Source organism: Ammospiza nelsoni, chromosome 3 (assembly GCF_027579445.1).
Source record: "Ammospiza nelsoni isolate bAmmNel1 chromosome 3, bAmmNel1.pri, whole genome shotgun sequence".
Taxonomy (NCBI): domain Eukaryota; kingdom Metazoa; phylum Chordata; class Aves; order Passeriformes; family Passerellidae; genus Ammospiza; species Ammospiza nelsoni.
Window position 1 is genome coordinate 37,035,089 of NC_080635.1, and position 288,358 is coordinate 37,323,446.

Here is a 288,358-nt window from a genome sequence, read left to right on the forward strand (position 1 = left end):
ATTTTCAAGTATACTTCTGCTCATTGTTAATTTTTTTTTCTCCTAGTAGTTTAACTGGTAAATGTAGGAATCCCTTAAAACTTAGACCACATAAAAAGTATTTTGTTTTCAATAGAGGGGTCCAGTGTGAATTTCATGTTCAATACATGAGCCAGGATGTCAAGTAACTGTGTGCCAATATTTCATGGGTCCTTAAACTGATAAGCTTCACCATCAGACTAAACATTTGAATATTTGGTGTTTTCTAAAATGTATTGAAGTGTGTTTTATATCTAATTTTAAAAGTCTTAATGTTAAGGCTATGTCATTTAAATATTTTTTAGGGCAAAAGCTTAGTTGTTTAACTGATAAATCTATTAGTCTGGTTAATAATAATTCTTAAACATCATACCTTCTTTAGTGATTTAAGACAAGACCATTGTCTACACCTCTGTAAAAGAAATTTATATTAACAACTACAAGGTACTCGGAAGTACACTGGATATCAAGTCCTGTATAAACATAGAAGTTGTTATTAATCTGTAAGTGAAGTGCTAATAGCCTTGCAGATAACTTGACTTACATGTTATTCACTCAGGAAAAGCCTGAACTTTGCTAAGGTGGAAAGAAAATTCTCACACAGAAAGCAGGGAGTCTGTATAAAGTGGTGGTGCATAAATGGAGGCTGGAAATTAAAATAGTGTCAGCTTCACAAAGAAGAGGTGGGGCAGTGAAACTGAGGCTGTGGAAATGACATTGGTGTGCCTGTGCCCCAGGGCTGATTGGGTTGCTCCTGACAATAAGGGCTGCACTGCCGGCAGCCTCACCCTGGGATCTTGCTTTATGGTCCTTCTGGTTCTTGTGTAATGAAGGGCTGGCTTCCTGTCCTGTTATGCTTCCATTTGCCTGGACATGGTACTCAGGAGAACTGGACTATAATTCTGCAAATGTTTCCGGCACAGGGCAAGAAAAGAGACAGACACATGAGTGGAAAAGTGTTAAGACTGCAAAGCTCAGGCATCTTTGTATTCCAGCTCCTCTAGTTTAAAAGGACACCTAAGCAATGCTTATGTTCTTTGCTGGATCAAAGCTTTCATGTAGGAGGTGCAGCATGTCCCAACTCTTCTTCCCTGAATGCATTTTCTCACGCTGTCCTGGAGGTTTCTGCTCTTTCCCCTTCTCTTTTCACAAGAAAAGGGTCTCCCCTTCATGTTCCCTCTGATCCCATGCCAACAACACTTCCAAGGCTGTGTGTCTCTCCCCTCTGTGGCTGTGCCTGTCCCCGTAAGGTGGGAGCAGGCAGTGTTTGGGTGCAGCAGATGTGCTGTGCCCGGGGCTGTGGCACTGGGGGCTTTTCACACTTCAGGCTGAGCCCCTGGCCCCAAAACACAACCAGCTGTGCCTGCGAGACACAGGAACCCTGGTGAGCCTTCAGCCCCATAAATGGCTGCACACTTGAAGGCCACTGTGCCTAATTAAATCCTTTTCCAGCACACCAGGGAAAAAACCAAGTAATATCCGACATCCTTTTGCCACCCAAACTGCTGTGTGTGTTAGAAAGTCCAGTGCTGGCCTTGCTTTCCTTGACTTGTCCCCTGTGTAAGATGGGGGTACAGCTGTGCCAGTGTGTTGAAGTTTATAAATGAAAAGTATTGCATAGGTGTGAGTATTATTAACTGCTTAATAGAAATAGACAGTGTTACAAATGAACCTGATACAATGAGCCACAGCAGTGTCAGCTTAAACCCAGATAAAGTGACATTTTTGCTCAGAACTGCTAAAGTAAAAGAAAAAAAATTGCTGTAGCATTCCTGAAACTCCAACAAAATTTCTGTCTACCTGAGTCAAATGCAGCAGAGACCAAGGCTGAAAATACCACTTTTTGGCTCACAATTTTTCAGTGTCTCTTTAAAGAAAATGTAATTTTTAACAGCTAAGGATATTTTCTTTCTCTTAGAGTCTTAGAGATTTTCTGACAGGTTAGTACATCCTGTCATACCTTCTGGAGGCTGTGTGCTCAGTGCCTTAGTCCCACACAGATACTTCCCTTGAGTCGGGATGACACAATCAGTTTTGGATACCAACAAAGCAGAAGTGTGATTTGCCATCAAGAAATAAGCTTGCAATGAACCAAAGTGCACCAAAACCTTTCTGTTTCACAGCTGCCCCCTGAGAGTGGCCATGTGCAGAAGTGACCAGACAGTGATCCATGTAGAGTTATGGAAGGCAAAACTGTGAGGCTAAGCTGGGGAAATGTGGGGTTTTCCAAGTCAGCTTCTCTGTGCTGAGGAGCACCAGGCTGTGTTTATACAGTGTATATCACAGTATATCACAACTGCAACCAGCACAGGGAGCTGGCCTCTGACAGGGACAAATGTGGGGGTTTTCTCCATTACCTTGCACTGCTGCTTTTTGGTACAGTCCCCTGACCCCTTTTCCTCTGACTCTGTAACACCTCATAAAACAAAGTGCTTGCTTGACTTGCTGGCTTGTAACAATGAAACTGGTATATGTAATTTAGAGGTTTTTCTTAGCCTTTTTTATTTGTTTGTGTTCCACCTGCCACTTCTGAATCCACAGGCTACTAAAGCATTTCCACTGAATTTCAAAGACTTTTCCCTAAGTGCCAGTTAGTTGTACCTAAGCTTTAATTTCAAGATTTTTTTAGAGTATAATAAGTAACAGCTAATTGAGAAATAATACACTGAATACTTTTCTATAGTATCTAGAGAGGTACTATGGTACCAAAAAATTGTAGTGATTTTTCCTTAAGAACTTGGAAACAAAACAGTGTAGCCATTGTATTTCAAACATTAGAGCAATTGTTCAGTAAGTGTGGTGCAACCCTAAATTTCTGTGTCAGAACATGGTGCCAGCTCTGTTTCTGTAAATTGTGGTGCTGTGGGCATGCACATGTTTAAACAAGTGCTTTCCTATCTCCAGGTTATCCAGTCATAGTTATGTATATGGTTTGGAAAAGCCAGACAGCACTCTAAAGCAATAACAGGGAACCTAAACCATGTCCTTGGCTTTCACACCAGTGTAATTTTAAAATAAAGCAAAACCCCTGTTACAGGGCTTTGATTTTTCCTCTAAGTACATTAGCATGTCTTATATTAAAATCCTAATGAATTTATTCTTGTGTACCATAAAATATATAGGTAGAAAAAAGACCTAGTCAAACAAAGAGATAAGCAGAGAATAATTAATTGCCTGCAGTTGAAAGTGTTTTGTGCCATAGTTTCTATTACTTCAGTATGCTTGTAATCCCGTGACTTCAAACATCTTTAAATTACAGGTTTTTGCAGGCAGAATATTGGTGTAACTCCTTTTGGACTCAACAAGCTACCTAGTGGCTTAACCTACTACTGAAGGTCAGGAGAATATAATTCATCTTCCACAATGCCTGTACATCACCAGCTACACTTCTGGAGATATCCTGGAAAGTGAAACTGTGAGAACATCCCAAGCAGTTCAGTGGGATTATTATCTTTGACAAGATTCTCTTGACAAACACACAACACACAAACCTTTGTGCACATATCACCATAATACACAATAAAATCAAAACTCCCCCTTGGGACTGCTCTGCTTGCTGTGCCCAGTATTTCAGATGGGCTGGCAATATGAGGATTCAGCACTACAATGAAAACTAACTCATGGTTTCTCACCTACATTTTCAGTTTAAGCATTCTCTGTTACTTTGAATGTTATTTTCTTACTTTTGAAGAAAGGTTTCTCATGTAGCCTCCTAAAATAACACCTAGGCCTGGAAGGTGCTAATCACTGTACTGTACATCCCTCTTTGGATAAAATAGATTTTTCTCCAAGTCAGTGTTTCTGGTTTAGTAAGTCACAATAGTAAAAACATTTTCTTATTTATGGTTCTTGCTGGAATTGAGCTGTGGAAACAATGGTTATGTATAATTGTTAAGACAATTGTTAAGTCTGTGCAAGATTAGTTGATTACAGGATCAGACAGTACGCTCAGAGCATTAGGTTTTCCCCAATATAAGAACCTTTATTCAGATTAGAAGTGGGCTTTAAGAGGCAGTGCTAGCCCTTGAAACCAGGTTCTGTGTCCTCCAGCACACTGCTGTGGTTTGTGTCTAAGCCTTGTACACTGGAGTGCTGTGAGGAATGACCACATGCCAATGGCATAATATCCTGAGGGAGACACAATCAGAAAGTATAAGAAAAGAAGAGCATCTCCCTGACTGAAAAACATTAAGAAGGTTAGTGGCTGCTTTAGAAATAATCAATGTGAGAAGGTAAGCATGTTGTTTTGATTAGAGAGCCAGACCTAGGAAAAACAGCAAGAAGAGAGTGAAGAAAAGTGCAGAAGGAAAGGAGAAGAAATTTTGGGTTGTTACTGTAGAGGGCTTTTATTCTCATTAGTTTTAGGGTTTAGTATTGTTTTCAGCTATGAAGGGTCATTTAGATTATGCTGATCTTATATCACTGAGACAAGGATCTGGACAGAATCTGCAGAAGAGAAGTGTGTGACTCATGGAAAGAGTAGCTGGTGAAGAACTTGCTCAACTTGAACTCTTGCTTATAGGGATTTTATTTACCCCTGGGGGAGGGTGAAGTTTTCCAGCTTGGCATAGAGCTAAACTACTTTACCAGTGAGAGAGAACTTGAAGCCTCATTTGCTGAAAAGATAAGCTTTCATGATACAGGCTAACATGTACTGAAGATTACTGCACAGCCAGATAGGATAAAGGTGCTTTAAAGCATGGGGATTTTTAGCTGTGAAAATTAGCTAATGAAGTATTCAACACATACACTTAACTAGATGGTCACATTAACTCTTTTTCATTCAATACACAAGACAAACCATCAAACATTTATTTACACTTAATGAAAAAAGAAGGAGAAATTCTCTCCCTGCTTTGAGGATCCCTAGGAGCTCTTTCAACAATGTTACCTATATCCTCCTTCACAAAATGCTCCTTAGAGAATTCACTCAAAACTATTTTATGATTTTTATTTGTAATGTGAATAATAAGCTACCTGTCTGGTGACATCATTATGGCTACTTGAAAAAAAACCGCTGTGGAAGCATTTGGAAAGGGTTACATGCAAGAAAATTACTTGCTAAAGAGGTTTGTTTAGTTTAAAGGCAAATTCAGCCTCAGCTCATCTGTACAATTTTTAAAAGAAGGGAGAAAACCCTCCCACCTCCCTGATGTGCTGATCAGAGCTCTTAATAGCAACCTAAAACATGAATAAGTTAATAACACTCCCCATTTTCTCCAGAACAGGGTAGAACTTAATCCTCAGGCACAGCCTGCCTGAAAAGTTGGAGATCATAGAGACGAGATTTGGATACAGAGTCAAAACAAACACTTTTTGTAGGTGAGTTATAACTATGGATTCTCTTCTTTTTTTCTTTACAAACCCTATATCAAATTGTGATGAAATACTGAAGCTGCTTTTGTTAATAGTTTGTTCAGCAAAACTATTTGTAAAAAGACTTTGTTCTACTGAATTGTATTGTCAAGTAGCTGAGATTCACTCTGCAATAAAAATGAATCCTAAATTCTTTCAGAGGGAAAAGGCCCACCTCATTATAAGACTAAGAAAGCCTAAGAAAAGGCAGCAGGTGTGAAAGTTCAGTTTATTAGCCCAATCTTTGAGAAGAGCTAAATCAATTAGTATAAATCTATTCTAGTCTTTGAAAGAGAAATGATAGTAGATGACAAGAGAAGACTGAAGAGCTGTACAATTTTGACTTGGAAAAGCTGCTTTAAATGCTGAAACGCTGAAGATGAAAATGTCATAGTACTTGATGATTTGAACTGTAGAGAATCACAAGAGATTCCTGTAGCCCCTAAAAATGTTATGTATTGTATCTTTCACAAAACAGGCAAACACTCAGAAAAACCACTGGAGGTTTTGCCAGTCAGCACTAAGAACTTACATATGGCTTTTGTTCAGGTTTTCTTAACTGGAGAGGCTTTCTCTCAATTTAAATTGTTGGCAGTCATAATTTCTGATTTTCATAATTGCAGTTGCCTTTAAATCAACTCTGGAAATCATCAAACTTAGAGTCCTGGAGCAGAATCCCTATCCTTGTCAGCTATGGCTACAACTCTACAGAGAATGAGGGGCAACAAACGTTAGTTCAGCTCTGAAGGAGTAAAGGCACTACTTGATTTTAGGTCAGAGACGGACATCAATGTGCTTTGAACAGGAACAGATGAAAAGCTTCTGTGCAGAGGTAGATCATTCCTTTTGTCCTCAGATTACTTCTTTTCAGTTCAAGATTGTATGTTCACTGATGGGTCAAAACCATGGTCCTTGAAAATTTTACACTTGTTTTGGAGGAAAAGGACAGGAATCTGCTTCCTTTTCTTTTTTCCTTTTTTTCATAAAATTTTAAACTGTAATATGAACAAAACACTAGGACCCTGAATCTAGAGAATTTGAATTTTTTGTCTGCTGCTGGCTAAAAGTCAACTCAACCAAAATGAGAAGAAGAGGCTCCATGAGCTGAAGCTTCACACTACAAATGCCTGCTTTCCTGGATGACCCTGTTCTGGACAGATAATTGTTCTTCTCTTTACAGCCCACCTACATGTGACTCAAACTTAAGAGTCTCACTCCCAGACAGGCTCTTTAGCACTGAGGCACATCCTTCAGACTTATTTTTTTCCTGCTAGGAGCCGAAAGCCTCTCTGCCGCTGCTCGTGGTGTGCGCTGCTGCCCGCAATGCGCGCTCTGACAGAGCCGATGTGCAGCCGCGGGCCCGGTGCGTGTGCGCATCTGCCGGGACACCGAGCCCCGGCGGGAGGAGGGAGGCAGGGACGGATGGATGGAGGCTCGGCTGCCCCTCGGGAGCCCGCAGAGGAGCTGCGGTTCGTGACTCACGGACACGGCGGTGTCTGTCTGTCTGTCTGGCGGCGGCACGGCGGCGTGGCCGTGCTGGGCACGGAGCACAAGCCCTCTGCTGTTTGGATGCATCTGCTGCTGCTGCTTTAGGTGAATTACAGTGGCAGGTCTGAAACAATGTGGCGGTCACAGAGATTTGTTTTAAATACAGCTGTTAAAGGAGGATAAAAAATTATTATTTTCATAATCGTGCCTTTTCTTTTTTTCTTGGGCTCAGGTGAATACTGCAAAACTGACTATAACCTGAGAAGGATTCTAATCGAGTAGTCACTCACGTCACTTTGATCTGGCTAATCAGACACCATGTTTGGATTATCTGGCGCACTCAGCCCCTACCTCCTCGGCTAAGCCTCTTTGCTGTAAGGCCGGGCTGGATTTGTATTTTCTCAATGCAGGTGCTGGGCTGATGTGTCTCTCTACTGTTGTGTTACAACCTGCCTGGTGGCAAGATCAGTTCAGACTGTGCCTGGCATCATCTGTGAGCCCAGGTGTTGAGCCTTTTCCTGAGCTCTGCTCATCCCATCCTAGCTCTTCCAATCCTCAATCTCCTTCTCACCTGTAGCCAACACCAGGAAGTTTCTACGTTTTTACCCTGCAGGCTTGCTTCTTGAAACTGGTTTCTGACCAAAATGGGTGGCAGCTGTGCCTGTTTCCACCTGAGGCTGCTTGTTAGGCATGGTGCCACACCTCATCACAGATGCTAATGGTAATTAAGGGTGGAGGGGACCCTCAAAGGTGCTCCTGCTCAGACCAGGCTCAGTGTTCAAGCATGCTGATGCAAAACACGGACACACTACAGTCTGACATTAAACATCTCTGCAGACACGTTTTGCTATTGGAGGAAAAGTGATGGAAATGAAAGCATTTGTTTCACATTTAAAGCAGCATTTTATTGCCTACCTACTTTAATAAATCGGGGAAAAAAAAAAGAAGCTTGTAATTTTCGTTTTGTCATCTTCCATCACAAACCTTGAAGGAGCAGCAGACAGAGAACCTATACACAGTCTCCCAACCTCTAACATTGGTGTTCTGGGAGCTGCTCCAAGTGCATCATGAGAAGTAGTCTGCCCTTTTTTTAATTCAGAGAGCCAGGATCTGCTGCTCTGTGTGCCCAGCTGGTTTTTAAACAATTTTTTACCCTGACAGTCAAGCTCAGGTACTAAACAGGGCTAGGTTCCTGTCTCTGTGACATGCAAAAAACAAGGTTAAACTGGACAGTAGACACCCAAGCTGTCCATCCAGCTTCATCCCAGGCTGTCAGAGGGGGAGACCAACCAGACAAGGCTGTGCAAACATCACCTTTCAGGTTTTTCAGCAGCTGCTGCAGGGGTAATTGTGGCTGGTCTTCCCAGCCTCTTTCCATAGTTTCATACTGCTTCTGTCTGCTTCACTTCCACTGACACTGATTTGCTGGTCTGCCTAGATTATGTAGAATTATGAAAACTTTAAGACATTCTTCAATGCTAATTGCAGTCAGAAGCAGCTTTATTTTATACAGACTCTTTTTCCTTCAGCTTTCAAAAGTCTGAGCAGCACACGGTGCAACACTGAGAAATCACGGTCCATGGCAGAAGTTTATTTTTGTAGAGATTAGTATTCTTGGCATACGACATAGTCACACTGTGAGAGTTCTCAAATATTAGTTATAATATTTACCTTGCTTTTGTGAATAATATGTTAATTTAAACATGTCTTCTCCTAAGGTAAAGTGAAATAATTGTATGTATTTTGTTATTTTTGTGGTCCTTTCCACCTAATTTCCTCTGCAGTTTATTTATTTACAGTGTACATGGGATTGTACAAAAAACCAAACAATTAATCATAAGGAATAGTGTAATAAAAAAGTTCTATAGATATTTTAATTTTTTTGTAGACAAGATGTATTTATCTCCTTGAGAGGAAGAATAATTGCAGCAGCACAGTGTGGATATTTTCATATCTTGAAAAAAATCTTGTATTTCTGAATCAGTTATTTTCCATATGTGAGAATGACTGTGAAACTGCCAAATATTCTAGAATGGATTTCTGCTAGTTTGGTAAAATGGAATTTAAGGCTATACAAATCCACACAACTTCTTTCACTACAGCTATTGTCAGTAACTTATAGAGAGGCCTACTCCTACTTGCCTCAAGTGTGTATTTTGTTGGATATGGTGGTGGTCAGTGGTGACAGACCGGCATCAGACTTTTGCAAAAAAGATCCAACTTTCAGTGTGACTTAATGCAAAGGAAAAAAAAAAATGTCCCTCTTGCAATCTCTTCTGGTAGTAGTCAGAGTGGGAATGATGACCCCCTAGCCCCACTATCATGACTTTGTTTTCTTTTCCCATCCAGACTTGTGGCTCTGGAATATCTGCATGCTAATCTGTCTGCTTCAGAAACTGAGTGCCGCACAGGATCTGTACTGCTCCAAGGTGTGAATTCATATAATGGGCCAAGCTCATCATAAAAGTTCCTTGGCCCCTGAAGAGCTGGTCTGCTTCAGGACCCTGTGGCTGCAGTCAGAGGAGCCAGCAGGATTTGTCACCTGGGCTGTGTGTACAGTGACGCAGCAGGGATGCAGCAGTCCCTGATTGCAGTGCCAGGGGGAGTGTGGCCTTGGGAGACCATGAGTTCTTTCAGACAAGGAGTTTGGGAAGGCACATTCATGCATCTTGGATCCAGCAAATCCAACAAGGGGGAGGCAGAAGGTCAGTTACCCAAGGTAATGTACAGTGAGCCTGGAATTACTGGGATGTGCCAGGTATGGTCATTAGAGACCTCCAAATCACAAGGAAGGTCACCAGTGGTGAATGGGTACAGCAAAGCTCAGCTGCTTCCTTCCAAAGCCTCACGCATCCATCCAGGCCTACTCTGACTATCTGAGTTCCTTGGAAGTGAGTGTAAGTGCCTACATGAATAGAGTGAGCAGGACTTGTCCTTTTCTGAAACATTATTAATGATATTTATACTGTGGTAACACTCAGGAACAGTTGAGGCCTCAGGATATTAGTACAAACTGTAGAGTAATTGCAGTTTCTGCCTGAAGGAACAAACAACAAACAGGGTTGGAAGGTACAGTTCTGTTTGAAAAATAGCATGCAGAAATGATACTTATATCTACATGGTCTTACTCTGCAGATCACATATGCATTCAGAGTCACATGTGACTTACTTTAGTGACATAATAAACACCAATTACTTCTTTTTCCTGCTCTGATGACAGTTAGACTGAGCTGTTTTCTTTTGTTCAAAAGAAGTACTCTCCACATTAGAGTCATGTTACCTGTACAGAGCTATAGCTAAAGTGTAATTTAGACTGCAAAATACAGGACTTTTTTTTCAGATAATTGTATAGTACAGAAAAGGAAAAGAGCAAATACAAGTCTCAAGCTGATTCTCAGCTTACAAGAAATTACAGACTGCTTCTCCTCCTTTAGCTCAAAAGAAGTTTGAAGTAATATTGCTGAAGCTAATGGAGCTACATACTGTAAAAGTTTTCTTAAATAGCCAAAATTGAAGCTAAATACAGCATTTAGCCTTGTCAAACTCTAATGTTAAATGTGAACTTCCAACCCAGCTCTGCTTACAAGCCAAGACTTGCTGCCTGGTGGACCTATGAGATCAGCAGGGCTGTTTACTGACCCCCTAGCTGGACACATCATTCAACTTAGAGCCTGGCTAATGTGGACATGGAGTCACAGGGAGCTGTGGTGGCACTGTGGTGCTCATTGCTGGCTCAGCGATCACCTGTGCTCAGATGGCTTCACCCCCAGCAGAACACAGAGCACATCCTCACTGAAGCATCCTGCAAAGGTCCCTGCATTGCCCTGCAGCCAATGCACCAAGCACATCCTCCATGAGACAGGGCAACAGCTGTTTGATGAAAAGAACAGTAGAGGTGAGTGCTGCCAGCTTTGACAGCTCAAAACTATTGTCCCTCCTCATTCAACTCATGGGACTGACCCCAAGTCATGTATTGCAGTTTAGTTATTTTATTTTGGTTTGAACAATGCTATTTTGGTCCTTCTTATAGATACTCACACTCTCAAACTGGCTTCTCCCCTGTCCATTAAGCCTTTAAACCTTGAGGCAGTTGTGCCATCTCATCAGGGCAGCAGTTCTGCCTCCTGCATCTGTCCTGCTCCCAGCCTTCCAGCCAGCTCTGCCCTTCTCAGCCTCACCCTTTCAGCAGAGCATCCAGAGGTCTGCCCCTCTGGAGGGTGGTGTACAGACTAAGGAACTTTATGTTCCTTATGTCCACCCTTTAGTCACAAACCACAGGGGACAAGAACAGAAACAGTGCAAACTGCTTTCCCAACTCTTCTTCAAATAGAGGGCTGTTCCTGAAAGGTGGTGTGAGGTACTAATTCCTGTTTGTCACTGCTTACTCAAGTCAGTGGCTTTTCCACAGGAGCTGGGGAGGCAGCCAGGGCAGGTTTCCCACAAGCAGTGACACCATTTACTGAAGAATGCTCACAATTTTAGTAGTCACCTGGCTTGATTTTAAAAGGCCAGCATCTGGCTGATGCTGCTCTGTGCTGGATGAACTTCTTGTCCTTTGGAAGCAGAAACTTCTACATGTGAAAAGATTTTGAGCTGAGATTTAGTCTGCAGTGGTGGTACACTGAAGTCCTCTTTCAGCTGTTAAAACTTATGCAGCCAACCTGATGTGTTACTGCAGCCAAACCTGACATCCAAGACCTTGTGGAGAAGAAGGAGGGGGAGGGAGGGAGGAAGCAAAACCAGATAGCAGACAAATGGAAAAGTGTGGATTTCCTTGCTAGAGGGGGGAAAAAAAGAGAACACTGAAAATCAGATCTGCCATGTAAATTTGTGAGGAGTGCTTGACCTCTAGCAATTAATTTCAGATAACACTAAATGTTTTTTCAAGAATGGCTTTATACCTCAGTGATTCTATGCAAGGCATCCACCTTTGTGGCTGTATTTCCCTTAAGGTTCCTTACCACTTGCTGTACAGTAGCCAGTAATACACCACATTTGCCCCCTGCTTGACATGACTTAAACCTCACATTTCTTAAAAGCAACTGGCTGCTGCTGTGGAATGATGCAGTTTTTGCCCTCTGTTCAACAAACCCAGCCACACACAGAGTTGTGATCTCATTCTGGAAAACTTCTGAAGGACAGTGGCCTTGTGCAGAGCAACGATCCTGAGTACCACGTCAGTTTCTCACCACTTACTCAGTCCTTACCTCCCCACACTGGTTTCAAGGTGTTTTTCTGTTCCCTAAATAGTGCAAAACCGGTTAGCGTAGTTGGGATTTACAGTAATTAGCTTTTGGAAGGCTGAGCAGTTCACTTGCTGGGAATGTCTTCCAAGTTAAAAAGACAATAGATGTATACGTTTGCTATGAGAAGAGGCAGTGGTCTCACAGTTATCTTCCCTGCTAACTTCAACCTGGGGCTTGGAAACTTTTAGGCTTTTTCTCAGTTTTTCTCTGAAGCACCACAGAGTTTCATTCTCATTTAATCCACTGTGGATTTAGAATACCAAAGTACTTGTGGTATTTTCTTTTCAAAAACTGGGTTTCAATTCAGACCACTGGAGACACAGGAGCAGAAGACTTTAACATTGATGTGGATCCCTTACACTGTGACTATAGCAAGCTCCAAACTCCCATCTATTTAAAACATCTATTTATTTTTGAGCAGTTTTAAATAGATAAGAACTAAAGAGGAAGGGACTGTTGTGCTCTCAACACTGGCTTTTGCCTAGAATTGAGTACACCTAAAACCCTCCTGCTCCCCTCTGTCTGTGTAGCTGTGCCAAGAGCATTTAAGAGCAAAATCTCGTCAGTTTGGAGCCGGGGTCAGTGTCCTTAAAGCTCTGGAAAAGAGGAGAGCCCTGGGAGGAGGACCTGAATTCCAAGCTATTGGATTTGCAAACTGATTCTCCACAAAGTTTCTTGGAAAGAGCTCGGACACATCAGCTTCTGAGTATTTTAAAAGATGTACCTTCGGGTTATATTGTGAACTTTTTTTGTTTACAGTGCTGAAGGGTGAGATTAGTGAAGACCTACTGGAGAAAAACGTGGGCAGTTTTGCTTATACATTAATTACGAGTATACAATTGTGGTTTGTATTTCATTCTTTACTAATACATACTGCTTTACGAACATTAAGAAAAACAAGGAACAATACAGTCCCTCCTAATCCTGCTAAGAGCAGCCTCTGACTCTCACCAGGCTGAGACGGAGGGATGTGCTTACCTTAAACGTGTGTAAGCGCTTTCATCGAGTCCCCACCTACCGAGTGAGGCACGTATATTACGCTTTGGGGGCTTTAAAGCCTCACCTCCATTGAAATACCGCAGAAAGGTTCAGCTGTTGCCGAAGCACAGGTACGGGCGGCTGTGCGGGCCGGTCCCGGGCAGAGGGCAGCTCGGGTTCCAGCGGGTATTTCCGAGGCTGGCTTAGCGGCGCACACCCCGGAGCTCCGGACCCCTGCCGGCCCTGCCCGCGGTCACCTGGCCCGGCCGGGCCCCCTCCGGCCCGGGAGCGCCCCTGCCGTGAGGGCGGGCCCAGACTGGCTGCGCGGGGCCGGCACCGGGCAGGGGCTCCCTCCGCCCGCCCCCTCCCCTCCGCACACGCTCACTCGCCGAGAAACTCTTAAAGAGGGGCTTGGGAACAGCCCGCACCGGCTCCGGGGCTGTTCTTTACACACGCAGGCAGACCCCTGGCAGCTCCGGCACCGAGACATCTGCTCTCCATTGCGACCACCCCCCTCCAGCAAACACCCTTCCCCTGCTGCTCCTCCTCCATTCCCGCTCCGGCTCGCAGCTCGGCTCGCACCCGCCGCTTCCTTTCTTCCAACGATGTTTTCCTGCTCTACGGGGCGAAGTGTTTGCTGAACTTTCCCAACAGTTTTGGGGGGCGGGCGGGAGGATCCTGAGGCTTTTTTCCTCCTCCGCCCCGCCCGGAGCAGGTTGGGGGGCAGCGAGCGGAGGAGAGATCCGCGCCGCGGGCGCAGGTCGCACGCACCCCCGCGTCCTTTGGAAGAGAGGAAACCCTTGCGCCACGGCTCCGCGAAGTTCGCCGGCTGTAGGGATTCCCGCTGTGGAAATGGGTCGGATCAGATGGGGCTTTCTCTTCCTCCTCCTCGCTGCCTGGGCGCTTTTGTCACCAGGGCTCGCAGCTTCCGAAAAGGGCAGGCTAAGGAGGATCACGTACGTCCTGCAGCCCGGCCGGGGCAGCTCCTCTGCCAGCCGGCAGCAGCGCCCGACCCTCCTCGGGGGGGAGCAGCGGCAGCAGCAGCGCACGTTCAATGTGCAGCTGAACACGCGCTACGGCGGCGGCCCCCCGGAGCGGACCCGGCGGATGAGCAAGCCGGGCAGCGCCGCCGTCCAGCTCCGCTTGGGCCCCTCCGGCCAGGTCCACCCCAACTCCGCCGCTCACGCCTCCTCCTTCGCCAAACCGGCCCGCTTCAGCCCGCGGCTCAAGGCGCCGCCGGGCCCCCACGGCAACAGCAGCGCCGCCCTGCCCCTCCGCCAGAAGCACCAGCTGCCGCCGCTGCCGGGGTAAGGCGCCCTCCTGTCCCGCACGTCCCCCGCCCCACACCGCAGCTCCCGACCACCGGCAGCATCCCGGCCGCTGTCTCCCCTCTGGGAGGGGGGAGAGGGCGGGGGGCTGTCCCGGGCTCCGGGGGCACCACGGCACTACCTGTCCGGGCCCGGCGCCCCGGAGTACCCGCGGCACGTGGGCCGGGCGCGGGGCCAGCTCCCTTATCTCGGGAATCCGCGGCCGGCCCGGCCCGGCGTCAGGCGTCGAGTTCAGTCGGGAGGGTTCGTTCTTCCCGCCTTTTGTCTCCCCGGCCCAGTGCCCGCCCCGCGGCCCGGCTCGGCGTGGGGAGCGGGGCTGCCCCGCCGGACACTGGTCCTTGTTTGCTGTTCCCGCAGGGTCAATGTGTGCGGGGGGCAGTGCTGCCACGGCTGGAGCAAGGCCACGGGCTCCCAGCGCTGCATCAAACGTGAGTAGAGTGCGGGCGGGGAGGGGCGTGGGACTCCGAGACCAGGCTGGCACCTGGCGAGGTGGTGGGGGCTGGCATCGTCTGTGGGCAAAGAGGTGCTGGCTGAGCTACAGAACCCACGGAACAGATCTGACACTCTTTCCATCCTTAAATCCCTCTTTCCTAACCTTCACCTTTGCTGAAGGGTGAATAGTGGGTGTCTCTTGCGTTTATTGGTAGCACAGTGACATTGTTGGAGAGAGTTTTGTGGAGGCTTTGTGTGTGTGAGCATCCCCTCCCCGTCAGTTCTTGGTTTTTAGGAGTCTTCAGAATGGGGGGGCTTAAGATGGTAAAGAATATACCAGAGGAGCACAGGTGGGGAGCAGGGAATTGCCATCTACCCACCCTGTCCCTTCACCAGTATGACACGTGAATGGTCCTGTGCTTACCACACGGAATTTTTGAAGGGCTGAACAACATGAAACAAGTGAGTTTGGTGACGGTAGAGTGATGTACCTTTACTGAGGTAACTAGAAACACAAAATAGGTGCAAAAAATAGCACTGATTGAGCCAGTCCTGCTATGCTCCTGTTGTTCTTTCTAATGGGAGAGTGGAAGAATTTCTGCTACTTTAGGCAAGACTCAGAATGATTGCTAGTGGCTAAACTGGAGTGATGTCATGAGGTCAGGAAAGACTGGAAGGGCATATGTCTTCAGGAAACGCCTGTGAGTATTAGTGAGATTGGGCAGATCTGGGAGTATTGCTGTAGTTCAGCAGGACAGATTGCTGTCCCTGAGAGAGCTGGAGTAAACACTGCTTTCGAGATTTTTTTTTTTCCCCCAATGGCTTTTGTCCCCGTGTGGGATTTTTCACAATAGGGAGCAATCACTTTTGTAATCCTGACTAAGGTCAAGTACCTTTGACCTGCATGGACCTGTTGCTAAGAAGCAAAGACTTTATGACAGTAGTTAAAGACAAAACCTCACCTACTAATCTAGACATGTATTTAAGATATGCTTCTAAATTAACATTTTCAAACACATGCTGCTGTGTTAGGTTAGTCACATTTGCTTAAGACCTTACAAGTACTAGAATGTTTTCCTTCAGCTTACAGTGATATTTTGAGGCTAACTGCAGAGCTTAATAAAAGCCTACCTTAGCTTAAAGACTAATAAAAAAATAAACCTCTTAGTAATTTCAGGACATTAAGTAAACATGTATTTTAGCTGTGCTATTGTCAACCAATTTTATTTTCGCTATTTTGAACAAAACTCAATGTTTTGGTTTTTTTCTTAATGTCTTTTTCTCTGTCTTCTAGTAACTTTCATTTCCAGGCAACTTTTTTGTTTGTAAATTCGGTCATTTTCTTTGCTTTTTGTCCTTTATGGTTTGTCTTTTTCATTTCTCTGTTTATCACTTATCTTTTCTTTTTTATTGCCTTTTATTTTTAGAGTCTTCAGTAAGGACCAAGGCAGAAAATTGGATTTTTATGTGATAGCTGTGTAGAATTTAATTTAAATCCATTAATTACTTGGCTAGTTCTTACAGTTACTGGAGGAATGGAGTAACAAAGTTAAAAGAAAGAAAGGTGGGAGGATTTTCTCTGATATTTGTGCCTCTGATATTAGGTTCTCCATAGCATTAAATATTCTTATTCTCTGCTCTGATGCTTCTCTAATTCCTCCTAGCAGTGCTATAATACACTTGGCTTGGATTTGCTCAGTTTCACCCCTCTCTTGGCAGGCCAAGGGAAGCACTGAATGTACTGAAGTTGTCTGTTTTGTAACTTAGGCAAACCATGAGATAGCATTGACTTGATTCAGCTCACAGTCATAAAAGCCAGATATCACCTTTTCTGGAAGCTCCTGATGTTCCTTTCAGAAGAAAAGAAAATTATAACTGAACAACAGTTAACTCCTTTGTTTCCCTAAAATTATAAGTGAGTTTTTAAAATTCAGATAGCAGGCTCTGTTGGTTGTGAATGCCTTATTGCAGCAGTGGATTAACTGTGCCACAGATGCTGGCACACCTGAGCTGACTTGATGCAAAGTTGGTTTGATTCTGTCAGGGTTTATTAGTTCAGGCTCAGTATCACTTTAATAAGCTATTTAGTCTCTAGGGCCAGATTTTATTCTTTTGCATGGTGCAAAGCCTGAGTTAATAAACCCCAGACCCATACTGGCTCTTTCCAGAGCTAACTTCCATTTGTCTGCATCGTGCTTCCAGAACCAGAGTGCTGAGAGCCAGCTCTGATCAGCGAAGTTTATTAGCTCAGGTGTAATCCCAGGCAGGAACAAGCAGCATGTGTTTCTGCTCTGCTGCACCTGTGTGAATAAGCCTGCCTGGAACCCTCAGAAAGAGGGGGTGAAGGGCAGAGGTCTGCTCTTGCAGCCAGGCTGCCTTCCCTTCCCTTTGCCTTGCTGGGTGGTGTTTGCCAGCCCTGCTTTCTCACGCGGGAGGCTCTGGCTGCCGTTCCCTTGGGTGACTTCTGTCCCAGCAGCCTGGCTGGGAGCAGTGGCAGCCACGTCCCTTTTCCCTCAGCAGCAGCCACAGGAGGTGTTTGAAATGTCTCTGTGCAGGTCAGAGGGCAGCATCTGGATGGAAGAGGCAAGGGAACTTTGTAAGTACTTTTATTTAAACTTAAGTCTGGAGCTGAGCTGCCTGTTGTGTTTACATTTGTTCATGTTCTCTTGGAAGCCTGACAGTCCTTGGAAGGTGAACTTCTGTCTTTCTGTGAACTGTATGAGAGTGCCTACCATATCCAGTTTAGACATGTAGGGTTTTCCCCCCTCTGTCCCTCATATTTCAGTTTTACGTTGTAAAGTTTTAAGAACTTTTTTCAAACTCAGAGTGACTTAAATTATGAAGAGCTGCATCATTCTAATTAAAAAAATTAAATGACAACACTCAGCGTTAGAAGTATTCAGAATTGCTTTATGCTGGGCATATGATGCCTAACAATCAAAACCAACCTTTTTGAAGCTTTCAGAACATCCACCTTTGGGTAAAGACAAAGGTGGGAAAAACTGAACCACAACAGTAAACATCTTGGAAAGTCAGAAGCACGTGAAGGGGTTTAGGACAAAGATTGTCTTCCAGTCGTAGTTATCATAGGTTATAATCTGTGCAAGTGCAGTAATGAGATACCACTGAGGCTGGAGACACCATGTTTTGTTAGTACTTGTTGCATAACAGAGCTTTTTAGAAACATTAATTAGCTCTGTAACATGTCTCTAAGGCAAGTAAAGCTTAGAGAGTGGGGTTTTTATTATTTCATTTATGGAAATGAAACCAAATGTGGTCTTAGACAAGTTATAACAACTGTCAGGAAGGGCTGGAAATCAGGAGTTCCCACCACCCAAATGTGTGTTTATCCTGTTGAAATCTGTTGTCTCCGACTTCGTTACTTACTACTAAACTTCTGTTAGTTAAAACTACTTCTACAAAATTTGCTCTTCTGCTTGTTCTGGTTTTGTTTGCTTAATGGTATAAGGAGCTGTTTTTCATGTTGGGAACGTAAGAGAAAATTGCATATTGTATGGAGAATCTGATATCTTAAAGAGATAAATGAGAAGATCTACCTTGTAGTAGTAAACCCCTTGTAAAATGTATAATATGTTTTGTCTGGAGTATTAATAGCAGTTGTTTGTGAGTGACCTCAGTGTAAACTGGATGGTTAAAAAAATGGAAGGCGCCTGCAGTTTTTAATGGCATGAGTTCCTTACTGCAAAGGTACAAGAAAGGCTCATAGGGCAAAGAGGTGAGGAAGTGGGTTTTGGAGGAACACATTCAGAATAAATTTCCTATAGGGAGATAAATTGCTGTCTTTGTAGAACCCAGGTGTGCCATCATCGTCATCTAAGATTAAAAGAGTATTAAGGCTTTCTTAGCTGAAGGTATCGTGTGTTTGCAAGCATGTATTCCATGCATAGGGCTAGTACTTTGGTGTTTTAACTGGATTGAATTCTATGAGTTTGATCATGAGCTGTCTGTCATGTCCTTGGGCACTTTGGGAAGGTCATCAGAAAATAAGAAAGCAGTCTGTTGGCTTTTTCTTTGTATTAAAAGATTATCTTGAAAATTCTCTTTTAAGAAAGACTGCCTGACTCAATGTTAAATAAAGACTTAGAGAGATTTAATTTATTTTTCAGAATAGGAAAATACACAACAGTAGATACTTGCTGCTGTAGAGGCAGGAGACTAGAAGGCTGTGAGAATACTTGCCCTGAGGAAGGGTCCCCTTGTTCAGTTTCTGAATTTGCTTGGCCTCTGCCTGTGCCCTGCTGTTCAGTTTGAGCCACCTCCTCCCTGAAGTTCCAGAGCAGCACTTCTGGCTGTGGCTGAGTAAGCATGCTCCAGCTCTGTGTCTCCTTCAGGACATGGCACCTGACAGTGTGACCAGGGGCTCCAGATCACTGGGATGGAGCGTGCCCTAAGCTGCTTCCAAATTGTGCTTCTGAATTTCTTGGGGAACGTGAGGGAAAGATTGCAGCTTAGGTCTTATCCTGGAATAGGGTTAGGATCCAAGCCTGGAAACTTAGAAATATATGTGAGTCCTCCAGTTTAGATGTAAAACTCTGGATCACTAAACATTTTAGTATGATTTGCCTGGAATCTCTTTTTGTGCCTTCAGTTCAGCTCCTAGAAAGGGATATTCAGGAGAGCTGTTCTTTTCATCATTGGAACTGAGTACTTCAAATGTTTGCAGCTGTGCTTTTTGGTGGTTTTCTGGTCACAACCAGTTCCTGAGGCTTGTGCTTAATCAGTTTTGTGGCTTTGAGTTTTACCAAGTTCTGTTTATTTACATTGTGTATACAAAGCCTAACTATAACATACTGTCCCCAAATGTTGTTTCTTCTCATTCTAAGACCATCATCTCAGTAAAAGCAATACCAATCTCCTTCAAATTATGTCTAAATCAAAATTTAATATCTGAGTTTTAAAGAGACAAACTACTTTGACCCATGTGACTGACCTATATGTTAGTCCTTTTTGATCTATCTATCCTTTGATGTGGTTTTTAAACAATTCAGAGTTGAAAAACCAAATGTTTGAGAAGCTTGGTTTTGCCTTTGCTGTGCTTGCTACTGTAATATGTAAATAAAACTTTTGAATTTCATGGACAGGAAATGGGCTTTCATAGTGGGAAAGCGCTTGTTAGGCCTTGCTAGTAATTCTTCTCTGCTTTATTTTTCACTTACTGCCCTTGGGAAGGGGATGGAATGACAGGGTCCAAATTCTTGTGGTCTTTGTCTACATTAGCATTAGCAAGCACCATGGAGCTCATCTATAGACAAAAAACCCTTTGGGTTTGATGACCTAAGGCCCAGGGCATGTGAGTTGCAGGGCTTAGTGCTTTATTTGGGGCAAGGTGTAGTCTGGTCTTGTGGAATGAACACCAATATGAGGCTGAAATACATTAGGTGCGTTCTTGGAGTGCTCACGTTTTGAGTTTTGCTTTTTATTATTTAGATATATTTTTTTCTTTGCATCTTAAAAGAAATAGAGTGCACACACCTGAAGATGGTCCCACAACACAAACCAAACCTCTGTAAGTGCAGTTGGTATGACAGCTTCAGGAGAGGCTGACCCAAACCAGCAGAAATGCAGACTTTGAGCACAGTGTCTGTCTCCTGGCCATGGTTGGCAGCCAACCTCCCTCCTGTGAGACCCAGCTGTGAAAGAGCTGTGAGAAATGGGGGAGCTGTTAGCTGCTGCCTCCTCTATACATGACCATACCATGTGGCATTCCCTCATTTTGGTGAGGAAACTTAAGTCTGCAATTAGTATGAAGTGAAACCTACCCAGCCTTCTCTTTGTGAGACACTGGGGACTTTACTGGAAACAAGCTCATAATGGTACATGGTCTGTTTCATACAAATACTACAAGTGTGTATAGAATTAAGACAGAACCAGAAAAAAGAGAACCTTAAAAGAAACTTGTCAAGATGTTGTGCTCTCACGCTGGAGCAGATGGCAGATTGATAGTGAACTTGTTCAGCTCATTGCAGCAGTTAGTGTTAACAAAAGAAGCAGGACCTGCAGTAAAATTGTGGTAAATGTACAGTGGATAAAAAGTCCTGAACGCTTCCCTTGTTAATAGAGAATCATAATGAACACAGAAAACTGAAGTGTTTTGGTTTTATATTGTTTCCCTCCCTTTCAGTTTGTTGGCTGTTTGTTTTCAGTGTATAACTTGGAAGTGGGGAAGAAAGTTGTGTATGTGCCAGGGAAAGCTGTGGTTCATCCCTCAGTTGTGCACTGCCTGGTTCTGCATGTGTGTAGGAACAAAATGATGTATTGACACAGAAGTGATGCTTTGATACTCCCAGGAGTAGTCTTACACCTCTCTCCTTAGAGCTTCTCTTCCTGAGCATGGAGAAGGGAAGAGCTGGAAGGGAGCATGCTGCCGTCTCCTCCTGTCCTGCAAAGTGGCTTTGTGTTTGGGATCAGTGAGCCTCCCAACCTTGGGAACAGCAGGGCTGTAGCGAGGTGTGGGGTTCTGCTCTCTGTGAGGCCTGGAGAAAATGCAGCCTTCACCTCGAAGGGCTGCTGGTGCCAACTGATCCTGCCTTAAAGGAAGCTTGGATTGCCTGGGAGCTCTAGGATTTGTGGAGGGTAGATGAAAAGGGGCACACACACTTCCCTAAACTGTCTCCCTGTTCAAACTCTGGAGTACTGGGTGTTAACAGATTTTTGATTGTTTGGGTGGCCAAATCAGTCCATGCTCTGTAACTGATACGTTAGTTGTTGGACTGATGTTGGGCTGGGTTTGAGGTTTCTTTAGTTGGCTTTTTGTTCTGCCTTTAAAAGCAGCAGTACTTATGTAGCCTAGTTTATTCCTAGAAAATAGACCCTGTGCTAAAGAAAGCAAGCAGATCTTTAGCATTTCTCCACATTCGTGACTGCACACACAGGGGAAAGAAACATGTTACATTTAGTAAGGGCAAGATGTTCATTTAAATACAGAGCTAAAAATAGGTCTGCTTGGGCATGTTCTTTTTTTTTTTGTGAAGTGCAGATAGTAATCCCTGCATGTGGGAAATTGTTTTGTGTCCTATGGCAAGATTTGGGTTTTTTTATAATTGAGGTCAGGTTTTTATTATCCCTAGATGGCAGTTTAGGCCTGGAATTTCAGAGAAGTTCAACCGAATTGTGCACTCTTATTGAGAATTGGTTGAATTTAGGGAAAACTTCATTGTACTTACTTGTTTGCTACTCTACTGTAATTAATAGTTTTTTTCTCTAGTATTTCTCTTTTTTGTAACACTTCAGTTGTCTGAATCCTGCATCCAGTTAAATATTTCCAGTTGCTTTTTTACTGAGCTTGACTTAGTTTGTTCAGTTTCCTGCAAATTTATGATGAAGGATTTTGTAACAAAATAAGTAAGCACTGTACTGAGAAATGTTAAGAGAATTAAAAAGGATTGCATACTGGAGTGTTAACCACTCAAGCAGCAAAAATAGTGTGTAACATGTGAATCTGCCGCTTTCCTTGGCTTAGTCCATTCTGTAATGAACAATTTTCATTTTTATTTGTGGGCACTGGAATGATAAAGGGATTTGTAGCATGTGAAATGTTTGTCTTGTCAGAATATGCATAGTTATGATCTCTTAAAATTAAATACTTTAAAATGTCTCTCAGATTGTACAGTCTTAAATATTTATATTATATCAACTCCAGTAAACACAACATGAATGAAAATGCCAAGTATGAAACAGTGTGTTATATATTCTTGCTGCTGATAGAATTATGCATCCTTTTGCTGAAGTTAAGCTTTTGAAGTATTTGAGTACAGTTGCTATTCAGTTCTGCTGAGTCTTGGCATTCAGAGATTATACAATGGAGATACATAGAATAAAATATTAGTAAAGTACACTATGTTGCCTTTAGGTTGAGAGAGAAGCTGTTTTTTTATGTGTTTGTTTTAAAAGAAATATGTATGCTAAAAGGATTGTTTTTTGTTTCCCTCCCTTCCTGGAGGTCATGTTTACATGCCATTGTGGGAATGAATCTGATGGTTTGAAGTGGACAGCAAAGAATTCCAACACGTGCTTTCATTTGAAATATATTTAGGGAAAGAATTCCTTAAGACCATATAGTTATGATAAAAACAAGTTCCTGTGTAGAAAGACACAGATGGTTGCAATACCACCTCTATGAGTTGTGTAGAGGTCATACAGGTTTTCTGCAGTTAATGTAGTTTCTTAGGATTGTATAAAAGTAATTTCAGCTTTTTTTTTCTTAAATAAAATGGTTTTACAGCAAGGTTGTATGACCCTTGTTGCTAATTCCTCTCTCCTTCATTCTCAATGAATGTTTAGAATTTTTGCATATATTTTTGGTAAACTTTTCAATTTTTGAAACCTCTTTGGTGTGAGATACCCAGATAGAGAACTAGATCCCAGAAAAGCATTAGCTTCAGTGAACTTTTGGGTTTCTAGACTCCAGTTGCATCCTCAGTCCTGACGATGACTTCATACTTAAAAGGGTATTCAGAGTAAAAGCAAATAATTAAGTGGTGAGCTAAGCAGTAGGGTAGTTCAGAGAACAGGAAATTCTATAAAAACATTGCTCTTCTTCAGGATGTCAGCACCACATTCAGATTTTTCTGAGGCACACTGAAATATGCCTCTTTGCTTTCAGAACCCACAACTTTTTGCCTTCCAAGGAAAGCACTTCACTGCTTTTCTTCTGGAATCGGTGGGGGATCATCACTCTGTCTTTCAACCCAGCAGGAGTTAAAGGTGCCTTTGTATCACAGCTTTTTGTTTAGGATGTGCATTCAACCAAGATGAGCTTTGGTTTGGTTTCCTCGTGTGTTTGAGGAATAAAAATCTTGCATTCATGCAAGAAGGCAGTGTTTGTTATGCCTTTAGCAGTGTTCCTGTGTTGCATGTAAGGAAACTTGAAAACTCTGCCCTCAGCACACACGTATCCATGTCATAGTGTTGGTTTTTTCCCTTTCTGTAAACTTCATGCATGCTTCATTTCTCAACCATTTTGTGCTGGAATCTGAAACAGCTCTATGCTTAAAATCCTCTTTCCAATTGCTGTATTTTCTATTATTTGCCCTCTGGCATGTATTGTGCCTGACAGGATTTACACACTCCTGTGGGAGAAGTTGATACATACTGTGCCAATGTGCACGGTGGTGAAATTTGTTTAAACTGCTGCTGAGCTATTATGTGTGCTCAAATGGAGGAAAAAAAAAGGTAAATTTCACGTGGAAAAAGAAAGAAACATGGTAGATGGGTGCATTAGAAATGGCATAAGACTCACAACACTGTTATAGCCAATTGTGTGGAAGTATTAGAAGTTCAGGAGTGACATTGAAAAATGTTTGTGGTCATTTAAGTACAAACCAACAGCAGTTGCTTGTTAAAGGAAGGAAGCTTGTTAAAGGAAGGTGGAGCTGAAGCTAAAAGGCTAGAAACTTGGGTGCAGAAAACTTTTGGCATATTTAAATTGGTTTATTGTGAGTTTCTCACTGAAAAATATATTTTTGTGATTTTTTTATTCTCCACAGGGAAATAAACTTGTAAATATGTTGTTACTTTTGAGTAGGTGAAGTGATTAGCATAGGAATGAGATTGTAATGATCTTAATCCAAGAATGAGCATTAGTTTAATATTACTTTAATAGAAACATTTTTAGGACAAGTGGAGTCGGTTATACTTGTATTTTGATTCATTTGAAGGGAAAAATATAAATTTTTATCTAAACTCCTTCCATAAATGACAGCATTTTATGCTTACTGGTTCCAAATAATAAATTATACGTGATTTGGAATGTATTGAAACTAATTACATTCTATGTACTTCTACATGTATATGTAGAAGTTTTAAAATATTTATGTGGTTTGAAACTATTATAAATCTTTTATTTTAGGTCTTACTTCTGCAAATATTTATATACACTTTAACTGTAATAACACGAGCACATGGACTGAAAAGTGTGTATGTATAGATCAGTCCCAAACCAACATAAGATGTTTTGGAAGGGGTGTGTATAAACCTAATGTTAATGTTATTTTACCCTTTTCTGAAAGGATATCACAAGTACAACCATGCTGGGCCTGATATGCATTTATCAAAGCCAGTAGTAGTCTGTCTGAGAGAGTGGTGAGCATTGGTTGATTAGGGAAAGATGTATTACAAGGATGAACATTTTGGGCTTTCTGTGACTTAGGTACTTCTGAAGCAAATGTGTCACTTGACTTTATTTTTAATTGATACAGATTATGTGGTCTTAAAACATAAACCAACCCAAGACAATCCTGGTTCCTTCCCCACTGTATTGGGTCTGGCTGAGCTGGGGCTGTGCTTTGCATTGGTACCTGGAAAGGTGTTGGTAACACTCCAGGCTTTTGGCTACTGCTGAGCAGCCCTGGCACAGCACCAGCAATGATTCCCAACATTCCCTTCCCCCCATCAATAGGCTGGGGGTGGACAAGGTCCTGGGAGGGGACACAACTGGGACAGCTGACCCAAACTGACCAAAGAGATATTGCTTACCATATGGCATCAGCTCAGATAGAAAAGCTAAGGAAAGGTGAAGAAACAGAGGGCATTTGTTATTTACAAAGCTTGCCTTCTGATGCAACCCCTATGCATGCTGAAGCCCTGCTTCCTGGGAAGTGGCTGAACATCACTTGCTGATGGGAAGTAAAGAATAAGCCTGTTTTTTTTTTTTCTCTTTACTTGGGTGCCCACAAGCCTTTTCTTTAGTAAACTGCCTTATCTCAACCTATGAGTTGTTTTTGATCTTATTTTCTTTCCCCTGTCTAGCTGGGGACTGATAGAGCAGCTTAATGGACACCTGGCATCCAGCCCAGGTCAACCTCACCACAAACCATACTTCTGGAAAGTGAGGGAAGGTTGGCTGTATTGTCTATGCCTGGCCTTTCAATGTGGCCAACTTCCATGGCACAGCAAATTTTGGGTGTTGCAGCAAAGTAGCTCAAAGAGCAGATCTGTCAACCTCTGACAGAAAAATCTATGGAGACTTATTAAGCAAAAAACCAGCACTCTTGCTCAGGAAGTTGCTGAGCCTCTAATTCATAAAAGCTGTAGTGGCATAAATTTTTATTGTGTCTCACCCTGTCCTTAAGCATCCACCTTAGGCATTGAGGGAGAACACTCCACTTAAATGGATCTTTAATCTGACCCACTAAGCTTAGTCTCATTATTTGCATCTTTGCCAAGCTCCATTTTGAATTTCCAGTCATGACCTCCTTGAATTGAATAGGATGAAGTCAATTGCCTTTAACAGCAGTATATTGGCCTGCTTTTCAGTTTTGAACTTAATACTTCCACGCTGCAGGTTTTGGAACCTTAACTTTGTGGAAAATTCTGGTGTTTTCAGTTTTATGGGCCATTATTGTTGTCTTCAAACAAAATAATTAGGTCATTCATTTGGCACACTACAGCTGTCTTGAATGTTTTAGAAACTAAACTGCTGTATTATGTCAATTAAGATGTTCATTTTAATTCTTTCCTAAAACGTGATCTTTTATCCAGTTTTGTGATCTTCTATTATGCAACATTAATGAAGGACCTCAGTCAAAAGGTTCATTGCTGTGAAGATTTAATGGGTGGGGTTTTCAGCCTGTTGTCACTGGTCTTACAACGTAGTTGTTGGATCTCCTGGTGGTTCTTTTGTTAAAGGCCAGTTAGAGTAATGCAGTTTGTCCTGCAGAACATTTGCTTCGTCTACATGTAATGTGTTTCAGGGTTTACTTTACTGTCCGTGAAGTAACAATGTTCAAGTCTGTGTGGGCAAAAAAGATGAGGTAATTTCAAAACAGGTTCTGTTTTTAGCTTTACAGTTTTAAATTCACTGCAGCCTTCACTTTAATCAGTAGAAACTCAAGGTTGTGTAGGCTTCTGAAGCACCACTTTGGTTCTTAACTACAGGAAAACGAGTTGCAGTCTTTCCAGGGTTGTCTTTTGTGTATGTATACATTGTTACTTCACTTTTGGGAGGAGATATGCCATAATCAGTGTCCTAGCAGAGTGGGTGTTTTTTCACACTGACTTTTAGTGTGGTCTTCTTAGCTTACTTCAGTGTTGAGTCATTGGTTTTTAAATATTTTCTTGAGAAACTTAGAGGTTAATATAGGCACATGTCCACAAATCTCCACAAATATATGAATGGCTTCTTAATGTAAAAATAGGACTTTTGAAAGTCTTGCTTTTTTAAAAGAATTTTTTCTAAAGCACTCACAACTGGGCCCAAATTCTTTACTGTGATTTTTGCACATTTCACACTGATGACCCAGGTGATGGGGTCACTCTTCTGGTCTTAAGAGTCTCCAAAGCCAGTGAAATTTAATTAGAATTTCAGGCTTCTGAATTTATTTTCCAAAATGATTTATTTTGGTCATGTACATATAATTGAATTTTCACTGTTTCTAGCAAAATCTGAGTTTTAAAATAAGGCACAGGGAAGACTTGGCTTATCTATTACAGCATATGCTTGTTGCAAATCCCCTCTCAAGTTTTCAGTGAAAATGGTCTTCAGTCTTCCAGTAAAGATGAGACAGAGTCTCAAAAATAAACCAGTAGAAGTGAGCAGATGATACTTTTGTGTTGCCGGGGAGGTGTATAATATACATTTAAGGTAAATATATGAGAAAGAAGAGAACTTTCACATGGAGGGGAAAAGTGTAAGTGAAAAAACCCCATGCAAAACTCAGGTTTAAGTTACAGGGCAATTCTGGTGCTGTGTGCAGTTGGTATATATATGATACATTTGCCAGTGGATAAAATAGGCTTCCAAATTAACACAGTCCCATTCTAATGAGTTAATTCATATATATTCTTGTGCATTTAATTTATTTTTACATATAGAAGAATGTATCATAACTTCATTGAAGTGTCAAGTACTCTATTTGGGCCAGGGTTGTGGACTGATTTTTGTTCAGTTGGATGTATCTGAATATGGTGCAGAATCCCATGTTATAGTTCAAGATATTATCTTACCTATTCTAGTAAAAAAATTATCACCTGACATAAACTTTTGTTGATATTAAAAGATCATTAACAATATTAACCATTTGCTTAGTTTGTAGGAACAAAGTAGCTCAGCCATGTTTTTCTCTTATACGTGCTTCATTGTATGCCATCTTTAATGCGAATAATGAAACTTTTTTTTGCTTTAATATTAAGTTGTGTCCTTTAGATAAGATAATTAATTTGTTTTGCCATCTTTATGTGATGCAAATTTCACTATCCAAAATAAATCCTCAAGGTAGACGTGCCTTTGCAATATTATGTATACTTATAGTCCTCAGTTGCTTTTGCTTTTCTTCCTCCCTCTGTTTTTTGGATGGGATTTGCTGCTCCTCCCAGTTTCTTGTTCATTCAGAGTGGAGTTGGTACTGCATTATCTGGGTGTACAAGCTGGGTGTTGAGTTAGGCTGGTTATTCAGACTCCCTCTGTAGTCACTAGGTAGAGCAAGGCAAGGCAGTGTAATCAATCCTCTCTGAAGGCCAAGTGTGTTTTAAAGAATCTGATCCCTTTTCACTGATGGCACAAAGAACCTATAGAAGCTGGTTTGGGATAATCACAAGCACCTGTCTGTTTCTTCCTAGGTGTAGCAATGTCTTGGTAGCAGCAGCTCCCATCTCCTGTGTTGTTACAGTGGGGTGGGTTACTGCAGGGAATGTCATTTGGGTTTTAGAGGGGGAAGGGTTGAATTGCTTCACACATTTTGGTGATCTATAATGTGGCTGTAGGGATTCATTCTAGGTACCTATGCAGCATCTGATTTTAAAATAGTGGTAAAATCGTGCCAGCCTGGATCAGTAGTAGAATTGTGTACCTGTGCAGTACTGTTTCATCAGATGCGGTTTGGGTTTTTAAAGTATGAGGAGAAGGGATGCTGAGCAGAAAGGAGGAAGATTTGAAATAATGCTGTATTTAACTAGTGCATTTCCTATTTTTCATATCCAGCATTTTACTTTTTGAAGTTGTTAAAATTTTGTGCATGTCTGCTGTGCTAGAATCAGTAAAAGCTGTGCCAACTTGTATATTATCTTTTGTGGAGCTTAGCAATATTGCTCTCCCCTACTCCAGTTAACATTAACAATTAATGCCTTTTTTTATTGTGGGGAGGGTTTGCATTTTCCTTCCTGCTTTGTTTCACAGGTACTTTTTAAAATGTCTTTCCTCAGCGAACTGTGCACCACCGTGCCAAAATGGAGGGATGTGCCTGCGACCCCAGCTTTGTGTGTGCAAACCAGGCACAAAAGGGAGCTCCTGTGAGGATACAGGTGTGCAAGACACATCTTCCCCTGCAGGCCGGAGCCCCGCTGTTCCCCCGTGGCCCATACCCCAGCAGGCTGCCCAGCAGACCTTCTCCCAGAAGGTGCAGGTCCCACCCAAGGCTGGCCCCATGGCTCAGATGGCATTCACAATCAAGCAGAAGCCTCCTGTTGGGTTAACTCAGCAAATGCAGCCACAGTAAGTGTTTTCTTTGTTCTCAAAGAAGTTCAGTATGTCAGATTTATAAAGCGTTCTTCCTTGCAAATGTTTTCAAAAAATCATACTTGGAAACTGTCAGATTTTTTTAAAACAGCTTCTTGTTTTAACTGTAACATTTCAGTGGATGCTTAGACTGTTATTACTTATGAGCCAGATTTCCTTACCTGAAGAGAATTTGATATCAGTCCCATGATATCAGTCAGCTTCTGTTTTCCTTAGAATGATACTGCTGTACTAGTTTTGGAGGAATTAATTCCTAATTTATACCCATGACCTTTTGAGTTGATCCTAGAAACAAAGTCTGACATGGAGTTCTAACACATTGTGTAACTGAGGAGAGTAAGATTTGGTGCTTCTGTTCAGGTTTCTTCTATTTGCATTATGTTTTCTCTTTTAACTAGAAGTGTGTGTGTCTGTGCTACAATGAATATTTCTGCTTGCTTGTGTTTGAGGTTCAGGATTGTATCTGACTGTCAAACAGTGATGAAACACCCATCTTGTTAGACAATTTTTTTCTCTGCCTCTTTAGTAGCTGTTGACTTAGCCAGCCTTTGATATTATTTCTCTGAGCTTTAAGTACTTAATGTGAGTCTGAAATTTCTCTAATTGTACTGTTGTTTTTATTGATGTGTGCAACCTTAATTTATTTCAAGACCCTATTTGATATGGGGGGAGGAAGGGTCACAGGAGGGTGGTAGTCAAGTGGAATGTGAGCAGTTTTAGGTGTTTTCACCTGAAACTGCTGCTGTCCTTCCACTTTCAGGTGAAGACAGTGACAAAAGGTGTTTCTGTCCTGTAAGAGGTGTTGCTTTTGGAGAGATTGCTTTTGCTTTTAGGGAAGGTGTAGTCTGTCTTGCTTCTAGTCCGCAGAGCAAGATAATCAGGACTAGGAAATAAATTGTGTTTTTCTGTGTTTTCCATTTTCAAAACTGTAAAAATGAATGTGGAAGGGTGGTGTGTGATTATAGAGTTCTGCACCTGAGTCATCATAGGCTCCTGACAACAAAGTGCCACTTCCTTTCCAAAGCTACATCTGAGAGCAGAGATCATTGGACACTCCCAGTGTTATTTGTTGTTTCAGAACCCCTTTATAAGGTTTTTTCCCCCTCCTAAACACTCTAATTCTTTGTACTAACTGTGGATCAATCTACAAGCTCAACTAGATTCCTACATGTCTTCTGTAATAAGAGAAACTTACATTAATTCCTTTGGAGCTCTAAGCCATAAGCCAGTGTCTTCTTTTAGAAGGTAGCACACTGAGGGTTTTAGGAACAAATACATCCACAGTCTTGAAAAACAGAGAAATTGCCACTGGTTTTAGTATTTCCTCGTACTTCGAGTCCAGTTCTGTTCCTACCAGTGAAGCAAGGTTTATTGAAGTGACTAATATGAAGGGGAAATTTCCAGTAAAATCATCAGGCTTTTTTCCTGTTCCTTCCTCTCCAGACCAGCTGGACTCATCACCTGGTGTCTCTGCTTGGCCCCATAAAGAGCTGTGCAACAGATCAGTACAAAAGGCCAGACAATTCCTGCCTTGTCAGTACTGATTCCTGTAGAATGTACTTTCTTTTTTCTCCCTCCCTCTACACAAAAATATTCTCAAGAATTTTTCCTTCTGTTGCAATAAAGGCCAGTTGTCCAAATTGGGTAGTGAAATATACTTTTAAAAAAATGAGGGGGGAAAGAAAGATTAATGTAATTTGTTCTTGCCTGAAAAAAAGAATTGTCATCTTTTAAGAACTCTAAAACTGTACTCAGAAGGTTTGTGGCAGCCTGTAGAGAAGGCTTACTTTCCTGGGATAATGTCAGGGATAAAGGGCTCTGGGGAAAAAAAAAAAAAAAAAAAAAAAAAAAAAAAGAGAAGATAAGTTGATATTTTTCTCTGCTACTGTGATAGTTGTTGGGCTGTGATGCTCAAAGTATTTCTAGAAAATACCTATAGCATTTTATGCTTCACTGAAATCTCTTTACCTGCTTGCATGAGGCATCATCACAGATGCAGAGGAAGCAACTTCAGACTGACAAAGCCAGTCACCTGTTACCTGCTATCCAGAGTGCCTCTGCATGCTCCCATGTGCAGTGGGCTTTGTTGCTCATGTGAGCCTTCTCAGCCTAGGATTTTCTTACAACTGTAGAGAGACTTATTCAGGTAGAACTGTTGTTCTTTGAGATCACATGAAGCTGAGTCTCCTTCAGTCAGCTTAATACTGGCATGGGAAAATGGGAAACTGAGTCTCTGGAGTCCTGAGAATGCCAGCCTGCAACCTTGGCTGATGGTGTCGGAGCTGGAGATGGAGAGGAAAAGGACTGCACATACCAAAGCTGTTCTATCAAGTGCTGCAGAAGGTGGATGCTTAGATACAGCTGTTGAAATGAGTGCCAATGGTAGTTCCCATGGATGACTATTAGGACAATTTACAGGGCTGAAAGATCCTTCTGAGGTCACGTCTCTAACACTGAGAGGGGCAGACAGACAGTTCCTGTTTCAGTTCTTTTTGGAGATGTTGTGGTCTTGTATGTTGTGTGAGACTGCCCAAAAACTTTTTGAATGGCTTTTCCTGTTCCCACTCCTGAAAAGTGGAGTCATCCACACTGTCAGTGTGGTGGGTGTGCTGATCTGGACACTGCTGCTGTGCAGTCAAGGACTGGACTGGTGAGAGCCAGGGCAGAACCCAACCTGGAACACCTAAATTAGCTCCTAGAGGAGGCTTGCCTCTACAGAGCTTCTGTGTTGCCATTCTCTAACAATTTTTTTCTGTTTTATGTAGCAATGCAACTTTTCCAACACATCAAGATGTGTTCCTGTATGCTTTCTTAGGATCACGGTGGCAATGATATTTAGGAAAGCAGGGAATTCATTTATTTCTTTCCAGATATCTTTTTTTGAAGAATAAGGTGCTGAACAGAAGGAGAGCTGGAGAGAGATTAATTTCCTGGAATATCCTGGGTTCAGCAAGTCTGTCATAGCTGTGCTCTGAAGATGGATATACTGTCAGGTACAAGGTCTTGTCTCAGAAAAATGTTAGCAGAAGGTATAGATGGCTGTAATTGAAAACAAGTGGTGTTTCAGAAACAAAAATCTGCTTCTTATTGGAACCTGTAGGGAATTCTGATCTCAGTAACAGGCGTGCTTTGTGGGCCTGAATTCCTGTGATAGCTCTCCAGTAACTCTGGGTGTTCCTTTCACATCTAGTGTTCTCACTTGTTGGCAACAGGATAGCTCCAACAGCTTGATTTTGTGCATTTGCCATCTGTGTGAGCAGAACATTTTTTTATTAAGGGATCTTTCTGGTACAGTTTTGGAAATGATCCCCAGAAAGAGTACAGAATCAACCAACTGGAGCTCAGTAACACACTGAGGTGTCGCAGCCTTGCTCCTTCAGCCTCCTTTGGAGGGAGGTGGTGATGACATGTGAAAATCTGCTTTAATGTTGGACAAAGCAAAGCTCATCAAAGGAGTGGTGAGCACACACCCTCCAGGTGACAGATTTGGCCTTACTGGTGTGCCTTATGTGCCCACAAATCTCTGCTGACAAGTCCCTTCCAAACCTGTGCTCCTGGGTCACTGGCTCTAGTCCCATGCTGTGACAGGCAGATGTATTGCCGGCTAATTTTAGTCAGCCTATCAGCTGATGTCGTAAAGCTGTTTTTTGACTTCTGTTCCAAGATGTAGTAGTTTTTCCAGTTTAAACTATTTTTTCCCAATTTTAAGTAGTTGATGGAAAATCAGTGTGAATTTAGATTGGAAAAAGCATGCCTGAAAGAAAAACTGGACATACTGTTGTGACCCTGCTGAAATCAACAACATAGGACAGCCATAATTGAAAATTGAATACCTGCTTGGTATAATATATAATTGTAAGTTAAATGTTTACATATATATTTCAAATCTGTAGAGATTATTGACTTTGAATAGTGCAAACTCTTATAGTCTGAGTATCACAGTAAAGTATAAGAGACTGCTCTTTTGGCTATTTCCTCTCTTGCAAACCAGTTGCAAAACCAGTTTTGTATCTTTGACTGCATGTAATGTATTTTTTAGAACTTCTGGTTCTGAAGATTGGTTAATATGATGATGTATCAGGTGACGGTCTAAAAAAGATGATAACAGGCTTTTTGAAGCTAGTGTGGTAGTAGCATCTGGAGGACATCCTTTTCCACCACCATTATGATAGTTTTGTACTAAAGATGTACAGAACAAGAAAAACACTTTATTTACAAGAGCCCTCCACTTGAGCTTAAGTGTGGAGTCCATTTGAAAATAATTTATGGAAACTCTTGATCATATTCAACTTCTGTCCAAAAAGACCTTGACTGACTTTTTTAAAGGAAAAATTTTTAAGAACAGCAAAGATAAAACTTAGTTTGGAAGTATGAAGCAATTGGATCCAACCCTTTGCAGGATCCAACCCTTATAGCAGGATGACTTACAAGAGGTTGCTCTGGGCTTTGTGCGGTTGAGCTTTGAATGCTTTCAAGATTGCAGGGTTGGAGATCTCCAATATTTGCAGGCTTCTGTGGCAGTGTTTGACCACCCTCAAGAGAAAAAAAGTATTCTCCTTTTATAGTTGAAGTTTCCATTGTTGCGCATTTATTGTTATCTGTGTCTTTTTGCTGTATTCCTCCAAAAAGTCTGGCTCAGCCTCCTCTACAGATTCTCAAGAGGCAGTTGTAGATCTCAGTATCATCCCCTTGAGCTGTTCTTCTTTTTGAGAACTGAGAAATCTTTCTCCTCTTACGTTGTGAGTCCAGTCTCTGACAGTCTTGGTGGCCCTCTACTGGCCTTGCTCCACTGTGCTGCTGTCTTGATTTGGGGAGTCCAAAACTGGTCACAGTATTTGAGATGTTGTTTCACGAGTGCATGATGGAGGCAGTAATCACTCCCTTGACCTGTGTGACTGTGCTGCTGCCCAGTATGAGATTGGCATTATTCATGTGAGGATATGCTGCTGACACCTGTTCAACTCATCCACCAGGACCCCCACTTTTTGTAGGGCTGCTTTCCAGCCATTTTTTGTGCCAAATCTTGCACAGAGATACAACCATGGATTGCCCCCTGGGGCTTCAGAGCTTTGGTCTATAAGTTGTGGGCTTCTGGTTCTGCCCTCCTAGAGCCCAGTGGCAGAGCTGTTTGAGCTTGTATTGGCACCGTGTGTTACTGTTCACAGACAGAAAATTTAGCTGTAGTGGTCAGAGGTGAGATTTTCCCAGCAGTTCTTGAGCTCACTGCTTTGTGTCAGGGAGATGAAAAACTGGTGTTCTGTCTGCAGGTTATGCTGACATCTGCATCCCTTCAGTATAGACTTCTAACATGTAATGAACTCATGCTGTGCTTGTCTTAGGATTGCTAGCACAAGATGGCTCCAGGGAGAATCAGGAAAGTAACTTCTACATTGTGAGCTCTTTGGGGTGGATTCTGAGATGCGTTTTGCACAGTGTTTTCAAAAGATACTTGCTGCAGGGAAGCACAGTGTACCCTATTAGCCATCAACTTACTAATTTTCTTCCAAATTGTAAAGTGTTTGTAGAGAGTTTGTAAAGTTTGTAAGACTTGTAAAGAGTTTATGCAGATCAGTTGTCCATGTTATCCTGTAAGGCACATTCCTTTTGAGAATATCAGTGTACACTTCCCTCTCACAATCCCAGCAACTTGAACACACTCCGTGAAGTAAAGTTAGCTTTTAATTAACTTGTCATTAAATCTTGAGGGTTTTTGGAATGCTGCTGGAATATGTTTATGCTCCTCTATGTCAATACAGCAAAAGGAGACAGTGATTTAGGCAAATTCCATGTGTGTGGAGATCATTGTCTCACTTTCAAGGCACTGCTTTTCAGGAAAAAAAATTGCCTCTAAGCTGTACTGGTGCTGTCAGCTCAGTTGAAAGGCAGACAGTAAGCCACCATTTCAAGCCATAGCATTTTTAATTTTTTTTTTTTCTAATTTAAAAACCTATGTGCCTGACCATTCAGTGTTTGAATGCATAGGTGAGGAGGGCTTTAATGAGGAGCTCTTAATGTTACTTGTTACTATGTTCAATATGGTCTGTTTTCTTCCAAAGTGGCTTTTTCAGGTTGTGGTTTGGCTTTTTGGTTTCTTTTGCCTTTTTTTTTTTTTTTGTAACTATTGGAACTTTTACTATTTATCATCAAACAATTATTTCAGGAGATGTTGGGAACTATCAGAACAACTTCTTTCCAGGGGCTTGGTGAGGCTGAAGGAGCACAGCTTTTCTTGGAAAGCATGACAGTGTGTTTTCAGTTTCACAAAAATACATTTGTATTTTTAAAGTTTGATTTGATATATTGCTGTTGTGTCATTCACAACTTTGTGGCATTTGGTACCTTTGGTGTTAGTAAGGTCTCTCTGTTAGCAGTGTGTTTGATGGTAAAATAATTATGCAACAATTTTATATCTATCTGAGACTTTTTAGCCAAACAGGTAAAAGTAACCCGTTCAGGTTACTCAAAGCAAGCTACTGTGCTACAGCAATAATTATGGGGTCTGGCTCAAATAAAATCAAGGCTGCAAATAGCCGTTTTCCTTGCAGCAAATGGGAATAGTTTTCATGTGATTTTTCATTCCCTTCTTTAGAGCTGTGAATAGAGTTCAGTAGCTGGATTTGGAAAACTGTCTCCTGTGAATACACATCTGTACCTTTAACTTGCAAAGGAAGAAGAACAATGTGAGAATAATGATCAAATGATCACTGAACCAGAGACATTTTCCTCTGTTTCAGGTATTTTGAACTTAAAAATGTTTGTAGATATCTTCAGTCTTTGTGTCATAAATCTTGCTTAATATTTCCTCTGAAGCCCTTTAAATTATTAGCCCTTCCAATTATTAGCTGCTCTTATTAGCTGATTTATAGATCTTATGTATCAATATAACTTTTGGTATTGTTTTAACTTCCAGTCACTATTGAGACTCAATTGTTAATGACCTTATTAAATAGATAACAAAGACACAAAGAAGCCCTCTTCAGGGGTTTTACTTAGTCTTATCTGCTACACTGGCAAAATGCTCACCAAATGAATTAACGGTCTTCATTAAGATGATGGAGACTGGCCTTAGACAAAGGCAGATGTATCTTCAGGCACATGTATCAGACAGTATCCTAATCAGTCTGTCTGATTAATTACAAATGCCTCATTGATTTCATTGTTATGAATAGTCTGCTCTGCTCATGATTTAGGAACCCTGAGAGATGTATTTCATCTCCAGTGAACTTACTTTCTTCAGTGCTAGTCCAGGTACTTCACTGTGAAGCAGTGTCTACTTTACCCAAGCTCCATAAAGCATACCTGTGCCATGTACTTTGATCAATTCTGCCCAGGAATCCAAAATTACTGTTTTATACAAAGTGTAATCAGTTGCTAATCTAACCACTTCTAAGGAGTTTATTGCTCATGTCATCTTGTGCTGATGTTTAGGGGTTACTGTTCATCTGTACATTTCTTTTTTGTGTAACGGGTGAGGAGCACTAGGCAGATGGAGGAGGTGGGCTCTTCTCCTGGTGTTATTGTTCAAGTACACATTGAGACTGTAACCAGCCAGCAATCTATTGCAGGGACTCTGCAGTAGATCCTTGTTTGTTTCCAATTAATCTCATTTTCCCTGAATTAGCCCTGAGAGCTGTCCTGGAGAGCCAGAATGTGAACTGTTGGCTAATTTCAGTGTGCAGCACAGTGTTGTTTCTGAAGATAAGTCTGCAGGTGTGCCCAGAAGTTTTGTAGGCAGCTGAATTATGACTACTTGACACTGAGTTAAGCAACTTCCTACACTAAGCAGAGAACCTATTGTTGCTCAGAAATTACTTTTTCTATGTGATATACTAGGAAAATGAATACCTTTGGAGTAATAGCTCAACAAAGCATTGAAGTTACTGAAGAGAATTTCTCTGTACTTGAAAACATAACAAAACATAATTTCTGATGCTGAGACATGAAGTTTGTAGAACAAATAAAGTATCTGCAATAAGCCAGTGTTTGCTACAGCCGTGTTTTTTACTAGTGTAGTCTATAGATTTGAAAATATCTCCTCCAGATGTGTACAGCAAAAAATCTTTTCTGATAGACTTTATCTGTTGTATTTTTTTAAAGTTTAAAGTACTGTTTTTAAAACTTACCATGCAGCTGGGGAACAGAATTTATTAAAGCCTCTAGCACCACTGGAGGATATTAACAGGAATTCTTTGTCAGCTTGGATGCTGTGAGAAATTAGGTTTCAGTCTTGTCAGGGATTTTTTCAGTGGTTTTATAGAAAAGACTGCTTTTGGATATTCCATGTGCTGCTTTTGTATTTTTTGTTTCATTAAACTGAAGATACAGTTCTGTATGTTCTGTGTCAAGAAAAGAGATTTTGTTAAAAGGAGATAGTATTACTACATACTATTATGTCATTGGGCAGTAGGTGGCAAGCTTTGCTTTTCCTTCTACTTAAGGTTTATTTTCATGTTGCAGAATGCCAGAATTTTTAGAGGAGTGGTTTAAATTCACTGGATGATGTCATTTATTGGCAGCACATTTCTTTAACAATCTCTTTTGTTCATTGTGGATAATTATCTTGCTATTGAATACTGAAGGAGAGCCTCTTTTCAAATGATGGATGCAAATCAAGGAGTGTGAGCTCTGTTGCATTGTCTCATGACTTCTGTGGGCAGATTACTAATAGACATTATACAAATGAGGTGAAGTCACAGTCAATCTGAAACTATTTGGGTTCTTCCTGTTCAATTCTGTTGTGGACTGCAGTTACAGCTAGGGGCAAGGGGGAGCAACACCCAATTTTAAGTACAATATTTTCCTGTATTTTATCCCTGTAACTAGTTAATCTAAAGAAAAAATAATAGAATATTTATTTGTCTTTCTTATGACGTGTCATGTCCTGTTCTGGTCTGTGTGCTCACACCCTCCCTTTCATTCCCCCTGAATTGCTGTAGCTGTCCTCACAAACTCATCCTGCTCTGCCGATGTGTTGGATTCAGCATGGGGACAATAAAACAGCAGCAAACTCTCCAGCTAAAGCTAAGGTTGTGTGGAAAGGGCAATGCTGGAGTGCTTGTCTTTAAGAACTTCTCTTGGGGGTGACTGCTCAGACTTCTTGCCTTGAGCAAATGGCCTGGCAGCTGATGAATTAGTGATCAGCTCTTTATCTTTACCAAGGATACCAGGGATGTAGAACCTCTGCTCCTATGCTGTTCATCTCAGCTGTTTTCCAACTTAGACATTCTAAACTGGTCTCTAGAACAATTTTTACTCATTAGCCAAGTTAATTATTTAAGTGTCCTCATAATGAATGAGCTAGAGTTCTTCTTGCTTTGCTATTGAAGTTTTGGGGAAGTTTGTTCTGCATTAAAAATTTTACATGTCTCTCTTTCTCAGTCACTCCATCCTAAGTGCACTTTATAATAATTGCTCTGAGGAAGATCAGCTGTTTTGGATACCCTTTATCCCAAACATCAACACAACATTAAATTATGCCATTCTAGAAATTCTAAAACAGTAATTAACATTTTCTTCTTATTATGGTAGGGCATTCTGCAAGGAGAGGTCTCCTCATGTACATAGAGGTTCCATACGAATTTACATTTTCACTGCTGAAGCTTTGTGTCTTCACAAAGGAGGACAATTCCTAATGAAGATCAGAACTGTTTGGGGACTGGTAATGCAGACCTGAGCTGTCAGTTGAGGCCATGGTTAATTTCATTGCTGCAGGAGCACGAGGCTAAAAGGATCTTTGGCATCCACTATTGGTAAATTGAGACCAGTGTTTTGAGATCCTGATACTGTGGTTAACTCTTCGCTTCTGTAGTCTTTGGCAGTGCTATGATCTGTGTGTGCTAGAACAAAAACTGGTTCAAAGGTAGTTACTCATCTCTTTGTGCTGCCAGGCACTGAGTCAGCCCTCAAGAGCACCTCCATTCATCATTCTGGGGAAATGTAGTCATCGGGCTGCAGGAGCTGAAGTCACTGTTCGGTTCAGACGGCTGGTCTCCCTCTGGGCTGGGATCATTCGTGTTGGCAGAGAACGTAGAGATGATTTTTTGATTACAGTAATGTCAATCTTGTCTTGGTGTCCTTTTTGAACACTGCTAGTGCACATTTTAGTGCAAATCCATTAAGCTAACAGATAGTTTGTTGTTACCTCTGTTGGACTGGCTACTTTTTGTTAATTGGGTTGTAGTAGACTTGAGTCTACACACTATGGCCTTAAGTGTGGTGTGAAAGGCAAAAGCCCCTGTGGCTGTTACAAATGGGTTAATAATTTGATAGGTCTTGTTAGCTCACAGTGGTGTGAGAAGTGGGCAGATCATTATGGCAAAGAGCCTTGAGGAAGCCTATAGTGTTTTAGTGGACCAAGTCCAGTCTGTTCTAATGACTGGTTTATAATGTCTTTTGAATGTGAACATTTGTGATATCTATCACTGTTTCTTCAGATTTCCTCAAGTGTTTGGGTTGAAATCTTTGAGGGTTCAAGTATCCACTTCTGTTGAGAGTTCCATGCAGATTCTTTTCAATGGACTGGACCCAGATAGCATCTGGCCATGTCAGGTACTGTGCAGTGAACTTGTGTCCGCCAGAAAAGCAGAGGTATCTTGGAAAGGATGTTGAAAATATAAAGTATCAGTACTGCAGCAGCATGCGGGGCACTCAGAGGATGCAGCTGCAGTCCTGTACTTCAAACTATTGTTGTTCTTGAGATGACATAGCCTGCCTTTGCTGGAATGTCTTGTTTTATCCACACTTTAGCTATCCTCTAGTTAAGTGAGCATCTCACAAACAGCTGTTAGAGGATATTCAGTCTTTTCATTAGTATCTTTGACAGGAAAAGCATTCTCAGAAATAAAATCTTCTTGATACAGAGACTTAAATTATTGGGAGCCAACAGAGATCTCAAGCCAGCCAGAGCTTATTCCAGACAAGAGAAGAAAGCTATTCTGTGTTGTGGCAGCAGCCCGTTGTTTAACAATTTTTTGTGTCTGTGTGACATCACTGGCCTGAGTAAAGTTTTGGTGCAAGAAAAGGGTGGTCAGTGTTGGAGTACTAAGAGGGAAGCTGTTGCCTGCCCATGCTGTAGAACAATTTTCGCTACTAATTTTATCTTGAGTGTGAGGGAAGGATCAACTAAATGCTTGTAGGAGAATCCTCCACCCCTTCCCCTGTCATTCACGACTCTTCTGTCAGGAAGCCAACACAGACAAGCTTCATTACAGTAAGAGAGAGAAAACAGCTCTGTTGAGATTCCAGTCAGTCTCTTAAGAGCTTACTGTGTTTGATTAACCTCTTCAGGCATTGTGCATGAGTTTTAACATTGTATATGAAAAACCTGTGTTGCACATGAACACTAAGGAAAGCTCTTAACGCCCGTCTAATTTTGATGTGGAGTTTTTTGTTGTTGTTGAAAGTTACTGTGTTCTTCTCTATTGGGTTTTATCTTGTCCAGAGTACTACAAAATAGAGAGAATAGGTAGAATCTTGTTTTAACTTCCGCAAGTTTTGTATGAGAATTTTCTGGTTGAATGATTTATTAGTGTTGCCTGTCAGTTCAGCCACCTTCTCCTGTGCTTCAATCTGAAACAGATCCTGAGAATCCCTCAGAAAGAAAGGTTTAAGAACCTTTCTAAGTGCATTTGTGAACTTAGATGAGAAGAATTAATTGGGACTGTCTTCTTTGGTCTTCTATTAAAGAAGACCAAATATATAATGTGTTCCTTTAATAGATTTCTTAATTGGATCAAAAGACTTTTGGACAGTTTTTCAGTTCATTAAATGTTTTGAACTAGCTTCCATTTTATGTTCTTTCTTCTGTTTTGGAACTATGAAGTGCTGTAGAGAATTTTGGCTTTTTTCCCCTTCAACATTGTTAACTCTGTTTTGATTACTCTTGAAGCATCTCTTCAGTGGTAATATCTGAACTGGATCCTGTACACGGGTTACGGCAAACCAAAATTTTACTGTTTTCTTCTGCATTCGTGAATGAGCTGATCCCTGAAGATCATGTCAATTACATCTAAAAATTCTGGTTTAGTGTTGTGCTGTTCTTTGGGGAACAACTGAAATTTCGTACTACCATTGTTACCTGACTCTCTGCCTTCAATGAGGTAGAGAGCTGGCACCATAGAGCTATCTATGATAGCACTGCAGTCGCTGTCACCGTCTTAGGCAGCTAGTAGCATAGTCCTAATGTTCTATTTTCTCTCCTTTTTATTGAAATTACAGATTACAGAGACGTTCTGTTAGTGACTGGTATGGTTAACTTGCTGATCTAATTTGACAGGCTACTCTTGGAGAAATAGCATCACTCCTTCATCAGGTGATCTGTTTCATATCCAGGATAATACATGGACTTTTCCTATCCTGTTAGTTTTACTTTCCTAAGACAGGAGTGATTCCTTCCTGGAAAGTCTGGTCGTTCTTTCTTGGTGTTAATTCTTGAAGTTATAATGCTTCATGGAGTGGCACAGACATGTCTGATTCAGTCACCTCCCCTGTTTAAAGCCACACTGTTTTATTTTCCATTTCTCACTGTTACCTGTTTGTTACCAACTCTTGCTTTGTTCTTTACTTTACTGTGCTGACTTGATAAAAGTCATGACTGCATTATTCAGAGCTGTATACTTTCTTTCCCAGTTTTTGACTTTAAAATTCTTCTGTGGTACTTGTAGTTCCATGAAGCTTTAAGCAGATTTTTTTCTTCCATACAGCAGCATTCTGTTCCAGTTTCTGACAATTCTGAAGTGTCCCCTATGTTTTTACCATTTTGTGAGCTATGCAGCAAAACTGTCAACCTCTCTGGCACCTTGTTTGTTCAGACTTAGCAAAAAGTGTTAAATTTTTAGTACATGGGACAAATGTGCTGTCATTTGGCACTTTCCCATAATCCCAGAGTGGCTTGGTTTGCAAGGGGCCTTCAAAGACCATCTTGTTCCAACTTCCCTGTTATAGACAGGGAGCCTTTCACTAGAACAGATTGCCCAAAGCTCCATCTGCCTTGAACTCTTCTAGGAATGGCATATCCACAACTTTTCAGGGCAAGCAGGTATGCTGTCTCACCACCCTCATTGTAAAATGTTTTCCTTATGTCCCTGTCTCAGTTCAGTTGCCCCCTGCCCTTTCAATATAACACATAAGCAGTAAATGCCTTTATATTATACATGATTCCAAAGTATTTAATAGCACAATATGTTACAAATATGAAGTTCTTAAGAAGTAGTCTAAAATTGTGGTAGGGGGAACAGTCAACCAGTAAGTACTTCTCTTCTTACATCAGCTTCCTAGTTATAACATTTATAGTCTTAATACACTTACTTTTTTTTTGTTTAATTTCACTATGATTCCCAACACACACATTCCTAACTGCAGGATACTGCTCAACTGCTTTCTGAGCCACACTCCCAGATTGCTTTGGAGCAAAGCTAATACTTCAGTGATCTTCAGTAATTGCCTCTGGGTAGCAGTATCTGAGTCTAGAATCCCTTTAGCTTTAAGCACTTTTTAAAGTACTTTTAGAACATGACAGTTTTTGGGAGCCTAAAATTCTTACCTTTATGGGTTTTACACTGGGTGAGCTCTTTCCTTAGACCATTTTGTATTTTATAACCTGTATGTGCTTCTGGAAAAGGTAGCAAACAGACTTAAACTGTGTTCAATTGATGTATAATCTGATCTTAAATACTACTATAAAATGAATGCTGTTCTGGTTTCTGCATAATGGACAAGGATAGTTGTAGAATCGATGCCAGTGCCAAATTAATAATGATGGTGAAGCAGAAATACATATATACATTTATGTACTGGAGCAAAAGCTCTGGTGTCTGTCTTGCTTCCTGAACTGGAACCTCAAAGCTCTGAACTGAAGGTCAGCTGGTCACTGGAGTCCCAGCTGTGCCTCCTTACTCTTCGAACAGCTTCTGTTGTTATTATGTAATGCCTGTTTGGGTATTCCAGCTGTTGCACACATGCAGATCCTTAAGAAGCCAGCTCTCCCTATTCCCCCTTTTGCTATTCCAGTGGCTTATAGCGGCTTTTCACTATAGAATATGCTTTGAATCCTGAAGAGTTTTCCTTCTGTTGCACCTTGGAGGGCTGTATCTGTAAACTTTTTTGTTCCAATGTTCTATGTAGAAATCCAGTGAATTCCTAAATTGGATTGTCTTTTGATGTGCTTCTGGAAGTGATATTAGAAATAAATATAACCCACAGCTGTACAGTCAGAACATTTCTAATGGGAATTCAGGTGATGAAGACTGAAGAACTTCAGATTGTAAAAGGAAAAAGAGGTGTATAAATTCAGCCATGTAATTACTTAATTTTTTTCCCTTTCCCTCCTTCCCTTCTTCTCAGTCATTGCCAATTTCCACTATAATTGAAAGAGTAGAGGATAATTCTATGTGCTCCTTGTAAAGGCGATTGTTTTGGGGTGATTCCAGAGTAGTCAGTCAGTCCTTTTTATAACAGTCTCCTTCAAGGGATGGCATCACATAGGTTTTCAGGTTCTCCTTGAAGGAAAGGGAGACACACAGTCTTCCTATCCAGCCAAGTGAGTGGAAAGTCCCAGACTTACTGTCCCTGAAGTGAATAGAAATCAATGGAAACCCTGAGCTCTGTGAAGTTACACACTGTGAGGGTTGCTCTGTACAGGGCAGCAGCACATTGTCGTGTGTAGTCTTGCTTTTTCTACATGATGCATAGTTTATTCATACCAGGATGAGACTTTATAGCTGCCATCTGCTTAATTAATATTTCCTTATGTTGTGTTGAAAATGAAGCAAACACAAAAAATTACCTGAGGGAGCTCTGGTGACAAATTTTCGCTTTGAGATGTTTGTTATGCTCTTGGAGCGTCTCTTCTTTAATTCCCACTTGTTGTAGTGACAGTGTGGCCTGTATGATCCTTGCACTGTAATTTGTACACTTCTGGGTGTTTCTGAAGTGTTTTCCATGGCAAGACTGGAATCCAGGTTGAGATGCCTAAGGCTTATACTTCATGACAAGTAATATTATGGAAAAAGTAAATGCATTATCTACTGGTCTTTTGTATTTTAACACTTAGTCTTCTTTAAAAGTTTAAAGCGGCAGCTGCTGATGATGATTGTACTTTTTTCTAAATGCTTTTAAGTAGCTCTTTCTGAGAACTGCCATTTTAATGTTATTCATAGTAAATAAGGTCCTTCTAAGAAATGATAAGAGCATGCAATTGTTTAAAAAGTAGCTATGGAAACTACAGGATTTTCAATTTAATATGAACATTCATTGCTTTCATTGGCTGTGCTCCCTTCTTGAAACTGACGTGCTTCACAGGCACTCTACAACATTTCTAATTAATTTAATTTTCTTTAAATGGGCAAAATATTCATCCTGATTTAGATAGAGTTTTAAAACATAGGACAGCTGTTTGCTTAGTTTTCTGTTTGTTTTTTTAAAGCCATAAATAGAATCTTTTTTCTCTTCCAAGCTGGAAATATCTGGTAAAGAAACTTTTCTTCTTGAAACAAGACCAAGAGTGGCAAATTACAGCTTTAAGTCATTTAAGACAAAAGACTTGTCTCATGTATGTTACAAAACATGTCCTGAAGGCTACAGGAGTTGTGTACCTAGACTTGAAGGTTGAGAGTTTAGTGGGCATAACTTCCAGTTTCTTAGATTACATTATTTATACTGCATGTCTAACACAAGTGGTTAAACAGTACCATTTTACTTAGATAATGACATTTAAAAAATACTTGAGTAGTTATTTTCTCATTAAACGGGGTGGGGGGGAGATTCTTCCAGCTTAAAAGAATGAAACCAGAGACAATAAAAGCTGCTGATTGCCACACATTTCTTTCTGTTAAGTCTGTGGTGGTTGCACAGTTCTAGATAGAAAATACCGTGGGAAAGCTTGTTAAATGTTTCTATTTCTACAAGTTTGCTTCAAAGCTGGAGTTAATTTTTGATGCTGGGAGGGGTAGATTATAAGCTCTGAGCATACTTGTTGTCAGGTTCCTTGACATGTTGAATTTGGTGTGGCTCTCCTAGGTTTGTGTCTCTTGAATGCATTTGTGAAGTTCTAAAATACCAGTGACTCACATCGGAAGTCGTTGCTCTTCTGATTCAACATCCTCCTGGTACATAGACTATAATGCAGTTACAGTCATTCAAAAGAGATTTATTGGCTTTCCTAGCTGTATAGAAAACAGTATGCGTGTGTTCTTAAAATCTTTTTGACATGGTAGTGCTTGCTAGAAAAGGCTTATTCTCAACTTTTAGCATGCTTGACACAAGCTTCCAGAAGTATTATCTGCTCTTAAACACATACTATGAGGAACCATAGCTGCTTTTGGCTGGGGCTACAAAAGTCATATAAATAGTTTTAGATTCAGTTAAACTGTGAATTACAGTGGTTGTCTTTTGAAAACATTTAACTTTAATTGTCAAACTTGTTACAGAGAATTGAAGAAGTAATATATGCCTCTATTGTAAAATTCAAATGTCAGCTCTTGGCTTTTCTGATCCTTTCTGCTTCTCTTCCTCCTATCCCCTCCTATGTTATTGGGGGAAAAACCAAAATGAAACCAGAAAACCCCAATAACCTATATAGTTTAAATCAGTTGCAGTTGTTGTGCACTATATTTATTGTAATTGGTTTTTAAATTGTTTTATAATTTAGTAACTTAAATTACTGTAGCTTGCGTGCAGTACTCTGTGTCAGACTCATACAGAAAGTTTTGGCATTCACAGAAGCTGTAGTTAAGAACTGAAGTTCTTAACTACACTAGTCAGGAAAAGTAGTTATGGCTGGAAGTACAGCCCAAATTTTACCCTTTGGTATGTTGTTATAAAATACTGTTCTCTTTACTGTTGTGTGTTATTTCACAGCCATTGATATAGCACTCAGAACTGGGAAACTACAGAGCTTCATATAGTACAGAACAAGAGCAACTTGTAAGAATTACAGCAGCTTGTGCTTTGAGCTACAGAGCAGAGAGCACGAACAAATTTAAGGGTACTTTGAAAATCAAAATACTCTCAGCATCCAGCCAATTAATTATGCTATCTGTCCTGTAGTTTGAAATTGGGCATTTTTTCAGGTGCTTGGTGCATTTTATCTTCATTTCTGTCAGGGAAGATAGTTGGAATGTTTCTTGGCTAATTGTTAAGTATATTTGTGCTGTATCAAGAGTCAAGCTGAACTAAAAAAAGCTACTCTTTGATAACAAGCATGCATAGGAGATATTTTGCTGTAACTATGTTGCTTTAATTGTGAAAACAAGACTCTACTGTAACAGTTTCTATTTCCATGTATGTAGAACTCCGTGTATGCGATAAAACTTCTTGTAAGCTAAGAAGCAGCAGGCTGTCAGGATTCCAAAAGGTCAGCAAGTCAGCTGTGCTTATGAACATCCAAAGCCAAATAACATAGGTATATTGTGGCTCCCGTGTGGAGCTTTTTGCCTTTTTCCCCCTCCCAACCTTGTGTTTCATTTCTTGCCCCAGTCCCAGGCTGATACTGGTAGCAGAGGATTGTCATCTGCCAACCTAACAGTGTCAGTAGTCACCTATCATCATCCTGAGCAGCGTAGTTGGACAAGCCACTCTGTGTGCAGGGTGCTCCTGGTATGTCCCCATGGCTGCAAGGAAGTGGGATCTTGCACCAATCCATTTCTGGGCATCTCCCCTGGAAGGCAGGCTGTGGGTGTAAGTGCCTGTGGGTGATTCAGCCACGTCCCAGCTCTAAACAGGGGCCAGTCTCCACGTGACAGGCTGCAGGAGGGAGCACAGGACTTGGGTCACTTCTGGTCAGCTGGAAGGGCAGAGCCAGGGCCTCCAGCCACCCTGCCTGTTGACTCTGGCTGTGCACAGTGGAGCTGAGAGCGTTTGCTCTTTGGTCATGGATGTGATCAGCTGGGAGAAGGAAGGCATTTGAACAAGCTGAGTCCAAAGTAGTGTTTAAAGTACTGGAGATGAGTAGCAACCGTTCCATCTTTGACTCTTTGTTCAAAAGTAGTGTGTTAAGCCCAGGGATTCTAAACAGCTACTTCTTTTCATCATTAAATTATGTATAAGAGTAGGTACCTATGGTATTTATTGCTGGAGTTTCCAAAAATAGCACTGAGCAGTAAGTCCTGCCAAAAAACTCCAAGTGTTGAGAAATACTAGCCAATTACAGGAACATTCAAGCGCTGGAAACAGGAAGAATGTGCTCAGTATCATCGTGATTCAAATTAGTGAAGTGGCCTGGGAATGTGTAATGTCGGTTTCATAGAAGTATCCAGATTTTTCTGACATCCTGGTTGCTTTACCAAGGTAGAGGTGAATTTGCCTTAGGCAGAACCAACAATTCTCTTTGGCAGGAATGCCAGTTTCCAATAGTTCAGAGGAACAAGTTCAGCCAGGCTGCTGAGTTTGTGTAATTCACAAACCAGCTGGCACCACAGAATGTTTCTAAAATACAGCCTATTATCAGTGATCCTGAAATGGTACTATTTTATTTATATTCCTACCATCTCAGTGGATTTTGTTTGCAGGTTGTCTGTTTTAGTATGTTCATAAGGTTGTTTGATCAGTTTTGTGGTTCAACATGTATTAGACTATGCAAATATTGTGAAGAGTAAATTTTCTGTTTGTTTTGGCAGGAAGCTGTTATTGTCAATCATCCTATTTGAAAATACAAATTCTGATCTGCTATTGAGACACCTCTTTTAGTAACAGAATAACTTTATCCTTTTCTGTGGAGCACAAAATATAGCCAAATAAAAGATGGCTGTTCAGTTCTGTTGAAACCATGTTTTAATTTTCAGAATCCTATAAGAAAATTCTAGAGGGTAATGCTGTAGTTAAATTTTTCAAGTTAATAAACTTTGTTATAACACATGCTCTTTCAAGTCATACCATAAACAAATGAGTTTCTAGAGATGAATTGTACATCTGAATTGTTTCGTTGTGAAAGGTGCATAATTATTTGCTTTTTTCTTTTATTTTCCCCCTAGAAAATAAAAACCACAAATAGTATGTAATGAAAATATTTTAAAAAATTAACAAATAGTTACCTTCAGTTTTTAAATTTATTTTTATGTTTCTATGTTACTGTGATGAATAAGCAGCTTTAAAATATTGAAATCATATGAAATATTTATTGATAGTATTCTTTAATTAGATGTGTTTATTTTGTGATTCATTATGCATGCAGTTCCCTAGCTAAATAGTGTACTATTTCCAGAAGTGAAGTCTGCTTTTTCTGGTTTGCTGAGCAGTCACTGGATGTTGTAAGATAATTTAAATTAAGTTTAATATATTTAGGAGTTCAAGCATGTATTTCTTTGAACTCATTAACGAGGATAGAAAAAAGAACTCTAGCAGACAATTTCAATAACGAAGCACACAAATCAAAAGAATGTGAGGAGAAGATTCTAAATTGAGCCCTAAGGATGTAATTTCAAACACTTTATAACATGTCCTTTTTATAGTTTAGACTTGTTGGAATGACAGCATTCAGCTGATGTTTAAAAACCATCCCTTATGCAACAGGGAGAAAAAGAAATAAGTATTGTGAAATGTGGTTTACTGTTATGCCTGTGTATAACATGAGCCTGTAAGTCACAAGCTTCAGCAACTTAAAATAAATGCCTGGTATTGTCTATACTTACTTGGTATATTTCACCAAAACTAAGGACTGGGACAGTATCAGAAAGAAGGGATGTATTGAGTTACGTTTTCTCAAAAGTCATTCTGAAACATATTTCGTATAACAAAGCCTGTGGTTCTAAAGAGATCAAAAATTTACATGTAGAGAAAGAAGTAAAGTGAATTTTTGAGGAGAAATCAGAGACATCCTTAAAAAAACAGAGGAATGCCTCACAGACTTCAAATTTACCAACTGCAAATAGGAAAACAAGCTATTCCTAGACCTCTGGAATGCAGTCTGGGCTTTTGGTCATGGTATTTTTTTTTTTTTTAAAGTAGGCAGAGTGGTTTGGAATAGGAGATCCAAGTTCCTCCAGACATTGTTGGTTCAGCCGTGTGTTAGAAATGCTTCATAGCTGCTTTCTTGCAAGCTGAATTTGAACTGTAGGTGGACTTATTTTTATATTAATGAATTAGATCGCTTTCACACACTTTATCCCTGTGTTGATCATGGGCTTAAGTCAGGGATACAGTGCTCTTTAAGTTTGTTTGCATTTCACTGCCTTCCAGGGTGACAAATGTGGGTTTCAGGAACCAGAGTTAGGAACCACGAGGAATCTCTGCTTTGGCATCCAAGGCAGGGTAAGGACCACTGAATGTAGCATCTACGGGTTTAAAGTCCAAGGATGCAAAGCTGTGTTCGACAAGCAACAAAGTCCTGGGATGAAATCATGGCCAGCAATGAAATAAATGAGAGTTCTGCTGTTGACTTCAGTGAAATCAGGATTTTATGCTAGTGTCTGGGAAATAGCTTGTATGAAAATCAGTTTAACTGTTTGGTTTTCTTTTGCGTAAGGACCAAGCAGTGCACCAACATTTCAGTGTTAAAATCTTTGCAGTCTCTTATTGGATGGTGATGTAGATCTTTGTTTTACAGATGGGAAAGTGAAAAAGAAAAAATGTGTGCCTATTCTCTGCAAACTTCTCTGTCTCTGGAGCAATCTGTATGGCTCAGTAGAGCACTATCAGTAGGAAAAATGAGAATTTCATACAGTTTAACTTTTGTCCTTGACCTTAATGCACTAGAAAATCTTACATTTTACTTAATTATTTTAGAGATAAAGCTAGGGCATAATTATAATAGTAATTATAATCATAGGATTAGTTGGGCCCAATTAAGTGTCTGGATGGGTTGGGGGGGGGGGGGGGGGGGTGAGGGACTACTGAGTGCCTCACTTTCAGCCCTGTAATTTTTACTGAAAATAATGAACATTTGTCAGACAAAAATATTACTGTCTTTATATTACCTAGGTTTGCTTTCTGAATAATTATTTTAAGACTGTTTTCAAGCAACCAGTCTTTTTATGGCAGTGTTAAATTAAGCAAGTAAATGAGGAAAACCAGTCTATTTTTAAATCTAGATTCCTTGCATGCTGTTTTTAGATTTGCTAGCTATATGAAATGTTGCAGTGATCTACATATGCCAGCAGCTACTGTTGATTTACTAAACTTATTTTTTCTTTCTTTAATGTCTGGAATGAAAAGGAGTATGTTGTATCTCTCCTGATGCTGGGACACTAAGCCCATACTGAAATACTCCTAAAGTGCTCCTATTAAGCCTTAAAGTGTTTAGTCATATAGCTAAGATTTACCATAGCTGGTCTCCATTATGAAACAAGCTTGATAAGCTGATAAATAGCATTGTGGTGGAGTTTGATTATTTTTTATGATATCTCTAATAGAAGTATAAATAAAGCATGTTGGTTTTTGTTAATCTGTTTTCAAGGTTCTCTCTGCAGAGAAGTTTCTTAGGTCATGGCAGTGAATAAATGCTTTATCAGTTCTGTTAGCTTTAGTCTGTTCTTTAGCTCTACTGAAGTGACCCTTTTACATCAGGGATCTTGTACTGACACAAAAAGGATGTAGGCAAAACCACGCTATTTCTCTGGATGTTATTTTTATGAATATACATGATGATGAACACATGTTTATAATGCACTCATATATATGTATTTTTAGTGAACAACATGTTATTTAGCTGAATTTCAACAAACTACAATTCACTAACAATTTTTGAAATTGCTGCCCTCTGATCCTGCATAAGTTTACTGTCTTGGTTAATTAAAAAATCTTTTTTCTGTGTGATGTTGTGTTCAGACTATTTGTGTATATATGTCTCAAGGTTTTGGAAGCTCCTTTACCCCAAAATTAGGTTTCTAGTAAGTGTAACTGCTTGCTGCTGTCCCCCCTTTCTCTGGTTCTGCTCACAGTTGGAAGCATTCCATTTTGGTGGTGACTTAATAAGAAGGACAGTCTTTATTGCTCAATTTTGTGGTATGAAGAAATAGATCATATGAGTTGTTTATCTAGTTCAGCTAAGAAAGTAATTATGCATTTAAAAACATAGATGTTAAAAGTATTCTTGGCCTAATGCAAATATTTCTTCTATGTCCAAAACTTTTCACCACTAATCTTTTCACCCTCTGGGGTAGAGCACAACGTGTACTTCTGTTCTTGTGCATCATTTCCAGATTTCCCAGATGTGGTAGGAAGCTTGCCATTGTTTCATCACTTGAATTTAGGTGACTGCTGTGGAGGACTTGGATAAACTTTGGGTTTGGGGTTTTTCTAACCCTCCATCTTGAGGATTGCTAAATTTTGTGTTGCAGCTTAGGAAGAGCAGCCCCTATGGTGTTTCAGGGAGCGTATCCTGTAGCCAGTACAGTCTGTCAGAGCTTCTTAGTGCTGATTTCATATATCAGAAAAAGCTTCTGCTGATGAATACACATACTGAAGATGGAGTCTGGATTTAATCTGGAAATTTTCAAGGCTTGCTCGTCATAAATTATGCTTCTTGTCAAGTAAATTTAGAAAGCCTTCAGTAAATGTGGTTAAGATTCTTAATGTGCAGCAACCATTTTCCCACTCAAACACAAAGACATAATTTTTTCTCCTATGAGCACTTCTTGTGTCTAGTACTTGAGCAAAGTCAGTATTGTATACATCTGCTAGTAGTTGCTTATGTTAGAAATCAGAATGTATTACAGAGGGATAAAGTGCTCCACCTTGCACACCTGGCACTTCTTTACCAAGAGAAAAGTAAGGTCTGTTTACATTTTTTATGATGTTAGGAAACAGATAGCCTTAAGCATAAGGATTTCTGACTTTTTTTTTCTGTGATCTCAATCAAATTTGAGGTTTTCTCATCAACCATTACACTGGCATTCTTGAAAGCAATAATTATCAATTATATCTTGTCATAGTTCTAATTATGCATTATGTGGAAAAAGTATTTCTTTTTTTAGTCTAGAACTTACTGCAGTTAATTTTCAATTTCAGTTTTGATTTTCTTTCTCTCATGTATTCCCTAAAGAGTTTTCTCTGGAATCAGAGTCAGCCTTTTCCCTGCCTGTGCACTTTCTGGACACTCTTAGCTTTGTGAATATCATTGCCTTTAAAAGCCTTCCTTTTTATTTTGCCTCAGCTCTTTGCACCCCAGTTAATGCTTTGAGTTTTGATCTTATTTTGATCAATTTTGATCTTTTGATCCAATTTTGTACGCTGGACACTTTGACTGGGGTGATGTGAGAGTCTCTTGGTTGTTTGGCTGCAGTCATCATAGACATCACTTAATGTCTGTGACACGTGCTGGTTGCTTCTGATGCACACTGTCTGTTCATCAGTGCTCAGTTCCTCTGCAGTCCAGGTCCTCAGAGTCTTTGTCTCGTCTTGTCTAGCCACCGTTAATTTTCTTGGGGGTTTGTATATTTTTCTACTTGTACACAGGTCTAATTTATAAAGAGGTTATAAACCTATGATGTATTCCTTTATATCTAACTCCTCCTGAAAAACTTGGTTTATACCAGCAAGATCATACTTGTAAAACATCTAGCTGTAACAAGCAGTAGTGAGGAAATATTTATTGTTAATCGATCTGCATCTTTGCAAAAAGTTGATGGGGTAGTTACTTGCTCTTTGCATTTATGTTTTTCATAGTCATGAATTAACCTGTCAGAATATCAAATGCAGGCCAAGGTTTTCAGTTCTTTACTAGCATTTTATTTAGGTATTATATTCCTAAATGACAGATTTCTGCTTAATTCAGACAAGGATGTAAGTGTATTCATCTTGTGTGAATATAATTGCTAATCCAGAAGACAAAAAAATAATGGAGGGTTTTCTGAACTACTGTAACAAAGCTGCAGATAGTTTTAAGTTACTTATTAACCTGCACTGAGGTATTATCAAACCATGTATATGTTAGCAGATTGCAAAAGGATATATTATAATTAATATATAGTCAAGAAAATGAATCTGTTATGTTCCGTATATTTGCCCAGTTTAAGCTTACAGCACTGTTTAATAATCTAAGATTTCTTAGTAGTCTCTTGTAATATAAATCTTCAAAGTTCTTTTCAAATTTCAAATAAATTACATCAACCTACTGGGCTCTTTGTCTCTTGTTTAACGTGCTCAAGAATTTGAGTAGATTAGTGATGCGTGGTTTTGCTTTGCAGCAGCTGTGCTCACTTGCCTTTATCGTATAACATCCATTGGGGGAGTTTGTTTCCATTTTTAGTTGTCATTTCAACATGCTTTTCTAATACTGAAGTCTGTCTCATGAGTTGACAGATTAGAAATTATCACTAGTTAATATGTCTTGATCCAAGTAATTTTTTTATGACACAGTGTCAGTGTGATGTGCCACTAGTACTATGGAAACAAAACCAATTTTTCTGTAGAAAATATAGCGTAAAACAGGAAAGGGAAAAACATACATGAATTTACTGAAGACAGTATATTGAACTGGTACAGTGCTGTGGTTAATTAAGTCTGCTGCTAACTAGCAAATGTCGTCTTGACTCAGTGCTGCAACATAGTGGATGCTTGGAGGGCAATTTCTTACTACAGGTGTTGGTGACATTAGCAGCCATTCTTTTAAAAGCTGGATTTGATAGTGACAAAATATCTTACCTGACTGTAGGATTATCAGTGTAGCATCCTGGAAAACAACAACAAAAAACCCCAAAATATGAGTTAACCAGTAAAAGCAGAGGAACAAGAACAAGTCAGCAATGCATGTAGGTTTTCTGTTGTGGAGTTTTTTCTTTTTTTGCCTCCTTGAACTTTATTGATAAGAGGTGTCTGGAAAGTTGAAGATATATGTATGGCTGGCAATCTATATAGAATAATCTAGATGTCAAATTAATTCATCTAGATTTGTGAAGAGCTCCATTGGTTGTGTAAATGAAAGTATGCATGAGGTAACAAATAATTTCTGGCTCCTAGTTGTTAATTTGGTGTGTGGTAAAATGAAAAGTTTGTGAGTTGCTGTTACTGTGAGACTTAGACTCAGCTGGTTTGTGTTCATCATTGTCTCAGACTTCTCTAGCCTTCATGCATACTCTTTCTTTGATGCTGGTTTAGGGTACTTAAAACTTAATGCTATAAGAAGATTTATTTTTTTTTTAATTGGTGTCACTTGTATTTTGATGGCACTTTGGGAGTAGGGTGAGGCAAACTTTTTATATCTCTTTAATGAAAAGATGCTGTAGGCAAATGTTGCCTTTATTTTACTGATAGAATTACCATTTATAGTGTAAATTTTTACAGAAGGATTATTCTTCAAATTTAGTCTCTGAATGCTGCATTACATGAAGAATGCTTGCCTGCTGCTGCATAACTTGCAAGAGCTGTAACTTCCTTCAGCTTGTGTGACCAAGCATCTGTATTGTTGCTCTGCATCGAATATTTAACCAAGAGATACATTTCTCTTGCCTTAAGAGCTCTTTCTGCTTTTTGACATCTAGGAAACCAATCACTGCTTGTGATTCTAGAAAACTCAGTGTATTTCTTTAGAGATCTGGAACAATGTTGATAATCTACACATTTCAGTTTGTGTTGTATGTGAAAATTGAAGTGCGTCGATGGAGTCATAGTTGGGCTCTTTTCAGTGAGTTTTGTTTCACAGAGCTTTAGTTCTGCTCTTACACCAGGTTGTGCTGGCAAGTGGGATCCAACCAATGAACAATTCATTCGAGCCTGCAAATACAGGGCTAGCTTTATGAGCAAACACTTAGGAGTTAGGTAATCCCTGAAAGTGTCTTGGACAAGGCTTTTACCACAGAAATTGCATGTAAGAGGGGCAAAACTGGTACTTGTGGATAAAAGTTAATGTTTCACATTTCTGTGTGAACCTTTATAAACAACTTTGAATTCCTTTTTACCCTTTATATCTTGGTGTAGATTAAATGTCTCTATTAAAATTTGTTGTATTTGTTGTATTACCTCATTTACAAACCAAATCAATTTGATGATAATCGAAGAAGATTTTTTTTATTGTAAATAATATTCTAACTCTTTACGTGGTAAAAAAGTAGGAATTAATAACTTGATGGTATTATTTGAAAACTATTAAATAATATCTAAACTACTGTCTTTGCAAAATTTTGCCTGGGGAAAAAATGTACTGCAAAGATGTAAATCAAGGCAGTTTTATAAAGAAGATATTAATGCAACATTGTAGGGTTTTTATTGTAAGACAGGCAGGTCTCAGTGCTTGTTTTGCAGTGTTTGCATTGTATTTCAGGGACAGGACTTTTAAATATGTACAAAAAATACATGTTTGCACATAAAATCAATATTTTGCACATCTTTTGTAATGGTAAAAATAAACGAAAGCTGAATGCTTCTCTCTTTCATCTTTGGTTACTGGTAGGACCTTATGAAATAGGCCATCCTTGATTGATGATGGGTATGATGTTGTAAAGGCCTTTGGAGAAATCCCATCTGTTCATCATCAGCTGGGAAGTGAAACTTTTTCATGTATCTTTAAAAAAAAAAGAGATATATATATATATATATCAGAGAAGCAGTGTAAGGAGGAAACAGCTGGCAAAGTTCAGGCTGAACTAGCAACTGAATTTTAACAATTTATGTGGGGGTAGGGGGTTAGTTCTATTTCCATGCCTTTTGAACTGACCTGCATATTTTCTTTACTATCTCATAGTTTTAGAAAACACTGGTTTTCTTCTCCTTTTGATTTTTCGTTGTGACTTTGGGAGGAGGTAATGAAGAAGGAATTAATTTGTATGTTGGCATGAAGCAGTTGTGTTAGCAATTCATATTTTCTGAAAATGTTGCTAGCTAGGAGCCAGGCATGGGAGCATCAGGCTTAGAGTAAATAAAAGAAAGAAAGCAACCTGGGTGAGATTTGTCTTAGTTTAGTCTAGACAGTACTTTTCATGCCAAATGTTGTTGATCTTATTTCTGCTTGCCAGAGTTATTCTGGTACTTCACATTGTTTCTCTGGTTTATCAAGCAGGAGAGCTTTCTTTTGTACGATAGCTGAAAATGTTTCTTCTTCCTCTGCAGTGCTCTTGTAACTTTATTAGTATTTCTCATATTGTTTGTTTGTTGAAGGTGCATTTAGACATTTGTTTATCTTCCTGGCGTACACTTCAGCAATGGAAAGTTTTTGTCAAGTTTATTAAGTTAATGTCAGTTATATACCAAGTTCATCCAAACTGAGCAGAAGTATTTAAGAAAAACGGTCTAGACAAATCTTAACTTTGGTTTTGTGTGATTATTGTAAGCAGATAACTTGGTGATTTACATTAGGTGGTTTAGTCTGCATTGAAACAAATTAACAACTTGCACATCATGTGGAGGTTTTTCCTTTTCAAGAATTGGATTGATAAATTTACGGCTTTCCTGTGTTGTACTGAGTAAGCCACTCTTGGAAAACAAACCTGACTTAGCAGTAATTTATTAACATTTAGTGCAAACTAAATTAAGGAAGAAATTTATAATACCTGAGAAGGATGGAAAAGGCAACTTTTGTAAATTCTAGTGGCTAAGATTTTACCTTCCATCATAGGGTGTTCATGGTTTTGGTGTGGCATTGTGTTTTGTTGGGTTTTTAAAATGATTTTTAACTTTTTTGTATATAATTACAAGTGTTATGATGGACTTCAGTGAGCTAACAGTTGGGCTTCTGTGAGGCTGGATGGGTGGCAAGATGGGTGGCAAGATGAAGATAAATATAAAAAGATCTAATATGGACAAACAAGGAAGGTCTTGTTGAACATGCGAGGATCGGGGCAGCCGTGGCTACAGTGACCAGGACATTGTGGAGCTCAGTATCTTACATGAACGAAGAGGGGCAACAATTAAGATTGCAAAGAGAGTTAACTTTAGCCTATTCAGGGACTTTTTTTGACAAATATCATTGGAATTTGCCTTTAGGGAAGAAGGATCTGAGACAGTTGAAACCTTCCAAAGCTGGTCAGTATTCAAGGATTTTTTTGGGGGCTAAAAAATGGTGCATCCTGATGAGTGAGAAATTGAGCAAAGTGGGCAAGAGACCTGCATGGATGATTGACAGAATTCCTGTCAATGCCCAAGCACAAGTGAGAGATACACAGGAAGGAAGCAGGGACAGAACACTTAAAACATAAATAGAGATGTTGTCAGAATATGCAGAAATGCAGCAAGGAAGGCTGAGGCCCATTAAAAACCTGGCCAAGGATATCAAGTACAGGAAGCAAATACATCAATAACAAATAGGAAATTAAGGAAAATGTGGGCCTGTTTTTAAATTAAGTGGGAAGTCTGGTAACAGAGAATACAAAGAAGGCAGAAGTACTGAATGCCTTCTGTCTGTCACTCTTCACTGACAAGACCAGCCCTTATGAGTCTCTGGCCTGGGACACCAGGGAAGAGGAATGGTGGAAGGAAGACTTCCACTTTGTCAAGGAGGATTGGGTTAGAAATCACCTAGGCCAACTTGACATCCAGAAGTCCATGGGCCACATGGGATGCATCCATGAGGGCTGAGAAAGATGGCAGACGTCACAGCTGGGCCACTCACGCTCATATTTGAAAGGTCATAGCAGTCAGAAGTGGTGCTTGAGTACCAGAGGAAAGCAATGTCACCCCAGCCTTCAAGAAGGGCAAAAAGGAGTTCCCAGGCAACTACTGCCTCACCTCAATCTCTGGAAATATAATGGAGTGCTTTGTTCTGGAGGCCATCTTTAAGTGTGTGGAAGACCAGAAAGTGACCGGGGTAGTTAGCATGGATTCACTAAAGGTAAATCATGCTCAACCAACCCAATTGTCTTCTACCGTGACAAAAGTGCCTGGATGGATGAGGGGAGAGGAATGAATATTTTCTACCTGGACTTCACCAAGCTCTTCGACACTGTCTCTCACAACATCCTCATAGGCAAACCTGGGAGGTGCTAACTGGAGGAGTGGACAGTGAGGTGGTTCTCATTCTGTCTGAATGGCAGAACATTTTACCAGGTCCCATATTGTTCACTCATTCATCAATGACCTGGATGAAGGGGTAGATGCCTCCTCAGCAAGTTCACTGATGACACAAAACTGGGAAGATATCTCTGGCCTATACCCCAGGGTGCTTTACAGAAGGATCCTGACAAGCTGGAGGATGGGCAGAGAAGAACTGTCTGAAGTTCAAAGGCAGATGAAGAGTCCTGTACCAGTACAGGCTGGGGTCTGACCTGCTGGAAAGCAGCTCTGTGGAAAAGGACCTGGGGGTCCTGGTGGACAGCAAGCCATCCATGAGCCAGCAGTGAGCCCTTGTGGCCAGGAAGGCCAATGGAATCCTGGGGTGCATTAGGAAGGGCACTGCCAGCAGGTCAAGGGAGCTGATCCTGCCCCTCTGCCCAGCCCTGGTGAGGCACAGCTGCAGTGCTGAGTCCAGTCCTGGCTCCTCAGGACAAGAGAAATATGGAGCTCTGGGAGTGGGTTTGAGCAGAGGGCAGCAAAGGTAATTAGGGGACTGCTAATCAGAGATCATTAGGAAGACCCTGTTTGAGCAGAGTTTGACCCCTCCAGTGGTCCCTTGCAACCTTAACTATTCTGGGATTCTGTAATGCTTTACAACTGATTTTAACCTTAACAGAAAACACTCAGCCACTTAAATGGCAGCATCTGTATCTAGTATTTTGACCTCTGCTGTTAAGTCCTGCTTCTACATTCAGCATAGATACTCCTTTATATGCAAAACCAGAAATGTAAGTCCTTATGTGTAGGCATCAAATGGTGTCCATTAGAAAAAAACAAATGCAGGAGTGATTGCAGTCATTCTTCAAAGAAATTAAATTCATATGTAAGCAGTACTGAAGGCAACAACTTCAGCTTTATCTCAGGCTGAGGGTTTTTCGGTCATACTTCTTATCAGGCTGTGTTGGATTCCAAGCCTGACCTCCACTACCAGTGAAGGCTGTCTTTTGATCTTCTGGTAGGAACCCTAAAGACAACATAGAAAATACAGTATTTTTTCTCAGTCTGGCAAAAGGACTTGTACTGAATGTAATGAGACTGTGTAAGTACTGTATTAGAAACATTGACTTGGAGACAGCTGAGCAGTTATGTTTCTGTTCTACATAGGAGGCTTAGAATGTCACTATTAATGAACGCTCTTGTTAACTTGGATCAAGTCTGAGAAAAAGTTTGAGAAAAAGAGCATCTGTGTAGGACAAAACCCCATTGTTTGTTCTAACCACAGATCCATTGGCTACAGCAGTTACTAAGGATCTTGAATAACATGACCAAGGAGTTAGGCATTGCTTTGGAGATAGGGGCTGGCTCAGGCTCCACATGTCAGAAAACAATGCAGTAGTCATCTAAGTTCTTAGCTGAAACTCTGCAGTCTCACCTCTGTGGGGAAGTGCTGCTCAGCTGTCCTTTGTAATATAGGGTCCATGACTTATTCTCAGAGGACAGTTATTTACCCTGCAGAACTGTGGCTCTGAGGGATGATTGTTTCAAATCCCATAACTTTTCCCCCATTTTTCCATTTTTGAAGACCAAACTAGTTACATACTCTCAGCTGAGAATGCAGTAAAGGAGGCTTACAGCATCCCACTCTGTATGCCTTCAACATTTGAGCAAAGGATGATGTAGTCCTGATAGCCACTGTTATAAGTTAGTAATTGATTCTACTCTCCAAGGTGTGTGTGTCATTACAGTCTGATCTGCACTAGCTATGACTCTAGAAGGTGTGTTATTAGTAGGTTTGTTACTTGCTAGGTGGTGGGGTTCTTCAGCCTTGGGGCCCCAAAGCAGCTTGCAGTTTCATTGCATGTAGCTAAGAGCTGCCCAATCTGCTGCCTTATAAATTGCTGGAAGAGTGAAGGTCAGTTTGTTAGTGAAGAAATTATTCCTACTGCTGATGGTTGCTAAATAACCAAGGACTTTTTGATAGGGGGAGGAGGGAATTGTTGTTGAAAGTTGGTACGGCCTTGTGCAGTGAAAAGCTGAGGTCATAGGGAGGAATCTAAACATATGAGTCAGGATTAGCAGTGAGAGAATCCTGAGCTTGAAGGAATCTTCTTGTTTAACAGGAAGGAAAAATGGTTTTGTTGTTAAGGGAAGCTGTGTGGTTATGGGACATTTGTGGTTATGGGACATTTGTCAGAGATGTTCAATAGTGCAGGCAAAGAGAAAGTGGATGGGCAAAGTAATGTGACTCTGGGACACAAACCTTGTGATTAGATGAGAAACATCTGAAAAAGGAGAAGAGGAGCAGTGCTTTGCTCTTTTGCTAGAGGGATATGGTGAAAAAGGTAATGATTTCTGGGAACAGAAGGGGAAAGTCAGATGGGTTTAGGTTCTACTTTATATACCTTCTATGGAATGAGAATTGTAAAAAATGGAATAAGGTTTGAATGCATTATTGCTGCTCTGACCTGTCTGGAAAGCTCTGTGTTAACAAATTTGAGCTGCAACTCGTTTTGATCAGGGCTTTTCCCTGTTCCTTCCTGTTTTCTGAACTGTCCATGATATTTCTCTTGCCATGTCAAAAAGAAAGTTATATAATCCCTGGAGTCTTTCTTTCTTAGGAGTTTGAGCTGACAAGACGATGGTGCTAAATGCTTGGAAAATTAGGTGCTTATTTCTAAGGTAGTAGATTTCCCAAACTGTATTTTGAGAATTTGAACTATAGTTGAATGTGTCTTCAATTTTTTTACAAGTAGTTTCTAAGTCTAATTTATTAATTCTTACATTGTTTTGTCTTTTCTATCTCTTTCAAAAACAGGATGATACCCCTTTCATCTCAGACATTAATGATGAATCTTCATCATGGCCAAACACAGGAATATGTGATTAAGCCCAAATACTATCCAGTAAAAAAAGTGATTTCAGGAGAGCAGTCCACTGAGGGCTCATTACCGCTAAGGCTGGGCCAGGATCAACCTGCATCCCCTTTGCGATGTGAGTACAAAAAGCATGTTCCCTTCTCTCCCCCACAAAGCCCCCACTCCCTGCTTTTTTAAAGATATTGAAATTTTCTGCAGTAACACTTGAAGACAGAGAAAGGTTAAAACAACTCTACGTGGGATTTCTTAGGTCAGCAAATGCTCCAATATTCTGCATTTTGTGCAGAAACAAAACAGATTTCCTGGATGAGAAAAACAATTGAATTTGTTTTGCTGTTGAAAATTTATCATGTTGTTTCTAGATAATAGTTTTTTCTTCAGAAAAGGGTGCTTTGTGAATGCTTTGCTAGAATAGGCACATCTATGAGTGTAGTCAGTGTCAGTATGATGGATACCTTTTTGGAAAGCTGGAGTTCAGGACTGTAGTCTCATTGGTGACTATTTTTCTCTATATTTAATTTATTACGTGTTTATGAACTTCTGCACAGTATGGAGCTGCCTGAGAGTTTCTGCTTCATATTTATAATAAAAAGATTGTGTAGGTGCCCAGCTTGTGGCCTTGGCTCATGCCCCATTGTGTGCAGAGCTTGAGGACAAGTTTTGGCTTAGAAGATTAAGAGCTTGATGAATTATGGGTTAGGTATTACAGAACGTCTGCTGGCTTGATTTGGAGAAAAGTTCCTGCAGCTGAATAATGGACTGATTAACATTGAGACCTTTAGGTACTTGCAGTCTCCTGACAGACTTCCTTTGCTGTAGCACAAAGAATTATGCTCTGCTGAGGTTTTAGGGAAGAGACTTTCCTTCTAAATCTTTACCTAGAATTCCTTTGTGTATATTTGCATTTCTGCATTGCTCATCTTTATGGTCTGTCCATTTACACTTCATTGCAACTCCCTGCTTCCTTTTCTTCAAGTGTAGGTTTGTTGATGGTAAATGAGACTATTGGCTCTAATAGGAAGAGCAGTGGGCAGCTGGAGGTCTTTCAGTTAACATTTTCAGAGTGGTGAAGTATACTTCTTGCAAAGCACTATCTCCCTTTCTTAGAAGTTTCAGAAAAATTTATATTTTTTTAGTCACACTGTCAACATCAAGCAGTAGTCTCTTTTGTAAATATGATACTGCTTTTTTTCCAGTCAGCAGTTGTTTTCTTTCAAAAAAAAAAAATTAATGGCCACTGGGATTGGATTGTGACCATCTGTCATGACTCTTACTAGTCAAAGAGTTTACAAATTCCAGGTTTTATAGTTCTCCACTACTTGGTGTGACTGTTCCAGGTTGGATTCTGACCAAAAAAAAAAAAAAAAAACCATCTTTCCTTTTGGCTCCATTTTTCAGGCTGTTTAAGTCATTCTACCTTCAGTACACTCAGTGGTACTCACAAGTATCAAACTGCTGCTAAATGGATGGATTCTGTGAGTTGGTTTTTTCCTTCTATGGTAGCATAAGGAGAAGACTCTATAGCTGTAAGGTGAGGGAACCAGTGCTTCTAGCTCTTTCTAGCTTATTTGAGTCCCACTGTTACTTACAGTGCTCTGAGGGACATGACTAGGAGAAGGAAAACCAAGAGCTGAAGCCTGGACTGGTTTTTATCAAATTCTAAGCCCCTTATTGAGCAGTGCCTTAGTAAAACACTCTACCCTTATTGAAAAGCTTGTGAGTCCTAAAACAGCCAGAGGACAAGTAGTAAAAGAGTTTCTATGGCCTGATAAGGTCAGCCATGACTTAAGTGTTGACTCAGAGGTAAAATGCAAGCTATTTGGATGGTGTCAAAATTTGTGATTCTGAGCTCTCTGTCAGCCTAAAAACCAGTCTCATTACCTGTTTCACCTGTTTTCTAGATCTGTGAGGTGAGAGATGGTGGCAGCAACTTCTGATGGATGAGTTCAGATATCTGCTAGTACAGAGTGCAGTTTGAGCTGTATAGTGTTGGAGTCTAGGATGATGTCCCGATAGCTTGAACAGGAGACCTAGAACTTGGCCTGCCATATCTGTTTGGGTTTTCTGGTTTTTGGAGGTACTGGGATGAACTTGAAGATTAGAAGACTGCTTGTTTTCATGAAAATTGAGTTCTAAATTTCAGCTGTCAGTATTTTAATGTTAGAGATGTTTGAATTAACTACGGTGAGGTAAGATTAGGATCTGAAACTTCATGTCAGGTGTCCTGTGATAACCATGAATATGCAGTTCTTAGTCCTGTTTTGACTAGAGATGAACTGTGTGGATTAGTTCATGCTTGTGGTTGATGGTCATTGTCTAGCTAATGTATGAGTGTGGCTGATGATCTCATGGTGTTTTGTAATTGCTCTTAAATGTATAATCTTTTTTAATGGGGCAGGCACTTATGTAATTGACCAGAGGAATTGGTAATGGCCATATGGAGATACTTGAAAAGGAAGAGGGGGAAAAGGTAATAATTTTATTAAAAAGCAGAGGCCAGAAAGTTAGTACTAAATGCTTCACAGCTTTTTTTTTTTTTTATGGTAACATTAAATAAAATTTCTTTAGAGATGAGAAGAGTAGCTAGGTAATACTTGGTAGCATTGCCCAAGAGTTCATAGCTATCAATAAACATGGAGTGCAAAGCTACTCATTCTGTTGGGTTTTTATGAGCATTTCTATGCATTTTACTTCAAAATATTAACACTGTGCCAGAGACTGGCAATTGTGAAAAACGTACTCCATAGAGTCAACTTTCTTCTCTAGCTGTAGCTGCTGTTGGTTTTGCTTTTTCTGGACTTCTATAGATTGTTTCAATCCAGTGATATAAAATGGATAGTCTTGAACCTGGAACAAATGTCAGTCTTTTGTTACCTTTAGGGACGAGTCTGTCCTGCTAGAAACAAATGAGATGAGGGGTACTGGTACACTGGGAAGAAAACTGCCAAACATGACCAGGTGCTTCTGAGCATCTTCTGATTTAGAGGGAATCAGTCATGTTTAAATGTCCCATCACAGCGTTGTCAGATGAGCTTTTGGATGTACTGGGGTAAAAAACATTAAAGTTAAATCACATTAAACATTTTTCAATTAAAATTCATTCAAGATGCCTTCTGGAATTTTTGCTCTGGTGCATTTGTAAGCAGTTTCGCTTCTGAAAATGCTCAGAACATGCAGTATAGTACGCTTATTAAAAACAGTAAATAGTTTATTCTTTTGGCTTTTAAGCTGAATTTTACTGTAAGATTATGTATCACATCAACAGAGCTTGAAAATTCAGCAAGCCACTGGGGTTGCAATTTTAGCATTTAAAGTCACCCTGGGATGTGAAATTGAGTTACCTGCTAGTAGCAGGTAGCATTTCTACTGTCAAGCATTTTGAACTTCTCTCCTGTGGGATACAAACTCTGAGTAATACTCAAGGGATGTGTTATTTGTTTAAAAGTACTGTCACACTTCTCCTGTAATCTGCCTAAATATTTGGAACCTCAGAGTGAAAAATTCTCTAGCAGTAGCAATGGCAGCAGCACAGAAATTTCAGCCATAGAATTCTATTTTCAACCTGGGAGTCCATGAAACAGTAGGAAATTTTTTTTTATTTTTAGTAATTCAGGTACATCTACCTCAGTTCCCACTAGTTCCTTAATGACACTGTTAAATAGTAACCACTACTCATCTGAGCATGAATCCTCTAAATATCAGTGCTTGTATCCCTGGATTGATAAATGCAGTAATGCAGAAAATTTGTTAAAGGAATGTTGTGTGATTTCTGTTGGCCTAAAATGTATATGATAGTGAACAAATTCTAAATGTAGTCTTTTTGGAATTCCTTTCAACTTGGCTATTGTAAGAACTGCTTATTGCAGCAGGAAGAGGCTAGGAAGTTTTCAGTTTCACTCTGTCCACTTCTGGTTTCTATATGGATCTTCAGAAAATGCATTTAAATACACATTTTATTTTCCAGCCTGAGATGTCTGTGGGCTAAAGTTTAGTGGCACTGTGCATTTTGCCCATTGAGCTGAAAATAATGAAATTTCTGCTTCTGAAATAAATTGTTTGGTGTTGCCTGCATGTGGAAGACAATTTTGTGCACCCTCTCACCAGGGTACAGTTCCTCATAAGCACAATGAAGATGCCACTACTTCCCTGTTCTAGAGACACATTGAGAAAATGTATTAATTAGTGACTGAGGCAACCACAGAATGCACTGAGAGCAGAAGAAAAACTCAAGAGTACTTTACCTACAACTGGAATTGTATTATGTGAAGTAAATCAGGCATGTGTTTGTATAATGAAGTTATCCCAAGGAGGAAAAGAGGATAAGAAAGAAAACGAGACTAATGTCTCTAGGAAGACAATGTGAGAAGTATGTGATTTTGCAATTGAAGTTACATGTTAAGTTGCTAAAATTAAGTACTATGGAAAACTACTTTCTTCTAGCTAGATTGGGTTGTTTTGGTCTTCACCAAAATTCTTTATAAAATTCATTAAAGAGAACTTGTCTCTACTTTAGGTGGTAAATGAAAACATGTCTTGGATTTAAGTAGTAAAGGTTACATAAGGTTTAGTGAACTTGGGCTTGCAGCACCCTACTGTGTCTTAGTTGTATGTATTGTGGCTGGAATTTGGACAAATATGCCTGTATGGCTTTGGGACTCTTAGGATCTGCTCATGGTTCCGTGGACAACTCTTAAATTCTTGTGTAAGGATGAAGCTGAAACAATATGAAAGTTGTGTAACTCCTCTGACTGTGGCTATATTATATTACATCATATTTTACATAAGTTTATACACATGAAATAAGCTTAATGTGGAAGAAAATGTCCCAGCACTTATAGTTGTGATGGGCTGAACAGAATACCCTGTTCCAAATTTGGCATAACAAGAGCTTTCCTCTGTTGGCAGCACAATACATTGGTAACCTAGTGAAGCTCCTCTGTAAGTTTATATGTAATTACATGTACTGCCTTCACTGATGACTTCAGAGACTGATTTGAGCAAATCCCAGTTGTCACTTTGAAATTCCAATTAAAACTATTTTTGTGGAACTTCACCATTCTGGCTTCATTAAGTGACACTTACTTCATAGTAATTGTATTTCCCTGCCAGGCAGTATGGGTAAACAGCTGCAAAAGGCATAAATATTTTATTGCTTTAAAAAGTGCACATAGAGGTATGATATGTGTTGCATATAAATACATCTGTATGATTTGACATTCTACCCGAGTTCAGACTTGGGAGGAAAAACTCCTTTTGATCTTCACTGGGTCAGATACTATTTCCACCATTCTTGTTACTGCTTTGTGGAGCTGCTCTTCATGAACAGCAAAGTAATTCTCTCTCTGGCTTGTCTTAACTAGATCATTGCATTGTGTTCCTTGTAACTTGTGCCTGTCAATGTATTTATGGATATTAGAGTTAAACAGTGGTAATGTTCCCAACTAGAGGTTTTGGGAAATTTGGAGATGAGGGAGGATCTCAAGGCTACACTCTGAACAAGATACATCCAGCAGAATGAGGTGAGGGAAACCAGAATGAACGCTTAGAAGACTAACATTAAGGAATAACTGAGTGATTACAACGTAGTCTGTTTGGAGGGAATGTAGAGTCAAATTTGCTTCAGTCACTCATGGCAACTCACATTCATGTATTGCTCCTAAAATTGTACATATTCAGTTGCAAGGGAATGGGGCAAGTGTATAAATGTTGGGGACTTTTTGTTTCATTTTCTCAAATGCATGTGTGTACAAAGTTGGTGCTCTCATTTCAGAGCAGAAGGGATTTTTAAGAGACAAGCTAAAAACTTTAAGATAAAATTTTGTTCCTGTCAGCATCAGGGTCAAAGAGCACTGAGGCTTTTCAAAGAAAAATTTTAGTGTGAAGCATTCTCTTCCTCACTGCTATTTCAGAGCATTATTCTTCCTGCTATTGAACAGTATGGTGATTTGTAACAGCCAGTTAAAGTTTACTTTTGATTCCAGCAAGTCTTGGAAACAATAGGCTAAATTCTAGGTATAAATTGAGTTATGTAGATTCAGATTAATTCAGCTAACTGTAGCAAACCAAGCAGCACATTTACATTGCTTTTGCTTCAAAAAATAGAGTGACAAATTCTGAAAAAATAACTAACAAATGAATGCAGTTTATTTAGCAATTATAAAAGACCGTGGAGTTCTTTGAAAACCTTGGAGACAGAATAGCTCTGTATGAATACAAGCTATTTCACTCAGTATACTGTTGCTGTAGGCATTCTAACAATTCTCTTGCTAAGCTGTCTTCATGATTGTTTGTGTGTCTATAAAGGCTCACAGTTGAGGAGGCCAGAAAATCAGCAGCCCCCCCAAACGTACTGTATTTTTCTCTCTGGACTCTCAAAAGATTTTATGGCCCTGAGCTCACTAGGAAATAAATGTCTGCCTGACAGGCAAAGGCTGCTGGTGCTTTTATAGAAACTATTTTAAATGTTGCATTCACCCAAAAATGAATTCCCATCTCTATGCTTTAAAATACAGAGTTTGATATACAGCAGAATGAAGAAGGATGTTGGAAAAACATGGTGATCTGGCAAACAGAATTAAAATCAGTTCAAAGCGTGTAATTGCTGAGGGAAAACACAGACTGAGACCAATGCATCTCAGCTTCTGAGATCAAAGAGTATTGGCTCCAAAAGCAAAAATTTCTCAAGGAGATAAGAGGAGGCTTTCCAGAAAATTCTGTAGGGGAAAGTCTTTATGATGTTTAGAAAATATTAGTTTAGGTGGATATAGAGACCTATTGAACCCACACAATTAAACATTAAAAGTCCCTTAGCCTGGCTCCTGGCTAACTCCAGAGTTACTGTAATACAAGTCTTTGGTATCAAGAATTGATTCTGATTGCTTCAAGTAGCTGAGTCTGGTTTTCTTCAAAGGAGATGTGAAAGTGCTTTTCTGTCAGTCCATTGCCTATGCTAGAAGGAATGAAAAAATGTTGACAAAAAAATTACTGTACAAATGTTCATACCCTGTGAAGCTGCAATTTCAGAATCAGTGACATCCTTATGTCTGTTGTCATTTTTTCCCCTGTTCAGAAAATTAGGGGGAAAAAAAGATCTTGGCTTCATGTACTGCTGAGGGAGAAGATTTTTAATGGTGATTCAGCATGCAGAGGCAGCTGTATTCATTAATAACTTAATTCCATGATGTCCTGTCCTTTGTCACTGTTTACAGTTTGTTGACTTCCCTAGTGCTTTTTGTTTCCCTTCAGGAAATGAAATGTCAAGTGGATATACTTTAGTAAGGTAATATTAATTTAATTTGTATTCCCTATTCTTCCTAGAAATGATGAACATTGACTCTTGCAATTTAGACTTTTTTCTCATTTGAGGGAATTGTGTATGTTGGGAGGGGGAAACTCTATCTCAAGAATTTATTTTCTTGACAAGTTATTTATTTTCTTGAGAAGTGCTCTTCCAGCTTGAGACTTGTAATACTATTGTCTAATATTTGTATTATTGTTGTGAAAGAAGCCTAAATAATAACCTTAGGCAAAAGGCATAATTTGAGATGAGTACATAATTTCAGGTGGCAGTGAGTCTCATTCTCAGTGTCTAAGACCAAATTCAGACCACCTTGTGAAAGAGTCCTGTTGATAAAGTGGATAATGGCATAGTATTTAGCTGGGAATATTAAGTTTGTGTGTAAAGATGCTGACTTCATTATCAGAGTATGCATTGCAGCTTCATCAGTGGAAAATTGCTTGTGGTGGGCTGTAAAGTTACTGCTGCTTTGTTACAGCCGAGATGAGGATTGTAACCCTAACTCTGTGCCTTAGATGATGTCTGTGGCTAAATGTGGCTTTTGGGCCTTTGTTACTCAAGTGAAAGCCTTTTCGGTCCAGGTATGCTTAAGTACCTAAGAAGCTGGATAATTTGAATGGAAGCTTAAAAAGGCTTGTTCACCTGAATGCTGTGCTTACAGCTGGAGTAGTATCCAGCCCCAAACCTGAAGCACTGATATGAACTCAAGCGTGAGTCTCTTGAAGAGCTTGAAGTTCTGTTTCAGCACAAGTACTGCACTCTGGGAAAGACAGGCCATCTGGGTGCTAATATTTTGTGTAATTCATATTTGAAATTGCAGCTGAAGCACTTGACTGCCTGCCTATCCTTAGAAGTACACTCAGCTGAGCTCTCCTGTGGGATTATGTTCCTCAAGGACTGCTAGAGCAGTCATAGTGATATTTCGAATCCAGCTGTAGTGAAGTCACAGAGTTCTTCAAAGACAAGTGTCTGAGCCCTCAACTAAGCAGTCTTGAACTAAGCCTTAGGTCATCAGCCTTTACTTCTGAATGGGTTGGGCACAGTCCTGTTCAATGTTCTGCTTGCTCCATGCAATCAATTTCTCTCATCCCTTGGAAAAGAGACCTAGGACTGGTAAGTGGTGTAACTCGAGGCTAAAATTTAGCTCTTTACCATCATAACCATTTGTGGATCTAGTTTAAATATAATTGATTTAAACAAAATAAATGCAGCACAGATTAAAAGAATTATTGGCCAATAAGTTTATTGAATTGAGTTGAAGCCATTCCATCAGACATCAAACCACACTGCATGCTCTATTTGGGTTGGTACCTTTTTCTGGATCACTCTCAACTGTGAGAATGGAAATTATAGTCATGTATCTCATTACCAGGGAGAATGGCTGTAGTTAAGGATAGGATGTTCATTGCCTGAGGATTGTATATAAAGAATCCTTGTAGTGGTCGAAAAGACAAGGAAGACCAAAGACGATTGATAAAACCAGCTGGCAGGGACCTCAGATTTCAAATCTATGCGTGATTTGTACATTATGGGTTTCCAGAGGACAAAATTGAATGTAATGTCTGTGAATTCTTCTCTTGCTCTAAAAGGCTGTGTCAGTGACAGAATTTATCTGCAAAGGGCTTGTGGCATGTAAACACAATTGGGTCTTTCTAAACAATCTCAGCACTTGTGCCTGCATATGCTCCTTTGGTACTTTTAAGTGAAGCCATCCATACAAAACTCAAAAAATCTGTGTTGCAGATAGTGGAGATCTTTTTGGAATTTGTCAAAATTAATAGAGGAAACCTACTTAAACAAAACAAGTGTTGCTGTAGTAAATGACTTCAAACAGTACACTGTTCACACTCTTATTTTAAACTGAGATTAAGATAATTGAAGAGTGAGTTATTTGCCTCTCCTAGAATACACTACTAAAAATTTTAAAATGTTTTGGAGGGTGGTGGAGGTGGTTATGAGGAAGATAGTGGAATTCTCTGTTCTATTCCTTGACAGGGAGCAAGGAAGAGATTATCACAGGGATACAGTCAGGAAGGGGAAAAGACTTTCCTGGTTATTTTCTTTTCAATTACCTTCTTCCTTCCTGGAAGCTTCCTACCTGATGCTTCCTGGAAGCATCAAACTTTCTTTTGAAATTATTTCTTTTCCTGTTTGTCAAGCATGCTGAAGAAGCAAGCAGGGCTTAAAAAGAGGGTAGAGAAACAAGGGTGAGACAGAAGCGGGAAGTCTGAGAGCTCAGTTCTGACTGCAGGGAGAAGTTTGTGGTAGGAGCTTCTGAGTGAGACAGAAGGAAGAAGTGAAGGTGTAGAGGCATGGCTAATCAGAAATAGGTATCTAGAGAAGTGTGTGTAACAGCAACAATGGCAATAAGAATGGCAACAAAAATATCAGTTCATCTCTCTCTTCAGTTACTGTCATATTAAATAGCTGGATCATGTTTTGCTTTTTTTTGGAAGCCTTCCAGTTTGCATCAAGACAATAGAACTGAGTACTTGAAAAGTGATGAAATATCAAAGGTTAAGTTGTATTAACTAGTGAAATACATGAATAACGTAATACAAATGCAGCGAAAATATGAAGTACAGAAATAACAAAAAGTAGGAATGCTAAACTAATTACATTTCAATATAATGTGTTCCTACAGCTGTCTAGGCATGTTAAATCAAGTACAGCTTGCCACGCTGTTATCTTGTTCAAAATGTTTGACTGGGTGGATGTGCACACATACACCTCACCTCATGCAGAACTGGGGGTGTACTCTTAAGCATTAGAGAAGTCATTGGATCTTGTATTAAATAAATCTGAATCATCTTATTTTTAATTTCACTGACATGTCTAATTTCTCCCAATGCTTGTGAAAAGGGAACTGGCTGTGAGGTGAAAAGGGAACTGGCTGTGAGGTGACCTAGGGAACACTAACCAAGTTTCTGCAAAGAGCAAAGGTAGGCATTGTATATTGAAGCCAAAAATCAAATTACTCAACAGCTGTATCTTGCCTTTATTTAATCCATGTAGTTTTCAGACTTGTTTGTACTTGTGACTGTTACAGAAAGATTAAGACTTATATTTTGCATGATTTTTAGATGGGCAAGATTTGAATGCAGGAGATTTTACTCCAGTGCTCAGAGCAGACTAAGAGTTGAGTTTGGTCCTGCTGAGGTTGTTCTTTATTTGCAAAGGGATGTTCTATATTTGTTTCACTGAGATGGTATCTGTATCAACAGATCAGAAAGGGATTTGGTAGATGTGTGCCCCTTTGGCCTAGCCTGCAGATTGGTTCTGGGTATGAAGTATCAGTGCATTGTTGGAAGACAAAAATAAAATAAAATCATAGAAGCATTTTATGTAAAGCTTTGTTAAGTAATTCTGCTGGTCTCCCCACCATTGATCAGACTTCAGCTGCAGTAAAGTGTGGTTTTGGACAGGGTTTGTGAAGAAAGATGAGGACCCAGTGACTGGTATCAAAAGCAAAACAAAAAAGATGTAGATGTGCAAAATACAGGCTGTTAAACGGTATGTTTAGAGGGTTTTGGTCTGGTCAAAATGAGACTGAGGAAGATTGATGGCAGTGTCTTCAAGTTTGTTAGAAAATGATCCACAGAGGAATAATGTTTTGGTAAAGTTTGCTGTAGATGAAGCAGGGCAATAGCTTGAGTTGCTACAGGGGAAAAGTGGGTTAGGTATTAGGAATACCTTTACAATAGGAGAGGCTGAAGTGTTGGAATAAATTCTTTGGGGGGGGAGGCTGTGGAATCTGCATAATAGAAGGGGTTTGAGGATAGTCTGTCTGGACAAACCTTTTGTTTAATGTTGCTGTTTTATCCTGGGAAAATGCAGATGGCGAGATTAAGTGATCTCTCAGAATCTCTTACAGCACTTTCTGTGCCTTTTAAAGCCTGTATTTCTTTCAATGTGTAATCAAAAACTTAGGGAAGATCTGCCTCTGGTCTATATGTCAATCTAGTGTGTCTTTGTCTTTTTATTTTTTCTCTTTCTGTTAGGTTTTTTTGTTTGTTTCTTCATTAGCTCCTAGCATTATAAATCTTCTAGATGATTCTATTTCTAAGTTGTATGACAGCTAAGTTCAACTTGTTCTGATCTTTGGAAACTAGGTTTTTATTGGTTGTTTAAGTTTTTTTATTTTATTTTCAATTGATGGCTAAGTGATGACAAGACAGAACATCCTCATGTTGTCAAAAGTGTAAAAGGTCATTTGACAGTAGTTCTAAGAGCTTAACTATCTTACTTGTGCCATTGATTTTTATGCGATGTCATCTTTCCTTTTAGCTGAACAAGCATGTTTAGTGTAAGGACTAAACCAGGTGGATTGGTGAAATAACTGGGAGACACCTTTTTTAGGAAATAAGTAATTTCCTTCTGCTTCTTTTGGTGTTTTTTCTATGTTTGTTTTTGTTTTCTGTGTCAGCATTTAGCTAAGAAAAAAGAGAGGGTGTTGGTCATCTAACAATTTAAAATGCTGAATGTATTAGCTGCTTAAAAGCTAATTTGGTTTGATTTTGGATGATTCAATTTTAAATGCTCTCCTCATGCATCATGATTATAATTTGAAAATGTGAAATAGCCTGAAATAATCCATTCTTATTGTGAAGAGAATGTAATTTTAAAATTAGAGCCTTCAGGTCTGATGACACACTGTGTAGATAAACATATGAAACCATACTGGGATCAGTGCAGAAGTAGAATGTCATGAAAAGAGAGTAATGTATATCATTACTGGAGGCACTGATGGAATGTCGATAGTTCTGCTAGTTCTGTTTCCTTAGGAGATTTGTCTCAGGATATTTGTCATAAGTGAAGGCATGTACCTGTGTATTCAGCTGGTAGAAGCCACTGCTTGTGATTTTTTTAAAATTGTGAATCCTTTTGGTTAGATCACCGTGAAGCACAAAACCGTCACACAAATAACATCAGTATTTTTGACACATGAAAAGATTTTATTCTCTTTGCCCCCTTGTCCTATGTAGCTAACTATTTAACTGAATACCAGTCCTGCTTTCACTAGTGTTGCTAGCTCATTGTTTTCCTGCAGAACAGGGACACACCACAAATCACCTGAGCTCCACTGTGACTGTTGAACACTGTCAGAATGTTGGAGCTGTGAGAGCAGCCATAAACCCAAGGAAAAGAAGTGTTTATAGAAATTTTTCTAGGAAGAAACAAAGTCTGAGTTGCATTGCACAGCTACTCAGGAGGTTGAGGAGGAATCCTTCCCCTGACACAATTCTTTCCAGGCATGGCTGTGTAAGCTGTTGTGGCCACCTGAACATAAAACCTGCCACCTGCACTGTCTTAGCTACTTCACCTTTTTTACTAATGCAGGGGGGAAAAATTTGTCATAATGGATGGTGGGGGCAGAAAGGATTATATTAAGAAATCCTTTTGCTTGCATTTTCCAGGTCTCCTGCAGTTGTTGCTAAATCATAAATTTATCACAGCAGGGGTTTGCTGTGTTCATGATATTATATCATAGTGACTTACGGAGATGGAAAAAAACCTCATACATATCATGCCAACTTTCAACTAAAATCCCAGCACTTCACCCAAACATCTTTCTTTTTTTTTTTTTTTTTTTTTTTTTTCTTTTTTTTTTTTTTTTTTTTTTTAACTGGCTCAAGAGTTTTACAGATTTTGGAAGTTATGGGTACATTCTTTCACTGATGTCTTTTGACAAATGTATCACAGGTATCACAAAACTCTGAAGTATAAGTGAGGCAGGATGAGGCGCTGTTGGCTGAATCTCATTGTGAGTTTGCTGTCTAGCTGCGGGATGAAGTTTTGTCCACTATTAGTCATCTTGATTGACCTGTCTTTATTAAACCAACAATCTGTCTCTAGTTTAGCCATTTGCTTCAGTATTTTTGCTATTTATTTGGTGTTTGCATATTCTACTTTTTTTTCATTAGGCTTGTTTGTTTATCTGGTCTCATATTTGTATTTTTTCAGTCTGCTGTTATACTTAGGAGCATAGTGAGGTGTTTCACTTCCACATGTTTAAAATTGGTCTAGAAGATTGGATTTACATCTGTCTGTATATATATAGAAAAAAATTATTCCAGGTGTGTTGTTGTAGCACTATCTTTTTTTTTTCCAAAAAGGGATTTGAGGTAATCTAAGTTGCAGATTTTGTTATGCCTGTGTCACAGTGGCATCATCAGTGGAGGTACTGGAGTTTCAAGAAAATACTCTGTATGCTTCCTTAAAAAAATACTGTCCTTTAAAAGGAGCTAGTCCAAAGTGAGAAGAGGTCAAGGCTGTAGCAGTACTGGTCCCTTCCTAGTGAAATTGTGGAGTTTAGCATTAATACTGCCAAGTCAGCTAACAGATATTGAAAGGATAGTTTCTCATTTAGAATTGAATTTTCCTCTTTGGAGAAGAGGAAGTGGGGGGGGGGGGGGGGGATACAGAAGAGGAGATTCAAGGAAGTCCAAGAGCCTAAATTTGAAGTTTCTGCTAAAAGTTTCCTTTCAGGAGAAGAGCTTGTGATCTTTTTTTCAACTTGAATCTGCCTAATCTGTTTGCTTAATCTGTATTAAGGTCCCTAAGCCTCAGAATCTGTGAGGATAGTACTGTTTACTTCTCTGTAACTGCAGAAAAGAATGGTAGTGACATCTCTGCCTTGAATCACCTCGTCAAATGCTGATCAGTTTTTAAGCTCAGAGCCCGTAATTAGCTTTGTATCCGTCCTAAATGTCTTCAAAAGAATTGAAGTTAAAAGCTGTGGTCTGCTAGGGAGGGAGAACAAGCTATGTGTTTTTACAGTCTTCATAAATCTAAGAAAGATGGAGAAAATCTTCCCATGTCTAAAGTATATGAAGGTGTCTTATTTCTGTCTCTTTGCAACTATCAAAACAGGAATATCTGAGAATTTGCTTTATTGCAGAATAACTAGCAGACAGCTAGATAAACACATCATGTGATGGTTCACCAACCAGCTTGACAGGTCAAGCACAAAGGGTTGTAGTAAATGGGGTTACATCAGCCTGGTCACTGGTAACTACTGAGTGTCTGTAGGGCTACATTTTAGGGTCAGTGCTCTTCAATGTAGTTTTGGGTGCCACAATATAAGAAGCCAATAGAGCAGTTGGGCAGTGTCCAGAGAAGGGCCATGAAAACAGGAAGGGCCTTGAGAAGCCTTAAGGGGAGCAGCTGAGGGCACTGGGTCTGTTCAGCCTGGAGGAGACTGAGGGCAGAGCTCACTGCAGTTACAGCTTCCTTGTGAGGGGAACAGGAGGGGCAGGCACTGATCTCTGCTCTGGGGTGACAGTGACAGGACCCAAGGGAATGGCCTGAAGCTGTGTCAGGAGAAGTTTAGGCTCGATATTAGGAAAAGGTTCTTCACCCAGAGGGTGAGTGGGCACACTGCAACAGCTCCCCAGGGAAATGGTCACAGCAGCAGCTTGACAGGGTTCGAGAAGTATTTGGATAAAGCTCTCAAGGATACAGTGTGACTTATGAGCTCGTCCTGTGCAGGGCCAGGAACTGGACTCTGAACCTTCTAACTCAGAAGATTCTATGAAAAACTTTGCTGAATAATCATTTGAGTATTTGTAGGGACTAGAGCTTCCATCATGTTGTTTTGAAGACTTCTTCCTGAAAAACTCCATTTAAACATTGTTTTACTCTTTACCTCTCTAGGTATTGATCTGTGTTTTTGAAAGTACAGTTTGACTACTAGTACTCCCAAACTTAGATACTAGTGTTTTCTCATCCAAAAGCATTGAAAAGCAAATATTACAATTTCTGTTGACTCTCACATGAAGGCATCTCTTTTACTAGAATAATTGTGCTACAGGATTTTCTGGTAAAATCTATACTAGGTGATAAAAATTATGTTAAAATTTTTGTTGCTGGGAACACTCTGCCCAGGTGTTCTTATTATAGCTCAGCACTCCACATAGTACAAAATACTGTGAAGGAGAATTAAATGATGAGTTAATGTCATCTTTACTATTTCAAAAACATAGTTATGGGCCTTAGACTGGGTGTGCACGCAATCTATTGCACTTTAAGTTGGGTCACATCCAGAAGAGCTGCTTGGGTTCACGAATAGCACATTTTATTGAATGCAACACATAGGGATGTTTCGTCTGGACTGCTGGTGCCAAATGCATTAACTGCAGAGTAGGTGTATTTAGCACTAACAGCACTATTGTCTTCATGAGCTTCATGTCCCAAGCCAACACTCAGCAGAGCTCAGGGGACAAGACTTACTGAAAGGTGTCCCTCTGGGGGGGCTGAGGACAACAAACCTGTCAGTCTGTCCCTGCACAATTTCATGTTGAATTCTCATCTCCTGGGGAGACAGAAAATGGCAGCACTTCCTATAACTCGCTAACCACAGTTGTGCCAGGTGCTGTGGTGGGACTATGGTCAAACCTTCTGTTAATGGGGACACGTTGTACAGAATATTTCTCAGTAGGAAGTGTACTTTTGTGGGTGTCAGGTGGAAGAATCTGACCCTCATGGACTCCACTTTTCTCCCATGCCATAGCAAAACAAACCATGTGGCCATTCAGTTTCTGTGCTTTGTCTCCATCTCTTATTGAGCTCTGCGTTTTCTGCCCTTCCAGCACTGACAAAGCTGAGTTATTTTATTTTTTTTTTCAGCTAAGCCAGAAATCTTGTCTGGGTCCCCCAATACTGGTTTCTACAGTGTAGGCAGGACTGACTTTTCTGACTCAACTATCCCTGTTTTTTTAATTAGATCACATCCTAAAGGAAAAGTATTGCTAAAACGTCTGAAAATATAATACATAAAATGGACTGTTTTCTAGGAAAAAATATATATATATATATATAAAACTATGCAAGTAAAATACAAAGATGGCAATCTTGCTTTTGAAGCTATGCTTTTAAAAACCAAAGTTTCAAATTTCTACCCTCAGCAGTTCATAGATCCCTTATATCTGTTTAAGGTGTATTCATTTTTGTAAGAAATGTGTGGCATCTTAGAATCCAAGACATCTTCTAAATCACAATATTGGCCTTTGCTCGAAGTATTTTATTCTTGTATCTGTCAGGGCTCTTCCTTTTCCAGGCATTGTTTATGGAGAATAAGGTGGGAGCATCTGTAATACAGCTGCTGTTCAAATAGAGCAATGCCTTTACTGTAGACAAAACAATCAGCACAATTGCTTAAATTTATTTGTTTATGAAGAGCCAGACATAAGGAGGTTTTATATTCTTTCGAAATAGGAAGATTTGTAAGATTTTTCTTAATATTTTCAAAAAAGTGTTTGTCTGGAAAGTATTTCATGAACTAGGTTAGGCAGCTATCCAGACACTTTTTTTTATTTCTATTACATCAGGAAGAAGGAGATTCTTCTCTTTCTGTGCATCATATCTTGGCATTCTTAAGTTTGATATAAAAGTACTTATTAATAGTTTCCACAAAGATGCTATGATATATTTTCAAGAACTTGCTGAATTTATTAGTAGTATGCAGAGGACAAAATGTTTTCTTTTTAGACAATTGCAAATTGAATCAGTTCTTTTCACCATTTTTCCTAATAAGTAGTTTTAATACAGCTTTTTGTCTTCAGCTGTTAGATGTAGGATCAAATACATCTGGCTTTACATATAATTCTGTGACAGGAAATTCTTATAACTAGCTTAATAACAAATTAGTGCTTGTGCAGCCTTTATTACATTCAAGTTTTTTAAAATGACTATGGGGAAGTATATAAAAAAGGAGAATCTAGCCATTTTTTATCTTTGATCTCAGTACTTTAAAGTACTGATACTTCTCACTCTTTTCTCTGAGCTATTCATTACTAAGACAAAGGCTGACAGTAGAGCTCAGTCTATAATATGCAAATTCTTGTGGAAAAACAGTGCCAAAAAACTGTGAAGAAAAAATGGGTCCAGGCAGCTGTGTCACAAGGTTTGACCACTTCAGGCTGGGGTGCCAGGAGATTTGAGACAGATGTTTTCAGACATGCCGCATGCCTAAAACGTTTCCAGGGGTTGAGCTACAAATAGTGACTTAATAAGTGCAGAAACAGGAAAAGTATGTAGGAGTACACAAGAGTTTATTCACCTCGAGGTGCAGAGCCAGCTCTTTACATTACATCTGCCTGTCAGGGTCGGCTATTTAAGCTGTCATGCCCTTGGTATTGCTCTTTGTCTGCCTGTGAATAAAGTGCAGCATTGTGATTACTAATCCCACTCCAGTGACTTGACTTTAAATGTGGTTTTGGAGCAGATCCCGGAGTTCTGTTTGCTAAGCTTCCTACTCCTGTTTCAGAGACACCACTGGAGATCTATGAGAGAGCACTGCAGACTGCCCTCCTCCTGTAGACCTGTCGCCTTCCCCCCTGGCGCCTTTTTTTTTTTTTCCCAAAACCTTTTTGAAGGAAATCAATGGATACCAAAGTGATCTGTTTCTTTTTCTTTTTTTCTTTGCCTCCGCTGACAGTGGGAAATCACACTGGTCGCATCAAGGTGGTCTTTACACCCAGCATCTGTAAAGTGACTTGTACCAAAGGCAGCTGTCAGAACAACTGTGAGAAGGGAAATACAACCACCCTGATCAGTGAAAACGGCCATGCTGCTGACACTCTGACAGCCACCAACTTCCGAGTAGGTAAGTACCCTGAAACTCTGTCTGTCCTTAGCTGTCCTCTCTTGACTAACAGAGGGAGGAGATGTTTTGTTATTAATACCACATGTGCATCTGTTGCTCTTTGTTTGGAGGGCTCTGCTGAGTAGGAACCATTGTATGCTAGACAAACTTTCTGGTGTCCTTCAGAAATGTTCCCAGAAGTTCCTTTTGTGCATGAGAAAAAAAGCTCCCATGTTTTTCATCTGAATTTTCAGCTGCAGGGATGCAACATGCTAAGCTGAAGCTTTCTGTAAAATTCCTCCCTCAGAGTTTGTGTTAGTGAATACGGAAAATGACAGATTACACATAAAGTTGTGTTTCCTGTTTTTTACGTGTTTAATATGTATCAAATGCACATATAACCTAGTGAACAGCTAACAGTGACTCTGTCTTCAAAAATTTGTTCAGAGCTCCTTAAAACTACAGCCCTTCTTAAATATGCAGTAGCTTAAAGCTTTTCTTACTGCTGACAGTAAGTCGGGTTTCATATTTGGCATTTTTAGAAACTGAAATAATGTTAAGCCTAATTAAAAGTACTGAAGCCAGTAATTTCTTTGTTAATGTTTATTCTTTTTGCTTGCTCAGTAAGAGTATCAACAGAATGCCAGGCTAAATCCTACAACTCTTTGACTCTGTTGAAACAAATCCTGAAAGCTACCTAGGACAATGATTAGCATATTTTAACTGTATACTAAATAGTATTTGTGTGCAATTGTTTTAGCTTGTAAGTTAAGATATACAGATATATGGGTTCATACCTGAACACTTCAAATTTGTCATTTCACATAGGATACCTTGAGCTGCTATTGGAAAGTATTTTTTTTGTTATCCTAGATAACAAATGAAATATCATAGTGTTGTTTTCTGGAAAAAAGAAAATTGTGAATTTCTAGTCAAAGAATGCCAAATATGAACACTGTAATTTTAGTCTCTGTCTAGAATAAACATAGAGTTCAGGCAGTGCTGGGGCTGGCCAATATTGCCGTTTTTCAAGTGCAGTGTATTTCATGCTCTGAGGGTGGGGGGAAGCCATTTGAAATTACTATTCTTTTCTTCTGGACAGATGATACAAAGAGCAGTTTCCTCTTTTAACACTCCTGCTAGACTGTCAGGCTGTGGGGGAAAGCCATTGAAGTTACTAACTCGTTCCTCCGTAGTATGCATATTTGTAAAAATGCATGTGTTTTGGACTAATAGTAAAACCAGTGTTTTAAAACAAGAATAGAGCAAATTTTGGGGTTGGTTTGTGGTCGTTTGGATGCACAAAAAAAGAAAAAGTATTTTGCAAAAAGAATAGTAAATCTTGTACTTTTAATTTGTGTTTACTGCCAGTGCAGAATTTTACCAAGGTTTTGGCAAGAACCCCAGCTAAATAAGTTTTTTGTTTAATTTTCGGACTAGCATGAAAGGATAGGGTTATTCTTCCTCCTTTTCATTTGACCTAATTTTTCTATTGAAATTATGAAATGCTGAGAACAGGCAGTCATGTAATTTGTCTGCTATGTAAATCTGTGCTGTAACATGACCTTCTCTCAAATACTTGAAAACTTGGAGAGTGGAAATTGACCTGTGAAGACGTGTTCCCCACCTTCCTTCCTGGCCCCAGGCCACGCAGCTCTGGTGTGCTGGCTACAATGGGCTGCTAGAAACATCCAACAAAAGCAGCCTATTGTAGTACTCGATGGAAAGATAAGGGAGTCTTCTGTTGAAAAATGTGTAAAAGCAAGTTGCTACACATGGATAAGGATTTTTAGCTTGCCTGTTAGCTATTTTCACTAATACATTTAAAAGACAAGAAGTGTTTAGTGCAGCTCTAGGTATTGTCATTTTCACAGAAGAATAAGAAGGTCTGAACTAGCACTTAAAGGCTCTCCAAATAAAAATAAAAATGCTGCATGAACTTCTTAATAACTAGAGAAGAGGAATCCTTTACCTGTAGATTGAATTCTTTCACCAGTCACAGTTTTCAGAAGCTTTTGAATCAGATTTTAAAATACATACTACTGAAATAATTTTTCATATCTGTTCTCTACCTAGTGCCTTTCACTAGCTTAGGCTTGTCCTGATACCTCCTGACACATAAAGCAGAAGTAATTTGTGTCTTCCAAGATCATTAACTTTTGTTATATTTTTAGCAGCTGAATTATGTTTAACTTGTTTAAAATTTATAATTTTGCTTTGAAGTCCCTGTTCTAAACTTCTTTACTTAATGTTAATCCAAAATGTGTGGAAATTCTTATTTAGATGACTTGGTATTTAAAAATGCAACCATGAAACAAAATGTCATGTCAGGAAATACATATTTAAAGAAGTGAACAGCACTTTTTCAGTTTGGTTTTTAAAAAATATTTCTGCTTCCTAAAACCAGAGAAAATAGTCACATGCTCTATTTGGAAAAGTTTAAAATACATTTCTGTTGCAGGAGCAGCATTCTAGTACACAAGACTGAGTTCAGGTTCTCAGATGACAGAGTAGTTAGACATCAGTTTGCTTTGTTCTTAATAATAAATTATTTCTAATAATGAGCCAGAGTAAAATCGTTTGTTACTCTTCAACTTTATGCTGAACTTTGTAAGCACGGCATTTTCAGAGAGAGTAAGTTGCAATACCTGTACTACAGCTACTCAAGCTTTGTCATGGAATATTTCAGATTCTTAAAATGTGCTCAGTTTGTCAGTTCAGCTGAAGTTTGGTAGCAGAGAGCCCAGGCAAGGAACAAGTCCTGTTTCCTGAAAATTTTATACAATATGGATAAGGCATTAAAAACAAAAACCTACAACAAGTGATGGACTGAGGGGATTGCTGCTTTTCAGGTAGCTGAGATTTTTGGCTGTGGTGAAGAATAGCTCCTAGCACAGCAATTTAAGGTGATGAAAGCTTGGAATTTAAAAGGAATGACCTCTTTGATTGCCAGGCTGCTTCAGAGAAACGTTGGGGTTTTTTGCAGTTTCATTTTGTGAATGGGATATGTTACAATTAAACTAACCAACCTCCAGTATTTCATTGGCTTGGAGAATGAATGCATTTAATCTGAGTGGAAACTTCTGCTGAATAGATGGATCTTATTATTCTGTTGGATTGATCCATGTGCAGTTTGTATGGTATTTCAGTCCTGACATATCTACTGAGGCTTGTAAAACAGAGTTGATATGTGTGCACAGGCAAGGAGGGGAATAGAGTAGCACATGAGTTTTCTGTCTCTCTCAGTGTTGAAGTTACTCAGTGAGGTGTCCTGTTTCTACTCAAAATTATTCCACATTCCAATTTTGAAACTACTTCTCTTCCTGTAAGGAGTGGGAGGACAATGACTAATTTGTAACTGTAAAACGAAGCAATAAGGAATTAGTAAATGCCCAATTTCATATTTTCATGCCTTCCCCCCCACCCCCCATTGTGTAGATTTATTTAATTATAGGTTTACATTCTATTTTTTCCCAAAGGATCTGTGCTTCATTCATTGAACATGAATGAAGGAATGACAGAACTTAGTAAAGGAAGTAGTCATTTAATACTTAGGTTACTTAGGTTCATATTCACTGTTTGTTTGCAGCCCTGCATCTCATTTGAAGCTATTCATTCAAACTGGTATAAATGAGAAGTCAAAGTTGCATGCTTGCCAGTGAAAGTGCATATCTTTCTGTAAAAATTTTGTGTCTGAGCACTTGGTATTATCTGTGTCAAATAAGGAGACAGAATCATAGAATTATAGAAGGGTTTAGGTTAGAAGGGACCTTTAAAATCTTAAAGTTCCAACCCCAGCCAAGGGCAGGGACACCTTCCACTAGACCAGGTTGCCCAAAGCCCCATCCAGCTTGGCCTAGAACATTTCCAGGGATGGGACATCCACAGCTTCTCTGGGCTACCTGTACCAGGGCCTCACCACCCTCAGAGTAAAATATTTCTTCCCCTGTCTTATCTAAATCTACCCTCTTTCAATTTAAAGCCACTCCCCCTTGCCCTGTCCATGCCCATGTAAAAAAAGTCCCTCTCCAGCTCTCTTGTAGGCCCCTTTAGATGCTGGAAGGTTGCTGTGAGGTCACCTTGAAGCCTTCTCCAGGTGAACATGGTGTCTTAAGTAAAAATGTGTCTGCTCCTTCATATTTAATAATAAATTCTGAAACTTTCAGCATGGATCACAGTGGATATTACTGGATATTCCATACTCTATTACAATAATGCTCAAATTATGTTGCCTCTTGAATTTTGGCACTTTTCCTATTATAACTTTCTATCAAAAAATTGTCCAGCTTTACTGTGTTGACTCTGTGTAAATGTTTTTAGATAATGAAGATTGTCCAGAAGTTTCAAATTACGTATAGACTGAAACTTCCAAGAAGCAGCAGAAGCATTTTGCTCAAATTTTATTTGGTCTTCTGTTGAAAGCAGTGAAAGAAATTTTGACCAATATATTTTAAAACAATAGGTTATTCAAAGAAAATTTAGTAAGAAGACCCACTATGTAATTATTATTCTAGCAGAATTTCCTATCTAGGAAAGAGTTTTGTAAGCATAATTATTTAGAATTTAAAGCAGTTATTTTACAGAATGTTGACAGAATTCCTGAATTTTGTTGAGACCTATGAGATCATGAATTACTGTTAGTGTTGTAGAAGTTAGCATTGCATTTTCTCCAAGCACTTCAGGCATTATTGAAGAGTAGTGTTGCTTAAAAATTGCAGTTGCATGCAAGCAAGGCGCCCCTTCGGCAAGCCAGCCAGCTGCCTTTATCTGTACTTTACACATGAAAGAAGGTCCAAGAGAACTGATTGGTATTTTCTTGCCACCATTTGGTATTAAAGTTGTCAATTCTTTGTTCCTTATGATACATACTGCACGGGTCCTGCTACACTGAAGAGGAACTGTAAGACTGATATTTGAGCAGGATTTTCTAGTATTTTTTGGTAAAAAGGAATGTTTTAAATAGTATTGGAAAGCTAATTTGATGACATGTAAAGGCATATGAAAGACCAACATCTTGTGGAAGTGCTTGTGTTGATTTATTGGAATTTACCATCACAGTCTCTTCTGGCAGTTTGTGAGGTACACACTGTTAAGTTTTTTACCCATCACATTTTGCTCTTTGGTTTTGCTGGGTTTAGTAAGAGTTGCTAGAAAGGTAACATGTTAGAAGAGACACTTTCTTCTCTGTTTTGAAGTGATGTTTGCTATTTGGTGAGTGATGTCAGCCTGTGTAGGTAACTCATCATATCTGACCTATGTAACTCTGCCCCAGCAAAACACTGTTCCTGTGGCTTCATCTGAGACACAGCAGATAAACATGGGGAGGATTTAAAATAGTTGCAAATGTGTCACGCAGAGATTTTTAAAATTTCTTTTCTTAACATAAGTGAGAAGTCATTTTACTTCAATTTTTAAAAATTCTTTTATTTTCAATTTTATGTGTTCCATCAGACAACCGAATTGAAGAGAAGCTTATTTCTGGAATAACTACATAGCTCAAGAACAGCATATGATGTAATTCAGGGTTTTTTTTAAGTAAATAATCTCTTTAGTAAATATTCTTCACACAAGAGTGAAGTGCTACTTTGAAATATTCTTGAGTTTTGTACTTGAACTTGCAAATATGAAGAAGTTGTGATGCAAGAACTTTATTATTCCTTTAGTATTATCAGTTTTGTCCTTTTACTGTCTCTGGTAGCTACCTTGTAGCCTTATTTGGTAAAAGCTTTGTTTCTTCTGTTCTTGCAGTCATTCAAATTTGTGCCTCATCAGGCTTTGTTGGCTTACTGCCGGATGAAATACAATTTCCTTTAATATGCACATGAAAACTTCTGAATTCTTGGACAACTTGGCTAAAAGAATAACTTTTTTAACTTTCTTCAACAGTAGTCAAAGAAGTTGGTCAATCTGCCAGTGTATGTGTCTCAGGAAAAAAAAATGAAAAGGACATTAGGATTTATCCACTGCTTTATCTGGTAATTTGAAATTCAATGTGTACAAATGATGACTATGCTGGAAATATTCTTGCAGCAAGGTTGTAATAGCTGTAGGCCAAGTATTTTTCCTCAGACAGTGAACTGAGTAGCTAAAATAATGACAATGGTGGGATTATTATTATTATTATAAATTATTCTATGCCTTATGGAAGATAGTAGAAAAAAGGTATTTCCTAGCCTGAAGAGCCACTGTAAAATTATTTGGGAGGAACCAATTATGACCACGAATTCAAAATACTTTTTTTCTTCCAGTCTCCCTTTGTTCTACAAATAAATCTGAGCTCACAACAGAATGAATTAATTTACTTACAGTCCAGGTGATATAGTATAGGCTTTTCTAATCTGAGATACTGGTGCACTACAATTCTATCCTGTAATGTAAGTGTACCATCCTATAGGCTGAGCAAAGCTCAGGGTTTTAATGCATTTTCAATTATAGGCCTCCAGTACTCAAGTTACTAAGAAAAATTGTATTTTAACGATTTTGTTGGTTTTGATATCCACATCTGTTCAAAAAGAATTATTTCTTTCCCCCATTTATTTATCAGAACTTGTCATCAAGAAATAGTTCTGGTTTCTGCCATAGAATTTACAGCATCTGTGAGGTCTTTCTTCATAATCTTAAAGTAATTATTCAAAATTGACATCTTTACCTCAGATTCCAGTGGAGGCCAGATGCTAATTGATAGAAAGGAGATTGTTCAGTCAGATGATTTTAATGAGGTTGAACTCATACAGGTCTGTTAGCAATTTGTTTCTGCTTCCTTGCTCACCTTAAAGACTTCACACCATCAACATGATGCAAAAGTCCATCTGCTCTCAGAGTACTCCCCAAACTGTCTATTACAGAGAACACAGTTTTGGATGTGCTGTCATAGGAAAAACCACAAATGGAAATGGTACAAAATCCACACCTGCAGCCATTCAAAAACATGTGGAGTATGTTTCTCTCAAAGTTAAAGCAAAACAGAACACAAAGTTAAAATGCATAATGTTTTATTTTACTGTATATGGTTTTAATTTATAGAGATTATTTTATGTACATCTGACTTGAAGTACTGTAAAAAGAGAACTGAGTGCATTTATTTGAATGATTACATTGTTGCATATTCATATAGACACACTCCCTAGTACAGCTATAACTATGTTATTGCTAAACTAAATGTCTTTGCACACACCTCACTGAAGATCAAGTATATGCCAACTTTGGCTTAAAAAAGAAATTGCCTCTAAATTATGCAAGTACAGGAAAAAGAGTCTGAAAATTTTCTCTACTTGTTAAAATAGGCATTTATCATTAACAGGTTTCTTAGCAAAAGAGTTTGTATTTAATATGTCCTTCTGGGCTTAGCACAGTCAGAAGGAAGCAAGCAGCTCTCACTGCTCTGTTGATCACAGTCTTTCCCCATTCAGCCTTTCTACTGCTTGTTCTGGTTTGTTATTCTGCTCCAGATAATTCTCATCTCTGTGCCTATGTAGTCTGTGTAGTGCTCACCATTCCACCTGTAATTCCACCTTAGATTTGAGTATCTCTGTATTGAGAGTCCTGTTTTGTAGAGGCGCTGGGATTCCTGGGTTTTTCTTTTGGAACGTGAACTTTATCTTCATGATGTACACACTTGAATTCAGTGAGTTTTCTATGTATCCATAAAAACATGTTAAGACGGTGGACCATGAACTTTCAACCAGGGATTTGTGAATGTGAATCAAGTTGAAGTCTATGGGAGATGCAAACTTTTATTTTTTGCCCACTAATCTCTTACAAAGTCTTGAGGGATGCTGGTCAATGAAAAGAAAGAAAATTGGATATTTTCTGATTGCACAAGAAGAGGATTGAGTTTTAAGAACCCAAACAGAGTATTTCTCATCTATATTTTATTCATCCAAACAACTTGTTGATTTCTCATTTTGGTTGTATTTTCAGTTTAATTTAAAGATGTTAAGATTAAATCAAATTTTTTGACATTACTCAGGTATTTCAAGTTTAGAGAAACTTTTAGCAGCTGTTCATATCATAATTTAGAAATTAGTTCCTTGAATTCTCCCTTAGAAGGGCTGCCTTTGTACATAGGATGTATATGGCAGTGGTCCCCAAATGATTCTACATTCCTATCAGTAAAATATTTTTGAGCACTCTCTCCAATATGTATTTATTTTTAAATTATATACACCCACTATTGTATATATCATCTATTTGTCCATTTTAAACCATAGGCAAAATAGGAAGTAAAAATGGATGAGAAAAAGACTAAGTGAACTCTTTTGAGAATTCATTGTATTTATTAATGGCACAAAACATAGTTCCTTCCTGCATCCCAGTGCATTTTCTGGCACACTGTGTGGGATGAGCACACCCTGCTTTGGAAACTGCTGGCATAGGTAAACAGGGGAGACCAGCTTCATAACATAAGCTGTAATACTGCCTTTCTGCAGTGAATGTGTCCATTGTACCTCTCTTATTTATTGTTTGAATGCATTAAATTCAGACTCTTATGTTAGTTACTATGAATGTAGGTGCTAGAACATCTTCTGTCTAACCAGAGTTATGCAGAAAGCCTTTTGTGACAAGGGGGAAGAGGGATTTTTTTTGTACTTGTATGCATTTCAGCGCACAGGGTTGGGTACAACATTGAGGTGTGAAGCTTCTCAATGAGGTTGTACACAGCTCAGGGGAATTTTGTGCATGGTTAAGTTGCTTAGAACTGGACCTGACCAGCATTGATTGTGTTTTAGGTTTGCACAACTTGTGCAACAATTTATACATCTATTTTGGTTATAAGAACCACAATGGGTGGTGAAGTTGTCGTTTTTTAAAATGAATTTCCAACTGTACATTCTCTGCAGAGTAACCTTTATCCTTCCTATTCACTAGCAGTGACTTTTCTCCTTTCCTCTCTCAGAATTCCAGGATTTGAGTCTCTAGCTTTTCACTGGTCTCCAATGACCTAATTTATGACTCAAACTCTGAACAATATCCATCCCATTCTCACATTGTGTCACCACTGCAAGGTCAACTCCCTAGAAAACTTTCCAATTTCTTGTGATGTAGCCAGTGCCAGAAAATCATAGCCTGTTTTTCATGTTTTTTAACTCTTCCATGAATGCCTGGATTATGACCTGCTATTGGTATGCTAATGAATATCCATTTTAAAGAGTCTGTTCTTATTTTATTCTTGTAGATGTTTTTACACCAAAATGAACACTGTGGTAATGCTACAGTAATCAGAGACCAGTCTCTTGATGTTTGGAAATTTTTGTAATGAATATGGTTTCTGTGGCTTTTCTTTTTCTATTTTAAACCTAATTTTATTATTGGGGATGTCTTCTTGTATGGTGGGATGCAGTGGATTAGTGTTCATAGACCATTTGGGTCTCAGTTTGGGGGTTCATCTGGCTCACCAAACCATACCAAGCTAGCTCAGCGAAGAGCCTACTTGTGAGTGGGTGATGAGATGCACCTGTAGGGCAGGTTGGCTTCTGGATGTCCTTACTGGGCTGCTGGGCCAGCCTGTCTTCACTGTCAGACCAGGAAACCTCAGAGAACAGCACTCCTAACTTGTGTGGCTCAAGAAGGCACAAAAGGTTAAATAGGAATGAATCTCAGCTGTTGTGGTTTAACCCCAGCCAGCAGCCAGTAACCACACAGCCACTCACTTCCTCATCAGTGGGACTGGGGAGAGAATCGGGAGGGTAAAAGCTGGAAAACTCTTGGGCTGAGATGAAGGACTTTAATAGAGAAAGCAGAAAGCCATGCATGCAAGCAATGTAAAACTAGGAATTAATTCACTGCTTCCCACGGGCAGGCAGGTGTTCAGTCACTCCCAAGAAAGCAGGACTTCATCACATGTTGTAACAGTGACTTAGGAAGACAAATACCATCATCCCGAATGTCCCTCCCTTCCTCCTCCTCCCCAGCTTTTTGCACTGAGCATGATGCTATATGGTCCAGAATATCCCTCTGGTCATTTGGGGTCTCCAATCCTGGCTGTGTCTCCTCTCAGTTTCCTGTGCATCCCCAGACTCTTTGCCTATGTGGAAGTGTGCGAAGAAGAAAAGGCCTTGGCTCTGTGTAAGCTCTGCTCAGCAATAACTATATCTACATTGTCAACACTATGGTCAGCACAAACCCAAACCACAACCCCATACCAGACACTGTGAAGAAAATTAACTTTAGCATGTCAGCTTAAATATCCATTATTCAGATGCCAGAAATTGTAAGAATGCTGATGTCCCTGGCCAGTGTCAGCTTTACTACTTCTGTGGTCTTCAGAGCCATTGCATAACAGAGGCATGGCCAGTGTTTCTCAGAAGGTGTTGCTGTTGTGTCTGATGATAATCAAGTAGTCAGATGTCTAGGAGGAGCTCTTTTCTCTGCCTTTTGCTGCTGGCTGTTACTCCATGTGAGAGTCCAGTCTGCTTTTTGGAAATAGCCTAATAGGACAATAGGTGTCAGAGCAGAGAAATCAGCTCACTGATGTCTTCAGACTGTAGCAGTGCATGAGCAATGGCCACCCAGTGTCATTATGGTCAAATTGCTCATTAATCCTGGTGTCCTTAAAGGTGGGTAGGGCTGCTCAGCTGGCACCTGAAGGGAAGAATATAGTCTGGAAGGATCCTGTAGCAATAAAGATGCTTGTTGCTCATTTTTACCTGTCCTTCTCTTGAATTCTCGTTCTATTGAAAATGGGTATGTTTCAGCAGCATTAAGTAATACATATTGGTATTAAACATGCTCAGGCACATGAAACACTCTACCAAAGGGTAAGCCTTAAAAACCCTGGGAATGTAGGAAGGGTGGTTTTCAGCTGATACCATGCACTTGATGTCAGTATTCCTACTTTGATGATGGCAACTAAGAAGTTATTCAGGACTGCTTAAATTGATACCTGTAAAGTTTTTATACTGCAGCATGGTTGTTTTAAGCAAGGGTGCAAACTTGTTACCCTTTCAAAGCCAGCCTTTTCTAGTTATTTTATTTCTGAGAAAAATAATACACTAGAAATCCAAAAAAGTGTCTGGAATGGCTTTTTTTGTATGTGTTAGTATCATTCTCAAAGGTCTGACCCTGGCTGTTTGTAAGGCATTAATTCCTGATAAACAGCAACTGGTGGGGGTTTTTGTTTTTCTTAGTATGAGTCTAAGCCTAACTGTTGTGATATACTCAGTACATCAGGGTGATGTCCAATAAAGTCAATAAATTTGACCATTTATGATTAGTGTAGGAGTGACAAAGATGACTCCTTAGCAGTGTCTCCTTTCATGTCAAAATAGTGTCTGAATCATCTCAGATATTGAGAATATTAGAAGCAGAGTTAGCAAGGATTGACTAAGCATCATGCCTGTTAGTAAGAATCCTCCTGTCAATCATTTTGCAACTACCATAATTTTTGCTATACCCTTTCTATATTGAGTAAGCACAGCTTTAGGCCATTTTCTGTGCCACAGCATACATTGAATTTTTCTGATAGTATATTTGAATATTCTAAGACTGTTTTTCATCCATGCTGTTATTTCCAGACTGTAACAATAAGAGTTTTATTGGAAGCTGTTGGTCAGATGGTGATCATGTCAGGCACCTACACAACAGGTGTAGGACACATCTGAGGATAGTTGGCTTATCACATGAGTTTGGGAAGATGTGATACAGGGCCAATGAGACTCCCATCCCACTGGGACCCACAATGAGAGATGAATGAAATACCTGGGGACACATTGGATGTCTCTTGGTTGAATTTTTGTGTACGCATCTTCAAGCTGTGTACTTGAAGATGTACATCCAGCTTTTCTTCCTGAGTTGTTTTAAAGCAGTGAGTTTAAAGTGGAGGAACACAGATAAGTAGTACAGTGAAATTATCTGGTGCATGTTCATTCTGGATTTCTTGCTGGTCATGATGTTCACTCAAAAGTATCTCTATAACATATTGCAGCCTTGTCCTTTATGATCTGAACTTGCTCCCCAAATTTCAGTATCAGGATGTTCCGTAGTTGACAGTGTAGCCTCCATTAGCTCCAGAATGAAATAGCACCACAAAGCTTGCTTATTTGGGCAGTAATTTGGTTAAATAGCAGTATTTATGATCGTATTCCCAAGTGGGGGTGCATTACTTTTTTTTTAAGATCTCTTGGTAACATCAGTTTAAAAATAAGGCAGATTCTAATGAAGTCAGTAGCCATGTTAATTTGCAATAGCTGTGAACCCAGTTTAGGAGCTGTGTATTTTTTTATCATACAATTAGGTTTGAGCTGTGTTCCTGTTCAAAGTTTTTCCCTGCAGTGTTGCAGATTTTACCTCTTTCCAGAAGAAACCTCTCAAGTGCCTTCAGTATCATGGTCATGTAACTAGGCCAGTCACAGGAGCAGGGCATCACTTCACTGTTTTTAGTGGTGTGACAGAGGTGTTTCAGTATTTTAGGAGCAGAAAAAGTCATACTTATATCTGGTGCTGGAGCTCTTGCTGTCAGATCTACTTTTTAAAATTGCTTTTCCTTGTTGCAATGGAATGTTTAATATTAAAAGGCAAAATATAAACATTAGGATAAATTCAGAAGTGAATGCAGATGTATTATAGTCTTAAGACCACTTAAAGATTTTCTTTTCTCCCTTTGCATCCCCAAGCACAAGTTTGTGATATCAAGAGTATCTGAATCCTACTAAAGTAATGAAATAATTTATTTATTTTTTAACTTGCAACTTCTTTACATAATACCTCTGAATTACAGCCAGAAATCTGAAGAGAAAAGAGTTTAGGATCGATTAGTTAGAAAGTTGGGGTACCACTAGTTAAGAAAAAAAGGGAGAAAAGGTAGGGAAGAGTCTAAACCAGAGAGATAGCATCACTGCTGTAGTTCACCTCTGTGCATTTTGTCAGTTACTGTAGGAGTTGCTGCAGTTAGAAAGTGGAAGTAAGTTTAGAGCAATTGTGCAGATCCCTCTGTGGCACCTCTGGGCTTCAACTTTTACCTAAAGCTTGTGGTGTTTCAGAGCACTGTGTTATAAGAATGTTGCATATGGCAGTGTGACAATTTGCACTCAGTAGGTCTGCGTAGGAGTCCTGTGCTTTATGTGTGCTTAGTAACAGGCTGGATGAAAGATGCCCAAACAGCTGGGGGGCATGTAGTAATGCTGGATAACTGCAGTACTCAGAGACAAAATTATTCTGCTCTTTGTGATGCATCCAGTGGAAATACTGTAATCTACATGGGCAGTTCAAGGTTTTCCTTGGCAAGCCTAGTGGTGTGATTGAATAGTGCTTACGCTTGAATTGTTGATAGCATGTAAGTAGAAAAGGCAAAGAGTGATGAGGGAAACTCATATGTTCCCTGGGGTGTAAAAGAAAAGGAATTTAGAGAGTCTGATGAGGAACATTTCAAAACCCATCTTCATTTTCTCTAACACTGGTTACAGGAAGGGAGTTTCCTTCCATCCTAAGGACTTGTTTGGGTAAGCATGGGCTATTTTTAAAGGATTAGGAGGCTTTAGGTGCTTGGAATTTGTTTTGTTACATATTGTTTTGATTAAATGAAAACATTTGGACTTGATTAAATTAGTTTATCTGGAGCTGTTTGAGGTTGTTTGAGTATCAAAAACAAATTAGATTATGTAATTACATGAACAAACTGTATTTATCAGTGGTTTCCTAGCTGCTTTGTTGATGATTTCATGCCCTGTACTTGTGTTTCCAACCCATAGCTGTGGCAGCTTTATTGGAATTCATCTTGCAAATGTTGTTTTTCTATGCATTGAGCTGTTCAGAGACTCCCTGTGGGGGCATCTTGATGCACCTTCTCTGCCTGGCTCATTTTGAACCGTGATGCTCAGCAAGAAAGCTTGCTATTAGCAATTAAATGTGCAAGGATGGGAAGAATACTTAAAAGAGTTTGTGTTTTCTTAAACCTTTCTCCACATTTCTAAAGGATGTGTGGTCATTTATAGTAAAAAAAAAAAAAAAATTCAGCTTGTTCAATCATATGTTGTCTGTTCCTTAAGAGACCATTGAGAGATTTAGCTTACAGTAGACCTGAGTGAGGAAATTGTTCCCTTTCTTAGATCCATTAATGCTTCCTTAGTTTAGTTTGTAAGATACCCACACATGAACTGAAATTTCTTCTTATCCTATGCTGACCTATCTTCACATTTTTATCAAGGTCTGAGCTAGAGGGTTTCACTCTATATGGATATTTTTATTTCTTCTATTTTCTTCTTTTCAGAGGAAATGGTAACAGCCCAGTGAGAATCAGGCTTCAGTGTACCCTTTATCTGAATGTCTGTTGAGAACTTTCGTGCAAACCCAGCATCTTCAAATGGCCTCTCCCAAAAAGCATGGGTCTGGTTTTTGTCAGGAATGTCCCTTATGCCTCTGGCAGTATTCTGCCACTAGGTTTTGTAGCCTCAATGACAAGACAAAACAAAGCAAAAAACTTTGAGGAGAGGTTGAGCTGTTCAAACATACCCTGGCTTTATGTCCTGTGTCTATCTTAAGTGGTCCTTTCCCTGGGGCTCTTTGGTCTTTGTTAAACAGAGATTCGCTGAGCCTTGTTAAGGAAAAGCAGTGGTTCCTTCCTCTGCCTTTTTGAAGGTTTATGCTCCTCCGGCTCACTTTTCTCAAATGGTCTGTGTGTATATTCCACTTCTAGTGATGTTATGTGCCTGTGATTTCCAGCACCAGTGTAATAATCAAATGCAACCCCTTTTCCTGGCCATAAACTACCTGAAGAAATCATGCAACAAAGAGTGTGGGCTTACACCTATTCAAAATAATTAGAAATTTTATTTCAGTGCTGTGTGGGTTTTTTATTTGGTCTTTTGTTTTGAGGTTTTGGGTTTTTTTTTTTTAAGTTCTCAAAATATTTGCCATTTGAGATTGTCAAATTTTCAGTTTAGCCTGGAGATTACATCCTTTTGTTTGTTTGTTTTGCAAGGCTGACTTGAGCTTACAATTGAACATTTCAGAATTTAGAATTTTTATTACAGAACTTTATGTTCTCAGAATAGATTTCATGTATTCTTACTTAAACTTCCTTCCTCATACATTAGGCCAGAGATATAAATCAGTATCAGTTAACTGAGTGATTTACACCACATGATAATGTTGGAAGTTTGGAATTTATATATCCTGTTATGTTTAAATACTGAGGCATTAAATAGAGGCATTAAATGTTCTTAATTATTTACGTCAAACTAGACCTTTTAGTGTCATTTGTTTACACTTGTTTGCACAAATTATTTCGGTGGATATCTGAAGCAAACAGTTATGGGAAGGAATATGAACCAGTGCTTTTCTGTTGGCATCTTCCTTTCCAGTACTTTTAGCACAAACTTATTGCTCAAAAACAAAGCTTTTCATGTGCCTATTCATTCATTGCCACCAGATTCCTGCAGGAGAGGAACACGTGAAGAGTACCTGGTGGTGCAGAGATATCCACACAACTTGGCCTTCTAGATGTCAATTGCTTTACAGGAACAGTAGCACAGAAGAAATTAATTTATTGGGTAGAAATTCTGGACATATTTATGTTGTTTAAAAGGTGGATTTTGCATGTTACCGTGTTTCCTCAACGCTGCAGTGAGGGGGAAGAAAATCTGTAGGGTAGACCTCTTGCACTCAAAGAATTCCACAGTGAAACTACTTTTGTTAACCTTTATTTCACTGTACTTCCTTCAAACACCAAACTGCTCCTCCCTTAATGCTATTTCATATTGTTTCATTGTGTAATTTTACTTTGCCTGAAAACCACCTCTTTAAAAGCACTAGAATTCTTTGTATGTTGTGTCTATTACAGTGCAGCTGCTTTTTTGTGGCTGCTCAGGAAGAAATCGTACCAGAGAGAGAGAGGTGTCTGTCATGCTTTAGTCACTGCTGTGGTCAACCCTCCTTCACTTTGCTCTGAAGTCACAGCAGTTCTGTGAGGATGTCTTTTATACACTCATCGTGAAGTCCCAGCAAGGGTTGGGACCCAAAAAAGTAAGGCTTGTGCTGTCATGGGTAGCCTTCCAAGTTTGACTTAGCACCATCAGCACAATGCTACAGCTTGAAGTACTTTCAGTCAGTTTATATTAAATGTAAATATAAGATAAGACAAGAAAAATATTAAATACACTTTTGCAGAGCACAGTGAAAAAACAATTCTGGCAGTTTGCATTGTGATGGACCTATCCAGCAATTGGGCACTGGCGTTCAGACCCTGTCCAGGCAATGTGAGGCTGCTCTGAGATGAGCCTGGCTGAGTGGGTGTTTCTTGAGCGTTTTCTGGGCCAAGGGAATTGCACAGCTGGCTTAGAACTCCTTGGACTGCTGAATGTTTTGTCTTCTTGCAGCACCCAACACACAGGTTCCTTTTCCAACACTGGCCTTCTATGATATTCATAATAGTAATACCCTGTGGTTGTCCAGAGGTCACAGCAATTGGAGTAATGAACACTAGGTTCTAAATTACCTTGAATTATCTGCAATTTGTTATTTTTATTGTAATTCATTAGAGACCAAGCAATACCAATCCAGCAAAATGCCATGATTAATGTAAAGGTTCTTATTTTTTAAAGTCAGAAACTTATCTTAAATCTGACAAATGGATACTGAGCTCTGTTTCTCAAATACTATTTGATTACTGACAGAAATGACCTCTGTTTGTCTTGAACAAAAACTTATGGTATTTTTACTGTTGTTTTCACATCGTTTAGTTCTTGGAAATTTTGACAGCTCGTGTACATTGTGATTGATTATAGCACCCCACATTATATTTTCAGAAAGTGCTGAACCATGCCTATTACTGCCTGTAGAGTTGAGAAGTATTTTTCATTGATGTCATTTTTCATGTTTCATCTGATAATTTATATTGCTGTAAATGTGCAAGTGCTAGCTAGCACAGAAATAATTACCCTTGTCTTTATATTGGAGTTACAAGGTTTTAATGCTTTGGAGTTTGTCTATGAAATCATTTCAGTTGCATCTCTTGATATTTTTATGATCTTTATGGGTGGATAAAAATTAGCTTCTTTTATCTGAAAAATAAATGTTAAGCACAAATCTAGATCCTCTGCAAGAAATAGTTTTCTAGAGAACAGCCAAGACTTAAAAGTCAAAATGGAAAATTTGTCCCCAGTACTTTCTGTTCTCGGGTGAGTTTATTCAGACTTCCAGGAAAGGGTAAGTAGTCCAGGATTTTCAGAAACAGGTGGCTGACAAATAAGAGTATCTGTACCAAAGTGTGAGTAAGAGATGTAGCCAGACACCATATTAGTTTAGTGTCTGTCTTAATAGCATCATGAAATTAAAAAAAATAGCTTGGATGTCTAAGGAAAGAATTGCTTTCTGTTTGTCATGCAGAGAAGATGTAAATGAGGCAGAGGTCAGAGATCACAAGGAGGGGAAGGGAAGTGATTCTACCACAAGGCACCTAGAAGTGCATGTCAGATGGATAGTCCTTCCTCAGATGTCTGAATGAAGAACAAAGCTCTGCAACCCTATTCCTTTCCTCTTCAACTTGTGCATGATATGTGGTCAGATAATACTAAAGCTAAAGTCATTAACAACATTTTTATTTCTGTTTTCATTTCAGTTATTTGCCACCTTCCATGCATGAATGGAGGCCAGTGTAGTTCTAGAGATAAATGCCAGTGCCCTCCTAATTACACTGGTAAACTTTGTCAGATTCCTGTGCAGACTGCCAGTTCTCCAAAACTCTACCATCACCCGCAACAGGTGAACAAGGCTGTAGGATCACAAGTTATCCACTCTACTCATACTTTACCACTGACAATGTCTGGACAGCAAGGTGTAAAAGGTAACTTCTTTCTTAATAGGTATTTTTAACTTGTTGGTTTTAATGAATTATGTTGAGTAGTCAACCAGTAACAATAGTACTACATCTACACATATCAAATATTGACACCACAACTTGAATCATGAGCTCACTAGAATGTGAGCATATTTTCCTCAATGACTGAAACAATAAGAAACAACTGTTATTGAAAAGAGGCTGTAGGTAAATTTACTTTGCTTTATGGCACAATTTAATGCAAATTGCAGAGTCCAGGGAAAATGCAGGGGATTTCTTCTAGAAGTGTAGACCTGTTTAAAAAGACAATGATTGTGGCTGAGCAGAGTAAATTGCAGTGTACCTAGACAGTTGCAAGTGATTCTATGGTTACTAATGGAGAGAAGAGACCATGCTTTTCAACATAAAAAATCTTAAATCTAAAGTAAAATTAAAGATACAAGCCGTATTTATCTTGCATGACTTAGTAGAGTCTTATAAGTTAGTTTTGTGGGGAACTATTTAGTGTAGATAGGCCATGATAGGATTCACTTAAATAGAACATTCCTTCTGGGTCAAATAACAATATAATTAAATTTTTTTTTTAAATAGTGGGGTTTTCCTGCTGCTAATGCTGTGAAGAAAACAGCATTTAAGTCTGAAATGCATTAAAGTATGAAAGTCTGAAACATGAAAGTTCATTCAGCTTTGGATTACTGTTTTCTCTCATACTTTTGTTGTGAGGTGAAAACTTCTGATTACTTTGAAGAGAAGTGTTGGATTTATTTCTTATGTGTCCTATGGGTCTAGGTAGTATTTTATCTGGGTGCGATCTTGTCCACATAAAGTGATTTTCAAGCATCAAATATTGTATGTATTTCCAGTATATTTCACAAATGCTTGTTAGATGTTGGCAGAAAAATTATCCAAAGAATTCACCAGCACAGAGCATGCCTTCCCCTGCAACTCAGATTCTCAACCTAGGACCTAATGTGAATTTTGTTTTCTTGTTTGAATTGCCAGATTGATTTTTGGTCAAGGGTCGTTTTAAAATTACTTCTTCAAGGCTGGTATCTCTGAATAAAAAGAAAATATATAGGGAAAGACATGAGGAGGCTCAGTCACTGACAAATAGTTTCTGAATAACTTTGCTAAAAGATACTTATGATAAATATAATCTAATGTAGTAATTCTGTATTCAGAAAAGGACAGAGCTGTGAAGGAACTGTTGACAGTGTCCTGGAAATGGCAATGTTTTATAAGTACTTTTGAGTACCTCCTCCATCTGAAGAAGAGAATATAATTACCAAAACATTTAGCAAAACATCAGTTTATTTCTCTGCCTATGTAATTCCAGATGAAATAATTTGAGACCGTGGACCACAACCCCCAAAATTTTAATACATAGTTACTCTTCAGATTCTCTCCTAAAATGCACAATAGGTTTCTCATTGCTAAAGAGTCTGACCTCTTGAATATTTTTTCCCGACCTTCAAATCCTCATTGGAATCATTAGCAGTCACAATGCCTTTTCTTCTCTTTACATGTCCAAATGAGGACGTTGGATTGTTGAGAGATGAATATTTTATTTCTTTAAAGGAAAGAATAAAACAATTCATACTGAAATGGCTGGCAAAAATAAAAATGAGCACATCTAGGCAGTGATCCAAGGCCTGGAGAGGATAGTGACAATAATACTGCATGGGAGAACCCAGCCTAAAATTGATGTTTTCAGCATCTGAACATCTCTGGATGGATTGAGAAACTAAAGCAGAAAAATTCAGTGATTTCTTTTGAGAAACTATATTTTTGAATCACTATTTCTTTTGAATCACTGTATTTTTTAGATTTAGCAGCTAGAGAAACTAGTTGAAGGGATCCCTCTTCATACATAAAAATATTGGGGTGAGTTTTGTTAGTTTTGTTCTTGTTACAGACAGACTAGGCTGTCTTGTCTTGCCCTCCAAACCCAGTCTAACAGCCTGAAAAGGACCTCACTGCCTCTGCTTGTAACACTGAAGCTTTCCCCTGGGGGTTTGCCTCTGGCAGACCTCATGTAGGTATACATTTTGCTCGTGGGTTGTTTTCAGCTACAGGCAAAATCTTTACCCTGCGGCCATATTTTGCTGACTTTCTACCATCTTCTTGCTGATGTTTCTGTCCGAGTACATTGACAATTTTCATAAATGAAACAATGCAGTCAGTGTAAAAACACGTCTGTTTCTTTTAAGGAAGTCTTGTGTGAGACCAATTAATACTGATTATGTGCATAGAGAAATGAAAATGTCAAAAACCAAAAGCACTTTCTCCAAAATATTATAATTTTAAAATAGCTCCAATAAATGACATATGCCTCCTGAAGATTAGAGCTGAAATTACCTAATCAAGTTTTAAAGAACAGTTCAAACTTCAGGAGACAAGGAGATAATCCAGAAGACTGAACAGTGCAGTGTGCATCATAGAGAAAGCTGTATCAAATGGTATTGTTTGGTTCTTGATGTTTGGAAGGGGTGCTGCCTGATAGATTGTGTGGCCTCAGGCAGCCTGTGCAGTACTCACTGACAAGACAGGCCCAGCTGGACACGGGAAATGCTAACTTAGCTATGCAGCTTTACAAACTCCATGGCTTGTTACACACCTCTCCTCCCTGCCCACCCCACTAATTTGATTTACTTTAAAGGGCATTTTGTGTTCCAGTGAAAAGAGGCTTAAGGGTCACAAGCAGTTCTGTGCAGGTTGCGTTGACTGGAGGGTCTCAGTCTACATTCCCAGACTTAAAACTGCTACCATATTTAAAAACGGAAGTGTCTGAAAATCATTTCCTCCCCCTTTATCTGCCAAACCCTGAATTCAAAGTTCAACAAAGGGAGTGGTGATTTTAGATGGTTGAGATGCTGGCAGCTCTTGCAGGGGCGAACTTGGGACTTGGCAGGTACATAAAGATGAAGAGATGAAATCTGAAGCTTTTTCTGTGTTCCAGAGAAAGATGATGGATCTGAAAATGAAAATAAAGCTTACTATATATCCAAAAATAACCTAGTAGAGTATGAATTCTGGAACTTTGAATGGGATTCTTATTACACAGTATGACCACAAATATTAATGTCATACCAGCCAATTTGGACATCCATGTTTATCTAGCAGTCTTTACAATCCTATAATGTTGTTCTTTCTTTCATGAAGATTTTTCGTTTTCTTGATTTGTTAATGAGACTCGATGTGTTCTTTAGCCTTCCCTCTAACCTCCAAATTTGGCCTTCATTTATATTTCAGTCACTTCAAGGCACTCTGTAAAAATTCTGATTTACGAAAAAGAAATGTCTTAGAGGTGCCTAAGATGTCTTTTTCACATATTTTATTACCAATTTCTCTTATGTGTTTTTCCTTCAATTATTTTAGTGAAATTCCCTCCTAACATAGTGAATATCCATGTGAAACATCCCCCTGAAGCCTCAGTTCAGATCCATCAAGTGTCAAGGATTGACAGCACATCAACAGGACAAAAAGCGAAAGTACCTCAGCCAGTACATCCACAGGTCTCTTACCAAGGTCTTCCATATCAGAAGACCCAGAAAGGACATACAACTTACACAAATCAACAACCCATTCCTCATATGTTTCCTGTTTCAGTTAAAACTCAGCTTGGGCGCTGCTTTCAGGAGACTGTTGGGACACAGGTAAGAAATGTTTGCTAAGGCTTGCTGAGACAGGTAGCTTTAAAACTCTATTATAAAGGAATGAAAAAAAAAAGAAAAAATCCAGCAATTGGAGGGAAAGGACACATTTGAGCTTCTTTTCTGCAAGAAAATTATTTTGAGAATGTAACATTTTTATTAAGTAACAATTTTCTGAACCTCTTTCTCCTTCAAGATAATGTCTTTATTTTCTGTGGACTTGGGTCCCTGACATTTTGGTTTCAATTATTTTTTCCATAGCTTTTTCTTTTTCTCATGGAAATTCCTATTCAGCAATTTTATATGTTTTACAGTATTTGAGACTAATATTTTGAGTCTGTTAAGACTAATATTTTGAGTCTGACCATTGAATGGGGCAGAAAAATCATGAAAGCCAACTGATTGTTCTCTAGAACATTAAAACCTTAGTTCACTTAAAAATACTGTGTTCACATAATGTTTTTCATATGACTGTTCAAAATTGTGTATCTTCTTTCAATCCTGAAAGCATTTTAATAGCAACATGTGGTTTTATATTTGCATATATATTTGAATATATATATGTTGAGATTATAAAGATATGTGAAAAGATGATTAAGAAGTCAGTAAAATCCTGTTATTTATTGCTTATTACCTTTCTGAAATGTGGCTTTTCAGATCAAATGTCTTTAAGGTGAATGCATGCCTCAGACTGCAATAATGTGTGAGGTTTCAGGAAAAACCGCTCATTTTGGGACGTAATGTTAGAGAATAAGTACGTTATTTTTCAGGCTAAAAAATACTTTATGACTCTATCGTTGAAGGTGTGAATTTTAAGTTTATCACAAAGGTTGCTTTGCTTTTGGTCCTTCCAGTAATATGCACCTAAATTAGCCAATTTTCAAGCATCAAATATTGTATGTATTTCCAGTATATTTCACAAATGCTTGTTAGATATTGGCAGCAAAATTATCCAAAGAATTCACTGGCACAGAGCATGCCTTCCACTCAAATGGACATCTCTCATCACTCCTGAGATGGAAGAGTGGTGCAAAATGCCCTTTACAAGTGTTTCTTCTGGCTGTTTCTTCCAGCTGAGAGTGAATTTTTTAGAGGCTCTTAAATTGTGTACAACCCCTGCCTTCACCCCACAGAAAAAAGAGGGAAGAGACCTCAATCCCTTACTCACAGATGGGCAAGGAGTTTGGAAAGGATCAGCAATGGGGAAGAGACAGGAGCAGGAGTAGGGTGCAGTCAGAAGCAGGGTGAAGGTGACGTAGTTGTCAGGCCCACCTGCTATGGGCAGAATGTTGAACTTAAAAATCACAGTTCCTTAGTCTCAGTCTCCTGCCATCTCTAATAAGTTGACATGAGGATGCTCAAAAGTAATCCATTCTGCAAAAGGCAATGGAAGAAGTTAATTTAAATTTAATTTGGTTGTTGCATGCCAAAAATTTTTTTAAAAGACCAGAGTTAAGTTTGCATATGGAACATTAAAGGCTAAACTTTACTAATTTTCAAATGATTGGTTTGGGATCTGCACTTTTAATTTACACTGGTGAGTTCTTAATGATTGTCTGTTTCAAGCATATTAAAATTTTCATTTTTCTTTTTCAACAAGTGTTAAAGCACATGAACTTTCAAATGAAAGTTCATGGGTTTTACATGAAAAAATATAACAGGACCTGTGTTTACAACCATTTATCTCTATTTCCTAAAATGGTCAGTCTAAAAAGCATGGCATCATAATGTGCAATCCTAAAAATCTGGAAATAAGTGTGATAATTAATAGTTGCTTATTATTTTTTGATATTTCTCTTTGTACTCATAGATAAAGGAATACAAATTTACTTCCTTGGTCTTACACTTTGCAATGAGTGCTCTTTTATCTCCTATCTCCTTTTAAAGGGGGAGAAAAGGGAAAATAAGCTTGCATTACCCTAATGTCTGACTTGAAATCTTACTAAATGCTTAGTCACCAATTTTTACAACTTTTTTTCAGTATTTCCCTGGAAAGACTCAAGAAAGGGTACTGCCTCCTAGTTTAGAACAGTGCGTGTTCTCAGTTTTTACAGATTTCATTGATCAGTGTCCATCTTGAAGAAGAGCATAGTAAGGATTTCAGAGGCATTCTGTTACAGTGATAGTTCAATTTAGAATTGGAGTTGTAGAATGGCATTTTGTAGAACATTAAGACCTTGCCATAAATATAGATCTAAGTGACTCATTTACCTTTCAATTTGAATCTGAAATGTTATTGTTTTTTTGAAGCCAGTCAATGCTTGTTATTTATGTTAAATATGCCTTGAACTGGGAAAGGCAGCTTTTTTTTTAAGTGCTTAATAGACCTACTTTTAAAGAATTAGGTTTGCAGTTTCTTTCATATTTGCTTTGCTGTGTCTGTGGGTTCTCTCTGTTTATTCAGATGCAATACTAAAATGAGCTTTCCCTATTAGTAGCCATTAGTAGCAAGTCCTTTCTGGAGTTGATGCTGGATAATTTTGATACCCATACTTAGTTCAACAATCATCAGTGTTTATACATTTTTTTGCAGGGTGGATTGTGTATTTGGCTTCAGAAATGTTTTATTAAATATCCTGGGATCCTGAGACGACTTTACTGTCTGTAGAGCAGATTGGTTGAAAGATTTGTGTGTGGCCTCTTGTAGACAAGTCAACTAAGTTGATTAGGGCTTTGCTGAACTTACTCTTGGTCCACACTAAAAGCACAGGATTAAAACTGTATCAGGATCTCCTTTGTGGTTTTGTGTGCATGTGTAGCTTCTACCATTCTGTTTCTCCCCATCCCTTGTTCTCTCCTTCTTTTTCCTTTAATTTCAGCTGCTCTTCAGTTACAGGTCCTTTGATTTTAGTGCTCTGAGGTTTTTTTCATAATCTTCGGTGGAATATTTTTCATCTCCCAGCACATTCTTCCTTGCCCTACCTTAGTTAAATTCCCTCAATGTATCTCATTCAAAACCAGTAGGATATTCAATTTCCAAGACACAGAGAGTGCATTTTCTGCAGTGAGTTTCCAAGCAAGTGCATACTGTTACAGTTAGCAACTGGAGCCACCTTGAACTGAAGTTCAGAGGACATTATGGCACAGACAGTTGAAAATCTGGTCATATTGCAGGCCTACAATCACTTTTCATTAATGACATAGGAATTCTTTCAGACCTTCTCTTTCCTTAGCTGTCTGTAATACCATAAGTGACTGTAACCAAAGACAGCAACCATGAGAGCAAGCTAGTAAAAGGTGAATGAAAATATGTCAGTCTCCCAGCTCAGAAGGACAGGGAGAGTAGAGGGACAAGAGAAATGAAATTTCCCAGTTTAATAAGAATAAATAAATAAAGACAAATTTTTGTAAATACATGTACACACGTGTGTGTGTTGTTTAACTGTGATTGTTCTCTGAAGCTTCCTCAGCACTGTGAAGTAAAGTGGAAAGAAAACTACAAAAGTATCATTACTATTTGAATTTTTAAATATGTTACAGGAAGAAAATAGTGTTTTGGATGGTTCTGTTTTGTTCTCAAGTCAATTCACTTTTCCTGGCTGCCTCTCTTTTCTCTGAGTGGAGCACTCAGCATTTATTTCTTCTCTGGGAGATGTTAATGGTGATTGCTCCAGGATAACTTATCATGTTACATGGTAGCCCACAGTGATATGTCCCACAAAAAAGTTGTGGCTCATCAAACTCTTTCCTAGTACCACAATGTTTTTTGCAGGATATATCATAAAGCATGTTAAACTGCAGCCCGTAAACTTGCTGCTGACATAAAAATATAAAAACAAACCTTTACCTAAACTTGCTTATTGTTGATGTAGAGGAAATAAAGGCTTGAAGTTGGGAAACAGACAGAATGGAAGCAGTAGGACAAAAATGGCAATTAAGATGGAGAGCAGTAAATTTTTGGAGAGCACGCTATAATGATGCCTTCAAAAGCTGGAGACTGGGTGTAGTGTCCTGCAAAATATTTTATATCCATGTACTCCTTTATTTCTGAAATCCAAGGAGTTGGTCATCTTAGACCACTGATTCACTAAGTCCTATTTAGAAAGCAAGCAGATAAGGAAGATTTTGTTTCTCTTTAATTCTTCCTCTTCAGATGATTTTAATTTTAATTCTAATAAAAATACCTTTATTATGACACAGGATATCTTATTTCCCAAAATCCTTCTACAGCGTCAGTAGTGTACCTAGTAAAGGCTGTATTGATATTCTTGAGTCCTGTTGATTTTGCTTATAATTTCTTTGCATTTAAATCCAGAAAAGAATGCACTTGCCTGCTGTCCATGAAAATCCATATAAAGATAATTGAGCACTACTTTTTTCACCCCTTAAGACACTTTGAAAGTTTTTACTGAGTATATTCACGTGTTTTCCATTTTCCTATGGTAACTGCATTGCAGTAATATTATCACTAAAAAATGGGGTTTTTCCTCAAAGTTATTTGGGTCTCTTCATTGCTTCAATGTAAAAAAAATTTCAAAACAGCAAGAAATTGGAGAAGTTGGTACTGCAAAAAATTCTTCTAAATCAGACTCTGTCTGTCTAGATTGACATGTAATGCTGTGCTCTTCTACGGATATTTTTGGGTATAGGTTTACAGAAAGATACTTCTAGTGATCCCAGCATCTGTAGTTTAAAAACAAAATTAAAAACCATTGTTATTCTAGAGAGAGACAGATACTGAAATTGCTTACCTTGATGAAAGGAACACATGGCAAAATGTCCAGAAGAGAAGCTGGCTATGAAGTCATGTCTGCCTATCCTTGTTCATTCCTCCTCATGTAACTGCTGAGAGGACCTGGACTGCTCTCTGAAATGCTCACTACAAGAATTTCAGAAATATTGTCTTCTGATCCCCCCTTCTTGTTGTGGTACTTCAAATTCAAGTCTGTTCCAGGTTGCTATGTTGGGGGGTATATGTTCCATTCCTCACTTTTTAGTGGTTTGCTGCATGATGCTTTAAGCTTCCCTTGCAAAGTTCTTTAAAAGGTGTTGCAGAAAAGGTCCATAATTGTTACACCTCTGTTCAAAAGGACACCTGAATTAGAGTTGTCTTGGTATCATGAAGTGAAGTTTGGTGGATTATAGTGATACTTTGAAAAATCATCTTAAAGAAAATCTCAATATAGCATCTATAGCAGACAAAAGAAGCATATTTTTGATAAATTAATGGTTTTAATTAATTTATTTTAATTATTGAAATGTTTTAATAAGTAACATTAATGATGAACACTAGGAAAGACTTGTGCAAATTATAAGGATTGTCCATTTTTCAGTGCAATCAAAACTCTCACATATGCATTCAAATGTGTTTCAAATGCTGCTTAGTATGTCTGATCAACAGATATTAGTTAACCAACATCTTAAGTGGGATAAATTTCTATGGAGACAGTTTATTTAATACTTTGTTTCAGCAATATCTTTTACAGGAAAAGTTTGTTTTGGTTTGAGCAACACATTTCTGTCTGCTGTCAGACTTAATAGAATACAAAATAAAGCCAAATGATAGGTGGCAGCTGGAAAAGGTCAGAAATTATCAACATTGTATCATGGTCAAGATTCTGACTGCAAATCACTAAGCATTTCCTTCATTCCGACAAGGGCATACACTGGCTGGGTACTTAACTTTGAGAATATGCATTCAGTTTTTAAAAACTGGGCTTAGATAGTTGATGAGTTTTTCATGATGGGAAATATTAAACAAAGACATCAAAGTTTTTTAGTTAGAAATCGGAACAGCAAAATATGTTGGTAGCCCTTAAAGCCTAACCCAACATACTGATGCTACTGTGTGCAATACAATCATAGTGTAGTGTGGAAGTGATGACAGCAGTGATATGCCTGTTGAAGTTATCCATTCAACTGTATAAGCATCCCTGTTGAAGTTCAGATTTAAGAAAACATTTCCTGGGGAGGTAAATTTCAGGTATTTTCTTTTTTTGACAGCTGCATGAAATTAATTTTGGTATTTATCTTCTTTAGGAAGGAGAAGCGATACAGTTTTGTGCTTTGTACTGGTACTTTTTCTCTTAGAGCACTTTTAAAACCTCTTTTCTTTAGAATAGTCTTAAAAATACCATCTCATAAAATAAAATAACTGTCTGGAATTCCTTGAAGCTCATGGTTTGGCTTCTGAAGTTCTTAAACAAATAGACTGTCAGAAATTGGTGTGGATTCATTTGCAGGATTAATGTTTCATTTGCAGTAGTTTCTTTGCAAGATCAATACTCTGAAATATCAGAAGATTAAACATGTATCAGATACCAAAAACACCAAACATTGTTTTAATTACTCAAATAAAAGAAAGCTGGATAATTTTTACTTGCTTATGAAGAATGTTCTGCTTAAGCCAAAACAAATTCTTTACCAGTTCTTCTGGAAAGTCTGGAAGTATTTAAGTTTCTCTCCTCTGCTTATGAGACAATGCCTGTTAGCGAGCCAGTGCTACATGGGATAACACTCTTCATTTGTAACAACCTGTCATTCAGCTGGTCAGTAAGCTAATTAAGAATGTCTGTTAATTGTTTCAGTAATACAGTGTATTGAGTTTGAGGTTTCTTGCTCTGTTTGTCGTTCCTATAGGAAAAAAAAAGAAGCAACAATCCAAGGTCTGTGCCTGTTGAATAGTTTGCAGAAAGTTAAACAGTGTATCCATTCACTTCTGCTATTGTGGTATGTGAAATGCAGTCTTTTGAGCTGTATCCCAGAGTCATTAGCTATTAGCTCAGGCAAAGCACCTATCAGTTTCAATCATAGCTAATCATGTGACACTCCTTTATTTATGTCTGTATTGTGGTTTTAACTAACAGCTTGTGACAGGGATTTGTGGATGGGCCACGCAGGAGCGGGAGTCCCAGGAAACCTTGTGGTCCCTTGGCCAGGATCCTCTGCGGCTGCTCTGAGAGTAATTGCCAGACTGGGCTCCCCACTGCACTTTACAGGGAGCTGAATAAATTTCCTCCACTGCCTTAGCAGATGAGTTGCAAGGATATAATCCTTCCTTTTCCCTGCCATTGGAAATGGTGCAGCACTGATGGCAATACACAGCTTAGCACTCTAGGACTGTGGAGATGGGGCAGAGGCTGGAGTCTGGACAGGGTAACAGAAAGTGATGTGGCTTGGGGTGGCGTTTGTGCCCCAGCACAGGGTCAGCCAGAATTTCAGTCTTCCAATGGGAATATTCAGTACTTCCTTCAGTTATATAAAATATTGGCACAGGAGCCTAGGCACGCATGAGGAAAAATATGTGGATTTGAAACAATACTTTCAGTGTCTCTGAGTGCTTTACCCAGGAAGAACTTTGTTTTATAGCAGTACCATGTGTTCATCATACTGCTACTACTGCTGAGTCTCTTTCAGCACAGTTGAGCTCTTTTATACCAAACCTTCATGACTTTTTTGCCTTCTGAACCAGTAAGACTTATTTCCAAATCATAAGCTTATGACAGAGATATCATTCATGAAAATCTGTACTCTTTTCCAGGAGCCCTCAGGAATACAGACTCGATTAGTTTAAAATATGTGTATATGATGGATAGAATAGTGTAAACTCAAGCTTAAAGAATGGCATTATCTTCATGCATAGTCCAGCATGGCTTTGTTTAGTTTTCCTGCTTATTTTAGGCCTATAAGTGTGTGTTGGAGTTGTGTAGAATGGTGAAACAAACTAAAAAAACAGTTATGGATTCCTCCAAGTGACTTTTCCAGTCACTTGTGAGTCAGAGACTGAAAAAGACTGTCTGAAGAGCTTATGAGTTCATCTTGGTAGTAGGAAGTGTGTTAAGACTTTTAAAGTGGAAAGGAATTACCTATAAAAGTTTTTGAGACCTGTAGAAATAGAGCTTCAGTTCCTGTATGCTTAAGGCTGCTGAAAGGAGCGAGCATCTTCAGAAAACATATCGGGCTAAGGAACAGTTTGTGCAGTGCCATAAGTGTTTAGAGTATCTGAAGCACTACTAGATGAACCAGAGAAATCAGGGTTTATTAGCCACAGAAGAACTCTGTTTCTGCTTGGATTAGGACTTTGCAGAGCACTCATGTTTTGTGATGCATATCTCCAAAATTACACAGATCTTAAGGCAATAGGAGCCCCATGTGGGAGTTGCTTTTCCTTGTTGCCCAGTTTCTACAATGATCTGGATGTTAACCAAATTATCATTGATTCTTCAAGCTTTAATTCACCATAGAAGCAGTGGGAGCAGCAGCTTTAATCATTGCCAGCTTTTACTGACAGAACTGCAAATCACAGTTGCCAGATGACTCAGACTTTGGCATCCTTATTTTTGCTCATGATTTTTATATGGAAATTCGAAAAAGTTATGACCACAAAGATCATGATTTTCAGTGGAGTGCAAATACTGTAGCACCACACCTAAATTATAAGTGGGCTTTAGTCCATCTTCCTCCTTCTCCCCTCCTTTTTTTTTCCCCTTCTTCTCTTTTAGCTTGTTACAATTAGATGACACGTTTTCTATTTTGGGGAAAAGGGGAAAAAAGGTGGGGGGGGCAGTTCATGATGACATGTTGGCTCTCATGTTAGTGGAATCTTGCCTTGACACATGCAAGCTCCTGGGATGTGTCCTTGAGGTTTTGACCTTGAAGAGAAACACTGGGTGTTAGGTAATGTGCCTCACTGCCCAAATGCTCCATTTCTGAGATCATAAGGGGAGATCCAACCCCAGCCTTGATTCCTCCCATTTCTTTTTGCAGACTTGTAAAACCGAGGTACGGTGTGGGGAGAAAAGCTGGGTGCAAAATGCTTTAGCTGACTCTTGATAACAGCCACAGTGTATGACTTTACCAAGTGGCTTCTCTGTCTTTGAAGAAGCTCTAGAAAAGGGGTGGAACATCTGTAACTATAAAGCAAAGATAGCTGTGGTTATAAAGTAAAATGGTTCTTCCTGGAGCATGCCTGCCTGGGATGCAGGTTGAGAAAACCAACATTGTGTAAAGATGTAGCTTGAACTCTGTAAGGTTTTAGGGTAACCACATAGAGGAGGCATTATGAGTACTCTGCAGTTGAGCTTCTGGGATGTGCAGGACAATCTGTGTATCCTCTAGCAAGGGCAGTTGGAAGAGTTTATTTCAGTTTTGAAAACAGCAGAGCTGCTGTGGCAGAGGAAATTGTACAGAATTCCCCATTTATGCATCTTGATGGTATTTCTGAAGTACCGGGCTGGGACTTGCTTATGGAAGCAGAACTGAGTGGCCTCTGACTGATGGTCAGTGGTCTGCCTTGTATTAACCCTACCAGTGCCTAAGCCAGAGGAGTGCAAGACAGCTGAAAGATATGCATTCACCTGGGGTAAACCTGGGCCTACATCTGAAAAGTGGGACTTGCTGAGATACTCCACTGTTTTAACACAGCCTAATACCATCCTGGCAAGAACTATTTCCCTCCCTTGCAATATAGGAAAATTTGTCATCAGACCCACTCCAGACAGTAATGTGAAAATATACTCCTGAAGTTGCACAGTAACTGAGCAGTCTGTTTGAACCTGTTTGGCCACTCTTTTCTTTTGGCTGTTCGTGTGCCTTGCCAAGCTGAGGCTCAAAGCACAGGCGGTGCTAACCTGTGTGTGGGTAGTGGGCAGAGGCACACAGTAGCCATGCCAAGTTGCCCTGGTGCTAAAATCTTGGACATGTGTGGCTGGCTGTCACTGAGATGGAGGACACTTCAAACTTCTCACATATCCCTTGACACAGATCTAAGCTTCAGGTGCTGCACATGCTGAGCTGCAGTCTGATGTTTAAATGGTGAGCTGGTGCTGCTTTTAATTTGTTGTGATACTTCAGGATGTGTCTGGGGAGTATCTGTGAGAGAAAATGGCTGGGATGATGCTTTGCTGGGCCTCCCCATGCAGAGGGGACCCTCTTATGAGTCAACCCTTTAGAGTAGCTTGCTATGCTGTTAGTAGTCACACTGTAAAGCTACACAGGGTAACTTTGCTTTAGAAATATCATTGGCTTATGTATGACAGTATGATTAAGATCACATTGGAAAAATTTTGGGAAAGCTGGAGGAAGCTGTCAGTCAGTGCCTGTGCATTCAGCATGTGTATGTACTGTAGAATGACTGTGTTACCAGCTAAGTGAGAGCAACCACAAGGCCACACCCTGTGGCATAGGATGAGCCAGCTATCTTGAGCTGAAAGCTGTGTGGCAATGAACATTTGGGTCAGAGCTTACAGGCTGTCAGAAAGCAGAGTTAGATTAGGGAAAGTCTATTCACGCCATACTGAGGATTCACACTTCAGCACATTAGAATTGTTTGCTGCAGTGCCTATTTATATCACATTTGCTTTGAAAGTGTTACTAAGTGCAGCTGTTGTGGACGTCTCCTGGGCCTTATGTGTTCCATTGTATACCAAATTAGCAGGTTTAGATGTTTGGGGGGTCTTTTTAATGTCTGCAGCTGAAATACATTTAAACTTTCTTTACCATGCAAAATGGAAGAAAATTGCAAAAGTCAAGAACATAACTAGTATGTTGTAAGCTTCCAAATATTAATAGTCTTATCATTATGAAGAGTAATAAGTATGTTATTGATTGGTGGGGAATGGAAATTGACCTCAGAAATAATAAGGTATTTGAGATAATTCATAGAGCTTTTGAAAAAGTGGACAAGCATGTTTTTATGATGAAAACGATAGCTGCCAGTGGTGAATTACTACCTTAGGAATATACTCATTCATTCCTATGACATACTGTTTTCTTCTTCTTTTCAAGGCAACATGGGGGAAGAAAATAATGTCTTTTAATGTGTTCATGCCTGTGTAGAGAGCCTCTGCAATGTGTGAGCACCATTTTAGTTCAGTTAGGAGCTCCATTGAATCTTCAGTGTCTCAGCAAGAGATTGACCCAAAATGACTGAAAAAGAACATTGTACTGCGAGTGTTGTACAGTATCACTAACCAGAGTATTCTTCACCTGACTATTTCAGTGTGGCAAAGCACTTCCTGGCCTTTCCAAGCAAGAAGACTGCTGTGGAACCGTGGGTACTTCCTGGGGTTTTAACAAATGCCAGAAATGTCCCAAGAAGCCATGTAAGTGCTATTTTATTGTTATTCTTGTGGCTTTTTCCGCTCAAGTAGTATTTTCCTTTTTTCAGAAGGGAAAAATACCGAAGGAACCTAGTAGAAAAAATGTGCTATGATTTGATTAGGGACAGGTTGTAGAAACTGGAATTCCCTTGCATGCCAACAGTTACAATATGCAGGCACTTGGTGCAGCCAGCAAAGTTGACGTCATAGGGTTTTTCCCCTGCTTCTTCCTCCTTTGAGTTAGTGATGGACTGTTGCATTTACTCAGTGCAGGAAGAGTAATCACATTGATTTTCCAGCTGGACTTCTTTTTTTTTTTTTTAAGTTTGCAGAGAAATCTTGAATTAGGGAGGCGCCAGTTTCTGCTTGGAGAGAATGCGGTGACCTCTTGGGACTGCAGATGAAATTCCATGTTTGGAGCCAAGGTCTTCCAGGCTCTAAATTGCTGGTTGCTTTTTTTTCCTCTGCTTTTGAAATATCTTACCCAATAATTAGACAATGACAAAGACTTTCTTCAGCATCTTATTAGGATTTGACATCGTATTATAATGAGAAAAGAATTTAGTATTATTTGCATGATTGGTGAGGATAATATCTTGAACTTTTTGTGAATTCTATTATTGTTGCACAGGAATAATAATACTTCTGTGTCATGTCATATTTTCAGCATTAAATGAAAGATGGGAAAAGATAATGTGATCTCTGTTTTGCAGATGGAGTGGACTTGCATTTACTGGACCAAAAATAGGTCATTAAACTGCAGTCATTCTTACCTAGTTCTTCTAGGGACCCTGTTATTCAGATAGCAATATTGGAAATATGTTCAGTGTTTGATTTTTTTGGAAGCATGTGCTTCTCTGAAAGTCATAATGTGGATGTAAATACAATTTCAGCAGAAAATATGCTATTACTCCTATTTCTCTGACTCCTCCTTCCATAGGAGACTCTGATATAAATTTATGATAACTCAGTCTGATTTGCTAGTTCCTGAAACATTCTGTGTGTTTGAGTATGTCTATCTTCTGACATGCTTTAGAAAGAGAGCCTCCTTGGGTGTTTAAAGGTCATAGTTAAGAAGTCTCAGGTATCTATTTTATTCCTGTAGCATGTAAATACAGTTTCTAAAAGGAGCATACGTGCCAACAGTATAAAATTGAACAAAGACAAGTGCCAGATTCTGCACCTGGCCCCGGGCAGCCCCGGATGTATGTACAGACTGCAGAGTGAGAGGCTGGAGAGCAGTGCCAGTCAGAAAGTTGAACCTGAGCCAGCAGTGCCCTGGCAGCCAGGGGGGCCAGCCCTGTCCTGGGGGCATCAGGGACAGCATCACCAGCAGGGCAAGGGAGGGGATTGTCCTGCTCTGCTCTGAGCTGGGGCAGCCTCACCTTGAGTGCTGGGGGCAGTGTTGGGTGACACAATGTAAAAACGACATTGAACTGTTAGAGAGTGTCCAGAGGAGAACCATGAGGATGGTGAAGGGCCTTGAGGGGAAGCTGCATGATGAAAAGCTGTGGTCACGTGGTCTGTTCAGCATGGGGGAGACTGAGGGCAGAGCTCACTGCAGTTACAGCTTCCTTGTGAGGGGAACAGGAGGGGCAGGCACTGATTTCTGCTCTGGGGTGACCAGTGACAGGACCCAAGGGAATGGCCTGAAGTTGTGTTAGAGGAGTCTTAGGTTGGATATTAGGGAAAGGTTCTTTACCCAGAGGGTGGTTGGGCACTGGAACAGCTCCCCAGGGAAGTGGTCACAGCACCAGCCTGACAGAGTTTGAGAAGGGTTCAGGCGATGCAATTGAGCTACAACTGAAATCTAGTTCATCAGAATCATAGTGACAAGTGAAATGTTGCTTATTTTTGGATGTAGGTGTGATACGAGAAAAATCAGAAAAGAGCTGAAATGTGTTTCAACAAAAATTGATTGGAGCTACTAATACAAATTTTTGGTGCCTGATTTGAAAGGAAGCACACTTGCTAATTCTTCACAGTTCAGGTAAAATATTCATTGTCTCAGCCTGGAATCCACAGTAGATGTATGGATCAGGCAGCTGCTTAATGGCACAGTGCTCAGCACAGTGTTAAAAGCAAGCAAACAGGGAAACTGTGATGAACTTCTGATCCACAGGTGCTTCCTAAGTGGGTGCAGAGAAGTGCTTGAACTCAACCTAAAACCTCTCCTAAAGGGAAGTCCACCACTCTTTTTTCAAAGCACTGAATAATTTCTTTAAATGCTAATGAGATGAGCAATGTCCTTTTGTTATAAAAAAGTTTAATGACTAGCATGCTTGCTCCAGATGGGACACTTCAGAGTTCCTTTATCTGCCATAATAATTTCTAATCTACATTTTATACCTATGAGGAGATGCCCTAACCCATAAAATGTAGAAACAATTCTTGGAACAGGTCTAGGAACCCAGTCTCTTTCCCAGAGCCCTTAATTACTCACAGTATGAGTCATGCTCACTCCTGCTTTCTGGCTCAATTTGGAATTGTTTTTTTGAATGTAACTGTATGATTTCAGGAGGAGACAGAGAATGGTGCCACTTGGAATAATCCTCTTCTTCTAATTAAAGCATTCCTGGAAAGTAAGGATTTGTGACTCCTAGATGTAATAGGACACATTTCTCATCTTTCTAGGTGGGAGTTCTCACTGTAGGTTACTGTTTTAAGAAGGGAGGAGGAGAAGGGTGCGCTATCTATTTTTTCCAAATTAAAATACAGTGTCATTATATCAAGAGTGTGATTTGGTACGTGTACGATTCAAGAATATTCATTGAGTCTGTCAAAGTTTAGTAACAGTTGTATGTATTTTCTCTAGACAACATTTGATTTAGGAATGATTCTAAGCATGATGCTGTTTAATCATGCCACGTCTTAAGGCAGTGCTACATAGATGCAAATGGTGAATTTTTAGATTTTTAAGAATTGAAGGTGATACATTTAGTGTGTTGCAGGTGTTTAATTGATCTTACAGCATCTTAAAATGTTATAGGTGTTCAGTTTGAGCTGCAGGACAAAACCTGAAAACTGAAAATCTCTTCTGGATCTCTTCCAAGTATTATTTGGGCATAGGTGTCAAACCGAACCTCATGACAGTATCGAAGTGTTACGGTTCTGTAGAGTAAACAATTTCCAAAGATAAATGTAAATTTGTTAGAAGATTTAGTGGAAGTCTAGAGTGGATGCTGAAGGATTTATATTCATCAAGTGTTTTTATTTTTACAACCCTGAGAATGTTTCTGTGGTAAAAATAATATGCATATATTATGTACATAAATTTATATGATATTGGATGGGAAAACTTGAGAGTCAAGTAAATAAATAGTAAGTTGTCAGTTAAGTGATATCTATAGATGTGTCTCACCAGGTTAAGTTAGTCCCACATTCTTCCCATATAATTCTGACCTGTTCTGATATTTCATTAAATTGGTACTACCCTTTTTATTGTAGATATTTTGGAAGCAAACAGGCTTCCTTTTACTTTTATGGTTTTATGCCTCATAGACTTCATTAAAAGTGGACATGTTTTTATAATAATGTGTAATCAGGTTGTGATCTTCTGCCTAACCCACTTCAGCAAAATATTTAAGCATATACTCCAGTGTCACTAGCAGGTACTTCTCTCTTCAATCAACTACTTAAGGACATGCATAAGTTTGCATGTCTTGTTCCCATGGTCTTACAGGGGGCTCTGTCATCTTTGTAAGGACTTGAGTATTTTGGGTAACAGCCACTGCTCAGTCAGAGCTCCTGACTTGTTGCAAGTGTAAGTGCCTTGGCCTTAGATAGCTGCCATGTCTGTAAGTTTATGGGTTGTTCAGTATTACTGAAAACCAAAAGTAGTTTTGGAACAGATCTCCATTTTTAAGGGCTTCTAACAGAAGACCGCTTTTAAGAAGAAGTGTCTTTCTGTGTTACATGGTTGGGATTGGTCAGGCTTCTTGCTAACTTAGTCATTACAAACATGTTGTTAGGTGAGTAAAGGGTAAGTAATGTTGCACTCCATCCAGCTCCCACATGGATCTCCAGCCATCACTGAACAAGCTGCTTCTCTACTGTGACTTGCTTATATTTCTGCTCTTTGTTGAAAGGAAGAAAACAGCTGCTAGTAAGCTGCCAGTTTCCTGTTTATTGTGGGAGTAGGAGGATGAGGAAGGAGGGAGAGGTTAAAATCTCTGACCTCAGTCCAGCACTGCACTTCCTAGAGCAGCTGAGTCACCCTGGGAGGGAAAATGTGCTGCAGCACTGGAAAAGCCCTGGCATCGGTTATGGGCTGGTCTCCATCTACAACTGGAAGCTGTTTTCATTCAGCAGGCTGCACTGCAGGGTACCATTCCTGCCCACAGAAAGTTACAGAGACTCTCCTGGTTCTAGTGTGGATTAAATCAGGTCTGTTATGGCAAGCACAAATCAGTTAGGACATAATGAGTGCAATTATGAGTTTGAATCTGCTATCATGAGTACTAGGAGTTTCATTGACACTTTTGGGGACCAGAAGTAGACTAATGCATTGTGCTTTTGGAAGTCTCCTTAAATTTCAACTAGTTTTAATATTAACATTAGGAAAAGACTGAAAAATCTGCCTTAGAAACTAAATGTGTAGCTGCCACTTGAGTAGAGAGAAAAAATTTTCAAGTTGTAGTTGGTGTTAGCATGATTGTAGTCAGTGTAAAGATGGAAAAGTATGTGTCCAGAAGTCTATTAACATTGCTGTATTTTTACTGTGCGTGTTTAACCATTTTACACTTTATGCAACATCTAAGGAGAATCTCAGTGTTTTATTTAAGCAGTTATTTTAAATAATTCACTGATATTTGAAATAAAACTATCTCAGTCCAAAACCTCCTACTCAAGATCATCACTTAATTTTTTCCAAATAATAGGCAACGCTTTAAAACTAGCTAAAACAGTTATCCTTTTTTTTTTTTTCCCCCCATCATTACAGTCAACCAAGTGCCAGCTTTAAAGTAAGCTGCAGGGATAAATGTGCAATTCAGGTATTATGTGACGGGAAGCCAATCAATGGCATTATGTTACTTGGTTGTTCTGTCTTATTTGATAGCTTGTACACAGTAAAGATGGAAACAAATTAATCTGGTGAGTTTTGGCAGGTTTTGTCTGTTGAATATTTGGAACACTTTTGAAACGAAACAAAAGATTTGACAAAATGTAAGGTATCTCTGTTGTAACATTGAAATTATGAAAACCTATCTTGACTCTTATTAAAAGCATTTATGTGATCATAGTGCCAAAAGTTTAGTTCTGTATGCTTAATAAAGTGCTGGGCTTTGCCAAGAAGTTAGCTTTTAGTGCATAACTATACAAAGTTACTGCTTGCATTTATGATGTTCAAGAATCAATAAATGGTTTTCTGTAGTCTGAAAAGCAACCTTAAGTGAAGGAAAGAAACAATCAATGGAAATAAAAAGCTGGTTAACTGAAAACTTTCTAGTTTGGCAAAACTGAATTCAGTATTTATTTTGCAGTGTTATTATGTCTGTGACTGTTTGCACTGATCAGCCAGTAAATGAAGTTTAGTATTCTAAAATGCAACAGCTCTGTTAGCTAAATCCTAGATGTTTCCATAATGAATCTTCAGCTTTATTTTTTCCAAACATGATATTTGTAGCTAGTTTGCAAAGGTAATTATTATTATTTGAATATTTCAGAACAAGTAGGATGAAAGGTATCCTGATTTCAAAGATTTGTTTTGTTTTTTAACACAAATTTGACTGGATAACTGAAGACTTAAGTGGCACACATGTTGACAAAGGTTGAATTAAGGTTGCCTGTACAATCTTTAATTTAACTTGTCTTTTTTGCTTAACCATTTTTTCACAAAACCTTACAATTTTTTAAATATACTATATAATAATTTAGCTGTCAGGCTCTGCAAGCATATGAGTGATCAGTATTTAACTGATGTATTTTTTTTTTCAGCTTACCATGGATACGGTCCTATCATGGAATGCCCACAAGGCTACAAGAGGATCAATGCTACATTTTGTCAAGGTATGATAGCACCCAAATTGGTTGTGTTTAGTTTTAGTACTGACTTTCTGTGACAGCTTCTTTGATATTGATGATTTAGATCAATTATTCAGGTTCATTGATTTATATTTGGGAAAAAATGTTGAGTATACTTTTGATGCTTTCTAAATATTGACAACTCTGTAAGAGTGAGTTTTTTCCTCCAGGGAAAATAACTTCTGAAACTTTTATGTATACCCTCATTTTCTTTGGTGATATATAAAGATGACTTCATAAGGATTCTTTTACTTTGTTTTTCTGTAGAAATACATTGTTTTGTCAGTTTTTTTTGCTAAAGAGTGAATCTGTGGACATATTCAGTTAAGTCAGGTGAAACTAGCAATACAGAACCATTTTTGTTACCAGAAAAGTATAGAGTAATCAGAGAACAATTCTTTTGGACTTAAGAGAATAGGCACAACAGTACTGACAAAAGCCAGATAACATCCCTGGCAAGTGGAGATGAAAAGAATGAGTACTTGGCTGCCATGTAAAGTGACCCCCCTGGTTCCAGAATGTGCATAGTGCAGGTGAGGATGTGTGGAGTTAGACACAGGCTAGTTGTGTTACTCTGAGATTATTATTGCCTGCTGGCAAATATAGAAGTTAGCAAAACATACAGGGTTGTGGGGTCTGCATGATCATGCAGCTACAAAGCAAAGCTTGGGACATTTGAATTCTGCTGGTCTGTAGCATCTCTATCTGATCAGCTGAAGAGATGAGCGCAGACAAATGCTCATTCTGTCTGTGTATCTTGGAGCACTGCACAGAGGTGCCAGGTGAGGATGTAGGAAAAAGCTTAGCTGCTTGTCTGACTGGTTTGGCACAGCACAAGAACAAGGAGCTCTGAGACAATGTAAGCAATCTTGCAGCAGTGTTCTGGAGAGAGATTTGGGAAGAAAGAGAAAAATTAGTTCAAGTGAAGCTGATACTGCTGTGGCCAGCGCTCTTGATCAGTGTTGATACTGCAAGCGGTAAAGAGATCCAAACAAATAGTAGTGCTGGTGAAGAGCTGGATAAAATGAAAGAACAGTTGATGTTAAAGGATATTTGTAAGCATTTTGGACATTAAATTTAATCTTATTTAACTGAAAATTTTCACTTTGCCTGTTCATGAGGGAATGTACAATAGCCAGTTGCATAAATAAATTATTTGCCCACCAAAATAATGAAGTTTGTAGAGCACTAAACACAAACATCATGCTGTTTCACTGCTGAGGGAGATGTGAGCTGCTATCTGCAGCTACCTGAGCCTGTGTGTTCCTCAGGTCTCTACCTAGTGGTTTACCAGCTTTACCAGTGGTTTACCTCCCAGGGTAGGGAGATTTGGAGGACTGGATGAGTCAAAACACTAAAAAAGTAAATGGAGGAGAGCTGCCAATTGCATCTCAAGAGCTTGTTCCCTTCTCTGCAGTGGAAGACTGTAAAGTCCTCTTAGTAAGTAAAAGGGATGGGGAGATGTTGATGGCAATTTGCTAATGAGGACTGCCAAGTGAAAAGGTGAAGGAACTGTGTCAGATGTAAATGGGCAGTCTTTTTATACCTCAAATTAAACCTGCAGGCGATGCATTTCTGCAAGACAGTCCCAGCTATTTTGAAAGAGATATTCTTGTTCCACATATCAGTCATGAGGTTTATCAGAGTCTGCAAAAGAGAGGTTTTCTAACTTTGACCCTAGAAAGTGTCTAGAAGATGCCATGATGGATTAGTGCCCTCATGCAACCCTCTGAGCATGATCCAGGAGAGATTCAGTACTCATGTGTATACCCCACAGATCACACAGTGGTTTCAGACAGCAGCTACCCAGCAGGCATTTCAAGGTGAGTAGGGCATTCAGCTTGGTTCAAGAGGTTGAACCTAGGTGTTGGCAAACCTTATTTCATGGAACCTAAGATCCATTTTCAGGGGTTATGGACAGTTAGAAATGGTCTGCTGCTTGTGAGGGCTGCCAGAAATAGGCCAGGAAGTTGTTTCACTGAGCAATGACAGGCTGATAGAGAGAGAACATACGTCTGTGGGTAGGAGCATAAGAGAGAACTGAGTACCACCACGGTAGCGTACAGAAATAGAACTGTACCTGGTAGGCTGATCATTGGGTTTTGCACTGGGTTTTGATAGTTCTTCCCCTGACACATTCTTGTACTACATGACTAAAATTGCAAGAAATATGAGGTTTTAAACAGTTTGTTTTTATACTGCTGTCACTATCCCAGAAGAGAGTGAGCTGTGGACTCTAACTTGTAGTTGATACATGAAAATCTGTAATGTATTGTTTAATCATAAAATGATAGTAGGATTATCTTACCAGACTGTTGATGAATTTAGGATGGGGACAATCTCCTAACTTTCTGGAGAGGAATTTGGTAGTGGCTGTTGAAGGTTCTCCTTATTGCTTTACTGAGGTTTAAATAGCTCGTGTGTAATTTGCTCACTAGCACATTCCAATAAGGAGACACAAAAGGGAGAAGGAATCCCCATGAAACAAAGCCATGATGGTATTTAGTCCTATTGAAGTAAGTAACAAGATTACCATTTTCTTTCAGAGGGTCAGGATTTTGACCTCTGTTTGAATGTTCTTCAGGAAAGCTAGCTTCATATGTGAAAGCTGCTGGCAGGGTGCATTGCAGCCCTGGAATGGTCATTAGCATGAGCTTCTCAATGGGTCAGCCAGAAGTGTCCTGTTTGTTTATCTGAAGCAGACATGCTTTTCTGTAAGAGAAGAAGCCAGGGCTAATGAAGAAAGAGCTGTGCATATCACTAACACAGACAGCCACAGACGGCAGAAGAAAACTCTGTGAGCTGCTGGCGTGGGAGTATTCATATTCCTTTAACAATCCTTACAATTAAATTGGAAGGGAATGGAACAGCATGTCCATATGCAAGTGTAAGTTTTAATTAAATTATTCTTTGCTGAAAGGGTACACATGCTGTGTCCGTGCTCAGAAAGGGCCAGGGCTGCCAGACCAAATAGTAATGGGAATATGTTTCTGAATCCCTGCCTGCAGCTAAAAGAGATTGTTTTTTTCACCTAGATGTTGTCCAACTTTCACTGCCTTTGAAAACTCAGGCCTAAAAGCCTAATTAACCTTTTGTTCTACTTTGGTTTTGCGGTCAAAAGTCTACATAGGCTTCATCAACTAAGGAGTATTAGTGTGAATAATTACCAGATCATTATTTTTTTTTTCCTTTCAAGTGAGTGAACTAATGTAATCAAGCATTCTTCTCTCTAATGTGTAAGTAGGACCACAAAGAACCATCTGTGGGTATGTTAATTCAAGCAGTTTAGTGTAATTACTATCAAGAAATCTTTTTTCCCCCTCAGTAATTATCTTTTCAATGGGGTGATTTATTACATGTACACACATGGATGCCCTAAGGCTGTCACTAGAGCCAAAATACAGCTTATCAGTGTTGCAACTTCTTTGTTAGAATCCACATGCAATGCTGATTTCTGGTTCCCTGCTTAAAGGTATACCTAATGTTTCCTTAGTCTGCTAATGGTTTTCTTGGAAAACTGAAATAGAATGGAAAAAACAGCTGGTGAAAAGGTTGGATTCATTTTTCAGGAAACTAATATATTGCCAACAGAGCACTTTAGAAATCTTATCTTGAAGAACTGGAAAAATACCTGAACACTTGTTGTTTTGCAATGAAGTAAAAAGTCCATGGAAGTTCTTGGAAAGTCCCTATATTATTAAAATTAAATGTTTATGAGCTTGCAGAAGCTAGTACTTGTATATTGATAGATCAAATTCTATAATCACATGCTCGGGGGACTTGGACTTGAAGCACTTTTCCCTTGATTTCATCATGATTTAAGATAAATTTTGAGGGTATATTCTTCCCTCCTACATCTGTCCCTAAATTACAGTAATAAATTTATTTTCTCTGCATGTTGTATATTTATTTCACTCCTTTTTAGTAATAAAATAGCTTCATTAATAAGAAATGCTGCTTAATGTTGCTAAGTCAACAATCTTCTTTCCAAGAAGTTCTTTTGTGATGATCGTAGTGAGAAATAAATATATCTCCAGAAACTGGGCTGGGTTGCTGTTTGGATAATGATTATGTGTTTGAGAAGTGTGGCGCTGCAAACTGGCGTTCCGGTAAATTCCACGCAAAAGCACAAAATGAGTTGGACTGATTTCTTTTGCTGCTATTCTGCTAGCTCACAGAAATCAGTAGGTCAGTTCTTAGAATAAGCAACTGTTTTTTCTCTGATTTAAAAAAACATTGCAATAGTTTATTTAACAACAAAGCCTTGTTTTTTGTTTCTTCCACCTCTTATTCTCACTTAATCAAGTTATTATTGAAACAATCAACTATAATGGAGGCAGTAAAATCTGGATATTGTATTTTTCTTAGGTGATATTAATAGTGGTTAATATTAATTATATAGCAGAAACAACTTGAGCGGTATTTTCTGAGGTGTTAATAGGTAATTGATTGTAATTGATATTTCATAAGGAGAATAAAAACTGATGCCTGCATATTGAGTCAGTTTGGAGGTCAATCAGTCAGATGGCACTCGCAGTGAAGCCTAGGATTTAACTTACCAGCATGTATCAAATTTTCACAATTGACATAAATTTTACGTTCCAGTCTAAATTTACAGCATGATTTATTATGCACTTAGAGCATGAAAACATCTATCTAGGCAGATATTACTAAATAACATTTAATGACTGACCACTAGGTCATTTTTAATTAAGAAGTTGCCTAAATAGTTTGGCAAATTCTAATTAGTATATAATTGATCTAGATAGCTTTCTTTGCTTAAATGCAGCAGAGTGTTTTAAGGGTGCATGGTACTTATTGAAAGGCAAGTTGTTCTCTTTGCATCAGAAGGGGACAAATATTTTCCACTTGGTTTTGTTACTTAATAATTTAAACAAAGTCAGTCAGTTCTTGATAAGCCTCGAGGTGGGATTTCAGAGCTAACTGTACAAGTCCCCACTCAGAAATTTATCTCTCCACAGTGCTTAGGCCTGTAGTCAGCAATTGAGATTGCTTGTGTCCTGCAGCACCAGCCACTTGGGACCGAGGGGTGAGATGGGCTGCAGTGCATCTCTAGCCACAAGTTTATTCTGAATAGTTCTGTGAACTTACCAGGGCTGAGGTGGTCTGGCTAGAAATCCCTGCTTCTAGGCATTCCTATTCTTGGTCCAATTTTTATAAGAACCTTCTGGATATCATGACTGTCTTAGCTGAAAGCAGTTGCGTATTTAGTTTCTCATGCCTTGTTATGTGTTGTATTAAAAATTGTGAAATTATGTTGTTTTCTTCTAGTGCCTGTAATGTGACTTTGAAAATTGGATTCGTTCATTGGTTTTTTGTCATAGTAATTAATGTAATCAAAAAATTAACTACCAAATTTGTAATATAGAAAACTCAATGATACAAGTGAGATACAGTGTTTCAGAAGAGGGGTTATTTTTTAAATTTTTACTAAATCATTTAACATTCTTCATCCTTGTTTATAAAAATTTTAAATGCCTTTTTTAGTTACTTCAGCATTAAATAGTAATAAAATCAAACCCCAGTCCCATTTTAATTGTGGAACTTATAATTTCCAAGCTGTCAGTTCTCCTGAAATTTGACTGCATTATTTACATCAATAGTAGCAGTGGTTTCTTTCAAAAAAGGCTATTTTGTTTTGCATTTACATTGTTCAAAAGTCTTGCAGTAACCCCTGACCTTTTTTAATTCATGGACTGCTTTTCTTGAGTAAAAATGTTTTCTTTAAAATGAATAGATAGATTTAAATAATGTAATATTAGAAGATTGTAGAACACAATCATAAACGCGTACGTTTGGTTGTAGAATTTTAAGATAATACTTAAATGTGGTTAAAGTTTCCAAGCAGCAATGATTTTGATACACATAAATTCAATGTGCTAAGCCTGGAAATGAAAGAATGAATTTAATTTTATAGGAATGTTTGAAATTCCTGCATTCTGTGACCAAATATGGGCATTGCGCACTATCCAAAAAGGGTGGGCAGTGGCCTTGCTCCGTGTGTCTGAGTGACTTACTAGTCTGGAGGCAGAGAAGACAGCTTTACACCACCTCAGCATTTCTGCATTAGGCCAGCTGGGCCTGGGTGGTCTGAGAAGCTGTTGTAATGGTTAACACAGCCAAAACACAGTAAACTTCTTTTCCTAAATAGCCTTACAGCTGGAAGCTGCCAGAGGGAAATGCTGCAGAGCTGATACTCCAGCCATCAGCTTTTGTAGGGTGCTCTGTAGCAGAGCAGCTCTCTGCTGATCATCAATCCTGCACCACTTTGCTTGGCTGTAGCAGCCATCACCTTCAGGTTGTGTTGGCCTGTTAATGTGTAGAACAGAAGCAGGTTGTGGGGCATTTCCATATTTGCTTGCTATTTCAGTAAAAGGGGAAATTAAAGGAGCTTTATAGTGTACTAAATAACTCGGCATGCTGTACAGTAACCAAGCAAAGCATGTTCTTTCAACAGTAAGTGACAGGTACAGATCTCATTTTAAGCTGGCACAGGAATTTTTCCTAGGATTGGATGATTACACTTACCATGGTTCGTTATTCTTGGATAAAGGGTACTCAGGCTGCGTTAAATTTCATTAATCCTGGAATAAAGCTGAAATGATTCACTTCCTGGATGTGATTGAATTAGGTATAACATTGCTCAAGGAAATGTGCTTGTAGATGCTTGTAGGTTTCCAGTAAAGAACCAAAGAACTGTTGGACAGCAGCTAATGCAGTCACAAATACTGTTTTAATCTAATTTAAAACAGTGTAGAATTGGAGAATGCAAGCAGAATATTGGAAATTAAGACCCTCTGCAGCATATCTTCCCCTCCAGCAGAGAGTTCTGTGCATTATCATTCAGTTGAGAAAGAGATTCTACTGCAATTGTACTTTTGTTTACATAAATACCTCTACATCAGCGAGAGGGAAACCTTTCATTAGGTGTGAAATGTTTGTCACTGAAATTTAAGTGCCTTAGGACAGAATTTGAAGTTTTGATGCATTTCTTTTTTGGTCACCATAATTCCCCAGTGTGCAGTGTATGTAAGAGAGCTGAACAAGTACATCCATACTTGAGGAAATACAGGTGGAGATGTTGAAAAATCACTGGGGGTTTTGATCTTAAGGCAAGCAAGAACTGCTTAGAGAAGAGTAACAGATAAGGGTCAGGTTGTTTTTCAGAAGCTTCCTGCAAGTTTTTATTTCTGCTGAAGTATTTAGTCCTTCTCTAAATCACAGTTATTAGAAGAAAATAGGTGATGTTAACTATTATCTGCACTTAGACTGAACGAAATTTAGTTTAGTATTGTGATACTCAGCCCATGCAAATGTTTATATATGGTCATGAGTAAAAACAGTTCTTCATCTGATTGTGTTAAATATATGTGGACCAAGATTCTAGTAAAGTGCTTTGGGGTATTTCTAGTATGAAATCTTGATGATTGCCTTACACTGGACAAAAATCCAAATAAAATTTCTTTAGGAGCATTCATAGAAAGCAAGCAGGAAAGACATGATCAAAGTAAATTTTCTTTTTATTATCTGGCCTATCTATTCATTTCCATCTTTTATCTTCTAATAATGGATGTAAAGTTCTTTGAAGATGAATCTCTTTTTGAACTTACTAAAGCTATATAATTATCATGGTTTATAACAAGTTCAATGTTACTGTGTGCTTACTTGTTTAAATGAGCACCATCTTTTATTGTTCCCACCTTCCTGCTTTGCTTGGTTGTTCTGAGGGTTGTTTCTTTCTTGTTGTTTTTTTTTTTTTAATTCACGAAGATAGTACTGTGTTCATAGTTGTACTCTCCACATAAGCAGGCAGGCATGCAGTTAGAAAATGGCAGTTGTAGCTTGCTTTTTTTCACCCGGAAATTCAGTGGCAGTGAGTCATTAACACATTGCATTTTCTGAGAGCAGGCTGACCTAACACCCAGAAGACCTATAAAAATGTGTGGGAAGGTATCAAACACCAACTGTTGTTGTTGTTAAGAAAGCCTGTTTTAAATTCGCCTTAGTGGGACAGATTAGCAGCAGTTTGGTTACGGTGTCTGGGTTATTTGAAGCTGGGAGCACGGTGGTGGCTTGGAGAGTGTGGTGGCTGACCTCACCATATATTAAGCTGTGCTTAGAGAAGGGTAAAGGAGGAGCTGAGCCACAGCAGCCTCAGCTGTGTGTGTACAGTGCTGTGTACACTGTACAGTGCCGCAGCATCACTGTTAAGACCTTGGTTGTGACAAAGCTTCTGTGTATTTGGGTGACCTTGTGAGAGCAGTCACCAACAGGGCCGCTGGCATGGCATCTGGCTTCCACTGCCATCTCAGCTGATTGTAAGGATGAGTCAGACTTTCATGAGCATGGACTACTAAATCCAGGGACACAGTGTGCCAAGGAGCAGTTCCACATATTTGGCATGGATAATACTAAAGGGTAACAGCAAAGAGTCAGGCTGTCAGTCAGTGCAGAATTGACAATGCTTCTTTCATGCCACTGGGGTTATACCCATACCTTGGAGAAAGGCTCAAGTCATTCATATTATCAAACACCAACTGTTAAAAATAAATTATTTATTTACCAGTTCTGTATAAATTATACATAACGGTGCTTACTGTGAGAGTTCTTTATGGAGCCATGTGAGGTGCTGTGTGGAATATATCCTGGTTTAAATTCTCTTTTTTTGTATCACTGGAACAGAGGCTTTTTACCAATGGAACTTAATTGCTCTCCTTTTCTCAAAAACTGAAAGTCTATATTGAGTTGGTCTTTGGAAAGTTATATGTAGTTTTATAGTACTACTACCTAGCCCCTTAGTAGTTCCTCTGTGTAGATGAAGGCATTTGATCAAATTACTCCTCAAGCCATCATGCTTCAGGAGTAATTTGAGTTTGTACTTCTGCACAAGACATTATTCAGACATTTTTCTCTAGTTTTTACAATGGAGCGCAAGAATTCTTATTCCTATGCTAGTGTAAAATTGAAATATTTTTAATGTCCATATATAAGAAATAGAGGGCTAAGAAAAAAGTCTGCTAATATTGTATCAGATTTCCTTTCAAGCTGCTTTAACAAGTTGATTCCAATGCAATTTGCACAGCTGGGCAGGCCAACAGGTGGTAGGAAACATTTTGGATAGATTGCCTTTTACCACAGTTTGAAATGGATAGTAAATCCGAGAGGATTCTTTTTTTCAGCTCAAGCTGTTAAATAAACACTATTCCTATGTGTATATATGTTTCTTTTGAAAATTTGAGGTTTTTAAAATTTTTTTTATCATCAGCTTCTGGCTTTTTGTGGAATCCCTAGACAAGCTTGTGTAATTCAGCATAGAGCATCAGCTCAGTTATTCTATGAGCTCATTGAGTAGACATGACCAGGAAAGGAGGCATTAAAATACACTATAATTAAGTTATGCTGAGGCACTGGCACATGCACAATGAAGTTAACTTTAAAAATTGTACAAATTTAGCAAAAGGACTATCTGCATCAGTAACTTAGAAGAAATTTTAGTTGATATTTAGGTATATATAAACTGGTACTTTAATGTAGCAGTGTCCACATTAAATAGCAATAGCAGAGCTCATGTGAATGGGGAATTCTGTTTTTAGTGCAAGACATACAAGAACAGTTCATCTGTAAAGAGATTGAATACTGAGGCAATAATGACAGCATTTGTGAATGTTTCCTGCAGAATAGTTGAATCATTTGGAAAGAAGGATGACTGTGTATTCATGAATTATAGGAAGATCCCATGTATCCACAAATTAGCCACTCCAGGAAATAATGCCTTGAAACATTTATACTTCTAATATTCAAATAATGAAGTTTATCCCTCTATAGATTTTTTAAACATTCCTTAAAAGGAAGGTGGATGTACATGAGTAAATTATATTATCTAATAAGTGAAGAATGCATCATTAATCATTTTTAACATTCAAAATACAAATGCACTTATGTTAAGCCGTGTAATTATTTACCTTGCTTAAAAACATGTAGAAGGGTAGAATTATTCTCCTTGATAAGAAAGAAAAAGTGCCATCCATTTCATGCTAACATATATGTAAATAGCCATGTATTTTAACAGTTAACAAAGAAGAGATTTAGATTTTACAGTTCTTATTTTCAGTAAAAAGACTAAGTCAAATTGTCATTATTAAAATAAGCTGTCTTCCTTACTGATGTAAAACTTAAATTCTGTTTTCATGAGACAAAACATTTCTGCTAATTCTAATTCCAGAAAAAGTCATCAAAAAGTGATACATTATGTATGTTGCTTGGCAGACAGCTTCCATTTTCCCCCAGTCGTATATTTAGTTTTTCTGTAAAGAAAAACATATAATGAGAATTTGGAAAGGGAGAAAGTTGTTTGAAATTGTCTGGGTATTACAATGTAGGAAGTAGAGAAATTATTTTCATTATGTGTATCAATTTCTCCTGTGTTTTTCCTCTTCCTCCAAAATCTGTATGTGGTTTTTGTTCATAAGTGTATGTGTAATTTGTGTAATTTTTTGAGGATTTTCATTTTGAAATGAACCTAGATAATGACATTTTTCCTGTACTCAGAGTAAAGGATACTTTCTCTTCCTCTAGCTTATTTCTGACATCAGAGAAAATGCTTTATCAAAGCAAGTAGAATAATTTTGTGGTTTAGCATTTGAAGACTGATCTGACAACCCAAATTGCCAACAGAGAGAAAATTCAATAGAAGGTTCTTGAGTGTTCCAGTATTTTCTTTGTATTAGCTTCTAGATATTTCAGAGTATTTTGTTCCATTAGGTCCTAGTTGAGCCTAATTTTGGAAAATAGCACATTAGCAATATGCCCTTTCCTCCCAACAACTTTAGAGTAGCATCACTGTGTTTCTATTTAGGGATGTTTCAATAATATCTTTAGTTTGCTAACTGTTAAGATTTAAGTTAATTTCTTTAATACTCACAAATTGTAATGGTATTGGAATAGTGATAATCTTTCTTCTGGGATCAGTTGGGACTGTGTAGATGCCTTCGATCATATTTTGAGATTTCAGGGTAAAAGAAAGAACCTAGTCAGATGAAGAAACTTCATAAAATTCAAGTACATCTGAAAATGTCTGGCTTGATAAATATTCTGTATTAATACAATCCTTAAATAAGATCCTCCTTTTCTTATATGGGATGTCATCCTGCTTAAACATTGTATGGGACAAAAAGTAGACTACCGTACAAAAATATTTCAGCTGTTTTTTCTGCTCTTTTCTTATACCATTCTCCTCTTTAAATAGTTCACTCCCTCTGAGGTCAGAAAGTCATATAGTCTGGGAATTTCACTTGAAAATTCCTTTGAGGCAAAGCTGATCCTTTGTAATTCATGTGGTTTCCATCACATTTCATCCAAAGTCCTAGGATATAAATTATTACTCCTTGTCACATGCAGCTAAGTGCATGGAAGTGAAGTTTATCCAGGTGGTGTCAAGATATTATACACTGGAGGAGCTGAGGGATAAGCTCAACACAGTATTTGGGAAAAAAAATCTGCCTGATATGGCAACTGCCACAGTCTGCTGTACTGTACACTCCTGTGTCATGGGACAGGTAGCCAAACTTATGGAGAAAAATGAAGAAGAAAGAGTCTTTCTGTAGGTTTCCAAATGCAGACTTTGGCACATCTGTTACATTTTGTATATTCCACCTCTTACCCTGAGTGATAGTGTTGAATTACAAACCAACATACAATGAGGTCAAATATAATGAGGTTGGTATTATAAAAGGTAAAAGGAAAGATAATAAATATTATATATTTTAGATAAAAGATCACTAATACCTGATTTTTAAAGAGCTAGCTGGAATTTCTGGCTTCCTCATGAAGTTTGTTTACCCAGCAGGGGTAGGTGTTTTTTCCTAGCCTTGAGGATAGGGAGGAAAAGTCTGATGGAAAAATAATAGATGTAAATATTTTAAGGTAGGTCTATTTCAACCTACTCTCTCCATTTTTTTTGAAAGACGAGATCACAATTTATGACACAGATAATTATGAATTAGAGGATTTTTTAAAATTTTTTGTTACTATTTTGACATTTGGATTATCAGTGCAAACTATGTTGTTGCTGTCTCCTGAAATAAAAACCTAGTTCGGCTGACTTATGGTTCCAGATGGTATCCAGATGATTATTAGACAGCTCCTGTTTTAAGAGTAAGTAAACTACAAACACAACCATGAGTGTGATACAGACCTGAGACCGAATGCTTGGGGAATGGGAGGTTTATTCAGTCAGACCCTGAAAGCAACACTTGCACAGGTGGCCTAGTAACAGCAAACTTCATTAAAGCAGTTCACAGAATTAGAGAACACACAGAGTTGGAAGGGACGCACAAGGATCATGGAGTCAAGCTCCTGCCCTGCACAGCAGCATCCCCAGGAATCACACCAGGTGCCCAAGAGTGTTCTTCAAACACTTCTTGTATTCTGAAAGGCTGGTGCTGTGAGCACTTCCCTGGGGAGCCTGTTCCCGTGCCAAACCATCCTCTGGGTGAAGAATCTTGTCCAAATATCCGACTTAACAACTTATCCCCAGCACAGCTTCAGTCCATTTCCTTGTGTCCTGTCACTGTCACCACAGAGCAGAGATCAGTGCCTGCCCCTCCTGTTCCCCTCACAAGGAAGCTGTAACTGCAGTGAGCTCTGCCCTCAGTCTCCTCCAGGCTAAACAGACCCAGTGCCCTCAGCTACTCATCATACAGGTACTCCTCAAGGTCTTCACCATCTTTTCTGCCCTCCTTTGGAAACTCTCTAACAATTCAATGTCCTTTTTACATTGTGGCACCCAAAACTGCCCCTGCACTTGAGGTGAGGCTGCCGCAGTGCAGAGCAGAGCAGCACAATCCCCTCCCTTACCTGGCTGGTGATGCTGTCCCTGATGCTCCCCAGGACAGGGCTGGCCCTCCTGGGTGCCAGGGCACTGCTGGTTCACATTCAGCATAATTGTTAAGAAGTTGTGTTGCTGTTGCCACAGCTGCAATGCTTTCCATGCCAGGTGTGTTCTGTGCTCCCTGAAACATGTTCTTGCCATCAAGTTCCTTTGGGCTACAGATATTTTTGCATTGTGCTTCTTTCAGCATAATGAACCACTGAGCACTCTTAAATATAAATACTAATAAAAACTGTATTAAATGTGGCAAGCAGTGTTCTACCCTTTGTAAAATATACTAGATTGGTTAAATCTTGTCTCTTTGAATGTTCTTGTGAGCTGTGTTGAGCTGTGCAAGCAATCATCTAGTCAGGAGAAGAAGGGTCGATAAGCTGGTCAAAGTGTATTTGTTTTTCTAATTCAGTGTACTTAAGAATGATGTATAAATATAATTTTGTTTGTTATGTTCTCAGCAGTGTTTTAAAGGGTTATAAATCGCATGTCAGAATGGGGAAAAGTGTTGATTAGAGTGTTAACTTGTAACAATTATCTTTCATATATTAAAAAAAAGGTACTTCTGAAGAAAGAAAAATATTAGTACATGTTTCAGCATCTGATTTTTTTCAATTTTCCCACAGATATCAATGAGTGTCAGTTACAGGGAGTATGCCCTAATGGTGAGTGCTTGAATACCATGGGCAGCTACAGATGTACCTGCAAAATGGGATTTGTGCCAGATCCTACCCTCTCAAGATGCATCCGTAAGTAACACTGCTAATCAAAGTACCAAATTAGATACCTAGTTACATTTCAGATGAAGATTTATTTGACTGGGCGGCCCAATTATTCTCATCTGTCAGCTTTCTTTTTCTGTCCCCAACTCATGTTCTCAGTATATTTGCTTTATTTACTCAGTCTCAGTGCTCCTGCCTCTTTTCTGTTTCTTTGTCCTGGAAACCTTGCTCTCCACCAGTGGCTGCCCAGGATCCTTTCTATCTTTTCCTGATTTTCTTGTTACCAAATCTTCAAGGCCATCTCTAGCTCCCATGTACATTTTTCAATAGCCTGGGGTTTCTACTTTTTTTTTTCACTGCCCTCTCTGCTAGTTTCAGCCAAAAATCATCTTTATGTCGTGCTCTCCTCTTTTCCACCTCTGCAGCTTTGATTTTGGTTGTTTCCATTAATAAAGATAAGGCCCAGGATGGTCTTTGGCACATTTTCCTTTTAATTAAGAAGAATTAAAAATTAAGAGATAATTAGGAGAAAGTTGTGAATGACATGAATGCAAATATTTCCCTCTGTTAGTTAGCTTTTACTTTGGTTACAATCAATGACCTCTGCAAAAAGAAAAGACAATGTAAACAACTAATTTTTTCACGCTTTTTGGTGAAGAATATGTACAAGTGAAAAATAGCTATAATCCTAACTTTTTTCTCTGAGCTATCTTTACATTTATAAAATATAGTCTCAAGTCATAGGTGAGTGAGTTCTTTTTTTTTTCCTACCTTAACTATCTTATGCTACTAGTTAATTACACTCCATTGCTGAGAGAGCTTCTCAGCATTCTCAGCAGTTTGAAGAACTTCATACTGCTTTGCAGTTGAACACCAGAAGAAAGGAGTTGGTTGTTGGGTTTTGGTTTTCCTTCGCATGTCATGTTGAAAATCAGATGTCTGTATTTTTTGATTTATGTGAATGTGTTACCCAGAAGTGTTAACTTTATGTTAATGTGGATGCATAAATTAGAAAGCTGGATGGACCTTAGCTTTCTGTTACCTCATACAAATCACAGTTTATGGCCTTTGGCTCTTCCACATTAAAACTAAGCATAACAAAATGTTAATGTGTAATTGTCTCTTTTATGAAAAAAAAAAAGTCATATATGCTACTTAAAACTTTTGCTGACTTATTGACATAGCCTGCTTATAGATGGCCGTTCCTTTGGCTTGACAGTTTGACACAACTGTGTAGTGCCAGTGCCTGATCTTCAGCAGCTGTGTGCAAGTGAGAGTGACAATTCTCACTCTTTATTGTGGCAGCTTGGCAACTGCTGGTTTTGAATTTACTTTTTGTTGTTGTTTTTCTTTCAAATACTTCTTATCCTTGATCTAGAGTAAGCTGGAATTCGGAGCGTTTGATGCAAAATAAGAATTTTTAATGTTGTAATTCTCATCTGAGATAGGTGTTTGAAATAAAACTTCTGCTGACAGAATATAAATCTGTTTAAGTGGTTTTGGAAATCTAGTGGTGTTTCTCTGTTTTGCTTTTTGTGTGAACAGTACCATCCTCTCTTCCACTTTCATTGCAGCTGATAACCCTGTAGTTGCTGAAGAGAAAGGACCCTGCTACCGGTTTGTTAGTGCAGGAAAGCAATGCATGCATCCTCTTTCTGTGCAGCTCAGCAAGCAGCTTTGCTGTTGCAGTGTTGGCAAAGCCTGGGGCCCACACTGTGAGAAGTGTCCGCTCCCAGGAACAGGTAAGCACCTCCCACTAAGCATACAAGCTCTTGGCCCCTGCCCCCTAATTTGTAATGCACGCTTTTAAAAAAACCAAAACAACCACCAGAGTATATACTTTAGATAGAGGAAAAGTAACCCAAAGTGTAGTTAATAGTCTTCAGTTGTTACAGGCTGTGGTGGCTTTTGAGAATTCAGTTACAGAGTGACATGGGATGTAGTTTGTATTACACTTAGTAAGATATGCACAGTAATGTCTCGGCTTTCTCATCTTCCTTCATATCTTTACCATCTATTTTGAGGAATGTGCTATTCCTTACTTGATACATAAAACTTTCTTGTATTATCAGTGCTCCCTCGGAGCTCTGCCATTATTTAAATATATAAGGACTTCAAAAACATCAGGCTGTTTGGTCACCGCTCTCACTTTGGCAGGTTATAGATTAAGATACCACATACCAATCACTGTTTTCAAGTACTTTTTATTCATTGATGTTGCTTAAAACTGAAATGCCCATGGAGTCTTCAATCAAAATCAATTTAATATTACCTTTTTTCCCAAATGTAATATCAAATAATCTGTTTTAGAAGCATCATTGCTTGTTGTAATATACATGATGTCCAGTCTCTTGAGTATGTTAGCCCAGGTATTTTTAGTGACAATCCACTGTGCTTACTTGAAGCTGCTGCTGCAGATGTCACTGTCGTGATACAGGTCATGTGTTTCTCTGAAGTATTTTGTGAAGATTTACGTTTTCAAACCAGCTAGCTGCTTTGGGAAATCCACAGCTACAATCAGAGATATTATGGGATATGATGAGCAGATTCCTTACTTTCTGAAGTTTGACTTACAGAAATGAAAGTGACCAACAATTTTGAGCATTTCAATAGATTTTTAAAGCCATTGTTTCCTGCATGACTATTGGGTCACTAGATTATTGATCAGGATTTAAAACTCCAGTTCACTTTTGGATAAATAATATTTCTATGGCTTTTTAATGGAGAAAAAATCTATTCTTATAAGATAACTTGCAATTTAAATGCAGGTGTTTCATATCTGTGAGAATATTGCATGAGGCTTTTTGCCCAATAGTGTGTATAGTGGAGCACAGAATTCATCCCTTATATGACTGCTATATAGTCACAAAAAATATATTGAGTATCATATGGAATTGGTTATTGTAGTGATTTTTTTCTCAATGAAAAAAACTTTAGTAATCTCTTAGTAGAAAATTCTGATGAGCTTTTCCCATTTAATGACTACGTGCATGATTTAAAAACATGTTCCTTTCTGTAACAGGTTAAATTGATAATGTTTCAGAGTTTTCTATGAAAAATGTGTGAAAGTGGGATACTCCAGAAGGGGGTAATGTATTTACTGCAGCATCCCATGTTAGTATAAAAGCCACTAAAATAAAAAGCTTCTAAAATATTTGTACTAAGTAAATTGTCTCCTGAAGAGACACTGAGAGGCCAGATTTGTATGCCCAGGTGTTGAGAGCTCTTATCAGAGCTGTAGTAGCATAAGGCTCACATTTCTGTTTTTCATTTGAGAGACTATGACCTGAAGCAAGATTTCCCATGTCCTAAGTATGCATCTGAAGGGGCAGACAGCAAATTTTCTGTCTTACTCTTTTGACCAGAATTCCTACCCTCAGTTGGGTATTATGGCAAGTTTTGATATTAGATGTCCCAGCAAAAAGTATTTCCTTATTCTGATTCCACTCAATTTAATTAGTTTCACCCTTCATATTTTCTATTACTAAGACACTATCAGAACACATTGTGCAGTTAATGCATATTGGTTAATGTATAGTTTAACTCATCTCTGGAGTGCTTTTAGCTACTTTGTGCTTTTATTTTAGATACTAATTCATTTTGAAACCCTGATGTGTTCAAAACAGGATTTGTGAACATATCAGTGCCCCACTTGGCAGATCCCTCAGGCTGCCATAAGAATTCCCACACAGGGGACTAAATCTTTCTTGTTTCATCCCAACATGGCTTTACCTAGAGCAATAAGGACAATGAAGCACTGCTCCCTCAAGACTCCTAAAGGTCTCCTGACCCTGACAGGATTATAACTATTCTCTTTGATGGGGAGGAAGACTGACTTGCATTTCTTTCTCATTTTACTCTTCCAGTAGAAAGAATGCGAAATATGATGTTCATATAGAGCGCCTGTAGAGATAGAGCAAGTGCTGTTGCCTGACTTTAATTAACTTTTTCTGTAGCAGCTTTATAAATAAGATTATTTCCCCTCTCTTCCAGTAGTGATTTGGCTTCTTATGATCCCCATCATGTTTTTAGCCAGCCTTTTTCAATTCAGTGGAATTTGCATCTGGACTGTTATGAGGCCTCTGATGTAGTCAGGTGGGATCCTGTGGATCAGTGTTGATACTGGTTGATAGTGTTCTGCTCCTATAGTACAGGGCTGGTGAGCTTTTTCCCTTTGATTTCTACAAAAAAGAAAATGATAGCAGTAGTGATCTCCATTCATTATGCAATATAGGTGATAAAAAGTACTTGCACATTTAAATTTATACAAAGAAAGGATATACTGTTTTAAGGGGATTAATTTAAAAAAATCTTGATATATTGACAGATAAGCATAACTAAAGAAAAATGGTAAACTGGAGTGGAAACCTCCTGGGAAAAACAGTCAGAACATGCCTTTGGGAGAATGCTCAATCGTATTAGCATGCTATGCATAGCTTCTCTTTAAGAAGTTTTTTGTAAATATGTATATACAATACGAGATTAAATTTTTTAGTGGTAGTCATTATATTTTCCACTATGTCAACATATTGCACTTTTAGACTCCTAAAAGGAATATTTTCCCATCCCAAATCTAGCTGCTTTTAAGGAAATCTGCCCTGGTGGAATGGGTTATACGGTTTCTGGCCCTCACAGAAACAAGCTATATCATCACCCTGCAGTTAGAGTACAGCCACCTGCCATTGGCAAGACCCCGATTACTCAACCTGTTGCTAAAGGTACTTCTCCTCCACCTCTCCCAGCAAAGGAAGAGCCAGTGGAGGCACTGACCTTCTCACAGAAAAGTGAGACTGAGATGGCTGTACAAGAAGGTGAGAGTGGGGGAATTTAGTCTTTCTCTGTTTCTGTGCATGTGTCTTCCATGGTTTGTTTCTTTTGTGGCAGCTGCAGACAGTGCAGGGCCGAGAGGCAGCGCTCCCCACAGCAGAGCATTCCCTGGTGCCCGCTGTGTGGCATCACGGGATTTGCTCCTCACAGGCTGTGGGTAGGTCCTGCCAGGTGCTGAGACCATGGAGAGAGAGCAAGACTGCTTTAATCTCAATCATTTTTATGATCAGAAGTAGTACATATTTTTTCAAGTCTTTTTGTAAGACTTAAAAAAACTTATTTTTTATATATATTTTTTTATGAATTCTAAAAAGGAAAGCTGCAATAGAAAATAAGAATTTATATGAAATTTCTACCACTCCTTCCCAGAAAAAAAATCATATTTGCAGAGGAAAAACCCCCAAACTACTCTTACTTGTCTAAAGAAAAGACAAATTTTAAAACTTTTTTTTTGCGATAAATTTGTTAGTGGCAAATTATTTATCATTATGACATTAATTTACCTTTAAAGTGTTTACAGATGTTGATATCCCTTGGAAGGAATTGAAAAGGTTTCATCAGTGAGTTAATAACCTGTGTGCTAGTCAAATTATTTCTGAGGAAGCAGGTAAACAATTGAGAAATCTACAGGGGAGCAGAATACTGAGTAAATAAACATTAGATGGTGTGTAGAATCTTATTCTGGTTTTCAGGTTAGTTTTTTACACTTGCTTCAGGAACATGATTTCATGTTTCCACTAGTTTGGAATGAGGTTTGAGCCTGAATTTTTTGTGTGATAGCGACGACTGCTTTCAAACGTGACAAAATATGTAATAAAATGTTTTGTGAAAACTGATTAATTCTCTTTTTTTCTTTCTGGTTTTAGTGGCAACTGCAGCTCCTGATCAGGTAAAACATGATGTAATTTATGTAGAAATTAGAATGCAGACCATGTATGAGATGGGATACAGATAACTGAAAGGATTTAGAATTTATGATGTACAAACAAGTCACTGTGGACTTGCTGCTCAAACCCTGAGGCAGAAAGAGCTCGTGTTGTTATAATGTACAGCAACAGGCAGGTAGTGAGGTACAGGAAGGGGATTACTTTAGCCTCTCTTAGAGACATTTGCTGGAGGGTCTGGTATATATTGCTCTGTCCCCTTCTGGAGACTGTTATAAAGAGGATACTGAAAAATGCAGAGAGTATGAAGAAGAGACACAGATACTAACAGCTAGAGAAAACAAATCAGAGAGAAACGCTATGAAGCTTTGAGAAGCATTTGTGACACCTGCTTGTGAGGCTGGTATTAGTGCCTAAGTTAATTTCATTGTGTAGGGTGTCCTGTGTTCATTGGAGAAGAGTAAGTGTGTATCTTTGTGAAGTCCTCCGTTCTGGAGGTTTCAGGTTTTCTGTGCTGGAGATAATGGGATTTCTTGTGAATAATTGCAGCTGTGTTCCATTTAATTTTCCTACAGACATACAAGCGTATAACACTTCTGTGAAAATAAGATGATGGGTTCAGTAGCTAAGAAGGAAGCTTTCACAGTTGCCAGACACCTAGATGTGATTGTATACTTTTGTGTGATGCTGAACTGCATTCAAATGCTATTTGTAAGCAATTAAAGACCAGAGAATGGGAGAATTATGGAGGGACAAAGCCAAAGATGCAATTAGAAGCTCTAGGAAATGGCTGCTTCAAGTAAAATCAGTGTTAAATTGTGTTCTATTGTATAAACATAGTATTCCACATTCATTCAGTTTTAAATTGGTGGTGATTAATGATCTGCTATCAAAAGCCACTCATGTGAGAATATTAGCAATGTCTCAAGCCAAGAGTTTGTGGGTGGCTATGAATTAAGAGAATGTTTTCAGAATGTTATATTTTTTTTATGATTCTAGGAATTAGCTTCCATTGATCAAGAAAAGCAGCCTTATCTAGAGCCTGGGCAGCCTCAGCTTTCTCCTGGAATTTCAACAATTAACCTGCATCCACAGTTTCCAGGTAACTTATTTTATCTTTTCTTTCAGTATGAGAGAGTGCTTACAGTTCTTAAAGAATGGGAAAGTAGCAATTCTAACAGAAGTTAATGAAAAAATGATTGGAGCTTCAAAAACAATTTCTCCATGGTCAAAAAAAAAATCATGGAAGCAGAAGTGGGAGGAATTGAAAGCTTTGCATTGGTTTAGTGACTTGTTTAGGAGATAAAGACATATTTTAAGAAGAAGTGGTATCCTGGATTATGTGCATGAGAATTTTAATGTCAGCAGAGGTGAAGCCTTGTACTCCTTTCCAGAGGAAACTATGCTTAGGTGGCTCTTTGCAGATTTATGCATAACTTTTGCTGCAAAAGTTTTGCAACTGTGTTTGCTTTCTTTAGGAACTCAGTGGCATTTTTTCACAAGCAGTAGAAAGATGAAAACCTCAATTACACGGGTTTTTTTCTACTGTGGGTCAAAGCAGAATAAACAAAAATCTCCAGAATGCCTACCTTATTCATGTGTGAATTCTTTAAGGGTTGTGATTTTTGAATGCTTTAAAGTGGGTTTTTTGGACGTGATTGATTTCCATTCCATGTCACACAGTAGTGATTGAGAAAACATCCCCTCCTTTGCCTGTTGAAGTTGCTCCCGAAGTCTCTACTTCCAGTGCAAGTCAAGTTATTGCACCTACTCAAGTTACAGGTATTGTACTTCTTTTAGAACTGCAATAAATTAAGAAATTGCTGAGTTTCTGACACTATTGTTCTGTGCTGTTGCTGAGCTACCATAGTGAAGAGAACATGGTTGTAGAACAGAAGGAATATTCTGGAGAAAGTGCAGAACAGCACAATGAGGCTTTCTACTATCAAGAAAGCCAGGACAGGTCCTCCAGGATGTACCTGCCATTTTTGAGTCCAGAAGTAAAGGACAGAAGATAAAATTAATAATTCATCTCAGATTCATTTCTGGACTTTCTTTGCAGATCTGCAAGGCAAGTCCAGAACTGAATACTTCTTGAATACAAGTCAGGTTGTTAGACAGTCTGCATGTGTTTTCATGACGTATACATGATGATGTTCATTGAGGGGTGTAGAGTTCAAGGGATGTAGATCAGAATGTTCTGCAAAAAGCAGGTGAGACATTAAGATCTGTTTTGAAATGTTCTTTTGATGTTTGTGCTTCATCCTTATTTAATGTATTAGAGTTGCCTCGTCTACGTCTATGTGTCAAGAAGTGAAAATAACAGAAATGCAAGTAATGCACCTGCCATAGCTGAAATTTGTCTAAATGACAGCTGTGTCAAAAAGACATCAAAAGTTCTTTTGCCATACATTTAGAAGCCAAAAGGTGAATGTACCATATTTGTATACATGAGAGCAATTCACATTGGTTAGAATGAACCAGAATGAACACAGGTGCTTTGAAGTGTTTGCAGTATCCTGGTGAATACTGTAAGATGCATTCTTGTATATTGTAGAGATATTTAGGCCTACAAAGAGGTTTCCTGGTTTCCATTCAGAGGGAGAAATTTCACATACTTTAATAAAAAATGAACTCTTCAAAATGGCTTTTCATTCATGCAGGAATGGATTTTTAAGTTGATGCAATGCACACAGGGTCTAAATCACCCAGTTGTACAATTCTGTCTGCAGTTAAATCCTCTGGAATGTACTGTAAGAGTAGAGAAAGAATCCTGTCTGTCTGTAAGCATTCTGCTTACAGTAATTATAGCAAACTGCTGCCTTCAGTTTGCTATAATTACAGTTTATCAGTCCCATACAAAGGTTCAAATAGTTGTGATCATCAAAGTAGAACTGGGAAGTCAGCTCTTCTGTGACTGTGCCCCTTCTACCGGCCAGCTCCCAGCTTCTTTACAAGGAGAGAAAGTTAACTTGCTGGGAGCTCACATCACTTAGTAAAAAGAAAATGGTAGTTTTCCATGCTCTGTTTTTTATTTCCTCAGGAAAATTAGTAGAACTAGAAATTGCTGTGTGCTATAAATCAAAATGTTGTTCAGAGATAATAAAGTAGAAGTGCTGTAAGATTTGTAGGACAAAATCCTAAACAGGATTTAAAAAACTGACTGCAGTTTAAGCTGAGAAGTTTTTGAGTGCCTTATTTCTGTACTTTAAAATTTAGGTAAATTTAAATGTGACCTGCTTCTAAAGTCTAGATAAACAATTCTTCTTTACACTTAATTTCTTCTTTTTCAGGAATTACAATTCCATACTGCAATATAACCTTAGTTTGTTGCAACTGAAGATAGTAATTAGTATTTTCTGCAGTAACGCATATACTTCAGGAATTTCTAAAACTACTGTAAGGATTTAGCATTCAATGCTGCCCATATCTGAATCTCCTTATCTTACAAAATACATCCAAGCCATTAGTAGATGAGTATTCTATAAATCAGGATACCCACTGTGATCAAAAACTCACTGCAGTTATTTTCTTAATGTGCAATGCAAAGATTGAGCCATATATATTTTTTTATTTTATCTTATCTTCATTTTACTTTAAATTTTATGTACTAATTTATAGATCTTGGATGGGACATAAGATTATGTCACTAGGAAAAGTGCAGACGGTTTCTAGATTCTCCTAGATAAGATATCCATTAGAGAAATTCAGGAGTTGCAGACTTGATTTACAGTTGTTTTCATGCCTGAGCTTTCTACTTGGATTACAGAGTATTATGCACTTACTGAGCTATGTAAGTTTAACATGAAATTTCTCTTTCTTTGCTTAGAAATCAACGAATGTACAGTTAATCCTGATATCTGTGGAGCAGGACACTGTGTTAATTTGCCTGTGGGATACACTTGCATCTGCTACAAGGGGTTCAAACTTAATGATCAGCAGACAAAATGCATTGGTATGAAATGGTGCTTTCAAAAATCCGAAATAACCGTGCTATGAAATGCTTGAAATGTAGAATCTGGTTACGGGAAATCTCTCCAGAGCAGTCAGGCGTTCAAACTACACGGCTTTTTTTTCTATGCCAAATAAAATTTGTGAGGTAGTCTCTAATACAGCATTTCAGCTGCTCTAAAATTAGTGTGAATTTAGTGAAATGGACTGAAAACATCTCCCATTGTGATGTGAGAGAAAAAGAAATAGGCAGACCATCTCCTCTCAGCTATGTATCAGGTATCTAAAAGTCAGACTACTAGGAGGAAATACCCTTCTGTTTGGAAAAAGAATGAATTTGTGCCTGCTTCTCACAGTGATTTACCCAGCTACCAGCTCTGCAGGCAGACTAAGTCCAGGCATTTTGTTATGTCATTCCTTTCAGCCTGCTACTGAAAAGAGAAGGTGTATCCTAAACAACCCAGAAGCACAGTGAGAGATCTGCAAAGTAAGGTCTCCATCCCCTTTTAAGCTAGTAAATCTAGATGATGATTCTCTGATGAACATAAGGCAGAGCACAAAGGGGTCCTACATGAGCCATTTCAGATTTGGAAGCAGCTGTATTGGTATCTTTTCTTCATTCAGAGTACACTGGTTGCTCTGTAACTTGGATCAGAAAGGGTGTATTGTATCTACAGATTAAATGCTATAAAATGTTCATGCCACCAAAGCTCAGCAGCTTCACGCTGTAACACATGCTGTCAGGTGCAACTGCAGTATTGAAAAATAAATTATGCAACACAGCCAAATGGCAACTTAGAATCCCTTTATTTCGTCCAAATTTAATTAACATTCCATGCTTGCAGCTTGTGCTCATGTTGCACACAGTGTAGTGATTTGAACTGTAATCATGTCACGTTCTTCAGGCCAATGCAATATTCTTACAGTGTAAGCCAGTAAGAGCATTTTTCTCCAACCAAAACTGTTTAATGCATCTTTTTTTCATCTCTGAGAGAAAACGTGTATACCTTTTCCAATAGTTAAAATAATTACAAGATCAGTCTTTTCAAGTGCATGGCACAGAAGGCACAAAAAATCACAACTATATACGTTATTCTATAGTCTTATGTTTTAATTTCTTTTACAGATATTAATGAGTGTGATCAGGCACCACATCTCTGTTCCCTTGGACGCTGTGAAAATACAGAAGGAAGTTTCCTATGTATTTGCCAAGCTGGATTCATGGCCAGTGAAGATGGAACTGACTGCGTTGGTAATAATTAGTCTTCTTTATAGAAAATAAAAATATCAAAATTATTCAAGAAGCATAGCTAAACCCTCCTAAAGTCCCCTTTTCAACTCTTTTTTCCTCAATGTCAGTGGTACTGGACTGATGTCTGGAAGTATATTTCACTGTCTCTCACCAGGTTTTGTAGTGAGCAAGGCACCTGTTTATTAGCTGATACTCCTTTTCAGAATGTTTGTTTGTTGGAAAACAAGAATTTATTCAGTATATCATTGTTTAAGAAAACTACCAATAAGTAAAAACACCTGCTGTATAAAATACAAATATTCAACACTTTCAATGAGTAGAAGCTGAAACAAACCATATTTTTAAACACAGCTCCAAACAGCGACAGACTTCACAAAACAACACAAACAGCCTGAATGGGCTGTGGTCTGTCTTAGGTTAGGTCTGCCTTGGGCACTGCATAGATGCAGCAACACACATTGTGTTTGCAGCCATAGGGATGCTCCCAGGCCACCTTCTATACCCTGGCTGTTTCTCAAACTCACTGTCTCTCTGATTACAAGCAGTGAGGTGGCTTGCAAACAGCTTCAGAAATCCAAACTTACTACTTAGTGTTTAGTTAAAGCAGAGTTTTGAGGAGATGCAAGCATTTGATACTTTGATGGTGAAGCAGCTTCTCTGAACTTCTCTTTGTCATCTGCAGATTTTGATGAATGTTCAAGACCTCACACTTGTGGAGAAGGCTTTTGTATAAACACTCTTGGCTCATACAGATGTGAATATTGTGATAGTGGCTACCAAATGAACAGGAGAGGGGAATGTGAAGGTAGGTTTGGACTCTTCCCTGGTGATGATGGTTGATACTGATAGCACTTCATTGCACCATTTATTGATAGCACAAAACCAGTGCCAAACTACGGCTATTTGGAACGATGAACATTCCCTCTATTCAAGGGAGGCTTTGCACTGCAGCCTGAGCTGCAAGGGGACAAATCTCAGAGGGCGCAATCTTAAACAAGAAGCCTTTGTGAGTACTCTTCAATCTTTGTCATTATTTGGTGTCTGGAACTGCAATTCAATTCCTGCTATTTGAATTTAAGATGCTGTAAAGGAGTTCCTCCACTGTGTACAGAACCATCTTGGAACAGCCATTTTATCATCTCTTGCCATGGAATCACTAACTTCATTGTTAGTCCTTGCCTGCTTGCCAAGTTTTTGTTTAAAAGAAGAAATTAACTTTTCCTGTATTATATCAGGTCGCAAATGATAGGTTGACTTTTTAATATCCATATCAAGCAGATATTTCACGTTGCAGGAGATCCTAGCACATCTGACCTTCAAAGCTTTTAGTGTGATATTTTGGTCTATTTTCCTGGTATTTTTTTCGTTCTCAACTTGAATGGTGAACTAAAACCCCCAAGAAATCATTTCATTTTAAACATGATTTTGTTTATGCTTTAGTCTAAGTTACATAGGATAGAATAAAATTGCTGACCTGTTAGGTTGCCTGGAAAATAAGCAACTTAAAGCTGCCATGGATATATTTGCTGCTCTGAGCAATGATAAAAGTCTTATTCCAATTTTTTTTTTATTTATTTAAATGTTTCACAAACTCCACTCTTACAACTAGTCTTTGCAAATCTTCTCTGACTAGGGAATCTGTAATTCAGTTAGGCTATAAATCAGACTCTTACACTACATCAAATTTGTTATTAACTTGTATTTTAAATAGTGTGGTGGTAGTCCTCTATAATTTAACTTAACAAAATGTAATTTCTGAAACCAAATTCTCTCTTGAAAGTTATTTAAGGTTGCTTGAGGGGAAAATGCTCCTACATTAATCCATCAAACCAAGGAAATGATACATTTGGGCAATCATTTCACCATGTCATCACTCTACTGACAGATTTCTAATTTCACAAAAAACTTCCTTCCACCCCCTCCACAGTTCAAAAACAAAGGCAAGAATCCTCCAGGCTGCACACAATACTCAGGGCTCACTTGCACTTCCTCACCCCATCCTCATTCTGCCTTCAAGCTGTACTCCCACAAGCTCTGTCACAGGCCTAGCCAGGGAAATGTAAAGAGTGCATAGATGTTCTTGTAAATTCTGTTGTTTCTGTAGAACAGTGTTTTAGTCATAGCTGAACATCATTGCACAGGATGAAGAATTCTCATAGAATCTTCTTGTGATTTTTTTTAATGCTTTGCTACATCTAGACTTTATTTTGACTAAAAATTTCTGAACCAGGTGCATCATTCATGTTCTGAAGGCAGGCACAGTCCACAATTCTGAGAAGAAATTGGAGCAGAAGTGTGATTTTCTTTGTTAATTAAGTTAAAAAAAAAAAAAAACCAAAAAAACTCCCACAGCAGTTTAATGAGAAACTTTTCCAGGTCTGCATTGTAGCTACTGAAGAAGCCTGTTAGTGTTTTTATGAGAAAGTATTCTAAGCTGGACAATTGTGATTTTACAAAAAATTGTGATTTGCCTATATCCAGTGAGATGTTTGGAGCTGGAATATTCAATTCTCTCAACCTTGGAGCATTGTCCAGTTAAATTACAAGTGTTGGGAGCTCCTTGAGTTCTGTGAGCTTGTTCTTAAAACTAGGAGTGAATTCCCTCCCTATGATCTGTGCTCAAGTAGCAGTCCTTAATTGCAGAAGACAAAACTGCTAGGCCTGGGGCAGGAAAAGGATGGAAGCTTAGGAAGCTGAGTTTAGAGGTGACTGACAATTTAATTAGTTCTGTGCACTGCATGAAGGAAGTATTTAATGGGAAAGATTATAATTATTATGTAATTAAATACCATATTATAAAATGATCTCACATGTGCGAGCAGACTGCAAGGAGACTGCCTACACAGTTTTAATTCCAGAATCTTCTGATCATTGGTCACTTAACAGCAACTTGTCTTTGAATGTTGTTTTCTGTGTGCAGTCTCCTCTAGATTGCATATGTTGGATGTCTGGGTTTCCTAGGGGCAGGATGAGAAGTTGTTCGTGCTCAGAGCCTGAACATGAGTTCCATGACGTTTTCAGGACCTCTCTCTTCTTGTCATGGGCATTCTAGGACCCTGCCTGATGCAGAAAGTCCCTCTCTCACCCTAAACATTGCCAGCCTCAGTGATGTGGCTTGTGCCTTCTTTCAGCCAAAATTAACTCCTTACTCCATGTAAACCTCTTTGATTCTCATTCACACAATTATGTTTTTGTCCCAATAGCACTTGCATGCTGAATAACTCTATAGCATTGGAAAATACCAAATTGTGCTTTGCTTTTGGAAGCCAGAGTTACAATTTTACTGAAGTTCCAATGAACTTCCAAAGTCTTACTATAGGAAGAATCTCGGGCACTTCAGTATGATAAAGGAGTAACATGTAGAGTAAAGGAAAGTTATTTTTACATGTGGTAGCCAGAAATCTGATATGCTGTATGTTCTGGAAGACCTACCAAAGATTTTTAGTAAAACAGAGAATTCAGATTCAGCTGCATGTATTATGAGCTACTCTATTTCTGAGATGCCCCTTTGCTGGTACAAATATGTGTGAACTTGTTCTTTCCTGTGTCTCTATCAGATAAATTACACAACTCTTTAAATGCTTTTGTATCTCAGGAAGAGAGTCAGAGTAACCAGATTATTATTCAGTGTTCTACTATGGCTTTGACCAGTATTTCCTTTTATCTTCCCTTTTGAAGACATCGATGAGTGCCTGACTCCAACTACCTGTCCAGATGCACAGTGCCTTAATGCTCCTGGCTCCTACCAGTGCATTCCTTGCAGGGTGGGGTTCAGAGGCTGGAACGGACAGTGCCATGGTATGTTTAGTACTCTTTGTCTCTCTGGTTAAGCTCTTTTTCTGTACCTATTTATGGAAATAGCTTGGTTGAAAATTCCCTGACAAAACTTTCAGTTGTTTCATTCTTGCTAACCAGGTTAGTCGGAGGGGAATGAGAGAAGTCAGTTCTTTGCTCAGAACTAAGTCATGCAAGGAATATGTCTTGATTTAAAGTGATAATTTTTTCCTTGTATTACTTCATGTAGCTTTCCTTTGTTCCTTTGTCTTATGAAATGTTCTAAGCCTAGACATTCTTACTCACTTCATTAGTGATGTGATCACTCCGTTTTTTGTTTATCCTAGGCTTACATCATGTTGGAAATGAGCCATACATATTTTAGAAAATGTAATGCAGACATTTTTTCTTAAATCTGTATTTCTGCAATATGGCACCACTTAAATACACCAAAAAGGAAAATATTTCCCATTATCTGTGAAGGATATTTAAATCCATTGTTCCATAAATTCATTTGTTTCTCCTGTTAGTTTAGATCAGTTGCAGCTCTTCTGTTTTTCCACAGTGCTGTTTTCAGTAATTTTTTTACTTCACTTCATTCCTCTGCCTGCACTTTATCCTACAGATAGGTCTTTGATGCCATTTATATTGTAATCTTGCAGGATTTAAAGCCAGGAACATAGCCACTTCTGTTTTATTAAGCCAAGTCCATCAGTTCACTTCAAACTCAGGTAGACTACATTTATCTGGAGTTTAGGTGGGAATGTTCAGTGTGTATTGGAAGAAATGGAAAAGGACACTTGCACAGCCTGACTCCTCATTGTCTTGAAATTGTCACTGTCCCAGGTCCCTCACTGCATTTGTGTTGTACAGGGACTATTTGAAATAATTAATTGATTTTTAAGTTCACTTTCAACCACTGATTAATTTTTTATTCCATTTTTATCTCTGCACATTTTCACATTCAAATAAAGTCAGATATCATGACGTATCTAGAGCACACTTCTGTGTATTGATGAACAAATTTAAAAAGTAGATTGGCAAAACTTTCTAAATCACTTCATCCTTGCGATTATCACTGTGGTGGATTTTGAAGCTGCATGGTTTAACTATCAATATTCAAATTGTACAGTTTTAAGGATCCCATTAGAAGATACCAAAACTAATACAGAGGTAAGCAGAGCTAATCCACATACCTCTAGCCCTACTGTAGGGAGCACCAACAGAATCAGTTATAACTCTGGATTTCATCTCAGAAAATTTAAGTTCTGTTCCTGGCTTTTCTGTTGGCATCATGTGGAAAACTCTTGATCTTTGAATCCCATCCAAAAATCAGAAATAGTATTCAAGATTTCTTTGTCAAGCAGCTTGGAGATGCAAGTGAATCTGTAAGAAGCAGTTTTGTTCTTTGGTTGGAAATTTGTGTGCTTGAATTGGGTTCTCTGTGTTTGAACAGATTCTTCAGTCAGAGCATTGATCATGTACTTGGCTCTCTCTGATGGAGAGCCAAGATTGTGTTTTGTAGAGCAAGCACAATTAGCAACACTAGTGAGTGGGAGATAAGCCTTGGAGAAAGCAATGAGGAGTGGCACCACTGAATGCCATAGCACAGCACCTGTGAATCTGTGCTGTCATATCTCCAAGGATGTCTGTCACTCCTTCTGCTTGGCCAGGCTGCAACAGGCCATGTTATTTACAGAGCTAGTTCCTCAAGTGAGGAACTGAGAGTTGTAGGTCACTGGGAATGTGGATGATAGTGGTGATTTTGTTTGTGGGGGAAAGATGGGCTTTGTCAAAGGCAGGTGGTACAGGAGCTTGCAAAGAGCCATGCCTCTAAACACATGTGAGGAAAATAGTTACTGCACATATTCACAACAGCTAATAAGGGTTCTGATGATGGTTTAAAGATGTCGAATCTTCCAGCTCTCCCTGTGCTACAGCTGTCTAAATGGCTCCAGTGCCTCAAATAATTAGCTGATGGGTTTTGTGTGCTTTGTGGTGGCAGAAGACAGGATAATTGGGAGTAATATGATTTCTGGCACATAAAAACAAACAAAGGGTAGTTCTTTTCCTGCATCAGTGAAGCTAAAAAAATACAGCATTTTTCCGTAAAAAAAGGACATGTGCTTACTACTGCAAACCCGAAAGAAAGAAATAAAATTGGAATTATTTTTTTTTCCTGTGTAAACCACTTCTAATTGTTATTTTAGAATACAGAATTAATTCTGGCTGGATTTATAGTAAAATATGTTTCTTGTTTTATCTTTATATTTGCTTTTTGCTTTGTTGATTTATACAAATTGCCTTCAGAAGGAATTCTTGAAAATTACTGTTAAGTAGCAACACAGCAATTTTCATGTTGGCTAAAGAAAGTGGCCCATCTAATTAATACCTTTCAGAGAAGGATGAAAGTAGATGTGCATGGGATAGTGTATAGGGAATAAAAGCTGCTTTCAAGTCTTTCTAAAGAAAGGATGGTTTGTGACTAGGAGGAGAGATTTTGCATAATCCAGTTAAGTTTCTTGATGAGTGTAGTAGAGTAGCCTTACAAAGTGCTAAAGTGCTAAAATCGCATTGAAATAAATTCCTCAGGAATAATAGTCATCTTTATGATGTAATTTGAATATATTCCCAAGCTCAACTGAAAGGTGGTTGTACCCCAGTGAATTTCTTGCACTTTTTTTTATTCACAGATATAAATGAATGTCAGTATGGCAGTCACTGTACAAATGGACGTTGTGAGAATACAGAGGGATCCTTCAGGTGTTTTTGTGCGCAGGGTTTCAAACTCTCTGCATCAAAGGATCAGTGTGAAGGTAAGAAAGAATATTACTAAAATTCATGAGGTTGCATTTACCTTTCAGATAATATTTTTAATTTTTTTTTAATCTTGCTTTTAAATGTATAACACTGATGCTAAAAAGACAGAAATGTAAGAATGTGTATTTCCATTTTATGGTTTCTACAATCACGTTGTAGATCTTGACATATGTTATAAAGCCAGTCAAGAACATGTAGTAATATTTATATTGCAAAATCCATGGCATATCTGGCATTTCAGAGCTTTAAGGACAGTGGCTTTTGCTTTTCTTTCTATCTTTTTTTTTTCCCTACCATGTGGGTGAGTGAAATCAAAAAACCTAGGCTGCTGCCCTTTGGAGCCCAGCAGTGTCAGTTACCACTGAGCAGTTAACCCTGCCTGCACTGGTGTCTCTGTATTTCCAGCAGTACACTGAGAGAGAGAGAGAGAACTTGGTGGTGTGTTTCTAGGAACAGTTCCCGTGCCTCTAAAGTGTCAGTTTCCACATTTCTTTCACATCTAAAATTCCTGTCAAGACTTCTCCAGTGGAACAAAATTAGGTCTGAAGTTAGGGTGAAGTAGTGTGAGGGTGAACCTAGAGCATGTACAGGAGGTATAAATATTCCTCTCATTAACTAGAGAGTACTTGAAACTTTTCCCTAATGGTGAAAATCTGAGACAGTGTCTCCAGGCTGTGGAAGTGCACAGTCACTTACATGTTTCTTGTCAGATGTTGGATTTCCTTCTTTTGCCTTTCCCTCAGCCTTCCCTAAATGTCTCTGTACAGCACCAAATACTTTCAGACTTCTGAGTGCTAAAAATAATACAGTAAAACTAAATGATCGTTCATATAAATTTGTCAGGAAGTTTGAAACAAAACATCAGTGTAAGTGTCTTGAGTGAGTTAAATGTGCTGTTCAGGAGACACAGCAGACTGATCTTGGGGAAAATATGTAGACAAAATTTGACTGCTTCCTCTGAGCCTTTCATGGAAAAGAGCCCTTGCCAAGCTGAGCTGGCATGTGCAGACTGTTCTTCTTAAAGTGCACCCTTCTAAGTAAGGACCCATACACATGCCCAGTTGCTTCATGGAGCCTCACAGATTTCAGTGATCCTTAAATTCTAAACTTCTGTGGTTGCAAGGAACCGTTACTTAAGAGGTCAGACTGTTCAGCCATAACACAGACCTGAAAAACCTCATTGAGTAGCACTCTCCCGTTTGAATTGAAGTGTATTTCCAGAAAGACTTTCAGCTGTGCCAAAATGCCAGAAGTGACCAAGAACTCACCATGTCAATTTAAACACTGCTTCTTAATGAATATTTTACAAATAACAGAGGGAAAATAGGCTTCCTAGCTCAAACAAGGCATGTGCTATGTTCTGAATTCAAAGTGCCACTTGCCTCCAATACTTTTAGTTTTCCATAGGAAAATATAAATTTGATGTTCAAATCCATCTGTTAGCTCAGGCTGACCCCAGTTTATGAGAGCTGAAGCACAGAGGGATTAGCAGTGTTGTGGAAGCAAAGAGACATTTCTCCAGTTATTAATCATACTGCTACTGCAAGAATTTCAAGGAGCCTTAACTTAATAGGGGATTAGCCTGTCAGTGTGCATCTGAAAACCACACCCTGTTAAAAGGTGGTGATCCTGCTGGAAAGTATTTTGTGGGTTTTGCTGATTCACTGGAGCGGCTGACTTGTTACCTCTGCCAGATATAACAGAAACAAAAGCAGCTCTCAGGCAGCATGTGTGTGTATTTGTGAGTCTGTGTGTACCCCATTGTGCATGAGGGATAAATTGGTGTTACAGGAGAGAATGTTGAACACCGTCGTCTCAAGGAAAAAACACAGTCTGCAGTTTCATACAATTTTATGCATTACATTGTCTGTATTTAATAAACACAAACAAGTGAAGCAGTACTGGATACTGATACCGTGCTTTGCTGTTTTGTTCAGACTTGGTCTTTGTACCATTTGATGAGTAGCTGGTATTTTCAGATGTGTAAGAGTTTCACTGTCTCTGCAGATATTAACGAATGCCAGCAGCGATCAGTCTGTACAAATGGACGCTGCAGGAACACAGAAGGATCTTTCAGATGTATCTGTAGCCAAGGCTACTCCTTGTCATCTACTGGAGATCAGTGTGAAGGTAAGTTTAGGGACTCAGCTGCTGACTTAATTTTATTGAATAAGATCTTGAGTATTTCAGCTATAGGAGTGAACTCTTTGGAGAAAAAATATATGTTGCCTCTCTTTCTTTCTCTACACTGCCAACCATTCGTTCCCACCAACACAGCCACATATTTAATGGATTCTTAGAAATAGTACCTGTCATCTTTCCACATACAAAAAGTTCGGACATGTGCTTCCAACAGTAAGATTGGAAGACCAATTGATATTATTACTGAGAACAAGTCAGCCTTTCCAAACCTTGTTATTTAAGTTCTGACACAGAGGCTCTGTATTACAAAAGCTTCTGCCAGTATATGCTAGTCTCATAGGGGCCTGCTAGTTAAAACTGCTTCTCCAGCTGGTTTTGGGAACCTGCAGCCAGCCACCACAGTCACACATGTGCACTGGCAAGAGTGCACATGAAAGAAAAGCATTTAGTAGATGACAAGTTCCAGCAGGATCTACTGGAGCTCACAGTTTGCACTGTCTCAAACTGCAATCTAGGTACTGAGCTTGCAAAAACAAAATAAAGAAGTGAAAGATGTACAATATATGTAGCAAGAAATGCTGTGTTGTAGAAAAAAAAAATTCTCTTATCTCTTAAGTAAAACAATTTAATTGTCCCATAATTGGCAAACTGATATTTTTTTCTATTGGAGCATTTCAAAGCTACTCCCTCTTCTCTGTTGTTGGCTACCATCTGATATGGTACATCTGCTGCACTACTCATGGTCACCTTGAGAATGCAAGATTACTTACCAGCAAGCTCCAGGAAAGATTCTATCTCAATTGCTTTCTTATCTCACACTAGCAGTGAAAAGTAGCTAAGAGGCATTTAAGGTCTCACTGTACGTGGGGCATTAGCTCATAAAAGCTTTTTGGTCTCTGGTGTGCTTTCTGTAACTGCTGATGCTTTGCAAGATACAGCTTCTTACAGCTGTTCTACCAAACAGTGTTCTGCTGCTAGGTTATCCTCCACACACTTGGAAAGCAGTCCTCACCTTCTCCCTCACAGCAACAGGTCAGGAATCCTCCTCTTCAAGTGATGCAGGCAGAAGAGCAGTTCCTCCTGGGCCAACCAAATGCTGTTTGCTCAAGACAAACTTGTAACAGACTTTATCATAACTGATTACGCTGGATTGGAATGGACACATGGAATGTGGACACATCCACATTCCATGAGTGACAGTAACTCTTGCATTTCTCATCAACAAGGAGTAAGGATATCTTATAAAATCTCCCCAGCACACTGATACTCTTTGGTCCTGAGCTATTTGGAGAATATGTTCATGGAAGAACTTAACACACTTAACATCATTCATGCTGAGTCCCAGCATCTCTTGCATCAGCTTCAAGAAATGTGGGCTGATGATGCAATGGACTAGAAATTTTCATCAAATAATTTTGCTCTCATCTGTCTTCAAGATCTTCACGAATTGCAGCAGATGCAGAGATACCCTGTCAAGAATCAAAGAAAAATGTGGTGTAATGGATCACAGGTCCTTCTGCCTCCCAAAGACAGAAGAGATAATATGGTATCATTTGTGACAACTGCTAATCTAACTTGCTCTAAGTAGACTTCAGATGAAATTTCAAACTTCTCTTCAGACTGCTTTGGTGCTTTTCAAACAGCCCAAGAACTCATGGTAGCTGTTGCAGCTCTCCATCACCTGGCCTGTCACGATAGGTCCATACTTTAACTCTTACTCCTGCTTAAAGGCAGTTTTCAAGACAAAATAGTTTCAGACATTTTCAAGGCAAAAGAAGAGGGGTTGTATCAAACAAGAAAAAAGAGTAAAACCATTCCCTTACTCAAAGATATTTGTCTCATTTAAAAATCTGGAACCAAATTTACAGCTTCTCCACCCAGTGACAGAATGGTTAATTTCTGTAGCCATGGTTTGTTTGCTGAAGACTTCTGTAAATATTGCAAGTCCTGCAAAAATACTTAATCTCTTGAAGTGGAATAAGTTCTTCTGTGCTTTCATTATATCCCTTCAAAATTTTCTGAAGTACAGGATATTACAACCTGCTTTTTGCACCTTGGAAACTAAAGAGACAATCACCTCAAGAAGACATGCAGTGTTTTGCCACATAATGGCCTCTGATTTTTGGATTAGCTTATTTACCTCAATGTTTTATAACACTTCACAGAGAAAGCAGAAAAGAGATTACAAAAACTGTGAGCATAGCACAGCACAATTGTCTGGAAAAAACAAAGTGGTTCAAATTTTGTCCAGTTTCTCAAGAGCCAGGCGTGGACATTTGTCACATCTGGATACCCAAAGAATGTGTGATGCTGTAAAACAAATGTGATTAGCAAACCACTTGCAAGAAATGTGTTTGTTTAATTAAGTTTTCTTCTGGTGCAGGCGTTTTCTTAAAGATGTTGCATGCAAGAAGCATTTTGCTGCTTTGATCATTATAACTTGTGCAAACTTCTAGGGGTATTGTAGAATTCAGCAGAATTATGCTGTGCTCATTTTCAGCTGTGCTTTTTGCAACTCCCTGGCTGAAGTTTTTGTCTGGAAGCCCTTGTGCAGTGTTTTACTTGTGTAAGAATGGAAGTTATTTGAAAATAACTGGTACACATCAATGTATACAACTATACATGCAGTATTATCTTCAAGATACACACCCACATGTGTGTTTATCTTCTGCCTTAGTCTGTCATTCAGCACCTTGTTCTTGAGATGAAGTGACATTGAGACTTTCTGCTCATTGTTGCCTGAATAAGAGGGAGCACAAAGTGTGAGGGCACCTGTGAGGCCTTGTCTCAGCCAAAAAGGAGGGGAATATGCTCCAACAGGACTTACATACAGACTGTAAATCTCAAAAAACCTGTGTTACTGCAAGAAAGTCTGAAGCTTAAGTCTCTGCTGTTCTCCTAGAGCTTTCAGAGATTTTGCTAGCCAAAATGTTCAAGACATGCATGTGTAAGGGTGGTAAAAAGCAGTGAATGCCTTAAGATTTTTCTGGGGATGCCACTGATTTTTCTGGGGATTCTCATGCAGCATTCATAGGGTATATGAAGAGTTGCATCAGAGAGAGGGAGGTTTGCATCCTATATGGAAAATAATGCAGTTTTACTGAATTTGGCAGAAGGCACCTTCTTGTTGTGAGACTTGGCATTAACTTAGCACAAGGGAGTAATTATTTTTTCTCATGCTCTAGTCAAAATTAATTGCTTTTTAAATAAGCCACAATTTGTTTTGCACTTGAAAATGGTTATAAAACATGTGGTTATCTTAAAGGTCATAACTTTGTCAACATTAAGTGCAATTTTATCTTCAATAACATTCATTTGTGTAAGAGAGCTATCCCTATTTCTTACTTTTATTAAATAGATTGAATCCCAAGGAGAATGATAGAGTGTGGGCTTCCAAAGATAAATGTAGAAATGAGGTCATGTCCTCTTTTCAATTACAATTGCTATTCATTCCTGCAGCACAGGAAAAAATTACAATTCTAATCAGCTAAAATCCATACTTAAAAAATCAGAGTAATCAAAGGTACTGGGAAAAGTCTTTGATTACTGTTTTTCAAAGGAAGCTAACGACCTTATCAACGCAATAGACTGGGTAGATGATTAGGTAGAGCTCTGTGGAGACTGAGGGAAGTTGCTTATGAGACAGTATTTTTAATTTGTCTCTCACTTTCTGTTTGCTTTTAGAACTTAGAGGCACAGGCACCAAATACCTTGTGATCTTTAGCTGCAGTGAAACCAAAGCTGTATAATGTCACTGGAATGTCGGCACTTGCTGACTTAATCCTGTATCCAGAGTAGCTGTACTCTGGTTCCTCCACTGGGCTGCCTTTAAGCCCTTTGAAAGACTAAGGGAAGAAAAGACTTTAGGTGGAGACAGTGCCAGTGTCCTGTTCTTGAAATACTTGATTATCTTGTGTCTAGTTTTCATCCTGAAACTTTCCCTGCTGTGTGTCAGCCGTTTATCCCATGGATATTGAGGCACTAGAGCAGAGTGTACAGGCCTGAGGCTTGATCCTGAACATGGTGTGCTGGAGCTGGGAAACAAGATCCTGTGTGCATGGATTCTGGAGCTGGATTTATGGCTGGGGTGCCGCACTGTGCAAAAGCAGCCATGCAGCTGCATGACCCAGCTGCTAAAAGCCTGTGAAATGGCTGTGTTGCATCTCGGGAGCTGCATGGAAAGCTCCCCATTAGCACAGCGGTGCCCACAGTGTGGTCCTGTTCCATGTGGCTGTGGTGTGAGCAGGCTCCCCAGGCACGTCCTGCCTGCTGTGACACACCAGCTCTGCTTGGGCTTGCCCACTCCCAGGGGGATGCCTGAGTCAGTCACTTCCAGCTCTTGGATTTCTATGTGGGGGTTTAAACATGTCCAAAGAAGACTATTTTAAATTTGCCTTAGTAGGTAGTTTTTGTGTCTGTCTTCTCAATGTGCAGCTGCTTGGATTTCTTTTTAACTGCATTACTGTTATGATGTGCTTTTGTGAGAGATGAAGATGAGTCATATTTGCTAGGAATTAATCACATACAAACTCAAATTTCAAAGCCCTCTTGAAATATGAGAAGTTTGATGACACAATGAAAGGAAAATAACAAAGAATCCTAAAGCGTAGTAAACTTGATTTCCATGTATGCACACAGTTGCTTCAAGTTATGTTGAAACTTTTAAAAGTTTCATCAGTTTTAACATCATCTAATAATTCAGTTGCCTTTTTATTTCAGATGTTGATGAATGCTTTCAAGACAGCAATGTTTGCCTAAGAGGAAGCTGCATAAATACTGAAGGGTCCTACAAATGCACTTGTCCAGATGGTTTCCAGCAGATAGCAAATAGGGGATGTCAAGGTATGAAGTAGGTGTAAAACATCCCTGGATTATTATTATAAATGTTCAGATTTGTAAGTGTAACTTGTGATAGTCACAGACCTTGCTAAGGAAGAGAAACTAATTTATCATTTGTAGTGCTTTTTACTCTTCTTATTTTCTACTCTCTTTCATTCTCTTCTCTCTGTAAATGTATGCGGAGAAATTATTTCAAGAGGCTGAAGTCTCAGCCTTCATAACTTGAAAGAGAATCTATGTTAGGACTAACAGAGATGCATGCTGCTTTTTTCCCAAATCCTGGAAACGTTTATTTTGACAGAGCATTCTATGTGTTGTGAATCAGAGCTGTAACAAGAACAGCTGCAGTGTTAGCATTAAAGTTGCTTTAGATACTGCCTCTTTAAAACACTTGCAGTACTTTGTGGAGGATGGGTGGGGATGAAGAAAATGTGTTACCTGAGACTGAGTCAGCATTGCCAAACCTAGGAAAACACTTCCCAGGTTTTAGTTCTGAACAATCCCATCTTCATGTTGGCACAACACCCAGGCATGCCTCATCACTTTTGCCCACTGTTTTTGTGAGACAGAAGCCATGGTATTAGAGCTGGAAAGTGACAACATGTTCATGTTCTAAATGGCTGAAGGACCAGAACACTGGACTTTGCTTTGGCTGCTCACTTGTGCAGAGTATAGACTTGAGCTGAGAAACTGGATTCCAGCTCATCCACATTGAAGGTCTTCTGCAACAAACACTAAATTCCTTGTGAAAGTTCTGAGTGTTCTATGTGACTGCTTTCTTATTCAGAAAATGCTGCATTCAGCGTACAGAAGTGCTGTATTAGACCTTGCTTTAGCAGATAAAAGAGAATTGACCACAAGCTGAAATCAATGGCAGCTTTGATATCCCTCTAATCTCTTCACTTTGCCATCTAAAGTAGTAGATACATGCCTCATATTTTAAATGGATAAATATAACAAAACTGAAAGCACTTGTGAGCCAGCTAAGGGACAGACAGTGCAAACAGAGAGCTATTGAATTAAACTGGCAAATTTATCACAGAGTGCAGTGTCTGCAATTTGAATCTGGACTAGACTAGAAGTTGGGGATATGCGTTTTGGTAAGGAGAAAATTGAAAAGACTCCAAAACTTGAGAAAGTGCAGTTTGCTCTTTCAGAGGTATTATACTCAATTTCCCTAACACTGGTAATTTTGTTTTCCTGCCTTTTAATACATCATTCTACCTTGTGTAATCAGCTGGCTTGGTTTCCAGTATTTTTCTGGCAGTTTTAAGACAGCTAAATCTTGAGTACAGGATGAGAAGGTACAATACTGTCCTTGTCATTGCTGATCTCCCACCATTCCCAACTTTCAGAGGGCTTCAGGAAGTAGTTGATGGTTTGCTTTTGCTATGATTTGAGAAAGCTTTGTACATGTAGGTGTTGTGTTCAGCACAGTGCACTTACTTTTCCTTAGGCACCTCATGCAGATACAACTTCCCCGAGCTGCCTGCCTCTTTTCTTTCCTCTTATGGCCATGATTTCAGGACACTGGTTAGAAGGTTTACACATAGGCTAGAATCAGTTTGTAGCTAGAGAAAATTCTATAATGATATCATGGTCTTGAGACGGTGATATTGAAATCATAATTTCTGTAGTATATCAAAATTGCTGGCTACTTTGATACATTCTGGATGGCTGTAAGCAGAAAAAGGTACAGTTAAGAATGAGAAATTCTAGTGTTTGGGTAAGGGATGAATAAGCCTCATGAGTCAGTTTTGTTTGTAAATTTGTGCTGGGTTTCAGTATGGTACTGAAAGCTTCTTAGTGGGCTTTTGTAAAGCAAAAAATACAAAAGTACAACTACAACATGAATGATCATTTATATAAAAGTGGTAGTACCTTAATGAAATAATGAAGTCCTTAAGTTCTGAGGGCAGATTTGGTTGCTCACATGAGACATCAATCAAAAGGAAATACTTGTTTTTCAGACTCACAAGTTGGAAAAATGCTTCCTAAGTCAAAAATAGAATGAAACAAAAGAGACTGATAAGCTCTTATATAGCAATCTTTTGGGATCATTCCCACTCCCCATCAGCAAAAAAGAGCATTTGGATTTAAATTATGTAAAATCAGCCTTCTGGGAAAGATGCAGCTCCAAACCTGCTAGTAACGTGTGGAGTCAGACACCAAAGTTGACTGGTGTGCAGCCATGAAAGAGCAGTGAGATGGGGCTGAGAATACCTGTAACACAGAAGAAATGTGTGCTAGGGTGGTGCCTATGCTGATTTCCCACCAGTCACTCTCTGCTTATCCTCATCACAGAGTGGTGTAGCAAGAGTATGATGCAGCAGAACAGATTGACATACATACAGAGTTTGAGAAGGGTCCCAGGAGATTTGGTTACTCTGGAAGATGAGCCGTTCACACAGCTATTTACATAGCCAGTGGAGATAGAAGCTGCTTTTAAGACTAATTGAATTTAGGCTTAATATCAAGGCTGTGATGATTTGCAAAGCTCTAAATGTCTCTGTGCTTTCAGATATCAATGAATGTGAGAGATCTGACCTCTGTTCACCACATGGAGAGTGTCTAAACACGGATGGTTCCTACCAGTGCATATGTGAGCGGGGCTTTTCTGTGTCTGCAGATGGCAGAACATGTGAAGGTGAGACCAGTTACAATAATTCATTCCCATTGATTTGCTGTTGTTAGGAGGGTGAGAAAAGTAGTCAGTCAGTCACTACTAACTCTGAAATCTGCCACTTAAATTTCTGTGGGTAAGATACGCATGAATATTCAGGATTATCTAATTTGAAGCTTAAGTGCATTGTCAGCAAGCCTGAGCTACCTGAATGTTCTCATTGCTGTATGGAAGACAGCAGAACCTTGCTTGTCCAAACTTTTAAATAAAATATCCTGATTAAGTTACAGAGTAGTAACTCCAGTGAGAAGTTGTAGTGAAATCCAGTAGTTCTATTATAGAACTTCAGGCATTTTGAAATGGTAGAAATGGAGCAAGTAGCAGTAATTAGATCTTTATAGAAACATCAACCAGGAGCCTGGAATTAAGGGTAACTATGTTTTTTGTGTTGCTATGTCATGAGAATATATCCTGTTGCTAATGGTGTACACACATTTGCAAGTGATGCTGCTCTCCTGCACTGAATTTAAAACAGGACACTTGTGTCCAGTGATACCAAGAAGGTATGTGGCTTTGTGAAGTCAGTGATGCTGATAGAAAATAAACTCTCCCCTAACTAGATTAAGAATGGCTATTCTTATGGTTGAGAGGAGTGTTCAAGGCAGTAAGGCTTGTTGGAAAAGTTCAGAAGGTGAAAAATTAATATGGTAGTATTTCAGCTGGACGCATGCTGAGGGGAACCACTGAGCAGATAGCTCAGTCTTAGAACCAATGGGTAGGGATCTCGAGCACCCAAGAAGTAAGCAACATTCTCTCTCCCAAATTATAGGCCAGTAAATCCATATGTGATTGGTTTTCAGAGGCCAATTCTTCTCATAGTTCACTTAGTGAACTGTGGTGAAAACGTTTGTCCTTTGGTGGATGAAGTACACTGAAACTTGTGTCTGACTGTTGCATCTCCCTGCTTATACCAGAGGAAAATGAGCCTTACAGCTTTATTACTGAAGCTGGCATATAACCTGCCATGTATTTAGTAATGTGATCTCTCATGAAATGAAATACTGTGCTGGCAGGAACACTGTTACGCTTGATGTCAGGGAATAAGTGCTGTAAATTTAGATATAGCATAACATCAAACGCACCATTTGTGTTTCAGTTATTATTGGTAATTATAAAAAAATCTCCAGTGTTCTTTAGTGCTTTTTTATCTCTAAGCATTTACTTCATTTTGTAATCATGGTGTTAGTTGAAAGAAATATTCTCTTACTGCCAAGACAAAAGCCTGGTCAAGTAGGCTAGAGAGAGCAAATCTGAGTAACTCCACTGATTCATGGAGGAGGCAGTATTTTATGATTTGAAGTAATAGGGATAATTCTAAAGCATGTTCGTGGACTCTTTCATCAGCATGTATACACTTCACCCAATATTTGGGAAGGGTATGGCCACATATCTTCAATTGCTCTGCAAGAAAAGTAGTAGCAGGTGTTTTGCCTCACTCTTGAGCATAGCTATAAAAGAAGGGGGAAAAGTGGCTAGAGAAGAATACCGCCTTCTCTTTGTAGAAGCCAAACACTTTATTTCAAAATGAAGCTAGAAGAACGCTTATTAACCTTGTGAAATCAAATTCACAGAAATTTTAAAAAGCACAACTGAAAAGGAACACAATTTTAAAAAGAAATCTGAAGTCATTAGCATCTACTGATAGGAGCTGTAGCAGAAACAATGAGCTCCTCTGCATCTCTGACATTTAATAAAATAGCAGTTTCTAGGGAAAGGCTGCTATTGTATATGATGAAGTAATACAAAGTTAATCTCCATTAGAACAAAGAAGCCAAACTTCTACTAAATAGAGAAAGATGAAATCACAAGATCTTATTTCCAGGATTGTGACTAGTTTTGGAACGTTTTAATGAAGAGTAAAACGAGTACAAAACCAGTTGAGCATGCTTCACAAGTAATTGGTGTTGTGTATGGAATACAGATCAGACTTTATATTCAGCACTTGGAAAAGTATTTTAATAACTTGGCTAAGCAAAGGTACTTCTAGTCTCTGAAGCAGCAGCACTCCTTTTCCACCACAATTAGTTTCTCCATTCTGTCATTTTAATAAAAACAACTCCATAGTTTTGAAGAAACTCATTTTAAGGGAGCACTGATGGCATCAGTGTCAATATTTGTAGTGGTGTCAGCTTCATGCTAAAAAGCAGAACTAAACAAAAGGAATGTGTGACATACTGAAAAAGCGTGTGGCTTCCAGCCGCAGGAGCTACTGTTCTTTACACTAAGTGCCTTTGTGAATTTAATTCAAGTTAAGTGAGTGAGAATAACTGTTTATACCATCAGAGGAAGAACCTGAGAAGATTTTCCTGGATTCACACACCTCTCTGTACCTGGGGAGCAGATTTTCCTGGGGAGACATTTTTTGTATGAGTTTGACTTGGGTTTTTTTGATGTTTGAAACAACAACAGCACAAAACATTTAAGATCCTCATGTGGTTTAGTTCTGGTATGGAGTTTTTGTGGCCATTGGCCAAAATAAACCGAACAGCTGTGGAGACTGTGTCTTCTTCCAAGGTGTAGACAAACTTTTGTTGCAGCAGTGACATTCCACTGCAGCCTGGCCCCAGGCTCAGAAATTTGACTGCACCAGGCTCTCTGAACTGGAGGCTCTCTGAGTGCTCCTTAGTTCCTTGTTGAGCTCTCTGGGGTTCATGTAAAGATGGTGTTTTACCCAGCTGGCTACTAGTCAAATACGTTGGCAAAACCTCAAGTTAGAGGTTCTCTGATGTTTAAGGTTCTCTGCTTCAAGCATCTCTTCTGTCTCCATGTCCCATCCCATATGTCTCTCATTGGCTTCTCACTGCTGCAGCAGGCAGTCCAAAAAAGCTTACTCATCCCACTAGAGCTCTCCCACCTCTACTTCTTCCTTTTTATGTATGCATGTTATAGGTAGCCCTGGAAGTTTCAGAATCAGAGCTCTGCTGCTCTAATCACTTTGCAGGCCTGTCTTAGGAACCAGTTCCTCTTCCAGACATATTGCTATGTAAGTAGATTTCAGTGAGATTTAAATATCATGCTTGAGGTTGAGGTTGCCTTCGTCTTGTTCAGGTTGTCAGAAAACAGGAGCACAGTGTTGAACTGCACAAAAGTGCATGAGTGCACTCATCTTACCTTTTGATTAAAGCAGGCAGCACTGATTAACGGATTCCAAAATAGGTTTTAATTACAGAGAACTGCTTTATTCACTCTATAGACAGAGGATATATTAGTTTCATGCTTAGTTTTTTCCCCTGACTTTGCTTCCATGTAGCAAGAGAATCAAGAGAATTGCCGATTACAAGCCTCGCTCTTTATGGGGTGATTAAAGAAACAAATGTCCTTTCCGGCTGTAAAAAAGAGTCCTTTGAGTGAACTGTCTAGACAAGGAAAAATATTTGGTGCTTGGACCTTCTCTGTAATATCCCATGCACTGAAAGATGTTCAGACTGTACTTTTTAGAAAAAAACTTGTCTTCTGTGGCTGTATTATATACTGAATTAGGGGACTTGCTACAATCACAAGTTTTGTTTCTGTGGCTTTTTTAGGCAATGACCTTGTTTTACCTGTGAAGATCCAGCTGCATGAACCATTCCCCTGTTTCCTTTAACATTTAGGTTTTAAGTAAGAAGAGTTCTGTAATTTGGATAATTCTAAAATCTCCAGTTTCTTCTGCTTAGGTTTTTAACAGGAACTGTCCCGTGGCTCAGGAACTTTTTATTTAACAATAGTTGTTCACTGAAAACACAAACACTTTGTTACTGTCTGTTGTCTGAAATTCCAGGCTGTCAAGTCACCATTGTTTACTCATTTTGAATTCCTTTACTTAGCAGAGCTTTCTGATTAAGAGACAGAGTATTCAGATTTTTTTACTAGATATGTGAAACTCTGCTGATCACATGAGACTATTAATAGCAAATATGTTATGCAGGGACAGTGCACAGCAGCAAGAAGAAGGGACCAGAAAAACACAACTGTAAAAAATTTCCATTGTCTTCCTCCCAGTAACTCCATATGCATCTTTTTATAATTCTGTCACTGTGGGGACTTAAAAAGGAAAAGGTATAAAAGGTAGTTCTTGACCCTTCACCTCTTACAGTCTTTAACACAGATAAGTTGCTTATTTGTGTTGCTGAATTAATTCTACTAAGAAGGACTTGTGGTAGGTTTCAATAAGTTCAAGATCCAGAAACCATCCAAATTTTTGTATTCAATTCCTTGAGAAAAAGCATACTGGATATTGTATTCTTTGCCAAATACAATAGCCCTTTCTAAAATAAATGCCTTAAATATTTTTTCTTTGTTTAATAAATCATGATGTAAAGACCATTAAAATCTTTACTACAAAACTTACGAACCAAATAAATTTTTCTGCCAGTTCCATCTGCAAGTACTTTTTTATAACCATCAATTATACTCATACATGTGTCCTAGATTTTGGTGTATTTAGTGTGTGCAGTTTTTGCCTGCATTTCATATGTGTGCCGAAGTTTGTTAACCAATGAATCAGTTCAGTAGGAGAAGTGAGTTTTCAATCACTTAAACATCCTAACATGAAACTACATGCCTTTCTGAGAAAAATGTTAAAATTTAACAGTTTGTTCCATTGGTACAGAAATTGTCAGAGACAGGTTTTTTAGCCTTTTTAAAAGTGTACATGCGATTCCAAATCTGTTCAGACCCCACCACAGCACACAGGAAAAGCTGGTTTTCAAGATCCCAAAAACACCAGTCCCTGAGGCACACAAAGCTTGTACAGGTAAATTTGAGCACTTGGATGCAGGAGGGCAGCAGAAGAGTTAACAGGCATGGATGGTGATGACATGCTGCTCAAATTTTGGTAGCCTGGGCGGCTGTGACCACACTGTTCCAAGACCAAGAGTTCCCTTTCAACTGACCATAAATCACAATTTAGAAGTAAAAAAGTCCTTGGTTGGTGAGTACTGTCAGGATAAGACTGCAGTGCATCTTTGCTGAGTTCTCTAGGTTTTTGTTTGACACAGGTGTGGACAGCTGGAGGAGTAGGCAGGACTACATTTGAGCCCTACTCTGTCCTTACAGAAAAGCACCAGGTGCTGGTCACCTGTTTGGAAAAGCCTTCTCTCTGTGGCACTGCAAGATTCAGTCCCAACAGTTCTTTAGCTCAGGGAGTGCCAAAGGCCTTCACTGGAGGTAAAATGATGATAGGCTCCATCACATGAAGGGCTACCAAAATGTGCAGAAACAATGATAGGAACAAGCCCTCAGATAAATCACTTTATTCCCCATTTAAAATGCAATTATCCCTTGAGGAAATGTGCAGAAGGAAAGCAGCAGCTTTACTTAATGTTTTTTAGGAAAGAAATACAGCAATATTTTCTCTGCTTCAGACTGCAGAGGAATATAGAAAGCAGAAGGAGTATAGAAATCCTGGTATCCTGGCAGGTTCACAGCTAGTGTTCTTCCTCCTGAAAAGCACCTCATGACATCTTTAATGACCACATATGGCCAGGGCTTTGGGTTTAGGTCTTACTTTGAGTGGAGATAAAAATAACACATTCCTAGCACTTATAACACACTTACAAAAATAAACCATAGTCTGCCACAAGCAGCTCTGCTTCATTATAATTTGATGGGCAGCTGAGTCAAAGAACAGACATGTGCAAATGACTTACTTGTAAGGCAAAAAAAACTGGAACTACAAATGAAAAGGCCAGTAGAGAAAACATTCTGGCATTGGAATTACTTTGTGCACCTGAGCAAGATGACTTGTATGTGTAGATTTACAGGACTTAAGACAGAAGGCTCAGTCCACAGATATTTACCACTAACACTATGAAACTGTGATATGTGCTGAGCCAAAATGAAATCTGTGCAGCACTTCTGCACAGGGGATGTAGCTATACCCTTGAAGTCTTTGTAGGCACAGTGAGTTCAGTTTCACTTGTGTTGTTGACTGTATAATAGTGCGCTGGTAGAATCTATATGTCAGTCAGAGAAATTATTTAAACTATGCTTTAGTCTGTGGTATGTAACATCATGCTGTGGTTGGCAAGTTTACTGAAACAGATGGGTGGAGGCAGTTGCCCATTGCTGACACACTTACTGCAAAGCTAACACTGAAAGAATGTCTTAAATTGTGTGTGCTTCCATTAATTTATGTGTCTTGTCCTTGGTTCCTTCCCAATGTGTCGAGGCGTAGCTGCATCTGTTTGCAAAGTGGCCCCTCTGTGGGTGTTCTGCACTCAGTGAATGTGTGCCTTTGCTGTCACACAGCCTGTCTGATGCTGCAATTCTCCCTGCAGATGTGGACGAGTGTGTGAACGGCACGGTGTGCGGCACTCACGGCTTCTGTGAGAACATGGATGGCTCCTACCGCTGCCTCTGTTACCAGGGCTACCAGGACACGCAGGATGGGCAAGGGTGCACAGGTGAGCTCATGGGTGCTAGCAGTCACTGCTGCAAACTTCAAGGGAACAAAAACAGCATTCCAACAAGACACATTTCACATTTTTGCTTTCTGACAATTTTTTATTAAAGTTATGCCACTTACTAGTAAAATAGGGTTGAGCTCTTCTTTACTCACTGAACTATGTGCCAGATGGAAACTTTATTTAATGAATACCTTTTATTGGGGCAAACAGAAGGCAACAGCAAATAAGCTGAACCACTTATTTTATTTCTTTTAAAAAACCCAAGAAACCTCCTTGTTGGTGCATGTCAGGACCATTCACAAATATAATAGCATGAATTTAATATCTTAGCCTATTAAAGCGCTACATCTGTTTAGTCTGTTAGCTGACTAACCAGAACCCTGCACTACCCCCTGCAGGAAATAACATCTGGAATGTGGCACAGCCAGGCTGAATTAGATGGCACCTCCCAAGGCATATGGTGTTTAAACAGATTTTGATACTAGCTTCCAGCTCCAGGAAAGACACCTATCACCTTGAAATGATGTGGGATTTTTGTAGATGTGTAAATTGTGCACATTTCTTTTGTCACTAATAGGTTTCCAGATCTGTTGTTAATAGTGATGGCTGGAGAATTGAGGCAGCACAAGTTTGTAATATAAAATTAATACCAGATCAAGGAGAGGTATTCATTAAGCAATTTCTTCAAGCCCGGCTCAGGATGAAACACATCCTGGTAACAGAGAGGAGGAATTAGAGGAGGAATTAGAAGTTTTACAGAGTGATTGTATGCCTTTTCTAATATATTAAGTAGTTTTGTTACAAAATTCTTTATGCCATTTGACACTTTGCTTTATAGCAAGGTATATTTTGTCATACAGTGACTTTTCATGGATGAAAACAAATGAAGCAAAGAAAATAAAAGGGGAAAGTAAAGGATGGTGTGAAACTAAATTTAATTTTGAGCTCCTACTAAAGTAATTCTGAACCACAAAATACTGCATTTGCTTGGTTTTTTTTTTTTCTTGTATAATACTGTATAGTATAAAATACTCTTTTAAATTTTGAAGCCAGTTATCATCCAAAACAATTTAAGGGAAAATCAAGTCACTAGTTCCTGACTAGGCAATATTCTCCAAAGAAGACTTTCCTATGACAGGAAGCCAGTAAAAAGATAAAGAAAAATCTGAATGCATTTTTTAAATGTGAGCAAACTCTAAGTTAAAATTCATATTTATATAAAAACACACAAAAATCAACATTTATTCAGATAACTAGATTTTGATAGGCAAGAGGTAAAAAGGATGAAATACTGCTTCACAAGTTTGACCACACTCAGTTATAGGAATTTCTGAACTGTGATGCAGAAATTACTATTTCTGATACTAATCAGCATAATTTCTATCTACTAATGAGATTCTCTCATTAGAAGTAGATTTTCAAATGTCAACATTAGCAACTAAAAAGAAAATAAAGTTCAATGATCTTGGTAGTACTTGGTCCTTGTTTTAACAACCGACAATTCTATCAGTCAAAAAACCAATTCAGGCTAGTTAGCGGGTATATGGAATCTAAGTTAAAAATATGTGGAATTTTTTGGAGGGAGGAATTTTGGAGTGTTCAGTGGGGGTCCCTGGGTGGCCTGGGCACAACATCTGTGGATCCCAGAACAGCCTGTGAGTCCATGCATAGACATATGGTGGCAATGGGGCTGGGGAATTCTCCGTTTGGTGGTTGTTTACAAGAAAAATGGTATTTTGGGAAGGAAAATGAATTCTCTTTTTTGTTAGGCAGTCTGAATCTCACCAAAGCCTCTTCATTTTGCTCCTTGAGTTAGTGAAAGTTTGATAATAAAGATAAGAAAACAAATTTAATTACTCTGAGTCTTAAATCCCAATAAGAGAATACACAGAAAAGCAAGTATTTAACAATGAGAAACATCAAAAAAACTGTGTTCTGGTCTACAATCAGCACCTAATCAACACTAATAGTCTATAAACTTTCAGGGGTCTTTATTTCAAAGGACTTACTACTTGTTTATGAATCCACTTAGGTATTAGTGAGTTTTTAATCCTTCCCCAGAGATCACATCTGTAATCTGGCAGACAGTATTGGCACAGATACAGCAGATAAAAGATCAGTCGGTAGGGGGTCTCAGTTGATTTCTGTTTTGGATTTTTTCCCCCAGATGTGAATGAATGTGAAATGTTGAGTGGAGTATGTGGCGAAGCCCTCTGTGAAAATGTTGACGGTTCTTTCCTGTGTCTGTGCTCCGATGAAAACCAGGAGTACGATCCAATGACTGGACAGTGTCGCTTCCGCACCTCACCAGGTAAAGCACCAGTGGATTCTTGCCTGCTTGGCTTGATTTCAACTGCATGCTGAACCATTGGAAAGGCAAAGCTGGTTGCAGTATTGGTGTTGCTTTAACTACAGCAGAAAAATTGAAATCTTTGTCATTGTCTTGAAAGTGCGTACATGAGAGGTGGTTTTCTAGGACAGAATATGTTATCAGTGAATCATTAGCAGGGAAAATGTAGCAGAAGCACCTTTTAAATGTTATACATCAACAGACTTGGCAGTAATATTGAGCAATTACTACAGGTAAGAGTAAATAGCCTCGCTGACTGTACTGTATGAATGAAATCTGATATGGAATCAAGTCTATGGCCTGAGTGATTTTGGGTTTTGTCCAAACTTTTACAAACACCCATTAGTATGCTTGGACAATGTTTAAGGAAGCATATTATTAAAACCAGGAGTTATATTTAGTTGTGGTTTCCACCCAGATGGCAACCACGCCCCAAGCAGTGACTTACTCCCCTAGAAAGCTCTCTCACAGGTTGAGATAAAGACAAATTAATAGGGAAAGCAAAAGCCACACACACATGCAAAGCAAATCAAGGAATTAATTGACTGCTTCCCATGAGCCAGCAGGTGTTGAGCCATCTCCAGGAGAGCAGGGCCCCATCACACATCACAGTGATGTGGGAAGACAAAAGCCATTACTCCAAACATCCCCTCTCTTCTTCCTTCTCCTCATTTTATATCCTGAGCATGTTGTCATTCAGTCTGGAATATCCTTTTGGTCAGTTTGGGTCACCTGTCCTGGCTCTGTCTCCTCCCATCCTCCCATGCACCCCCAACTTCAGCTCCAGTGTGGCAGAACAAAAAGCAGAAAAGGCTTTGGCTCTCTGTAAGTCCTGCTCAGCAGTAACAAAAACCCTATTTTATCAACCCTGTGCTCAGCATAAATCCAAAAACCAAGTCCATACAAGCCACTGTGAAGAGCTCTGTACCAGCCAAAATCAGCACAATAGTCTTATTAGCGTTGTCTAGATTTAATATGAGTCCTAAGAGAAGGTTGTTGGGAAAGCAAAAACCCAAACCACTACATTGGTGTGAAACCACCTCTGTTGTCAGTCTCTCTTGAAGTGTCCTTGCCTGCTTTACTCCTTTAGTCCATTCCTACTAGTCCATTGTACTGGATTTTTGAGCTTTTCTTATAAAGTGTTTTGGGTGTTGGAAATAGAACTCTTAAAGCTGCCTTCACATTTCTACACTGATCCAGTTTGGAGAAAGGAACAAACCCACAGGACGATGAACAGAGTATAAGAACTGACAGGATTTACTTGCATAGCTTTTTTCAGAAGGCAAATCTTGGTGGTTTTTCCTTGTTTTCTTACACTGCAGGCTGATGTAGCTTCTGGAAAGCCTTAGAGGAACTGGCTTTTTGGCCAGGGTGCTCTCTTTACAGCTTCCAGGCTTTGGCTGTTTTCTCCTATCACTCGTGATCTTTCAGACTTGTAAAGAGGGTTGAAATATCCATGACCTAATTGTCACAAATACTTAGATCACTGAATGTAGCACTCAGCAGCACTCAAGAAGTTGTCTGTGAAATATCATTAACAGCTGATGGATGAATGTTTTGGGCCTGTGAGGAGGCAGTACTCAGGAGAGTTCAGCTAGCTGATGAAACCAGAACTAAGAACTTAGCACAGGACCTGAGTCATGTAAAAAGAACTCACATCTAAGGGACATTTGAGGACGTACACTAACATTACTGTGGGGAGGAAGGGGATGAAGAACACAGCATGACCAATTGTGCTTTCAACAGATGGATACTCTACTGTCAGTACTAATTCCATGATGCTATCAGCAGTGAGCACAGCTTTGCTGTGATCAGTCTGGAAAGTAACTGTTCTTCCTTCCCCTCCAGGCTTCATCAGGCTCTAACAAAACACATGATTTGCCTTTGTCTCTTCTCTGATAAGGTCATCAAGATGTTTCATAGGCAACCACAAGGAGCTAATGAGAAGTACTTTATGTTGTATGGTCTTGGACTAGAGTAAGGCAAAATGGCAGTACTTGGAATAGAGTTCTTACTCTCCTCTTTTCTTCCAAAGTAAAAGGAGAAAAGACCGTTATTAGTTCTTCTTATAAACTATTCTTGCTGCAAAGAATGCTGGAATAGTCACACGTCCTCTCTGGCTTTGACAAGCCACATACTCAAGTCAGGCGTGGTGCTTCCAGAGCTCCCGTGGTGCATATGGACATCATCTGTCAGCATTAGTGTGCACCATGCTTATGGAAGGCACAACTTAAAAGGCAGAAAGGAAGAACTTAATCTGTGTTATCCTGTCACAGATATCTATAGTTCAGACTGGCTCACCCAGCTCCTGCTTATTTCTCATTCTTTATTTTTGTGCATAAAGAAGTGTTTGTTCCCCTTGTATGAAGTGCAAATAGGTGACATTTGTTCAAACATTACTTTAATTTGGGACTTTTCTTACATGTGGTTAAAGTCCATTAAATTTGTGGGATGCTGGTCACGCTTTTCTTATCCTTAGGGCTCTTAAGACTTCCTTTTATTTAGATTCCACTTGCTGGAAATATGTGTGTTGTTAGCTGTGCCTTGAAACAATCCTCCCAGTGTATGTATCAGGAATTTAAGCCCCTATTGTCACCTTCCAGTCAAAAAACCCGAAAAAGTGCAAAAAAATTGTGCAAGGGTTGGTTGTCTCATTCCCCTCTTCTCTGCCCTACCATTCATAACATGTAGGAAATGTTTCAGAAATAAGAAAAGATAAAGGAAGAAAGAGCTTTATTCTGTAGGAGATGAAAATCTGCTGTTCTATACATCTTTCTACCTAAGGGAGAAAAAAATGCATGCTTTGTATTAAAGTCTTCTCATTTATTCTTTTAACAAACTATATAAAGCTATTTGTGATTAATTTCTAGCAACTGCCAATCTCTATGCATTTCAAGTTATAATCAACAATAGTAATAAATAATAATAAGTTTAAGTATAATTATGGTTTTAACTGTGGCATGTTGTAGTACACATTTGAACTACTCATGTAGACTAATATAGTACTAACAGGTCTCGTAACATTGAATCCAGGAGCTCTAATGGACAGTGAATATTTGAGGATTATAACTAGTATGATTTGGGGTGGCATGCCAAAACTTGAAATGTTTCAATACCAGTGCTTGCAGAGGTGCAGCATCATTGGCATAAGAGAAACGTGGTAGGATGAAACTATGCCTGGAGTGACACACTGGATGTTTACAGGCTCTTCAGGCAAGCCAGGTGAGGCAGTGAGGTGGCTGGAATGTGTGGAGCTTACGTTTGGCAATGGTATGATTTAAAGTCTCTGGGTAAGGATAAAGGGACAAACAAATAGCATGGATGTCATCGTGGGACTCTAAACCACCTAGCCAGGACAATGATGAATTTTTCTTTGAGGAATTAATGGAAACTCCAATCAACTTCCCTTGTCCTTTGGGCGGACTTCAACTTGCCAGATATTAACTAGGAACATCAAACAGCTGGCACAAACAGATTCAGAAGATTGCTCAAACAGGATGCTAACTTCATGGTATAGGTACTAAGGGAGCCAGCTAGGAAGGATGCCCTTTTTGATTTGTTGCTTAATTAACAAGGAGGGTTTTGTGACTGAAGTGGTTATTGATGTCTGTCTTGCATACAGAGACAACGAAGCAATCAGGTTTAAAATCTCATGACAAGAGGAAACTGCCAGCTTCAGCTCTGAAGATATGAGAATAGCAGACTTCAGGCTTCTCAGGGAGCTGGTTAGCCAGGTCCCCTGAGAAAATGCTCTTGGAGGTGTTGGGGGTCCATTAGGTGCTGCTTACTTTTTAAGCTCCACTGCCTAGGAGCACAGGAGCAGCCAATTCCAAAACATGGAAAGTCAAGAAGGTGATGCAGAAGACCAGCTTGGCTGAGCAGGGGTCTTCTTTTGGAGCTAAGACAAAAAAAGAAGGTTTATGTCCAGTGAAAGGAAGGTCAGATAACATGAGAAGAATACAGAGATGCTGCTCACCATTGTTGGGAGAAAATTTGTGTGGCCAAAGCTCAGTTGGAGTTGATGCTGGCTATTACTGTGGGGGACAATAAAAAGGAGAGGGGTTTAAATACACTAATAGAGAAAGGCAGCACAGAAATGGCATGGGCCCATTACAGAATGAGGATGGTCACCTCACAAACAGGGACATAGAAAGGTAGAGATATTTAATGTATTATTTGCCTCTGTCTTCAGCACAAGCTAAGGGGGTCTTGTTGATCTGAGCTGGAGAAGGGCTGTGAGAATGATAAACTGACCCTGAACCTGTGCGGGATCTACTGCTCCATCTGGATCCCTGTAAGCTTCTGCAACCTAATGGGTTTGAACCAAGGATCCTCAAAGAGCCTCTTGTGTCATTGTGAGGCCTCTCTCAATCATTTTTGAGCAGTCTTTGGAGTATGGAGAGATCCCAACGGACTGGAAAATGGCAAACATTGTCCTGATTTTCCAAAAGGGCAAGAAAGAGGATCCTGCCAACTACAGGTCTGTCAGTCTCACTTCAGTGTCTGGTAAAGTTATGGAGAAGATTAATCTGGGAATTATTGAAAAACACCTGAAAAGCAACATGGTCATTGGTCACAGCTGGCATGTCTTCATTAGGGGAATACCTATCAAACCTGATTTCCTTTTCTGACAAGGTATCCCACCTAGTTGATCAAGGGAAGCCAGTTGATGTAATCTTTTTGGATTTCAGTAAAGCTTTTGATATTGTCTCTCACAGGATCTTTCTGGACAAAATGTCCAGCACACAGCTGGATAGACACATCATGGGATGGGTGAGCAGCTGGCTCACAGGCCAGGCACAAAGGGTTACAGTGAATGGGGTGACATCAGACTGGGGACCTGTCACTAGGGGGGTTCCACAGGGCTCCATTCTCAGCTCTGTGCTCTTCAACATCTTCATAAATGACTTGGACACAGGACTGGAAGGGATACAGAAGAGTTCACAGAGGATACAGAACTGGGAGGAGCTGTTGAGTACCTTGAGGGCAGAGAGAACCTCAACAAACCAAAGAGCTGGGCAATCACCAATGGTGTGAAGTTCAACAAGGGAAAGTGTTGGTGTCTGTACCTGGGATGGGACAGCCCTGGATGTACAGACAGGCTGGGGAATGAGATGCTGGAGAGCAGTGCCACAGAAAGAGACCTGGGGGTCCTGGTTGATGGCAATTCAGCAGTGGTCTGGCAGCCAGGAGGGCCAGCCCTGTCCTGGGGGGCATCAGGGACAGCATCACCATGGAGATCTCCACTAAGGTACCTGGGCCCACTTAGGTAACTATGGCTAATTTAGATGTTGCTTTCTCTTGGCTACATGAAATACAACCACCTATTTATGGTAATATATTTAACAGTGATTGATGGGATTTATAAGTCAAAATCATGGTTTTGGTGTCCAAAACCATAAGTCCCTTCTAGATTGATTAATATTGAAACAAAATCAATCCCCCTGTAATCTAACCAACGACCAGCACAAAAAGTTTGAGGCTGCCAAGTAACATAACAGTTAATAAATTTGATCCATAAGGTTCCTTAAGGCTAGAAATTTGGTGCATGAGTATAGATTCTAAATTTCCTAAACATTATGGGCTTTCTTATTGTTAAGTGAATTTCAGTTGTCTGTGGATGAAGTCCACAAAGTATGTGTGCATCAGTTGCACTAATCCCTGAATTGTGTATATGCAGGTATATTTATATGCACTGTACATGCACGTGTTGGCTTGTCACGTGTGGAGTCAGTTGAGAAATCTAAACAAGTACACCCTGATAATGGGCACATACCAATATACTTTTACTTTCTTCTTGAAAATCAGATTCTGAAAGTGGGAATTGTTACTCAAATTCTTACTCAAGCTGTTTGTTTGCTCAGAGTCATCATTTGCTGAGTTTTTAGAAGTCATGAACTTTTAATGACTATTTTTCCATTGTTGCAACCAGTTTTCTGATTGCATCTGTAAGCATTGTTGGTACACAGTTGCAGTATTTGAGATCCTGTCTGTTTTGGTTTCTTCAGATCACAGTTGTTAACAGAACACTATTTAGGCAAATATTTCAGTGTATGCTGAAGTCTAAGCATATGCTAATCCATATTATTTACTGAATCCTATATTACTGATGCATGTTTTTGTATCAAACATTTGCTAAGGATATTGTAGGATTAAGGTTATGCTAAGGTATATAAATCTATTTCTAAGAAATACTTCAGAATACAGTCCAGCAGAAACTACACAGAATTCCTCTCATAGGCTGTTAATAGAACAGTTAGATCGAAAATGGGGTAAAATTATTTTCCCTTACCTTAGATATAGAGATATTTTACATTTTCTAACCAAAAAAAAAACAGAAACAGCAGTACAAAACAATAAGTATTCCTTTTCTGTCATTTTTTGTCAACATACCTAGTGAAATCACTTTCAGAAACAGCCTGTTTACTAAATGGTTAATAATCTATGATAGAGAAATTAAAAGCTTGTAGACATAGACTGGACTTGGTTTAAAAAGAAAAAAAAGGTTTGTGTCTCATTTGCTGTCCAAACATTCATGACACCTTCTTGACTAACCCTCACTCACAGCTGTGTAAACAACAGCCATTTAAGCTGCTGAACAGATAATGGAAGGAGAAACCAGCACATGATATGTAAAATGAGAATAAACAAGGACATGATGAGACCATATCCCTTTCCTTCCAAGGCAGCTTCTGGTGTTCTTTCTCTGATAAGCAGCATGAAAACAGCCATGCTTTCTCTTCCAATGAAGATTTGGCTTTAATTCAGTTAGACAGATGGCAAATGGCCAAGGAAAATGTATAAATTGGTGACTGAAGTACTGCTCTCTCACCTTGGAATGGCAGATTTAGTTCAGCTGGATTTCTGTGACATGATAGTCTTAATATAGTTCCTATTGGATAGCAACTGATACCACAAAACCGCCTCAACTGATGAAATTCAACACATTATGGAAAATTGTAATTATCAGATGAGGGTTGACCACAGGCTAAAGTAACAAAGCTGAAATAAGCAGCCAGCTGGGTGTATCCTTTAATGTATGATTTAGTTATATTGGCAAAACTGCAAAGCCTTGTAGGTGGCAACATCATACTAAATTTGAATGGAGGTGTCTGCCAACCCCTTAGCCTCCCAAAATTGAAGTAACTTTATGAGGAAAATAGAAGTAAATCCAATTGTCTGTGTCTAATTAGAAACCAAAAGAACTGTTATACATGTTCATACTATTGAATAGGCAACCCATGCTGACATTTTAAAATCTGCTTTTCTCCAAATGGATCTAGTATTTGCACACCCAGTAAAGTTCCTTTGCTCCATCTGCTTTGGGAAATGTGGGTGGGCAGTGATTGGATTGAAACAGCAAGAGCTGGAGTTCATTTAATTCCTTCAGCATTTGTTAGACATCACTATCTTCAAGCTCCTACCTCAAAAACACCTTTTAAGTGATCTTAAAACCCACTCCAGAGTTGTTTGCCTCTTGTTTCAAAGGTGGTTCACTTTTTTTTCCCAAGTTCCAGCCAAAGCTCTCTGTTCAGGCAGGCTGTTCACCTTCCCTCCTGTCCCATCTTTCGGCACATGGAGATGGCCTGCTCCTGTTCCTTTAGGATTTTCTTCCTAAAGTACATCCAGCCCTCCTGGACTCTTTTGCCCTTCAGGACTGCTGCCTTTAGCAGACTGGTTGAGAGACTCTGTAAGAGGTGAAAGTCTGCCCTCTGGAAGTCCAAGGTGGCAGATCTGCTAGCACCCCTCCTCACTTCCAAAGAGTCACAATCACTATCATTTCCTGATTGCTTTTCCCACCGTGGCCTCTGACCGTCACATCACCCGCCCATCCTTCTCTGTTCACAAACAGCAAGTCCTCTGGGGCACCTCCCCTGGTTGGCTTCCTCACCAGACATGTCAGGAAGTTCTCTTCCACACACTCCAGGAATCTCCTAGACTGCTTCCTTTCTGCTGTATTGTATTTTCTATCAGACATCTGGTATGCTGAAGTCTGCCATAGCAGTAAGGGCCAGGGATTGCAAGACTTATCCCAGCTGCTTATAGCATATTTCTTCTCTCCATCCTGGCTGGGTGGTCTACATCAGACTCCCACCACGATACCTGCCTTGTTGGCCTTTCCCCATAAGCACTCAACCCTGTCATCATCATCATTCAACTCCAGACAACTGAGACACTCCCTAACACACAGGCCTACCCCACAGCCTCTCTTTCCCTGCCTGTCCCTTCTCAAGAGTTTACAGCTGTTCATTGCAGTGCTCTAGTTGTGGGAGTCATCTCACCGTGTCTCTGGTAGCAGCTCTGTTCCAGTTTCCCTGCCGCACCATGGAGCCAACATTTGCTGCAGCAGCATCTTGAAATGCACTGCCACTCTATGAAGTAGAGGTTCTGATTCCTGCCTCATAGCTGTGTTTCTTGAGAAATGTCTCATGCTTACCTTATTGTACAAGAGCCTGGGTAAAAACAATGAGATCTCGAAGAGTGAGAAATCAGCCAACATGGAATAAGTTTAATAGGTTTTTTGTGACTTAAACATTTGTTAAGTACTAAGCATAAAGAATTTCCCTAGATAAAAAGGAAATGAGCTAGTCACCTCAAGATTTATCTATCTAAAATTCCTGAATAAAGTTTTGGGTTTGATTGATAAATGTGAGCATACGAAATTTTAGAGCTTGGTGACTTTACTGATGGCCTGTGAAAAGTTTTTCATATTGATAAGTGTGAATAACAATTTTATGTGGTAGTTCCCACTTCTGAGCCCTTGATGATAGTTTTGTGAAGTGAAATGTTAGGTAAACAGAGTTCTGCAAACACAGAAGCTTTAAATAGGTTTTTGTTTCAAAATTGCTTCTTGGTGTATTTTAGGAGTGCCTTGCTTTTGAAAGGTCTTTGACTATTATAGTAATAGGGTATTTATTGGATCTATGGGACAGACTATTTTGCCTTCAGTCCATATAAATACTGTGAGAGGACCCAGTCCATGCTTAAGGCAATAAATCTGCTTTCTTGGCTGGATTGCTATTTTAAAGTAAAACACAGAGTCAGTTAACTTGACATCTGTATTATATTCCTCTGCTTACTGTGGAGTCAGTAAGTTACTTCTGCAAAAATCATAAAGGGCATTGTATTCAAATGTGGAGTGTGCTTTTTCACAGTGAAATTAAAAGGGGCGGTAAATGCTCATTCTTTTGAAAATTGAGTCTTTTCAGTTCATGCCTTCACTTCTTTATCTGAAAAAATGAGGTTGTAATATTTGCTTACCTCTGTGAAGAGCTTTTGGATTCATATGTGAAGAGCATATGTCAAAAGTTGGCCATGTCAATTTAGTAGCAGAACATGAGAGTAGGTACTTTATGCATTGCTTGAAAATGATGGAAGTGCAAATTGGAGGAATCCTTTTATGGTCAAGTTGGAGAACAGGTCTGAAAAAGCCAAAGGAATGTCATTGACTTCCATGGTTCTTTCTAATGTCAAAAAGTTAAACCAAAATTTGTACCTAACCATTTTCTTCTCTGCTCTTTTGACCTCCTGGAAAAGTGAATAATTTCATGTGTCATCTTGTGTGGTTTATGTTTCCTTTTCTACCTTAGAAATGCCGGTAGAGGCTGATCAACAGGAAGATGGAAAGAAGGAGTGCTACTACAATCTGAATGATGCCAATTTCTGTGACAACGTGCTGACGTCCAATGTAACCAAACAGGAATGCTGCTGTACCTTGGGTGCTGGCTGGGGTGATAACTGTGAGATCTTCCCATGCCCTGTCATTGGAACTGGTAAGAGGAGGCCTTCTGTCCCTTTGCAAGCTTTTGAAGCATTGTGTTTATGTTAACAGAGTTTGCTTTGCCTTTAGAGAAGGCTTGCCCATTAAATCCCCTATTTTTTAATATTTAGTCATGACTTATCCATAGGAACCCTCCACAGAGGGGAAAGGGTGATAAGAATAATTTCTACCTGTTGTAAATCCATTGGCTTCTCTGCTCTTGCCCTAGGGATTAAAAGAGCCTGTTACTGAGCAGTGATTTTAGGCAAATATGGATTCTCACAAGAGCTTTTTCCAGATGCTATGGTAACACTTTAGATTTTTTCCACAAGCTGGAAAACAAAGGTAACCATTATAATATTTTTGAGACTGCAGCTATTATTTGTAGTGCTGTTTGTACAGCACTACAGCTTACCAATATATGTTATGGCATTAGTTTTACATTTTGCAACTTACAGAACATCAGTTAATAATGTTCTCTGCAGACCATTGTTTAACCTCGAAATATTAAATTAGACAAACAGGGCCATTTGTCACAAATTTTGAAGAGTACTTGAAACACAAACAGGGATGGTTGAAATTCAGAATCCAGCTGGAAAAAAAATCACATAGGAGAAGAGCATGCGTAAACCTTGGGATTAAATGCTAAAGATTACTTTTCACAGAAATGCATCATCATGTTTAATTCTGGTTTTAACTATACCTTAGAATTGGTCAAATTGAAATGAAATGCAAAATGAAAAAGGGGCCTCTCTGCTTGGATAGGTTTGTTTGATTCTGTATAGTCTCCAAGACACTTGAAATAATTTTTCTCTGTAATGCACACCATGTTCTCCTGTTGCAGTCAATTAGTGTTTTGCCTGTATGAGGACTGAAGAATGTGGACAGGGGTTTGTATCTCAGTTGGAGTATGCCTAGATTACAGCTTGCAGCATAGCTCAGAGAGGCCCATGCTAGCTTTAATTAATGTAATTTGGCTACTGGTATTGTTATAACTGCAGTGTACCATGAAACCTAGTAAGGACCACATTCTCCTGCCAAAAAGCAAGAGAAATGAGTTTGCCTGGAGCTGTGTGATGCTGTAGGCAGCCTAGTGAGGTTTGGTTTTTTTCCTGCAAACTGAGAGCAGGGGCAAGTCAGGCTGTGGCATTTAACATCCCTCATTAAACTAAAAGTGTGTATGATTGCCTGATAGATGTAAAGAAGGCTAATATCTGAAAGTACCCTGAAATACATGTAACACTACATATGTGAATACCTTCTTCTTAACAACATAATTTTTTTTCTTTCTTTCCCAGCTGAATTTACTGACTTGTGTCCTGAAGGAAAAGGTTTCATTCCCTCTGGAGAATCATCTTACGGGCTTCTTGCTCAGAATTACAAAGGTCAGTACTGACTTGTATTAAGTTTAATTATTTCAGAAGTGCTGGTAGTTGATTGACTAGAAATGTGAGCCAGGAATGTAAGCATACTAATTCAAATTTTATTAGGTGATAAAAAACATTTTGTAGTACAAAACATTGCTGAAAATCATTCCACGGGTTGTTAAGAATGTTGATTACGCTGTCTCTGTAATATTCTGGTTTAATTTCTACTAAGTGCTATATGCTGTGAGAATAGGTGCTGTGACCACAAACCACAGATACTTATTTACATATGGAATACAATGCCAGCTTAAATTTGTAAATATATGTATGGGGAGCTGGAAGAGAGGAGAGAGTTCTGTTAAACATTTGACCTGCAAGGGCGAATGAATATTAAAACTGAAGAGAAGTTCAGCAACGATATTTTCATTACAGACCTCCACAGAATAATTACTGGTGGTAGTCCAGTGGTAGTAAAGAAATCAGAGTGATAGAAGTTGGGAGGGAGCTGGCATCACCAAGAAGGAAAATTGAGATCAGCAAAATTTCTTTTCAGTTTTGAGAAGTAGCCATCAATATTGATAATTTCTAAGATTGTCACAGAACTCATCTTAAAGTCTTTGAGAGTATTTTTGTTGAGGTATTGTTTAAGGGCGTTGTTTATCTTTAGAGATCTAAGATTTCTGTGTATATTCACAATGAGGATTTGGAACTTGCTGTGTGTGCAGCATATCCAAATTAGTCTCAAATAAAATCTGTGTTGTTCTTGTGCTAGCTCAGGGTTGGTAATATCTCTAGCTGCTATAAATACTGAAATGTATACTGAATAATGTAGACTGAATAAATACTGAAGTACTCTACCTGGAAATATCTTCCACAAATCCCTGTCATAGTATGACTTTTTTCCTTTTCAGTAAATTTATGTTGTAAAACCTTAGGAATGGCACAAAGGACAAACACTAAACAGATAAATAACTTTTACTAATGTGCTCTTTTTGTAATGTGATATTTCTCTGTTACACTAACTTAAATGTTACGGTTGCTTTTGTCCACAAGCTTCTGCTTGTAGGAGCAATTCCTGTTTTGCTATTGGAATTATCTGTCAGAAGTGAATAGCCTGGTAGCCTTCCTTGGTTTTGCTTCCAGGCTTTCCCACTTTTCTCCAGACACAAATCCGTGTTCCACAGGAAAACCACAGATGTGAACACGACGTTTTTTATTAATCTTTGCATTATTCTTGCTGCAGTCAAAATATTTAATGTTTGTAGCCACTTAGTGGCTGGAAGAGTGGATGTAAAAATAAATCGTTTTCTACATCTTTCAGTTCTTCTGGAGAAAAGGAAACATTTGAATAATGTCCCTTTCAAGCTACTGTACAGCTGGAAATGATAGCTTTGGGATAAGATCTGTGGTGGCCCAGAATATAAATGGGGAGTAAATATATGGAAGACAGTGGATTAAAACAATTGGTATTGAGAGAAGAATGACCTACTTTAAGTTGTGCCTTTTATTGCCATTTTCACTGCAAAACTTGCTTTAACAGATTGGCTCTAAGTAGGTCTAGCAAATGAAAAGTAGGCTGGAAAAAAGGAAGTGAATGGAATTCCAACAGTAACAAATACATAAATAAAGACTGGGAAAAAATGTGTACAACTATGAAAAGCAATATATGAGCTGGCATATATTTTCCATGAAACCTCCCTGAACACGCTTAGCCTCATTTGAAAGCATGGTAGATTCTCTTTTTCAGCCATCACTAGTTCTGTAGTGATTGCCACCCAGTGTTCAGCCACAGACACAATTGGCCCTGTGAGGGGGAAGGCTGCACTCAAGTTGTGCTTTGCGCAACAAAGCCATGAGCAGTGCAGATAGGAAGGTTTCCTACTGTGCAGAGCAGAGTCACCAAACTCTATGCAAGAAGATTTGTTAGTTTGGTAGCCAGATGGTGTGCTTAAATTACATCCATGGTAGGAACACCTTCAGTAAAGCAAATTATATGGGAAAATACAGGCTATATTGTTCATCTGTTTTGCTTGGAGTTAGGAGCAATGTGATACCAAAGGAACAAAAGGAAAACTGCAGATTATTCCATTCTCTCTGTGCCACAGGACTTAATTCTGACAAGGGAAAGTAAGGGTCCACCAATTTTTCCATTTCCACTCTGGCTACATCGCCTCTTCCACACCAGTTGTCTGAGGGTTTTTTTTCTGTGGATATCTGTGCTCCTGGGATTTTCTGTTTAAATTGAAGTTTGCTTGAACAGAGAAGTGTATAGGATTTATTCCATCTTGCTTGTCTACATGGCATCATAATAACAATGGTAACACAACGTTTACATTTTCTCCCCAGATGCTGATGAATGCCAACTCTTTGGCCAAGAAATCTGTAAAAACGGCTTCTGTTTGAATACACAGCCAGGTTATGAGTGCTACTGCAAACAAGGCACATACTATGACCCTGTTAAGCTCCAGTGCTTTGGTAAGTTTATTTAAAGTGGTCTTGTCACTATAATAGTATGCAGATGGGCAAAACAAGCAGATTCCTGCAGCAGGATTCCCATCACAACTGTGGCATTTCCAGTAAGGGGAGAAACACTGGGCCTCTGGACTCCTGTAGCAGTTTTGTAAGATGCATTGGGTCATTTCCCTTCCTTCTGCTTGGCTGAGCAGCAATTCTGGATGACATGGCTGTGGCATGTAGAGCAGGGTTTGCTTTATTTGCCTCCTTTTTCAGCAAATTACTCCCAGGATTTTTCATCTCCAGAACAGCCTTTTGTGCTCCTTTGAGTGCACAGTCAAGAATTGGTGCCAGCCTTAATGCAGGCAACACAAAGTGATCAGAGGGGGCTCCCTCCTCACATGCACACTGCTGCTTCACTCTGCCAAGGGACAGTTTAGCCTTCTGTTCTTTGTGTATGAGGTGAGCAGTGAAAGCCTGTATGTTGAAGCTCACCTTTCATTTGGTAGGTGTTCTGGGTTTACTATATTAAATCAAATTAATGCAGACTTCTTTTTTGTTTCAAGGACAGCTATTTTCCCCATGGAGTTAATATGCAATGTGAAATTACAGTTGAGGTCATTGATAAGCCCATTTTAGCCTGCACAACCTTGTACTCTTTTGGTTCTGGTATTCAACTGAAAATTACTTATGACCATGACCCTGGCTTTTGCTTTGTAAGCAGAGAACCATGTATAATGTGCAGAATAGCATAATGAAAGGAAGCAATTTTTGCAACTGCAATAAGGGAGCTTTTTACCTTGGGATTCTGTGATTATTCTTTACAAAGGGTGGAATTTTAGCTGACTACATGTAATTTATCTGAAGTGGCCCGCTCTTCCCTTTGAGCTAAATTTCAGCTTTTGCTTTCCAAGACAAACTAAGAAAAATAACTACCATGGCTAGGTAAGGTGATCTCTTCTTCTGACAAGCTCACAAGAAATCACTAAGAGTATGCCTACCTGCCTGCTGGTATTGTCCTAAAGGGAGAGGAATGTGGGAGGCAGTAGCAACTATACTTGAGTGCAGGGTATTCCTGGCACTGCAGCCCCTACAACAAGCCTCTTTGTCCTCCCAAGTACTTCTCTGTACTAACTCCCTAAGACTTGAGGATCAGAGGTCAGCATCCTTCAGATGTCTGTCCTTCTCCATGGGCAGAGGCAGGATTTTTTTGCCAGCAGTGGGTATTTGTGGTAATTTACTGAAGGCATGTAGGGAAGTCTGCTCCTAATATAGGAAAATAGAAACGTAGATTAACACAATGCAAATACTTTGTGCTGGCTTTCCTTGATACATTTCCTTCCATTTTAAAGACACGGATGAATGTCAGGACCCACACAGCTGTATTGATGGCCAGTGCATTAACACAGAAGGATCTTACAACTGTTTCTGTACACACCCAATGGTTTTGGACGCAACAGAAAAGCGATGCATCAGACCAGCAGATTCAAGTGGTACGATCCATTATACATATTACTGAAGTGAGTACACCTCTATGAGGTGGTGCTGACATGGCTACAGACCCAAAGTCTAAGCTTAGACTGGGTCACCCTTGGATGAGCCTGCTCTTCTGGAGGATTTTGGAAGGCAATGCTTGGACTGTCGTCTGTTGATCCAGAAGGCACCGTGATGTAGGACTCCACAGTGCTCCATTTTGCCCATACAGACAGGACATTGCTGGAAGTATTGTGAGATTAGGCTCGGGCTGAGGAGTCTTCAGCCAGTTCACCAGCTCTGCGTCTGCCTTATCCAGCCTTGTAGGTAATGAGGCACAGCCTGCTTGCTGTCTCAGTAAGGCTGGGGTTTGGCTGCAGGCTAAGTCTCAAGATTCAGTTCTACCAAAGTAAAATAAAAACAGGAATGACAGGATATAGGAGGAAATAGCTAAAATTGTATGTGTGCTTTCAATTGATTAACTTTGAAGGTACATTGAGCTCACAGTTTCAAGCTGTGGGCTTCAGCATCAGTGTTGAAGTAACATTTTTATGTGTGCTTTTAATTTCAATAGACACTTATTTCAGAAAAAAAAAGTTAGATATTATGAGATTCTTGGAAACCTCTCAGAAATCCAGAGCATTATGCAGTCTGCACAGCTTTGTCTATGCCATTCATGTCTTTGACAGAAGTGTTACAATGGGTTTGATTTAATGCTGGCACTGTATAGCCATAAATCCAGACCTCTGGTTCCTGCAACTTGCAGTGAATTTTCCTGAGATGCTTCTGTAAAAGGAAATGGGAATACAGACCGAATGCCTGCTTTAGTCACTCCAAATTGTAAGGCTGAGATTTTGAGGAGTGATATGGTCACCCTGTTGCGTGAAACTGTGAAAGAACCACAGCATTTCTATTGTTCAATCTTCAGTCAAACAAACCAAGAGCAGGATTGTCCTTTGGGTTCATCTAGGATGTGAAGAGAATGCAAGAGCCCAAAGGGTCTTCTGTCATGAGACATTCGGCTGACACAGCAGTGAACATCTCAGCCAGCACAGAGCACTCAAGCCTTGTGTCGCTACTGGCAATGTCCCCCTCATGCACAGGGGGAGGGGGCAGGCTGGTTCTTTTGCTGCCAGCAGAATTTGGAGTCAGTTGCAGAGACCCACTGCTGCTTTTCACTGCATATTCTGCCAAGCTCTTAGTAGAATAGGTATCTAAGCTGTGATCACCTTCATGCTTTCGGAACTCTGTTTTGCTCTTGAGTGAGGTTTCGGTTCTGTAGTCAGCCATGCATAATGTGAAAATGCGGTAAATGGATATGCACAGACAAAACAGAACCTTGCTTTGTGACAACACTTATTTTTCACTCTGTGTTGGAACAAAATCAAAACCTTGCAGATGTCTTCACAAAACCATTGTACTGAGGTTTTTACATTCCAAGTGGAAGATTAAGTTTACAGTTCCTCTCCTTCTGATCAGCAGTGATCAGAACTTGCTGGGACTGGGAATGGTTTCTTCTGAGATCTGTGTCAAAACTATTATGCCTCTGAAATATTCCAGCCTGGACAAAAATACAGATTTTTGTTAATGTTCATAAGAATGTGACAGTAGTTCACAGCAGTATTCTGTCTTTAACAATAGCTGTAAGTGGATGATTGGAGACCAGGAGGGCAGATAAACAATACTTCTCTTCACCCTCCCCAGCACTCTCTCAGCCTCCAGCTATTTTCAGCTCAGGGGATTTCCTGAGACTGATGTAGTTTGTCTGTTTAGTTAATGGGACTCTGTCTTCCAAGTATTTGTCCAGTCTCCCAGGGAGACCATGTAAAATTTTTGTTGAGCTCTGCCCTAGTTGTAACAGTTCTTTCAGATGCATTGATTGCAATATAAGAAAAGCGAAATAACAACTTTTAAAGATCTATTGTGTGGAGGGAGTTCCCCAAATATTCACCTCTCTCCCAATGCTGTTTTTTTGTCAAGCTCTGTTAACTTCCATGGGAGCTGAGCTGAATCCCTGTTAAGTGTTCAGCAATGACTATGATTTAGAAAGATCTAGTTTTTGGATATGCAACACAATGTGCTTTTAAATTGGCCTAATGTGGCAACTCCAGGACATTTTAAGATTTTTCCAAAGCTGAACATTCAAGGGATGAGCCACCTCATGACCTTAAAAAAGATCATGACTTCTAAGCTTAAATTTGTATTCAGCAAAGTCTGTAAAGCTAAGTTATTTTTCTAATTTAAATTTACAAATTTTATCATTATACCAGCGTCTTATTTAAATAACAGTGATGTGACAATGACCTAATCCTGTCTTCTCCATCAGAACAAACTGAAGAAGCTGAGGTCTACCAGGACCTTTGCTGGCAGCACCTAAGTGACGATTTTGTCTGTAGTCGCCCGCTGGTTGGAAAGCAGACGACGTACACGGAGTGCTGCTGCCTGTACGGGGAGGCCTGGGGCATGCAGTGCGCCCTGTGTCCCATGAAGGAGTCAGGTAAGGAACACACACAGCACTGCTCCAGCAGTGCTTGGAGCACTCCACTGCTTTCATGCCTTGCATTTGTACCTGCACCAGTAACATGAGAAAGAACAAAAAACCCCTAGCCCCTCTAGTTAAGAGAAATGGGTTACCAATAAGGACTGAAGAATTTCCAGGGACTGTAGTTTAGTGTGGCATTCACATTCTCTGAAAAACTCCCTTCACCCAGGATTTTTCTCCTGGGAAGCTGAGAGGCCTCAGAGAAAAGGAAAACAATTATTATTTCATTTGCTTCTCCTGTGTTGTGCTCATGTGGAATGTGTTTGGAGATTGTTTACCCACAGGTGATATTGTTTCATTGGATTCTGGTGTGAGTTGTTATGACTCATTGGCCAGTTGGGGCCAAACTGTGTCAAAACTCTGGCAAGATTTTTCCATGAGTCACAAATTTTCATTATTATCTTTTTAGCATTCAATAAGTATATTTTCTGTATTCTTTAGTATAGTATAGTATAGTATTCTTTAATAAAATATAGTATAATAAAGTAATAAATCCCCCTTCTGTGAACATGGAGTCAGATGCATCATTCCTGCCTTCATCAGGGCATCCCAGCAAATACAATAGTTTAGTGTTAAAAAGAAAGCTGGCTGTTGTATTTGTAAAAGACTGTATTTTGTTTACATGTTTGGAAATCAGATACTTTACTATGATATTTCAGGTAGAAGGTGTTACTTGTGGTGACTACAAAAGCTGAATGGATACAGAGAGACATGTCTTTGACACACAGATTTATTTGTGGGTTCTGGAGGAGGGGCTAGTGGAAGCAGCATAGGTAGATGTCATGCTTTGCCTGAGATACATCAGCCCTGGTTACACAGTCTGGTGGTACAATACAAACTTCTTCCCCCCCTGTATAAACTGTTCCAAGGCTTAGTTTGGATGCAGCTTTCTTACTATAAATATGTCTTTCAGTGACATACCTTACCATGTAGGAATACCAACCTGCACTGGTAAAGCATTTTATTGTGCACATTCCTGGATTTTCACTTGGGCCTTTGTTACTCTAATGGTAGTGTTGTGGCTAAAGCAATACATGTTTTACTTGTAGGAAAAACCCAGGAATTAAAAAACTATGTAGAGAGGCTCAGTGCAGCATTAATGTAGCTGTTTCTGTCTGCTTGGGTTGTATGCTTTTATAATTTACTTGCAAGGTCCCTGAACCTGTTCTTAGATATCTTTACTTGTTTGAGTTTGCTTTGGAAATGCAGCAACTGAAAAAAAGCATCTGATTTTGATGATGTTGGCTGGAGTAAGTGCTGGCTGATGCTTACCCCAGGAAGAGACTGAAGAAGAAAAACAGGGCATGACAGCAGCTTGATTTATAAGATTTGGAAATCTTTGAAATGTCTTTGTCAGAACAAATCTTACATGAGGACATCAAATTACTATACCTGCTAGAATAATAAGTGCAGTGGAAAGAAATGTAATGTTGCCCTGTATTTGAAAGACAAATATAGAGCAACAGCTAATAGCAAGAATCGTTGCTATGGCCTGGAACTCCTCAAGTGGAAAGATTGAGCAGATTAGAGGAGTTTTTCCTCTTACAAAGTTCATCACGTGGTGAGAGTGACCCATCTGTGTCATGCAATCCTGAGGGAGCAAAGAAAAGCTGTAAATTAGGTATGAGATTTACTTCTGGAGATTTCTAGCTAGTTACATTTAAAGCAGGATAAATCTGAAAAGCAAGAGATAAGGACCACCAACATGGTCAGGCAAAGAGAACCTGCCTCACAAGGGAAGATGAAAAATTTCAAACATAGCTGCAGAACAAAGACTGCAAATTCTAAGACTCTCCTCTAGAGCACAATCATGGAGGATTCCCAGAAGCTTTTAATTTAAACAAAAGTGCAGGAAAAAATTGGAACTATTTCAGTCTGAAAATACTAGATGTATTTTGATCATTAGGAACACAGGATTCTGGATTCTGTGCCAACAGTGGGGTGCAAATCCCCAATAGCTTATGAAGGAAATTGAGAAATTCATTTTAAAAATTACATGGAGGTTCCCAATGGATACCATCCTAAACATCAGTTGGATGATCCTTAGTCAAAGCTGAAGAACATTATGTTGGGTAATAAAATCTTTCTCCCTCCAGACACAAGATAACTTTTATGTGGTTTCATTTGCATTGAGAAGTATCTGCTTTAACTGAAACTGAGGCATACCTTTGATCCCAAATACTTTAAGTTATCCCTATAGATTGGAAAATAGCTAAAATAAAAGCATAGTTAATGTTTAATATGTCAGAACAAACTTGCAAGCTCTCATTTTTTTAGTGGAGATGGTATATGCTCATTTGTCCTCACACACATGTGCACTCACCCACACAGAAACCTGGAAGCCTTTCTCTGTGTTCAGGAACATTTACCAAGAAAAATTTGAAGCTGACTGAACTGAACAAATGATTCATTTGACATGTCTTCAGTCCTTAGCCCTTACAGTGATATCATTGGCTCAGGAGAGTGCTTTCACACCTCCAGGCCATCAGGTCACAGGTTCAGGTCCTGGCTGGGGAACCTGGAATTTCTCCATTTTTAAATACTTAGGTATTGTGTTGGCTGGGTTTACTACTGAAGGTGTTTGCCTCTTTCCCTGGTTAAGGGCTTTGTGAAGATTTTTAACACATGTTAAAGAAGACCTGCCGATGTGAAAAGCATTATTACCACAAGACTTCCACCATGAAAGGAGTTGGATCATAGTACAGATCTGTGGTTTCCTTTCACCTTGTTTATAGTTCCATTGTATTTGAAGATCTAGTCACCACCCTTAGAAAGAAGGAAATACAGGCCTATCACCATAAGTGATACTTTTGCAAGTCCCTTCTAAAGATATTAATGCTTTATTAAAAAGCTTTTGTAACCCAGCTTGTCTTTAAAGTGCTTCCATTTTTTCATGAGAAGATTTAGATATGCTGTTGGAGTAGGATCCATCATAAAACCAGTGAGAAGATAGAGCACTCTTGTAAGAATTTATCCATATTAAGCAAAAAGAAATACAATCTTAATATCAGCCTGAAAACAGAACTTACATGGTTACTACTGTTTCTAAAAACTAATAATCAGTGCTTAATTAAACAAATTCCACTCCAAACATTCAGAGACTGAGACAAAAATAAGTAGGATTTTTTGATATTGCAACGAATATCAACAGCAACATCTTAACAACAATAAGACTGATAAGTATTTTGGTGACAACATTAAGAACAAACTCAAAATATTGGTTCAAAGTCCTGATCAAAATACTGGCAGCATGAGCTGTAGTGCTATGGTTGAGTACATCTGACTTGTGCAAACAAGAGAAGTAAAGAAGTTGTTTTCTTCATTACATTCAATTATCTTGTAATTAATTATTTCAATTATCTTAGTATATCATCATTGCGGATAAAGACTTTCACAGATTTCATCAATACCAAAATGTTGACTACTGAAATGTATTCTCTCTGAGCTCACAGTGTCATTAGTCTGTGTTTGCCCAAAGAACAGTAATGGAAGTTTAGTAGTTATTCTTAAAACACTTCTGTGTTATTTTGGGTTTGTCATTGGCAATCTGTAGAAATTGACCAGTTGACAAAAATTAGAAAATTGGATACTTTTTGGTTTAGAAAACAACAGCAAATCATCCTTTCTTCATTGCACCCACACAAAAAAATACATGTTGGATGCCTGGCCTTTGGAAATGCTGCTTCCTTCGTCAATTTGCTGTTAGTGCCTACCAGCCCAACTCTCTCCATCCAGAGTCCATGGTCTAGTAACTGGTAGCAGGACAAGCACCAACAGGTTTAGCAGCTGGGTCAGAGCCTCCATGCCAGAAAACAGAGCAACTGCCCCAGACTGAAAAAATCTGAAATCCAAAATAAAGCCATATACACCTCAAGTTAACTTGAACTTGTAGGACCTGAACTATAAATGTTCTGAGACTCCAGAAATTCCTGTGAGACCCTTAGGGGACTGGGATGGATTTTAGGCAAGGTATATGGTTACAGGAAATTTGAAGAGAGGAGATAGAACTATCATCTAGAAAATGTTGAGTGATGTGGTGTGCTGGGTCAGCATTTAATTTACAGAAACAGCCTATCTTTGTATTTGCAAAATGATAGTTTTGAGGCTATTGCAGTGCAGTACCACCTCTGCTTCAATAACACCTGAAGTTGCTGTAAGGTGGTATTAGGAGCCCCTGAACCAAAGAGATGTCAGTCAGTTAAGGAGGTACTTTCTTTTCTGTAGCTGGCTGCCTGGAGAAGCTTTCATACAGAAAACCAGGGTGAGGTAGGTCTGGGACTCAGCAGCTTTAGCAGATGTTTTAATAACTATTGAGAGTGGGGGTACATTACTACATCTGTAACCTAGACTTTTTGTTGGTTTGAGTACTAAGATAATGTCATGAACGCATTCTAAAGCACCTGGAAGAGGCACCAGCATTCTGTTTATCAGCCTGCTTATTTGTGTACCCTTAGAAATAATTTTTCTACTCTTTAAGTTTTGAATTCTATTACTTTGTGGGGTTTTATGGGAACCACTTTATGTTTAGTTCTACAGAAAAGACAATGGTAGATCTCCAGTCAGTAGATGTTTCAGATGTTCTGTGGGATTAGAAGTCACATAAAGAACTGCTCTTCATATTGTATTTGATGTTTCTCTTTATCTCCACCTTACCATTTGCAAAACCCATGCTGGGGGAACACTGAGAGTAGTGGGTAATGTGGATCACCTGGGCTGTTGTATAGTGTAGGATTTATCTTGGACAATTTCCTATTGTGGTTTTTATACAGAAACCCACATCAGTGCTGCCAGTTTTTCCTTCCATCTGGAAAGATAAATCAGTGCCCTGAGCAATATAGTCCCCTGATCTGTTCTAGACATGTTCTTTACAATGAGATGCTGTCCTAGAGGTCTTTCTCTCTTTCCATGGATTAAAATGGACAGTGAACAACTAATTCAGATGCAGACCTTCAGAGATGCCTACATGGAATTGAATTCTGCCCATTTCTGGCAGAACAGATTGTTTGGATTGCATTTTTGTTGCAAAGGAACTCTGTGTATCCTTTGTAAACATTGAGTAAGTTCTGGGCTGAGCTTCCATATTATGAGAACATAGTGTTCCCTTAAAGTCCTGGCTGATGTCACTCATGAAGATCTGGAAGTACAGGGAAAAACCAATGTGTGTAAAGGATGAGTTTTCATCTCTCCTCTTTTGGGATGGTAAAGATGAGCAGGGAGGCACTGGATTCATTTCTGTAGATCATTGCTCATCTTTCCATTTAGGATGGCATTGTGGCTCCTTCCTTTTTGGTAAGGACTCTGGTCAAATGGATTCTGTCCTCTGGGTTTAAAATATTGCAGTGATTGGGCCTTGAATATTCAAATTCTTGTGTTTGGTTGTGCAGTTTTTTCGCTGATTTAATTTCTGTTGATGAAGAGTTTCAGTGCTTTTTCTGAAGGTTAGGAGAGACATGCAGAGTAGCTTTGGCTACATGTTCTGTCTCATGGAACCTCACATTCCAAGTGTTCATGGAAATCAGCAAGGAGTCAGAAAGCCATGTGCAAAGTTGTGTCAGAAACAACCTGACTTTTACTCCAACTTTTAACTCTCTGCTTGGAGCAAAAGGAATGGCAAGATCATTTTAGGAAACTTGAGCAGCATTAGTAGTGGAACAAAAGGTCACTACCAAGAGGTTTTGAGACAATCAATTTGGTAATTATTTCAGCTTAGCAAGAGATTTACATGCGCTGTGAATCTTTTCCAGGTATTGTATTTAGAGTGTGTTCACGAGAGGATATAAACATCCTTCTTAACTAATAAAAAATAACCTTTAAGACTGACACCTTTACTTTTTTCTTGTGCTGTAGAATAGATACCAATGCTGTTCACTGCAAGCCTTAACATTTATCCATGGGCAGCATCAATGAAGTTTTCAAAATTTTCAAATAGCACATCTAAATATAGAGCAGAAATACCATTAGCTTTAGTTCTCATATGATGCAGTGTCCTGAGACAGCAGAAACTTAACCAATTTAGATTGATGTCCAGAACCTCTGCTGAAACTGTTACGTTCTTAAATAACTTGAAGGATCTGGTTTGGTTTCTTAGTCTTGGCTTCTTCTGTGTGTGATGGTGACAATTCTGAGGAGCTGGAACAGAAATAAAGCTTTCTTTATGGGCAGGAGCTGGATTGGCTGTGGTGTAGTTGTTTCATGGTTGTGTCAGGAAAAGCTTTTTATCTAATATTTTGCTTTAAATACATGAAATATGGAATCATGTTTCTGACATTAGGAATTTTAGGCCTCTGGGTACAAGTAAGACTCACAAGAGCTTGCTCAGTTGCAACTCTATATGCAAATTAGATGCACATTTGCACAGCTGCATTTTGGCTAACAAGCACCTAAAAGCCACTTGGTTCATGCAATTTATATTGTGTCATCTCTGTCAGCCAAGCTTTCATCACCAATTACAGCTGACATCTGTGCCAGTACACATGTGTGTCTAGATGTAATCCCCTAACACTTGTTTAATAGGCAATACTTCTGACTTCAAAAATGTCCTTTACGTTTTTGGAAGCATGCATCAGCTTCCTTTGATAATAGCCACCCTAAGGTATACAACAAGCTGTCTCTGTGCTTCATTTGCAAGTTATGAGAAAAACTTAGAGACACATGGACCAATGTAGACTAAGCTTTATTAAAAAAAAGGGATTTTTTTCCTCTTGAATTGTAGTTATATTGTCCCTAATCACAGCCAAGAGATGAGTGAACAGAAAAAATAAACCCCTATATAAAAAGATTTCTTCATTCATTGTGAATTATAGAGTATTTTCTTTCAGCTTTACTTGAAAGATTAGTTTCAAAGTCAGCAATAATTTCTGCGACAACTAAAATGCTTCTGTTATTCAGGGATAGTTACATGTTCTGTCTTGGTCTCTGCCCCCTTACCTCCTTCTTGATCTCAGTCTCCTGTTGTCATTTCCCTAGGGCAATGTCATGCTGTTCTCCCATTTGAATACTTGCCTGCAAGTTTCTGTGCACCAGTCATGCTTTCACCCACAAATCTTACAGCACTCTGTTCATGTAGTTCCCTCCCCCGGGAAACTGTGACCAACATACATCACAGTGACCCCAAATACATTATTTTTAATTCGAACTGTAGGAACATAGCATAACAAGGGGAAAAGTTTAAAATAACAGAAAGTGTCATTGCTGTAACTTGTTCTATCCTCCACAGGGGCACTCTGATGGGTTCATTTCTGTCAGGGATCCAAGTCTCAAGTCTACCTTATTTCAAAACTCCAGTTCTCATGACCTTTCCAGAATGTGGCCCCCTGTATACCTTTCAGTCTTTGTACTCTCCTCTCTGCACACCCTTTTTTCCCCTGGGAAAAAAAAATGGAAAAGAAAGAAAGAAAAAAAAAAAAAGACAAGCTGAGAAAGGTGGAATAGATAACTTACCATTGTTATTTCTGAATTTCTACTGTTGGTTTCTTAGGTGAGTTGCTATTGCTCCCTTTGGGTTTATTGCCCGAGCACCTAGTTGACTGAATCAACACAATTTAAAAGACAAGAGATTTAGTCTATACTACTTGGACAGCTAAACAGAACATACAGTATTAAGAGAGTATTACAGGTATAAGACCTAAAAATGCAGACATTCAGAACTTGATTTTTGAGGGACCAGTGGGGCAGGAAACAAGTTTCTGTTGTCAACATTTCTTAATTCTTCCTTAGATGTTGAACAACTTTGCATTGGCAGACATGCAATATAAAATAGTCTTGCACAGTCATCAAACTACGCAACTCTCATGTACATGAGACCTCCAGCTCTATGGATTTTCAAAAGTTCCAAATGCTTTCTTCAGAACTAAAACATTGTTTATAACTACTAGTATCACTAATGGCAAGCTTAGCCCTGAGTAATCTGGGAAGCCAGTATACAGGTTCTGCTCAGCCCTTCCCATCAGATCGCATTCATCTGGAAGAGGCAGTGATCCCTAAAAGCGGCTTGTCTTGTCCCTTTGCCTTTCACTGACTGTTTTTATGTGGTGGTTTCTTCCACACAAGCCAGATGAATTAGTATTTTGTGGTAGAACACAGATTTCCTTTGCCAAGAACATTTGTGGGCATCTGTGACAAAGTGCTTTTACTATTCTGCATAGCTTTCCTCTGTGTCCATTCCGTATGAATGAAGGGATCATTCTGAGATGATAACTTGTCCCCCTGCATGAAGGGGTTAGATGTGGGGAAGAAAGAATGAGGTGTTTCTGGTCCTATGACAACTTTTAAAACTGTGCTCATTATCACACTATCTCAGTGGGAAGCTGTGCAGTCAGGGATGTAAGCAACCTTTGCTATATGTTGTTTATTTTGCCGTGCTGGCTTTGTTTCCTGTGCCCTGGGGTGTTGCTCTTGGGCAGTGTACTTTGTTCTCTGGGAGAGGAAAGTGGTGTTTGGATGTTATTACTGTATATAAATATATTCTGGAGGACATACCTCAAAGGAAACCACTTTGCTCTTGCAGCAGAATGTGGTGGGATTTACAATGATTTTTCAGTTCTCTGGGGAGTTCATGCTGCAGACTTGGACTGCCAGCCATGGCAGCTCTGGGTGTGCACAGACAAGCTTTGCCTGTACTGCTCTGTCTTGTGCTCTCAAAGGGCCAAGTTGTTGACCACAGAATTCAAACAGACTATTTGAACACTTTGGTGTTTTCAGTACAAAATAAAATCGTTCCAGGTGGAGGAGATACTACCTGTAAAAATAAAATTACAGTGCTGGACAGCAAGTAGGGCTGTGCTCTGTACTGTCTAGAGGCAGTCTGGACTTATCCAACTATTTGCTGTCTGGGACAGTTCTACACAGCATGAGGTTTCTGGCTCTGCAACCATCTGCAATTCTTGGATTCTGCATCTGCTTAGGGCTTTTTTTCCTCCCTCTCTTTTGGTGGTTTTTCTTTCCCGTCCTTTCTCTGCCTGATTCTCAGAACACCAGGCAATCTTCACAGAACCAGAAGCTGAATAGACTGTAGCAACAGTAAGGGAGCACCTGGGTTGCTCTATTTTAACAATATTTCTGTTTTCAAATAAATTCCATTGTTTGTGTTTTAGTAAAGGGTAGTAGAAACAGAGTTGACACAATTTTTATTTGATTTACAAGAATCAAACTCTGCTTAAGCATTTCAAACATGGACTCTGACACCTAAAATGAAAAGTTGCTTTGGTCTTAACTTGTGTTGCTCAGGTTTTAGAGAGAGGCACAAAATCAGATGTAACTCTTCTGTGTGTTTCCCCATGCTCTGAGCTTCACAGCCAAGGAGACTTTGAACAGCGCTCACACTTTTAATGCTGTGGGTTTAAGATACAGTTTGTAGGTAAGTGTGGGCTATTCTAGAAATCTGTTCACTCTGATTTCTGCAGCTTGGCTGATAGTGCTAGGAATATTGGCTGTACCTGCCCCAATTTACTTCCCTTGTGGAAGTAGCCATGATGGTCTGGGATAGCCTTTGTTCCACAGATCGAGGAGTATAAACAGAGACAGCCCTGGAGAGAAGTGCATCAGCAGCGGGATACACAGCATCCCTCAGCTCTTGTTTCTCATGCAGAGCAGAAGAACCTGACCTATAACTTTTTGTACAGTTATTGACTCAAATCTGTCCCTGGTGTTATCTCTATTATGACTTAATAGTATATATTTGGCTTGTTAACATTTTAATGACATCCTTCTTGAAGAGAGAATGCTTTCTGGAAATTTTCTTTTCTGCAGATTTATGGTGTTTCTAGGAAGAAAAGTTTATTTCCAGCAAACATGAACCACAGCTCACTGGGACTAATGTAATGCAGCCTGTGCTATAAGTGTGTTTACTTTTGTATCTTATTTTCTCCCCCCCCTCAGAGGATTACGCCCAGCTGTGCAACATCCCCGTTCCAGGATCTCGCCGGCCATATGGACAGGATGCTTTGGTTGACTTTGAGGAGCACTACACTCCAGAAACCAATCCATACTTCGTTGAAGACCGTAAGCCAGAGTCTCTGTTATGAAAAAGACTTGAAATGAGATTTTTACTTCAGTTTTTTTTCCCTGTAGCCAGTTTCATTCTTCTCTTTGCTTCTGGGTAGTGTGGCCTATTTATGCTTTAGTTATTCCTACAATACTAGCTTTCAGTCAGGTGTTCCAGTTCAAGAGCCAGGTTTGTGTGAGAGTCCAGTTGGGCTCAGGGTACAATTCATTTTTAATCTAGTGAAACAATTTGTGCCAAGTGTACTAAATTTGTGTTTACCAACAGTTTTACAGCTCAAGGTCAAAAGGCTTGCCAATTTTCCTTCTCACAAATTGATTTTCCTTTGGAGCATGGGATAGATTTCTCCAGAGTGCATTAAAAAAACAACTCTTCATCTTTCCATGATTTCCCAGCAGAACTTGTATGGGTGAAATGAGAGCATGCAAGTCATTCTTGCCCAACAGAGAACATGTACAGCAGAGTGTGATCAGAGAATACCCACATGTATGGACTTGAGGCTGGATGCTCTGGCCTGCCAAGCAGGGTGTGAGGGATTGCACACAGCATCTTGCTTGTACCTGAGGAATATCAGGGCTCTTTATGTTGGGTCAGGCCCAGCTCACTTTTAACATTTGTATGAGATAAATGCTTACAGATTTCAGGTTCTTCCTCAAAATCAGGCACCCTATACAGGTCCAGAGTATTTCAACACAGTTTTAGAGAAAAAAAGTAGAAGTATCAGAAGGAGCTGGTAATTTCTCATGCTTTACATATGTATGGCCTGCAAGTTGCCACTCTGTTCTTCCCCAGTCAGTGTTTCTGAGTGTTGATGTGTAACTGAAATGTCTCACAGCTGAAAACTACTGATTACACCATGAAAACCCAGAACAATGACTGGAAAAGCAATGTTAATGTACTGTTAATCTGGAAAGAAGCATTTCACGAGGTATAAACAAGGTATATAATTTAGTGGTAAATAAATACGATAAATTGTGGAAAGTTTTGAATCCACAGCTGAGACCACAGAATGGCTGCAGTGGGAAGGGACCTTAAGGATCATCTAGTTCCAACCTCTTAAGGACAGAGGCTTGAGAGCTCATGGCTCTTGCTCCCATCTTATCACTGAACCCGATGGGGCATCAGAGACTTCAGGATCACAATCCTGCTGCAGGCTGTGTGAGGAATACAACAATACCTCCCATCCCATGGCAGGGCCATGTACTTCAGTGCAGTATTTGTCATTGTGCAGTCAGTTTCTACAGAAGCAAATACATACCTCAGAATTACAATACAGGTCCTGTTGAGCTGTTTTGAACTAGAGTATATTTTGTGAAGTAGAACTTGCTGTGAGTGATACATATTTTAGTTTTACCTAGTTACAATTGCAACATACTGAGTTCATGACAGAGAGGGAGGGAGAGAAAAAAAATATATATATGTGTGTACATAAGTTTATGCACATGCCTATGTGCTACACATAAGCTATATTTCTAATAAATTATGAGGGGCTTTTTAATTTAAAAAATACCTGTGTATTTGGGAGGACACCTTTGCCTTTCTTGGCACTGTTTTCTAAATTAGAAGAGGTTTTTACTTTAAAGGTCTCTCCTGAGCTCTCTACAAGCTCTGCCCGAGGTCTCCAGCAAGTAATGAAACTTGGTTGCCTACATCATGACAGTGCTCAATATCCTCAATACTATTGCACTGAGAAGTGATTTACAAGGCTCATGAGAAAGCCTGCAATGTTTCCCATGCAATGTGCCCTAGTATACCTTCTGTGTATTATATATGTTCTTGAGATGTGACATCTGTCAGCAAGTACTTACTTCACATTATGTGTTCAGTGTCTTCAGAAGCCACTCAACATATTACTGACCAGCCTGATCCTCACTCAGAAGCCCACCATGCTAGAAAATCCAGGATAGGAACAGTATTGGTAGTCAAGAGAAGTGGAGTGGAAATGGCAGAATGGAAGAAGATATGGAAAGGGCAGAATAGGAAAGGAAAAAAGCAGGTCAGTAGAAAAGAGGGCCTCAAGGACGAAGACAGAATGGAGTAAATAAGAAAAGACAAGAGAAAAAAACATAAGGAAGGGAGAAATTCATATTCCAAGCTAGCTTAGCAAATACTGTATCACAGCTGTTGCAATGTGAATCAGTAAACAGTTTTTCAATAAGTTGCTGGCTTGTTGGAGGAGCCACTACCAGTTACAGGACAGATGGGGAGATATATCCTACTCTATTCCACTCCAGCTCCAATTTCCCCTCTCTATTCATTGTGCTATTAAACTTATGAGTCAAACATTCTCAGCTTTTTCCACAGAAGTCTGTTTGGTGTGATGGGCTGCCATCTGCAGTCCTGTTACATCACTGCTCCATGAGCAGAAAGCTGGTGAAAAAAATCTTAGGACTTAGAAGAACAGTTCAGTCCTAGAGACAATCTCTGAACATTTAAAAATGTAAAATAATTTTGTAAGTATAAATTCTTCCTTATATATAAAAGCATAACTGTCACAAAAGCCCTAAGGCAGGGAGCACAAAAAGCATTATAACAAACCACTGAATACAAAGACAACTCTTTGTATAAGAGGTGAAAAAAAAAAAAAGCTCAACTCTTTGAGCTTTGACTGCTCACCATCTAGAATTATGACAAGGAGGAATTGGTAGATTATAGGTATTTGTACTGGCACCAGTCACTGAAGCACAAGCCAAAGGGCTGTTAAACAAAAAACCACAACAGGAAAGCAGTCTCTGATTTCTTCTTATTTTCCTTATGGCAGCTGGGATTGATTTTTTTTTAATATGTTTTCTTCTGGATAAATTATAATGCATCTCTTACCCCTCTACACACTCACCTTATTTTTCTACAATCCTGTTTTAAGAAACTTTCCCAAATTGCGTGACCATTTGTTTCCTTAAAGGCTGATAAACATAACAAATGAAATAAAGGGTGCTATTTAGAAAACACTAACTTACCCTTTAAAAAATAAACAAAGAAATTCTAGAGTTTCCATTCTACAAAAAAAAAAAAAAAAAAAAAAATCACAGATTTTTAACACAAAATAAAACTTAAGAGTTAACCAAGTTATTCAGTTTCCATCTTGAAACATATCACAGTACTTTTTTGGTACATTTAAAACTCCAGATGGTGCAGCTTTGCTAGAGCTGACCTATTTTCTGCAAAGTCAAGTCACATTCCAGTAAACTTCTGAGAGAATTTCAGTCTCCCACTATATATTTGGGTATACTGATTCAATAGCTTTGTAACCTGCCTGTTTGCAATTATTTTTCCTCCCAGGTTTCCTGAACAGCTTTGAGGAGCTACAAGCAGAGGAATGTGGTATTCTGAATGGATGTGAAAATGGCCGATGCGTGAGAGTCCAGGAGGGCTACACCTGTGACTGCTTTGATGGTTATCACCTGGACATGGCCAAAATGACCTGTGTTGGTGAGGATAACATATCACCTCTTATATCCCCTGTTGTCTCCTGGTAGTCTTTCAGTTTACTCACTCACTTCCCCTTAGGAGGCCTTGAACAAAGAATTTAAGGATGATCACCTGAATTGTATTAAAGATCCAAGCTTTGTTTCATTTACTGCAAAGGCTAGTAATTATTGTTACAAAAATGTCTTTATGTTTCTCAGTGCATCTTGGTCATTACAGCTGTGTTCAGTTAAGAGAGTAGAAGTGAACAGATACACATTTTTGGAATTAAGCTTAAACTTATATCAAGAGTTTAATGTACAGACCAAATGTTTTTCAAAGGCTTCAAGTAAGCTAGGAGAATGGAACTGGATCCAGAGCAGAAGAGTGATTTTTAGAGTGGATTCAGAGTGTTTGCCTAAATATGCATATTTAGTGAAATTGTGAAGCTAGTGAAGTTTGGCCCCTGATTTTCACAGACTTCAACAGTCAACACACTCAACTATTTCTCTCACTCTCAGACTAGTAAATCTGCATGTTCACTAACCAAGACATCTATATCTTCAATTAAAACAGCTAAACATGGGAACAACAAATGTCAGTGAGAAGATGAGGCAAAACCACCCCTCAACATAGCAGCCTAGTACAAACAGTGTGATTATTTCAGTTTGAGGTCTGCACTAACCTGTTTAGCATTTTGCTTTGTGTCACACAGCTGAAATCTCCCAGCTCTGTGAGGAGGAGCTGCCCATGTGCCTTGTAATCTTCAGGGCTTTATGGCAAGCTGGCCTCCTTAGAAAGAAAAGATGTAGCTGCTGTGTATGTCAGACCTAAGCTGTGTGACATTGAGTGCAGGTAGTTTGTCCTCACAGCTATTCAGCTGACAGCACCAGCAGCTCCTAAAGTATTCCACTGGTAAAGTACAGATGTTATGCTGAGAACTTTGAGATTCTTTCTTAAAAGTTACTTTTCAGTCATCAGATAAACACATGTTAAGTGGTTACTTAGTTTTGTTGTGCAGCTGGGCTGAATTTGGGCTTGGTAATCTAACCGTTTAAGGCCCTTTAATACCCTATTGATTTCCTATGATAACTTCCACCTCTTCCCAATTCATCTTTTAGGGCTTTTGGCCCAGCCTAATTCCACCCAATCGGAACTGAAAATAAAGCTCCCAGGGCATTTGTGCAGATTGTTCTGGTCCTAACAATGCTGGAACTGAATGAGTATTAACTACACACCAGACTCAAGCACATGTGTCTTTGGATGTCTCCTTTTTGCAGATGTGAATGAGTGCAGCGAGCTGAACAACAGGATGTCCCTCTGCAAGAATGCCAAGTGCATCAACACAGAGGGGTCCTACAAGTGCCTGTGTCTCCCTGGGTACGTGCCTTCAGACAAGCCAAACTACTGCACACCACTGAACTCAGAACCAGAGAGTGAACTGGAGTAAAGGAAAATCTCCACATCCTAAGCCCATATACTCTGCACTGTATAAAGAAAAGGAAGCAAAGTATTTAACTTGAGGAGAGAAGGCACCAGAGTAACAAACAGAAGGGGAGAAAAGGGTTAAAGTGTATCAAAGGTGAGACGTGATGGGTTGGTTCTTTATCAGCTTCACTGAAGTGACAGACCAAATGGACACATTGCTCTGTATGAAAGAAACAAGTATATAGTGTGTTCATAAAAAAAATCTTTGAAAATAATCAAAACCAGTGCTGTTATTTGAAACAGAAGAGCATTGGTTTTATGTTTTTTGTTTTGTTTTGGATTTTTTTTACTATTGCTTGATTAATTTGGCATTTAAATAGTGATGGAAATATTTTATATTACTATGTCATTTTTTGATTGTTAATTTCCTTGCCTTCTGTTTCTTTTCAGACCTTTTTTCTGATCAGTACAAATTCTATGATACAGATATTCTTAGTCCATTTTATAAGAACTGTTACACAGGGTGGTGCTCCTCCTTCCCTGGAACATTGGTCAGTGACTTTTTTTTAATTTGCTAGTTGTCTGCCCTGTGGAGCAGGCACCATTTGTTTTCAAATGTTTATATACCTTGGCGAAAAGTCCTTATATTCATTTTGTATCCTCTATGGTTGTTACTGCACTTAAAGTCGTTAGAACCTTTCTTGCCAAGTTCAAAGCTGCTAGTGGACAACATTGGATTCCTTTTGTACATTAAACCAAAAGATTTTAGCTCACATCTCTATTGTAATGTGTAAATTGAACACAAGAGAGATCTTGTATGATTACCCTAACATATTAAAGCTGTATATTAAAACTCAATAAAATCACCTTTTTTTAGAAAAAAAAGTAATATTTACTAATTTTGGCTCCTTTCCTCCCCCCCCCCTTTTTTTTCTGTGTGTTTATTGTACAAAAATCAGCCCTCAGGTGTTTAGAAGAATCAGCCTCTCAGTACTAGATTTAATTTACATTAGAATAGTGTTAGGGAGTTGTCTGGCTGGTTTTTCCTTCTCATTCTGTTTTAATAAGACCAGAACCTGAATTAGTTAATGCCTGAAGTTAGGCTTCCAGGGGGAAGATTTCAAACACAGACATACAGAAACTGTTTGACTTGGAAGCTGATTCACATGGAATTTTTTTTTTTTCTTTCCTGGTTTAGGCATGTTTCCCACTAAATCTGCAAATAACACTCTACAGTATGATGGCCTGGTTTTCAGAAATACTGAGGAGAAGGGGGAGAATTTCCTTTTCTTGATGAACTGTACCTTCCCATCAGCTCTTACTTTTCAGTGGAAGGAGAGAGAGATTAGGAGACTGACAGATGTTTCACTGTGACCTTCTCCAGAGTGAAAGAGTTTCTTTCAGAAATCCTGAAACAGGTCGTTCTCATATTTTTCGAATGAAATGTTTTGCTGTGTCTTCTAGACATGCCCTGCATTAAAAGGAGAAGGATAACTTGAGATTTTTAAAAGTGAGTCAATATTCAGGTCAGCCACAGAACCAAAAATATCATAAGCTCCATCCCTTTCAGGTCTGCACCTACAGTAGATCTTTCTAAAGTCCATGTGACGGTAAATGTGCAGTAGCATCTGTCCTTCCCAGGATGCTTCTCTCTCTCTGCTGGAACCTGACACTAGGACTAGTGGAGATACTGTCAAAATGCAGTAAAACATTCTCAACAAACTCTGGAAAGAAGGATCTTTAGGGAAGAGATACTTTTGAAGTGCCAAACTCTCTTTACTTTTCTAGAATTAGGCGGGGGAGGGTGGAGGGTCAGTTACTCTTCTAGTCAAAAAGAGGTGGATCACAAACACTAGAGCTGGTCTATAATTACACTCACAAAAATAATTCTTGCTTACCTGCTGTGGTTAAGGAAGAAGGAAGGAAGGTTTAGTTTAATTAGTGGATACTGTAACTAAAGAGCTCTTAGTTGATCTAAGATCTCTTAGTCCTGCTTGAGGTTAATCCTACAACTTTAGTAAAGAGCAAGGTCACAGTTAGAGCCGTTCACTGGGTTCAGGATGAGCCCTGGCTGCTTTCAGCCACCATGAAAATTCATAGACAAGGCAGTGCTGTCCTGAATCTCACCTCCTCCTGCTTCCGTACCCAGCTGCGTTCATCTCTGTAAGACAGCCTGGGGTCCCAAGCCACCACTGCAGCTCTCACCCCAGGCTCAGATTTTCAGCATCCCAGTACACCATCAGTCCATACACAGGTAGCACCCGTTTGCAGGCGTGAGTGCCAGGACAGGCTGATAGATGCAGACGCATTGGCACAACTGCTGCCAAACTAAATGTTGTCCATGCTCTCAGCAGGGAGGATTAGTTGGCTCAGTTGTCTCTAGCTGTTCATCAAAGTTCACAGACCTCAGGTTGTGCTGGCCTTTTGCTCTAGTTTGCCTTATAGACATGGTTGAAATTGGTCACAGCATTGAAAGCTACCAGTATGTTCAGAGTGATGGCTTGTGCTAGCTCTGGTTCCATGGAAAACAAATCCCCCAGCAAACCTAAACCATCTCTTTGCCTATCAGTTTCTATCGGCAGCAATTCTCAAAAAACATTCTGGTTTGTCCAGCCATCTTCCATCTCCCGTACCTACTTCAAGAGGGCAGCAGTTGACCCAAGCCCTGAATGAAGCTTGAAATATTCTGCTGGTTCAGTAGCCATGTGCTCATTACAGCCACACAGTTCCATCGATCACAGACACTGTGGAAGCAGGCAGCAGACTTTGTGCGTGCTCATGCCTTTCCCTTCCACCTCTTTGTACCTCTAATATGCCTTAAAACACACAGGGAGCCAAAGGCAGACCAAGCAGCCTAAATCCCACTGGCATCCCAGTGCTTAGCATTCCACGTTGCCTGGCTCCAGGCCTTCAGAAATGCTTTGACAAAGGAACCACAATTGGAGGAATTAAGTGAAATTCAGCCTCTGGAGCCCACCTACTTTGCCCAGTATAGCAAGGCTGGTTCTGTCATTTTACCTGAAAAGCTGCAGGGCTTAGGAATACAATTTTGATTCATAGTTAAACAAACATTTTCTTAACATGATTAAGACAAGGGATTGGACACCATGGGTATAGCCATTTTAGTTGTTACAAGAGCTGCGGTTTAGGTGAGAGCCTTCAAAATACAGAAACCACCACGTACAGTTCCATGATTCAAGTTTCTGAGTACAGCAGAATCTGGAACTGATTACAATTTATACCAAATGGCACCAATACTTTATATATCCATATGGATCCTTTAAAAAAATCAGTCTTTTTTCAGGCAGACATTTCCTTGCTACAAAAAATAAAATTGCTGACATGGTAGAACTGAATTGTGCTAGTTCCCTTTTAATGCTGCTGTGCTAATGAGAATGAAGTTACTATGGAACTGGAGTTATGTGTATTTCAGCTAGAAAGATATTTGATATGAACAGATACTTTCATGTTGGGATGCTATTCAGTGTAAAAACTAGCCAGTGTTAAAACTATCAAAGTGAACACTAACATTCCTTGGGAAAAGACTCACAGCTGAACAGCTGAATTTGGATCCAAGAGACAGAGCTCACAGTGATGACAAATATTCAGCTAGTCAGTGGCAACTGACATACTCAAGTAAATTCCTGACTAAGAGAAGTCCTGGAATGCTAAAGGCACTGAAGGAGTTGTCAGGACCTATTAGCTCACATTCATCGTGGCTGAATCTGAGTTTGGCAGCAGAGGGGCTCCTGGCTTTGGCACTTCCCTAATTCCTCAAAAAGAAAGGTGACAGACTCAATTAGAGCATGTCACAGGCCTGATCTGGGCAGCAATTAAACCACAGTGCATTCCTTCAAAGTGCCTGGCAAACTCAGGAACCCTGCTGCTGCCTCTAGAAGACACTACAGTATTGTTCTTTTAACAGTGCCACCCACTTTGAAGGGCAGTTTGTGCATGCTGGGGCCTCTTTTAACACCAGGCAGGCCAAGGGAGTTATTAAGGAGCCATTCAAGCAAAGAAGGGATGAATTGCTGTGTGTAACAGAGGCTACTGTTCACTTCTGAGACCATGACTGGTGTAGTCACTGTTCCTCCAAGTGTTTAAGGAAAGACTGGATGTGGCACTCAGTGCTATAGTCCAGTTCACATGGTGGGTGTTTGATCATAGGTTGGACTCAATGATCACAGAGGTCTTTTTCAAACTGATTGATTCTGTGATTATTTGGTATTTGTATAGCTTTTTCTGTCAGAAGATCTGAAATTTACCTAGGGAAGCTGAACGTGATGCATCCAGAAGAGAAGCAGACTAACTGAGGGAATGAGGAGAATCAGCCACTTGCTGAAGGTTTCTCAAATGAGTGACAATGTCACTTTGTGAGAGTCACAGAGGCTGCTGCAGGACTGGCCTGCTGTCACTGCTTTCAGCTGCAGGAGTAACCTCACACAACAGAAGGACTAGAAAATCTGGACACATCTGGGGCACCACCTCCACAGCTGGCACAGCTGTGCAAGATCTTGAATCCAAAGACCACTTTGCTCCTCACCAACCTTTACCACTTCACTGCCCACGTGCCAACAAGAGAACATGTAATGAAACAGGATTATCCTGTGACAACCTGTATTACTAAGAGATTTTACTACCTGATGGGGAAAGAATGACATAAACCAAAGAAATGCAGGATGTCAGCTATGTCAGCTTTCCTTCAAGACCACTGGATCACCAGATAGATATTTTGACAGTCTTCAGGCTGCCTGTTTTGTCCCACATACATCTGAGGCCTGTGCTCGCTTTGCTCTTTCCCCTCATGATTGGAGGAATTACTGCTCAGCACCTGAGCAACCTCACTAAACTCTCAAGTTTGCCCTGCCCAAGATAGGAGATTTGCCTTAGGGACCTCCAGAGGTCCCTTCCAAGCTACATTTTTCCATGAGACCTGTGACCTGGCACAGCAGCCTCTGCTGCCTGTCCTTAAATGAGATAGGTAAGGGGACAGAGAGAACATGACCTCCTCTATTTCTCCCACACCTGAGTGTGTGCCAGGTGCACTTTGGAGAGAACAGAGCACCAGCCTGCTCAGCCCAGTCAGGAGAATCCCATCCAGAAGGAGCAGCATGCACAATGTGTTCTGTTGCTTGCAATTAACCCATCTGTTCTTCAAGAGTTAAGTGGCAACCTCAGGAAGAAGGGAAGTTCTGCATTTTTGTCCTGATAAAAGACACAGAGGAGAGAGGAAATTAGGGTATTCTCATTTTATTCAACACTGACTTTCCCTTCCCCTCAAGTCATGCTTTGCCACACACTGCTTTCCATTAGCTCTGAGCAGAGGAGGATGGAGAGGATAATGCTAGCCAGCATGGAAAATTTCTACGTGACAATTTCAGCATCACCTCCAATCCCTATCTGCTCAGCCTGCCAGGATCCATTCTGAGCTGCATTTTTCCAAAGCACTCCGTATTGATTAAGCTCTCCTCCCACTGAAACCTGTGGCACCTACATGGATTCCTGGGAGCAGGGAAAAGGCTGTGCCAAACTCTTTTGAAAAAAATCCCACCATGTGTGTCTAATGAGGAATGTCTCTGGCAGAAAAGTTTTGAGTGCAGCTAAGCAGATTTTTTTGTTTCTTTCACATTAAAAGTTCAATTTCTGCCACTTCTCATCCAGGCAGTAGCTGCCCAGAAGAGTGGGTAAGACGTGTTCCAAAATCCCCAGCAGGACTTGTAACTTTGTGAGTGGGCACTATTCTCAGGATGTGACACACCTGTCCTTCTTGCTGCAGCTCATCTCTGGGCACAAGGGCATTCCCAGTTTCTGTTCCATTTGATACCCCTTTCCAGGAGCTGTCTTCACTGAAGTCAGGCTTTTGCTATTTTGCCTCCAGTACATCCTGTCATTTGCTCATGATCCAAAGCCTCAGCATCTCATGTATCCCATCCTTCCTGTTTGTTTGCATTGGAGGCCACAAAAGCAGTTTTCAGGCTCTAAATAAAGATTTGGCATGTGGTGAAATAGATAGCTGCTCTCCGGTGCTCGGGAAGACCTTCCGCCAAGGTAAACCGATCATTTCCCTCAGAGTGATCCCTCTCCTCACAGGAACTAAAGCCACCACCAAGCAGCAAAACTACCCAGGGAGATGTGACATCTTTGTCCTTCTTTTACCATAAGCAAGAAATTTCAAACATGCCTTTAGAAATGAATGTGTTCTTTGGCCTGCAGCATCACCAAACTGAGCTGAACAGCAAACATAGAATAATGAAGTTTCAAAAATAAGACAGGAAAGGGAAATCCTTTGCTTTGCACAACAGTGAGATGAATGAACACAGAATTTTCATTCACATTTGCTCATGATTATACTTTTTAAAAAAAAAAAAAAAAGGAGAATTATTATTTTTAAATTCCCTTAGGCTGCTAAGGAAAAAAAGGAACTACATTAGCTGTATTGCTGACTGTGATGTTGGTTCATTGTAGCACACTGGAGATACAGCAAAGCAGATGATAGAGAGCTTCTGAGGATTTCACTGCTGAGTGCATAGTGCATTCAGACATATATTTTAATTTCGCATCTGGTAATAGTTCTGGTATTGGGTTATTTCACCAGAAGGCAGCAATAACTATTTTTAGCCAAAATGGCCCTTACCTCATCCAGTAAAATTCAGTTTATGTTTGAGGGTTTGCTAAACACATTACATCTACCACAGTGAGACCTAACAGAACACTTGGGAACGTGTACCCCAAGGACAATACTGTAGGAGACTCTAACACCAGGAGTATTTTCCCTGTCTAAACGCCTAACTCAAAACTGGTCCTAGAGATCCAGGAGCATCCAGGACTCAAGGGCGAGGACCTGGAATGAGAGCCTCTTTCATGTGATCTACCAGCCTCCTGGGCAGGCCAAACAAAAAGGTCCCTGCAGAGTCTCTCTCACATTTTGATTCCCTTATAGTTCTAATTTAGTTCTGGTTTAGTTCCCTGTGATTTCCACTGTCATCTCTTCATTCTTCTGTACAATTACAGTTGACAATATCTGTTAGTATGTAGACTGTCCCACCTAATTTTGGTGCAACTCGATGTTTGGTGCACTCAGCTGACTTCAGTGACTCACACAGGGAGTAACTCTGCTCCCAGTTTATAGGTGATTTTCTAACACTTCAAAATTTTAAAAATTAAAACCATTTAAAACTGTGAGGCATGAATTGTCTAAAACCTTTTGAAAGAGATCTAGCAACCCTAGAGACATTTGCTAATTATGAGATTTTTCTCTATGTTTCATAACAAGTAGTATCTCACTGAACCCTTCCAACTCCCCTGTTGGCAACAAGACATACAGACTGAAATGTAGTAAAAATGCAAATTGTAAGAGTCAAAACAAGCTTTTTAAAGCTTTTTCTGGGTTTCAAGGGTTATCTTCATATGAATCATTTTATTGTAGGATTACAAATGGAATGAAGTATCATCGGCTTGCAAAATTAGTTCATTTTATAATTAATAAGTATTATTAAAAGTTAATAGAATTCTGCCGTTGCACAGCCAGCAGAAGATCTGAGTCTGACACCAGCTGTTCAACAGCTGGACAGAAATTTAAGCAAGTATTATAAAGGCTTGGAGATACTGCAGGAGAGACTAAGCCCTTAGGGTTTGTTTGGGCTGAACGCCGCAGAAAGGGGGATGCTCGGAGGGAAGTGCTGTGGGTGGGTGTGAACAGCAAAGACAGTTTCTGTCTCCTGGCCTGTCACTAGAGGTCAGCGCAGCTCCTGCTGTGCCGCAAGGGAATGCCAAGAAAAGCCCCAGTCCGAGAGGCAAGCAGTGGTGTTCAGAAACAGCTCCAAGAGGGCAGAATGTGTGTTTCTGCAACGGGAGAAACGGGAAGCCCCGGGAAAAGAAGCGCATAGCTGGAACGGAAAAGCTTGAGCCCGAAATGAGCATAAAAGCACGCTAGAAGTTGAAAGTTTCCCGAGGAGCAATTAAGTGAAACAATGGCTGTTTTTAAAGCACACTAAGGTAGAAGTTGTCACCTAACAAGTCCAGCTGACTGACACTCCGAGGGCTCTTCCTGATGCATGAAAAATGAACTGCTCAATCTCCCAGCATAACAAAATTCCCAGCCCAGGCTGAGAACAGCTGGTCTAGCTGATGTAAATCTAGCTCGTACATGGTGGACAAGGAGACAGGGAAAGCATTAACTGCTCTGGAACAATTCCTGAATAAAAAAAGGAACAGACACTCATCTTCCCAACATAACAAACAGATATCAACTGATCCGTGATGTCACTGAATAAACCTCGTGATTTGGGGCTCTCTCTGCCATTAGTTCTGTCCTGGCAGGGCTCCCCTCCAGCCAGGACCAGCCAGGAGGTGACAGCTATCACAGCATTTGATGGGAATCGTGGTGGAGCTCCTCTTCCTCTTCCTTTTAGAAGAGGAGACTGCAGCAGTCATCTGCTCTCGAGACAGGTGCAAGGGAGGGAGATTTGGCACTGAAGAAATGTCACCCTGTGGCAATCAAATTAGTCACTTCCCCTCCTCACACATGTTCTGGTAGGATTTCTGCTGTTCAACCCACCGTTCTAGCAGGAGAGCACAAGTTTTATGAGCATGACTCAGGCTCCAAAAAACAAAGAACTGTGCAGCAATACCCCAAAAAGCCATTTAGAACAGGCTGCCCTACCTCAAATGGCAGCAAAGAGACTTGGGCTGCAATCTTTCCATAAACTCACACAAGGACATTTAGCACAACTTAACCTAACCTGTCTCCCCTGTTCTGGCAGTTGCAGGAAATCAACACCTTGAAATCCAAAAATGTTTGGTCAGCAGTTGGTTTCACCTCTTATCATAGTGACAATGGAAACCAGGAGAATAAATTCATACAGACTTATGGGGGAAGTAACTCATCTTGGTCAATGAACTATAACTAAGTGAAAATAGTGCAAATAAGAACCTAATTCCATAACCCAAACAAAAAGCAGAAATATTTTAGCCATTTTAAAATATTTTCTTCCCTAATCTATATCTGACTCTGAGGATAAGTAAAATTATATACACACAGCTTCTAGCAACCATGAAAAAGTCAAATGATTCCTGTAGGAAGTATTTTTGCCAGGGATGCATTAGCTGTAAAACATATTATCACTCTTTCTTTAGTACATTATATACAAAGGAGGAAAAAAATTGTCACTGGTACGTGCTTTCTCACTTTTTTCCTTGGAACCTTCAATTCTAAAAGACATACATTATAATTAATGCAAGAGTAGAAAAGATCTAAAGTTGGAAGTGCAGGACTGTATTGCCTGAGGTCATCTACCCATTACTAATACCTTTGAGTCATGGTGTTTGGGAGTCAAAAACAGGCACCTTGCTGAGCCAAGTGCTGTAAAAAAGGCTTTCTCTCAACAGAGGTATCAAATGAGAAAAAAAGATGGACAGAGGTGGAAAAAGCATGCAAATAAATGAGATAACACTAGTAACAGTGAGAGCAGCTGCCCACCCTGTACAAACACGGGATGCCATCAGGAATGGGGATTTCTGGCACGGCACCCTGAGCAGTCAGGAGAGCAGAGACACCACCCACAAAGATGGGCATTACCAGAAGAACCTGTTTAAGATAATTTCTGAAGGTCCAATAACTTGTTGAAATTTTATGCAGCCCCTTTTACATTCCTGGAACAAAACACCACCTGCTGCCCTGCAGCAACAGTGTTGACATTTCTGCAGGATGGTGGCATGAAGGAGAGTTTTGCCAAACAGTGTTGTAATGTGGCAGTTGTTTGTAGCAGCTTTTCAGACCGGGGGAAAGAAAGCACATGGGTGCTTATATGACAATTTTACAAGTGGAAACAACATGAAATTGTGAGCTGTCTGGAAGCAAACCAAATTACACACACCCTGAGCAGGACAGAAGTAGCGCACAAAGAACCTTGAATGTAAAGATGTGGCTGAAAACGGAACAGGAGAAACACAAAATACAATTTAAAAAAAAAATTAAAAGCAGGAACAACAAACAGCATAAGTTTTCCAAACAAAAGTATTACTTCCTGTGAGACCTTTGGCAAATTACTGTATTTCCCCATCTATATCATGGAGATAATATTTCCTGCTGTCACCACACCCGTAAAAATTTTAAACTCCTGGTTTGTTTGTAGAGAAATCAATCACAGGGAAAGGTGATGGGGATGTACAGAAGGTTTGGGCCTTAAGAATTTCAACATTCTGTAAGCAAAGTTTTAACTTCAATCTTCACTATTACGCTGCTATCAGGTTTAAGGCATGTTCTTTAACATATGGAATGGGAAAATATGCATTCTGTTTTGGTAAGCAAGGAGGTGAAGAATAAATTAGACTTCTTTTTGTGGTCACCCTTCACGACCACACAACCCATCAAAAGCACAGAGAGATAGGTTATGGCATAAGGGACTACAGCTGTGCTAAACTCAGGAGGCCACAAACACCCTGGGCAGACCATCAGTCTGACACTTGTATGCTGACACACAGCCTGAGTCTGACCTGTGGTTTTCCCTCCCTTTTTTTAAGAGCATCATGAACATTTCTTTACCTTGCCCCATGGCTGTGAGCAGCAGATCTTTTGGGATGTGTCTATGTTTGGATGATTTGTTTGAGTGGCAGAGGGGAGAAAACCAATAAATCTATACAGTGAACATAAGCTACAATTAGAAAGGCCCTTAAAGCCACAGCTCCTCAGCTGCTGTGAATTGGCACAGATACATTAAAACTAATTGGCAGGAGTCTTCAGGCAGCTCAAATCAGTGTCACTCCACTGAAGCTTATGGAGCAACCCCAATTTGTAGAAGCTGGGGATCTGGCCCACAGCCTGTGCTGCAGTCCAGAAAGACCATCTGTGTTTAACAGAATCAGAAATCAAAAGGAAAGTCTTTACAATTTACTCAGTATTATGAGGCAAGTGATTTTCATGGTGTTAAGTCAGGTAGACTAAACAAGAGCTATAGAAGATAAAAACTAGCTCTTTGTTTCTGCCTCTGTATAGTTTTACCAGGAAAAGTTATGTAATTTCTTGCAACACATTCCACGAGGCAATGAAATGTGAAGGCAAGAAGGAGACAACTGAGGAGGTAAGAGGGCAGGAATAACAGATTAAGGAATTCAAGCTACTTAATGAATTACAGGCACTAAAGTGTGCTTCCCTGCTCCTGTTGAATTGATGTCAAACCCATTCCCAATGATGTCAGTGGAAAGAGTGGCATTACACAATGCTGCTCAGCAGCCCAAGGAAGGGGCAGCATAAAAGCAGAGGAGAAGGTTCAGGTAGTTCAGCTTTTTATTTTGGAAGCTGTGCTGAAAATCTTCCCTATTCAACTTTCATGGGAATTTGGATACCATTGTTAGCATTCTAATTGTTAAAAGCCAGATGCAGAGTTAAAACCAGCACAGCAATCAGGGTGGGGGAGTGGTAAGGGGAGATCATATCAATGCATCTAAATTCATGTTTAGATGAATAGTGGTAGTGAATAATGAATAGTTCATGTTTAGTGCTCTGTGGTAGAAACCAGTATTGTTTGTGCAAAGCCCTTCTGGGATGTCCAGCAAAAGGCAGTGCTTTTGTCATGCTGCCATGTGATAACTCAGTCTTAAGTATCCTGTGATGAGGATTTTATTGGAGAAGCTGCATCTGCACACAGGAGCTCACTGAAAAGAAAGAGTTTGTTTATGTCTGTAACACATGCACACATGCATGTATTCTCAGGGCACAAAATGTAAATGGACTGCTTTGAATTCCAAGGGACCAAGCACATCCCCAAAGTTCTGGACACCACAGTGTTGCCCTGCATCTGCTCATGCAGTCACTGTTTGTCCTAGAGGCTAATGCATGAGGATGAGTAAAAATGAGACAGACAGAGAAAATACAACTCTTCAGCTTTGACAATTCACTGCACTTTACAAGTATCTGCCCTGAGCAACAATTTCTCACCCTGCTCCAAGCTCACTTGTGGCTCCACCAGCTACCTGATCCATTCCCAGGGGAAAGTCTGTAGTGAAAACTCTTTCAGGACAGACTCTCCTCAAGACTGAAATGGTGAAGTGGGAGTGGGAAAGTTTGCACGCCAGGTGAGAATTTCTTCCAGTGTGTGAGGTCAGAACGACTGAGGAGAGTAATTCTGCTTTAACTTTGCAATCTATTTTTAATATTTAGAGATGTCTTGAATGACACTGAGAAAAGAGGTGTGTGGTTTTGAAAGAAAAGCTACCAGCAAAATCAGTGCAAGCACTCTAGTGCAATTGGGCTCTGCTGGCACAAGGCAAGCAGCAGTTCCAGACTAAGCCTCTCCTGGGCTCTGGCACTGCTTGGTGCTAACAGCACACAGAGCATGTGTGATGCAAATTCAAGTCTGTAACCACTAGTAACTCATTGAGAGGATTTAAGATTTCAACTCAACTACATCTGAATAAAGGTATGTGTGAGTTTATTAGTGCTAAGCAGCTTTGCATTTCAGTGCTGTTATACCATGGAGACCAGCTTTGCAGAAACAGAGTTAGTGAGGCCTATTCCACAGCTGCTCAATCAACCTTTACTCATTGCCAGTCCATCAGCCTTGGTCTGAGGTCCAAAACAGCCAGAAAGACTGCAGCTTGCCTTCAGTCATCTCCATGACAGAGTCTTTTAAGCAAAATCTGGTTCCATGTTTCAGCTGAAGTCAGTATTTGGTCCACTGTTCACTACAAAGAATTATATTTCTTTTAGTCAGATTTGTAGGACATGATCTGCAAAGATAACATCCTCCAAAGGCTTTCTCCTAAATATGATTATTAACACCAGAAAGAAGTACTGTAAATATGGTAACTTTCTATAAATTGAATTCTTGATTTTGAAAGGAGTTTTGCTTGAAACATTCTGTTTTAGTTTAACTTTATTTTAAAAGCCACTTTCAAGGAAAACCTTGGTCCTGGGTCACTATTAATTCTCAAAAAATCAACAACAATGTTTATTCACACACCACTAGTATATCTCTTCTTTTTCATAAACAATCACATTCTTGTCATGGCAGACAGGATCTTTGCAAAGTTCTCAACAAGGCAGGCACTTTCCTGAAGATGACTTTTATATAAAATTGCTCTGGCATCATGTAGTCTGCCTAAGGTTAACACAGATTTACTAGTTTGTATACATAACAGCATACTGGCAAACAATCATGATGCTTGCCTACATAATGTCTGAAACAAAAGGTTTAACATTCTCCAAATTCCTTAAGTGCCACAGGTCCTTAACTCTCTCCACTTTCAGCATGACCCCTCATCTGTATATTTCAGACACAAATCTTAAACAGAAGAAACATTTTTCATCCACATAGCAACAGTTCTCTTTCAAGTCTCTACCTTCCCACTTAAATAATCACCAATCCCAAACCATGCATTAGGGTCTTCAGCAAACACACAGCTTTTCTAACATAAAAACTACCAATGTAAAAAGCAGCAGAAAGGTTTTTCATATAAAGTGAAGGAAAGGCATTGACAACAGAAAATGTTGGGATAGGGCAAAGAGATAAAGAAATACCACATATATTCCCATCTTAACTGAGTATAATGTGGAAATCATTAATTTCTTTTTTCAAGCTTGAGAGAGTCTTGGAAGCTTGGTATGTATTTTTAAGACCACTAAGCTGAAAAAATTAAATTGGAAGCTCTGATTTAAAAAAAAAAAAAAAGCATATAAAATAATTCTTTTTCTCAATTCATGGAACATATTTAAGGATTTCAGCATAGTTGCCATCTAAGAGCTGTAGCTGCACAGCCATATTCATTGCATACACGCAGCAATTCAGTTTCCCTGCATGTAAACACACTTAGTTTGCTTAAACACTTCTAGTCTGCAGGATAAGTTCCACTGAGGAAGAGAGTACTCAGACAAAATGAAGATTCATAGACTTTATAATGTCATTCTTAACCATGGAAGATTTGCACATCCTGTAAGACATATCTTGTCTTCTTAAAGCTTGTTAGCCAATTTTGTCCTCTTTTCTAAGCCAAAATATCCTTTTCCAACACTCTAATCCCAAAGAAATAAAAATATTTAACCATAATGAAAGCCTTTAAGGAAGTACTAATTACTCAAGAGACTAAGGCCCACTGCTGCTGTGCCTTTTTTTTTTTTTTTTTTTTTTTTTTTTTTTTTTTTTTTGTGGAGCACAAAATATGACATCCTAGCATGTTTTTGAACAAGTGTTTTCCTCATGCAAAGAAAACTGTGTCTGCAGACCAATCCCTATCAAATTCTTTTACTTATATTGGCAGGGGAGGGCAAAACCCCCTAAGATCTTTCCTTTGTTTAAATGCATTTCCTGCCTTCCTTACTGCTATAGACTGTGTTGTGACAGGCCTATTTATAGTCCAAAGAAAGGAAAAAGCACCACTGGAGGCAGGAAAACTAAGCAGGGAAAGAATAGAAGGAAGTGTGGCTGCCATTTAGCCAAACAATCTCGAGCTAATTGAGCTCAGAGGAGCCCCAGCCCCAGTGAAGCTGCTGGGAGGGAGCAGAGCACAATCCTGCTTCTCTCTGCAGGGCTGCTGAGTGGGAGAGCCATGGGCAGGACACTGCTGGGAGCAAATCACCTCAGCAGCTCCGTGTCCTGAGAAGAACTCTTGGAAAAGGAGAGGGATGCAAGCTGGGCACCTATCAAATTAAGGTAAGTGCCTCCTTCTGGCATTTCTGCTTGCTGCATGCGCCGCTTCTTTTCAGGTGTGGCCAGGCTGGTGAACAAAAAAAGAATGAGCTTTGGAGAAGGAATGGCAACTGGCTTTTAGCTAAAGGTTTGGCAGGATGTCTGATTTTTAGATAAAGAAATCCAAATTCACTTATGGATTCTTTAGAACTTTTCTTAAGCAAAAGAAACCTTTGCCATAAATCCATGACATAACTACTGTTTTCCTGAGTTGTGTCGTGTTCTCTTATAGATTGTGATAAGTACTAGAGAAATGTTATGGTAAATATATGCCCAAAGGAAAATATTATGTCAACTCTGCATTCATGTAAAAATATAGATTTAGAAAAAGACAGAGGGAGAGAAAAGTATATGAAAGATATCTTTATAAGAAAGTAGAGACTTCTCCCAGAAGTCTCTGTGCTATCAGAAAGTAAGAAGAAGTACATGAACTATATATATCTTCTATATGTGTTAATATGGAATATAGAAACACATCAAAATGTATATAATACAAATTTTGTGATAATTTAGCCTTATGATGTAGACTTAAAGGTAGGAACTTAGCCTGAATTAAAATACCTGGAAGTTTCTAGAGTTTTAGAATTTATTATGACAAGTAATTTGTGTGTGTGTGTGTGCGTGCATATATACAAAAATATTCTACATATAGATATCAAATCAAGATATATTATTCATTGTTGCTTGCATTGCAATACTACAGGCTGCCATTCTGAGGTCTAATTTAAGCTGACAGTAGAATATGAGTGGAAATTTCTAATGTGCTCATTTTCAGATACTATACACAATATCACACTATCATGACTGAGTGTGGAAAAAGCTCCATTTTAAGATAGATCAGTGTACAGACCATATTAATTCACTGAGTTACCACCAACAAGACTGACTTTCAAGATGGAAAATTTGAGTTTTCTAAGATTGTGTTTGATTTTTTTGACTCTCAGCATGTCCTTTGCACTCCTAACAAAGGAAATGCTGTTGTGATTGGCAGGCAGCAGAATAGAAGCTGTAGAATAACAAACTCAGGTTTTCATCATGTGAATTTTATCTTCTTTGAAGGATCTATGAGAATAACCTTTGTATTAGTCTCATTTGTGGTAACACATTGCCTCTAAGCATATGCTGTTCAGATGATTAAGTTGTTGTGCAGATGTTGTCTAGGATTAGGGGTTTATGGTAAAAAGTTGCTGGTGACTACAAAGGAAGTGTGATGTGTTGTTATTCTACTGTATCCCCCTAGGATGCTATTATGTTTGGAGTCTGCTATTGTGGAGATAGCAAGGCAGGATGTCACCCATGTAGGTGAAAAGCCTCGACAGGACATTTGTGAACAGCAGCAGTCTGCTGAAACCCTGATCCAGGGGTGACAAGCAGCAGCTCCAGTGAAACAGATGTGAGCCAGCACTCATGGAAAGGATCAGGCCTTTCTTTGTCTGATCTCAAAGTACTCAGCATTTACAGTGATTCTCAGTAATTTACAGCAGTTCTAGCTGGTTATGAGCCTGGTGAAGGCTAAAATGGCAGTAAAACTAGAAGCTTGTACAGATATTTGCAAGAGAAAGCTCTTAATACTGCAATTTGAGTAACTAGCATAGCATGCTCTAGTGCAGGTAGCATTCCTTGTTTTCAATTTCAGTAACTGATTGCCCTGTGCAAAAACTAAGCAGAAACAGAAAAAGAGTGTTTTAATTTAAAAATTTAGGAAGCATTGCAATTTCTGGTGTTGAATAAGTGCAATCATTTTCCTGAGATGCCAGCTGCACAGCAACTGCAATACAACTAAACAGTACACACTGTTTAATTCAGATTTATTTATTCAGGTCAGCAGGACTGACCACATTTTTTTAAAGCTTGGTACCACTGTGTGAATGTAGCAAAACAGAAACCTTTCCTTAGCTATAAGGAGAAGATCATTTACAAATCAGCCAGTTGTTATAGTTTCCAGGAAAAGGTGATCAAAAATGTACTGATGCACTCTCAAATTCACCTTTGGAAAAATACTACAGATGGTACTTAAAAATTCCCTAATTAATACTCTTAATAAACACACACATATGAAGATTTGTTTCTAAACTGCAAGAGTTCACATGTTCATGAGTTCCAAGTTTGTAAACAGAAAGTTTTGTCCTGAAGATAGAATCATGAGGATAAAATGCTTCTCTGAAAGAGTGATTGGGCCCTGGAATGGGCTGTCCAGGGTGTGGTTGAGTCTCCATCCCTGGAGGTGTTTAAAAAGAGACTTGATGAGGCACTCAGTGCCATGGTTTAGCTGATAAGGTAATGATAGGTCACAGGCTGGGACTCCATGATCTCAAAGGTCTTTTCCAACCTAGTTTATTCTGGGATTCTGTGATTTCAGAAGGCTTAGAATGAAATTTACACCCCAGCACCTTATAAAATCTTACCACCTGCTAGGGTCTGAGTACTCTGCAGGAGATTCTTTCTGCATAAACACTTTAGAGTGTTCACAAGTACTAACAGAGCTGCAATTATTAAAGCTCCAAGCTAAAAATTAAATATGAGAATTTGATATACCAGAAGGAAGTTGAGGTTCACATGCTTCCTACCCTGACATTATTTTACCAGGTAATTAAAGAGGTTTAGGGTTGTCAAATAAATACCTCAGTCAGCTGTCACTACTGTGTGGGCAGTATGGATTTCTGGTTCCAGGAAATCTGACTGACTTGAAGAAAAATCACATGACTTAAAAAGTAATGCACTTTGGGTGACAAGTCATGCCATGCTTTCCTGCAAAGCCAGTTCAGGTTTAGTAAGATTTATTATTCCTCATGCAATTGCTCTGGTGTAAGTATCTTAATTTCTCTCTAAGCCCTTATTCCACTCTACCAGACACTCTTACAAGGAAGCTTTGTGCTCCAAGTCACCATTTAGTCAGGCCCACTAACATTATAGAAAAAAAGAGCAGAGAATTACAAGTGTTTGGAGTAGTCAAAGTAAAATTTTTCAAGAACACATGTACAGTCTACAGTAGTCTCACTCAAAAAACAGAACTGGGGAAGAGGGAACAAAAACAGAAATCCACTTAAAACACATTAAGAAATCAACATTCAGTATTGGACAGCATCAAAATAGTTCTACAGAGAGATGCAGCTGCCCAACACAACAGAAATATTAGTGTTAACAAATATTTTTTTATAATGTCTAAAACACCTAGCTCATAACTATGTGCTGAATAACATCCTGACTCGTGAAAATGTTTAAATGTTTATGCAGGTGCTTAAATTTAAGCATATGGGCAGTCTCATTGATTTCAAGCAAAATTATTTCAACAGACTGATAAAATTTAAAGCCTGGCAGAGTCATTAGTTCATCTAGTCTGACTACAAGCACAGCATGTTAGTTTCACCATTTCCTTATCCAGAACCCAAGAGCTTCCCTGCTTACAACAGAAGAGTATGGATAAAAATTTAAGGGGAAGATCACAATATTCTACACGCATGAGTAGCGACCCACAACAGTGAGAATGGTTCAGGCTGACACAAATCCCTTAGCTCAAATGGGAATTAAATGTGCAGGCTTTGCACCAACTTACTGCACAGGGGTGAAGGTCAATGTGTGTATGGAAGATGGACTGTTTCTCCCAGAAGTCTCTGTGCTATCAGAAAAAGCCATTAACTTTACTTGGGCTGTTTCCTACTCTTCTAGTGGACTAGAAAAGTACTGTTGCATAAGCAAGGATTTTTTTTAAAAGCTTCTTTACAACCAATCTTTACGCCAAAGTGCAGATATATTTTTTTACCTGAAGTTCTCTCATTCACCCCAGCAAACTGTGGTACAAAATAAAGAGCCATTGTTCAGGAACAGACGAAACATAGATACATTAACCAAATAGAAAAATAGATCTAGAATGAATCTGTCAAATCTCTTACTTGGTCACACCTAGGCAGTTTAGAAAGACTTATTATCTGAACAAGAAATGAGAAAAAGTGGGAGACTTGACCCAGGATCTCATTTCCAAGGATTAGTAGCAGTGGGTTTCAGCTGCATATACACACAGCAGCAGCAGTGATGTTGAAGGATATGTACAATATATGAATATATGGTATTAACAAAAAAAAAAAAATGGCTTGGAGAAGTATTTAGGTCTTTATCTTCTTCCTATGTAAGCTGAGTTTCAGGGTTGGTAATCTCCTTGTTACTTAGTATAGTACTTCCTGGGAAGCAGAGGGGTACCCTAGGGGAAGGAAAAGCTTTTCCCAGCTTTTGGCAGCAGAGGGAAATGGCAAACACTCTACCTTATGTAGAGGTAGATTCAGTCCTCTGCTCTTCTCTAAATTCCCTGCAGCAATTTTCTCTCAGCTGGATGTCATCTCTGAAGTGTCCCTTCCCAGCCCCCTGTCTAGGAAGGGTTGCAGACCCATCCATCACAATGGTCCCCAACAAACTCTGAAGACTCAAACAACTGCACAGTGCAAAGGACAGCCCTGCTCTGATGGTTCTGTAGTGCAGCACCACACAGCCCCAGGAAAAGGAAAATGCAAAGTGGCCAACATGTCGCCAGTACTGCAGTGAAGATGTGCCACTTGGCCAAGACAGCAGAAATGCAGGGAACAGCCAGAGCAGTTATGGTGTGACACAGAACACTGTGTGCAGTCTGCTCTGCCAACCTGGTCCAGCCATGCACCAAATAACTCCATTGGTGGGGCTGGACAAAGGAATTTAAAGTCAAGCTAACAGGTCTGGTATGGTCTCACTAATTGATTAATGACTGTTTACATTATAGAGCTGTAATTCACCTGAGTTAGAAAGAACAGAAATTAATGTGTACCAACATCTCTGTTTAGACAGCTCAGCATTCTTAGAATCCTTTATATTCTAACACACCTTTTTTCCAGCCTACTGTTCCAGCATAGTGTTCCATTGTTAATTTGGATTATTACCATACCACAATTATCTTGGAAGGCTGGAGACAAAGATAAATCTCCAAAGATGAGGTCATTACTAAAGGGAAAAGGAAAACCAAATTCAGTCTCAATTGAACTACAAAATGTGCTTCATAATTTCATAAATGGGAACAGGCATGAGAGAGAAGTGGATTAATGCTGAATTTTTCCATTCTGCTTGACCTCCTTCCCAAGCATGGGTAGTCTCTTCTTTCTCTCTTAAAAAAAGAACTTTCATACTGCCTTCATATAGTGCTGTGGTTTTATACTGGAACACAGCCTGTGTGGAATTCTGGACCCAGCACATCACTCTGATATCCTTCTATTCATTCAGATATATTCTATTAGGAATAACTGTCTTAAGCAACAGTTAAACATGTAAAAGAGGAGGATAATGTCCTTATAACACTAGAAGAAATTGAACTGGAACTAACAGCAGAGAAGGGCCCAGAGTAAAACAAGTGTAATAAATCCAGCAGCTATATATAGAGAACTTGGCCCCAAGGGGCTCTGTCATACAGAATATTAAGTGTTGTAACTATAATAAGCAAATCTCCTCTCAACTAAGGAGCATGGAAGCAATAGACTCTCTCTTGTCTTTGCACTGAATCCTTCATGCATAACAGGAAGGCACAGATGCATGCAAATTCACTCATCTCCGAGTAAGCTGGGAGCATGAGCCCTGAGACATTCACAGCAGATTTCAGACAGGCTGCTGGATAGCAGAGTCTGGCTGATAAACATGAAACATGCTGTGTGTGGGACTGAGTGGGGATCCTGCCTGACAGCTCTCTCAGGGTAGGCATTTGTGGTCCATGCCTCGTTTTACATACAGTGCATAAAAATGCTACTTTTCATAAGCAAGCAGTGCATTAATTTTTAGTATTTTGACGGAAACTGTTTTAAAAAGGTCAGTTTTTATTCTAGAGAGAAGAAGGAAATAGGCTTGGTCTTTTTCTCTTTTTTGGGTCTGTTAGTAGTCTCCATTGTTTCCACTCTTGCAATGTCAATGCAAATGGACTATGTCATGCTGCAATTTGGCATGTACTGCTCTAAGTTGATACTCAGTACCAGCCTGAGCTGTGTCACTGGGGAAAAACTGACTGACCAAAGCAAGAACCACTGTGACATCAGTGGTGACAACATGCTTGTCAAAATTAATAAAGTGAAAAAACAAGTTTTTCATTATTCAGGTATAGTACAAATTTGGCAGATAACATTCTCTCTGTTGTAAAATTTGAGTGAAAATAATTCTCAGAAATAATTTATTCAAGACAAAGTTGACAGCAGTTGAACTTACAATAGGAGAGACAAGTAAAATGCAGAAAGCTATATAGTTTCAGTAAAACAGAAATAAGTGCATTTTAAAACATTTTTTCACTGAGTTAAAAACTTTCTGGGCAACTATAATTTCATCTAAAGTCTAAGAGAGGATGTAATGAAGAAATCAGAAAAAAGCCCTGATGTTATACTCTTGATCACTTGTATTAGTTTCCACCAAGTGTGGAAAAAAATCCATCATTTCTGGAGATGTTTAAATGGTAAAGGAAGTACTGATTAGCTCAAACTTACAAGATGCAGAAAAGACAACAAAAACTGGGAGCTGCTGTACATTCAGCATTACAGCAATGTCCCATCCTTGTTCAGCACATCAGTCACAATGAGGATGGCTGGAGAAACCTGGAGAACAAATCTCTTCCAAATACACACAAGTCTGTTTAGAAATCTTCAATCTAGACAGTATTGGAAAAAAATCCTTTATGACAGATGTGCTTTTGTGCTACTGTATCTAAGTCTAGAATTACTGGAACACACTCTTCAAGCTCTGTTTCTAAAATTAGCATATCCACCCTGTGAAATATAATGTAGTTGGTAACAGACAATGAAGAGCTTTTGTTGCTTTGGTTTTTTGGGGTTGTTTTGTAATCATGGATCTATTGTGACTGCTACAGAAGCTGTCCTTAGTGCCTGCTATCACTGCATGGCACAATTTCACCCTGCCTCTTAGCAAGGGAGATGCCAGCCTGCTTTAGCATTCAGAGTGCAGAACAACTCCTATTTTTCATTCCACCTCTGTTCTTCAAGGTGAAACAAAATCAAGTAAAGTGAACTGGAAATAAAGAACAGTGCTCTTGCAATTTTTGTAACTATTTTAATAATTAAAATTTCTTACACGTCTATATAAGGAAGAAACTATAAATTTCCAGCTTCTCTGTGAATACTGTGGGCTTTGGAAAGGCAGGAATTAAGTGTGATAAGGGTTGTCTTGTGGATGGGGATATTTTTGTTTGAGTAGGTTTGAGGTTTTCATTCATCCCATCAGTCACTGTCATCCCCTTTCTAAATCTGAGAGCCAAAGATAGAGAAAAAATAAGACCACCCCCTGTCTTTCATGCCAAATTTGTAATCCCTAAAGTCTAGTTTCTGCCTATATTTTTTTAAAGAAAACATCGCATAAGATACAATTCCATTAACCTGCAGCTGTGAGTGCACAGCATTTCCACAAACCAGTGTAGAGATTCCAGTCTGGACATCAAGAGAAGGAAAGAAGGAAAAGGAAGGACCAGAAATGTACATGACAGAAAAGGCTGCCTTCCACCTTTATCTTTAAGCTTCATCCTTCCATCTCCCATCTCTACCTCTTGGATCCTCTCTCCTTCACTCTTATGGGTCTGTGCTTCATGCCTGGATGGTGTTCATCCAAACAGATGATCCTCACAGGTCCCTTCAAACTGAGGTATTCTATTCTATTCTATTCTATTCTATTCTATTCTATTCTATTCTATTCTATTCTATTCTATTCTATTCTATTCTATTCTATTCTATTCTATTCTATTCTATTCTGTTCTGTTCTGTTCCGTTCTCTCTCCTATCCCTTCCATTCCAGGCATACTGCTTCTGTGTTTTCCACTGAGCAGACCAAGTGCTTAGGAGAAAGCTAAGAGCCATCCAAAGGTGGTGGAAGGGCAGCCTAGAGGACAAGGCAGAGCCCCTCTGGAACTTGCCGTGGAAAGCACTGAGGGCACAGACTACTGGCAGAGTGGCTTAATTCCCAGAGAATTCAGGAGTCACAGTACCAAGTGAAAACCTTGGTCAGAGGCTGATAACTGGGCTGAATGTTTACTAAGTCAACAGAAAAATGCCCCACTGCCTGCCATGGTGCAGCTGAGCTGTCAAAAAGCAGGTCTGTACTTCACAGACTAGAACTCTCACCGTTTTTCAACTTGAAAGAAGTGTTTAACAGAGCACAAAAGTTTTTTCCACCCATAATTTCTGACAATAGAACTATTGGATATTTTAGCTTAATTTGCAAACTCTGAATTTCAGATGGCTACACAGCATATCAAACTTCCATTTAAATTATTATATTCTCATATACTTAAATCACTGAAGGGCACTGCTTTCCAATGAAAAGCAAGCCTTGACTCTAAGCATTGCTCTAGGCTCCCTTATGACAATTGATGATATAAAGGAAGGATTGATATCAAGGGTCATATCCAGGGATGCTCTAATTTGATAACTTATCCTGTCAACTCTCACTGTCTCAGAGGTGATGTGACCACAGGGTGCACCCTTGGGCACGAAAAGGGAGGTACACTGGGCATTTGCAGTACTCCTGTGCCCCCTAGAGCACTGCATTGAAGCACTGGAACTGACTTAGATTGCTGGGGATGTAATACAGCCCATAAATGTTTAAAACTGATTTAATGTAATGTAAGGTTGAGAGCCTTATATGAAGTATTTTCAGCAAAATTTCTTATCTGATCTGCCCCTCACATGTCCTTTAGCTGGAAGCTGTGTGTAAGAGCTGTTGCACTATTTATAGCAGCCCCTTCAATCAGACTTAGGTATTTATAAAGCATCCTGTCTGGTGAAGGCTTCCATGGTCTGCTTTCATTCACTTCAGCTGATAGTGAAGGCTATATAATGTCTGGGACAGTGAGGCAGACCAGCAAACCAGGCAGTTTCTCTGCTAGGTTTGAGTTCTGTATGTTCCAAAATGCTGAAGTCTAATATAGTGCAGCCATTTAGGAAACAAACCCAGCACACAGACTTGCAGTTAGTAAAACCTGACATTTATGTCCACTGGGAGTCTCACACCTGTTCCATAACTTCCAGAAAAGAGACATTTTCAGGCGACCCACAAAACAAAGGTCCATAACTGTCATACGCAGAAAATAACTCTATAGCTCAAAATTCTGCACAGTATCAAAGCACTGATGTTGAGATAAGCTCTCTATCTGTGATCAATTTCTAAATTAAAACACCTACAGTTAATTAAATGAACATAAATAAGACACAGCCAAGTGCATTAAAAAAAAAAAAAAAAAAAAAAAAAAAAAAGAGAAACAACAGTTTTTAAAAAGCCATGAAATAAAGCCTCTCCTACCATAAGGAGAGGCTCTGGATCCATTTATCCTGCATCAGTAAAAGCAAAAATCTTCCTGATCTCAACCCAAACCCAAATGGACAACTGTTCCATTTTTTAGTTCCTTGAGGCTATTCTAAAAGCTATCCATACTATGAGACACTAAAAATTTTACCTTACTCATCTCTATCACAATTCAGTGCCTGTTCTGTACTTATATTTTTTGCTCCTTTTCAGTATTTCTCATGTCTCATTTCAGCATGACTGAGAAATCTGTGTTCATCTCTCAGTGTTTATTTGAGTCATTAATCATAGAATGTTTTGAGTTGTAAGGAACCCACAAGGATCATCCTGTCCTACTCACAAACGAATGTCCATGGAGAAAGAAATGTACCCTTTTCAATCCAGACCTCATTTGTTTTCTCAGCAGAAAGAGAAGGCAGAATACTGTTGTGTTCCACACAGCAAAGCTTTTGTCATATCTAAGATGCTATCTGATAGGTGTAAGAACACAACACTTAATGTTTTGTAGCTGCATTAACTACCTGATCTTCTTTTGTATGTCAGTATTTCTTCTAAAAATAGGAAAAAATAGAAAAAAAGGAAAACCTCCACAAAATTTTAAAGACCTTTATTTTCAGGAATTATTTCCCTGATGTGTTTCACAATGACTTAAAATTGCCTCTCTAGCATGAGGACAGAAAACTTTTTCCCACATAAACCGCAGTTTACAGCAGTATTTACAGAGCCATGAAAATTAATTTATTTGTCTACTGATTTCAGAAAGTACAAAGGCCACTTTTCTTTTTAGGGAGTGTATCCCAAGTTGTTTGGGGAATATTGCCATTCAGTCATTGTCATCAAATTATGTTCCTATGTGGATCATGACTACAAAATAAAGCCAGCTATTCAGTGCAGAGTGATGACATTGTACTCTGTGCTATTTCAAATGGCCCAGGTACCCCCCGTATTTAATCAATTATATGAATGGTTGCTGATAAATGTAAAAGAGTGCAGATGATATGGCATAGTCAGAGAAATGGGCAAAGTAATAAAAATTGTATTTGTGGACAAATAGATTATTTTGGAACACACTTCAGTCATGTTTTCTTCAGTATCAACAAAGAGTAATTTTGCTTAAAGTTGTAAAGAAATTTAGGATTTAATTTAATTTTAAAGTTGTATGTAAAATTCTGTTACCCTTGATCTCAGTGCATTTTAGGGGAAATGAAATGGCATTTATCAAGGATAGCTGATTTGGTGAATGGGCTGTGCCTTAAAGCACAGTGAGTGCCTTCTCCTTTCCCTGAGCGAGGCCAGTTTATATCCAGTTCTGTGACCCATGGCCAGGGTCTGCTGGAACTTCCAACTCAGTTCTGCCTGGGCAGCTCTCACTCCCTTTTGGAAATTGCCATTCCTCCAGCGGCCTAAATTTAAATGAACTCATTCCTCGTGGGTTTATTTTTCATTTTTAAATTCATAGTTTTTACAGCCTCCCTTTTTAGAGCCTCCTCAGCAGCTGTGCTGTGTCACAGAGCCCCATGCCCTGGGACAGTCTCCTGGAGTCTCCCGGGACAACATGAGGAGCAGCTTGCTCAGGTGCTGCCCAGCCTGACTGCGCATCAGGACACACCTGCAGCAAACATTCCCTGTTTCCAGGCCTCCCTCCTCCCTCTGCACTGACCTCACTCAGGCCAAGAGGAGGCCAGGACTCAAGCCTTTTGAGGAGGAACCCCAACACCACAGCTCCTTTGCCCCCCAGGCTGGGACAGGAGCTGGATGGATACACCCATGCCTGGCCGGGCTGGGAGAGCTCCTTCAGGGCGGGAGGTTGTTCTCTGGAAACTTGTTTGCCCGGAGGAACAGGAGAAGCTCACAAAGGCAGGCGTGGGTAATTAGCACAAGGGCTTCTTCCCTGCTCCAGGCTATGCTGGCAGCACTGCTGGCTGCATGGTTTTGTAACCATGTGCTGCTTTATATAATATGAAGAAGGGTAAGGTCAAAGGAAGCGACCCGAGTTACCCTTTGCCACTGCAGACTTCATCTTCAGGGATTTGCTGGCTTTCATTGGATTCTGACAAATGTGCCAACTAGATATGCTATTCTATTTTAACAATTTTAAAAACAGGCAGCTGACTCTGAGAAATTCCCTTAATTTGCCCAAATCTTGGTTGCAGCACTATCTATTGGTGAAGTTTGTATTTCAGAAAAATGCCCTACAACACCCTTTGTAATCCAATGAATCCGTGCCGTCTTGCAGGATCTGGATTGCTTACCAAACATCAAAACACCATTACCACATCATATACTGATGGACAATTGCCTGTGTACCTTTAATCTTGCCAGTCTGCAGTACTGCCAAGATTTCAGCACAGTATATCCTATATGTGGGATGGGAATTTCAGAAATTCAGAAAATGATCTTGTGCACCTCACCCTTGAAATACCATTACTGTACGCCTTTGTCCTTAAATACCTAAATATCTTTAAATGTGTGACCAAGCTAAAGGGAGTTAAGTGTAAAGTCTCAGTTGAATTTCAGTAATGTGTGACTACATATCAGCCTGGAAAATTCCGTCAAAACCTGTTCCTTTCTTGACTTCAGCATTTCTCCTTCATTTGTCCTACATCTGGGAACATGGGGATAAGGATGCTTTTTTTTGCTCTCTCTGTTTAGACTGATAGTCCTCACCTCAAAGGGTCTGTCTCAGCCTGACTAGACAATGTCAGGCAAAATGCAGCCACACAATCCATGATGTAAAAATGCCAGATGCCAAAATTAAACTATCAATACTCATCACTCTACTGTCCAAACATAAAAGATTGTAATGTTACCCTTAAGAACAACTAATCCCCAAAGGTGGGATTGTTCATGTGTTTTGCATGATCACTGGAGTGGCCTGGTGTTAAAGACAATAGGAATGCAACAGGATTTTAAATTTTACTGTTCCTGTTTAAATTCCTGTATTAAAAAGAATTTAATTTTTTCTGACTTCAGCAAAGTCTGAAGTCAGAAAAAACCTGAAGCAATCAACAGGGATGTGTTTAACTTTCCACTTGTGCTGCCCCTACTGTCGATTAAGGCTTATCTACTGTTTGGTGTTAGTCATTAAAAAAACCCTACCAACAAAAAACCAGAAGTTATGAAGCACACAGCGCCGTGTTCCACTCAAATGCTCCAGCAAAGGCTGCTATTATGAAAAGGATTTTCTAATAGGGGGAATAATGATCTTCAGATTCTAACCTCCTGGCACAGCAGTGAGATTTATCAGGAGGGGCATGTGACTAGTTAAGACACACAGCCCCAGCTTGAAGGAAACAGCTGCTCATTTCATGCTTTAGCACTTGGCAGCTGGACAAGGAAGGGTGATGTTTGTGTTGAATACCTCTGCAGAACCAAGTACAGTAAGTGATTTTCCCTGTTTTTGATTTTTTTTTCTTAAACTGTCACTGCTTTCCCATTTTCATCCTAGACCTTTCATAAAAATACTTGAAAGAGTGAAGCATATTTTTGAAATTTCATTGATAAGCAGTCATTCATGCTCAGATTGCCTGCATTTTTCTGACCTGTGATTAACAGCATTGTTTTTGGAATAAGGCAGGTACGGTGTTTTGCCCTCGTGCTAGCCAGGAAGGGACAATGGTGCTAACTTACTCAGATGATGGAGTGAGGAGGCTGTTTGTGATGATTGCATTTTCCTATCTCTGTAGAGCTAGTCAATAGGTAGTGATGCAACTTGAGTATAGAGAAATTTCAGTGTTTGGCTTAAAAGTACCAGTGTAAGGAACTGAAGGAGGTACTCCCTCAAAACAGTGTGATCAATCTGAGTAAAATTGCTTGTTACTTTCTGAGGGTGAATGGAGAGATTATTTTAAAAGGAAAAGGTACAAATAGAGAAATGCAGGAAGAGTGAAGATCTAGATGTACTGATTAAGATACCATTGAGCCATTCTGAATAATAATGCATAATTAGACTGTGAAGATTGAAAAATTGCAAAAAACAGGGAAGGAGTCTCCTAAATTTCTCCAAGTTCTTAATTCAATTTATTTTTGGGTAATTATTCAATTTATGTTTTGTGGTTTTGCTTCATGAATGATTGATGTCCCTGTCTGATAATTTTTGACTCTTACAGTCTGAAGTTTTCTTTCAAAACCAGAGTGTAGGATACATAAAAAGGAACTTTTGATCAATTATTTACATAGAGATGAATCAGGTTTCTTTGGAGGAAGACTTAGGAGGAACAGGAGCAGGTGAATGAGTGATGGATCTCGATATGTGATAAGATTAAGGGGCTGCAGGTAAGGTTATAGAGGGGCAGGCAGAGCAGTGGGGTCCTGTTGAGGAAGGTGTAAGAGTAAACACTGACAGGTTGCATGCAGTCTCTCCTTTAAAGGTGGGGAGAATAAGCTTTTCAAATACTTCTTTCATAAGAAAGGGAAACATTGCTTCTTTTTGAAGACTTCTCTTTTAAACTATAGTTTATGATTTCGTTAATTGTTAATTGGTAATTTTATGGGAAAATGTCAATCGGTTTCAATTCTTCACAAAACCAGAAGTCTGTGTGGCTTCCTGCCTGTTTGTGTCTCCAAAGGTAGACTGCCTTTGAACCAAGAGCTGAAATGCTCTCAGCACACTGCAGCCCTCCCACAGGGATACTGTGGAACACCATTAACAGAGCAGAGCCACAGGTCCTGAGGTGCTGGTGCTGTGTCAGGAGCCCGTGCTGCCCTGGGCACCTTGACTGCAGTGGGGCCTCCAGCCTGTCCACATCTTCATTCCTTCTGGGGCAGGGAGAATAACTCGTTTCCTGTCACTTTTTATTACTGATCCCAGAATAAGTTTATTTTTCTTCAGAACTGTAGGAATTCTGATTTTAAGTAAGATTATGTCGTGGTGTGCTTGTTTCCAGACATTGCATTTTGTATTTATAATGAGTGCTCTGTGTTAAACAAACTGTCCAGGACTTGTTGCAAACCTAAGTTAAACCCCAAATCCACCAGAAAACAGATATGAGCTCAGTCCATACCTGCTGTAACTTCTTCCTCCCTGCTTCTCCAGAACCACTGTGCCAGGGCCGGTGCAGCAGGTTGATGTAAATCCATAAGGCTCTGCACCAGCTGGACTGGGAGCCAGCTACGTGTGTGTCTCTTGTGCAGCTGATTAATTCTCCACAGAGCTGGAGGTTAAGTGATATATAAAAGAGGCAAAATCATGATTGCAAAGTAAACATTAGATAACTGCACTACTGAGCTTGCCTTCAGGTAATAATGTCTGAAAACATCTTCTTACAGTGATAGCTGAACTGTCTCAAAGAAATGTGGTGAGAGAACTCAGTTCTGTGCCTCTTTACTGTTGGTTATAAAGGTAATTTGCAATCAAGGAGAATAACTCATCAATTGGATCTGTGAAGTTTAAGACAAAAAACCCTGCTCTATTTACAGCTTCCAGCTGTCATTACCGTATCTGATTCTGATACAGTAATGTAAATTCAGGACTCAGGCTGAGACTTTTAAATTCTCTGTTGACAAAATGAAGAAAACCCCATCATCACAAGATTCTCAAGAGTGTAACTGTTTCAATCCTTATCACTAACTCACTTTGACATGAATATTTGCTGTTAAACACAGCCAGAGTACTTTGAGAAATAAGGGCAGTCGTCAGGCTCTCCTCACTTTTTTGGCTTTCTCATGAATTCTAACTGCAATACCTGTCACTGCAACACCAGACATGGAACACCACTGGGGCACACACTGATTTTGCACTTGAGCAGAAAACACAACCTCTGTACCACCACCTTTTTACATTATTTTATAATTTCCTGATCTCATAAAAAAACAATGCTCAGCTTTTTGAATATACCCCCCCCCCCCATTGTGCTCATGTAAGTCAGGCAGGTCTGCATAGGCATGAAGCACAGTAATTAAATTTCAGCATTCTTTGTTCTGCCCTTGGATTGCCCCTTGATGGATTTCTAGAAAGCCCAATATAAAACTGAAAGTTCATCCTGGATTGGTTTTTATTACATTGTGCAGGAGCCTGGGTAACAGTGGGGACGCTGCTGTCCCTGTGCAGAAGCTCAGGGCAGACCCTCGTCACTGAGAGCATTGTAAGGGTCCTGTTAAATCTTGTCCCTTTGCTCTGAGGAAATGCTCAGGGCAGCGTGGCTGCTCTCTGAATGGGTATATTTCTGCTCTAGAGCAAAACATGCTGCTGAGAGGCAGCTGCAGTTGTGCTAACCCCTCTCTCTAGCTGAAAATGCCATTGTACCAAGGAACCACTCCCAGGATATTCCTGAATAAAGAGAGGAAACTGCTTTTAAAAATACTGTAAGGGCACTTGTGTCATTTTCTTTTTTCCTAAGCTACCCAGTCTTGGTTACAATACATTTGTACAGGTACTCTAAACAACTTGCACTGAGTGTTTTCTTTTAACATATTTATGGCATATTCACTTTTCACTGCTGAATTTGATAAATTTGTTTTCAAGCTGGCCCTTCCTTACAAGTCAGAAATAGCAAGGTTCTACCCCTAAGAGTTTGAATCAGAAGCCTGAAACAAATTCTCAAGTCTTCTGGTTTTAGCTCTTCATTGCTTTTCTCTGTGTTTTTTCTATTCAATGTGAATAGCCGGTGAAGTAGTACTTTTTCATTAATTGGCTTTCTTATTGGTATAACATATCTAAAAACCACCTGACCACCAGAATAGAGGTGTTGTAACAGGGGGGGAACTTTTCTCTTGTAATGAATACAAAAGATTAACAGCTACAAGCACCAGCAACATCAACACCACAGATTTGGTGAGTCCAGTTCAGCTACAAAGACTAATCCTGCAAATACATAGGTATTTGCTGGGCTGAATTCGTGAGAGATCTCATCAGAAAGCTCAGCTAACCTCTAAGTGTGTATGAGGTCAGGATCAATGGGTGGGTGTGTGGAAATACCCACAGGGCTGATGTTTACAGCTCAGCAGAAAATACAATTACCCCTGAGAACTACTCTGGTTGTTTTGGTGGCCATCTGCTGTCTCACTTCTCTGAATAACTGCTCCCCTTGACCACATTCAAATAAGTGAAATGGTTTGGCTCTCCCTACAGAGTACTCTCCCACCTGTGATTTATGCATATGCTCCTTACTAATGATCTGGAGTTTCTCAGGCAAGGAGAGTGGGCCTCAGCATCTTGAGAACCTGCCAGGCATAATAATTTGTGCAAAATTAGTGAGACCTGAGATATTCTTGTTCAGATACCTCATATATTTAGCTCCTGCAAAGAGAAAATAACTGTATCACCTTAAATTAACACAAATTTAATAATTCAGGAGTATGTCTGCTTTGGACTACCACAAAAGTCATACCAAGCTTAATATACAGTAGCTGATATATACATATATTAATATTCCATGTTATAGGTATCAATACATTTTCATATACAACTCCTTCCACTCCTGTTAAAACTGCCTTTCTTTTCAACCCCTCCTAAGGAAACCTGTTCCACTCAGAGCAGTGATGGGCTTGTGCAAGGGGGTCTGGAGTGCAAGTGTGTGCAGGAAGATGAACAAGTATTTTCCATTATTTCTGAAGTATATTTTACTCCTCATGCCTGAAACAGGTTGAAGATTTTCAACACAGAAATCAGTCTTAGAGACTGGAATTTAAGTCATACATGGTATGGTCAAATAGACTGAACAGGGCTTGTATGGGGGATATTTGCATGCTTGCCAAACATGTTGATAAGGCTGCCTTTGACACATGATCAAGGTTCATATATTCTTTGTCATAATGCTGTGTTCTTGTACACGTTTTTTAGAAAGATGAAAATTTCTCCTGCTTAAACTCTGGATTTCCCTAATCTGAAGTAGCATTATTACAGAAAGGCTTCTATTCATAACCCATCATTCACTTAGATTCACCCAGTCCATAATTTTGGTGCCGGTTCATGTGGCACACATTGGTAAATTGGTTGTTTCACAGCAACTCATTGTTCAAGCCCGGAGCTTGTTTGGAAATTTGTGGTGTTGCCAGTGGGAAGTAAAAAAACCCCAGCTTATGCAAATGCATAATTGATTACAGTGGGGAAAATTACACCAGAAAAAGTTTGCTGAATTAGGGCTTGAGTCAACTCACCATCTGGATATATAGTGATTTATCCTCCAAATCAGAATAGCCATGACATTCCAGCCTTATCACACTGTCCATGAAGTAGCTTCCTTAAAAGACTAACAATCTCCTCTGCTAGAGATGTCTTGCCTGCTTTAGCTTGGTTACTCATGTTCTACATTGCTGAATTCATGAACACATACTTCCTGGAACAGCTGCCACCCTTCCTAAAACTCTTGGTTTCCAGGCCCTGCCCTAATGACTGTCTGTATATTTTTATCTTAAGTGGGAATTGGGGCAGGAACTAGAATTCACCTTTTCCCCTCCTCATGAGTGAATGCTCATCCCCTTAAATTACAGAGTCACGCTCTTGCTTGCTTGCTCCCTGCAGACCAAAGAAACTTCATTATTTCAAGTAATATGAGGTTCTGAGGATGATAAATCTCCTCTGTAGTCTCAGCCAAGATAGGGTGAGGTCTGCAATCCTTCCATGAACTGGAAGAGTTGATCCTGTGCCTCTCATAGCTTTAAGGAGTGTTCAGAGCTCTTGGAAAAAGGAATCTGGGCATCATGATGGCACCTATGTAGCGTGGGATTGACATGTTAGGTGTGACTAAAGGATGCTTAACACAGACAAGGCAGAGGACTTTCATGTGTACAGATCCCAAAAGGATTTAGGAGTGACCTAAGTAGGGAGCTTCTTGATGTTACTGACTCAGACTTTAATATCAAAAGTGCAGAGAGTGGTTACAAGCTCTAGACTGTCACCTTCTGGGGTGAGGAGGTGAGAAGTGAGAGACCAGGCTGAGAAACATAACCCTGGATCAGGCTGTAGAAGTAAAAGGGAGCCAGGATTTGGGCTCTTAATCCTCCTTTTGGATCTAATTCTCAGCTCCTATTGCAGAACTAAAATAAGAGTTGTGGTTTTCAGATTAATGTATCTTAAGTTTGCCTCATGTCTGTGTTTCAAAACCATCTCCTTTTTGAATATATTGAATTAGAAACTGGTGGAAAATTTGATTTGAGCATGGTTACCTGGTATTCTAATGCTTATAGAATTATAGTTTGCTCCTGTAATTAAGCTTGAAAAAGACCAAGGTGTTATGAAAACTTGACTGCAACAACAGCCAGTCTTTCAATGATAAATACTGGGGGAAGAAGAACAAGTCCCTAAGCCTCTAAATCAGCTTTTAAACCAATATCTTCCCAGCTCCTTCATCCTTTAATTTCTTCCCCTTACTTGACCATATTTTTCACTTGATATTAGCTTTACTACATACACACAGGATTTTTTTTTATTGGAGTTTAGCAGATCTGTAAGGAAATTCTGATAAGGTCCTTAAATTTGATAACTATATGCTAAGGAGTAAAGAGTTATAGGTGTCCTGTATGAATTCAAAACAAACAGGTTTGGATTAATTCAATAAGAGTCTTTCAAGGTGCTTGGGATGGTCTGAACTGGCCACTGCAAAGTTGTAATACTGCCAATTGACTGGCAGGGTTTAATCCACCACACCACAAGTGTGCTGGGTGCAGTACGTGATTCTCAGCTGTTACAGCTGCAGCAACTGCTCTTGCTGCTTTTCAAATAATGGTGAATCCTTAGCATACATGAGCTTTAAAGAATTACAGTGCTGGATCTTAAGACATGAGCTTCGCAAACTTAACCAATGGGTTTTGATAAGGTTTGTTTTTCTGAAGTCCTACGGTAGTAGTGTGTTCTGTGGCTGTGGAAGGGGATATTTGTGTAGCTGCAATCCTGTGATAGATATTCTTTCATACCATAAATATATAACTGCCAAAATAGTATTAGCAAAATAAATATCAAAGTTGCTTGTTTGAAGTGTTACTTATTAAAGCAGGAACTGTAAGACGCTTTTCCTCTTTTTTCTGTGAGATTTTATTTTTGCACTGCTCCTTCCCCTTTTTCAAGTTGTCTTGCTGTGTATTTTTATATACAATACAATCTTAGGTTACTCTTTTTAAAGAAGGCATTTAACTTGTTGGCTGCAAGCTGTCTTATTGTTAGGAAGGTATGTGGTTATTAATAAAGCTCACTCTGGCCCAAGTGCTTGGATATAGGAATATAGGTGACACTGTTCTCATATCCTGTACTCTGTAGACTTCTTGTATCATTAACAGCTTTAGAGGTTTGCTGTTTCTTCATGTTTGTACAAACCAGTGCATGTTTCTTAGTAGATTGCTTTGTGAGGAAACAAAGTTTTGTCAGCTCACTGATAGTTGCTTTCTTACCTCTGAAAAAAGAGTACAAAATCTAGTCAGACACACTGAAACCAGGTAATAATCACTTTGCTTCTCTTCTCTGTTGGAGGTTTAGCATTTAGAAAAACTCTGAAGTGGCCCAAGAAACAGTGTATGCCTGTGTTTAAAATGTTCTCTTTTCACCATTAAGAAATATGAAGCTGCTGTTGTTCCTGCCATCTTCCCAAGGGAAACTCAAAAATAATAACTAGAGGTGAAAAGCTGCTTACATATTTTGATGCCCAGCATCTGCTGACAGAAAAAGAAAGACACTGGATCTCTCCTGACTTCAGGGCTGTGGTTTCACTCTACAGCTGCTTGCCTGAGTCCTGAGGCACTGGTGACTTCTGCAGCTGCAAAACCACCCAAGCCAGGCACCCTGCTTCATGTGAGTGTGCAGGAGAGAGCAATTTGCATGGGCCCCAAGGGTCACACAGCAGGTCTGTGTGCCCCATGCCTGTCTGTCACCTCTCCCCAGTGCTGTTTTCATTGGCATTCTCTCCCTAAAGAGCAATGCTCCCAATGGATGGCAGCTGCCACCAGGGACTGAGAAGGGCTGCTGGCCATTAGCAGCTGGCCCAGCCACACTCCTAGTGTGGGACCTATTAACAGGTCTGTGGGAAATAGCAGTTCCATGTGAACCGCTTTCTGCGCTCATCAAAGGGAAAACAAAGGATTATCCCATTACAAATGCACAGTAACAGCCAAAGGAGTGAAAGCAGCCAAAGCTCTGTCCTGTCCTCTGTCCTTTTAACTCTGTCTTGCTCCATCTCAGACATCCAGTTTCACATTACTTAAGTCTCTGAAAGCCTCTTCCTGCCTTTATTGTTTTACCAGTTGCTGCCTTCAATTTACTGGGCTGATAAGTACTTCCCAGGCTGTAAGGATGCAGTCGAGACATTTGTGAAGCCAATCTAGGTTTTGATTGCAGTCACAGGAGGAAAGGTCAGCAGCAAAACTGCTCTCACTGCACTGGAGGCCACTCCTCACACTAGGGTAGGTATAGATTGTGACTTCATTGGGAGAGATGTGAGGGAATGTAGGGGTTAACAGGACTGAAGCAGAAAAAATGAAACTCCCCTTTTCACAAGGTGATACCCTTGATTTTAGTGGATGTACAGTAACTGCAGTTGTTCTTCAGTTTGGGAAAGGCCAGAAACCAGAAAGAGGGAGAAATTAAATATGATCATCATGGCTGAAAATAATAGCAGGTAAGAGGAGGTGCTGAATTCTCCCCAGTGGTATCTGTGACTGCAGAGAATGATTTTGTCTTACCTTCATACAACAAGCTGCAGAGATGGCCAGTGGAAGAGGGGGAGTGTTTTAAAATTTTACTTTTTGAGACACTTCGCTATAATCTCTACAGTCTGGGTGGCCAGCAGAAGCCTGTGGAGCTTGGTGTGCTTGAGAAGCTCCATATGTGTCTGCAATTCCTGTGGCATCATCACAAAGGGTGGCACTGATGTTTGCAGGGTGGCTGTCCCCACTGTGGGGCACAGAAAGCACTGTTCCATGAGTAATTAGTCTACAGTGGGAAACAAATGGAAATTAAAGAATTATATGGAGTGAAAAAAGCTTTTTCTAAGGGAAAAATTATTTAGAAGCTATGGGTTTATTAGACAAGATCTTGATACCTTGATAACTTACTGAATTTTAATACGAGTTACATGCTCTTACAACTCCTCTTTGCCTTAAAATTGATTGAAAACTTGCGTGAAACTAAAAGCAGTGCTGATTTCTCAAACTGTCCTAACTCTTGGAATATTCCCCAGCTTGAAAGAAGTCACTACCCAGGGACTATGCTACTGCTGAAAAATTTTGCCTTAGTTAAAAATAAGACATAGCAAGTGTTGTGGTAGATTTTCAAGCTGAACACACAAGAAAGTCTAGGCAGATAGGGCCTAGGATTTCTTAGTAATCTAATTAATACATGTGATTTTTCTGCCTTGTCTTGAAGAGAACATAGCTGGTTAAGGTAAACAATAATAAATAAGGTAATAACAATAAGGTAAACAATAATAAAATATTAAAATATATTGTAACAGATATATTATTATATTATTACCATTGCTCAGATGGTAATAAATATTCTGGGGGTTTGTGTTTCTGACAAACTGAAGGATTGATTACTTCCCCAGATGTTTTTTAAAATAACTAAAATAATTGGTTTCTACTTGGGCTGGACCAGGCTCATTATAGGCATATAACAGGGTAAGGAGTTGTGACTATAGGCTGATAAGATGTATTTTAACTCTGACTTGACTAGGCTAACAAAGCAGACTTAGTCTTGAAGGATGCTCTATGCAAGTCTGTGAATAGCAAAGGTAATTGCCAAGAGTTTCTCCGAAGGCTTACAGGCAGTAATATAACTTGTAGGAGGCATTGATGGTGTCTTGCTTGATTCTGAAAAAAGATGAAGTTAGAGTAAGTGAAACTCTTACTGCTGTTGCTGTCCTCTCCCTCGGTGCTGGAGATCTCTAATGTGTCTGAAGCACAAAGATTCCCAGAAGAGCTGCATCCCCTGGTGTCACACATGTTAATCAAATGTCTGATATTGGTAATTTGACTTTACTGGGAGTAGCAAAATCATTTTCATTATAAATATACTGAGAAATATGGCTGGGAGTTTTCTTCTTTTGAAAACAAACTAAAGTCTTTCTTAGCTCTCCCTTTTAACCTGGTGCATTCTGGACAACTCTACTACCTTCACCCACGGAAAGTGGAAGATGCCATCAGCATAGTATTGGAACAAACCAAGGATGTCTGCTCAGATTTTCCTGCCATTAATTAGCTGGAGTTAAATTACAGAGGCAAATACCAACAAAGTAAATACAGGAAACAAATATTGAAATGGATGAGACAAACCTAAAGTATGGTAGATAACCAATTCCATAAAATGCCAGTATTGCAATTGAGAATGTAATCTTTGTTGTTTTTATAAATCCAGTTATTAAGCTATTATTTTAGGTGAATTATAATGAAGAAAACCTGGGGGTGGTGATAGTGGTAGAGGTGTTATGTTGTCTCTGAAATCCTCTTGGTTATGTTTCACAGGAAGAATGCTAAACAAAATGCTATCTAAGCAGCTCAAGCCTTAATCAAGTGACTTTCTGATTACTGAGATTCTGATTTGGTCATGTGACTGTCCATTGGCATTCCTCATGATTTCTGTAAGCTTCTTTTTTATCTTAGGTCAGCATGTATTGTACTCTATATGCTAATTTATCAACTTGTACCAGACACCATGGTCTTCTGTGTGTGGGTCTGAACTAACACCTGGGTAGTCCATGGGAGTGGATCCATATATCCACTTGGTCTCTTACCTGTGGCCCCATTAATTTAACCTCTGTTTCCATAGAAGACTAGATGTCTAGGGCTTGAAATGGCTTGTATTACCCTTCCGTGTTCATTGGGTGATTTGTGAAAGTAAATATTAAGTTTAGTGGAGCCTTCTCTCAAAATTAAGCATAATAAAACATATTTTGAGTATTTGTAACTTGAATATTTTTGTGCTAAGGAACAAATGCTCATCCCTTAGAGGCTAAAGTGGATGCAAATAGCAAGGGTTTGGCAGCAGAGAGTCTGCAGGAATGGCCTCTGTGGGAGAAGGCCAGGGGCTGCCCTGTGTCAGACACAGCCACCTCCAGCTGTCTTTGCAACGGACCCCATGCAGCTGAGTCCATCAGCCAAGCTCGTGGCACCTCTGGAAAAACATATTTAAGAAAAGGCAGAAAATTCTGAGGAGGGAAAACACGGAAAAAACAAGGGAATGGACAGGAGGAGGGAAGAAGAGAGGGAATAATAAGGTCAGAGGACAGAGGGGTGCTCTGTGACAAAGCAGGTACTTCCCTGAAGAGCCTCTGGGCCATTGATAAGTTTATGGAAGGGCAATTGCACTTCTGAAGGGACTGTGGCCCACAGAGGACCCATGCCAGAGCACAGGACAGAGTGAGAAGGGAGCAGCAGTGGCGAGACTGCTGAGGACAGATCCTGACCTCGTGCACTGCTGGCTGTCTCTCCAAAGGATTGGCTCCAGCTGGCCACCAGCAGAGTACCTGTCCCATCTTCTTTTCAATCACAGACATCCCACTCTGTTGTTCAGTGTCTGTTAAAGTTCCCCTTTGATCCAAAAACAACAACAGAAAGTGAATCGAAGCAATAGGCTGCAGACAGTTGCTGTGCTTTATTGTGTAACTACAATCTGAAGGTGTGCAACAAAGGTGAATGAGTCCTGGGAAGTCAGATGAGCCCTGGACTCCCATATTCCATTTTCATTCCTCTCCTGCCCACAGCAAGGCTTGTATCTTGCATTCATGGAGCAGTGTCACAATGTGTCACTTGTTCTGTGTCCCTGCTCCATACAACAAAGGTCACTGGAGAGCCAGATGTGCCATCCTGCAGCAGCTGCACGCGGTGCTGAGGTCATGGGCTGGGCACAGGCAGTGGCACTGGGCTGCCTGACAGCCCAGCATCTCTGCCCTGCCCTGTGCCACACCCTGGAGAAACCTGACCCCCTGTGCCCCTTGGCCAGAGTTTTCTAGAAATGGAGCTGTGTGCACTGTAATGAATAAACTGGTCCTGCCCAGCTACAAGAAATACAGAACTGCTGGGAGAGAGCAAACTCCAGGAGCCACACAGTAGGCAACCTAAGGTCTGTGCTGCCTTGAGCCCAAACAGATGTCTTGCTTGCATCTGTGAGGCAAAGGTGCAGTCCCAGCTGGGATTCTTATTATGGTAATTACATTAATATTTGTGGAAACTAACAACAGGAAAGGGTCTTACTGTGAGAGCCTCCATTACATCTACAGGGTAGCAGGTGACCTCTGTCCTCCAGAGCTTGCCCTGGATGTGATTAAGACAGAATAATGGAAAGAGGTGTAGCAAGGGAAGGTGCCCTTAAACTTTCTCATGAGACTCATGATTTCTTCTCAACTTCTTTTTCTGCATGCTGCTACTGATTGGATTTCCCTGTTGAGCTGCTCCCACTTAGCAGTCCTCCAGTGGCCAGGTGGAAGCTGTTTAATGCAAGCATTTACTGATGTGTTGTGTAGGCTTGGAGGAGGGGAGGTCTGGCTTATTTAAAGCCCCAAGAATGTCCTAATCTTGTAAAGAATACAAGTCTTATGTGTGCAGGCATCTGGAATGTTTATGGATAAACTGGGACCCATAGAGGTGCCTCTGTATCAAGGTGGGACTCTTTGCATGTGCCTCTATTTATTGCCTTTAATTAGAAGGAAAATAGCCCACTTTTAATAAACGGGGGAAATACTATAGGTACAGTTAATTTGGCCTGAGTAAAAAGCTGTTTGGATTTAATTTAGCTGAATAAATATTACCCTGTATGTCAAATTTAAGCCTATTTAAAACTGACTTATTGATTTAGCTTGCACCTGTAACCGATACAATTTGCCTGAAATCCACACATGGAGTGCCCACCCATGGATTTGTACAGGCTTGATATTTTAATATTATTTAAACTGCTGTAGGTCGTGGGTGTGGACCCCCTCCTTAAAATAGCCTCCAGCAGTAAAAATTAAGTCTTTTGGTTTTACTAATTGAAACCTTGGCTTCATGCTGCCCACCCTGTTTTCATCACTTGGTACTTTTGCATAAGATCACAAGTTTGCTGCCCGGGTATCCTTTTTCTTCTAATAACTAATGTATTGCTCCTGACCACATCTGTCTCAAGAGCTCACAGCCTCCATACTTGTTTCAAGTAATCTATCAGGACAGTCCACAATAGCACCATCTCAACACTTCCAAAATGTTGAACACAAAATGCAATTACACTGCACAAAGTGCTAAGGAAACCCATCTGCTCAGATGAACCATGTGCATGTGGCACTTGGGCTGATGGCAGGACTTGGGAGGAGCTCTGTGTTTTGTAGTTCAGACCATGGCAAGCTCCTAACCTCTGAGCACATCACTGCAGTTGTTTCTGCTTTCTCCCTAGGGAGGAAGTGCACATCCCGTGATAGAAATAATGCATAAAATAAAGCATGACATGCCTGACACCATGACTTGGTTCATAGGGATATTATAGTTGTTTCTATTGCCTAAATGAAGGAGAAAAAGCTGGTGGCTTTGAGTGAGTGATAAGGTCTGTGTTGGTGGCATTGTTGCTGTGGAAGCCTTCACCTATTCCTGATTATCCCTTCCCAGCATGGGGTGGGTTACCAGCAAGACTTGCAGGGGAGATTGCCATTCCAAGTGGCCTGGTAAAGAAATGAGAACGGGTGGCTGTGGAGGGCTGTGTGCCTCTTGTGTCCTTAACAGCCCATGGCAATCACAGTAAACCAAATCAGATTTATAATTCCATTATAAGGCAAAAATTTATTTGTTTCATTCTAGTGGGCAATTATTCCCTGAAACAACTGGATGGCAATAAGATATTTCAGCGTTATGCTGCAAAGCAGCTGAGGGCAGAGATTCTCAAAGTTATCTTTATTTCAAAGTCCAACTGCACTTTTGGCAATCAATTTTTTAATAATTGCCACATATCTCAAATGCTTAAAAATTTTTATTTGTAGAAATACTTTGTGATAATTTTATTTTATTTTTCATTTTGTATCTTTCTTGCAGTGAACTGTTGACAGAATATAGCTTATTTAATTTATGTAGATGAAATTTAGAGTTGTATTTTACTCATCTCTACGGATGCTGGTGTGTGGTTGGATACCATTGTGGCATGGTTGTAGACAATTCCTTTATTGTTTTAGTAGAACAGCAGTGCTTGATCACACAAGGAATGATGTAATGCTTGTGGGTTTTGGAGTCTGCAGTCAGGAGATGTGATATCAGGTTTTGACTCAGACCCAATCAGCCAGTTCTGCACTTGGTAGAAATACTTTATTCTTCTTTAAGAAGCATGATTATAGTAATGCTCTGACCTTTAGTGATCTGATAGGCTGTTTGGGAGGACAGGATTTGTCAGGATCCAGGTGTCTGCTACTTAAGTAGTTGTTGTGAAATTGAAGAAAAACACCAAACCTTCAATTTTACCCACAGCATTATTTGTTGATTACCATATGGCTGCCTTTATACTGTTGTCAGTGGAAGACAGAGATGATGATCTCCTATGCTATATTTTACATATGATGGGAATACCAACAAAATTTAAAAGCCAGATCAAATCTCTTCCACTCCTATATTTCATGCTCAACAATTTTCTAGGCTTAGACAGAAAATACAATAGTTTTTCCCCATTTAATTTTTGAAGCAGTGACTAAAAATGTTTTGAAATGGAAATGATTTTATTTTTATCCTCTTGAAAGAAAACCTAAGTCAGATAAATCTGGAAGAGCTAGATAGATGGCTTTGTGGAAATTACACAAGTTATTTAAGCACTTAGAGAAGGACTTGGGTATGGTCAAAAAGGAAAAATATGCCCAAAGTGGGATTCTAGCAAAAGTTAAGTGTACAAGGTTGTGACCTTGAAAAACACTGCAGAGCTGCTGGTTAACTCTGAAAGAAACCAAACAAATGCTCTGCTTACTTTTTTATTTTTTCACTTTAAATACAGAAACAGTCTTGGGAAGAAAGACTAACCCTAGGGTAACCATAGCTCTTGTAGCCTGACCAGCAGGTGAGAGAGTCACACATCTCTCTGCACTCTCCTGTTCACGTCACACAGCTTTGGGTTTCAGTGTTGGCCAGGAAGGGTTGAGCCCAGCCCAGCCCCAGAGCCAGCCTGTTGGACACCACCTCGTGCTACACAGGCTTGGAGCCAAGGACCTCTGTGTACTCACTCACCTTTTCCTTAACTGCATGCTCTGTTTGCTGTTGTGTGACAGGATTCGTTTAGTCTCCCCTCAGTTCATTGCAAGTAGCATCTCTGTGTGATTCCTAGAAAAGCGGACATGTTCTTTCAAGAGGGGTTTCTGCACCACCAAATTCAGAGGAGAGCGCTTCCTTCCACCCAGGAGGGGTGGGATCTAATGCTTGCACGTCTCTGATGAAGTTTCTTGTTGGCTGGCTTGGGCTGAGGCATCGTGTGTGCACTGCCTGGTAGAAACTCCCTGTTCCATGAGCTGTGCTTACATCCTCCAGGACCCTCTCAGCTTCAGGGAAGAGAGTGTCATGTCTAAATCCATTGCTGGATGGGACCAGAAAGAACCTGGTTGTAGGAACACATCTAAAAGTAATACTACAGAGCCATAGGGTTGTTCAGGTTGGAAAATACAACTTTAGGATCATCAAATCCAACCATTAACAAAACACTGCCCAATCCATCACCAAACCATGTCCCTAAGTGCCACATCTACATGTCTGTTACGTGATTCCAGGCATGGTGACTCAGCCACTTCCCTGGGCAGCCTGTGCTTGGCCAGCCTTCCAGTGAAGAAGTTTTCCCTAATATCCAATCTAAATTTCTCTCCTGGTGGAACTTGAGACCATTTCCTCTCATTCTGTTCCTTGTTCCCTGGGAGAAGAGGCCAACCCCCAGCTGCTACCAGCTCCTTTCAGGCAGTTGTAGAGAGTGGTAAGATGTGCCCTCAGTCTACTTTTTTCAGACTAAACAATGCCAGCTCTTTCAGCTGCTCCTCATAGGACTTGCATCTCTGGCTGAATAGAATATTTTGAAGCTCTTCCAAGCAAAAACACTGCTGCATGCTTCAAACAGGCTCAGCACTGCAGGACTCTGGGTCCATACAGAAGTGTCCAATGCAGGACACTTTCCAGGTGCTGGGATGCAGTGCACTGTGCTGCCAGGGCACCCCTGGCCAGTCAGTGGCATCCTGAATGGAGATGAGGTGCAGGTGGCAGCCAGCACAGGCCAGCAGTGAGCAGCTCACATGTGCCAAGGCTGCCTGGGAGCTTGAGACACTTCACTGATGCAGCTGCAGGCCAGTCTGGGCATCATCAGCAGTGCAGACCTACCCTGAATGAGAAGGGATTTCTCCTCTCCCTGGGAGCTGGGAGTTGTGTCAGGATGTGTTGGCCCTGCTTTTGCTGGAGAAGGAGCACTCCTGCCTGTGCTGTGGGTGTGAGCTGCCTGGCTGGAGTGGCACCAGCAGGGACAGTGAAGCTGCCACTGCCTGGTGTCCTTGGGTGGCTGGCCACAGTGACATTTGCAGGGCTGCAAGCAGAGACACAGCTCAGTGTGTCACTCTGTGTCCACTGTAACCCTGGCCAGTGGCAAGGGGATCAGGGTGGTTTTGTGAGAAGGGTGAAGAATGTCAATCCTACCAGGACTGGCTTTGCAGTGTGAGATCTGTGTTACACTGGGTTTGGAAAACTTGGTATTTGTGGGTGAATTAAAGCATATACATATATATATATATATATATATATTTGCATGACCAGCTTTAAAAAGTTGAAGTTATGGGCAATGATTTCTGAAAATTAATTTCCCAAATTCCTCTAGTTTCACTTCAAGGACTGTTTTAGTTCTACTCTTGGCTTTTTGTTGCCCAGATAAGTTGCTGGATGTACTTGTTTGTCACATTTCAAACACTTGGTGTGATCAGGCAGTAGTGGGGCTTAGTCACAGATAGATAATAAAGTACAGATTTGTTCTTTAAATATAACCTGTAAAATTACTCCTGAAAACTTGTAACAGAGTATTCTGTGCATCTTCAGGTAAAAGAATATTTGATATTTAAATGCATTGTAGATGTATAATAAAATTTAGAAGTTTCTGTATGTGTTTAGGTCTCTGTGACTGCCCAGCTACTGTGGGAAGATTTATTTTATTTTAGAAAGCTGATCTTAAGGTCCTTTGAAAAATTGCCTCCTTGTTTGATGTTTGCTACGAACTTCATTAAACACTTTATGTGGTCTGTGCCAATTAAGACCATTAGCATTATCATGAACCAGTAACCTCAGGGGGAAAAATGGTTATGCTTAAAAACATAAAAGCAGAGGTATTAACAAAAAGTGACTTATCAAGTGTAAATAGAGAGACTTGAACAAAATGTGCGTCACTGTACATGCAGGCCCTCATTTGCCATCTGGTGTCTGTTTTATGACCTTAGCTATGGATTTATTTTGTGCTAGTGGACAAACAATTGGACAATGCTTAGAAACACAAGCTGGAATGTAGGGAAAGCTTATGGCAATCTTTCACATGCTCTCTATCTTGTGGGGAAAAAAGCAGTTTATAGAAAAGATGAAAAGTTTATAGAACTGTAAGCGTTCTTCCATATAGTCATATAATTATGATTTCTTTTACTTTCTTCAGATTTTCATTGAAGTCCAGCTAAGAATGCAACCAACAAAATAAAGTGAAAAAGCTGGGCATTTGAAGAAGCATCCTTCTACTTGGTGAAAATGTCTCTTATTTTTTGACAACGATTAAAAAGACAATGGGGTCAAACACTCTTGGAAAGGCTGCAACATTAGATGAGCTTTTGAACACTTGTATTGAAATGTTTGGTATGCTCTTTCAATATTTTATTTTGTTGTTATTGAAATTAATCTTTTAATATAAATCCTGCTGTTCTCTGGTTTAGCCAGTCTTTCTCTTGGCTAAGAACATTTCTGTTCTGTAAAATTTTCCATGCTTTAATTTGGCCCAGAATCATGCAAGCCAGAATTTTAATCACATGCATACTTTATTAAATTTTCTTAATACAGATAATGCACAATTGTGGGTATGGTGGTTTCCACAATGCTGGCCTTTACCAAGAGAAATGTTTAGATGAATTATTCAAGGAGTTATTTCTGGCATTGATCTTTGTCTTGAGTGGTTACACAGCTGTGGTTTTGACCAGTCATTTTTTTAAAGGTTTTCCAAATCATCATGCAATAATTGTTAAGAATATGACCTAAGGCTCATGTAATCTTTTTACTCATATTAAAATGTGATGTACCAGGTCTGAGGGAAAGAAGTGATGAAAAAGACCTTGATCCATAACACCATTAATCATGACATATATCACACTACAGTCAAATGAGTTCATGGATGGGCTCAAGTGTTTTCAAACAGGGCTTTGATTCACAAAGCTACATTTAGATTCCCTCAAGATGCAGGGCTGATTTTGATTGGAAGGAGGTACTAATTTTGTATGCCATGTGGAGAGAAATAAGTATCTAAAGGCAAGAGAGATTGAACAATTGATGGATGCACAGACCTTGCTACCAGCTGCAGTGAATCCCATACATCCATTTCTCTAGGCCACCATCAAACTGGTTGCTCTAGAACTTCATTAAAGTATTACCAGAGCCCATGCACTTGCTGTCTGTTTGAAATAGTGTCTTCTCTTGTGTACACACTCTCTTGACAAGCACAGTCCATGTGTGGCTCCTCTTTTCATGCATCACATCATCTACTGTCTTCAAAAAAAGTGACAGAATAGTCCAACATTGCAGGTGCTGGAGAAGACTGATGGCCAGCCAGTCTGCCAGGGAATAACTCTGTGTAGTTTCAGTGCCTTCACTGCAAAGATCTCTGTTAGGCAGCTGGAGATGTGACCTTGGGCACAGATGTGAGGTGCTAGGTGCTGCTTTAACATTTAACATTGAATTTCTTGAAGCAGATCCATTTTTAAAAATAATTTAACCGCTGACTTAAAGCTATAAAGCTGCAATAAAATAAATATTTGATATAGTTGTACATAAATCATCCTCCCCCTTCTTGATGGACTAATTTTTGATTTGTCCCTTAGATTACTGGCACTGCCTTTATATAAAGTTTAGCACAGTGCTGCCCATGCCCTATTTTTTTTAGCTGTGGCCTGTTATCTGAACTGGTTTGGGTTTTTTCCTCTGTTTAAATAACACTCACTGCATTTTAGCAAGTTGCTGTTCAAGGGGCATTTTTGTGCTCTGGTGTTCTTTCCTACCTTTTAGTTAGATAAAGAGCCAACATTTCCACTTTTGGTCATTTCTGTCTGACTGTGCTTGAAGAGTAAAAGCTCCCCCCTTCTATGATGGGGTTAACTCATTGTTTCTCTTTTGCAGATGACAAAGGAAACCCCTGCTCCAGCCATTTGCCAAGAACCTTTCTTTTAATGCACCGGTGGTATCTGCCTTCTACAGAGCTGGCTGGCAAATTGCTGTCCATATATCCTTTCACAAAGTGCTGCAAATTGGCATTGCAGTGTCAAAAGCAGATTGTTTTCCTGACTGCTTGTAAAAATGTGCCAATTAATTAATGACAAACAAGGTTCAGAGGTGATTTTTTCTTCAACCTAAAAGATGTGAGTTTGTGAGCTTCTTTATGCTCACATAATGACTTTGTAGATTTTCTACATATGTACAAGAATACTAACTGTGCATCAACTGAATAACTGTAAATATGAACCAAGATAATTTTTCAAGTGTATCACAACAGGTTGACCTTTGAGTACTATGAATTTTCAGTGATATCTAACTACCTACATGTCATTTATACCTCTTAACTCAGTTATCTTAGCTGTTATCATATTTGGTTAGCCAGAGCTGGCAAGAAGAAGAATATTTAGAATTGTAGAATAGAGGCATTTTTGATAAGGGGAAAAAAGGAGCAGCCAGGAAATAGTCTCTGTCCGCTATGATGATGTGAAAGTGAATGAAATACTAGATGCATAAGGTGGTTATCTCTAGAAGAAAAGTTAGATACTTTTTGGTAAATTCAGCTGCTCTAGGATCAGCCTCCAGTGAATAAAGCAACATTGCTGAGTCAAGGCACACAAAGCTTTCTTTAGCTGGCATACTTATAGAGATGCTGACGGGGAGAACTGCAATGAATTCAGATTGAAAATCTGCTACTTCATGAGGTAAATGCACTTCTGGTGCTCTAGCATTTTGGTTTTATGCTTCTGTTAATACTATCAATGTAATTTTGTTTGTTTGGGTTTTTAACTTGGTCTCCATTCCGTAGTGAAGAGGCAATTTCTGTGTGTTTAAAACAATTAAGTTGAGCCATCCAGCTTTGAAGACACTTAACTGCATCAAGCTAAAAAGCTGACAGAAAACTTGTGTTATTATTTATCTGCGTCATGAGTGTTATGATTTATCAGCCTCTCAGAAAGCAACAAGTTCAGTGCCACACAGAGGGGAGACACATTTTGCTCCCAGCTGTAACTCAGTGTGGGAGAAGAAAATTATCTCTGACTTGTAGAGTTCAGTTCATGCAATCCCTGGCAATCCCTACATAATTTATGGTGACAGGAGTGTGTTAGTGATGCCGAAGTTGTTACACACTGGGTGTGTTCCAAACCTTGCAACAGCTACTCTGACCTTGTTTCCATGGGAAAGCTTTCATGTGTTGGGCTGTTCTCATGTAGGAACATTTCTCTGTAAAAGAGAAAGGATGAATTTTTAAGTAATCATGATATCAATTGCTTTACTCAAACAAATGCTTTTCCCTCCTTCCTCTGGATGAAGTTACATCACTGAGAGGAAAATGAGAGGGGCTGATAAAGCCTTTTCCACTCCCCCTTACGTAGGGAAGGGGGCTTGCATGTTTTACATGTAATCTTATGTGGCTTACACTTGATTTACACAGTTATTCAGATGGAACTGCCACTCAAATGCACATTTGCATTTTCACTGGAAAGTCTTTTCTGGGCACACAAAGTTGTCTCACTTGGACACTGACTAAATGCAAATGTTACCTGGGTGTCCTGGCAGCCTGAGGCAGGACACTCTGTGTGCCTTCTGTGGGTCTCACCTGAGACATCACTTTAATTTTGCATTTCAATAGAATGCTGCTTTGTTGTGCTGTTGTGAGTTAAGCAAAAAAAAAAAAAAAAAAAAAAAAAAAGATAAAGTGGCTTTTGCCACTTCTGTGTCACAAATAATTACAGAAGAAACAAGCTGAGCTCACTCTCTCTGTCTAAAGAACAGTGGACCTGAAATAAGTCCCATAAAAAAAGTGTGTAAAATATATGCAGCCACTGAATGTTATACCTGAGTCTCTGGGCATCTCTTAACTGCTGTCTGTGGATTTCAGATACTGGATTTTGGAATTTCCTGCAGAGTTTAACTTGGATCTTGGGCTGATTCGTTTGACCGAAGAGTTTCAAGAAGTAGCCAGCCAGCTTGGATATGAGGATCACATCCATCTCATTGATATCTCCAGCATGTAAGGATGTCATGTCAAGGACATCTTTGTGTCTGGAACAGCAGAATTCTAGTTCTGTACAAAGTACAAAAATACTGAAGCCCATCTTGATCTTGAGAGAATGAAAAAAGCACTTGCAAAATTATCTTTAAATTTGAAGCTACTAAAAATTTGAAGTTATAGTTACACAGTAAGGAGAAGATTCCTACCTATATGTAAATTTGCCATATAAAGAGGAAATAAGTTATTTTTCTGACAAGGCACAAGCCAATTAAGTGATTAGTATTACTTTTTTTCCTACAAGTTTTCATACAAAATAGCATGCAATGTAGTGACTGGCATGCTGTGTAAATCTCAGATCTTCTCCGGGAAGCTTTCTCATCTTCTCATCCATAATCTCTTAATTTTTTGCAATATTTTCTATTATTTACCTGGAGAATTTTTAGCATTCACATATGTAGTTGCATGACATCAAAATTATTACAACTACTATTGGGATGAAAGTTACTTTTTAAACATCACCAGACATGCTTTTGCATTTCATCTGATACTGTAGATTTTCTTTTAAAATATGGGATATGCACAGTATTTGGCTGTCTCTGTTGTTCCATTACTTCAGGGACCTATGCACTTACTGAGGAAAAATTAATCCTTGATGTTATTCAAGTATGTTTTTATTCTGCATCAGAAATTGTTTTGAGCTGTTCTTGACTTTAAATCATCTTTGATTATGGCTTCCTGTATCATGGGGAAGAATAGGTCGTCCTTTTGTTGTGATGGAAACCTGCTATTATTTATCACTTGGAGTAGTGCATGCAAAGCTCCCAGCTCCTGTTACACTCCTGAACAGGTCTCACTCTGTTTGTAATGTGTTGGATGTCACAGGGCAGAAGTCTCATGGTCCTTCTGTGGTCAATTTTATGTGATACATTCCAGCTGTGGGCTACAGTGACATGCGCCCAAACAGAACTGAGACTTATTCCTATTCCTTTGCAGTCCTTCCTATGACTGGATGAGAAGAGTTACACAGAGGAAGAAGATTTCCAAGAAAGGAAAAGCCTGCCTGCTGTTTGACCATCTGGAGCCCATTGAGCTAGCTGAACATCTCACTTTTCTGGAGCATAAATCTTTTAGGAGAATTTCTGTAAGAAGCCCACAACTTTGTCACTTGCAATTAGGAGCCTGTCTTTAAAGAGTGTTCACATGGTTTCACATTTATGACTTTTTTCTCAACATTTCAGTGTAGTGAATATTTATACTGTCTCATATGATATACATAGCCAGGCACTTCCTGGACCTTTTTGTGCCTGATGATTTTTGACACTGAGGGAAATTCAGGCACAGTTGCTTCTTTTCACAGAGGATTGTACAAGGGCAAGAGGCAAAAGTGGATTAAAACTGAAGTTGAAGCTAAAACAAAACAAATCAGTAAGACAAATGCCAAAAGAAATGCTGGTTTCTGCTGGCAAATATCCATATGAAAGCGTCACATGATGTTACTGTATCAGGTTGCAAATGGAAGCAGTAACTTCTCAAAATGGCAAATGAGACTTTTTCAAAAAGTGTTCAGAAGCATGAGAGAAATCAAACTCCTAAACTAAGAAAAATATATGAGTTTTTTTGTTTATTTCAAGGGAGGAAGGAAAAAGAGATCAATGAGGAGCTGAGCCCAGCCTAAATAGAATCACTTTTGATGTCACTTAATAATGTTCAAAGGTTAATGACTCTAGACTTCAAATCATAGGAAAACACCCTACTGTGATGCATGCAATGCTGACCTCAAAGAAGGAGGGAAGGACAAGAAAAAAGGCATGGATTTCTAATTAGATTTAAGATGCATTTGAATTCCTTTGGGGATTCCAGGAAGAAAACTCAAATCTTCAATGAATCTTCTTTTCTTTCCTTGCTGTTTTTAGCTTCTCTGTTAATTCTTCAGCTTGAATTTTGCTGTCAGAGATGATTCTCTGCAACCAGTGAGAGTTAATTGATCTTGCACCACTTCTCTCAAAGATATGTAATTGCAGAATATGATTAGTCTGAATCCTGTGTTTGGTTTTACCTGCTTAAAACAATGGGGGAGAAGGAAGGGCAGCATTAACTACAACAAAAAAAAATTAAATTATCTGAACACTGAACTACTGTCTATCTGCAGCTAGGAGACAAGCGTCTGTTTTGTTAGAGTAGATGCCCTCCTGTTTTGCTAGCAGGCTGGTTTGTTTTGATCAGCTAAACCCATCTTGTCTGGCATTGCTAGCAACTCCCTACACAAGCTAAAATGATGTCCTAAATTACTGAAAACCTCCTTTCAAGGGACGGCTGAAAACTGTTTTTTCAAACATTCAGGGAAATTTAATTTTTGGGATCCTATAGAGTACCATGTCTTGAAGGTGTCAAATACAACTACACAGAATAAAATGTGTTGAGCAAATTATGGGAAAGATGGAAGCAGAAATCACACTCATCTTGCAGGCTTCTGTATTTCCTGACACACAAACAAGTTGTAAGTTGACATTTAAGGAAAAGCCACACCAAAACAACAGCAAAAAGACTTTAAGGAGGAGACATTGTGCAGCAGGAGATGTTGCGCTGACCCTGAATCATGGTCACTTTCTAAACAAGAGGAGGTTTAGAAAGAAAAGTATCAAAGTTCCAAACTGATTCTCCAATTTGTCCACTGTTTTACTGCAAGTGTCTTTTCTCTGTTAGTTCACAGATTACCAAAGCTATGTGATCCATGGCTGCTTGGAAAACAATCCTACTTTGGAGAGATCTATTGCTTTATTTAATGGTATCTCTAAATGGGTCCAGCTCATGGTTCTCAGCAAGCCAACACCCCAGCAAAGAGCAGAAGTAATCACAAAGTTTATTAATGTTGCACAGGTAAGTCTTGCAGATGAGTCTTTTTCTTCCAGTACAAAGCAGGAATATAAATGGAGATTACAGTAAACAAATCAGCTGATGCTCTTTGTGTGATTTCCTCAGTGAACAGCCTGTTCAACATCACTGGAGGTTATTTGTTCAGGTGTGGTGTGCCTGCATTTTTTAACTAACAGACCTAACTTTATAATAATTTTTCTTTATTGTATTCCAGTTGGCAACTGTCACTATTGTGTGTTTCCTCTGGACCTACAATAATTGAAAAGCAAAATGCTGAACCATTCAGTTATGTGCCCTGGTTTATTGATTTGTGCTTTAGCCATGATGGGCTGTCTCCTTTAACTTGTTGTGTGGGACGTTCAGTAGCTGCTGCTTGTATTTCATTAATTTTTAATTATGCATGATTAATCTCTCCTGCAGAAGCTCCTTCACCTCCAGAACTTCAACACACTGATGGCAGTGGTGGGAGGTCTAAGCCACAGCTCTATTTCTCGCCTGAAAGAGACTCATTCTCACCTGTCCTCGGAAGTCACAAAGGTATGATGGACTCCAGAATACATATTGAGGGGAACATCACCTCTTGGAGGTCTGATGGGTTCTGCAGTGCAGGTGTCTCACCAGCACAATATTTGGATCATGGCAGAGCATCCTGAAAGGAATGGGTTGCATTCTTCTCAATGGAGCAGGATAAGCTCACAGAGATCCTCTGGCTGATTGCCTGTGCCAGAGAGGAAATTAACACTGTCGACACCATGACTAGAGTTGTGTCCATTTAAAACAGATTAAGGAAATGCAGTGAATGCTTTCACAGGGACTTGCTTCTCTGGCTGTTTGTAGGACTGGAATGAAATGACAGAGCTGGTCTCCTCCAATGGAAACTACTGCAACTACCGCAAGGCTTTTGCTGACTGTGTTGGCTTCAAAATTCCCATCTTGGGAGTCCATTTGAAAGACTTGATTGCTGTCCATGTCATTTTTCCTGACTGGATAGATGAGAACAAAGTTAACATTGTGAAAATGCAGCAGCTTTCCATCACCTTGAGTGAACTGGTTTCCCTGCAAACTGCTTCTCATCATTTAGAGCCTAATTTGGATTTAATTAACCTGCTAACCGTAAGTATTGAACATGTTTCAATTCACTGCTGTGATTCAAATGTTGAGTGTCATTAGGAATACTCATATCTATAAAGTTAGGTGCATATTTTAATCTCAGTTTTGAAAAGAAAAGGGAAAAAATACAAAACAGGAACAAGTTCACATGAGGTGTTAAGAAAGTTAAAGAGTTTTAGCACAGTCATATGGGATGGCTGGAAGCAGCAACAGAATTGTTATAAATTACATCTTTTAAGAATGACAGATGGAGAGCTGTATTTATGCTAGAAGAAGTAAAACTCAGTTCTGAATACTTAGAATGGAAGTTTATGTCTCCTCTGGAACAACTGGGAGACATGCTGGCATCAGCACATGAGAGAAATTCCAGCCTGTGCATCATTCCAATTTGCTCCCCTGTGCTTTCCTTGTGACACAGTATCTTTCCTGTCCAGTAAATAAAAATGTGATGGGTTTATACTGGGACTGATCAGGTACAGAGCTTTACACTAAGAAAGCTGACAAATATGAGCCTGATCTTGGAGCAACCAAGCTGGTGTGGATATACCTGTGGCTTCATTGTAATGAGGGCTGGGAAAGTTTGGGGAAACTGGAAAGCCCCTTCAGTTGTGCCTTGTTTGGAACAACCTGGGAACAAGTCTTAATCCTGATTAGTGGGACAGGAAAGAGCAGGCACCAGATATTGAACCCTGCAACAATCCTTTAGCTTAAAATTTGAACTATAAAGGTAGATATTTATTGTCTTGTTTTGTTTTTGTAATGACTGAGAGCTGCTTTCTTGTGACACTCTTTCCCTTCCTGGTCATTTCGTACAAGCTTGGCTTTGAATAGGGGGAAGTGGAACCTCAGGCTTTGGGGAACTGAGCAATAAAAAAGTGAGTCCAAAAGGATAGAAATTAGACAGTGTGAAGTGAGAGATGGAAGCTGAACTGCTGCTACCACTTTCATTAGCTGTTCTCTCTTCTTGGTGACAGCCTCTTTTCCAAAAGGAGCAGAAAGCTAAAGATTTTTTTAAGACCTTGCAAGCCTTCATATGTTCATCATTGCACCTGCCTGAGCTCACATAGCTTATCTGTTTTTCAATTTTTAAATTTTTTTCCTTGTTTTCAGCAAGATGACAGGGATTTTATTTGTATTTTTGTATTTCTTTCAGTGTACTCCATTTGCTAGGAGAAGTAATGGAGTACATGATGGTACTTTCTCACTTGTGATACTCCAATGCATTCATTCATTCATAATATAACTCTGCTGACTTTGTTACAGTTGAGCCAATCTGCTCATAAAAAATGAAGTTGCATTCTGCAGTGTTAATTCCAGAACTGATCAAGGGTTATAAATAAGCTAGACAAGTGTAGGGAACCGAAAATCTTTCCAGGATAATTCTGTCTTCACACCAGTCACTGGAACTGTAGTTGTGGACCAAGTAGGTTTGTGTGGGAGTATTGATTTAAAATGGTGACTTCTTGAAAGGGAAAAGCCAACAAATTTCTATCAAAAGTTCATGGACCAGAATTTTGATACATATCATAATATCATCATTTTTCTTCCTGTATATATCATATAGGTATATGTACCATATTCCTTATCAGTGTATATGAATACAATACTTTTTTTTTAATGCTAGTCTCTTAAATAGAAATAATGGATTTATATTGTAGATTAAATGCCTCTGTCTATCTTTTTGTTGAAAATAAAGTTTTAAATCACTGGCTGGGTTCAGAGAAAGAGGACAAGAAAAGTGTTGCAACACAAAACTGACAAGAACTGACAACTAAAACCAGTTGGCCTTGCTATGTGTAAATGGTCTATTAGCAGATTTAGCCTCCCATGCTGCCTTACATCATCTTCAGTTTTCAGAGCGTGAAGAACTAACAATTCCTTTTATTGCTAGGTTTTATCTCTCTAATGTCAACTGTAAAAATTTTTTCCATCTTTACCTGATTTAGAGAAACTCCCTTTCAAATCTAGTAAATGAATATAAATGTGCAGAATGATTTCCAGTTGTGTGGGAATTGGCTGACCCAACCGTTTCTTCCCTTCTGCTCTTTTGCTATTGAGCAGCTTTTATCTGGGCAAGCTTTTAGCTGGTCTCTTGTCCTGATAAGCAATGTGTAAATCTCTTGCCTGGCCTCCCTCCCTTGCAGTGCTGCCTTTTGCACCACACTTAGCAAGTGCCAGGCCTGTGCTTGCTCGACAATTAAATCACTGGGTTCTGGTTTGCTAGTCCAACAACTTGCACAGAAAGATAAAATGGGCGTTTCATGGGCATGTGGGAATTTGGCCTCGTCTTTCCCTTCCTTAGTGCTAGAGTCCTATTTGCTCTAAGGGAGATTATACCTTTCCAGTGGCTTGGAAATGGTGATGTTTGGGGAGACTTTGATAGGATCTATGAAGTAAGAACTTGGGTTAAATGCTTGGGTGAGAGGTGGGTAGTAAACTTCAGGCCAGTTCCTCAAGGGGCTTACAGGCATGTTAAAGATGTTATTTTGAGTATAGATCAAAAGGATTCATGGGGAACCAGAGGACTCTTGGTTTCAGTAGTAGCTGCTGAATGGTCAACAGTTTGCAAAGTTGGTCTTCTCATGCCTTAAATGTCTGCACACAAACTTAGAGCTTGCTTTCACCCATCCCCACACCCCTCCACCCAACCCCATCTTTTTGTAAGCATAAAAAGTCAGCCTCTAGCTCACAGAACTTGAGCTTTGAGAAGCAGCTGAAAGAAGCCAGCATTTTGCATGGAATTTAGCATGCCACAAACAGGGGAAGGTTTTGGTGTATGGGCAGCAGGGACACCTGCCAGGTTTACTGGCACAGGAGACTAGGAAAGCTGAGAGGGATGCAAGTCCTGCCTTGGGCTGAGTAAATGAGTTACAAGCACAAGCCAAGTAAATGTGTTACAATTCAGCTGCCAGCGAGCCAGAGGACATTACATGAAGATGGACTCAGTTCTTAGTGCATGATTGCTCTTAGTCTGTGATTATTCCTCTTTTCCTGACTTACTGACCACGCTTGCTCCGCCTGCACCCAACCTTGTATCTGTTTCTGTACCATGTGGAGTTAAGATGTAGTGAAAAAGGACCTAAACACAAGCTGGGCAGTGCAGCAGAGAGGAAAAACAGCTTTAATGACAGTTTTGCCTTTAGAAAACATATTTGGTAACCTTACCTGCTGTGCACTGGTTTGGCTTTTTTTCACATGTGAATAAAACCTGTGGGTACATGTTTCATCACTTTCTGTGGAATGGAAGTGGATCTCAGTTTCTCAGCTAGACCACAGTGTATTTATATGAACTGTGTTAAAACTCATTCGATGCCACCTTTTTCCCTTGCTATTTTTATCTCTCAGTATCTATTTATCTAACCTGTTCCGAGACTATATGCAAATGACTGGAAAGCCCCAGGCATTTGTACAATCTGGTGAAGAGAATGAGAACTACCTAAACAATCAAACTGAAAGTCACCCTCCCTAACTTGTGTTCACTAAGTTCCACTTAAAAAGAGAAAAAAGTCATGTGTTTCTGATCACTCCCCTATCTTTCTCAATGCCCCTCCAAATTGCTCAGAAAAAGAATAGGACAGCAATGATAGTCAAATTAGAATAGAAACTGCCACTCCTCACTGTAAAGCTTATTCTAGGAAAATCCTTATTATACTTTATTTGTTGTAGCAAAACTGTAAATAAAATATAAAATGAATGCTTACATAACTGCTTACGTAACATAATCATCATGCTTGTAATTTTTGTGCTAATGTATGAAACTTCTGACCTAGACAATACCTTGTCCACTGCATGCTTGCACATTGTGCCTAATGAAGCTATATCCACTGCTTCAGATAGGGTCATATAATTCAGGGAGGGAGAGATACAAGCTTGCTCAGTAAATACTAATACATTTCCACTCCCAGATCCACACCCAGCCCATCTGGCCTGCCGAGAAAACTGTGCTCTTTCACAGAAACCAGACAACACCTTTTGAATCACCATTTCTGCTCTCCCAGTCTGAGCTGATAACATCATGCACTCCACCCGAGTGCTGCTTGTGTTATGCCACCAAGGAACCTCAGAATGCAGTCTCTGAACATCTCACCACATGATCAATATTTATTACAGCACTTACTGGTTCAATTTTGTCTTTAGGACAGGCCCTTACCTCAGCCTGTGACAGCAGCATGCTGGCTGAGTGAAGGAACCTGCAGGATGCACAGCTTTCACTGTGCCCTTAATTACAAAGTGCAAAAATCAGCAATGTTTCAGCTAGACAAAATGAATAATGTGATCTCCAGACTTCTCTAAAGCCATGTGTTTGCTTTGGGAACCTATCTTAGGAAAGGACACAACTTGTGTCTTACTCATCACACAAAATTGTGCCTAAAAGAGGATGGTTCCTAGAGGGGGTTTGCAGTAGGTGTCACTGGTCCCGCTTGCTACTTACTTGGCACTTCAGATTCTCTAAAAATAACCTTCTGTCCCAGTCATTTAGTCAGTACTAATTCTATCTGTCTGCTCGGGAACAGCAAAAAATCCTTTTAACTCAATCTTAGCTTAACTGGGGATTTGCAAGCTGGATGATAACTTCAAATCATGTCAATCCTTCAAAGCCAGTTAATGCAGGAACACGATCACAGGAAACATGCAGTGTTTGTTTCCTCTCATTGTCAAACATTAGCTACAGTGCTGATTACCTTTCTCCTGCATCACTGCAGAGAGGGAGGAGTTCACTGCAGACATTGATCAGTGCAGGACCCCAGCTGCCTAAGTAAAAACAGATTCCTCCTACTTTAAGTATATTTATGTGCCTTCTTTTTTTTTTTTCCTCAATAAATCCTACAGGGAAAAGAATGAGAACATGGCAGACAAATCTTTCACTTATCTAGAAACAGCTGGAAGGCAATTTGCCTGACTTGCTGAGAGGTGACCAGGAGCAGGCCAAGCTGGGCTAAACTGGGATTTAGCCAGTGGAGCACTTTTCTGCATCACCAGCAGTGGAAACCCAACCTGCCTCTCCCAGGCCTCTGTCTGCCCAGGGTTTTCCAAAGAGGCATTTGCTGCATGGGCAGATCTTTACAGAAGACCTGCACTACTATGACCCTTCTTGAGGAACAAAATAAAATCTGAAATCCTTCCAGCCTAGCCTCTCTACAGCTACTGTCCTGAAGTTTTGGCATTAACCAGGCTGCCTCTCTGTGATCTCTCATGAGCACTGAGCTGCTAGAAGCAAGTGGTTTGTGTAGGAGTGGTCTTTGGAGCCCGTGTCCCTCTGTGCATGAGCATGCAGCCCCTCTCACCCTGGGGTCAGGGTTGTTCCAGCGCTCAGGTGCAGTGACATGAGCAGCAGCGTGCCCTTCATCAGCCTGGCTTGTGTTCACTTTGGGCAAATCCACTTCTCCAGCAGCTGCACGGGGCTTTGGCCTGTCTCCTGAGCTCAGAGTAGCAAAATGTTGTGTTTGCCTTCAGTGGGAGGTATATCTCAGCTTAAAAGCCTGTCATATCCAGACCAGTCTAGTAAATGTTACTGTTTCCCATTCTTTCTTACCTATAGCTGTCCCTGGACCTCTACCACACTGAGGATGACATCTACAAGCTATCGCTGGTGCTGGAGCCAAGGAACTCCAAATCTGTAAGTCATTTTTTACTGCTTTTTGACATTTTGTTTATTTTGTCTGCATGCAGTTGATTTAATTTTTAAATGATAGTTAATGTGTTTCCTTATTCATATGTAATATAAAGTTTTGTAGTGTTAGATTTGAGTAGAAAACACAGGAACTATTTATAGGTTTTATTTATTTCTCCCACTATGCACTTTTATTTTAGTGCATATTGGGAGAAACAAATAATGGAACATGCCAGATGTCGCTGTTAATTATTTTTCAACAAAACCTCTGCAAGTCCTGGAAAACAAAGTTCTGCTTTATAATCCTTTATACGTTTATATAAATTATTTATTGTGTGACCCTTAGCTGATTTTCTGTATGCTGGGGCAGTTACATAAAACAACACTAAGTTAAAAGGTTTGTTTAAGGCAAGGCAAATAATTACTGTAGTATTTTAGAACTGTTTGCTTAGGTGTAATTGGCTGCATCTTGGGCTCTCAAGCAATGTTTAAACAGATGAGAATAGATGTTAGTCTTTATTTGGTTATGTGCAACTAAAGTTAATGCTGCATTCATGCATTTTTCTTTATTTTTGAAAGTCAAAGGATACAGATAAACCTCATAATTAATAGTTGAGTTATTACTCAATATTATTACTCATAATTAATAATTGAGTTCCACTTCAAGTATTAATTATTCACTTTCTTCTGCTGCCAAAGGCTGGGGACTCTACTTTCCTCTGAGAATTTCTTCAGTGTATCAACATTCTCATTACCTTTCATATCCAGCCTGGGATGCTCTCAGGCTGAGCCCTCTCAAGTCTGACAGCAGCAGAAGCTGAGAGTGGCTGGAAATGCTTCACAGGGGGTGAGAGCAGGGTCCAAGAGTCTGAGATGATACATTCCAGTGCTTTTTAAGGTTTTGAAGCATTCTTAAAAGCCAGAAAGGAAGCAGAACCCTTAAATTTCCAAGTTTAGGCTTCTCTGAGGTTTAAAATTATTAATCTCTTACTCTTGGAGACCACTTTGAGGACTATGTGTGTGCTCCCAATGATGTATTATGAGCAATGATAAGGAAACTAATAAATATTTCCACAGTCAACACTAGCTCAGCTTGAACATTTGAAATTTCATTGCTGAGCCTCCAGTCCTTGTTTGGTACAATTTGACCACAACAGTTGTTTATTTCAGTCCTTCTGGGTCCCTCTCATTACTGCCAGCAAAGTTGAAATGCCACAGCCCTATGCTGTGGAAGGACTGACGGACCGCTACCGTAAATGAAGAAAATTATCACATTGCTGCTTTGATCTCCAGCCTGAGCTTTAAACAGGACAAAAGCATTACAAACAATGCTGTGAACTTTAACAGTGCCCAGCAGTTGTGGGAGAGCTCTGCACAAGGATCAATGAGCAGCCAGTGACATTGAGCCATGGCAGCTCCCTGATGGGTGAAAAGCTGCAGCTGAATCGACAGCAGCCAGACTATTTGAAGCTTTCTTCTCTTTGATGGAGTGCCAAAGCACACAGGCTCCATTACAGGGGAAAGGATCTGTAGGGCTTTTGTATGTGGAAAAATTTGTCAAAGGCAACGTGACAGCCTGGTTATGTCATTCCAACTGCTCCTTGATTTATTGTTATGTGGGTACCACTCCCATGCAGGTGCACTAGGGAGGAAATGCCTCATGCTGCTGCAATCATTTTTGAGCAAAAGTGGAGCTGATCTGTTAGCATATCAGTCTGCTGTCAACAGGGACTTGAGCAAGACTTTCTTCTGCTGAAACTGGGAGGAGACCCTTCAGTCAGTATAGCAGCCTTAAAAAAACTCTGAGGAATGACCACCAGCTGTAGTATAGCACCTCCTTGTCACAGTGTCCTGCTTTTCCACAACCATTAGTGATCTTCTTGTTGGGAGTTTTCACTGATACAGCTATTATCTAGAGGACAACTCTGCCTGGTGCAACTATACCACTCATGATGCATTTGGGAAATTTTTTTTTGTTTTCAGCAGAATTCACTTCAATGCCAAAACACATAGATGTTTGCAAACATCTGAAAATGCTTTCTCAGTCTACAGTACCATGGTCCCTATGCTGGTGAAATAAATGGGAGATACAGTGGGAATCACAAACTGCATGGCCAGATACAGTGTTCTGGAATGTTTAATAAATTCAGCTTGGAAGTCTCTGGAGAGCCAGTTAGCACCTTTCCTGATAGGATGCATTTCAAATACATAAATAAAATCACCATTGTTCATTTGACTCTATGAGTGCAACAGAAGAATAAATAATTCCCTTTGGTTAGTGGTGAGTAACATGAGGATTTCATTGCAACTTGTCAAAAAAACCATAAAAATTGAATGAGACTTCAAATGAAATAGCCCAGAAATAAGAGGAAGGCTCCAGTGAATTCAGTTTCTTTCTGCCACTGCTCACTCAGACCAGCAGATGTTAAAAGCTCCTAGTGAAGTCTTGGTAGTCTAGCACCACACTGACACTTTTAATTTGGATGCTTTGAGTCCATGCTTTTGGCAGATAGAGCTGGATGTTCAGGTTCACTGTGCTTCTTATGAAAATTGAATTTTGTTGATATAGGGGTGTTTTCCTCCCAAACTTACTTGTGCACATTTGTATGGGTCAAAATCTATCAAGGTGTTGATAGAAGCTGTTCTAACACTTGAAAAAGGAAAAACCAAATTAATAAAGCAACCCACTAACCAATCCTGTTTTTCTTTTCCAACCAAACACAGTAAAATATGAATCTGTGACCATTTCTCATGGTCACAGTCATGGATGTCAAAGTCTGCAATACCATTGCTGTACACAATGAAATGTGCAGCACCTTTACTCTACTTTCTTAAGACATGTCTTAATTGTCTCCCTTTCAAGTCACAGAAATTCAGAGTGAGACAAATGAGACCCAGATTCTTTGCTCATCAGCTAACACAGGGGCCTTCTGAGACTGTGGACCCTCTCCCTTCTGACCCAAAACACTGAATTTTTTCTAATTGACACGGCTTCACCTGCTACATGTCCAGTGCAGATGCAGGGAAAGGCCAGTTTGTCTTGCAGAGTTGTCCATGCTAACTGGGTTTTTTTAATCCTTACCTGAAAATGTGTTCAGGTTTGTCCTATATTTCCTACTTCAATAGTCTGAGTTACATTTCAGAGCTACTCCCAAAGCACTGTAGTGGTGTGGAAAGAGTCAGGCTGTGAAGTCTGTGCATCCAGTGAGCTGTCAGCTACTGTTCTGTCAAGACCAAGACATTTTTAAAATAAAATAGTCTGGCTGGTGTTATCTGCAGAACAAGTCAAAGGTTAGAGCCTTTCTACTCAAGCTGCCTAGATGAATCAAGCTGTGCATCCTGGCACATCTCAGCTGGAAACCAGCAGGATTACTGAGCACAATTCTGCCCTGCTTCTGCATCCTGCTGTCCTGCTGGTGGCACACAGAGCAGGAGCAGGAGCTTATTCTGATTGAGGCACTCCCTTGTGTGGCTGCTGGGCATGGTCCCTCCAGCAGGGAGTTGGGGCAGACTGTGGTGAACTCCTCAGAGGCTTTACAGAGGAGCAAAGCAGGTTTCTGGGCTTACCTATTTCTGATGCCCACTGTGTTCACAAACCCTACAGACCCTCCTTCCTCCCCCCTTCCTTCAAGTCTCATTGCTGTTGAACCCTCTGGAGATGTCAGTGAGGAAAGACTGCTTGGGTTTGCTTCTGAGCTCCCTGGGTGGTGGCAGTGAAGCTGTGAGATGCCACAGAGAGCCTGACTGAATCTGTTAGTAAAGACAAGCAGCCCTTAAAAACTTTGCCTGGTGTTTTGCTGAGCACATTTTTACAGCACAAGCACTCCAGCAGTTTGCCGTTGTAACTCTGACATTTTGAGCTGCTTTTACTGGGAAATTCAGCTTCTTAATTCAGATTTGAAAATCCTTGTGTTCTGATCCATCTGTCAGCAGCCTACCTCCCCCACCACCCCCAACAAGCCAGTAGTGCCACTGGAGTGGGCATCTGGAGTGGTACCTAAGCCTGACCCCACAGTCATCAACAAGCACATCCGGAAACTGGTGGATGTAAGTATTTGGAACATTACACTGGTCTAAGAGAATGGCAGGTTTGATATTTTCATCATTATAATCAGTTTCAAGCTTATAATGACAATAATTGTTATAATTGTTATGGTTGGGGTGAATTTCAGACATACCATAACAAATTTGAGCCATTACTGATACCTTCAGAAATACTTATTTTATTCCTGCAGTCACCAATGGGACTAGTAAACAGGTTTCTGGGTGCAAGGAGCAGGCTTTCAGAAGCATCTGGCTGCTGTTTAATAGGTTTGTCTAGCAAATATAAATTCAGAGTGCAAGTTTATTTTCTGCAGGTCTAGCCACATAGCCACAGCTGAAAAGAAAGCAACTCAGAAACAAGGTCTCATACATAAATAGGTCCAATGAACTTTTCTGGAAACTATTTCCGGTTTTTAACTTGCTGTTAGTTTACTGTCCAGAGCATGTTATGTATGGTAAAGATAGCATTGTCTTGATGTCTCTTTAAAAATGTGGACATGAGGTCACACAGAATTAGAGCTGGGATCTTCTAGCTCCAGTTTGGAAGGTGATGTGTTGTGCTAGGTAATGTAAACAAAGCTAAACACCTTCAGATTCCTTCAGAGAGACTGAACTTTTCTTTCTTCTTTTTACAAATTAATCAGTATCTCTGGGAGGAACTATTAAATTCTGATTTTGTTTTTGTTACAGATCACAAATTGGGGTTATGTTGTTAAGATAACCTAAACAAACTCTTGAGTTCTCTCACCCAGATTTCAAATATAATTTGTTGTTTACTTTTTGTACGTGACCTTTTTCAAAAAAAGTTTAATTTTTCTTCTAATGTGGGATACCAGAAATGTACATGCTGTTCCTGAATTGCTTTTGTCAGTGCCATATGTGTTGATAAAAATGACTCCACATCCAAACCTCTCTTTGATATCTTGTTAAATAGGAAGTCTGCCACAATTCCTTAATCTTTCCAGAATGTGCTGGGTGGGAGTTTATGTTTGTTCCTATAGTTGAGGGAGTTGCAGTTCCCCATTCCACAATTTTGGCCTGGTTCAGAACATGTGATTTGAGTTTGACAGGATTAAAGCATGGTTTGGGGCTTTTATGGATACAGCTCACTAAAAGGCTCACACCACTCTACAAGTGTTTTCACTTTGCCAGTATTTGTTGTTTACTTGCTGCTTTGAGTTGTGCTTTAGCCATTGTTTTTATTACAAAAAGTGTTGAATACTACTTGGGTTTGTGTTTTATTTCTGTCTTTATGATGTTTTTTTGAGGTCTGCCAGTCATTTCATAGAAATGGGTTTCATATAATGTTCTTGTTAAAACAGATGTAGTGTCCCTTGTGACAGGGACACTCCAGATGCCTTTCAGGGGTCTTGGTATATTGATGTAATGTCTTTATCAACAACATTTTCATCTAACGAAGGAGCCTGTACTTCACTGTGTGCCTCTCAGATAGCCATATTGACTTTGACACTCATGTTTTTACCATCAGCATGGCATGTAGCTTTAACACCAGAGATGTTTGCACATCTCTGCAAACAGGAAGACAGAATACAGCGACTCCTTAGCAGCTAAGGAGGACACCCATCACTGCATGTGACCTTTAAATTTGATCCCATGTCTGTTTTTGCTTAGTGGTGGGTTGGGGTGGGTTGATGGAAGAGAGTCGTTGTTAGGCACAAATTGCTCATGACTGGGGTGTCAAAATATTAGTAAACAAAATAGATTGAAACAGTACTGTGGCAGAGTAGAGGTGACCACCTAAGAGAAAAATGAAGCCAAAACCATCTGAAATACTCATGGGAAAGCTGCTGTTGTTTATATTGTTGTTATACTTATGAAGCAAAGGGAATATGTCATCACCTGGGGCAGAATTTTAGTGACATTTCCATCAAAGAAGAAAAAGTAAAGCAAGAATAATTATGTGTGAAGACATGTGGAGGATCATCACTAGATAAATGCTGATGTCAAGTTTCCCTTAAAAATCAGCAACTTTTCCCATAGAGTCAAATAATATGCATATTGAAATACTAAGGAAAATAAAAGGAATAAAACAGATGCAACAGAGCATCTGAATAGCTAAATAAAACATTAGTTTGCATGTAATTATATTGTTGAAGAGGCTGGTATAGACTCAGGATAAACTAGATAATAGTACAATAGCATCTTTTTGTTTTTCTCTCCAGTCTGTCTTTAGGAACTACGATCACGACCATGATGGTTATATATCTCAGGAAGACTTTGAGAGTATAGCTGCCAACTTCCCCTTCTTGGACTCTTTCTGTGTACTGGACAAAGACCAGTAAGCTTGGAGATCTCTTTGTGGTGTTTTTTCCCCCTTTTCCTCAATTTGAAAATTCAGAAAATACATAAATTGAAGAAGCAGCGGCTCCCAAATTTCTTGTGTCTGACAAGATTACTGAAAGCCGAATTCTATTATCATTTAAATTCTTATACTCTAGGCTGGAGTCCTGCTTTACCTGGTAATTTAAAAATCATTTATGTAATAGCTTAATGACAAATTCCTGCTGGGACTGACTCAAAACCCTACAGTACTGTAAAATTACAGTGGAGATACTCTGCTCAGGCCAGGCATCAGACTGATGAAACAAATAAGTTCTGTACAGCACATGGGAAATGAGTGCATGTCGCAGAGAGGGGGTAACAAATACTCTAGAAGGTATATATAACATCCATTTCGTAGACAGCTGGGCTTGATTATTCTTGTTATCCAGAATCTCTTGTTATCCAGTGAAGGCTGGTGGCCAGCCAGAGGCATAACCTTGTTCTGTGTGAGCAGTAAGTCAAGGTCCTTCATTTAGTGGCCAGATCTGTGCTCTCATACCACTAACAGGTGAGATAACAAGGTTCAGTGTTACTGTTTAAAGAAATATAAGAACCACAAAGACTGTAAGGGTTTTTTCCTTCCAGGACTCTTGCAGCTCTTTCAAAGGATGTGCTTTGTGTGCTATGTGCTTTCTGCAATGAGAAAACCCCAAATTTTTCAGTGCCAAGAGCAATGACAGATCTGCTCTACTTTTTATTTCCCTTACAGAGATGGTCTTATAAGCAAAGAAGAAATGATGGCTTACTTTCTGAGAGCTAAATCACAGTTTCAGTGTAAAATGGGACCGGGGTTTATTCATAACTTTCAGGAAATGACGTATCTTAAACCAACTTTCTGTGAGCACTGTGCAGGATTTGTAAGTATGATTTTAATAATAGCATATCTTAAAAACAACTTTTAGCCTTTAATGTATATGAGGTGGAACTGGCTCCATGCATTGCTCAAGTGTCTTGGCCAAATAATATCTCATGGCATTCAGAAGCAAAAAACATTTACTCTTGTTGTAGCTGCGCTATCCAGTTTTGATTTAGTGGTTTCTTAAAACTGCTGTTTGTAGGAATTTCTGTTGGGGGGAACAATTATGTTGGCTAAAGGATGTTAGAGACTATATGAATGGTCTTACGTAGTTTATCTTAAATTCTTTAATTTGGCTTGATTTCCCATGTACACAAGCTCAGGGGAAAATAGATGTCTGGAGCAGAGGATGTAGATGAGGCAAAAGCTGTTCTTTCTCAGGAAATTGCACATGGCAACCTAGATATGTTCATAATTCTCTGAGTGGCTGTAACAGCCCTAATTTTCCCCCTATTGAATTAACAGATCTTCTAATTTGGTAAAGAAATCAAAAGTGCTTCCAGCAATTCTGTACAATAAGAATTTGTAGAATTTATTAGTTGGAGGGTTTTTTTAATTTGCTTTTTCTCTCAGCCATAACTTACCAGATGTCACTTATTAGAATGCTCTCTACATATCTGGGAAAGAATTGGTTTTGTAGACATTTGTGTTGCTTGTAAACCTTCTCTAAGTTTTCCACTTCAAACCAAATGTAGTGAAGAATTACTATGATATAGAAATTACTTTAATGGACTCTCTTGGCTGAAATCAAATGTCCACATTTAGACAGCTAAAGCAGTAGGGGCAGAGGGCCATGTCCTCTGTTTGTGTGTGGCTCACATAACAGGCTGTAACTCAGACCCTGTCCCTGCTCTCCAGAACAGATAACTTTATTCCATGATCTTTTCCACTAAGCAATATTTCTTCGTGATGGTTGAAAGTACCAACAGCAGCACTGCAGAGTGCAAAAATGTGCCTCCTTTCAGCCCTGCCCTGGTGTTCTGCTCTAGCCCACGCTCCCATTTTCCACTCACATCTTTTGTGACGTGTCAGTCCTGTTTGGGTGCCTGAAGCCCCTATCACTGCCGCTGCCGCTGATCAGTGCCACGGGCAAGAAGGAATTCCGCCTATTTCCGCTGGAGCTGCAGAGGCCCTGGCTCCTGGTGACATGGTCAGTGCTGACGTAGGGGTGTGCTGCTGGCTCTCAGGCTGACAGCTCCAGCAGCCCCACGGGGCAGGGCCTGAGCCTGTTGTTCCAGGCTGCCTTGGGAAGACGTCATTGCGTTCGTGACACTCGGTGCGTGTTTGGAAGGCTTCCACGGCAAAGCAAGGCCCAAGGACTGCCCTGAAATGTTCTCGCCTGCAGATATTTTTCTCCTACATCAATTTTTTAATTGGCCATTGTTAGATTTTTCACGTCTCCCTGATTACATCCAGTGCAGGAATGCAAACGAGTAAGGGGTTCTACAGGAAATGGAAATAAGGTCATTTTTCCTGTCAGCTCACTGAAGTCATTGGCATTGTTCTGTGGATGAGTTGGACTGATAGGACAGGAACTAACTACAGAATCTGCTGCATATTTGTTTTGCATTTTAGTGCTAGTCATCCACGGGTGGAAACCTAATCTCAAACTGATGCACTGATTCACAGTCAAAATAATGTGCACTGACCATGCAGCAGGATGAATTGACATGACAGTGCAATGCACACAGTTATTAGAATGCTACAAATGCTGAAGGTCAAACAAAGACCCAATGCCATTAAGCATCCCAAAGTTGATATGCCCATGGCCAGTCGCAGTTCCGTCCCAAAGCTTGAGCTGCACCTCATGGCAGGATGGGTGAGCAGCCGTCCTGCTAAGCTTTATAATCTGAATTTGCACAGATCCTCTTACCTTGGCAGCAAAGCTGTGTCAGACACATTCAAAGCTTTAGGTCAGAATTCATGACATGACACTTCAGTTAAGCTTCCACTGCAGTGTGTAACCACAACAGTGGTGCCAAATCTGAGTGGGAGGAAGGTACAGAGATAAGAAGGTGAGGAATGACTAGAGAGGCCTTCAGTGGGAACAGATTACAGCTTAAATGAAATAAGTAACAATCCATGTCTCTTACAGGGATCTTGTAAAAGAAATCTGGGAATATAGGTCATCTCTGGTCTTCCAGGGGGGACTGGGGTGCTCCCCTGTTGCTGCCTGAGCACAGCAGCTGTATTAGCTGTGCACATGTATGGCATTAGCAAGAAAAGAATAAGCCACAGGCCTTCTGTGGACCCAGCTCCCACTGTTGTCCTTTCTGTTCTTTTGTTCACCATTCTTCTTCCTTGTCTAATCTATTTCTGCTCTCTCCAGAGCCCCATTTTTGCTTGCTATTTCTATTGTGCAGTATGTGGGGTGTTTTTTTTTTTTCCAGAATCTTTCCATTGTGTTTATTTTACTCTTTCCTTCGTATTTAGAATGATCTTCATCTCTTCCGTTTGACCCTTTCTTTAATGACCGTATTCACCCCCTGCTCTCTGTGCGTGTGTACTTATAAATCTGGTGATGAGCCACACACAGTTTCAGTTGCCTGGATGTGTTCACCCTCCCTCGTGAATGAGTTCAGGAAAAATAAACACCAAAGTCCCCAGTTTTTTTCCTTTTATGCTAGAGTTAGAAAAACTGCCCATTCCTCTCACTGCCTCTCAAGAATGGAAATGCTTGTTTTTATAATGCTGTGGCTGTAGATACAGTGCTGCTGAGTACATAGAAAACAATTTACTAGGGAGGTTCCCTGTTTCCAAGTAATCCTGCTCATGTGGCAGTGAAAGCTTCCCAAAAGTGGGACCACACACACTGGCCCTTGGATGTTTAGCATTTGGTAGTTGCAAGTGTATGTTGACAAGAACAGCTTTGAGGGAAGGCAAAGATGGAATTTCACGGCTTTTCTGCCTGTTTCATTCTTCATCTGTTTGGGTTGGGTTTTTTTTTAAGTTAGAAATGGCAGGTGCACAAATCAGATTGCTATGACTAGGTGTGCTAGGAATCAGTATGGGAACCAAGAACCCAGTTTTTATCCCCAGTGGTCTCTTCTTCTGCTCTGTTTGAATGTTTTGGGTCAGTGATGTATCTGGAGAATGGATGAACACAGGAAATTCTCCTGCAGATAACATTAAGGGAGCCTGGAAGAAGAATGTTTTCACTAAGCTTGATATGATAGCACATTTTAACCCATTCCTGGAAGCAAAAGTTATCTGTGTCTCTCCTTCTCTGGTAGTCCCATTACTACAAGTAAGTAGCAGAAGTAAGGGAGAAGCCACACAAGTCTTATCACAACTAGAGGGAGAGGTCTGCCTGACAGGAAGGGTGTTAAGAGCAGTTGTATCCTGTTTGTGCTTTTGTAGCCATTGGTACTTCCTCATTGTGACCTTGTTTTCCTTCCAGCTTTCTTTTCTGATTCCTTGACGTTCTTTTGTCTTTCTTTGCAGCTCTGGGGTATAATCAAACAAGGCTACAAATGTAAAGGTAAATAAATACTACAAGGATTCCTTTCAAGCTATGGGTGGTGGGTTGTAGTACAAGTTAGTCAACCATACCTTTAACTAAAATGGCATTTATTCAAACACATCCTGCATTTGGTATTGTCCATGAGCAGTGACTGCTGGCACACTATGAATTTTCACTGCATTAGAATGCACATTACTACATTGGAATACAGCAGGAATGCAAAGATTCTGTGAGATAAAGGTCCAAAGCAGCCCCTGACTCCGTGACTTCTTACCAGTAAAGAAAGCTGTAACTTTCTACCAGTAAAGACCTTGTAAATTGGAAGACCAAGTGTTTTTGTCCTAACACTGAGAGATCCTGAAATATATCCCCTTTGACTCAGGCCAGGAAAAAGTCTGCTGGCAACAGTTTGTACATCCATGTGCATCCATGTGCCTATAGTGAAGCGTGCATGCAATTTAATAGTGGCTGAGCTAGAAATAGAGAAATATTTAATTCCTAGACTGCCCAGCAGGTCTCATTGCAAGACCTTCTTCAGACATTCAACTCATAAAAAATGCTAGAGCTCTTACATCCCACTCCTTTGCCTTCATAAATATTTAATTTCTTATGCAGTACTTGTACCATATTAATCAGGTCAGACCAAAAAGGGTATTGTAGTGGTCCTCATTGGCTTTTAAATCCTGGACCTGTTTATTTCTCAAGCAGCCCAACTCTCGCTGAAGGACACTGTTGATTTTCATAGCTGTAGCTGCCTCTCAGTTATTCAAAGGGGAAGATTCACATTTGTACTGTTTTCACTTAGTCTTACATAGACTCCAAGGAGAAGGATAAAGAAACCACAATAATTTTTTTAGGATGCACCATACTCCTGTCTCTCTCTCTCCAGCCACAAACCTCTCTTCCTCAGAGTGGGATGGGAAAAATGTCCATGGCTAAATTAACATATGTAATTCAGATATTCCTGATTACTTATCTATCATCTTAGAAGCTTTGAAAGGGCTGGTTGCAGTCTATAGATTTATTGGTAGGATGAGGAAACGAAGGTAAAGTTTTGTCACACCAACCTGTAAACTCAATCTGAGATCTGAAAGTTGAGCTTCTGTCCTGCATCACTGCCTGTAGCAGTGGCCCAGTGGAGACTGAGCAAAAGTGGTTCTGTAAAGTCAAAGTTACAGGCAATGAAGCATGAAAGTAGCAGAGCAGAGCTGCTTACTCAGATCCTGCAGTGCTCAACAAGTGTGAGGGTGCCTGCCTTTTGCTGCAGCAAAACCAGCTGCTCTGTGTTCCAGCATCACTGCAGTGTGACACCCATTAGGGATGAGCTCTGCCTTCGGCACAGAGCTGCCATCCTCTGTTTGAACACACCAGGGGGAGGGAGGGAGTTCCTTCTCCCAGGTCTGCTGCTTACCCCAGCACTGTGAGTAATGAGATAAAAGCCAGACTGCATGGTCTGCGAGTGGTAGAAGGAGTCCTGCACTTCAAGAGAGATCTTTAGTGTATCTGAGGGAGTGTGTCACCTTTGAGGCAGAGAAAGCAGAGCTGGGCATGGGCTGCTGCATTAGTCATAAGAACAAGGTGTTGGCAGAAAGCAGAACTCTCACCCATCATGCCAGAGCTGCTGCCATGAGCAGAGAGGTTCCTACAGCAGAGCCATAAATGGTTGATATTTAAATAAATTAAATAAACCTTGACAATGCTCACCCAGAACAAAATGTTGGGCTGTGGAGCAGCAGAAGAGAAATAAGGGAGATGGGAATTTTTAGACAATGGAAAAGGATAGAGAGGAGAGCAAGATTGTGTTTGGGGCACATTCTCCACCCTTCAGCCCTTTCTTGCATGTAAGATCCATACTCCAGCCACACTTCAGACAAATGTACCTAGTCATGATGTATCCACAGTGATTTAAATCCCAGCAGAGGCTTGGAGTGCAGAAAAGACTCAAAAAGTCTTTTCTGAGTGGATGATACACTTCCACAGACCTCATTCATGTGCCAATGTTGCTTACTGAACTACTTTTACTTTTACTTAGTTTTAACATACAATAGTCTACATTGACCTCCAGCAGTCCTTCCAGACACTCAGGGTATGGATGCTCTGGTGTCTTCCAACCAAACCTGCTTACTATAATGGGCCCTGCTGGGTCAGATAAAAGCCAGCCAAATAAATAACCTATACCCCTCTTGGTGGGAGCAGAAGTTTTATGTAGGGCATATACAGGATCATATCATTCCACATCTCTTCTTTGAGACTATTTTATGATTAAAATATCATCTTCTCTCTTCTGCTGCCATTTTTCTACTAATGGCTGTCATGGAAATAATCCTTTTTTTTTTTTTTTTTTTGTAATGCCCTTCACACCAAATGATCCATTTCTGTGACACTCTTCACAACTTCTGTCAAAATTTTTGTCCCTTCAAAGTCCTTTCTTGGTATCTGCCTGCTAATAGCCCTGAGGGATTACCAGATAGTTGTGGCTTTCCATTTGATGACTTGACAATTTATTTTTTTACAGATTGTGGTGCCAACTGTCACAAGCAATGCAGAGACCTGCTTGTGCTGGCATGCAGGAAATTTTCCAGAGGAACTTCAGTAGGCAGCAACCATGGGTCTCTTCCTAGCAGTCCATCTCTGCCTCCAGGTGAGAACAGTTTTCTTCCTGTTTTAAACCATTTCTGGAATCCTCTCTAATGGCCAGTGTCCTTGCTGCTATTTTTAATTTTTCGTTTGCATCAACACACAAAGCAGCACCTCTCCTTTTTGCTGCACTATGGCTTGTGTTCAGTCCTTAGATTACAACATCCTTTACATCCTTTTCTCCAGGGATGGCTTTACTGTCCTGTCTAAGGCTTACTATCCTCCTTACTGGCACCCCATCCCAGCTGAAAAGAAATGAAATGGTGTTTCTCCTTTTTTATCACTTAGGAGCAAGGAGACGTAGGGCACAATTCTAGAATTGCCTTATGCCCTGAGCATGCAGATGGTAAGACAATAAAATCTGTACACACAGTGTCAGAAACAGTTTCCAAGCAGCATGTGGATATTGATAATTATAGCACTGCCTCATACAAAGGGTTACCTCCCCACCCTCCCCCATATTTGTTAACTTTTTGTAAAGACCTTGAAGCAGAATACTTAGACAAAACAATTCCACCCTCTCTTTCAGTCCAAGATGAAGTATTTGAATTTCCCAGTGTTGCTGCAGAACACCAGGACCTTGATGGCAGAGCTATCACCCTCGTCACTGGCTCTTCACGGAAAATTTCCGTGCGGCTGCAGCGGGTGACCACCAGCCAAGCAACACAGACAGAACCCCTCTGGCATGAGCCAGGCTGGAATGATTCAGGTTCCCACACTTTCCCCAAAATGAAGTCCAAATTCTACGGAAAAGCTGGGAAGAACAAAGGCTTTGCAAAGTGGGAGAATGAAAATCCCAGCATGCAGGCTGATGTAGAGCTAGAAGCCGAGGCCCCACAAGATATACAGGATCACAATGGAATAGAAACTCTCCCAGAAACACAAGAATCCGAGGTGAGTTCCAGAAGAAGCCAAGACAGTTTAAAATCTGCTAGTCTGAAGTCTCATAAGGTTATTTGATGGCTTTCAGGGTGCTTTTTCATTCAAATTTGTCATTGCTTCTTGCACAAGAGTCACTTTCAGAAGAATGCTAAATCATCCATAGATCCCTGTTTTCTACACTGCACTACACATGTGCTATGACACTGTAACTGGAAGTTTGGGTCCTGGTGTCAATGTATGCTTTTTAGTAGTTGGTACTTCTTATTTTGAAAAGCAATAAAGTAGCCTAGTGGATATCTGGCCACCTTCTGTCCTGTTTTATCCTTGCATTGCACAGTTCAGGGCTCCATGAGAGAGCAACACTCACAACAATTACCATTCTGACAAATACAGGAGTCCAGGCCAGGGCAGGGCATTGATCTGATGTCTGTTGCTGTCATCCATAAAGTTTATGCTTCCAAAGCCTCGTGCTTTTATTGACCATCTCTGCCAGCATGTAAATGCTTATTTTCTTCTGCTTGCAGGACAGCTGATTGCTCACCCTGAAGCACAGAAAGCTAAAGATGACAACTACAGCAAGTGTTGATGGACTGTCACAGACCACATTTGGCCATAAGGAGTGTTCCCATACCTCATCCTTTTAAAGCCAACCATTGCCCTGTTTTCTTAGCTGAAAGGTGTTATAAGGCACTATTTATTTCCTCATGAGGAAGCCATTTCGATGAACATTGCACAGCCACAGCAGAACAGATCTCTGTGCTCAGTGGTTTCTCTTGTATGACTTCCGTGGAAACTTTCTCTATGTGCCAGTGAGGATATATTCAGCCTTCTTTAAAGGCACTGCATCATTTCAGTATGTCTGCCAGCAACAGCAAGGGTGAGGACAGAAGCCAAGCATCCAAGTTTGTTCAATAACGCTCCTTTCCCAAGGCTTGTCATGATCATTTAAGGAAAGAAGTAGGTGTGTGTGTGTTGATTAAATCTCAAACAAAAATCTCTCCCAAAATACTCTATACTGAAATTCTTCGTGCACCTGGAGTTTTGAATTTTGGCCATGTTTACATTGCTGCAGTGAACGTATTGGTGTTCAGCACAGTGATATTGGTTCCCAGACTGGGGATCCTTCAAAGAGGCAGCAGCTGGCTGAGACTGAAGGAATTCCAAGACACTATGTGTTTTTCTGGTTACACCACAATGGAGAAGGGTCATTTTTGCCAGCACTGATTATGGTAACATTAGCATGCAATAAACACTTTAGTTTTATGTGTGTGTGTATTTGTGTCCGTGTACATATGTGAGTTTGGTACTTTTCTCTGGTTAGAAAGCTGTACATGTTAAGACTAAATGTTCTGAAGAGCAATCTCCAAACCAGCAGATTGCTAAGGTAGGATCTAGCACCTGAATTATAATGGTCTGGTTTGAAGTTGCTTTTCCCAGAACTGTTAAGTTACTGAAAGAGGACAGTGCTCATCTGGAAAAAGAGAGAAAAACAAAACACCACAAAGCTCTAACCTGAAAAACTGGCACACGTGTTAGTCTTCTTATCCCATCTCCCCACAAAAACAGGGGTAGGGAGTGTGCATATGTAGCACACACTCTGATTTAAAACCCAGTTATAAGATGTCCTACAAAATCCAAGTTATTGCACCCTTCAACATGTTCTAAACCTTGAAGATGAGAGTAATTTCATAGACTTCCCTAACACAAAACTGACAGCTGCACTCCTCTGTGGTAATTTGACTGTAAACTGCACTGGGACTACATGATACCTGCCCAGGTTTGCATCCTGCAGGTTTGTTTTCCAGCACAACCAGTAGCAATAGTAAATAGTAAATCTGTGGAGACAAAAAAATTTTTAAAAACCATCCTCTTTACTGTTGTAAACTCCAGAGAAATAAGCACCGGTTTCCAAACTAGGCTGAGGGCCAGAAGCACACTTCATTCTTATGCTGCTGTGGGCAAAGAGCAAGCATTAGCAAACCCCTGGTGTTGATTTCCTGTGGTGGGTCAGCTGACGGGTCACAGCCACTGCTGCCGTTACAGTGCCCGGCTTGCTCACAGTGAAAATGCTCTGCTGGAGAATTTGAATAGAGAAATTTGGTTACCATCCAGGCTGTTGATGGAGCTGTTGAGATAAGCCTCTTAATGCTCTATAAATGAAATGTTCATGAGCAACTTCATTCTTAACATCACGTAGTTTTGGCCAGCATTTAGTCTGTAGACCTCAGCTCATTTCTTGCAGGCTTTTAGAAGTTATTTGTAGCTCTTGACTTACTCATCTCATCAATAAATCTCTTGCAAGCCTGGAAGCTCCAGTCAGTTCTATGCTTACCTCAGCAGCAGTTGCAGATCAAGGATAGTTTGCAGGCTCACTCAACTGATCCTGGTTAGCAAAATATTGCAGCCTCCAAGGAGAATCACAAAATCATTAGGGTTGGAAAAGACCTCTAAGATCAGCAAGTCCAACCTTTGACCAATCACCTTGTCAACTAAACCACGGCACTAAATGCCACATCCAGTTGTTTCTTGAACACATCCAAGGATGGTGACTCCACCACCTCCCTGGGCAGTCCATTCCAATGCTTAACAACCCCAACCATGAAGAAATTCTTCCTGAAATTCTTCATGAAATTGAGAAGGAATAGGTGAAAATTTCAAGTATCTGCTACAGCTGGAAACCCTTTGCTTCAGGCATTTAAGGAAGGGGAACACAGAGTGTTGTTGGCAGTAAGTGATCGTGGCCATTGAAAACAAGAAAGACACTGGGTAGAAATGCAGCCATTTTTCTCTCTCACACACCTCTCACTGCCCAGAAAGGAACAGATTTATCTTAGAAAATGTAATTATTTATTGAAAAAGCATTCACATGCTGTTTACAGAATGTGGATCTCCTAGTTCCACAGTAAGAATCTGAGTAGGGAGAGCTCACAGGGCGTGAACAAACATTTTAAGAAGTTGCTATGAACTTTTTTTTTTTCCCCTGTGGGGAGGCCTGAATAAGAAATTTAGAAAATCTTTTTCTTTTCTTATTTCAAGTGGACGTTTTTTTCTGAACACGGGAAAGACTTATTTTCACAAAAACAATTTTAGTTACCCAATGTAGGCAAAGGAACAAAGAGTTTCTTGTTTGCTCTAACTTAACAAAATGCAGAAAGCATCAGCCATCAGAGTTCCTGCCTGATCTATGTGTCTTTGCTGGTCTTGGTGAAATCCTGCCTGCTAGAACTACAGCAATTCCAGGAGAGTGTCCAGGAGAAAGTGTGTCATAATGACAAGAAGGCTGGATTAATGAAGTAGCTAAAGTCAGATACAATCCCAAATGATGCTGTATACTTCCACCCTATCCATTCTCTCCTGTCTCAGGATCTTTTAAAAAACATGGGGGGAGATTGAAGGATTGTTTAAGAAACTAACTCTCCAAAACACCACACAGAGGAAAGAAGGAAGATTATGTCAAACCTTATTTACAGCTTGGTCTGCAAATGCCAAAGAATACAAGCAATAAGAGTAGGTGAAAAATGCAAGTGCTTGGATAGACCCTGTAAGAGATTATTTAGCTGTTTGAGCCAAACCCACCAGGACTTTCTGTGCTTGTTTAAAACCTCTGCAAAGCCTCATGTTGTACATAAGAGAGATTCAGCTTTGCTTCCAACTTTATGGAGTAAAGTGCTTGAGTGCTTCTCAAGGCATCAGGGGTCCCCTGATCTGGCTCTCTCAGACGGAAATGCAAAGTCAGGTTTGAACCCCAGCTCTCTCCTCTGCTCTAAACCTCCCCAGAGTCTTGCCCTCCGCTGCCCTCCACTCCCAGTCCTACTCAGCTTTTAGGCTTTAAAAGAACAAACCCAGCTTTACAAAGAAACATCTTCCTAGACAGAAGCCATCTTCTCAGAGGCACCTTCCTCAGGCAGGTGAAGTCTTGGGCAGGGGCAGGGAGAATATACTTGCTGACCAGAACTAGTCTGAAGCATGGATTTTCCCCAGCTGGGAAAGGTGAGCCATTTTCCTTTCAGTACAGCAGATGAGCTGAGCTGCAGAGCAAGGTTAGGGGCAGCCATTGCCTAAAATTTTACATTTTTCCAAAATTAAACAGCCTGTCACCTCTGTGGACTGTTGCTCAAGGACTCCTCTACAGAAGTCAAAGTGAAAGCATGTCCTATGTGCTTTCCCCCCAAGTCTTCCTCATGGGAAGCCCAGAAGCCTTTGGCTGAGCAGCCACAGGAGGATCCTTGCAGCCTTGGACACTAGTCCTAGAAGCTTTAGGCAACTATAGGGGAAATACAGATTTCACATGAAAGAAAGCTGCATGTGAAGTATACTGTACAGAGGCTGGGAAAAACCAACAAAACAAAACAAACCCCACAAAAACAACCAACCCAAAAAACTCCAAAACAAAACAAACCTCACCAAAAACAGAGAACACAAATAACAAGACAGACAAAGTAAATGCAGGAAGAAACACGCTAAGAGATCTCTTTCTCTATGTGACACCAAGAAGGGAATGGAGGGAGGAATGGAGGGAGGGAGGGAGGGAGGGAGGGAAGGAAGGAAGGAAGGAAGGAAGGAAGGAAGGAAGGAAGGAAGGAAGGAAGGAAGGAAGGAAGGAAGGAAGGAAGGAAGGAAGGAAGGAAGGAAGGAAGGAAGGAAGGAAGGAAGGAAGGAAGGAAGGAAGGAAGGAAGGAAGGAAGGAAGGAAGGAAGGAAGGAAGGAAGGAAGGAAGGAAGGAAGGAAGGAAGGAAGGAAGGAAGGAAGGAAGGAAGGAAGGAAGGAAGGAAGGAAGGAAGGAAGGAAGGAAGGTTGGTTTTGTAGCGGCAGGAGAAACAAGGGTTTGTTTGTTTTGTGACTATTATAGCACAAACAAAATCTAATCAAGGTTTGCTTCATTCAACATCAGCCTACTAACTGATGAAAATATCCATACAGCACAAAAATTAGTTCCAAGTACTTCTCAAGAAAGCCTTGACAAAAGAGCTGGCAGGGTCATTGCAGAAATGGATGCAAGTTTGGAAAAAGTTTTTGAGTTATCAGTACTGATTTGGATTTTCAAAATAAGCATTGCAGCCAACAGGGTAAACTCATTGGAAAATCCGTGCACTGCACTTTAAAGTGCTGTTTACAGCTGTGGACAATCTGGTCCTAGGAGACAGAAAAGCCATCAGCAAAAGGCTACTGCTGGGGCAGTATGAAATTTAGCCAAAAAGTCTGCTTTTTCCATGAGTGGAGCTAATGCCGGAAAGTTTAAAGAGGCCTTATCACCTTCATCTCTGCTCCATGTGTGAAAACGGGTTATGACTTTCCACCTGCCCACAGCATAGGCAGATTCCCTCTTTCTTTGGTTTTACAATAGTGTTTTCCTCCTTTTTGTACTTGTTTTTCTCTCCTCTGTTGTGGGAAAGACCCACGTGGACAAGAGAGGAAATTACTGGACAATAACAGGGAAACAATGACACTGACAGCAGTCAGAGCTATAAAAAGCATCAAGTAAACACAAAGGAAAAATATTTTTTTCCCTTCTACCCTTGTTTGTCAAGCCATTAGAGCTGTGACTTATTTTCAGCCAAGGAGGGGAGAAGGCAATGTTTACAGCTGGTAACAGCACTTGCTTTTCAGACTGTGTCCCCTTGAAAAGTCATAACCTGAACCAAGCAAGTACATGAGTATGCTGAGAGCCTACACAGGGGAAACACCTCGGCATACTGCTCTCCAATCCAACACTGCAGTGGCTTAGGTAGTCTAAGGGTTTGCTAGAGAAGCAAACTCGGGGTTTGATAAAGCAAACAAGGGTATGATAAAGCAAACTTTATGATAAAGCTGGGTTTGTTCTTTTAAAGCCTAAAAGCTGAGTAGGACTGGGGGTGGGGGTCAGAGGAGGGCAAGACTCTGGGGAGGTTTAGAGCAGAGGAGAGAGCTGGGGTTCAGCATTAGCCAGCTTGCTTGGGACTGCTAAATCATGCTCAACACCTTAAAAATGCATTGATAGATCCATACTGTTCCTGTTGTCCAGGGAAATCAGAAGTTCAGAGAGAGCAGAATCACAAGCCTAACAGTCAACACTTGGACTCTCTACTGCAGTGTAAATGTGGCAAAACTAAGACTAAATTATGTGCAATAAAAAGGTATTTGAGGACTTGTTGGCAGGTCTACATTAACCTAACAGGGAGCTGAATCAACTTCCAGTACCACAAGAATTGACACAAGCCTTTTGGACACTCAAAAGTCATCAAATCCCAGTGATAATCCTTATTCCCCACTGCATTCTTTCCACTTCAACAGTTTAATTTTCATTTTCTAGGTGCATAACCTGTCACAGGGAATACTCCTACACCACAGGACTTTTCAAGCTCCAACCACTTCTACGTAACTATCTACTGCCATGAATCTTGCTTCCCTTCTCCCAGTTTCTATCTCAGATAGTTGACTGGTAAGCCTCTAGTTCTAATTGAGCCTGAGGTTGGTTGAGGCACTTGCCACTTTCCTCAATTCAGATGCAAGTAACAGTGTCCTGGAGACAGACAGCTGAAGCCTTAAGGCAGGTTACCCACAGGGTCTGGCTGAGAAGCCAAATCCATAGCTTGAGGAGGCCCTCTGGGGCCATCAGCCATCATGGCACAGCACCATGGAGCTACACATTTCAGGATTTTGGCTGCTGAAGTAGAAGAATCTCATCAAGAGAGCAATTACCAGCCAGCTAAAGATAAAACTACTCGGGGAGCAGCTACAAGCCAAAAGGCTCTGTGTTATTTTCAGTGCAAGCTCAGTTTGACCCACTTTCCCTCGTGGCTGTGGTACTCCTTTACTGACAGTAAGAAATCAATTTTTATCTCTTCCTCAGACCTGCAAGGAAAACTCAACTATGACTACAGTGCATATGGATCATGGTATTCCAAGTCAGGGAGTAATGCACCTGATGTGGGAAGCAAGTGTGCCTCTCTCTCCCCATAGTTATGTTACTGCATATTGACAATGCTTGAGAGACAGTGATCCTAACACAGGGAATGGAAAGGCAATGCAAGTGAAGCCTTTAGGAAACAAAAGCTGCTAGAGAAAAAAGGCAGATGGAAAAAACAGAACAAGATGCCTACAGCTTGTGGGAGAAGAGTGGCAAGGAACAGGAAGGCCAAGAGGAAGAACACTGTTTCCCTGGCTTGCTTACTTGCCTTTTTAATCTGCTGGAGTTCTGCTTTTGATCATGATGCACAATGAAATCAAACACGTATATCCAATCCACCACAGTCTAATAACATCCACAACCCATCTCACTTCTCCCAGCTTCTATTTAAGAGATTCCCCCCAGTGCAGCAGTGCAGAAATCATGTTTGGAAAACAGTAACTATCAGAACATCATACAGAGAATAACAAAGCAGTGGCTGTTTGCTTTCATTAATCAAAGCTGCTCTCTCCACATACACAAAGCTTGTTTTCTCTGGGGAACAAAGAAGTCACAGCACACTAGGAGGAAACAATAGAGTAAGGAAAAACAACAACAGCTGGCAGAAGCAAAGTGTTTTCTTTCCTGTTGGAAGAGTAAAGCCTCCGGGTGTTGACTTCTGATTTTTTTTTAACTTTCCCCCTCAAACAGGAATAAACTGGGACTTGGCTTACCCTAAGTCATGGAAGAGGAAGGAGGAGAAGGAGCATATTTTGATGATAAAAAGCTATATGTGAGGAGGAAGGGGAAGCTCCTACTCCACCCCAGCATCAATTCACCATGTCACAGCGTGCAAAGGTGAAACTCTGCACTGCAGCAACAGCTACAGCCTTACAGAGGAACTGGCAGTTCTGGCACAGAAAGCAATCTCTGAAGGCACTGATGTAACTCCACCAGGGGCTCTCTGAAGAGCCTCCTGAGTTTCCTCTTGCTAGGAACAAGTTTACAGCACTCTTAATGCACTGACAGAAAGCACCATCCTCCTTACAGTGAGGAGTGTGAAGAAAAGAGGAAGCTGTCAGCTTGAAGAGATTACATTCCCAGCAAAAGGCTCGTTTAATTTGTCAACCTCTTTGCATTTGCTAGTCCAGGACTGACCCCATTGTAGGAACCCTAATTCTGAAAAAACCCCTACTAATTATTTTTGCAGGAATGCAGCTCATCACCAGCTAATACTCATGACAAAGTATTACATGGGAGACACCTTCTCTGGAGACTGCTGCTGTAAGAAATCAATAAACCTTTGTGAAGCAGCAACATTCAGTTTTAGATGCTGATAATTTGAATGCTGTTAGGCATAGATAGATGTGTATCAGTGGTTCTCAAAGACCTGAATTCAATACAGAAAGCTTTTCCCTCATCAGGCTTGTTGGATTTGTTTGAAACACTAAAGGAGAAAAGCCATTAAGTCAGATTCCCAAGTGTTTTTCTCAGGGACTTTTCCTTCCAAACCCGTGAATCACTAGCAGCATCTAGTGGCTGCAATAAATCAAACAGATTTTCAGGTTGACTGTGGCATGAAATACAGCCAAATCAGTTCTAAATTAATTCTTTTAGCTTATTTACATGACTACCTTGAATTACAGCAACACCAGTGTTGGAGAGATTCTCTCAGATACTCATGTATTACTGTAAGCCAAGGAACTCCTGCCTGCATCAATCTGGATTCATCCCCAAGGACAAAACAGGTAAGACTCTGCTATCATCACAGCCTCTGCTACAGTGATCTGAGCATGGCAGCAGGAACCTACATTTCCACAACGCTGCAGAGCACCAGGAAGTTGCCAGAAGCAGCATACCAAGTTCACATGGCATGCAGGTGCATAACCTGGGAGACGTGCTCACAGAACCTAAGAATAACTTTACACAGCAAGAGAGTACTACAAGCTGCTACACCAGGTCAGAGAGAGGAACAGAACAAAAGTCAGATGAACTGAAGATCAGTTCCTCCCACCTGCTGCTGTTCTGACAGCCTCTCAAAGGGCAGAATGCAAGGTACAGCTGGGACAACTACAAAATATAAAATAGGTTACAATAAAAAAAGAGATGAAGACAGAAATCTCCATGAATTCCCAGCTACTGTAGCAACTGCTTTTTACTGTCAAGGAAAAGAAACTAAAACAAACAGAACATACAGATACTTTTATTGCTCACCTTTTATACAACAGCACACCTTCAGCCATTTTCTTTCACAGCTTTTTGACAATGTTTATGTACACAAAAAACCCAGCAAGAAGCATTATGTGGCTTTCAGTAAAGAAAAAAACCCAAACATTAGAACACCAAACTCAGCCAGGTTTTGTTTTCTGCAGCAATAATAAAAGGGCTTCCTCCAGGCAGGAACTAATCTTCCCAGGCCGTAGTGCATTTCTTTAAAAAGACAACCCCCAAAACAAATTGCCCTAGATTTGCTGAGCCAGTGGAATTGAACTTGTAAATAAAATAAACTTCAGTTTGTCATTTCTTCTAGCTGATTTCAAGTAAAAATTAGGTTTGGAGGAGGAGCAACTTGTTTTGGATGGATGCAGGTCAGTTTGAATTGCTACACCTAACTACAGGCCTACACACACTATCGTTCACAATTTAGCTTAGTTTGAAATGATCTTTGCAGATTTTGGCGGTGGTCAGTCTTCATTGTTGAGCAGGTGGGAAAAGGTGGTTTAGCAGGAGATAAGGCTACTGAACATGGCATCCACAGTAGAGCTCAGATAATACAAAACCCCGTTTGTCAGAGTTCCCTGTGCGCACACACACGCACTGTAACAGCATCGTGACTGAAACAAGAGGTCAGCGAGAAAAAAAGCAACACTCCAGACTGGTTTAGAACATGTAACTCAACAATGATTTGGGGGAAAAATGCAGAAGTTCTAGTGTGTACTATAACAGACAAATTTGTCAGGTCTTGGTATTTCTCCAAATCAAAATAGAAGGCAAACACAGCAGGCATATTTAGAACAAAAGTGTTTTGAGCAGAGGGAACCAGTCCAACGTCCAAAAAGCATGGCTATTAATTGATGTTTAGGGTGCAGGGGGTAGTGACAATGTCTTTCATTCAGACAGGCAGAGGTGGGTGGGGAGGTCTACACAAAATTGTGCTTTGCTCTATGCAAAACATCCCACCCAAAGAGATTCTACCTGCTGTGTACAAACCTGTACTAATTCAAGCAGCATTTAAGTCAGGCCTCTGAAACCAGGTTTCTATTATGTGAGCTCTGCTGAAGTGTAAATTTTTAGCAGCCTCAGCTGGTGAAGTGTCTTCCTTGTCCAAAGCCAGATTGATTATACTGATAACCTCCATGCTGGAAGTGCTGCTCAAACTGCCCTCCTTGATTAAAGTTCTGTCCACCTCTGCCCCCCCAGCCGCCTCCTTGACCTCCTCGGCCACCGCGCCCGCCACGGCCGCCCCTCCCTCCTCCACGGCCACCCCCTCGGTCACTGTGGGACCCGCCATCTTGGTATCTGTTGTCTTGCTGGTAACCACCACCACCACCACCCCCCTGGTAGCCACTTCCAGAATAAGAAGATGACTGGTAGCCACCATAGCCTCCTCCTTGGTAGCCACCACCACCATGGTAGCCACCTGTTTGAAAACCTGCATCTCTGTAGTTGCTCTCCCTGTAGCCGCCATCCTGGTAGCCACCACTTCCGCCATCTGTCCAGCCTCCTTGAAACTTGTTTCCTCTTCCTCCTCCTCGGCCACCATGATCATAACCACCACGTCCTCCTCGTCCCCCTCGATCATGGCTCCCTTGTTCGTGACCTCCTCGCCCTCCGTACGATGACTCGTAGCCTCCTCTTCCTCCTCGGTCGTGACCCCCGTGGTCGTAACCTCCCCGCCCTCCGTAGGAAGAGTCGTAGCCACCTCTGCCTCCTCTGCCACCGCCTTGCTGTGAGCCACCCTCTGGTCTTTTCTGCCACGGTGGCATCTCAGGAGGTGGAGGTTCTATTTCATTGGGCCTTCCTCCTCTGTCAGGCACTCTGCCCATTAGCACCTGCAAAGGGAAAGGGAAAACTGCCATAGGAGTTGTGACACCTCACACAAGAGTCACATCTACTGAGACACGCCACAGGCAGCACCCACTCCAAGGTTTTTACATCCAGGCAAATTTTGTGTTTGAATCTGACAGCCCTCTGAAGGACTGCTAACAAGACAAGTCAAACAGCAGGCACATCACCATGGGCAGCACCAACACAGTCTTTCATTTAACTCTTCATTAATGCAGGGTGCTAAACTCAAATAAGCACAAGTACAGTGTAACACACTCTCTCTCCTAACTAGTGCTCTGAGTTCCTGCAGAAGCCATTGACTTGCTAAATAAGGGGCAAAAAATTCTATTTTTCAGTGAGGATATGGAGAAACTTAACAACAGACAGGTGTGAGACAACAAGACTCTAGAGGTCTTTACCTGTCTAAGGATGGTGTGACCTTAAAAATTTAGCAAGGCAAAATGGGACAGGACATTTGTACTGCTTGAAGTTTTGAAGAAATATAACAAAGGAGCTTCAATGGAAGTAGGCCACTTTGCTATTTTATGCTACTGTTTTGGAAAACATTTAATATTGATAATGGACATAAGTTAACAGATTATACATCAGCAGCAGGGCAGTACTGCAGACATACAGTCTGATGATAGGGTCAACCTGTCTTACTACATAATTTCTTTCACACCAACAACACTAAAAAGGTGCAGAAATTATTAGGGTTGGATGGGCTGTGGCCAAATCACCACACCACTGTTCCCTCCTAAATTAATTAGAACTTTACCAGAGGTACAGTTGGTACTCAAAAGGTAGAAGAGCATGCACCTACTCCCACAATTGTAAAGCACCAAGTATGCTGCTGTACATAGCTACTGAGCTGCAAGTTCAGCACATAGATTTTTTTTGAGCCTATTACTCTTGTAAAATCATAATTTTTGAAACAAGGGAAGTTGTTTAGTCTAAGTCATGTTTCTCCTATGTCATTATTAGAACTATACACTTGATTGTAATCTATTTGTGTACCCAGGGCAGTTTAATTTGTGGGATCCTTCCCTTGTGATCTTAGTACATTCTATTAACACAGACCAGAAACAGAGTTACTATGTAGATGTTATTTTAGACATGGTGGCAGAATCAGGCAGCAGTGGAGTAATGGCTTTTGTAATTCTGGCTAGACAGAGCAGGTCTACTCCCACTGTAAGCAATCCAAGGTATTTCAGCAATTTTTACTGCCCCAAAGAAGGGACACTGAGAACCTCAAAAGCTGAAACTGCACTATCCATAGTCTACTGATGCATTATCTGCAATACGTAAACACCAAGTTTCTTATCCTTTATTTCCAAATTCCACTTACAATCCTGAAAAAAAAATAGGATTTATTACCACATTCAAGTTACTTAAATATTCCTAAAAGAACAAGACATTTGTCCCCAAAGGTACCTTATTAATGGCACATGCAGTCTTCTCTCGGATGGATCCACTGCTTGTTCTCATAATCTTGGACAGATCCTGCCGAGCTGCCAAGAGATTTGCAATTGATATAGTGCACTTAGTAGATAAGAGGGCACGTTTTGGCTGGTAGACTTTAGCCAGTTTTTCTGTTTGACTCTGTTGGAGCAAAGAAAAATAAAACTCACTCAGTTAAAACAATGGGACATCTCATGAAAAGAATTAAATCAGCACTGAATAACAGGCCACTACTGCAAATAAAACAAAAAGTTAATATAAAATCAGTGATAACCACTTTATAACTGAGGATTACTTCAATCAAACTAGCATTTGTCACATTAATTTCTTAAGTAAATAGGAAACACAATTCTGACTGAAATGCCAAGACACCAACGAGCTGACAATTTCAACATACACATCAGACTGTATTACTTCCAGGCAAACACAGAACAGAAGTGTGCCATATAGTTACATGAATTACTACTAAAATCCAGAAGCCACTGAAAGTGAAACACATTTGTGTTTAGCCTCCAGACCCCATTTGTGCCTTCACCCTGACCTGCACCCATTCCAGCTGGGCCAGCATCACCCCATCTCCAGCAGTTATCAGCAGAAAAAGGTCCTGTTACCTCATTTCACCCTACATTCCTGTCAGCTTTGTCACAAAGACAAGGCACCAAGAGGGCCTGGCAGAGCTAGAAATGAGATCCTACACTCAACTTAGCCAGAGTGGTTAATGCTGAAAGGCAGTAGAGGAAGAGACATTACATACAAGGCATTCTTGAACACCTCAAAAGTTTTCCAGCTGAGACACAGGACAAATCTGTGCTACCACACACGAGTTACTACACAAGTTACAGCGCTCTTCAGTCATCAACAGAGTGTAGTGTGTGATGCAGTCAGGAGATGCAGACTGCCATCTGAATGCAGATGATGGCAGTGGGAACAGGCAAACCAGGTTTTCCAACATATATTAACAGTGCAAAAACTTAGAAGCACATTTTAAAATCCTAAAAAATCTTGTTTTCCATCCAAAGGCAGAAAACTGGGATATAGACCTGGCTAAAGGTAGGAGAAGCAAAAGTATTCGCCAGTGTGTTTTTCTAGTACTTGTGTGTTTTTCCCTGGTAAGTTTGACTGAGCTCTGAGCACAAGATTTTGGTCCTATGATACTGTTTTAGGTGAAAATTGAAATTTTAAGTTAAAAGAAATCCCTAATAGTGGACTGCAAGGGTTTTTTCCCTGGTGTTTCCACTATCTGGAGAAGTGGCTATTTAGTCATATGATTATATTCTGATACTTTTCAAATAAAAATAAAATTATCATATTTCTAAAACTTACTGTTAAAACAAACTCTTTTGTGTGTCTGGAATACTACAGCAACATTCTCCAAATTTGTATTGTTGTGCTTCAAAAAAAAATTTGCATTTTAACATATATAAATGCATATACACAATTTGTGGGTTTTGTGAAAATATTTTAACTAGTCAAGTTCAAAAGTATCTGATAATTCCTAGGAAAAAACACAAAACCACATGGATAAAGATGCCAAAGCTGTAACACAATTAGAAATCCCTCTTGTAAAAACATAATTCACCCTTTTGCTCATTTTTATTCACTTTTACTATTTAAATACTATTAAAGTATTTAAACTATCAGATAGTTCTTCAGTCATCTACTAAAAAGCCTGAAGAAAGAGTACACCATTAGAAGCCCTACTCAGATGATGAAACAAAATGGGACAGAGAGGTCACAGTTTATTATTAAAGTATAGCTGCTTTTTGAAAAAGCATTTATGAAGAAAAAACACTCAATGATTCTATGTGTCACAGTTTAGCACTAGTAACTGTCTCAAGCACTGTCAGCAGTATACTTAACACCATGTTAGCACATCTGGTTTAGTCCTGGAAAATAAATTATATGTACTATTTTTTAAAACCTTGTAATTTCTGTCTGAGACATAGGGAAATCCTGTAATTATTCCTAAAAGCAGAATATGTATCATGTACTCAAGGGAGAACAGATCTCATGTCACAGCCACTTGCACAGTTCAAAGACAAAAGAAGCACATAAAGCATTACTCTGTCTATAAGGTAAGAACAAGTAGTGACTTAGCAGCTTTTCTCATCTGCATCTGTGGAGTTGTGACTGCAGACACACTTAGAGTTAAGGAAATCTGACTGCTCTGGACAGCACAAAGTAAGATAAGGGATGGTCAACAGGAAGGTGCTTTTCTACCATCACACAAGACACAGTACTTAATGGTTCACATTATGGTACTCTGAACATGGTTGGATCAGTAATCTCTACTTTTTCCAGTGGCTTTGGTGTGTGGCAACACACAGTCTGACTTCTCATTTTACAGACTGATTTAAAATCCAAGAGTTTTAAGTAAAATATTTTTACTCCTCTTCCATTGTCATAAATCTCTTTAGAAAATCAAAACAAAGCCAGACAACTCCCGTGATTGTTTCTAGCTCATGAAGGACAAAACAATGATGCAGTTTTCCAGAGATACTTATAATAAAGTGTTACCATCAACTAGGACTTCACAGCAAGTCTGTACCTTAGCTCTGTCTGACCAGCCGAAGGATTGCACAGTAACATCCAAACGTTTGACTAACAGTTTTCTTCGGACTTCGTATTCGTTGGCTATGGCTTGATTAATTGCTTCAATTTTTTCCTGAAACAAAAATTTGCAAACAATCTATAGATTAAAGTGTTTCTACTTCATAAACTATGTGGATGGAAGAGAGTTTAACACAGATAATATGCATGGCTTAAGATTGCAATTATCTACCTTGTCAAATGGACTCACAGCCAAGCTGTGCCTGCTGATGTTATTTTCCTGAAGCTTCCATGGCTCATGTTCAGCCTTCTACCATTTCTAACAGCACAAAAACTGCACACACTGCTGAGGCACTTCTCAACATCCATCAGGACAGAGAAACAAAGGTGAGAAGATACTACAGGCAACAAGCTGAAGCAAGGGTATACGTAACTTCTAAGAAACAGGATGTTCGTGCCTTCTTAAAAAGTAGAAAGCTTAAGGATAAAGATAGAGCAAAGATAAAGGACTGAAAGTAAGTACAGTACTGCAAGAGGATCTTGATTAAAGCACAGTCGGCATACAGGCAAAACAACAAAGTGCTCTACAGGAAAAGATCATCATGAGAAACAGCTAGTAGCACACAGTGTTTAGTTAGAGCAGCAGGTGAGATATGCACCATTACAGCATATTTATATTGATGTGCATTTAAAGAGGCCTGGCTGGAGGGAGGGCAGCAGCGCCTACTTTCAGTCTCAACAATACAAGCACTGAAGGAAGCAGGCTGCTGGGGGAAGATTCACCACTTAAGTGCTTCAGATTTAAGTTAGACAGACAAGAGAGACCTGAAGCCTTGCAGCAGCAGCCATAGCTGTGAGCTTGGTGAAGCAGCAGTGACTAACCCAGGCACCAGGCTCCTAGCACAGCAGGTGACAAATCCCAGCTGGAGAAGATCACAGCTCTGCAGCCTAGGTGTATAATGTCTTTCCCAGCCCCTACCTGCATACTCACTGCCTCTTGGAGAAGCTGTGAAGGAAGCAGACTACTCCAAGTGACAAAAAGAGGGGGACATTATGAACAGACCCACAGCTTAGCTAAAAGGAAGCCCCAGAAGCAGACATGCCACCATCTCAGCAGGACGAGGACACACAGACAGGGCTGGTAAAGGGCAGAAGAGGAAGGCTTAAGCTACTGCACAAGCATGCTGGTCAGTACCACCACTGCAGGTCTCTCATTTTGGAAAGGTTTAACCTGCACCTGGACCTAGAGATTCATGAGTCTAAGATCTTATCAGCTGCTGTACATTTAGTGCACCAACATTTACATTATACTGCAAGAAATTATCTTCTCATATTCAGAAAGAGAAAAAATCATTTTGCAACACACAGGATCAATACTTTGTACACTTGAAAAGGGGAAATGGGCTTTAATACCTGCAACTACTCACCCAGTGAGCTGGTCCCAGTTGTTTCTTTAATAAAGGTTTTCCAACATGATTAGGTGGAACCTTTGCTAGAGTTTCCTTCAGCTGTTAGGAGACATGTAAAAATATAAGCTTTGGCAAAAAAATTAGTTTAAGATTCAAATTAAAGGAGAGGACTGTTGGACAGTGAAAGGCATGACACAGCAACCCCCAATATCAAGTTATTTTCTCTGGAACAAAGAGCCAAGCATACTTCTTCTGGAAAGTAACTGTTTTTAGATTTCTGGTAGTCTCAGCTATAATTATTTAAAAATTAAGAGAAGGGACTGTATAATAGATCAGCAGTAAAAACAAAGACACCATGAGGTACTGCTACTCTTTAAGCCATAAGGATTATTATATAAACATCATCTCTTTAATCCAGAAAAGAACCCACATTTGTATCAAAAAGCTTATTTTAAGATTATGTAAAATGTAAAATGATACAAAGAAAGACCCCTCTTTACAATCAAAAGGAGAAAAATCTTTAGTATGAA

General features: G+C 39.7%; 3 protein-coding genes across 16 annotated transcripts in view; 2 read left to right on the plus strand and 1 right to left on the minus strand.

Moving 5' to 3' along the window:
- Nucleotides 1-13,752: 13,752 nt before the first annotated feature.
- Nucleotides 13,753-200,258, plus strand: LTBP1 (latent transforming growth factor beta binding protein 1). 9 transcript variants are annotated; one of them, XM_059467848.1, is made up of 33 exons: nt 13,753-14,392; nt 14,771-14,841; nt 29,003-29,291; nt 60,982-61,157; nt 78,778-78,945; nt 96,476-96,700; nt 100,073-100,350; nt 111,287-111,389; nt 117,324-117,395; nt 130,938-131,060; nt 132,608-132,775; nt 135,776-135,844; nt 136,727-136,749; nt 137,744-137,846; nt 138,428-138,526; nt 140,574-140,699; nt 141,822-141,947; nt 142,630-142,752; nt 145,626-145,745; nt 148,415-148,537; nt 150,549-150,671; nt 155,403-155,525; nt 158,044-158,169; nt 164,466-164,591; nt 166,762-166,905; nt 176,535-176,717; nt 178,003-178,089; nt 180,418-180,546; nt 181,878-182,018; nt 184,325-184,495; nt 194,417-194,539; nt 197,820-197,969; nt 199,226-200,258. In XM_059467848.1, the coding sequence occupies exons 1-33, from the start codon at nt 13,938-13,940 to the stop codon at nt 199,393-199,395; spliced, it is 4,836 nt and encodes a 1,611-aa protein (XP_059323831.1). In that variant the 5' UTR covers nt 13,753-13,937; the 3' UTR covers nt 199,396-200,258. The 9 variants fall into 9 exon arrangements, with proteins under 9 accessions (XP_059323831.1, XP_059323830.1, XP_059323828.1 ...); XM_059467845.1 differs by having other exon boundaries at nt 13,765-14,392; nt 135,611-135,844; XM_059467849.1 differs by having other exon boundaries at nt 13,770-14,392; nt 100,304-100,350; nt 135,611-135,844.
- Nucleotides 200,259-213,862: 13,604 nt separating this feature from the next.
- On the plus strand, nt 213,863-272,765 carry RASGRP3 (RAS guanyl releasing protein 3). 6 transcript variants are annotated; one of them, XM_059469253.1, is made up of 17 exons: nt 213,905-214,018; nt 243,867-244,060; nt 245,588-245,690; nt 246,322-246,384; nt 247,563-247,694; nt 248,670-248,817; nt 250,380-250,553; nt 250,971-251,087; nt 251,388-251,663; nt 257,200-257,277; nt 261,202-261,318; nt 263,499-263,614; nt 264,368-264,515; nt 267,959-267,995; nt 270,493-270,618; nt 271,144-271,508; nt 272,021-272,765. In XM_059469253.1, the coding sequence occupies exons 2-17, from the start codon at nt 243,991-243,993 to the stop codon at nt 272,027-272,029; spliced, it is 2,079 nt and encodes a 692-aa protein (XP_059325236.1). In that variant the 5' UTR covers nt 213,905-214,018; nt 243,867-243,990; the 3' UTR covers nt 272,030-272,765. The 6 variants fall into 6 exon arrangements, with proteins under 6 accessions (XP_059325240.1, XP_059325236.1, XP_059325239.1 ...); XM_059469256.1 differs by having other exon boundaries at nt 261,205-261,318; XM_059469254.1 differs by lacking the exon at nt 213,905-214,018 and adding an exon at nt 234,651-234,679.
- A 7,783-nt stretch (nt 272,766-280,548) lies between these two features.
- Nucleotides 280,549-288,358, minus strand: part of FAM98A (family with sequence similarity 98 member A) — a 16,867-nt gene continuing 9,057 nt past the window's right edge. Inside the window, exons 6-9 of the mRNA XM_059468625.1 lie at nt 287,847-287,927; nt 286,418-286,534; nt 283,843-284,010; nt 280,549-282,413 (exon numbers count right to left, since the gene is read on the minus strand). Of these exons, the coding sequence (XP_059324608.1) occupies nt 281,661-282,413; nt 283,843-284,010; nt 286,418-286,534; nt 287,847-287,927 (1,119 nt within the window). The 3' untranslated portion in view covers nt 280,549-281,660. The remainder of the gene's footprint in view (nt 282,414-283,842; nt 284,011-286,417; nt 286,535-287,846; nt 287,928-288,358) is intronic.

Bases quoted from the DNA above. Each gene is read 5' to 3' on its own strand.
- LTBP1 (XM_059467845.1), top strand. From the start codon at position 13,938: ATGGGTCGGATCAGATGGGGCTTTCTCTTCCTCCTCCTCGCTGCCTGG. The intron at 29,292-60,981 runs GTAAGTGTTTTC...TTTCAAAAACAG, and splicing joins ACTCAGCAAATGCAGCCACA to GATGATACCCCTTTCATCTC. The intron at 176,718-178,002 runs GTAAGAGGAGGC...TTTCTTTCCCAG, and splicing joins ATGCCCTGTCATTGGAACTG to CTGAATTTACTGACTTGTGT.
- RASGRP3 (XM_059469253.1), top strand. From the start codon at position 243,991: ATGGGGTCAAACACTCTTGGAAAGGCTGCAACATTAGATGAGCTTTTG. The intron at 257,278-261,201 runs GTAAGTCATTTT...TCCATCTGTCAG, and splicing joins AGCCAAGGAACTCCAAATCT to CAGCCTACCTCCCCCACCAC. The intron at 261,319-263,498 runs GTAAGTATTTGG...TTTTCTCTCCAG, and splicing joins ACATCCGGAAACTGGTGGAT to TCTGTCTTTAGGAACTACGA.